The sequence below is a fragment of the Lissotriton helveticus genome, chromosome 8 (assembly GCF_964261635.1).
Source record: "Lissotriton helveticus chromosome 8, aLisHel1.1, whole genome shotgun sequence".
In the NCBI taxonomy this organism is placed as follows: domain Eukaryota; kingdom Metazoa; phylum Chordata; class Amphibia; order Caudata; family Salamandridae; genus Lissotriton; species Lissotriton helveticus.
Genome location: NC_136069.1, coordinates 47,783,398 through 48,071,755, shown reverse-complemented (window position 1 = coordinate 48,071,755; position 288,358 = coordinate 47,783,398). Strand labels below are relative to the sequence as shown.

The 288,358-nt window shown below is 47.0% G+C and overlaps 2 protein-coding genes across 7 annotated transcripts; one reads left to right on the top strand and one right to left on the bottom strand.

The window, feature by feature from the left end:
- Nucleotides 1–2,510: 2,510 nt before the first annotated feature.
- Nucleotides 2,511–86,520, bottom strand: LOC144772335 (uncharacterized). Of its 5 annotated transcripts, none has more exons than XM_078656580.1 (7): nucleotides 86,205–86,520; nucleotides 45,939–46,047; nucleotides 43,038–43,130; nucleotides 41,568–41,843; nucleotides 39,187–39,297; nucleotides 16,705–16,812; nucleotides 2,511–3,909 (listed from the first exon to the last, which is right to left on the bottom strand). In XM_078656580.1, exons 1-7 carry the CDS (start codon nucleotides 86,226–86,228, stop codon nucleotides 3,086–3,088), a joined length of 1,545 nt encoding a protein of 514 aa, XP_078512706.1. In that variant the 5' UTR covers nucleotides 86,229–86,520; the 3' UTR covers nucleotides 2,511–3,085. The 5 variants fall into 5 exon arrangements, with proteins under 5 accessions (XP_078512706.1, XP_078512704.1, XP_078512705.1 ...); XM_078656578.1 differs by having other exon boundaries at nucleotides 43,032–43,130; nucleotides 45,939–46,065; nucleotides 86,205–86,519; XM_078656579.1 differs by having other exon boundaries at nucleotides 45,939–46,065; nucleotides 86,205–86,519.
- A 48,740-nt stretch (nucleotides 86,521–135,260) lies between these two features.
- On the top strand, nucleotides 135,261–287,231 carry LOC144772334 (uncharacterized). 2 transcript variants are annotated; one of them, XM_078656576.1, is made up of 8 exons: nucleotides 135,261–135,796; nucleotides 154,928–155,054; nucleotides 183,417–183,524; nucleotides 184,592–184,699; nucleotides 190,991–191,086; nucleotides 228,315–228,410; nucleotides 235,810–235,866; nucleotides 285,470–287,231. In XM_078656576.1, exons 1-8 carry the CDS (start codon nucleotides 135,773–135,775, stop codon nucleotides 286,387–286,389), a joined length of 1,536 nt encoding a protein of 511 aa, XP_078512702.1. In that variant the 5' UTR covers nucleotides 135,261–135,772; the 3' UTR covers nucleotides 286,390–287,231. The 2 variants fall into 2 exon arrangements, with proteins under 2 accessions (XP_078512702.1, XP_078512703.1); XM_078656577.1 differs by lacking the exon at nucleotides 184,592–184,699.
- The last annotated feature ends 1,127 nt before the right edge of the window (nucleotides 287,232–288,358 follow it).

Here is a 288,358-nt window from a genome sequence, read left to right as displayed (position 1 = left end):
TAGAGATTCAAACAGGAAATCCACTTCTAGAGCTTCTTTATGTAAAGTCACTCCATGGCAAGTGGCTGCCGTAGCAATTAGCTGATATGCAGTATTATCATCAGGAGGGGAAGGTAGAGCCGGATACAGATCCGGGTCTGTGTCTACAAGTGGATCTACTTTGTAGTCATCCCATAGATCTGGTGGTGGTTGATCATAAGTATCATCATCATCTCCTATATCAGAATTTGTATTTCGAGAGCCTGGTGGTGTGGTGTGTAGATGTTCTGAAGCTGGTATAATAGGTACTGGTGAAGAAGGTGGAGGGGTTTGAGAAATGTTAATAGAACTAGTAGCCATGTCCTTTTTCTTTTTGAGAGGGGTCTTGCATTCAGTGTCTATTTTCTTTTTGAAAGAAGGTATTAATGGCTTAGTTGTAATGTGTCCAGTGTAAGGATTTATATGAATTTACTTTTGTTTTGGATCCAGCTTTTGCTTCAATGTTTTTAGGATCGGCTCTGGTGGTTTTAGAGGAGCGTCTATGTTTCAGTGCCGAAATGTTTGGTGCCGAGCTGGATTTGTCCCTTTTATCTTATGAGCCTGAATGTTTCGGAATCGAAGGGGTGTCGTCTTGGCTCGAACCGGAAGGCTTGACTTGCTGTTTCGGTTTCGTGCGGGGAGTTGGAACCAATCTCGGTGCCCACTATGGCCTGTTGGCAGTGGTGGCCCAATAGCCTTTTATTCGGTGGTAGAGAGTTTGGTCGGCAAAGGGGCTTTGGTACTCACAGCACCCTGTCCAGCTGGAACGTTATGGGACTCTATTTCGATCTCCAACTCAGAATCGGAGTCCTGGAGAGAGAAGGCCTCTTCCGCTGCCGATGCTTCTACTTCCTCTAGTTCGATATCTTCTTTGAAGATATCAGGGGTGTCCTCGATACTCTGCCGCTGCATTTCTCTTCGTCAAGCTCAATGGTCCTGCATAGACTTTTTGGATCGGAATGATCGACAAGTGTCACAGTCTTCTTCTTTATGTTCTGGGGAGAGACAGATGTTGCAGACCTTATGAAGGTCGGTGCAAGGGTATTTGGAATGGCACAGAGGACAGAAATGGAACGGATGCCGTTCCATTGGCAGAAGACTCGATGATGGATTTTCGAGTGGAAGTAGAGGAAAATGATCTAGGCCCGAAGGTCGCGGTTACCAATTCCTGACTGGATAATGAAAGTTTTCCAAATTTTCGACACTCAGAAGAGGGAAAACGCAATCAAACCAATACCGATGAGGGTAGATTAAACTACATACCAACCCGAACGAACCCGATGGCAAAAAAGAAAACAATCTAACAATGTAGTCTATGCCCATGCGCAGATTCACCGAAAGGAGGAGTCTTGTTACCTCGAGATTGGAAAACAATTTGAAGAAAAAAACATTTGCAAACATCCAGACCCAACACTAGATGGCAGGAGTATGCAAATCATGTGCATCTACAGCGCACATGCTTCGAACACCTCGTTTTGCTGTTCCAAGTCCACCAGAGGTTGATGACAGAGCCCTGGTAGAAGACCGACCCTCTCCTTGCTCTGAAGGCTAAGCTGCAGACTGTATATACTGCGCTGTTCTTCTGCGCCCTGAGGGTGAATCTTCTCCCTATCTAGTAGGGTTCGCCTGGAAAACTTCCTGCAGTGATGATAATATTCACAAAGATGACTTGCTGGAAGACAAATAATACAGACATCACAGGGGCCTATCTTGGCTTTCTTTCTCCCAAAGGAAGGTTATTTATTAAATAAAGATGGCATTTTTAAACACAAAAAAAACAAATTCCTGTCAGAAAGTTACACCAAATGCAAGGGAGAGTTGAAAAACTTTGAATAAAGTAGTTTTCAATAAAATTCACAGGTGAATTTTGAAGAGAAAAGCCATAGAAAGGCAGAGTTCAGTGGTCCTAGGTCCTATCAGCAGGAGCCATAAAAAATAACTGCAGTAACTGCCACCTGCTGTGCATAACGGGATACTGGAGGTCTCTGGTTTGTTGAAGGCACAGTTTCTTGTTTAGCCATATAATGACAGCCTATGAGGCTTCTCTGTCCTGCTCTCTTTCATCTTTATCATAAAAAAGGGCTTGTGAGGGAGATTTATGCTGTTTACCAATCATCTCTCAAATTGTAATCACTTACCTTATTCTGGCCCATTTTTGTCATCATAATGAAGAATCTTTACCATTGTAGCCTAGGTATATAGGCTGCATAATCTGTCTTTTTCTTAAGTGCCTTTGCAGCGAAGCTCCACACTTAAGAAGATATATTAAAGAAGTGCTCCAGGGTTCCCGCATGTGAGAGGGACTATTCAGAGCCTAAGACTATAATGGATATTCCCTACGAAAGAAACATGAGGTTCCACCCAGGTAGAGCAAAACACATTCAAATAGCATCCTTCACTAATCAATACACGTTTGTTCTAAACTTGCCAAATACTATCCAGATACACAATACAAAACATGACTAAAATAAATGCAAGCAGACTGGTCTGACTCCGGTTACTCACCAAATTTTAAACCTTGACAAGATTCTGAAAACATACAAATGGTAGTAAGTGTTATACAAACATGCATATGTAATCACAATTTGAGAAATTACACCAATTTGAACATGTTATCTATTTTAATCAATTGTTCATTTAAGAGACTGCAATTTACAGATTTTCAGTCACCAACACAATTAGAGAGTTTTGTCAATAAATAACTCTGGTTTTCTGGACTAACTTATTTTTAACATTGACGTTGTTGTGAGGTGTGGCATACGAATATCAGAAAACAAATACATACTGGAGGCTCTGTTCACAAATAAAGCACTTTGGGCCCTTTTTACATGGCCTTTGTTTAGTGCTGCTGTTATGAGACCATCAACAGAATTACAACTTAAACCTTGTAAATATTACTTATATTTTCAAAAAAGAAACTTTACTCCTACTACCCGCCCAGGGTTTTGCATTGAGGATTAGAATGGAAAGCCATTGATTCCTGGTGATGCTTCTCTTTAATATTCATTATAATTGTAGATTCTGGAATGCAGGTATTTATTATTACATTAATGCAATTAGACCCACATCACAGCGGTATGGAGTTCTGATTTGGCGGTACAGTTACCTCCCCACTTGACTCCTTTTTTCCTGTGTGAACTTTCAGGTGTCGTAGAAGCTGTATCTTTTGAGTAAATCTCACCTCACACTCTGTGCACTGAAAAGGCTTCACCCCTGTGTGGATTCTCTCATGCTGCTGGAGCACATTGCGTTGACTAAAACTCTTCCCACACTCAGTGCAGAAAAATGGCTTTAATCCTGCATGTATTCTTAGGTGACACTGAAGATGTGCTTTTTGAGTAAAGCTCTTCTCACATATAGTACATGGAAAGGGCTTCACTCTTGTGTGGATTATTTGGTGCTGTTTAAGAGCATTGTTTCGGCTAAAAGTCTTCTCGCAGGCAGTGCAGGAAAAAGGCTTCAGTCCTTCGTGGACTTTTTGGTGACCCTGAAGCTGTGCCTTTTGAGTGAATCTCTTCTCACATATATTGCAAGAAAACGGTTTCATTCCTGTGTGGATTATCATGTGACGCCGAAGATTTGCTTCCACAGTAAAGCTTTTCTCACACTCAGTGCACTGAAAGAGCTTTACACCTGTATGAATTCTTAAATGAAGTTGAAGAGATGCTTTGCGATGATAGCTCTTATCACACTTTGTGCAGCGAAAGAGCTTTACATCTGTATGAGTTCTCATATGAAGTTGAAGAGATCGTTTCCTTATAAAGCTCTTGTCACATTCAGTGCAGTTATAGAATTGCTTTCCTGTTTGCATTCTTTGGTGCAGCTCTAGCATGGATATCACAGTAGAGTCCTTATAAATGTTCTCACTTTCTATTACCTTCTTTGATTGGTCTGTAGAACGAAAATAAAACATATTAGAAGATAATTATTTTAAAACAATAAATGCAGCATTCCAGAATTATATGGATATAGACCAATGATCCATAAAGTCAGGGCAGTCATTAGATGTACATGTGATAATTGGTCAGACATGCATTAAGACATATATTAGGAGGCTCAAGGACAGATAGGGCTCAGTCCATTAAATGTATAGAGGGGAAGCGCCAGAGGGTGTTGTGATTAGTTAGCATGAGATGCTCCAGGCAATAGTTGTGATTTCAGTGGCATGAGTACGATGATCATCATCACCACCAATATGATTCCCAGATATAGGATTAAACAATTACAGGCATCTAAGCCTTGTATAGTACTTCAGTGAGACAGGAGTAGAAGAACAGTCTTATGAACCCTATATCTGACTTCCCCTATACCTTTAAACAGCTATGTTATAGACAAGAGCTAGCCATATCTCCCTAGAAACTCTTGGCATACAGGTTGGTAGCCAGGCCAAGCTCAAGGATTGAACATGGACTCGGGTGATTTGATATGCAAGAAACAAACATATATTTGGTCACCGTTTAGAAGAAAGGACCTCATTGTACAGAAAAAAGATTAATAGGATTTACATGCAGGCACCAAAGTGGGATCATAAACGGACAAAAAGCAATTAGGAATGTAAAACTTTCCACCTATCACAATTAAGAATATTCAATTCAATTTTATGATGGGTACGGAGGTAAGAATTAAGCATTCTACTGTCAAAGAGACAGTAACAGAAACTTCAATACGCATTAGGCTTAAGGTACAAATTACAAGTGAGCTAGTACAAGGAACTCAATCAACAAACATTGCATTTGTATCACACCCTCCCACCATCTTGAAGGCCTATATCTTTGCAATGAATTGTACAGACCCTCCAGCATTTCGCGATTCGCAAAATAATCGCGAAATTAGCCGAAGAGCGCGATGGCCGTGATATTGAACATTATGGCCGCGAAAATGGACACTGGCAGGCAGCAAAAAAGATGGTGACATCTTATTGGCTGTACGCGCACACGTCACTACGTGGCGCTGTACAGCCGTAATAGCCGCCTGTAAGGATTTATGTTCATGCGTTTTGGAAGTTGAGGCAAGTGTCCAAGTAAACAGGGCGGTGTTTGAATGTTCAGCGAAAGTGCTCTTTCCATATGTTTAAATGATGCCACATTTCGGAATTATTACGGAGAGCGCAGGGCTCGGTACTGGTAGAATTACAACCCTTCCTCCAGCTGAGTACTTTAAAAATCGGCGGAGGAGCGGAGATTTCTCCTACCCACCCTCCACCCAGCTCCCTGCGACACTGCTCTCCCCTCGTCCAAGCTTGCTGAAAGCAAAGCGTGACCTCAGCAAGCGGTTCTTGCCTTCTCTTAACTTTCCTTCATTCGTTTCCACATTAAATCGATACAAAAAAATAGTAAAGGAACATTTTGTTGGGAAGGTCATCTTTATCAGGCATTTTCTGTTCCGACGGCAGCCTCGGGAAGGAAGGGGAGGGGGGGAAAGGGGTAGGGGGGGTAGAGCATTGTTGGTCAGTGGTCCGTGGAGCCCTATGCCCTCCCCCATCCAAGCTTGCTGAAGGAAGCCTGTGACTTCAGCAAGCGGTTCTCATCTCTCCTTCATTCGTTGCCTTGTGAAATGGATCCAAAAAAGAAAAAAAGAAAGAAGCATTTTGTTGGAAATGTTCTCTTTCTCTGGCATATTCTGTTCGAGCTGCAGCTTCGGGACGGCAGGGTAAATAAATAAAAGATACAATACAATACATGGGAAATAACTACATGCAACTAGACATAGTGTTTGCAAAGTGTTTTCTGTCACATGTAAAGACATTAGCGCCACTTTACAGAGTGGGCCAGTTAATAGCGCTGTTGTTTTAGACTCTTTCCTGTAACAGCATTGTTGTCTGAAGAGAGGGTGAGGACATGATGTCTCCATGGCCAGGGTGTCTCCAACATCTCCATGGTCCGGGGTGTCTCTGACGTCTTCATGGTCAGTGGGGTCTCTGGGTTCTATTGTGCTTGACTGGTCCTATGCTCCTGGAATGTTACCACAAAGGAGAATATAGCAAAAAAACTCAAATAAAGTTTATAATGCCTATTGCATAGTTAAATACTCTGCTAAATCAGTTTGCATGGATTTAAGGCTGAAAAGGAGTGATTAAGAGTAAAATAAAGTGCCGCAATAATGCCGCTAAATTTCCATTTTTGTGCCGCTAAATTTGCAAATCTATGCCGCTATATCCTGGGGGTCTGATTGTAGGATAAGCACAGATAATCCTTTCCATCTTCTGTAAACCGTAGCGACTCAAACAGCACTGTCTTCTATTCCGGTTGCTTTTTACTGCCTAAAATAAACTGAATAATGTTACCCCTCATGCTTAACTAGAATATGTGCTAATTAAGAAATCATCAAAATAAGGATGTGGCTTTAGCGGAGAATGCTACATATGTGAAACAGCTAAGCTCTACACTATTCTCGTTCATTTCTGGAGTCTATGGCAACCACACCTGGAGTTGTGCCAACAAACCCTTGGGCACAGACAGGCACCACCAGACGATCTCAAAGGAGCACTGCAGGTAGCTGCCAGAGATACAATGGTGTTGCGCTATGCTCCTAGAGGACTCCCAGCAACTAACCCTGAACAAGCAGTGGTAAAGCTGTTCCAGCCCCACTGGGCCTCTGAGGTGAACTGAAGACACTGTGTCCCCCTCAAGGCTGAAAGTGATTAGGCATAATCAAGGAAGAACAAAGTCAGAGAGTGCCAAGATCTCCCAAGCGCAGCTGTGAACTATCAGCGCCTGATCCTCATCTGCAGGGGACCCAAAAGGTTCTTTTAGGTGGCTCAGTTACACTTCTTGGTAAAATTGGGATGAATACATATGGTAAAACAGTGGTGTTTTATTGACCAATCAATCACATAGCCACCTCTTTGGTTGGTTCAGCAGCTGGGGAAACCAACAGAAGCTGCAGCTTTTACTAATCTGCCGTGACAGAAGGGAGCATGAAAGGTCTAGATCAGTATTTCCTAAACTGTTGTTTGTGACCCACTGGTGGATCGCAAGCTATATTGTCTTGGGTCAGGAAAGTCTGAGCAACAAATAAAGATGCCTGTAAATTCTGTGTTTATCTTTTCACATTTGCATTTCTTCAACGGCAGAGATTGAATGTCAGGCTATATCTTCTGACAAGTTCCCGCTTCTTCTTTAACATGGGATCAGTGTGTACTTTTCTTTCTTTGACTGAAATGTGAGAAGAGTTTTTGAAGTGAATTGTTTATCAATATTTGGATGTCTTATTTTTGTAGCGGACAAAATATAAATACCATTGAATTAACTTCATGCAATCAACAGTTAGGAAAGCAAAAATGAAGTACATGTTTTTTGTCATTCTGACATGTGCTAGAAAAAGAGATTTTAATAGGATCAAAACAAATAATTCCACTTCAATTAGTGATGCATAAATGATAAATATTAACAGAAATCCCATTTCCACACATTGAGTGTATTATGCTATATGGATTAATCAGTAAAACTGTATGTCTAACTCCAGTTCTCCAAAACTGGTATCATTTATGTATTCACATGCTTGAATCACTCCCAGTTGTCAGGCTGGGAATTCCCAGTACATTAAAACAGCAGTATACAGTTTACAATATATATAACAAAGAATACAGTGTGAAAAGGACATAGGCCTGAAACAACATTATATATTTAGTAGCACATCAATCCGATTAGAAAGAACCCAAACATCAGCCAAAGAGGTTAAAGCTCAAACAATCCTACTCCCACTAAAGGCCACCATAGGTCAGATTTCAAAGCACAAGTGTGAGCATATAATATGATGAGCCCCTGAACCGGGAGGAGGAAGGATGAAACGTGAATATATAAAAAACTACCAATATTTGAGACCTGGAGTTACAGGTAACTAATTTCTTCTCCAACATTAGTTCTTTTATATATTCACAAGTTTGAATCAGAATAGCAAGCAGTACACATTATAATACAATAATATTGGGGTTGATTTTCAATATTACTTTTTTCTTTAAAAACGTAAAGAAAAATTCTTGAAGTTCTCCTAATCTCTGTGCAGATGTCAAAGCCAAAAAAAGAGCTGATTTTCATGACACAAATTTTAAATGTGCCTTATGTATATGTTCAAACATTAATTGGCTCAGAACAGAATTAAGCTCCCATGGAACAGATGGATGTTGAAACGGTGGAAATGCTCCTTTCATGAATTGTTTCATAATTCTTTGGGAGAGAAGAGGTTAAGCGTTCAGTTCTCCTAAATCTTGAGATTACATCCAGATGAACCCTGACTGAAGAGTATATAAGCACATTGTTTGCCAGACTCATTACTATGGAAGGATTTTCAAGATTTTATACTTAGTATATGATGGCCTTTATTCCTTCACCACAAACAGAAATACTTCCATTTGGCGTTGTATGTCTTAGTTGCATATGCTGGTCAAGCTTGTGCTAAATTATTCCGACAGTCCTGTGGCAGATATAAATGGCCACAAATGGTGGTCAGGTGTCAAGCTGTCAAGTTCAGCGACTTGGAAGATTCATCATTGGTCTTCAGCTTCTTGCAGAGCTCAAGAAGTAATCTTATAAAAAAACATCACATCAAGCAGAGACTCACCCATCCACCGGCAGAGCCAGTCAGTCAAAGTAGGCTTTATTTTGATAGGAATATATCTTTAAAAGCATCACAATACAGTTTTAAAATACATAAAAAGCCTTATTAAATACATATGAAGCATTATTTCATGAAAATAACAGTTATACAAAAATCGAAATACAAAATACAAATGGCGGCAATATATTACATTAAATAGTCATGAAATCTCAATTAAACAATGTAAGAAAGCCTTTCGGACCTGATCAACCAAGCCCAGTTTAAAAACGTTGCCAAGCCACAGACAAGTAGGGGCCGTGTATCCGATTTCAGAATGCATAGGGCCTCACCACAATGTCTTGTACCTAATTCTTTGCAGAGGGGTTTCAGCCACCTAATACGAGGGGCATTGTATGCGGGGCATACAAAAAGAAGATGAGGTACTGTCTCGATCAAAGTCTCACAGAATGGGCAGAATGAAATGGTCTGTGCTGGGGGCTTCCATCTGGCAGTCAATTCGTGGACAGGCAGCACTCAGACTCTAAATTTAAAATATAGAGCCCTATCTCTAGGTTTTGTGATGATATCGAGATAGGGCTCTCGGAATGCCACCTCCTTATGCAATAGGAATTCGACAGTAGAACTACCTACATTAGGATTTAAGTTTCTTGAGTCCCTTACCCATTTCCAATAAGAGTTTTTCAGGACAGACTTGGGGAGAGCGGTCCTAGACTGCCAAATATTTCCAAGACCCACTTCTCCAAGTAACCATTTCACATCCCTTAACATCTTATTCTGTGCCAGCCAGGCAATGATAAAACCTCTTTTAACCCCTCCGCATAACTCGCAAGTTCCGGGACTCTCCATAGGCGCGCCCAGAGGAGAAGAGGGCGTAGCCTTGCCTGATCATTGATAGAGCGACAGCCCATATCAAGGAGTAGAGGAACAGAGGGGGTACTATAAGGGAGACCCATCAAGTCCTTCAAGAATTTGTGTTCTGAACAGGTTAACTCATCCGCATACAGGTGCACCGGCAGAGCACCTGTATACCCTCATGGTTGATTAGTGTGCTATACAAATAATCATAACACAGACACACAGACTGTCCGGCTGGAACTGGCTTGGTTAATGGTAGGTGAACAAAATGTATACTTCGCATTCAATTCAAGTTTATGCCATTTCCAGACAGTTGTATACTTTTGCCATAATAATCGTTTCAGCCAGGGGAAGGGTATTAGAAAAGAGCAACACATGGGGAGGCAAGACCAAAGGTGGAAGGCAAGCTAAACAGTCCGATCTTGCACCCCTTTCAGTGGATAAGCTCAGGAAGCTATTTGACCAAGGCATGCGTATGTACAGTTAAGGCCTCCACTCCAGCCGAGGAACTACCAAATGACGACCTCTCTCCTTACCCGCCAAGACAACCCAGCTCTCACAGCCTCAGCTACTCTAGTTTGCCTCAATGCCATAAGGATAAGAAAGCTGAGATGCATTAGGCGTTTTATCAACTAAAGAGCATGAGAGAACAAAGGCTCTGCAAGGCCCAGGTCAAGAGGAAAAATTATGGGCTGATGTAACAGTAAAAGCTGCCCAATGTTTGGAGGCTGAGAGAGTGCTAGAGATGGGCCCGTGGAGCCATCAATCCCAGATGTGTCGGATGGCTCAGTGGACTAATGTATCCGCTGCAGGGATCTGTGTGAGCCTGAGACTCATGGTCAGAAATTCATATGCCTCCAGGCCCTTACATTTTTCTGAGGGCCAACAGCAATGAGTACCATTGAGATGTGTAACGAACAAGTTACTTACCTTCGGAAACATTTCATCTGGTAGATACACAGTCTAGCCGCAGATTCCTTAACTTTTGAATTCTGCCCAGGCGTCAGACTGGATCCGGAAATCTTTTGGCAGTTCCCCTGTGTGCCAGAGGACGGAGTCTTACGGGTCCGTGATGACGCCGACTCCGGTTATGAGGTCAGTGGAGTCACGCAAGTCCCTGCCGGGGCGCGGACGTCCGTTTCTTCCATGAAACCTTCCGCGCTAAAACGATGAGCCACTAAAGAAACTGGCTCTGTGTGACAAAACATATAAATATATTCTTCAAAGGCATAATTAAAAAATGGAAATAAATGGTATGATAACACCCACACAAGGGCCATAAGTAAAGACCCAATGGTAAAATGGAAAAACTGGGAAAAAAAGGGTATGGCAATACCAAATCAAAATGTAAGAAGTAAGACCAAACGATCGGTTGACTCACACAATTACGTGAAACAGTAATCACTGGTATGTAAAACCAGTACAGAAAAGGATATACCCCTTCCATTATAGAACATATTCTATTTTATTTAATTCATTTATAGAGCACTACAGCTGCCCCAGCCAAGAGTCGTCCCGGCGCTAGTAGCAGAATAGACAACATCAGTGCAGGAAGCAGTTTACACAGTGGGAAAAAGAAAGGGTTTGATAGCTTTCCTAAATTCAGACAAATTGTCAAGCCCTCAGATATGGGGTGGCAAAGAGTTCCAGAGAGTCACCGCTCTATACCGGAAGGAACGGCCTCCAGCCCGGGTTCTCCTGACCCGAGGTACCGCCAGTAAATGTTGGCCCATGGAGCGAAAGGGACGGGACATAAAAGGAGAGCAAATCTGTCAAAATATATGGGGAGGTTAGTTTCAAGATCTCGAAGGCTATACAAAGAGCTCTGAACTCGATTCGTTGAGCCACAGGCAGCCAATGAAGGCGAAAAATTGTACTAGTCACCGAACAGACTCTACGCAGGCCCAGAAGAGCTCTTGCTGCAGCGTTCTGTACTCTATGTAACCTATGTATTTCAGCCTTGTTGGCCCCTAGGTACAGAGAGTTTGCATAATCAAGTCTGGATGTAATCAAGGCTTGAATAATAATCTGTCTGGTTGGTGCATCAAAGAAACCTGAAATAGGTTTCAGCCTGCGCAATAAACCAAAACAGGGGCCCACCACCTTCTTTGTTTGAGTCTGGAAACTAAGAGAAGAATCCATCCAAACCCCTAAGTTCTTTACCACCTGCTTAGGAGAGGGGGGGGGCTAGATTCGTGGGCCACCAGTGTTCATTCCATAGCCCATGGTCCCTTCCCACCAGCAACAACTCCGACTTGCTGGCATTCAGCTGGAGGCAGTTAGCTGTCATCCATTCAGCAACTGCCGCAAGATCGCCTTGAAACTTCGCAGCGTTGTGCCTGCAGTTGGCGTAGGATACCACCGTCAGTCCCCTGCTCCTGGCCATTACAGCCAGAGGTTGTACGTACAGGTTAAAGAGCAGAGGGCTCAGAGAGGAACCCTGTGGTACTCCATGCTTGATGGGAAAGGTAGATGAAGAGAACGGGGGGGGCAATCACCTGATAAGTCCTATCGGACAGAAATGACGCTAGCCACTTCAATGCCAGGCCTCCAACACCAGCCTCTTAAAGACGGTGCAGCAAGATGGCATGTGACACGGTATCGAACGCGGCACTGAGATCCAAAAGGATCAGTGCCGATGTCAGTCCTGCGTCCAGCGCTGTCCAAAGGTGTTCTGTCACCGTCAGGAGGGCTGGCTCGGTGCCATGTCCGGGACGGAAGCCGTTTTGCGAGGGATCAAGCATGTTGTTACTGGTCAGGTGCTCTGAGAGGATGGATTTAACGTATGCCTCCGTGATCTTAGCAGGCCAGGGGAGCAGTGAAATTGGCATGAAGTTCTCTGGTTTTTTGGCATCCAAAGATGTTTTTTAGAGCAGTGGTAACACACTGGCTTGTTTCCATACCATGGGCACAACAGTGGAACTGAGCGACTTATTGATCACCTGACCAAGGAAAGGAGAAATAGTTGGTAGAATTTTCCTAAATTGGTCAGGTTTCAATGGGTCAGACGGAGAGCCTGACTTGATTTTAGCACAGAGGGCAGATAAACGGTCTTGTTGAATCTGAGGGAAAACCTCTCTGCAGAGCGGAGAGAAAGGGCAGGGATTTAAGGAATCTACAGCTACACTGTGTCTCTACCAGATAATACGTTACCGAAGGTACGTAACTTGTTCATCTGATAGAGACATCTAGCCGCAGATTCCTTAACTTTTGAATTAAAAACCATAGATATACCCACCCAGAGGAGGGTTTGCAAACTAATCCTACACATGCTCTCAAGAGAACCAGCTGGTCGAAATTCACCATGGACCAGACATATGTAGGAATTAAATTAAAAAGAGCATGGCTATCTATAAGAAATGTGGTACTGACCACAGGCAATGTAAATAAAAACAACCCTGCCGGCACAGAAAAACAAAAGCCTCATGGGGAACTGGATATTACCCAGTCAGAAGACATCTGACAACTAACAGACAACAGTATTTAACACCCAAAGGGTAAGTGAGCCCTTGGACTAGAAGGGAAAAAGGCAACGTAAATGATATGCAACTCGCAATTCTCTTCCACATCAGTAAAACAATATCTTAAAATCTGTCCTGATTACTCCAGAAAAGAAGGGCCTCAAAACCTCATTCCCATTAAAACCAAGATGAATGGCCATATTCATTGCAAGGTTGGGTAGATCAGACCAAGTGTCTAGACAGATGAACATCATAGCCCTTTCCTAAAACAAAGGACCTTTTTTTTCCTAATACACAAAATTATCACCCAAAGGACCACACAAGCATAGTGTCCGCATGTCTGCGGAGTAAAACACTGGTGTTAATAGATCTACATGCAGTGTCTGCTGCATCGAGAGCACATTTGATAGATGCATTTGTAATTAACTTGCCCTCCTGGACCAGATCGTTTGCTTTGGCCTTGTACTGGTCAGGTAAGTGTTGGATAAGATCTTCAAGCTCGTCATAGTCAGCCCGGTCATATCTGACAAGTAGTGCTTGCGCGTTAGCAATCTTTCTTGCTTGGGAGGCAACTTGTTTACCTGATACATCCAGCAGTTTTGACTCCTTGTCTGGGGGTGGTACATCACCAGAGGTTTGGAAATTTGCACGTTTTCTTGCATTGGACACTACAAAAGAATCTAAAGGGAGTTGTCCTTTGATGTATACTGGATCCTTAGGGGCAGGCTTATATTTTTTATCAATCCGGGGATTGAGAATCCTGGTCCTTACAGGGTCTTTAACCCCTTCCATGCTCATGACGAGCTCAGCTCGTCATGCAGTACACTGGTCGTGTGCTAATGACGAGCTGACCTTGTCATGAACAATGATAAATCTGACTTGTCAGCAGCCAGCAGGAATTTCTGTAGCAGTCAAGGTGTTAAATATGTCTGGTGCATGTTTAATGACACCTTTGAGCATTGGCAATGTGTGTATTGCTTTTTGAGACTGGGCAAAAGTGTCCAGTAGCAAGTCTTCTTCCATGGGGTCGGAATGTAGTTCCACGCCATGATATTGCGCAGCTCTATTAATGAGCTGACTAAAACCTATACTATCATATGGGGATGATGGCTTAGATGGGTATGGGTCTTGATCAGGATGGTCTGGAGGATCTGTGGGATCATCGTAATCGTCCCATGTGTCCTGTGGTGAGGTGGTGTTGTCATCATCAGGGTCATATAAGGGATTCTTATTGTGTCCACCCCATCCCCTAAATCATCCTCATCCTGTGGTGGTAAAGGTGAGCATGGAGAAAAGCTAGGAGAGGGTATAGGAGAGTTTATAGGAGATAAAGGTTTAGTAGGAAGGATAGGAGAAGAGGGTCTTATGGGTACCTCAGGTGTGGGTGAGGTATCAGATTGCCACTTTTTTGCTGGAAGACTGACAATATGGCGTGCTTTAGGGTCCACATGTAATGTTTTTTGTTTCGGATCGATAGCATCTGGCCTTAACAGTTCTTCCTGCTTGTCTTCTTTCAGTGCAGATTTTTTCAGTTCAGAGCGTGGCTTTAATTTGGTCTCTATAGCTGTAGGAGGAACTTTGTGCTCCTTTGCCGTGAAAGTCTGAGCAGTGTCTGAACTTTTCTTCGGATCCGAAGATTTTTGGTGCTTTTCTGGTTCTGAGGCCTTATGGCGTTTCGGTGCTGAAGGGATCGGCGTCGAGGCCTTTTTTGACTTAATGGAGATGTGTATCCCGGATTTCAGTACTGAAGGCGTTTTTTGGGTACTGATATGCAGCTTGCTCGATGCCGAGCTGCCAGGAGGCTTTTCTTTTGTTATCGGTGCCGGGCCCGGAGGCAGGGCTTCTGAAGCTTTCTTTTGGTCTTGACTAAGAGCTTGAGGCGGAGTTTTGACCGGAGCCTTCAGTTTTTCGGGTGGGGCAGGGATATTTGTACTCACTTATTGCCCTGGAGTGATGTGGTCATCGGAGTCGACGTCATCCGCTTCAGAGACTATCTCAAGCTCTTCCAAATCCTCTGCCTCTGGAACGTCGGGCCTTAATCGAAAATGTCTTCTGGCACAGGTGCAGCCTTTTGCGCCATAACGTGTCATCCAGCCCGGCGATCACGGATGGTTTTCTTGGATCGAAAAGAGGCGCAGGCTTGGCAATCCTTTTCTTCGTGCTCTGGTGATAGACAAAGGTTGTAGACCTTGTGATGGTCACTGTGTGGAAATTTAGCTCCACATTGGGGGCATTTTTTAAATGGAGTACTTTCCATTAGCTGTAGGCCCGAATGGCGCCGATAGGACCAGCGGCCCGCGGCGACGGTTGGAAACGAGGATTTAGGTGTGTGCGTCGAAAGCCACGCGAACAAATTCATACCATCGAGTGTGATAAGTTGTGCGTTGAAAGAGGTTTGGAACACGGTACCGAACCGGAGCGCTGCAAGTCACATCCGAACCCGATGGCGGAAAAAAACAATCTGAGGATGGAGTCGATGCCCATACGCACTATCGTCCAAGGGATGAGTAACCTATCTCATGACTACAAAAGACTTCTTTCAAGACAATAACTAGGTGCAACCATCCAAGCCCAACACCAGATGGCGATCTATGCACAAGTATGAATTCTGCAGCTCATATGCCTCAAACAGTTTCTTACCCTGGTGTCCCCAAAGAGATTGTGGGGAACCATATCATGGCACTAGCCTTTTGGCTTGACTGTTGAATTTACCGTTAGCTTGTGTGGTGAATAAATTAGTTTGGGAAACAAGCAGATGCTCTGCTGATTCATCTATTCAGTGGGGATGAGGCCATTCTTAAACTGGGTACACCGGCTCATAAAGAGAACAAGGCAGAGTGCAGTTTGAATGTGTTGGTAAGGGTTTTAACAGACCTATCGAGATGCTTCCCTAGCCAAGGATGTACTTGTACAGAATGTGAAGCATTAATACCTACTCTGAGGGGGTCTTTCAGAAACACCAACAATTTTTCTACAGTTTAAATACAGTTCATTTATACATATAATTATAAAAATATTATCTGCGGATGGGGTGTGACCAAATGGCAGCTATGGAAGACACCACATACTATCAGCAACAATCCAAATTCCTAAACAAGTGAAAGCAACAATAAACTCAAGGTCTTTTTGATTTAGGAGATGAATGTATATTTCCGAGCCCATATAGAAATGTAAGGGATCTCAGAAACCGAGGCCAAGAGACTGCTAGAGGCAGGCTGAGACATCTAAAAGTGAGAGAGAGACACACACACAGACTCACACCATCAGTCATGCGCTGGCTGAGAAGAGGGCACTATTGTGGTTAATGGTAGCATGCACTTTGTGTTTTTCGCCTTGGGTAACAACGCTTTGCACTTTGCTAGTGGTCTGTTAAAAGATAATAACCATTTCCAGTTCAGCCACAGATTTTCAAGTATAGTGGAGGGGAGTGCAAAAGAAATTAAAGTTGAGGCAAACTGCCACAAACACCACACGTAGTTCGTGGATGTTTAACACTACAACGTGCCTTGAAGGTTCTGTAAAAATATGATAATAAATATGAAACATTAGATGCATTTATTGTAGACTCCAATTCTGAGCATATTAGTAAATAAAGCAACATGAAGCACAGTAAGTATTAAGGCATGAGGAATAGGGGGCATGAAATATGATCAAGACTCGACTCAAAAAGAGAAGACTATTGAGCTGAGAGGATTAAAACAAAGAAGAATACCATAAACTACTGTAATCGCTCAAATACATTAGAAATCCTATCCTAACATAAGGTTATAGACGTCACTTGCATATAATTTTCAGGATGGTGCCATTTACTCACCTGGAAAATTACAGATGATTTGTTTTATCTCAGAGTCTTGACGATTGCCTGAAGACTCTGCCTCCTCTTTAACGTTTGATGACTTAAGACATGAGATATCAGACATTCCTGTAAAAAAGTATAATTCATTCGGGGAAGTAATGTGATCAATGTAGAGCGTACTTGGACCTCATAAGCAAAATGAATAGGGCAAGGGTGGGATGGTCTCTGTGCAAGTCTAAGAGCCCCACCACCAGCTGGGACGAATGAATGGAGACTAGATGGTGATTTAATGATAACACCTTCAGCTTCGCTCAGTCATTGAGAGTGATAGGGTGTGAATAACACTAGCCACATCTGTCACCCTTTAAGAGGAAAGCAGAAGCAGAACACTGTTGCAGGATTTCACTAGGACCTGGTATGTAGTAGGGCAGTTAATTATCTACACTTGATAATAAAACATCCAAGAGTAACATTTGGAGACACATTAGCATGTTAGCACATAGCAAACTTTAGATGCAGTGGGAACAATGTTGAAATGCTCAATGCAAAAGATTCATAGCCTGCGGAACTAGCCCTTTTCCACTCAGTTCCCCTGCCCATGCTTGGAACTCAGTGCATTCCTCTGCCTTCCTCTTTAGCCGTTAGCTACCGCAGATTTATTTTTCAAACCCTAGCCTCACTGAGTTTCTAGCAAGGGTCCTTGAATTGCAGTCTCAAACCCAATACTGAATGCAAAATACTGGTATTTACTAGACCATAACACTATATATGTATGAGCTAGTATTTATATAGTGCAAACCTAGCTAGGAAGAAACGGAGAGCTGTACATTATGTGGAGGTTGAGATGTGATGTTCAGGATCATGTTTATCAAGTGTGGATTACACATATACTTTCCTCACATTACATTTCACATTTTTAAGCATAGGGAGATTATGGGCCTAATTTTGAATTTGGTGGACGGATTCAGTACCATCACCATAGTGGAGTACTAAACTCCCTCCATGCCAAGGGCACTCCACCCGCCAAAGCTGGAGCTCTCTGTTGGCCCAGCCGACATCTCTTGCATTTCCAGGAACGACCACCACGACGGTTCCTGTAAATGCCTTGAATGTTTGACAAAAGGGTCCGTCAACATGACAGTCTTTCAACAAATTTCAATGTTTTTTTTTATTTTCAATAAACTCCTAAAGCTAGATTTCGATTTGAAAATCTAAAAAAACAGCAACAAAAAAGTATCTCTTCTATGATAAGCGGGTCATTTTGCAGTTTTCACTGCCGCTTACTGCAATGTTTTACCTGGCGGTGACAGGCAGCGAAAATTGTGTATGTGTTTGCCCAATTTAAATAGGACGGGCAAATACATGGCCAAACCTCAAGCGGCGCTTTCTCCATCTGAGGTGTATGTAGTTGGCTGTGACGCAATAGTCTACATCCTGAAGATCCGCCCGACTCTAAATGAGGCAGGCAGAAAGTCGCTTTGGAGTAGAGGGTACTTTGTTGCCATTGCAACAGAGTATCCTCTATGCCAAAGACTACACCAGGCTCTAAATGACTTGGCCAGAAATACACAAAGCTGAGTTAAGTGACAAGGCCAGGATTTGAAGCTAGGCTTCCAGGTACTATGGCAAATCTCCTCCCATATACACTTTTCCAAGATTTGAACATAAACATTTTGTTTACCTTTTTGTGGCTGGTTATATTTGTAGAAATTGTAATGCTGCAATCTGGTTAGATAACCAAGTTACTCCCTTAGGAAACTAGGCTGAGTAGTTAACGTTTACGACGAGAAAGTGGTAGTAGGTTGGGAATTGAGATACAGGGCCTGATTTATATGGTTGCAGTCAAGCCATCCGTCCTTGGCGATGCAGGTTTCAACCAGTCTGTCGAGCTGGCGGAGTATCTCCTGGCTGATTTATATATTGGACGAGGGAACCACCGCCAGTCTTAAAGGAGGTACTGCCCAGCAGATTTAAAAATTACGCCAAACTGATGGTAATTTCTAAAGCATTGGCAGAACTGCAGCCACAGTGGTTCCTGTAAATTATTTTTTCGAGTTTGGTGCAGGACTGCACCAACATTATGGAGCGTTGTCTCAAACTTAATCCCAAAAAGAAAATACTAAAGTGTGATTTTCTTTTTGATAATTAAAAATATATATTGTCCTCCTAAGAATCACCTCCCATGGCGAGTGGGACATTTGTTATGTTTGTTATTGTCCCTTCCTGCCAAGGTTTGCCTGGCAGAGAAGGACAGCAAACAAACTGCTATATGTCTGCCAAATTTAAATAGAGAAGGCAAACCAGTGTTGGCGGGGAGGAAACTGTCGCCATTGCTACAGAGTTCCCTCTCCACCAACATATAAATCAGGCCCACAGTGTGGCAAGTATTTCACACAAGAAAAAACTCAATGTTCATTCAGAATTTCAATAGAGAGAGGGGCCACTAAACCCAGCAAGTCTTCTAGATGGCCTAATCAGAATGAGAACATTTGTAGATCAATATGCTCATACATTCCTATGTGATAGATAAGGCCCCCATGCACACTTATGTATTTATAATGTTAGGGAGGTTAGGAATGCCGGTACACAAAGAATACACAGTAATACTTCTTAATTTGTGTTGCATTGTTCCAATCATTGTGTCGCTCAAGGCCTAAATAGAAGTGATCCTGCTTTTAGCTGCTTTCTTAAATTACCATTGTTGGCTCTGCACTAAAAAAAACACTTACTGAATCAATTCAACAAGAAACAAAAGGATTCTTTTTCACTATGCCATACTCGCGTATCTTTATCAGATTCCTGTGCACTGTATATTATCATGCAACAAATGCCTTTGTTTTCTGCCACTGTTACTAACCTCCTTAACATCAATGTTCATTCAGAGCTGTAAGTAATTTAACATACCTTCCAACTTTGTTTTCACTTGCACAACTATCTCTTGTTTACATTACAGTTATAGAATTCTAGTTTTCCTGTGCCACTTTTCAGCCCAAACTGAAAGCACAGGTCTCAGCCGAAGAGTTCAATTACCCAGGTAACAGAAATCCAGCTATGGTCTCCGAAGTCTCGGGAGAGTGCTATCTTTGAATGCTCACCCTAATAATACCCTTGAAGGCTACAGTACACAAGGGTTATTTTGAAAGGTTAACTCTGTAAGCCCTTAAGCTCTAGCTCTCAGATAAATGTTTTTTGATGAAGAATGACACATAGCACAAACGGTTTTTCTCACCTTGACCAGGTCTCACAAAAAGAAAAGTTTCCTTCTTTGTTGCCAATGGGTGCTGGCTTTAGTGCCAACAGTTGGAGTCTCCACAGGATCAACACTAGGAGGGTGGCAGGGGCACAACACTTTTATTCATCCATAAAAAGTGGGCTGTTTGTAGCAGTGCTACTGATAGCCCATCAAGCCTAATGCATGAAAAATTAAGTGTTTGGCTGAACTGTATGACTTCTCAAAGTATGTTCCTCTAGCGTCTGCAGAGAACTGTATAACCAGGAATCTGTTCCAGCTGGCTGATGGGATCTCAAGCTACAGATAGCCTTACATGCTATTCTCCTAGAGGCTGATCCAAGCATCTTCTCTTTTGGGGATGGCTAGAGCTTAGCCTGCATGCTGAAATGGTTTGCAGCCATCTCACACAAAAACTGTGAATGTCCCAGAAGCATATGCTATCTTGCTTCCAACAAAATAACCTTAACTAGGAACTAAGAGGCGTTACTGCTGTGTAAACAGCTGTCTGGGATAGACAGTGAATTATTTGTATTAAAAAGGATAATGCTGGGCGTGGCTAAGGCATCCAACATGGCGGACGCGGCTTAGGAGAACTCCGTCCCGCCGATTAATTTTCCGAACAATTATCCTGCTTCCCCCTCACCCGTGCGTGTCCCGCAGCAGTGAGGTGTAGCGGAAGGTGTCCGGCAGGTGTAGGGCAACTTTGAACTACATCGGTGGCAAAGATCGTGTGCAATCGCCCCCGGAGGCGGAGCGGCCTACATCAAGGAGTGGCACCGGGACCTCGAGTTTGGAGGTACCCGGGGGAGTGCGACGGCCGACAACAGGCGGCCTGACGCGGGAGCCGCCCGCCCTGTACGGGGTGGAGACACTGGCGAGTGAGCCTTGGCGGGGCGGATCGTCGGCCCCAGCGCTGCACCGGGTAGCCTGGATGGCCGCTGAATAACCACGACCGGCGGGGCACTGATCAACTGACCGGAGGCGGCGGCCGGGACCCTGAGGGACACCTGCGCCCGGAGACGCGACCCCTGCGGTGAGTGTGCACCGGGGTGCGCGGTGGCGGCCTTGTGAGGCGGTGGAACAGAGGGGCTGACGCTGGGGGACCGGCGGTCAGTTCGGGCCGTGGCAGACTGGGTCTCCTGTGCGCGAGTGGGCTGCTCTCGAGGTGGAGTGCACTGGTCGGCGTCCATTTTGAATTGGAGTCACCTAGGACTCGGCGGTCGGGTCGGGCCGCGGCGAGCTCCTGGGGGGGGCCCCCTAGCAGTGGTACAGAGATCCTCTGGGCGTTGGGAACGCCGTGAAATGCATGGGGCATGGGGCATGACGTGAGACCCCTTTCAACCGCCCCATCGGCCATAGACAAACTAAGCCGGGCGATTAGGGGTGACCCGGGGCTCAGGGACTGCACGACCATATCCTGATCGGGGGTAGGTGGAGCTGCATGATAGCTTGGCGCACACTAAGGAGGTGTCGGGGGTCCACAAAACAGACACTAAGGATGGCTGCTCAGTCTGGCGAGCCACGGGGTGCGGCCCGTGCTGTCGACGCCTGGCTGTCTGAGCCCGGTGCCCCGCGGGGAGAATAGCTGGTGGGCCTGCAAGCGGACAGCTGACGGAGGAGGCCCCCCGGGGTCGAGGCAGTGGAACCCCGAGGTACACAGACGGGACTTCCCTACAAGACCGACCCCACCGGCTACGGATCATGACCAGAGGCGGGAGTGGCAGCGGAGCCTCGAAACAGGGCACCCTTGACAAATTCACCGGCGCAGGTGGGACGGCCGGGGCCTCCGGGAGTCCCCAGCTCCAGGGGCAGGATAATGCAGCGCTCCTGGCGGCGATCACCCAGTCTAGAGACACCTTAGACGCCAAAATAGGGGCTGTTGGGGCTGATGTTACTCTATTGCGCCAAGACTTACGAAACGCAGTAGCCCGCATCACTTAGGCCGAAACAAGGATCACCGGAGTAGAAGATGATGTGGCAATATTAAAGAAGAAAGTGGCTAGTATGGAAGGGATTCAGAAGGGCCTGGCGCTCCGGGCGGAAGACGCCAAAGGGCGGGCTCGGCGCAACAACCTACGGTTTGTTGGATTTCCGGAGGATTGCGAAAAGGGGAACATGGAGGCCTTTCTCACTCAGTGGCTGGAGGGCTGGCTGCCACCGGAGTCCCTCTCTCGCTGCTTTGTCATAGGGCGGGCGCACAGAGCGCTTGCTCCGAAGCCGCCGGTTGGGGAGCGCCCACGACCGGTGATAGCCAAATTGCTTAATTACCATGATAGGGACACTATCCTGAGACAAGCCCGTTTAAAGGAACCCCTCATGTGTGATAATCAGCGGATTCTGATATTTCCGGATTATACAAAGCTGGTGCAGCGACAACGGCAATCCTTCACAGCGGCCAAGGCTCGCCTGAGAAGCCTCAAAATCCAGTATGCCTTACTTTTTCCGGCCCGTCTGCGGGTGGTTTATCAGTCACGTACTCTGTTCTTTAATTCTCCGGAGGAAGTATTCGCATGGACTGATGAGACAGTACGAGTTCGGCCACACACCCCGCCGGCTCGGGACTCTGATTCGTCCTCCTCGACGGCGCCGCGGCGGACCCACCGACGCTCTCGTAGTAGGAGCAACTGGAGGTCCCGCTCCACCAGAAGGTCCCCCGCCAAGAAGGGAGTTACGGAGGAGATCGATCCTCCAGACACTCAGACAGTGGATCTGTGAATGGCGAAGGACCATGAGCTACCTATTTGAGCTGTGCAGCGGTGTGGGAACCGCAAGCGGATACAAGCGGCCCAGCCAGAGATGACGAACGATTTATGGAAGCACCGAAATACTGTGTTACAGATTTAGACTGTCAGTCATGGGATGCGGGATGGGGAAGGGTGGAGACATTTGCCTCAGGGTAACAGCAGTTCGGTTTTCCACAGGCGTTGATTGCCCCCCTAAGGGGCTGGTTGGGGGTGTGGTTTATGGGGATCCATTGGAGTGGGTGGCCACCGACCTCCCGTTGTGGGTTGGGGCGCTCCTACACCGCGACAGGTACTTCAACGTTGCTGAGGTATAGGGGAGGGGATGGGGGAGGCCTGAAATAGGGGAGTTGGGTTGGGGTTTGGTTGGGGGCCGGGGGGGTGGGGGGCACAAGAGTTCGGGGAAAATAGGGGTAGCTCTTTACAGCACGATGGTCCACCAGGTTCTATTGAGGATATATATGCAGCTGCACTTCCCTATGCCCAGGCGACTGGAGATTTACCCGGTTGATGGCGGCTAGAGGTCCTGCCTCGGAGCTCCCCAGGGCGGTGCTGCGAATAGTGAGCTTTAATGTAAGGGGCATGCTAGATAAAATTAAAAGGGGCGCTGTGCTGCGACAGGGGAAAAGAGAGAAGGCAGATGTCCTACTGTTGCAAGAGACTCGCCTCCTAGGTACCAAGACCCTTAGCTTGCAGCGCTATGGATATCAACAGGTGTTCCACGCCGGTTTGGTCAGGGGATCCCGGGGAGTGGCGGTAATGATTCACCGCAGGGTGTCTTATGTCCACTCTACACAGTGGGTAGATGCCCAGGGCAGATACGTGTTTGTCAGGGGAATGATTGGTGGTGAGCCAGTGGTCTTTGGTAGTGTGTATGCTCCTCCCCCGTTGCAATGGTCACTTGTGGGGAAACTGTTCACTGTCTGGGCCGAGATTCCGGACGTACTGGCTGTGATCGGGGGTGACTGGAACAATGTTATGGATGGCAATGTAGATCGCTACAGGCCGGGTGGTGGGCAGCCGGGAACTACCCCTACAAGATTGAATGACATGGTGAGGGGCATGGGCTGGACGGATGCATGGCGTTATCAACATACACATAGTCGGGAATACACTTATGTTTCAGCGGTCCATAAATCCTTCTCAAGGTTAGATTACCTGTTCGTTCCCTGCACCAGGATAGGGAGAGTGGAATCGACGGCTATACTACCGCGCGGGCTCTCTGACCATTCCCCCATCGCGATCAATATCCTTCTGGATAGGAGGCGGCAGCCATTTCGATGGCGCCTCTCTACCTGGCACCTGCAACAAGACGGTTACCAGTCCCATATGTGAGAGGCCATAGCCCACTACTGGGACGATAATGAGAGGTCGGGGTTGGATGATGTGACCCTCTGGGTGGCTCTGAAGCCCACACTCCGAGGAGTGGATATAGCCTGGTGCGCGAAGGTCCGTAGGGCGCGAAGGGAGGACCTGGAGAGGGCGGCGGATCGAGTCTGCACTCTGGAGGAACAATGCACGGAGACGGGGAGGAGGAGGATGTACGACGGCTGCTGCAGGCGCAGCGAGACTCTGCATCCCTATACCTTGAAGAGTCACGTCAGGTGTGGCTTGCTACACAGAGCAGAATCTACCAATGGGGGGATAAGTCCAGCACGATGTTGTACAGACTCTGCCAGGGCACGTTTCAAGCACAGACACTGCCGGCACTACGAGATGAGGCCGGAGATTCTTTGTCAGATCCAGGGGTAATTGCTGACAGCTTTGCGCGCTATTATGCGGCACAATATGCCCCTAGGGAATCCCTCCCAGCGAACGCCGTTGATAAATTTCTTGCGGATCTCCCACCACAGGGGATCTCCGATGAGGAGCGCAGTCGTCTCGAGCTTCCACTGTCCGCAGAAGAATTAGGGAAGGCCCTTGGAGTATTGAATGCAGGGAAGGCCCCAGGGCCCAACGGGTTCCAGTGCGAGTTTTTTCGGAAATATCATCTCCAATTAGGGGCACATTATAAGAAGGCGTTGGATGCTGCTAGGGAGTCTGGCCACCTACCGAGGGATTGGAGGCATGCCGAGATAGTGGTCTTCTGCAAGCCAGGGAGACCCCCCGAACGTCATGAATCATATCGCCCTATCTCACTTCTGAATGTCGAGGCGAAGATACTGGCCAAGGCCCTCGCCAACCGCCTCCTCCCGTTAATCACTACCCTGGCCCATTCGGACCAGGCTGGTTTATTCCACACAGAGCTACAAGACACAACATTAGGCAGGCCCAAGTGGCGTTAGAAATTATGCGAGCCCCGGGAACCCAGGCGGCGCTTCTGTTGGCTGATATAGATAGCCTTTGACTCGCTGAGCTGGGTTTACTTACACGCACTCCTGCCTCGCCTGTATCTTGGACCCCACTTCCACTCGTATATACGGCTGCTGTATACAGATTTGACGGCGTCAGTGAGAGTGGCCGGCGCTGTCTCGGGCACCTTTCCTATCGGACGGGGCACCCGACAGGGGTGTCCCCTCTCGCCGTACCTGTTCGCCCTCGCCATGGAACCTCTAGCGGCGTGGGTACGCGCAGATGAGGGGCTTTGAATGGGAGGCTGGGCCGTCTGACAGGATCGCGCTCTATACGGACAACGTGCTTTTCTTTCTCACAGACCTAAATAGGTCGGGACCGAGAGTCCTTGAAATTATGCGGGTATTTGGAGAGGTTTTGGGGCTCCATCTTAATGTGCGGAAATCCACTTTATGGACTCTGGGAGATAGTACGGCACTAGGTGACTGGGCATCGGCTCTACAGAAGGCAACCGGGGGTATTAAGTACCTCGGGGTGTTTCTAACGGACATACCTGGAGTTTCGTGGGAACGCAACGTGGTTCCGGTCTGGGATAGGGTCCGGTCAGACATGAAAACATGGTCCCGTATGCCCTTGAACCTGTATGGCCGTTTGGCCATTTTTAAGATGGTGGCCCTCCCTCGTCTGCTTTATCAGTTGCAGAACCACCCCTATCCTGTCTCGCCACAGTGGTTTCGCCAGGTTAATTCGGCACTAAGACACTTTCTTTGGGCAGGGGGTGCTATACACGTGGCACTCCGCACCCGTTTCCTTTCTACGTATTGCGGCGGCCTGGCGTCGTCAGATATCCTATCCTATTATCAAGCATCCCACTTGTTAGTGTTAAATGAGTGGTGGTATGGAGATCGGAGTGACCCGGCTTATGCCCTAGAGAGATTTTTGATGGAACCAGACACTATACATACGTTATTGTACTCGGCGGGGAAGAGGCTCCCAGTGGTTACACAGGTGGTCTTCCAGATCTGGTGTCGAGCGCTTAGCCGCATGGGATGGTGGAACAGGCTAACTGAGGAGAGCCCGTTGTGGCGAAATGGCCGCTTGCCGGCTTTGGCGGCCTTGCAAGGGTTCTGCGGCTGGGATACGATAGGGATCTCAGCACTGGGCCATGTCATGAAGGGCACGACCCTTAAATCGTTCCAGGAACTCAATTTTTCAAATACTTGCAGTTCCGACATGCCATTTCCCCTGCCCTGGAGGGACTAGACTCCCTGCCGGAATTCAGTCCACTGGAAGCTAAGCTATTCATGGGGGAACTGGAGGAAAAGAAAATATCCCGCATTTACCAGTCACTGGTTATTCATTGCTCCCCCTCTCTGGACAACCTGCGGACCACCTGGGAGAGAGACGTGGGAGAACTAGATGAAGAGGGTTGGAGGGAGGCTCTCGCTGCTCCGAGGGAGGCGGCCATCGCCGTACGATTGCGCTTCATCCAATTTAAATACCTACACAGAGCTTACTATACGAGAGAGAGATTGTGGCGGGCCGGTTTCATTGCCTCCCCCGACTGTCTGAGATGTGGCCGGGAGGTGGGCACCTTCCTGCATACGGTATGGTCCTGTGGGGCATTGGAGAGATACTGGACGCGTGTATGGGATTGCTTGGATGAGGTGTTGGGCTGGAAGCTCCCCCGTACATTGCAGCTGGGCCTTCATCATGTCTTGGAACAAGTGGGTGGTAACATCTACAAACGACACTTACTACTTCTGGGCCTTACGGTAGCCAAGAGGGATGTGGCCCGCGCCTGGAAGGACCCTAGGGCTCCCCCGATAGAGGTGTGGAAACAGGGATTGGATTACTGTATGGGATTGGAACGTCCAGTGTTTGAGGCCCGTGGCTGCCCCAGAAAGCACCACAAAATATGGAAGAGATGGGCGGAGTACAGGGGGTTGTGGCTGGAGCCGCCGATACAGCGGGAGGTAGCTGATGAACAACTGTTCTGAGAACCGGGGCGAGGGAAAGAGTGCATCACCAATTTCATAATGACTGTTTTGCTGGGACCTGGGTGGACATCGTGAACGGGGCTAGGGTGGGATCCGGGAGGGGGTAGTTCTTATGGGGCAGGGGGGGTGGGTGATTTTCGACAATAATGTTTTATTTTGATTGCTGTATTGATTGCTATTCTTTGCATTTTGATCTTATACTCACAGCCCGGTGTTCGGAGTACTGTGGATGTCATGCAATCTTACTCGAAACAACAATAAAATTTTGTTCTGAAAAAAAAAAAAGGATAATGCTTTCTGCAATACTAAGTGAGGCCTGGAACAGCAATCTGTGTATTAGCAGCTCAAAGTTATAACGTAATTGCTTGCAAGGGTAGAAATGTAATGTTTAAAGCAGTTATCTGCTCATAGAAGACGGTCTTGTGTGCAGCAACAGTAATCTAAGATGGTGCCCTGTGACGCAAAAACTTGCCTGCGTCCTAACTAACGAGCGGTACAGCAACTGCAGGGCTCTAAAAGTTGGACACCAGGAACTGCACAGAATGGGGAACCTGGATACAGATCAGCAGAGTTGACACCTGTCCTATCCTACAGCCCACCAAGGGAATGGAGTGCAGCATGTCCTTGCAGCGAGAAGACTATGTGATGTGTAGAAGCTATGAACAGGACATCTGAACATATGGCCAGCCCCTTCTGCTAATTACTGTGGCCCGTATACAGTGAAGCTGGTCAGGCGGATAGGAGAGGAATCTGCAAAAATTAATAAAGCGACTCAGAACCCAGACATAAAGACTCACCTCTCTTGGGCCCTCACCTGGTCCAAGTTTTCCCCTCTCACACAAACTAACAAATAAAAGACAACAGCTGGCTTGAGATCAAAGCTGTTCCAGTGAGATTTAGGACTAGCTAAGCAAAAGTTAAAGGTCTGAGATTACTACATAATACCTTCCAAGTACTGGTCTCTATTCTCCTACAACAAAGCACAAAAACATCCGTAACGCTATGATCTGAGAGCAGCAAACTGGGTCTTTCTCCTCGGGATCACTCAACCCGGGGCATTCAACTGCTTCTAGGAACCAGTTAAGAAATCACTGAACCAGACATGCGCTAGTGCTAAAATACCCAATTTGCATTCCTTTGGTCCTGATGAAGTACCACCAGACCCGATAGGGTCTAACCTGGCATGAAACATGTCAACCGTATGCACCACACTAGCCATATAGGAACATTATATCCAGTTGGGGCAGATTACTTTTAACTAGGCTAGTGCCCCCTGGGAATCAATACATTTAGTTAAGACGGCCCGAGACCTATTTCAACCCACTCACTCACTCGCCGCACTACCAAGCCCACACACCCTACAGCTTCATCCAAAAAGATCTCTGCTAAAGAGCCCCTTCACGGGTGCCCGTTGGGCATTGCAGCGCCGCCCGACGAGGAGCAAGGCCCAATGATGTAGCATGACATCCTTCGGGGTGTGGGAGGGCACTTTTTAGAAAGGACCTTTCTTCCCCTACCCTTAGGAACTGAACGCTCCTTGTATTTCCAGCAATAAATGGGCTGACACCCAAAAGCGGGAGGTACAAGATTGCCCTTTTCACAGATTTAATTCTTTGCTTCCAGCTGACCCTTCCATCCCGGCACTAATACAAGAACTAGAGACATTCTCCAATGCATAAGGTTCCAAATAAATTACTCTAAGTCCCAGGGAATGGGTGTGATTGACCCAAATTAGGAGTCATGACCACATCTTCTAAAATGGGGCCCAGAATTTACTGAAGCCCTGTTCCTTAGTAGGGGCTAAACATACCAAAAGATACACCTGATACTCCTACAATGTCTCTTCCCTGTTGTAAATCGACTTCAAGGACCTATATTAAAAGAACAACTGTCTTGGTTTACCAGAATCAATAGCATTAAAATTTACTTTCTCCCTAGACTGCTATAAACAATTCAACTTCTTCCATTTCATTTTTCAAAACAAATCAAAGAGATACAAAAAAACTGTTCTATGGGCCTGATTCAGAATTAGCGGATGTGTTACTCAGTCAGAAACATGATGCATATTCGGTCCACCTTATTACAAATTCAATTATATCTTATGGCACTTAAAATAAGAGGGGTGTGACATCCATCACATGTGTAACGCACAACCCGTCTGCCAAACTCTAAATCAACCCAATACAAAAAACTCTTGAAGGGACTCCCAGACATCAAACGATTCATAGCTGCAGAGCAAATTCGAACTGCACGGAAATAGATAAATTAATAGTGGCTGAAACCGTGGCTGTTTAATTCAACTTCTATTATGGCTCCCACATTGCCAGAGATGAAAAACAGGGGATATATTTTCTGCTATGAGGTTGCTACTTATGTTTGGGGAGAAGTAGGACTAGATGCAAAAAGATAATATCGTACCCATCATGCATGACAAGACTGAGTTATAACCCAGCAAAAGGCACAATGATTCATATAAGGAGGTCATACCTAAGGATTAGACCCTATTGGGCAGCTCTAATTAATCTTATAAAAGACATCACAGGTTTTATATTGCTCCAGATCCCAAGAAATGCCATTCCTGTGGGGCAGCTAATAACCTTTACGACCTCTTCCAGGCAAACAATTATCACACCTTCTTTTCGCGAAGAGAAGAACATTAGCCCAGTTTCGGAAAAATGAGCCCCACCCCCCTAAAGGCATATGTTGGTCCAAAGTATGCCCGTTTATGCCATGAGTGGCCCTTCCTCTTCTATCTTTTTCCTCGCTTAGGCTTCAGCCCAGTGTTTCTGCGCAAGATCCACCTTCTTTATTCTCTCACTACAGCTCGCCTTCCGATCAACGGTCAGATCACGGAGCCAATCCCTGTCACTAGGGGCATGAGGCAGGGGTTTCCACTCTCACCCATGCTCTTCGATGTAGCCATGGAGCCCCTCGCCGCCAGTCTCCGGCAGCATCACACCCAGAGGGGTCTCGGCTTTGCAGCTCGAACCTTGGTCGTCTCCATGTATGCGGACGACGTCACACTCTATGTCCGCAACCCCCAAGAAAATCTTGGTCCCATGGTACGCGAGGTGGTGCGCTTCGGGGGTTTGTCTGGAATCCAGGTCAACTGGGGTAAGTCTATTCTCTTCCCCCGACAGACATCACTGTTCCCTTTACTCCGGATTATCCGTTTGTATGGGCATAGGGCCCACTAGATATCTGGCTCAGCAGGGACGTGGACGAACTCTGGAGGACTAATTTCGGCGAGGCGGTCAAATGGCTGGAAACTAAGATCCACCTCTGGCGCGCCTGCCCTTGTCCCTGGTGGGGTGCATAGCTATTGCCAAGATGGTGGTGCTCCTGAAGTTTCTTTATTTGTTTTTGAACATTCCCATCCCCCTCACAGCTCATTTTTTTCGTAAACTTGGCGCCTTTATTATTTCTCTTGGCTGGGCCGGGCGTCAGCCTAGACTCGCTTACAAAATCCTCATGCTTCCTTCATCGTGTGGAGGGATGGGCGCCCCAGATTTCGAATTATACGCCCTTAGCGCCCAGGCTACATCCGACTCCTTTTCAGCCTCACGTGGCGGTGGAAGCTGATCTTGCAGCCCCCTGGCGGCTCCAGACTGCTATCTTTGCACTTGCAAAACCCCCGTGCGGCGAGATTGACACTGTGGAGACCCTGTGCTGGGCCTGGAACGGCCTTTGGAGCTAGTACGCTGTCTGCCAGTGCCATGCCCATCGCACATAATCCGGTATTCCCCCCTTTGCAAACTGCCGGGATGGCCAAACGCATGACGCGCCTGGTGCGGTCCACGTTATCTGACCTCCACCCAACCGGCGGCTTCTTTTCCCTTCCAGCAGAGTCTGGCCCCATGGACACTCTGCTGTATTACCAACTTAGAGCGTCCTGCACCCCACGTTTCCTCAGCCCCCTCCTTCATTGGCTGTCCTCGACTTCGCATACACATCCGCCTCCCCGCGCAAACTGGTCTCCAGACTTTATGCCCTCACGCTGGCGGCATCCCAGATTTCCACTGACCGCACCCACGCTGCGTGGAGTGAGGACTTAGGCACAGATCTCTCGCAGGAGGTCTGGCTGTACTGTTGCAAGCAGACCAAATGTCTGACCCTTAACTACCGCCTGCGCCTAGTACATTTTAAATATCTGGATAGACTGTACCGTTCCCTTGCCCAGCTGCACAAAATGGGCATCACTCCCAGCGATAGATGTCTCCGATGCTCTGCCCCTGCTGCTGACTTTTCCCATCTTGCCTGGCTGTGCCCAAAGGTCTCTGGATATTGGTGTGCTGTGTGCGCCGCCATCACTGAGATCACTTCTACACCTGTCCCGCCTGACCTGCTGCTATGTCTTTTAGGTTTTGTGAAATATTGTCTGGACGCCTCCCGCCGGCTCACTGCTATGCGGCTAGTTCTCGCATGGCGCAGGATCACCATGCACTGGGGATGGAGACCTGCGCCCAAGGTTAGCGATTAGTTGGAGGATGCTGTGCGTTGTCAGACGCTTCTGTCCGAATTCTGGGATTTAATGCCGGCAGTTTCCCGCCCGCTTGACATCTGGGGTCCCCTCGTCTCTCCTATGCCAGAACGCTCTGGCCTCCGCAGCCCCTCTCCCGCGTCCCCGGCGGGCACTCTGCCTGCGGCGGCTGCCGGTGTTAGCTTGTAGGGTGCCGCCTCCCCCTCATGCGCTCTGCTTGCTCCCTGCGGCCTCTCTCACCAGGACTTGACTTCCACAGGGCGACCCTTCATGCCCTTCCCACTCCACTCCGTCATTTCGCTCCAAGTACTATTGTGAGCTGCTTATGTACAATTTTTCCCATGATGCATGTAACAGATGTGATTTTCTTCTTCTGGTACAGAATCCCCGGCTACGTTCATTGTAACTTGTTGTGAAAGATTATCAATGAAGGTTTTTGAGGAAAAAAAAAGTATGCCCGTTTATGCCATGGAGAAACTATCTGCTATCCTTTCAAACATGATGGTCAGCTTTGACAAGATTTGGAAATCTTGTCAAACATACATAAAAGACAGGTTGAAGGGCTGTAGGATAGCAAGACAAATCCCAGACCTAAAAAGGGAAGCAAGAATGCAGAGGGTTTGGTTCCTCTGAAGGTGGGGAACTAAGAGCTGATCAATAAGCAGGATGTTAACTCTGCACATTTCTTCTCTGTCATCACACTGAGCCATTCAACATCACCCCCACAGCCAAAATGTGATGGGCACCTTCGCTTTACTACATAATCCTCCCTGTAGAAGTGAAGAAAGAGAGGGTGGCAGGTGGTGAGGAACACACTGCTGGTTTGGGAATTGCTATGAAGTTTGAGAAGCTGTGAATTATGTCAATATCACCCTCCATTGCAATGTTTAATGGTACCTTCCTAGTACAGTGATGACTGCACTTGATAGCTAAGTTGATTATTTGTGGTGTGGCCACGCAAGATGGCCAACAGGACACATCCTTGAGCAGGCCCCGTAATGTCCTTTAACATTCAACATCCTGCACTACAACGCAAAATAGACAAGTTTTTTAGCCATGACCAATGTTGGTGCACTCCTGGGCTGATTTGGTTCTCACTGCGGTGGCCGTTGTAGCGGTGATCGAACACAGCGAGGAGTGGGCCCGCCAACTGATTGCGGGCCGACCAGGCCTAGGACAAGGCCATGGTTCTTTGGGGGGCGGCAGGTAATCGGCACGTAGCGCCGTGACGAAAGGAGCCCGGCGGCTGGTCCATAGCTGCCAAGGTTTCAGGTTGCTATGTGTGACATTTTCATAATTTTAGTGAAATTATGAGTGACATTCAGCGACTGAGTGACACTTTCTCAGGAGCGAAATCAAGCAATGAAGATAAGGGAAATATAAAGATCATAAATTACAACAATTTAAGAAAGAAGAAACTCTAAGATGATCTTAAAACTGCAGCAATCACCAGAAATGGAAGGGCATCGTGGGACCATGAAGACCCAGCTACCGCTTACTGAGGAGGCCAGTCACAGTGTAACTGTTACACTACAAGAGGCTCAGTGTTTGCAAGTCACAGTGTACAAAGGAAGCCCAGAGGTTATAGATGGCTTGGGATTTATATAGGACAGCAGTGTGCACAGAGAAGGGACGGAGGTTACTTCCTGACATTAAAAGAAGTTATAAACGATGTCAATAGACTAAGTATTGAATGTTAAGGTGCTTACATATGGCTCATGGCCCTCTTGTGGGTTCTGTAGGATGTATCAGGGAGGCCTGGGCCTGCTTGGTGTACAAAAGAGGTCCACGGACTCCCACAGCCAGTGCAAGTGCACACAGAATGGTTAGGGGGTTACAGAGTGACACTAAGGTGTAACCTTGAGGCCCAGGGGCTGCCTATTATTCACCCTCTGGGCTGCCTTCTGCTGTTTGGCCTTCTCTACCTGCGCTCCTCTCCCTCCCAGGAATTCTCCTTACAAGCAGGATCTAGGCTACCTTGAGGCCTCGCCCATCCCAGGCCTCCTGCTGTGTCCGTCGGCTCTGCACCCTTAGGAACAGCCGAGCGCACTGAATTTACTTCGAGGCTCTGTAAGTGTATTCCTGTGCACAGGAAAGTGTTATGATTCCCAGGGAGGGCCTATCTGGGGCTTGTAATTCTTCAAGTTTAACGCCTTAACCGCGGCGGTTTTTCCGCCACGGTGCGGGTGTTCTAAAAGGTGGGCGAGGCTTCGTCGGCAGCATTGGGGAGGGAGTGCTCCCGTAGGCCAACGGCAGACGGGAGCACGGAAGGGGTTAATTTCGATCCGGTCCTTCATGCAAGCCAAAGGAATCTAGGAAAGCTTGGACTTAATGACCCAGCAAGCAACGAGGTAAACCCAGAAAAGATGCACACCAAAACATGTAGCTAGAAGGCAGGCACGAAGGACAAGCTGGTCATAATCTATTGCACGTTATCTTTTGTAATGAGCTGCTTTCGGTGCTCATTTATGCGCAGTGCTATAATTAATATGCGGGAAGGTCGACTGCGCTGCTGTCTACTGCAGCAGTAAGCACTAGCAACAGAGTTTTATTTACTCTCTTCCCACAAATCATGTGCCACCCAAATGCGTCCATAACTAACTCGGACGTGGGGGGGGGGGGTGTTGGAGCAGGGTGAAGGTCTCCTCTGTTATGAAGATCTGCAGTAGAGTGCGAAAGCGTTCCTGTGGGTGTTCGAACCTTGAATTAAAATCAGTGGCATTAGTGGAAGACGTATCAGTGAGTGCGTTTAGGCCAGCTGCAGTGCAGTCAAATGGTACATCTACCGATCAATTCTCAGCCAGCCTAAGACAGGTGTCTGAAGGGAAGTGTGTGGCTGCAAGTGCAGGTGTGCCATGAGTGCGTGGAAGGAGGAAAGCAAGGCAAGTTGAAGCACGACATTTGGAGCTTTAATACCCACAACTTTAATGGAGTAATTTTTATTCATGCCCCTGACTCCAGGGAGGTAGACACATATTTGCCTTAAGATTAATATGCAGCGACAGCTACCTGCAGCCAGCAAGAGCTGCATTTCCTGACAGGCCGGCCGCGTGGTTTACTGTAGTGCATCGAGCCCATCACAGCAGCCTGGCCTGGCTGCAACACTGGTCACTCCCCCTCTGCAAACTAGCTCGGTGTCAGGCTCAGCAGCAGGCGCCACTGCTGCACAGTGGGCCCACATGCCGTGCGGTCATTAGGTCATGATGACTGATTTTGATTTGCCACCATGCGCCAGTACGAGCAGCGCTACTATGATTTGCCATATCCTAGGCCATAGGAACTCACAAACATTTGCCCAGGGGCCACAAAGTACATTCTGTGGTGTGACTGAGGGCTGCACTGATGCCAGCAGGGTGGTGGTAGGTGGTCTGGGCAGGTCAGGGATTATGTAAGAAGGCAAATAAGCATTTATTTGCAGGTTAATAAATGCTTGCCCGTTTATTTAACATTTTTTCAGAATTTTAGTGCTAAGCAACTAAACAGTAGCTTGTGCTGCTATTCACCAGGCATGGGCCCCCCGGTCCGTACTTGGAGTATAACTGTCCTAGGACTCTAGGGCAGCCTCCCAGAGACTTAACCGCAGCCAGAGCAGGCAGTAGGATGTAACGCCATGGGGCGACATAGCGTCTCTATTGATACATTGTAGCACAAGTAGCTTCTAGTTAAGCCATCCCCCAAGAAGCCCAGTGCTGTGAGCTGCGAACACACTGTTGTGTGCTGCCAGCCACTACAGCTTAGTCTAGTTAGCATAGCAGCCCTACCGACTTGACAGCAAAGGCGCCTATTATGCGTGACATTGTATTTCAGTGCTGTGATGCGGATCACCAAACTGAAATGTGTTAGTCTAATGTCTGATGCCTTGTACGTGGTAGGGCTGCATCAGGGTGCGGCCGCGCTCGGGGGCCCTGTCTGAGGCTGCCCAGAGAAGGAAGACCGAGGGGCAAGGGTGCCCGGAAAATGGGGCGCCTCTGGTGAGTTGCTTGGGCTGAAGGAGCTTGCGGAGCCACCGATGGGGGCGGCTGCAGGGTCCTGCTGTGTCCAGCGGCAGGCGGAGTATGGCCTGCATGGATCGGGCGGCAGAGGTCGGAGAACCTGCAGACATAGAGCGGGGGAGTGCTGATGGAGGAGGGGGCTACATAGGACTGCTACAAAGAGACTGCTAGTGTTGAGGTGGTGCAGGGGGCCATTCCCCCGCCCCTTACCTGAGAGAACACTGTGGGTGCCTGGTAACAGGGAATGTGGAGCCCGGCGCTTAGGATTCAAGTTGCCACAGAATAGCTGGACTCCACAGACCAGAACTGGAACTTTGGAGGGATGGCCCTTACTCCCTAGCAGAGACCAGCAGGTGTTGGAGAGCGGCCCAGCGCATTTGCTGAACCTCAAAGGGCTGTGGTGCCATTCCTGGCTTGCACCTACACCTGAGAACTCAAGGAGGGTGGGGGGGCTATGGCGGTGTGCGGGACAACCCTGGGGGTAGGAAGCACTAGAACAGTGTTGTGAGGACTGTAACCCCTGTGAGCAGTGAACGAGTGGCCAGTGATGTAGAAGGTGCCTGGGGGTCCCCATCAGCACATTGCATAAGGGGAAAAGAAAACCACCAGGTCCCCCACAGGGAACACCCTGGAGTACTATACTATCCAGACACCTCCTTCGCAAAGGCAGAACGACAGGGAGGTGCTCACAATGATACAAAACGCAGGAACCACCCCTGGAGGAGCTGCTCCTTTGAGGAAATCCTGGAAGCCATTTAAGGATCCCATGTGGCACTAAAGGGCAAAATAGAGACTGTATATCGAGGTGAACAACCTTCGCACAGATCTGTGGAAGGTGTTGGATAAGGTCCCGCTGCGGAGGGGTCTTTTGCCGAACTCTAGTCAGAGGAGGCCACACTTAAAAACCAGGTGGCCACCATTTCATCGAAAACTGGGGCCCTGGAGGCACAGGCTGAAGAAGCAGGAGGAACATTGCGCCGCAATAACGTCTGCCTGCTGGGGTTTCCTGAAGGGGCTGAGAGGGTGTACCATGGAGAGCTTTGTTGTGAGCTGGACCCCAGACACACTGAAACCTGGCGGTTTGCCACATTTTTTTGCTATTGAGAGAGCACATTTAGTGTTGGGCCCCCTGTACCCTGGTGCGCTGCCACTCGCTATCTTAGCACGAGTCCTGAGCTACAAAGATAGAGACAGTATACTACGTGCAGCCTGAGAAACTGATAATGCCCATTATGAAAATCATGAGATCTCTATAAATCCAGACTACACAGAGAAAGTGCAGGTGAATAGAAAATCCTTTTTGGAGGTCAAGAGAAAGCTGAAAACCATGAGACTTAGATACATGCTCTTGTATCCTGATAGACTATGTGTGATCTCAGAGGGCAGATCTCACTTCTTTGACTCACCAGAGATTGTCTGGAGGTGGTGGGAGATGTGGGTCCAGGTGGCGTGGGATCAAGTGGGCTCCTGGAGAAATGGGGCTCGCAAAAAGGTTAGCCGCATAGGCCACATTTGAGGATACGGGACGAGCCTGCACACAGGAATGGTCACCAACATGAAGACCTTGAGTATTGTAATCTAATGGCTGACTGTACAAATATTGTTACCTGAAATGTCAGGGAGTTAAAAGGTTACACTCAATGATACAGGGTTCACTCGCATCTACGGCACAATCAGGTCCAGCTAGCCTGTGGGCAGGAAACACATCTAATGTGTAATGAGGCTCAGAAACTAGCGAAGAAGTGTAGAGAACAATTATTTTTCAGTGACCCGTGGTGCCATTTCATCAAGTATATAGCAAAGCAAATGTAGAGGGGCGCTATCTGTTTCTCCAGGGCACGTTCGATGGTAAGGATATTACTATTCCGAACACTTACACCCTGAATGTAGATGATCGGAAGTGCAGGAGCTGCTCGAGGACAGTGTACGTTTCTGAAAATATAGACAGTGGGTTTTAATTTTGTCCTAGGCAGGAATAGGGGTCCGGCACTGGCCTTGGCAAGGGGCGAAGCCCGTAATTACAGTGTCACTATCTTGGTTCATGCGGGATCTGGGTTTTCTGGATAGGCGGCGCACACTCCACCCACAGACTCAGGAATACACCTGCCACTCATTGGCACATTATACGAATGCCACCTAGACCGCCTTCTCATAGCTGCAGTAGATCTCGAGCAGCTGCTCACTTGGGGAGGTTTCTCTCAGATCATGCGCTGATGCTGCTCCTCTTACAATTTGGGTGGGGGGAGGTAGGGGGTTCAATCCTGCCGGACGCTGGTGTAGGTCTACCAAGCTCCTGACGGATGCGGTCTGTAGACAGTCACTGGCGGACACGCTCCAGGAATGCTTGGCACACAACTGGGGCTCCACCACAACCACAGCCACTGAGTGGGGGGGTCCTTAAGGTGGTACTTGGGGTATGTGATTAGGGATAACCTTGTCCGGAGGGAACTTGAAGCAGACATTAAGGTTCAGGAACAGCACTTAGAGGATCTCCACAAGGGTGAGGCGGGCTCTCCTGATGTGCGCAGAAAGGTTATGTGAACTGTGGTGAGGTTATTTGAGGCGTTGTGGGAATCCCTAGCCTTAAGGCTTGCCAACAGTGCCAACATGGAGAGAGTCATAAGTCAGGCAGGCTCTTACCCTGGATATTTAAACGCAAACAGGAGGTTCTGCCAATACTCCATCTACGAACTCCAGGGTGTGGTTTGGGGGGAGTTGTGGGGGACGGGGTAGCGCGGGCAGTTGGTGACAAGCCATCAGGACATCCTAAATACCCTTGGGGTGCACTTTCACGACATCTATCGTGCTGGGGAGGTCTGACAACAAGGTGCGGTTGAGGCGTTCCTTGCGGATGTGGACTTACGCATGTTGTGGATAGGAGCCTTACATTGGAGGAATTGAGGTTGGCACTGCGAGAGTTTCCCCACTGAAATCTTTCAGGTCTATTCCGCGTTGCTTACAAAGAAATTCGTGGAGGTCTTTTTAGAGGCACAGATGGACAAGATCCTTCCTCTCAGTATGCATGACGGCATTATCTGCCTCATGATGAAGCCAGGGACCTCTTCTCGTATTGAACGCTTACCATGATCAACTCAGATAACCGAATTACAGTCGCAAAACATTCATATTTTACCAACTCCTTGAAAGAGGTAGTAACCCATTCGCAAATGGGGACAGGTCCTCATGGGACCCCTTCCCTTTTGAAAATGGAACACATATATTTTTAAGAGTATTCCCTTTTTCCTTCAAGGAAAAACAGGTTGCATTAAAAAAAAGATGCTTTATTTAAAAGCAATCACAGACATGGTGGCCTGCTGACCTCAGCAGGCCACCACCACTATGATGCCATCAATTCACAGTGGGTCGAAAATTGCGACCTACCTCATTATATGCATGAGGTAGAGCTATGTGCAACCCACTAGGAATCGCTAATGAAACTCAGAAGAGTTTCATACATTAGGAATACAGATTTCCTAATTGTGATTCGGAGAGAATCGCAATTAGGAAAATTGGTATTCCTGATATTAGTACATCTGACCCAAAGTTCGATTGGAAGGGTGGTGGCAGATTAATTATGATTGGTTCCAAGATATTGAGCATGAGTCACAAAGATACACAGATGAAGACGCACTGTGACGTGAAAGAACACAGATTTTTTTTTTTAGACAAAGGCCCAAAGACACGTAGAAACAATTTTGTAGCGTGTTCCAAATGAATATATTAAATAAATATGAAAGCTCCTATGCATAAAAAGATAACTTACCTAAACAGCAGTCAATGTTTTTAACTTCCTCTGGGTCCTCCTCAACTATGGGAAAGGCCACACCCTCTTCTTTGATGCTATCAGAGATTATCACTGTGGTGACCTCTTCATCTGTAGTAACAAAAACATCAAAGAAGTATTTCACAGTCAGTGACAAGAGCTGAAGATGGAGCTGCCTGTACCTCTCTTACCTCCCAGCTCGCGCACTACATCCACAGATTTCATGAAGTCAGGTAAAAAAGATGTGATCCCTTACTTCTCACACATATTACTCCCCTCAACACAGCCATTGATTCCACAGTCAATCACAGGCACACCAAGTCATTTCTCACACAGAACAAGAAGAAAGTAGCTACTTACCTGTAACTCCAGTTTTTTAGCGTTGGTATTTTTCATATATTCACATGCTGGAATCATTTCTTGTCGTCACTCTGGTAATCCCCAGTAATCTAAAAATAGCAGTAAACTGTGTTAAAATGACCACAGGTCTCAACAACAGTGTTTGAGGTGGCGTGGCAGGTGGTGGTGGCAGTGGTGGGGAAAAACAGAGATCGGGGAGGAATAGGCTTCGGCTTCCCAGCTGGCTGGTGAGAAAGACATATTTAAGAGGTGCCCATCATTTGGCTGTGTATAGCCATAACGATGCTGATAGTGTTCATAAAAAAGAATGTAGTTGATCATCATAGTCTTAAAAATTATCTTTCTCATCCAAAGAGTCGCCCACATATTCTGGCAAATAGAGGACATCCAACTGTGTAGGGCTCTAGGTAGTCTGTGAAGCATCATGGTTGCTGCATTTCACCCTCCAATTCGGAATCAAAGATTTGCGGTGGGAGGTTTACCATCAGTTGAATATGTGGAAAATTGACTGATATTGAAGACATTTTCCTAAAAAAGCACAATGTATAGTGCTCTGAAGGCAAGGCAGGTTCACTCCTAGGGCAGCCCAGAAAGTGCCAGGATAGGGTCACGGAAGACTTAGAGCAGAGCTCTACCTGGGGACTCCCCGACAGCACGTGTAGTACAAACATGAGCTAAGGTGGCCTCCGTGGGGGGGCGGAGTAGGAGAGCTGACACTGCCACCTCATTGGTGAAGGTCGGGTTGCTTCAAATGAGGAGGATGTGCTACAAAAAACACTGCTATTGAGGCAGTTGGTCATTTGAACACGGTTTACTGCTGGATTCACAGCCTGATAACAGGGAATGATTTAAGCATGTGCATATATGAAAGATCCAATGCTGGAGAAGATAGAGTTATGCTGGCTACTGCCCTAGTCCATGCTTCCCAAGGCCATCTGTTGGCATCTTAGATCAGAATTATTTTCTGAGCCCGACCCTTTGCATTTGGCAGCTACACGGGTATTGAATGCATTTTAAAGTGTGTTCCCTAAGAGGTGATGCCACAAGTGAGTGACTATCTGGCACATCTGTAGAGAAGGCTTTAAAAAATGGCAGAGGCTGGTCTAAGATGTGCAAGCAGTATTAGAATTATTCCACAGCAAGTGGCAAGTTGCTTATGCGCCCATAACAAGACCAAAAGGAGACCAGGTAGTTTCACCATTTGTGCAAGGCCAAAGACTTAAGATAAACATGAGGGCGATTTTGAAGGAATATTACTACAACAGAGAAGTTTAGAAAAGATTTCTGGCTGCACTAAGTGCAAGGAAACCTATATTATTTACTGTGGTTGTGCCACCTCTTGAATCTGTGGCAATAAAGAATGTAGTTGAGGCATCATGGGTCTGTTCCAGGTCACTGGAGAAATGTAAAAGGTCTGAGAGACATATGCATGATTACAATACCAAAAGTATTAAATAGAACCTATGAGAGAGAGATACCCATTTAAAGATTGGTTGATTTGTTAGCTTAAGTTCTGTCGGAATAGTGATTCTAGGTCTCTACTAACAAGGTTAGAGTTTAGGTATGCTCATATAAAATGCAAAGACTGTGGTGTAATGAGCCCTAAAGGTACAGTCAGTGTGCTATCACTTTAGAACTAATGGTCTGCTGGAGAGAAGTAGCTATGGTGACATGCTATGGGTCTCTGGTACAGGACAGCATTCGATGACCTTCAATAACGTCTATTGATGAGTAAAATAGAAAAAATTAAGCTGTGTTTGGGTTTCATTGATACATAGAACTTCTGGTCTAGGAAGAAATTACAAGGCAATGTTAAAATTGGTCACGGTCACTATTATGCTAGCAAGATGGTGAACGATATAGTGCAAAATAAAGTCAGAGACTGTTTGAGAGATCAAACTCCACAAAAGGTTAAGAAAGGGTTGTCTGTGAAAAGTTCACTATGTACAGTAGTAGGTATTAATAGTGTAGTATGTGACAGTGAATCTGAAAAGCTCAATCTTTAAAGTAGTTCTTCCCACCTGTGCTGAGCAGATCGGTGCTTTCCATTGTGTCTGTGCTGTGCAGAGGAGACCTCTCCCTTCTGTCTGTTCTGAGCACCTCAGAGCTCTCCCCTATGTCTGTGCCAAGCAGATTATGGCTCTCCCTTGTGTATGTGCCAAATAGTTCCAGGCTTTCCCTTCTGTTTGTGCCAATCAGATGAAGGTTCTCCCTGCGGTCTGTGTAAAGAGGATTTTGCCCACACCGGGCATCCTTTCTGCTTACGGTGAATGCATCCTTTCCAGAAGTTGGTATGCCTATTAAAAAAAACATAAAAATATTAATTAGACCAAGATTATCAGACAACTTCAATGATAATTAGTTTGTAGAGAGACGGCAGCTCTTCCATCCCTACTTAAAAAAGTGTGTGTTTTAAAAGCTTTTATATGCTTAGTGTAACTTACAAAGTCATAGCAAAGTGCACACTTCAGACCTTCTGTAAAGCTAGAATTGCAATTCTACACGTATAGCATTTTACTTTTTTCCTTCTGCCCCATACAAGCCAAAAAGCAGAGCACAGCTGCTTCAAGACCTTTGGACAAAGAAATCCCTCACACGCTTGGCAGTGAATGTAGCGTTAACTGTTGCTTAACTCTTGTGGCATCTGATTTATCCCTGCTCCAGTTTTCTGAGCTTGCAATAGCTTCCTGCTGGTGTCAGTGAAGGGGTTACAGGGTTATTTATGTAGTATGGAATACATGAGGAATTCCCTCTGGAAATAAACAAACGATCTTTGCCTACACAATGCGAGGGGTACAATGGAAGCGGCTCTTTTTCCTGTAGACTGGCTAGTGGACAGAAGGCACTTATGCATCGGAGTAACCCATCAGCCAAAGTTACATCCTTAGGCACTTGTAATAAGGAGGACAGGTTATAACTGAGGTCTTGACGGAAAAACCTGTCCACCAAATCAGGCCCTTGGTTTGGATTGGGAAAACAAAACGTCAAGCTCTAAGATCACGAGGTGAAAAGTTGGGTAAATAATTCCATCAACATTTCACATATGGATGTGCGTGTGCGAGTAGTATCAACCCGTAAGAGGTGTGTTCTTGTGCATGTCTATGTATGAGTATGCTTTTGTCAGCAAACGAGAATCAATGTGCATGTTTGGTGCTGCAGGAAAAGACATATATGAATTTGATATCATCATGGCGCAAATCTACCCAAAAGTCAATAGAGCACTGTATATAGTCAGAGGCAAATACACAGTCAACGTGTGAGAGAAAGGTTAGCTTATTTGTGGACTGTCACTGGGCCATAAAATAGTGTTCCTTACAGAGGCGCGTCTTGAAGTCTATCTTAAATTGGAGCAGGGATATCGCTGCTGATTATAGGTGCATACACAGAGAAGGATTGTTCCTTGTTATTTGTTTTTTTGTACTACTCACTTCCCAGTCTGATTGTGCCCGACTGTCTGTTTACGGTGGAACCAATTGTACACTCACACTCACTGTGTCGTCTGTTAGAGTCCTCCCCATCTGTTGGCTCGAGCCCTTCCTTTACTTTGGCTCGTAATGAAAAGACACAGGTTGCAATAACAGGGCCTGGTTAAAAAGGAAAAGCAATGGGTAAGTGATGTACAGCTCCTAGAGTGTAAATATGGAGGTTTTAAAAAGTGAGGATAGAGAAGTGAAGAGGACTAGAGATTCATGTGCAATGGCAGCCATTACCACAACTGTGTGCAGAGTGGATAACGTCTAATATAAGACATTTGTAAACATTTCTTAATATTAACAAATGTATATAAGACAAATATTAGATCATATCAACAACAAATAGACAATCAAATTTGACATCTGGAATGTGATGACAATTGTTCAACAGATTTCTATGGTGAATTATTCCACTGTCAGGATGCGATGGTGGTAGCAGGCACAATAGCCATTTTGTTTGTGTAGAAGAGTACTAGGAGGAATAGGCTTCAAGGTCTATGCAGAAGAGGGCAATGGAACTAGGGAAAGAAGGGGACAGTCTGAAAGGAGGAGCAGAAATAGTAACAAGCAAGACAAAGTTTCCACTTATCGGTCAATTGGCCGAAGAAATAATTTGACAAAACCTGTTCATTGTAGTAACCTTTTGCCTCTCATGCATCATCCATAAGTTCAGAGCTGTGGTAATTGTCTCCCGTAGTCTTCAATAAGCCTAACTGTGAATTCCTTTCTACCTGCTCTCCTAACAACCGTCTGGGTCTGTTATTGAAAGCTAAAAAGTCCTAAGCTGTCAAAAATGTGATTATTATAAACATGGAGGAACCTTTACTGATAAGCAAAAACCAAATTCAAACTACTCTTGCTGACATACAGGGGTTTGGTGGACACTTGCTTATCACAATTTTGAGAGGAAATAATGGCATTTGGACCTCCAATCCAAAAGCCAATTCATTCTCTGTTCCCTATTCCAAACACAAAGGAAGAGGAGACAAACTCCACATCAGAGGCCTCCAAGAAAGTCCTCAGTGAACACGTTTTCATATCAACAAAACCAACAGGCCACCCAGCTGCAGTAAACCCCTTGTGTGCCGATGCAGATGCCAGTGCTCTGTAAAAAAGCAATGAAAATAATTTTGTCAAAAAGCTATGGTCAGTGTAGGATTCCTCCCACTGCAAATTTCCTTTACTGGACAGAGTGAGAAAGACGCACTGGTAGAGGGAGCAGCCGCTTCTCGTTCCTCGGATGTCCTGACAGTTAGCCTGCCTTTTTCGCCTTTCTTCCTGGTTATACAGGCAATCTTCACAAGCTCTCTCAAGGTGCCTCTGGAGAGGAAGATTCAGCAAAACCCAGGATGGGTTCATGAAAATCTATAGCAAACACAGGATACAGATCAGGCGAGGGTCTGTTTTAGTCATTTTTCTGCCGCAATACGGGCAGTTCACAAAAGGAGATGGTATTTTGCACACAAAAAAATATATATTTCCAGTCAGGAAATTACGGGAAATACTCTCCTCCCTAAGAACATTGAAGGAATCCTGTCAGCAAGATCCGGAAAAGAGCTGAACCAACTGCTACCTACAGGGCACAATAGGATACAGGAGTATAAGATAATCTTCAAGGCATGGCATGGTGGTCTATTGTCTATCTTACATTGCTGTAGCCTAAATGGACCTTTGCTTCCCTATAATGAACTTGAAAATAAAAGTTTTTTAGAGTATGGGTAGGATGTTTATAATTGTCACATTGCTTCCGATATTGTAACTTGTTAAGGATGTATGTATTTTTTTCCATCTTTTAAAGTAAATTAATGTAATTGTGACTTTCTTTAAAAATGGGGCTACAATTGTTTTGTTAGAAGTTGCTATTACAGATTTAAGTTGCTTCGCCTTTATTTTTTAAATGATCATACATCAAACTTGATGTCTTACAGAAATGGCATATAAGGTGCTCCTTAAAATAGCACCATAGTTTAGCAAAGCTGCCTGTAACCTTCATCTATTTTATTTAGTTGCAAAATATTTCGGATACATTTTGCATGATAGTTTGGCAAATTTGTCTGCAACCATCACACATTCCTTTTCAAATTGCAATTGTCGAAGGGGAAAATGTTAATTTGAATGTAAGCATTCACTAATGTTTCTTCAATTTTTTTACATGCATTTGCATACTATCAAGGAGCATTCTAGAAACAATATAAACCAGTAGCTGTACTTTATAGGCTTTTGTAAGTGTTTTACACTGGAACCACTGTCATTAAACCAAGCTGAACTTGCAGCTCACTGTAGTTCTAAGCATTTGTCCTGACATGAAAGATGTGGAGTTTACGAATCTAATATTCAAGATTAAAAAAATGAATGCATTGGAATACATATTTTGCCTTAGCAACAGCGGAAAATCCTCATTCCCACAATAACGTTGCAGACCTGTAAACTGGCAGCCAAAGGGCTAGTGCTAGTGCTGCGAGGGTTAGATCTGCTTACCAAAAGACAAAATAACCATGAATATTCGTTGTCTTTGACCCCAACAATATGTTCTGAGCATCGGGGAATACAATTTCCCACCCCAGCCTATATCACTCGGACTACTAGCCACACACACAGGGGCAATATTCTTTGTCTCTGGTGTTACTGATATTGATGCACTGATCTTGAGGATTCAAGTTACTGCACAAATGAAGTCTGAAGTCACACTAAATACATAAAGGTAGTTTGATGTCATGCCCTACTACACCACACATGAAGTTGTTCATTACACATAATATATCAAAAACAAATAGAGAAAAAAAAAACAATGAACGTAAAATAGCGAAGATAAAAACAAGGAAGTATTTAAACACTTACTATGAGGACTCTAAAGAAGCAAACTGGCCAGTAATTTACAGAATATGCAAACCTTACAAAATGCATTCAGTGCAACTTTACCTAGTGACAGCAAGACTTGGTGAATTTCTTTCATCAGATTTGCATAAAGATCCTTCTGCCATTTTTGTAAAAGCTCCCACTCCTCCCGTGAAAAACAGGCAACAACATCCTGGAATGTAAGCAGCGCCTGGAAGGATTGTGAATACATACATTTATGTCATACTCCAAACTAGACAGTCAGCCACAATACAGAATCAATGTTTATAAGATAATGCAGGGTATTCTTTCATATAGCATTTGGATAACTCAAACTCTACATGATAATACAGTAGTGATGGTGGCAGACGAGCCACAACACCATATCTTCCTCCAATCTATCAAGGTGCGGCCAGTACTTTAAATGAACAAAATATCAATGCTAGAAACTCCTCACACCTTTCGATCTGTTTTATTGTTTAATCATAGAGTTGGCACTGGTCACAAGACGCCCTGATACCAATGCACTGTTCCATAACTGCAGATGCATTAGAAATGTGTGTTGCAGGTACAAATGCACATTTACTATGTCTGGGCCACAGGATGTTTTGGAGACAGAGTTAAGCAAACACTTGGTGGCAAACAAAGTTTGATCACTTTTCTGAATTCCAGGTGGCTGTATTGTAATCTTAATTCTAGGCAGAAGGTATACAAGTTTTTGGGACCAATAACTTAGAGGAGTCAACTCTCCTGATAAGCACACCTGTATTTATTTCCCTGTTTATTTTTCATCTACTGATGGTCTTCGATCTTGTCTAAAGGCATATTGTGAAAAGAGCATAAAAAAGCAGACCAGGCTTTTGGGATTAGGCAAACAACATTAAATGTTAAGTTTATCACATGGAAAGATTAAGGTGATTGGGCTCCCAATTTAACATGATGTGCCCTTTTAAGTTTTAACACTATGTTCTAAGTCACTTGTAGTTTTTTGGGGCCATATGTAGGTAATCTACATTTACCGATTCAAAAATACCGAATTTTACCGATTCTGTATTTTAGAATCGGTATATGCTATGTAGGAAAAAAAAAAAAAAAATCGGTAAATCTTACCGAATCGTTAAGATTCGGTATTTAAGAATCGGTATTTACCGATTCGGTAATTCTATGTCAGGATGGAGGCGAGGATTATGCAGTCCTTTTTTCTCTTTATTCAACTAGCAGGTTCAAAGTTACACAATACAAAAAACTTTAATCAAACTACAACTCCCATGAGCACATGGGGCACAGTGTCCATAGCAACCATAGTCCAATGCCACGGGCATCCGCCATATAAATGCTTATGATGTCCCTTCCGCTTCCTCTTTCTTCTCTGCTCGTCAGTTAAGTCACACTTTATTTACTTTTCCGGATGAACTGTGTCTTTGATGAGCCATTGTTGATATGTTATGTTATGTTAAAAAAATGTATACCGCGCTCGATCACCATACAGTTTCATGGCGCTCATAACAAATGCGGAGGGCAGGAACGGGTATTACTCGAAGGCTGAGTGGAAGAGAAACGTTTTCAGCATCCTACGAAAGCAATCGTAGGTAGGGCAATGTCGGAAAGCAGATGGGAGGGAGTTCCAGATTTTGGGGGCCAAAAACGAAAAACATAAACCGCCATGTTTTTTGCGTTTGATGTTAGGGATGACTAAAAGGTTATGAGAGGAGGAACGGAGATCTCTGGAGGGAACATATCGCTTCAGACTAGAAGAAGTGAAAACAGGGGCCAAATCAGACAGAGCTTTAAATACCGTGCAGCCCAGTTTGAAGGTGCAACGCTTAGCCACCGGGAGCCAATGCAGGCTCCGCAGTAGCAGAGAAACATGCTGGTGCTTAGGTTGATGGTAAACCAGGCGTGCTGCCAGGTTTTGAACCAGCTGCAACCTGTGGAGATGGTATGCAGGAATTCCCGCATACAGAGTGTTGGCGTAGTCAATTCTGGACGTAACGAGGGCCATGATGATAAGGATAAGTGCATCTCTAGTGAGAAATCTGCAGATTTTACGTATCCTGCGCAGATGGAAGAAGCAGGATGACGTGAATGCACTAATCTGGGGCCTCATAGATAGGTCACTGGAGATGACTACGCCAAGGCTCTTCACAGAGTTGACGGGGCAGGGAGGAGGCCCTAGTGAGGGAGGCCAGAAGCTGTCATTCCATGGGTTGGCTGCTCCACCCACCAGCACAAGCTCGGTCTTGGTGGGATTTAATTTGAGCTGGCTGTGGTACATCCATTCCGATATCTCAAGCATGGTGAATTGGAAACTAGTGCGGGAGGAAAGGGAGGTATCGATGGGAAAAATTAGCTGCAAATCGTCCGCGTAATTGAAGATAGTGGCTGCGGATTTGCGAAGGGAAGCAATCAAGGGCTGCATGTACAAATTAAATAACAGAGGGGATAGAGCGGAGCCCTGTGGGACTCCGCAGGATAGGGGGGAATAGGAGGCGGAGAAGGTAAACAGGTGCACTGCCTGAGAACGCCTGTCCAGAAAGGATCTAACCCATTCAAGAGCTGTGCCCTGAATGCCAGCATTTTTGACACGGTCGATCAATATTGCATGATGGACCGTGTCAAAGGCCGCCGATAAGTCCAACAAGACAAGTGCTTGGGAGATGTTATTATCGGCGCCCTTTCTTAGGGCATCCATAACAGCCACGATGACCACATCGGTGGAATGAAGTGGGCGGAAACCGGCTTGCTGGGCCTCCAAAAAGGACGAGCTCTCAATAAAAGCGCTCAGGCAGCGAGTGACATATGTCTCCAAGATTTTCCCCAGATAGGGGAGAAGGGAGATAGGCCTATAATTGCTCAAGACCGTAGGGTCAGCATTGGTCTTTTTTAGGATCGGTATCACAACTGCCTGTTTAAAGGAGTCCGGGACCACCCCCGTCGCCAGCGAGTTGTTAAGTAATGCCGGGGGGGGGTCGGGGCAGGCTAAAAAGATTTCACTAAGGACTTGGGGAGGGCAACAATCATTGGGGAGCCAGAGCTCACTTTATGCAGTAGTGAATAAAACATCCGAGAGGGAGATCGGGGGAAAGACGTCCAGGCAGCAAGGATTTCTGGGAGGTAAAGAAGGAGGAAAAGAGGATGAGGGCGGGGGGATATTGTTCTTGATGGTGGTGATTTTGTCAATGAAAAAAACATTAAGTGAGTCGCACAAAGACTGTGAAGGTTGGGGTTGAGGGGTGACACGGTCTGGCAGAGAGAGCTCATTCACTATGGAGAAGATATCCTTTGCCTTAGAAGCAGACTCCATCATTTTTTGGGAAAAGTAAGTTGTTTTAGCCAGTAAGATGGATTTTTTATAGGCTTTCAAACGGTCCACAAACTCAACTTTTAGTTGTTGGTCATAGTTGCGCCTCAAACGGCACTCAGCATGGCGTAGGGCCAATTTGTACAGCTTTAGTTGGTCCGTAAACCACCGCTGGGCGTCATGGGGGCGCCTAGTTTTTAGAGTTTTCAGAGGGGCGACAGTATTACAGGCGGACAGCAGCCATTGTTCTAAAAGGAAGGCCTGGCGAGTCACCTGGGCGGAGGTTGGAGGGACTGTAGAGGCCAATATGGAATGAAGTTCCACCAGGTTGGCTCTCTTCCAGTTCCGAGCAGTGAAATTGGTCGTAGGGGAAGGGCGACTGGGGTAGTCAAATTAAGGGAGAAAGAGATAAAGCAGTGATCTGACCAAGAGCAAGGGGTCACTATAGGGGACGAAATTTCGAGATTGGCCGTCCACACTTGATCTAAGATGTGACCTTTGCAGTGAGTGGGTATTATAATGTGTGGCGACAGTTCAGGCCTGATAAAAGATCAGAAAATTCCTCCGAGAGGTGACTTTCCCGGGGGTCAGAGGGCCAGTAATTGAAGTCTCCGATAATCATAACCTTGGCATGGTTAATGATAAGTTGGGAGATAAGATCACCAAACTGTTGAGGGAAAGAGGGCATAAGGTCAGGGGGTCTATACACAAGGACAACAATGAAAGAGGACCTGGGAGAAGTGAATTTGATAGTGAGACTTTCCGTTCTGGGGATCGTCGCACAGGCCAAGGTAGTTAAAGTATGCTGGGAGTGGATGATGGCTGCCACCCCACCACCGGCTTGCCCCGCAGGTCGATTGGATTGCAGGATATAATAGCCGGCGGGGATGGCGGCGAGAATGTCAGGGACGGAGTCCTCAGTTAGCCAAGTCTCTGATAAAAGGAGGATATCCACAGCTCTATCGTCTAGCAGCTGGAAAATTTCAAGCTGATGTTTCACCATTGACCGTGTATTGAGGTATATCACGGTCAATGGAGTGGCCCCAAGCGTTGACGATTTGAGGGGAGGAGGTATCGGCTCAGAACAGGGGAAAGGAATCTCTGAGCTAAAGGTACCCAGAGAAACAAGAATGCCACAAGCCAGAGCAGTCTTTACATCGTGGGCCTGTAAGGGTACCGTGCGGCAAAGCATTAAAAGGTCAGCGGAAGAATAAGTAATAAGTTGGGCATTATGACTGACCCCGAGGCCCGGTCGGCCGCGGACGGGCTTAATTTAGGCGCGAAGTCGGCGCTCCCGCTGCGCTTCCGCCAGGCTGCCATTTTATACAACCCAGGGAGTGAGCCACTAGACCGCTAACCTGCAAGGTGGAGAGGCAGGGCGGAAGTGGTGCCAGGAATAGGAAGTGGCGCTCGGCTACAAGACCCTCCGCACAAACGACACAAAGCCGGGGCGGAACGGGGTCAAGAGCGATGGAAAAACAGGTAAGAAAGTTTTTGCCAAGATCAGGATCCCACAAATGCAGTACACAGTGCGAGTTTGCACAAACAAGATTAGTTCCACATAGCTTTAAAATCAGCTTGTTAAAATACACAGCGAGACAAGCACATACCCGCAGCCTAAATCGCCGCGTTTGTCAGGGGAGAGCTCCAGCTGTCACGCCTAAAATAGAAAAATTTCAGCAACCACTAAACCGCTAACCTGCAAGGTGGAGAGGCAGGGCGGAAGTGGTGCCAGGAACTGGAAGTGGCGCTCGGCTACACGACCCTCCGCACAAACGGCACAAAGCCGGGGCGGAACGGGGTCAAGAGCGATGGAAAAACAGGTAATAAAGTTTTAGCCAAGATCAGGTTCCCACAAATGCAGTACACAGTGCGAGTTTGCACAAACAAGATTAGTTCCACATAGCTTTAAAATCAGCTTGTTAAAATACACAGCGAGACAAGCACACACCCGCAGCCTAAATCGCCGCGTTTGTGCCTGTGCATGCCCGCTGCCTTAGCGTTATTGTTGGACGCACGTCAAGCTTCTGCTCGCACCTCTTTGTTCTTTTTTGACGCGCGTCAGGCTCTGCCTGCGCCGTCAGTACCCTCTGTTTGTCGCAGACCGAGTCAGCGCGCTCCCGCGCTTCCCAGCTCTATGGGGCGCCCGACACAAGGAGAGACGGCTTGTTCAGCGGTTCTCTCCTCGGTGTGACGGCGCGTTGAGGCACGATGAGGTACTGCACCCGAATTTTTGACAGCTAGGTTTTTTGAGCACTGGCGCGGGGGCTACCTTTAAGTAAATAGGACAAAGGTGTATTTTAGTGCTCTCACCCTCATCTGCGATATGTCGTATGAAAAATCAAACGCCTCAATTCAGGAGGCGGAACAGTGTTGGCCTCCCTAACCCTTGCCGCCTGCTGTGGGTCTCGCGCTCTAGCAGGCCCTGGATATGGCGCTGGCCCCCCTGAGGGATAAAGTGGACGCTCTTGCCCATAGTATCCCCGGGGTGTTCGGTACTCCAGTGCAAGCAGGACACGGATCAGGCGGCGCGCAGGGTGGTGGTAAGAGTACCGCGAAGCGCCACGCGGGACACCTGGAGGAGTTCGACCGTCTGAGGGACTCTTTCCGTAAGAGTGCGCGGACGCTTAAACCTGTACCCTGCCGGGAGGGTTTTTACCCCGGAGAAAATGGCGCCGAGGTTGCCCCGGAATCGGACCAGGATGATGGTTTCCCCGTGGAGGGAGAGGGTGTATCCGAGTGTAGGAGAGTAGGGTCTGCAATCCTATGATCACCCAGATTTTTGCTTTTTTGCTGCACTGGTTTACGACTTTCCCTGGCTGTGGGCCTGCTAATCAGACCCACAGCCTAGCTGTTCTCTCTATCCAAATTGTACTCAGGTACTGAATTGGCACTGGGCCCTCTCCAAGTCCCTGTACCCAGGGCTGAGGTGTACCCAGAAGTCTCCCAGGGGCTGAAGCATGTATTATGCCACCCCTGGGCTGACTAACTAAACTGACACAACTGGCTGCACGACAGCTGGGGCAAGGTGGTGTACTCACCCTTTGCTTTAGATATAGTATACCTATATCTAACCCTAAAATGGACACACAGATCTCCTATCAGTCACTCCTATGGCAGGCCTTAACAATCCTGAAGGCAGAGTGCTTGGAATCGTGTGAGATGGTGCTCTGGCATGAGCTGAGCCTGTCTACGGTTTTCGGGATCCATCCCTTAGCCGTTTCCATGATATCGCATACCATATACTCTTAAGTGCATTATAATCCTCGCGGTTATATGCCAACTCTGGTATCGCTTTATCAAAACATGTCGAGTAAGGTGTCATACGAATTGGAATACTAACCCCTCGCCAATTCTGGCGACGGGGTTAGCATTCCACCCTTCTAGAGGGACACGACATGTATGTAACCCCTAACCCCGGTTAAAGTCAAACAGAGCCTCAGCTCCACAAAATGGATGCTGCCACCGAGACACAAGTCTGCCCTCCTGCTGCTGGGAGTCCTCCCAGAGCAGGAGATAAGGACAAAGGGTTTCCTGCCAGGGGCGGTGCCAGCACCGTCCCAGACAGGGTTTTGTGTATTGTAGGTAGGCAGGGCTTTAGAGGAAGGTGACTGCACGTGGCACCCCGGTGCTCACTGTGCATAGGCTGGCTGGAACCAGTTCCAGGGTCACTCCAGACCCTGTGCTGGGGAAAAGCCCGCCAAGGAAGTGGGTGTAACCACCCCCCTCCTGGTCCCACCCCTAGGGCAGGACTTAGTCGCGTGCCAGCCCCTTTTTACAGGATAAAGGTAGGAACTGGCCCCCTTCCAAATCAGATCATCTTTGAATCCTGAAACTACTTTCCACGAAAGGAACTCAAGACTTCTTCCTAAGATTTCTCCCTTGTGACTAAGGAGTAGTCACCCTGCATCCGCAGGCACCATCTACAGAACACTGCGGTCTGCTGCAAGTCCTTCCTCCGGAATCCGACTGCCCAGCTCGACGAGAACCGGCTTCCCTGGCACCTCTGACCTCTACCTACATCATCAGTCACGCTGAGATTCGTGGGTGTGACGAGACCTCGAGGGACCGGCCATCTTCAAGACTGCACGACTTCTGAACAACAAGCCCGCCGAGTGAATTCCTGGTGAGTGCTTTGGGGTCCGAGAAGCCCCCACCCTGAGCAGCTCCAGCACCGAAGAGCAGCCCCCCAGCATCTCCACGATCTGCGTGGGGCCCTTCTGCTTTTTACTGCTCACCGCGTTGTTTGGCTACTAGCCCGCTGGCTTGTGGCCTTCCTGACGACGCCCGACGACATTTCTGCTGCTGGTCTGGTTGCTCCAGACTGGCCCTTGCTTCCCTCCATCGGAGAAGTACCCTGGACCCTCCTGGTCCGCCCAAGACGCCATTTTAGGTCCACCGCGTGGGCCTTGCATTTGCCAAGACTTGTTGCCCAATCCTGGGTCCAGCGACGTCGACAGCAAGAACCTCCGTGGGACAGCTCGCACCTCCATCCTGGTCGCCGACAACGCCTCCTGGTCCGAGAGACTGCAGAGCCCAGCAGCGCCCACTCACCTGACTGCGGTGACTTCGCCCGGTGCCATCCTGGTGCCCACTTAATCACTGGCTAGTGATTCAAGAACTTGGTCCCCTCTGCTTTCAGGTTTTCTTCTTCCTTGATCCAGGCTTGGATCCATCGAACTTTTCTTCACTGGTCGCCTGCCAGCAACTTCTTCCTTCCAGGCTCCTGGTCCGGCAACGAGATCCCCGACGTCTTTTTAGACCTATGCAGCTGCAGCCCCTGGGCTAGGTAACTTCGGCACTTCGGTGTCCCAGCATAGCCTCACTATCCAAGGGTCAGGATCCACTGTCGTTTTCTCCCTACCAGGTCGGGTTCGCCCGTGAACACTAACTTTGCCTTTACTAGCCTCCATAGACTTTGTCCCGCATCCCGCGTGAGAGTGCACCCTCTGCACCCGAGTCCCCTAGGTCTCCTAGAAGTAATCTAACGATTCCCTAGTCAAGTCCTAGCGATTCCAAAGCCTATTAGTACAGTTACTTACCTGCTAGTAATTCGCATTCCACTTTTAGAATATATGGTTTTTCGTGCCCCTCGGGCATTTGTGTATAACGTGCTAACTTAAGTATTTTCGTAAGAGTTTTGTTGTGTGCCTAGCACCCTGTCCTCATAAAGTAAAGTAAAGTAAAGTCCACATTTGTAAAGCGCACAATCACCCGTAAGGGTCTCTAGGCGCTGGGGGGCCGTCGGGAAGATTAAGCGAGCTATTGCCCAGAGTCACATGGTGCTGGGCTAACCTGCCGCCGGAGCCGGGGATCGAACCGTGGTCCCCAGATTCCAGCGTCAGTCGCCCTGGCCGCGGCGCCACAGGGTTGTTGTGATTCTAATAACTACACTGTTTATTTTCATAACACTTGTGTGGTGTCCTTTCACTGGGTGTTCAAGGGGTAATGTGATGGTAAAACAGCTGGCTTAACACGCCCTCTAGAGTCTTAGCCTTAGACTGCTCGTATCCACGCTACTAGGATAGCTGGTCTATAAGGTTGACTTACAACCAATCATCAATAAGGGTTGTTTGGACTGATATATAGTGATCACTAGAATAGTGAACACTGCACATCAGGCCAACTTCTCACATTGGTGAGCAGCGGTTGGGATTTGAGCTTGCTGTTGTTTTACCACACATGCCCTAAGAATATCTTGTGAAAGATCACATAAGTACTAAAGGTACATATAACTTAGCTTAGAATATTCTGAGTTCTACTGAACCAGCTGTTGTAGCTCCTAGGGCCTAGCACACCCTAAACTAAAACTCTAGCAAGGGATCAGTAGGCAAACACATAGTGTAGGTAAGTGCACCACTTACACCTCACTAGAAAAGCATGTCTACCCAGGGAGATTCTACTGAGACTCCCCTGGTCAGTGTTGACCCTCCACAGGTCACTTCAAGATATGCAGCTCTCAGTTTCCAGGAGATGAGACAGATCTGTGTCTCCAGAAAACTGAAGCAGGGGTCTAACCCCACCATTCCCTTTCTGATAGGTCTCTTAGAGACATATGATGCCAGAAAGCTTTCTCAGTTACATGAGAACATGCCAGCCTTAGAGGGAACCTCTGGGGATCCAGATCTCCCCAACATTGCTACTGCAGTTGAGGAGGAGGATCAAGAGGAACTCTCTGGGGATGAGGTAGACAAAGGTCTTGAGGTAGTCAGAAGGTTAACCAGGGCCAACTTAGACTTACTTGGGCTAGGATCTGGGGGACCCCCAGTACTAACCCGAAGTGGGCCTAACCTTGGAGTTAGGAGAGATAGATCTCTTTCTAGGGACTCCAATAGATCTCTGCACTCTAATGCCTCTTCTCAGGGGAGAAGGAATCCTCCACAGAGGAGATTTACTTCCCCTCAGAGAAGGGAGCATGAAGCTAGGATGAGACAAGCTGAACTGCGGATTGAAAGGGAAGAAATTGCCCTGGCCAAAGAGAAGCTTGCCCTGGCAAGAGAGCAGCAGATGAGTGGGTTAGCTCCCACTGGTGGCAGCAATCTCCCAAGAGATAGAGAGAAGGGTTTAGACACTAAACACCTGACTAAAATAGTGCCCCCCTTTAAGCAAGGGGATGATATCCAGAAATGGATGGCTGCTCTGGAGAGGGCCTGCACTGTGCAGGGCATTCCCCAGAGTCAGTGGGCAGCTATACTGTGGCTCTCCTTTGATGGTAAAGGTAGAGATAAGCTCCTCACTACAAGGGTGGAGGATGCTAACAATTACCAGGTCCTGAAGAATACACTGGTTGATGGGTTTGGTTTAACCACTGAGCAGTACAGGTTGCTGTTCAGAGATACCCAGAAAACTCAGTCTCAGGACTGGTCTGATTTTGTGGATTGTGCCACTAAGGCTTTGGAGGGCTGGTTGCTGGGTAGCAAGGTTACAGATTACACAGGATTGTATAATCTAATGATGAGAGAACACATTTTAAACAATTGTCAGAACCAGTTGCTGCACCAGCACCTTGTTGATTCAGATCTGACCTCTCCCCAAGAATTGGGAAAGAAGGCAGACAAATGGGTCAGGACAAGGATCAAGCAGAACCAGAACCAGAACCAGGGTGGTCAGAAGAAAGCAGACTAGAAGGGTAATGTTAAGAATGAGCAAAATGACCAGAAGTCTTCACCAGGTCCCCAACAAACCAAAGAGGGTGGGGGTCAGGCTTCCCAGAAGAAGAAGACTCAAGAAGGCCAGTCAAAAAGGTGGTGCCAGTACTGCAAAAGTAAATCTCACTGGTTTAGTGAGTGCACCAAAAGAGGAGGACAAACTCCTGCCACTACAGCCCCTAAGGCAACTGCACCCCCTAGTACAGTCAGTAGTGGTAGTGTACCTCCCAAGGCATTAGTTGGGTTAACCTTGGGTACTGAGGGGTCTGACAACTTAGTTGGCACACTCACTCAGGCTGTCCTTGTCTGTACAGGGGATATGGATATGTCCCCTGAAATAAGTCCCAATACTTTGGGCAAATACAGGCAGACACCTTTGATTAATGGCAAGATGGCTCAGGCCTATAGGGACACTTGTGCCAGTGTCACCATGGTGACACCTAACTTTGTGGACCCTGGACAGATCATGCCAGGTACTGATTTCCTGGTGACCAATGCCAGCAATGTCACTACTAGTCATAGTGTGGCAATTGTGGCTTTCTCCTGGGGTGGAGTGAAGGGACAAAAGAAAGTTGTAGTCAGTTCAGACCTCCCAGTTGATTGTTTGTTGGGCAATGATTTGGAGTCATCACAATGGTCAGAAGTGGAGCAGAGGACTCACATGGAGATGTTAGGCTTGCCAGCACATGTGCTTGCTGTGACTAGGTCACAGGCCAGAAAATGCCCCACTGAACAGGTGCTGGATCCTGAAATTATGGACCAGACACCTCCCAAGAAGAAGAGCAGTAAGGGTAAGGCTTTGCCTTCCCCCTTGCCCCAGGTTGAGGATCAAGTCTCTGAGGAGGCTGATCTGAGAGAGCTGAGGGAAACTGAGCCTAAAGAGCTTGAACTTGATCAAGTTGAGTTTCTGGGCTCAGGGGGACCCTCCAGAGCAGACCTGGGGAAGGAACAGTTGAGCTGCCCTTCCCTTGAACCCCTCAGACAGCAGGCTGCTGCTGAGGCTGCAGGGAATGCCACAGGTGCCCACAGGGTATACTGGGAAGATGGACTCCTGTACTCTGAGTCAAGAGACCCCAAGCCTGGTGCAACCAGGAGGCTGGTCATCCCCTTGTCTCTGAGAGGTTTCCTTCTCACCTTGGCCCATGAGATTCCCCTTGCAGGTCCATTTAGGTCAGACAAAGACTTGGGACAGGCTTGTCTCACACTTTCACTGGCCCCATATGAATGAGAATACCAAGGAGTTTTGTCGCTCATGTGTCACTTGCCAAGCCAGTGGTAAGTCAGGTGGCACAACAAAGGCCCCCCTCATACCACTACCTGTGGTGGGGGTTCCCTTTGAAAGAGTGTTGATTGACATTGTTGGTCCAATGGAACCCCAGACAGCATCAGGACACAAGTTTATACTGGTGGTGGTGGACCATGCCACCAGGTATCCTGAGGCTATTCCCCTTAGGACCACTACAGCCCCTGTAGTGGCAAGAGCCCTAGTTGGAGTGTTCTCCAGAGTGGGTTTTCCAAAGGAGGTCGTTTCTGACAGAGGTACAAACTTCATGTCAGGATATCTGACTGCCATGTGGAAAGAGTGTGGTGTGAACTACAAGTTCACCACACCCTATCATCCACAATGCAATGGGCTTGTTGAGAGATTCAACAGGACCCTGAAAGGGATGATTCATGGACTACCTGAACCTCTTAGGAGAAGATGGGATGTCCTGATCCCCTGCCTCTTGTTTGCTTACAGAGAGGTCCCACAGAAGGGGGTTGGCTACAGCCCTTTTGAGCTTCTGTATGGGCATCCTGTAAGAGGACCCCTGTGTTTGGTGAAGGAAGGATGGGAGAGACCTCTCAAAAAGCCTGCAACCAACATAGTGGACTATGTACTTGGTCTCCGCTCCAGGATGGCTGAGTATATGGAAAAGGCATCCAAAAACCTTGAGGCCAGCCAAGAACTTCAAAAAGCTTGGCATGACCAAAAGGCTGTACTGACTGTGTACCAGCCAGGACAGAAGGCGTGGGTGCTGGAGCCAGTGGCCCCAGCAGCTCTGAAAGACAAATGGTCTGGGCCCCACACCATCATTGAGCAAAAGGGAGAGGTTACCTACTTGGTGGACCTTGGAACTCCCAGGAGCCCTCTCAGAGTGCTCCATGTTAACAGGCTCAAGGCATATGTTGACAGGAAGGACATGAGCTTGCTCATGGCCACAGATGAGGGGCAGGAGGAAGAGAGTGACCCTCTCCCAGACCTGCTCACTCAGAATCCTGATGATGGATCAGTTGATGGTGTTGTCTTTTGTGGCAGCCTCACTGAACATCAGCAACAGGATTGCAGGCAAGTCTTGCAATCCTTCAGACATATGTTCTCTCTGACACCCAGCCAAACTGATTGGTGTACCCATGATGTTGACACTGGAGACAGCCTGCCTGTCAAGAGTAAAATCTACAGACAGCCTGATCATGTTAGAGACTGCATCAAAACTGAAGTGCAGAAAATGTTGTAGCTGGGAGTCATTGAGCCCTCAGATAGCCCTTGGGCTAGCCCAGTAGTTCTAGTGCCAAAGCCTCACACCCAGGGTGGTAAGAGAGAGATGAGGTTTTGCGTAGACTACAGAGGCCTCAATGCAGTCACTAAGACTGATGCCCACCCAATACCAAGAGCAGATGAGCTTATAGATAGATTGGCTTCTGCCAACTTCTTAAGCACATTTGATTTGACAGCTGGGTATTGGCAAATCAGGTTAGCTGAGGAAGCCAAACCTAAGACAGCATTTTCTACCCCTGGAGGGCATTATCAATTTGTGGTAATGCCCTTTGGACTGAAAAATGCCCCTGCCACCTTCCAAAGGTTGGTGAATCAAGTCCTCACTGGGCTGGATGACTTCTGTGCAGCTTATCTTGACGATATTGCTGTCTTTAGCTCCACCTGGGAGGATCACCTGGTCCACCTGAGGAAAGTGTTAGAGGCCCTGCAAAAGGCAGGCCTCACTATCAAGGCCACAAAGTGCCAGATAGGGCAGACACAGGTTGTATACCTGGGCCACCTTGTAGGTGGAGGCCAGGTTCAGCCACTGGAGAGTAAGATACAGGCCATCAAGGACTGGACTCCTCCAATCACCCAGACTCAGGTTCGAGCTTTCTTGGGCCTGACTGGGTACTATAGGAAGTTTGTCAGAAATTATGGGTCCATAGTGACCCCCCTTAATGACCTGACAAGCAAGAAGATGCCAAAGAAAGTTCAGTGGACAGCAAGCTGTCAGAAAGCATTCAATGACCTAAAGCAGGCCATGTGCACAGCACCTATCCTCAAGAGTCCAGATTACTCCAAGCCATTCATTGTCCAAACAGATGCTTCTGAGTTGGGTGTGGGAGCTGTTCTGTCTCAACTGAATTTTGATGGTAATGATCAGCCTATTGCTTTCATTAGTAGGAGGTTGACACCCAGAGAGAAAAATTGGTCAGCTATTGAGAGGGAGGCCTTTGCTGTGGTCTGGGCCCTGAAGAAGCTGAGGGCCTACTTGTTTGGCACTCACTTCACCATTCAGACAGACCATAAGCCCCTCTTGTGGCTAAATCAGATGAAGGGTGAAAACCCCAAACTGCTTAGGTGGTCCATTTCCCTACAGGGGATGGATTTTACAGTGGAGCATAGACCTGGGACTGATCACAGCAATGCTGATGGGCTCTCCAGGTATTTCCACTTAGAGCAAGAAGACTCACCTGGTCAAGGTTAGTTTATTGTCCCAAAGTTTGGGGGGGGGGGTCATGTAGGAGAGTAGGGTCTGCAATCCTATGATCACCCAGATTTTTGCTTTTTTGCTGCACTGGTTTACGACTTTCCCTGGCTGTGGGCCTGCTAATCAGACCCACAGCCTAGCTGTTCTCTCTATCCAAATTGTACTCAGGTACTGAATTGGCACTGGGCCCTCTCCAAGTCCCTGTACCCAGGGCTGAGGTGTACCCAGAAGTCTCCCAGGGGCTGAAGCATGTATTATGCCACCCCTGGGCTGACTAACTAAACTGACACAACTGGCTGCACGACAGCTGGGGCAAGGTGGTGTACTCACCCTTTGCTTTAGATATAGTATACCTATATCTAACCCTAAAATGGACACACAGATCTCCTATCAGTCACTCCTATGGCAGGCCTTAACAATCCTGAAGGCAGAGTGCTTGGAATCGTGTGAGATGGTGCTCTGGCATGAGCTGAGCCTGTCTACGGTTTTCGGGATCCATCCCTTAGCCGTTTCCATGATATCGCATACCATATACTCTTAAGTGCATTATAATCCTCGCGGTTATATGCCAACTCTGGTATCGCTTTATCAAAACATGTCGAGTAAGGTGTCATACGAATTGGAATACTAACCCCTCGCCAATTCTGGCGACGGGGTTAGCATTCCACCCTTCTAGAGGGACACGACATGTATGTAACCCCTAACCCCGGTTAAAGTCAAACAGAGCCTCAGCTCCACAAAATGGATGCTGCCACCGAGACACAAGTCTGCCCTCCTGCTGCTGGGAGTCCTCCCAGAGCAGGAGATAAGGACAAAGGGTTTCCTGCCAGGGGCGGTGCCAGCACCGTCCCAGACAGGGTTTTGTGTATTGTAGGTAGGCAGGGCTTTAGAGGAAGGTGACTGCACGTGGCACCCCGGTGCTCACTGTGCATAGGCTGGCTGGAACCAGTTCCAGGGTCACTCCAGACCCTGTGCTGGGGAAAAGCCCGCCAAGGAAGTGGGTGTAACCACCCCCCTCCTGGTCCCACCCCTAGGGCAGGACTTAGTCGCGTGCCAGCCCCTTTTTACAGGATAAAGGTAGGAACTGGCCCCCTTCCAAATCAGATCATCTTTGAATCCTGAAACTACTTTCCACGAAAGGAACTCAAGACTTCTTCCTAAGATTTCTCCCTTGTGACTAAGGAGTAGTCACCCTGCATCCGCAGGCACCATCTACAGAACACTGCGGTCTGCTGCAAGTCCTTCCTCCGGAATCCGACTGCCCAGCTCGACGAGAACCGGCTTCCCTGGCACCTCTGACCTCTACCTACATCATCAGTCACGCTGAGATTCGTGGGTGTGACGAGACCTCGAGGGACCGGCCATCTTCAAGACTGCACGACTTCTGAACAACAAGCCCGCCGAGTGAATTCCTGGTGAGTGCTTTGGGGTCCGAGAAGCCCCCACCCTGAGCAGCTCCAGCACCGAAGAGCAGCCCCCCAGCATCTCCACGATCTGCGTGGGGCCCTTCTGCTTTTTACTGCTCACCGCGTTGTTTGGCTACTAGCCCGCTGGCTTGTGGCCTTCCTGACGACGCCCGACGACATTTCTGCTGCTGGTCTGGTTGCTCCAGACTGGCCCTTGCTTCCCTCCATCGGAGAAGTACCCTGGACCCTCCTGGTCCGCCCAAGACGCCATTTTAGGTCCACCGCGTGGGCCTTGCATTTGCCAAGACTTGTTGCCCAATCCTGGGTCCAGCGACGTCGACAGCAAGAACCTCCGTGGGACAGCTCGCACCTCCATCCTGGTCGCCGACAACGCCTCCTGGTCCGAGAGACTGCAGAGCCCAGCAGCGCCCACTCACCTGACTGCGGTGACTTCGCCCGGTGCCATCCTGGTGCCCACTTAATCACTGGCTAGTGATTCAAGAACTTGGTCCCCTCTGCTTTCAGGTTTTCTTCTTCCTTGATCCAGGCTTGGATCCATCGAACTTTTCTTCACTGGTCGCCTGCCAGCAACTTCTTCCTTCCAGGCTCCTGGTCCGGCAACGAGATCCCCGACGTCTTTTCAGACCTATGCAGCTGCAGCCCCTGGGCTAGGTAACTTCGGCACTTCGGTGTCCCAGCATAGCCTCACTATCCAAGGGTCAGGATCCACTGTCGTTTTCTCCCTACCAGGTCGGGTTCGCCCGTGAACACTAACTTTGCCTTTACTAGCCTCCATAGACTTTGTCCCGCATCCCGCGTGAGAGTGCACCCTCTGCACCCGAGTCCCCTAGGTCTCCTAGAAGTAATCTAACGATTCCCTAGTCAAGTCCTAGCGATTCCAAAGCCTATTAGTACAGTTACTTACCTGCTAGTAATTCGCATTCCACTTTTAGAATATATGGTTTTTCGTGCCCCTCGGGCATTTGTGTATAACGTGCTAACTTAAGTATTTTCGTAAGAGTTTTGTTGTGTGCCTAGCACCCTGTCCTCATAAAGAGTACAGGGTTGTTGTGATTCTAATAAATACACTGTTTATTTTCATAACACTTGTGTGGTGTCCTTTCACTGGGTGTTCAAGGGGTAATGTGATGGTAAAACAGCTGGCTTAACACGCCCTCTAGAGTCTTAGCCTTAGACTGCTCGTATCCACGCTACTAGGATAGCTGGTCTATAAGGTTGACTTACAACCAATCAATAAGGGTTGTTTGGACTGATATATAGTGATCACTAGAATAGTGAACACTGCACATCAGGCCAACTTCTCACACCGAGGATGAGTTTTCTTCGGACGAGGAGGTTGATGCAGGTCGGCCTTGGCGTCCGGCGTCACATTCCTTGGAGTCCCAGGATGGGGACGCAAAGGCCTCAGACATGTTTGACCCCACTAGGATTTATCACCCTAGGTCGTCGGAGTGGCTTCCGGACCCTAAGGTGGCGGCATATGTAGCGAGTAAGATCCGCCAGCCTCTGGAAAAGGAGGTTAAGACCCGCATGCGGGGTGAATGCCCTCGACCGAAATTGGAAGGCACCCTGTCACTCCGGATATTGATGACAAGCTCTGCGCGTTCTTCGCCAAGTTCATGAAAGACCCTAAGAAGGGCATAGACCGCTCATAGCGCAACTGTCAGGACAAGCTCCTGGATGCCGTGGGCCCCGTGACCCAGATCATTCAGCGAGTAAGATCCGCCAGCCTCTGGAAAAGGGGACCGCGTTATCCACGGACGTCGTGGCAGAGTGGGCCCAGCGAGCACTATGCTTCTTGGGCAACGCGAACTGTGCGTTGGCGGCGGAGCGGAGGAGGTCACTTCTTATTAAGATCGACCCTAAACTGGGCGAAATCGCTACCTCAGAGGCAGGGCCTATTGCACAGGGCAAATTGTTCGGCGAACCGTTCATCAAAGAACTGAACAAGTTCGTTACCACTTTTCCCGCGCTGGATAAGGCGCAATCTTCGATAAAGAAGATCTTCCCTGGTCTGGTTTTTGCTGGGGCCGGAAGAGGACGGGGTCGCTCCTCTGGCCGCTCTTACTAACAGGGCCCCTAAAACAAAAACCAACAGTGCCGCAACAACGGCTGGAACGACAGACGCCAGGGCTCTTTCTACCCCAGTAGAGGCGCGGGGAAGGGCCGCAGCAGAGGCTATCGCGGTGGGGCCAATGCACCTGGAGGTCCAGCCGGTGAGTGTTACCCTTTTTACCCAGACCGTACTGGGGGGGGGGGGAGGTTACGGGATCATATCCACAACTGGTGCAAGATCACGGCAGACCCTTGGGTCCTCCAAACGGTTCGAGGTTTCAAGATAGAGTTCTACGGAACTCCTTGTCAGAAGACAGGCCCCGTCCGCTTTTTTTTTCCGTGGAGGACACGGTCCTGATTGCCACCGAAGTGGCGGAGCTCCTCAGGAAAGGGGCCTGTCTACGCGAGAGAGGCGTGAGGCTGATCATTTATCTCGACGATATCCTGATTATGGAACAATCGTCGGATCGCCTCCGACACAATATGAACATGACTATTGCTCTCCTTCAGGACCTGGGGTTCGTAAAAAATGCACAGAAATCCGAACTTCGCCCGTCGAGACAGATCATTTTTCTGGGCTTCTTAATCGACTCGGAGACGGCCTCCCTGAGCCTGCCCCTGCAGAAGGTGACCAAGATTCACAAGGAACTTTCTCAGGTCCTTCGGAAGGACAGAATCTCCCTCAGGCAGTTGGCTCGAATCGTGGGTCTCCTCTTGTCCTTGATTCAGGCGATATTGCCCGATCCCTTGCATACAGGACCCTCCAGCGGCTAAAAGCGCAGCATCTCAGAAAGTGGCTCACGTATTCCGAACTCATCTCTCTGACGGAGGAGACCAGAACGGATCTGCGTTGGTGGATAGAGCACATGAGTGCGTGGAACGGGAGAGCGATCTTCGGCTCCAGTCCGGATCTGATCATAGAATCGGATGCCAGCAGGTCGGGCTGGGGAGCCCGGTGCGGCACCATTACGATGGGTGTTGAAATTGGCATTATATATATATATACACAAGCGGCGTTCATTTGTGTTCACTGTACCCCTTGTCGTAAGCAGAACGAATATCGCTAAAACACTGACTGTGTTATCCCGTTAGCATAGACCCATGCACACACGTACACACAGCCATTTTAGGTATCATGGTCTCCCAGTTTGCGATCGATCACCAGCGCCCCTTCCCTGACCCTGCAAGCTTCCCCCATGCACCCTGACCGCCCCCGCTATCACATGCACAAGTCACGAGCCCTCCCCTCCCGTATGACTCTGTCTCTGAGAATCGCTCCCCGCGCCTGACCAACACCTCCTGTCCCTCCATGAATACCCCTCCGTTGATGACCTCTTCCTCTGAACCTAATTGTTTGCACGGACCGCTGGTCATCCCTTAGCCCGAGGATGCAGTTTATTGCCCACTACTGTATGCACTCGCCTCTCTTGAAAGGAGCCACTATTGATCATGACCACCCCACCCCCTGAGATTCGATCAGGAGCACACATTCCAACGGAATCAACAGCACACTCAGCTGCATGACAGCCCCCTCCTATTGTATGGAGGATAAGTGCCCCTACTGTAGCCACGTGTTGGAATATCTTTGTACTTTACAATGTCCTGATTGTAATGGAGGATGTGTGGGTGTCATAAACCTGTGTATAAAAGACGAAGCCTCAGAGAAACTTGTTAGAGCACCTCCCGAAGACACTATGCGAGTGTCCCAAATGACATGCTCTCCTCTTGAGTAATAAACGCTGTTCTTGTTTTCCTGCCTCCAGCGCCCGTCTCTTTATTTGGTAATTATTCAAGATGGAAACGAAGAGTCGCCCTGCACCAGCAGCCTGGGCATCGGGTGCGATATGGGCTGACTTTTCTACAATTGGCGCCCAACGTGGGGCCCATCAGCGACATAAGGTCCGGTAAGAGAGGTCCAGACGATGGGGTGAACATCTAAATGATTGGAGTATACCTGCCTTGAGAGGGCCCTCGTCCGGCTGCCGATTGAATGAACTTCACCGATTCCGAACGGACCTCTCTCAAGTGACCTATTGTCCTGACTGGAATCCCACAGGACTGCTGCGGTAAAAACATGGAGAAAAGAGAACGATCGGGCGCTGGAAAAAGGAAGGCGAAGTACTGTCCACATGGTCCGGTCCGGGGAAGGTCGTGACAAACGACAAATTGCGAAATTGATTGATTGATTGTTTGAAAATACTAGTATTACTTATTGACTGTTTCTGAGAAATTCTCTATTTGCAAACAAGCACAGAATCGCCATACTCTGTTTAATCTTTGCAGATAGTGAAGGGTAGGCAACGCAAGCCTTTAACACGTGCCTACTTTTCTCCTCATTGATTGATTGATTGATTGAATCGAGCATTGAATTGTTCGAAGTTGGTTCTCTTAAGGATCTTCTCTGCCTGCAAACAGGGAAGAATAGGAATATTCTCTCTCCCTTTGCCGATAGTGAAGGGTAGGTAACGCAAACCTTTAACACGTCGTACCTATTTCATTCCTCATTGATTGATTGATTGATTGTCCGAACATTGACTGTTTGGAATTGGTTCTTTTTGGAGGTATTCTCTATTTGCAAACAAGCACAGAGTCGCCATGCTCTGTCTAGTCTTTGCAAATAGTGAAGGGTAGGTAATGCGGACCTTTGTCCCCTGTAATCTGTCATGCCTATCTACTCCCCACTGATTGATACGCCAGTCTCACCGGGACCATTTACTAGAGGAAGGTCATCTGGCCCGACCAGAGAGCACCCCTAGTGAAAAGGACATATACAATAATAACGAAGTGATCACTATACCCTGTTAACAGAAACTTTAGCATGAAACAACCTGGAAAGAAAGGAATAGGAAAACGAAAATCAGTAGGCCACTGATGAACTTTTTATTAAATAACGAACAAAGGAAACGATAACAATACTTAACGATAAAACCTATGACTGTCCTAGAAACAAGAAACATTAGAAAAAGTCCGTAATAAGAAACCTGAAAATAGTAAGAGAAACCAAGCGTGACATTGCAACGGCCACAAGGTAACGAGGCTTCATCGCCCCTCACTGCCCCAAACATGTCTGTCCCACCGCCTGCCACGCCCAAATAACGGCAAAACTGGGGAAGATACAAGTCAGCAGACATCCGCCCCATTCTGGAAACTTCCAAAGTGCAACAGGGTTGCGGCTACGCCCAGCCGGAAACAACACATGTAGGGCGGGTCCTGCTGCCAACCGTCGACAGGAGATCATCACGTAGGGTGTAGCCAGAGGAGAGGCCGAGGCCGAGGCCAACGGGACCCGGCCAGGGGGATTGCTACGACCACCCTGGAGAGTTGCAGGGGAGGGAATGTCTGTGTCCTCGACCCTCCCCTCCCTCTCCCTGTCCGGCCACTATCAACCAGAGGCCAAGGCCGACGGGATCCGGCCGCGGTAACACTGGAGAGTTGCAGGTTGTCCCTCTCTCTCTCCCAGTCATGGCAAGGAGCGTCTGGCCGCCATTAACCAGAGGCCCGGCCCAAAAACGGACGGGACATTTCTCTTCTCTTCCGTAACGGCCGCAACAACACTGGGGGGGGTGTCTTGCACATGCCTCCGACCCCCCCTCGTCCTCATCGCCTGGTCCGGCCATAACAAATGTCAAGCGAGACGCCGTGGGGTGCACTGGGAGGGAGAGGCGGTGCGTCCAAGCCTCTCACGCCTCCCCAGGTGGAGGCTTCCCAGCTGCACCCTCAGCGCCCCAGGCGCCCGGAAAAGGGTTCTTCCACTGTGGCGATGCTGCAACGCCTCGTCCGGCAGGGTGGAGCCCGTCCGCTCCTTTGACCCCGCGATCGCTGGTAGCTGCCGAACTTTCAAAATAGCGATCGACCTGGCAAGAGCGGGCCCAGCATGAAGGAATGGCCCGGTCACTTGTTGACTCCACCACCATAGTTCTCCGCAACCTTGAAGATTCTAGAGGAGCCGCGGGAGTCCCCGACCCCCGCAGATACCCCCGATGGGGAATGACTGCCATGATTGCCCACGAAACAATGGAAATGTAGCCGCAGGACATCGACGCTTCCATGCTGTCGCCAGCCTCAGTTTGAATGACTAGAATCCTGCAGACCACAGTTCGGATCAGTTCCGGTGAAAGCACAGTATGACCCGGTAGGAACATTGTTGCCTCCCTCCCCTTTTGATTGATGGTTCAGACCACCGATCCCTTCTTTTACCCTTTAACGGAACTTTTGGACTGCCAAAAGAAGCTCCGGGCCAACCACGAGTTAGTAGACATTTAGACTATGCTTGGTTCTGCCTGACTGCACCCAAAATGGCGCCGATGCAAATGAAACTTTCAACTCCTTGTTGTACCCCGATTGTTCAGCCCTGGTGTCATGAGATATGTATGGAGGGTTTCTTAACCACATGAATTGATATAGGATGTGTACTGATTACATGTTCGGACAATTAATGGATTCAGGATGTGTACTGTCAGTTCGGGAAATGAATTGATATGGGATGGGTACTGGTTATATGTTCGGACAAAGAATTGATATTGGATGGGTACTGGTTATGTGTTCAGACGGTAAATGGACATCAGATGGGTATTAATTGAACATTCGGACAATGAATTGTTGTTAAGTTTCGCACATCATGATTATTGAAAGTTGGAAGCCCAACACTTATGACACTCGCTCACACTGAAGTCTCGACATGATTTATTGCGCTTTTCGCACTTTTATTATGAAATAAACGACCACTGACTCCACTAAAGTTTTACTAATAAAGTATCCCCGCATCTACAGTTCCAGCCTGCTCCGTGGCCGGCCCACGGGGTTGTAGGCCCATATTTATGCACCGACATTTTTATTAAAGATTTTTGGAAAAAGCAAACGTAGTTGTCACGTGTGAATTAGTAAGTTTCGAATAAATGACCACTGTTTAAGGATTAAGAAGTATAGTATGCAGAGATACTGCCAAAAATGAATGGAACAGGTTTTGTTGTATGTACTCTGCACATTTTTGTACAGCCCAAAGCAACCGCTAAATAAAAGACCCTGGAATTCAGTCTATACTTTATATGCTACCGGTATCAGAAAAAATTGTGCTGAAAATGCCCCTAAGTCGCTCCAAAGGAGTGCTATCTGGCCTCCCTACATACGATCCGTAATACCACACTTGGGTGACCTATGCTATCCACCGGCTTCCGATAATCATCTCTCACACACTAAAAGGTTCATCTAGGCTTAAATGCCGAGTTGGCAAGAACTGCGTTCCGGGGAGATAGACCGAGTATGTAGTAAGTAAAAGCCTTTTTCGGGTTTATGCGCACTGATGTGTTCTTAAAATGCTGCCCCCGCCCCCCTTCTTTTTCCTTCTTTCTGCAGGTCACCTTGGAACATCGATTAAGAATACAAAGAAGGAAAATGGTGAGCTAACGGACGAAGAAGACGGGAAAAAGGCGTTTGATTATGGTGCCCACGCATTCCGAATAATACCACCAAAAATAATGTGCACACATGATTAAGCACTCCACACTTAACTGAATAGGGAAAAGTTTAGGGTATATTTCGAGGTAAGGTTTACACAAGTATCCTCCGCCGAGAGGACTAGGAATATTGCCAATGCATTCAAAATCTACTGCATCCTTTTTCGCATCCTCACAGACATGTAACTAAAAGCTGCCTCATCGTTCTCCAATTGACACCAACTGTTGTCTCAGCCTAGAAACGCACTTGCTAAAAATGACTCGAATAAACCACCGTGAGCATTAGCCCGACCAGGTTAGTTCATGACCAATTGCCAACGGCGTAAGTGTGTACGATCAAAGCCACCAGTAAAAGGCAGCCAACGAATAAAAGAGAAGAAAGGGGTAAAAAGAACTTAGGATGATAGGGTGCGCGGCATACAGAAAAGGATAATTTTGGCCAATAGCTGTTTATGTTTTGTCATGGATCTTTGTATGTAATACCTGTACTGTCTCCCCCGTCTGAGTTTGTGTGTACGTGATGTATGGATCTACGTCATCCCTCCGTTTGTGTTTCCATATTACTTAACCCCTGTTGTTCTATGTTGTGCGCGCACTGAATGGTCCATTATTGTACACGTCTCTCTCTCTCTCTTTCTCCCCCCTCTCTTTCTCTCTCCATGTCACACGTGTACCGAATGGACCATTTAGGGTGCGTTCTCTCTCTCTCTCTCTCTCTCTCTCTCTCTCTCTCTTTCTCTTTCCAAAAGCCCCGTTTCCTCTTTTCGTGTATAATGACGTTGTGCCTCTCCGGCACAAAAACATTATTGGATTTTCCTCGAACGCAAAGGTGTTCAGCAAAATTGACCAAAACCAAAACAATTGTGACTTGCCATATTACTACCTCACCTTTCTGCAAAACGATAAAACCCGAGTTGGTAATAAAGGAAAGGACAGGTATGACGACGGATGTCCCCTAATCTGGTTTTTTCTAAGGGAACTATAACGTCAAAGGCCTTCTGTTTCTCAAGCTCGGTAGGAAAACGATCCCCAATGCCCCGATTGTCCCACCCCCCTGCACTTAAATGTGGATGTCCAGAATGCCCCACTTCTCCCAATCGACCCCAGCTCCCTGTCCAAATCGTCCCCTTTCCCCCGATTGACCCCAGCTTCATGTCATCTACCCTCGAAAGCGAAATTGCTAACTTTGATTAACGTTCACTCCCCGAAAAGAGCATGTTTTACGTCCACCCCCTTCCCCTTCTTCATGACGATAACGCCCCACTTACAAGGGTTAGCCGACCCTGAAGGGAAATGTAAGAGTGTCGATACTTGGGTTAAAGGGAAGGGCGAGTCTCTACATAAGGACTCGATTTTGAGATTGATATAATACACTGTGTATAAAGGTCCAATTTCTCTCCACGCACGTCACGAATGAGCACCGAACAGAGTTATAAATTCCATAGCAATGCACTCCTACAGACTCCATAAATGACAACTTCTGACTGTGACCGATGAACTTATTCCCCACCTACATAGGATTGGGGACGGAATTGAGATGTATAAATGTCTTCTCCTGCATGTTTTTCTAAAACTTGTTTTCTACCCATTCAAAGATCCAATTACCGGAGGAGAGGAGCTGGACGTGACGCACAGCCTGGCCACAGATCATGGAACACGTGTGACCACAACCAAAGGTGGAGCCGCAGAGCAATGAGACGCGGGACGAGGCATAACGTTCAAACTCAGCAGATGGAGGAATGAAGGGCTGTCTTGAAGCCCTCGACTTGCTGACCCACTCGTGCCTGCAGTCCCCCGTCCCCTTTTGAGTCCGACTGTTGGACTCGCCTGCTCGTTGTCCTTTGCTCCCTTGGTCCCTTGGTATGTTCAAAGATCTGGCCCCGCTCCGCCCTCTCTTCCCTCGATTATTCAACAAACCTTTTTCATATAAACTTTGACTATGGACTGGGATTTTGCCACGGAAAAAGAAAGACACGCAGGTGCCCAGCATGAGGTACCCCTAAGAAAATGAGTTAGGAAACAGGACTGTGATCTAACAGCAGAGGACTGATCGCACCCTGCAACGCGTAAGGATGATTCCGAGCTGGACTTATAGCTCCACCGCCGGTGCTCAAGAGCGCCAACGAAAAGAAAAACGGACTAACAGAGTCTACCAGTGGTGGCTCGTCGTTGAAAGAGACATTTTCACTAAGGCCCCCTTCCTGAACTTTCTCCCTCAATTCTTGTTGCCTTCAAAAATGTTTTTTTTTTGGTCACTTAAGTCTAAAAATCTCATATAGCACTTTTTACTATATGTTGATGTCATTGAAAAAAAGGTCAGAACCCGAGTCTACAATATGTCGGAACGTTTTTCCTGATTGCCCTCGACTACGTGTTATGCCGACCTATGAATAACGCAGCGAATGTAAATTCATATGTACCGTATTCCGCCAATTGTATCGACTGCATATGGCTGCACACAATTTGCTAGCATTCGACGAACGTTATTTCATTGGCCCCACATGACTATATGTACACTCCATCAGTTGGGGTAAACACAAATGTACTAGCTATGTTTAAAAGCGGCGACTGTTGAAATTGGCATTATATATATACACAAGCGGCGTTCATTTGTGTTCACTGTACCCCTTGTCGTAAGCAGAACGAATATCGCTAAAACACTGACTGTGTTATCCCGTTAGCATCGACCCATGCACACACGTACACACAGCCATTTTAGGTATCATGGTCTCCCAGTTTGCGATCGATCACCAGCGCCCCTTCCCTGACCCTGCAAGCTTCCCCCATGCACCCTGACCGCCCCCGCTATCACATGCACAAGTCACGAGCCCTCCCCTCCCGTATGACTCTGTCTCTGAGAATCGCTCCCCGCGCCTGACCAACACCTCCTGTCCCTCCATGAATACCCCTCCTTTGATGACCTCTTCCTCTGAACCTAATTGTTTGCACGGACCGCTGGTCATCCCTTAGCCCGAGGATGCAGTTTATTGCCCACTACTGTATGCACTCGCCTCTCTTGAAAGGAGCCACTATTGATCATGACCACCCCACCCCCTGAGATTCGATCAGGAGCACACATTCCAACGGAATCAACAGCACACTCAGCTGCATGACAGCCCCCTCCTATTGTATGGAGGATAAGGGCCCCTACTGTAGCCACGTGTTGGAATATCTTTGTACTTTACAATGTCCTGATTGTAATGGAGGATGTGTGGGTGTCATAAACCTGTGTATAAAAGACGAAGCCTCAGAGAAACTTGTTAGAGCACCTCCCGAAGACACTATGCGAGTGTCCCAAATGACATGCTCTCCTCTTGAGTAATAAACGCTGTTCTTGTTTTCCTGCCTCCAGCGCCCGTCTCTTTATTTGGTAATTATTCAAGATGGAAACGAAGAGTCGCCCTGCACCAGCAGCCTGGGCATCGGGTGCGATATGGGCTGACTTTTCTACATGGGGGGCCGCTGGTCGGAGGAGGAGCTCCGACTTCATATCAACTGCCTGGAACTCCTGGCGGGCTCTTTTGCGGTGCGGTCCCTCACCCAGGATCGAGTGTCGTGTTGCATCCTGCTACGCATGGACAATGTGTCGGCGGTGCAATACTGTAACGACAGGATAATTTGCCCTATTTTGATTAGTGATGACTATAGTCCACTGCCATCTCAGTATATTGCTATGAGTCCTTTATTTCAGCCTATTTGTAGGGTTTGCCTATTGGCTTTGGCATGATTCTGTGCCTTCTTTGCTTCTTTTCGGGCCTAGAGGCCTAAACTAGAGGGTAGCCATCTTTCCTTTGCAGTATCTACATATTTGCAGTATTTGCCTATTGGCTTTGGCATGACTCTGTGCCTTCTTTGCCTCTTTGCGGGCCTAGAGGCCTAAACTAGAGAGCAGCCATCTTTGTCTTGCTGCCTCAGTTGTCTGAGGCGCTTGTAGGTCAGAAGTGATATTTAGAGTGGAGTTGTTTTTCACTAGTTAGAAACCGGTGAGGACCGGCCCCTTATAAAAGAAATGTGTTTTTCCCCGGTTCTAGACTCAACTACAGCTGGCCACTGTGGGAGTGCAGGGAGCGCGGGGCTTGGCACAGGAATTCGGTGGGAGGCCGAGTGCTTGCTGGAAATTTCCATGAGCAGAGAGCCTCCCATATTATCAGAGAACAGAAGAGCAGGGTTGTCAGATGGTTTTTGGAACTGAAGAGAGCAGTCAAATGGTGTTCGGATGGTTCTCAGAGCAGTGAGATAGTCTTTGAAGCTGAAGCAGTTAGTCAATGAAGAAGTCAGTTGGTTTGCAGAGCTGGAGCTGAGAGCTGGAGCTGTAAGTTGGACAGCTGATCTGTGGAGCAGTTACCAGTCAGATGGTTTACAGCAGTGGAGAGGTCAGAATGTATGGAAGCAGTTGCCAGTCAGATGGAAGAGTTGGAGCTGCCAGTTGGAGCTTTTGGAGCAGTTGAACCAGTGGAGTGAAGTCAGCACGTTGATGATGGTGCAGGAGAGAGAGAGAAAGTCCTGATTCCACCAGAGAGGGACAGAGAGAGTTGGACCCTTCTTAATAGGGTGAGGTGTTCTTAAATAATTTGCATTATATAATCATTCACTCCTTTTCGCTTCCTAGGTTATGTTTAGGTCTCCACTTGCATTAATAATGTCCTACTGTATTGCTTATACATATATCATTGTTATAATGTTTTCATTCTATTCTAATGTTTAACCATCTTTACTTTTCAGTTCTTTATATAAATGTACGTGTTGGTGATTACTTGTTAGTTGTTATCATTAAAGAGCAGTAGTTATTTAGTTCCTTGTCATTTTAATAAAGAGACCCCAGTGCAAATCCTGTTTGTTTATTGTCTCTGAGAGAGAGTAAAGGGTTCCTTTTTAACCAGATGCTGTGTGGGTAACTGTTGAGACTAGGTACACTACTCAGGATCCGGGATTGTTGCAAGACAGAACATATAATTTGCCCTTCGTTTCTGCGGAGGAAGGTCGGGCCCCTTTTTTACCAAATGCTGACAGAGAGATGGGTGATTCCTCTCTGGTAAGTAATTGTAGATACTGAAGGGAAATCGGCTCCTAAGCAGGAATGCCCAAATTGTTGATAGATCAACCCCACATAGCATAGACAGTCGGGAGACTATAAAGAATCGTCGGGGGACGTTAAAGATATCGTCGGGTGACGTTAAAGATTAAAGAGAAGATAAAGAATCGTCGGGGGACGTTAAAGATAAAGAATCAGTTATCCAGTGAGGTGACTATAGGATATGATGTGGAATTCCTTAGATGTTAGTGGTATCTTTGATTTTACAGGCTTGTAAATAGCTTCTTTTCACCTTCTCAGGTGAGTCTTCTAGATATCTTGTAAATAGCGGCCTGAGAAGAGTGTGGTTACGTGACGACTGGGTTAGCTACGGTTGGTAGCCTGCTTGGTCTGAGAACACAGTCGTTACAAATACATCAACCGTCTGGGCGGCCCGAGGTCTCGGGCCTTGGCAGAGCTGGCAAAGGACTTCTGGCATTACTGCCTGGAGAGGCAGATCTCGGTGTCAGCGGAGTATCTCCTGGGACTTCAGAATTCAGTCGCGTACTGGCATTCCAGGAACTTCTGCGACTGGATCGGTCAGTCTTCCGGGCTTTGATGGCCGAGTGGGGTCCGTGCACGGTGGACCTGTTCGCAACCCTGGCTCAATCATCAGCTTCTGAAGTTTGTGTACTGGAGGCCAGACCCGGAGGCGTAGAGACAGTGGCCGCGTTCTTGCAGGATTGGTCACAGGAGCTGGCATACGCGTTCCCTCCTTTCCTGATGATTCCTCGGGTGGCGGCGCAAGTTCACCGAAGCAAGCATCCATGATCCTGGTGACACCGTTTTGGCAGGCCCAGGCGTGGTTTCCTTACCTGTTGGAGCTGTCGTGGGATCGTCCAATTCGACTGCCATTGTTTCCTTCTCTGCTCTCGGGTCCTCTGGGGGAACCCCATCCGTTAGTTCTGCAGGAGACATTGCACCTCATGGCATGGAGGATTTAAGGGGACGTTGGCAGGACGGCCGCCTTTCGGCGGACGCTGCGGACCTCATTCAACGGGCCTGGGCCCCAGGTACCGTCAAGAGGTATCGCTCGGCTTGGGGACGGTGGCGTCGTCGGTGTCTGGGACGACACGCCGATCCCGTGGGGGCCCATGTTAGTCACATCTTGAATTTTTTAGCCTAATTGGCTCAGTCAGGGTTGGCATACCGTTCTATCAATTGTTTCAGGTCTGCCATTTCGGCGGGGCACGCCCATATCGATGGTAAACCAGCGGGGGAACACCCTTGGGTTTGCAAATTGATGAAGGGCGCACGACTTTCCAAGCCCCCGGAACCCAGGTATGAATGTCTTTGGGACGTCAACATAATACTGCGTTTCCTCGGCTCTTGGCGTGACAACCAGTATCTCTCCAGGAAGGAATTGTCGGCAAAATTGGCAATCCTGCTTTGTCTGGTTTCCTGTAAACGCGTCTCAGATGTGAGGGCGTTGGACGTCACGGCTCGAATGTTCACTCCGGATCTGGTAACTTTCACGGTCGCGAGGAGGACTACGACTAATATCAGGTCGGTATCTTATCCTGTATTTCCGGAGCAACCCAAGCTCTGTGTAGTACGATGCCTTAAGGCTTATGAGGAAACTACGGCGGAGTATCGCCCTCCGGGGGAACGTCAGCTCCTTATTGCCCTGCAGATAATAATAATAATAATAATAATAATCCACATTTGTAAAGCGCACAATCACCCGTAAGGGTCTCTAGGGGGGGCCGTCAGGAAGATTAAGCAAGCTATTGCCCAGAGTCACATGGTGCTGGGCTAATCTGCCGCCGGTGCCGGGGATCAAACCGTGATCCCCAGATTCCGGAGTCAGTCACCCTGGCCGCGGCGCCACACCTCTTCCTAGGAGGTGTGGCGGAAGCCTTTTAAGGTGGTTTCATCTCCATCCATAGCTAGGTGGGTCCGTTGGATCATGACCGAGGCGGGGGTGTATGTGGCCTCGAAAACCGTTCAGGTAGGTGGCCGGTTGGAGGATATTATGAGTGCAGCAGATTGGTCCTCAGAGTCCATGTTCAAGAAGTTTTATTTCAAACCCATCTATGGCGCAGCAGCATTGGTGGTGGATAAGCTTTGAAACTGCATAATCCTCGCCTCCGTCCTGACATAGAATGAAAAATTTCCTAGCTAGCGTAACGGAAAGTTTCAATTCTATTAAGGACTAGGAGGCGAGGATTATCCCTCCCCGAGACTGGGGCGTCTCGTCCCACCCGGGAACCTTCGTATGGTCAGTAAGTAAGTACTTACGATATGGGTTTGATGAGGGTTTGTTACTGAGATGTCTCGATTTGACTGCGTCATTTTGAGTATGAATATGTTCTACGTTTCTTTGGCATTGTGTTTAAAAAAAAAAAAAAAAAAAAAGAAGAAGGTTTTCCTTCTGTTGTTAGAGGACGTCTGTAAATTGCCTCTTTATGCTTCCTTCCATGGAAGGGGAACATGATAACGGTTTTTCTTATATTGTATAGGACAAGATCAGAAGATGGAATGAGTGGGTTAGCAGAGAGTTTTCCTCACAGAGAAGAAGAAGAAGCGGAAGGGACGTCATAAGCATTTATACGACGGACGCCCTTGGCATTGGACTATGGTTGCTATGGACACTGTGCCCCATGTGCTCATGGGAGTTGTAGTTTGATTAAAGTTTTTGTATTGTGTAACTTTGAACCTGCTATTTGAATAAATAATAGAAAAGACTGCATAATCCTCGCCTCCTAGTCTTTGGTTATATTTTTCTCTTCCACACAGCTAATGATTACAATGCCATTTAAGAGGGGCGAGGTACGGCACTCCTGTCGTTACATGAAAAGGCATACATGTGAGAAGAGAGGATATCATGATGAGGTAGAAAAGATAAAATGCCAGCTGATGTATCGAGGAGACAATTGTACTGTAATATTTGATCAATGAAGCTGTGAATAAAGTTTGTTAAAAAAAAAAATCCTCGCCTCCTAGTCCTTAATAGAATTGAAACTTTCCGTTACGTTAGCTAGGAAATTTTTCATTTCCATTCATTCCTATGGGCCTGGAGGTCCATAGGAATGAATAAGAAGCCATTCACTATTACCGATTTGGTAAATACCGAATCGGTAATAGGGGGCACATATTCAAGGGTGGCAGTGTGTCACATTGACCCCCTGTTGCACCCCTGAATCGTGCATGTGTGCACATGTGGCACACATACATACCCTAAGGGCATGTATGTCTGCCACATGGCACGGTTACAAAAGCACAAAATTGCTTTAGTAAAGGTTTTCGATATTTACCACCAACTTGTAGTAGGTGGTAAATAATGAATCCTTAAAGCACATAAGCACTCTTGAATGTGCTTTCTACATACCATTTAACGATTTGGTAAATACCGAATTGGTAAATAATGATTCGGTAAATACAGATTCTGTATTTACCGAATCATCACCTACATCGGAAATGGCTCAATACCAGTCGGTAAGCCTGAAATTTACCAGATTTCGGGTTTACCGACTGGTAATTAGCCACCTACATCGGGCCCTTTATCTTCTAAGAACATACAAAGTAATTCTGTAGTATGAAGAATACCAATCCTCTCACCATGTTGGTCCTGAGGGCTGGTGTTATGAATGCAGTAGACCCAAGTTTAAGTAGCTGAAAACGAACTCCTTTCCTGTTACAGGATTGAGAGTATTAGCAGGTATGAGTAAACATGGAAACTATGATTACAGAACTGTGTTACAGTAAAAATGTTGGCAATTGTAGGGAATTGATTTGTTGATCTTACACAAATGTTAACTTGACATAGGCACCCATGATCAATCTTTGGTTAAGGTGACCCCCCCAAAAACCTACATAAATTACTAGACTCAACTGTACACATGGGTCTAATCTACATACAACTGGAATTTTAAAATGTAGAGATATCCAGAAACGTACCTAACAGTACGGACTAGATGCGGCAGTACACATAGCGGTACATCTGTAATTACAAAATGTAGAGATTGATATCGTCCACGGTGAACAGATTTACAAGTAAATAGTAGGGTAGATTAATTGAACCGTGAGGCTACACTATTGCTTTAAAAGGCTAGAGTCCATCAGGCACTCACAGTGAAAAGCCCTGGAATATGTACTAGCCACTGACTATATTTAGCTCCTCAGAGACAATGGCCCTATTTACTGAGACATGTGCTTTGTTGAAAAATACTTGGACAGAAAAGTTTGTGCGACTGTTGGAAGTAAAAAATAAAGTACTGCCTGTGTCATCACGCCAGGTGCAAAACCTGTATCATAACTGCTTTGAATTCTTGAATGCACTAGCCACCGATGATACCACTGGTAAAATAGGACCTTCAAAAAGACAACATCCCCACAGGAATTTCAATAGTTAACAGCAGGTAGAACCATTATGATCAACTTGAAGATTCCGGGAAAGCTTTAGGCATTAAATGATGGATACACTGCCCTACAAAACGTTTAAATAGAAGTTGCTCAAACTACAGAGTAGTAGATCTAACTCAAACAGAAGTTAATACAATGGAATACCCCTGTGGTGCCTCACCATACTTTAAATCTGTACTTCTGTGGATGAGGAGGTCTAGAACTCACAAAACACTAGCCTATCCTCAATGAACCTTTTTTATGGCAGCATAGTCCACTATAAGTCATGCACGTTTTAGAGAATAATCACTATATAAGTGAAATCCATTTCAAGTCATTGGATGTACATTTGTCTCTGAGGTGGCTACTAACATTTCTTTCTGTTATTAGGGTCATACGTTCTTGCTTCTTTTGTGGGTCACATTTGTATCAGGCGGTCAGTGCACTGCCGCCACCACTTACTACTTTTTGCAAAATGTCTGTTTTTTGCTGATCTGGTTCTTCACAATCCAGCACCAGGATGTACAGAGTTTATATTGTATACAAATAGAAGGGTAACAAATAGTATCATCTCACTGAAAGTTTAATGGAGCAAGTATATTGGTCAATAGGTGAATTGTCTACTGCACATAAGCAAGAAAGCCAGGATTCTGTGCAGGAGCAATGCCCTCCTGTGCCAAGAGCTGGCTTGTATGGAACTTAATTTCAAAGTAATGCCTCAGGAAGGTTAATCTTATTGGGGCAAGGGGTATAAAGGTCTTCAGATTTAATTAACCAGAAACAAGACTCTCTCAGAGCAGAAGAAGTGAATTTTCCACAAAGTGAATAACTTAGTTGTGTTTTATTTAGTTTCAGAGCAGTTTGGCACCACACAGTAGATCAAAGAGCAACACAAAATAATGACTGGTCAAAGTGACTATCCAAAATCCAAGAACATACTGAGCTTGAGGCACTTTGGATTAATATCTGACAATTCCAGTTTCTTAGCTGTCCCATCCCAGGTTCTCCCCATGTCTGGGTGTAGTGCTAACCTGTTCCAAATTCATATTTGTTTCCTTGATCACATATGTTAAAAATGTAGGAGAGCGAGTGGATTTACACACGCTAGACGTGAATTGTGGTGGTTATAGAGGAGTACCAATTAAATTATATTTTCAAGAGATCATAAAATATAAAACCGGTTAGCACATTGAAAGATTTATGTAGCCACATAAGGAGATAACATTTCAGGATAGTCGCATCAGAAAATAGTAGAAATAATACTAGACCTCAACTCCAGTTTTCTCATCTCCGTTAATGAAATAAAGGAGATATTTGAAGTTTCGTCAGTGGAAAACTTTGGAGTCAATTTTCAAAAACAAGTTATACTGCATGAAAAATTATGTTCTCCAGATAAAAGTTGAAAAAGGGTTCTAAACCTGTACTAACTAAGAAGGTGAGGAGAATTCTGATTAGCATTTAAGATGCTGTTGAGGAAGAACTAATGTGTGAAGCTAATATTACTCAACCTGTAGAGGCCACCCAATGGTTAGCTCCTGTGGTTATGGCAAAGAAACCAAGAGGTAGTGTATGTCTATGCATAGATCTAAGGGAAGTATAAAGGTGTGCTGTAATAGGCAGATACTTATTGCCAAACATCTCTCAGAAGGTTACGCTGTTGCATGTCACTAAATAGGTCTTAACTATTGATCTTAACATCTGCATCCTGATCCTAAAGATCTTACATTTGTGACACTTGTGGGTTCATTTTGGTTTTTAACAATGGTGTTTAGATTGGTGTCTGCATTTAATTTATTTTGAAGAAAATACATTAAAAAAAATCACCCTGAAAAGTATGGCAATGTACAATGACCAATTTGGTTGCAACTATGGCCAACCCCTTTTGCATTACACTCTCTTGCTTCTCCCTCCATTCATAATTATTGTTCTTCTTGCTGTTCATTAGTTACGCATTGTTAAACTTGTCAATTATTTTTTTTTTGTTTTAAAAGCACTAAGGTATACTCTACTCTTTTAGCTACTGTCAGTACTGAAGAAAGTGGGGGGCCCTCCTTTAGCCACATTTCTTTCCTTATTTAATTATTTCTGCAGTGCAACATACATTTTTTACCAGAGCCTTTAATCTGTCCGACCTCCAAACTTACATGAACCAGCAAATCTTTGTAGATCTAAACTCTCATCACTCCTCTACACTCCCATTCCAAAATTATATTTCTCTAATCCAGCTCTTATTCTCAGGTGACAGTACAAATTGAAATTTCTCGCAAATTCATTCAAAACCCTTGCACCCTCAGCAGACAATTCTGGTACATTTTCCAAAATGTATAATTCTTGGTCCTACGTCAGTGCATCAAAGGTGATGTGCATCTTTCCACACTCAAACTGGGGATTGGACCATAAATGAAGAACATTTGGGAAGATAAGAAGTATCTGGGGTAACTGTCTGAATCTTGTACTGTTTACTATGGCTCGACAAATCCACTCACCCCCTCGCATTTGCGAGGGAGAATTGATGAGGACGAGCTATTTTTAGGTCCTACTCGCCCTTTCTGGCGAGTAGGAAGACAAACTAACTTTTGTCCTCTGTCTTTGAAAACGGAGCAAAAGTGACAAGATAACAAGATTTAAAGGCATTTTTATTGCTCACAAAGAGAATGAGCAATAAAGATGCCTTTAAATCATGTTATCTTGTCACTTTTGCTCAGTTTTCAGAGACAGAGGTCAAGTAGGTTGCAGTTAGGTCAAGGGGATTTTTCAAGGTACTAGACCTGCAGGACTAGCACCATTTTTCAGATTTGTCAAGCCTATTACTAAATTCCTTGCAGCTGTTGAAATGTCCAAGACAGGAGCATAGCTCAATTCCAAATATTGAACATTAATTAAATGAAAATGTACAGGAAAATTATATTTTTCTATGGCACCCACAAATACTTCACTTATAACCGAAAGAGATAAACATGCTTAAAAGGCATAGAAAAAAACAAAATATTCTATATGGAGTTTTTGGATGTATAATATAGTCCAGCTTCTTGCTAAATCAGGATTAATACTGGTTTGTCTGGTCTTTTTTCCTTTGTGTATTGTACTGGTTTCTTTGGATCTTTCATTCTTTCTGTTTCTCAAACTGCAATGCGTTCTGGGGAAATTATTACATAACCGCTGCCCTGCACTGTAGCTGGATCCTCTGAGGCTTTTCAATCTTGTCCCCAGTCTTTCTTAAATAAATTCTTTTGTGTTGAGACACTGAACCTTGTCCCATCTTTGCCGCCACATGTTGAATTCAAATTATACACAAGCTGAATTCTTCTACAATAGATTGTGTATAAAATGTTATATTTCAAATTGCGATCAGCTGGTGTGGATGCTCCTGGTGGACCGGCCGTATAGCATATGACTTTGATGCCAGTAAAATATATAGAGGAAGGATTTTTTTTTAATGGGCACAAGATGTGTTGAATGGTCTGCAAAGTGAGTTTGTAGAGGTACTGTTAAATCTTGTTGTCAACGTGCTTGCAAAACACAGCGTAATTTTTTTTTAGGATTACCTGGAAAGGAATTGTGTATTATATCAAAGGTAAAATATATGGGGTTGTTGTCTCATGTTAAATGTTAAGTATGTAAAATAGCTTTAATTTGTGTTTTGATTTTAATGTTCTTATTTCCCATTTTTTTTGTTAAGATGCAAAAGGGGGAGGTTGCGTTGGGTCTTGCTTGGGGACATATCCAATGGATGCTTCAGGAATGTTCTGTAAAAGGGATTCCAGATTGTATACAAAATTTTATATTTCAAATTGGGATCAGTACAAATGGACGCTCCTCGTGAAGCGGTCGCTCTGTACAGGACTTTGATGCAAATAAAATATATAGAGGACACTTTGTTGCATCGTCTTTCCACCTCTACTTGTCGTTATTACATCTGGCTGTAAAACTGTCAATATGCAGTCAGACCACAGTGTCTTCTTGAGGGTCAGAAAGCGAAAACAAAAGTTGCAGGCTATAGTATTCAGCTGCAATGCAGGCCAGGCTGGTGAAGAAGGAAGGCTGACAGGCGCATCATATACTGTCTTTGCGCTGTGCATATTAAGATAGCAATAAGAGAAAAAAAAATACTTAGTAAAAGTGTGTACTATCTTTATTGAGATTTATATAGAATCTTGTACATTGTCCCTTGTAATTGCATTCCCTACTTCTTGTTGTGTGCATGAGCCCCCCATGCTGTGACATTTCTCGGCCTCCCACGGTAGTTATGAGTTAGTAGTTGGCGTTTATTGCCTAAATAAACAGCTTATCAGTTTGTCTTCGCCTCATACTCGTTACTACAAAATGCAAATACCAGACCTTTTTTGACAACATTGCTTGGAATATTTATGATGCGTTAGACTGGGAGACAGACCTGGTTCCAGGAATTTTTATTGGGGTGGGCCAAGGATGCATTCGGGTGGGCCACTGCGTGCCCGATTTGCAACTTATATGTCAAGCCAGGCCTGCTTCAGGGCCCTCCTTTACTCTTCTTAGTCTTACAAAGGCCCAGTAAAACGCATTATTTTCTTTCCGAATCTCTTTCTAAATGTTATCACTCTCAGAAAAGTGTTTTTTCCATGTAATGTCCTTTTGGTGGGAAGAGCAGGTTTCTGAGGTGGGAGTATCAGGCAAGTGACACTTCTCAGGCTCTCCCTCATGACCTCCACCTGGGGTTCCCTCACTGCCACCCTCCACCAGCGCCCCTCATCTCTCTGTAGCCCCTACACCATGAACTCCTCCTCGGATTCCCTCACTAACACCCTCCACCAGCGCCCCTCATCTCCCCGTAGCCCCTCTCCCTATTGGCCTCCTCAGAATCCCTCACTGCCACCACTCCACCACCGCCCATCATCTCTCCGTAGCTCCCACCTATTGACCTCCTTCTCGGATTCCCTCACTGCCACCCTCCATGCATGTCATTTGTTGTATAGTGCTATTCATATCGGTGTAGGGTGTCACAATACTTTACATCACGCACACATTATACAGAGACAATCAATCATGCAAGTATGTAAATCAGTCTACAGGGAATGTCACATAAGCCAATGAGGATTGCAAGGTCCTCACATGTCATCCATACTGGTGGGCAGTATATTTTAAGAGGGTTTGGTCTGGAGAAGCACAAACTCTGGATTAGGGGTTGGCTTTACTGATAAAAATGTATATCTGCAGAAACAAACTCTTTTTTAGCAACATTAGAATAATGTAAGACTGGGAAAGTTCTAACTATATTACAACACAAAAAACGTTTAGTTCTAACTATATAATTCAAGGTTTGCATGCAGCTCTTTGATGATAGTTCATAGGTCACTGTCCTAGGATAGGATTGTAACTTCTGAACTGCAAGTAACAAGAATCGTTGTGACAAAGGCAGTAACCCACTGAATTATCCACATAAAGTAAAGTTTATCTGCATTTCAAAACTACCAACAGACAAAGCATTGGCAGGATCATTAATCACCAGTTATATGGACATTTTTATTGTTGTCTTACGCCTGTGGCAGAGCCAGCCTTGATAATGATAAAAACTGTTTAAATAAAGCATACATGAAGTATGTGTCTTGCTGGGCCTTCCCTGATGATTTTAAAAAAGAACAAAAGCCTGACAGTCCCTCACCTGCTTGGTTCCTCATCGTAGCCCGATCAGATAAGTAGCTGCAGGGGCCAGAAAAGATCAATCCAAGAAAACTTTTTTTCTCCAGTAGGGAATAGAAAAGCAATTATCCACATAGCAGAACGGTTAAGGTTACCCGGTGCCAAAGAGAGGATTTGTCCCCTTCGCCATGCCTCTATTTTACCTGCACAAGTGGGCGGGGACACAACCCGCATTTCTAAAAGGAGATGCTGCGTGATTGGGGGTGTTTGTGAGAAAGAGCCCGGGCCCAATCGCGAAACTCCCAGAACAGGAAGAAAAACCACGTTTGGAGGACCATTTTAAATGAAAGTGGCCATTTACTACTGGCCTTTGTGCAGTCACTGCCAGGGCCGAGGCTCATGTTTGGGCAGATACACATTTTTATCAGTAAAGCCAACCGCTAATCCGGAGTTTGTGCTTCTCCAGACCAAACCCTCTTAAAATATACTGCCCACCCACTACTAGAACCGGACCTGCTGGGAGATGTTTCAACTCCAAGTAATCAAAGTAACGCTGAACCGATTCTCAAATATTTTGCAAAAACATTTACTTTCTTGGTTTTTAAGAGCATCGTAAAAATTGCCATGAAGTTGCTTTGTATCCGCCCATTGCATAAATGAATGCACCATCTCAGTGTTATGCCTGATGCGGTCTAATAAAGGGTCACTGTTATTTAGAGAGCTGTTGGCTGAACATAAAGATCTCTGTGGTGAGAGACCCCTGGCACTTAGGATATCCCATCTGTTAAGAGATGGGCAGATTTGTGCCAAATGTAAAACAGCTACTGTTAAACTCTTATTTAGGAGATCAATTGCCGCATTAACATCTTTCTCCCAGAGGTTAGGAAAAAGACCAATAGGAGAACTCCTTAAGATATACAAGGCTAAATGCCAGGCAATTGCAACATATGGTGCAGGAGTCTGGGGGTACACAGACACCAGTACTATTCAGAAGGTGGAAAATACATTCCTAAGATTTTTGTTAGCTACCCCCAAAGGCACCTCAATCTACGCAATGCACCAAGAACTAGCCACTCCCTATCTGGAAGATCTAATCAAAATAGAACCCTTGATGCTGTGGCGCCGCATCTGGTTGTCAAATAAAAATGCTTTGTCACAAGCTATCATCGCAGACGCAATGAGTCTGGATAACTCTTTGAAAATAAAGTGGCTCTTATATGTCAGGAATTTTTTCAAGGATTTAGGCCTTGAGAACTATTATCTTGACCCGGCTTCCATCATGGACATCTCAAAAAAAGATTTGAAACAGAAAGCACTAAGTCATCTTGAATTGCTAAGACTTGTTTCCAATTCCTCGAAAAAGGCAGTGATCCACGCAAACATGATTCAAGTGTCTTTTGTCATTCATCCGTATCTTGAACTACAACTAACAACTTACGAGAGAATGTTAATTACGAGATTTAGGCTGAACATGTTTTTCAGAATGGTCACCTTTCCGACACAAAATTGTTGGGACGCTAGTTTACCGCCTTGTCCTTGTGACGGAATTTCAGTGCAGTCGAACTTGCATGTGATCCTGCTTTGTAAATACCATCAAGCCCACAGAAAGATCTGGCTTTTACCAATACTTAAATCTTGGGGAATGAGACAGTGTCGACCTGCTCTTTTAAGACTACAAATGTTAGAAACAGTGAACGTCTGTTATTTTGTTAGCAGCTTCCTAAAGTGTATCGTGAAACACAGGAAAAACCTCTAGGAAAAAGTCGTATCTATTTGCAATCGGCACCTTGCACACATTGAATAACTTTTTTCTTGCTTTTTCGCTTTTTATATGAAATCAATTTTTAACTGAACTATTTGTAATTTGTGTATTTTTATGAATGCATGTTATTCTGTGTTCTTTTATGGTTTTTCCATTGTGACTAAACCGAATAAAGATTTATATATATATATATACTGTTAAATGTAACAGAATACATGAAGGAGTACACAATATAGGATGTGGCGTAGCGGCTAGAGCGGTGGACGATTGAAGTTAGGGAACAGGGTTTGAGTCTCGGCAGGTGATCGAGCTATATAAAACGCAAAAAATAGGGGAAAAAAACGTAAAACGGTTTCCATTACCACAGACCAGTCTCGTTATCGAACGGAGTAATGTTTGCAATGCATACAAACACCCAGCTTATGTACAAAATATTACGCACCTTGTCCGATTTCTGGTACTCCATTTCTTCCTTTTAACGTCAAGTGAAAATGTAGATAATTCTGAACTGTGACAGGCCGGAGAGAGGCCCAGAGCCCCTCGTTGCGAATACTCTGCTATTAGTGAGCAGAAACAGCCCAAACAAGGGCCCACCCTCTCAGTAATAATGAGATAAGCTCACACCGGGGCCTTCCCTCGGTAAAGAGATAGGTAAGTGCCCACCGAGGCCTCTTCCTCCCTGAATAACAGGGACGCGGTACACAGCGCCCGCTCCTGCCCCAACGGCAACAACCGTCAAGCACAAACCGAGCTCTAAGGTGCGCATGCGCACGCCCGTGACGTCTGCCTGAGCATGCGCAGAGAGAATAAACTACATTCCACCCCCCCTTCTCAAACTGTGCATGTCTAGACTGCCAATGAGAGGAGCTCACATGCAGAAACACTACACACCGGCGCATGCGCAGACTGCAGAAACAAATGAGCGCGTGCTTGGAAGAACTTTATTTACATGTATTTTATGTATTTGCCCCCTACTTTCGTTCCTCCACAATTTTAACACTTTCCGAGACAAGCGGGTCTCACTCTTTCAACTCTTGAGCCGTCAAATAGGTTCGTATTGGTGACTGCAGGGTCGGACCTAGGATTTTTGGTGCTTTGCGTAAAAAAAAAAAGGCTCTAGGCCCTTTCTAAGTTTCATTTCATATTTCATTACAGGAAGTGACATCATCAGGCAATTCATCTTTTGCATTGTTGAAGTGATTTGCAAAATGCAACTTCTTGGTAGTAGATGTGATGTCCTGGGCACTAGGCCCACATGCTCATCAGTGCTTTAAAGTGGCTGGTACTGTCCGGTAGGGAGTACCGGCACTTTTTGGGTCTCACCTGGGCGTTGTAGCGCATATGCGCTCCTCGCTCTGCGAGATCTATTGTGGACAAGCATATTTCAGAAGGGGACTCGAAGCCCCACCCCTCATTTCCATTGGGTAGCTTCAGCGTTTATGATAAACACTGTCTTCCCATTGGAAAGGAGGGTTTTTCGTTGCCTCCCTTTGGCTTTTTGGTCTGGCCCACCCGGACTGGCTCGCCTGCTTCACGGCAGTTGTAAAGACTTTTCTTATCTGCTTGTTTATTTAACAAGCAGATAAGAAAAGTCTTCACGACAGCTGTGAAGCAGGTCAATCCAGAACGCTGAGAAGCTCCAACTCACTCCTTCTTATTCCTCTGAAACTGAAAAAGAAAACCACCCAATAACAATCGTTTTCTGGCAACGCTTCCAGGATATAGAACGCTCTCCCTGGAGTCCTCAAAAGCAACCCCTCCTTCTCCTGTTTCAAAAGGGACCTGAAACTCCATCTCCTAAACAAATACTTTCATGACCAACGTCAACTTACCTAGACTTCTACATCCGAGTTGTCTCCTCTCTCTCTGGACATTCAAGGATAGTGGGTGACCGGACCATGTCATTCGCACCTTTTTCTTTTTCTTTTTATTGCTCTCTCCCCCTCCGCTGCACTGCATATTTATTTCCCGTGCTGTATTTTTTTCTTTGGTTTGCTTCCTTACTGCCAGCCTACTATGTAATGTAATGTCCTTTCTGCTGTTTACTGTGTGTATGTAAAGCGCTCTGATACCTACGGGTCAAGCTAGCGGTATATAAAACTTTTAAAATAAAAATAAAAATACAAGCCAGTGCTCCGGTCTTCCTGCAACCACACTGCCTTCATGCCTGGAGCATGCACCAGTCGGCTCTGTGATTAGTTGGCGGCAGGCAGGCACAATGCTCAGAGGCGTAAGGGGTCACAGGGAGGACACAGGTATTTCGGAAGACTGTGGGGCTGGGCAGGAAAGGACGTGAGCGCTGTTCTATTAGGTCTGGTGAAGAAAATATATATCTTTGACTGCCTTGTGTCGTCCTCTCCCCTATTTCACTGCATCCCTCGCTCCACCTCTCCCTTCCTAACTTTTCTCTCCCACCATCTCCCTCTGCTGCTGGAGGTCCTCGCCTTTCTCCCTTCCTTCTCCGGCTCGTTACGCCTTCCCCTCTTCTACCTTCCTCCCCCTTCTTTAACTGGCCACCTCTTATCCGCTAGCCTTTTACTCCTTGGTGATCCTCGGCAGAGAGCAGCCCCCGCACAGCCACGATAATGAAGAACAGGGTGTTCTGGTGCTTCACCTTCTAGGCGTCAGCCCTGGTGACCCCCCCCCCGGCCTGTGTACGTGATCGAGCCTGATGGACCCTGCCCTCTTGCTCCTCTGTACCACTAGCCTAACACCCCCTGCTGGCATGTGTGAGTAAGTGTGATGGACCCTGACACCCCCTGTGGCATGTGTTCCTCAGTGTGATCGACACCGCTCCCGGCTTGCGCCCTTGCCCCCCTCATCCTACCCTAACCTAATCGCCCCCCCATTGACTGATTCTTACCAAACTTCGCCGAACTTTGAGGGGACCATTAAGAGGAGACAGTTCTAGCCGTCCAGGTTGGATGTGAGGTCTTGCGAGTGTCTGGTGGGTGGTTGTCCGTGTGTTTGACTGTACTTGCCTCTGCGTGGGTTTGTGTATTTCTTTCTGTCTGCCTCGTTGTGTGCCTGGCTGCGGCAGTGCATTCAAACTGCGGTCCCCGTTTGATTATGTGTGTGTGTGCGTTTGTGTATATTCCCCACCGAGGATCTCATCCAGTCTTTCCTCAGCCTGCAGCCGATTGTTCTTTTCTCCTGTTTGTTGGTTGCCTCTCCACAGTACTCCCTCTGTTTCATGTTGAATTTACAGTGCTTTGGAGACCTCTGAGGCGCTGCACAAAGACCGTGTTAAGATACTGACAAGATAACGCCAAGTTTCCCTTCCTTCCATTACTCCTCGTTTGCTGCGCTGCTTTGTGCAAGCACCGCTAAGCATCTGCTAACACTATATGTCACGCCTCTAACCTAGCGACCTTTAATAGGACGTAGGACAGTACCTATAGGGCAACAGAAGCTATAACAAGAGCTGAAACAATGTAGGTTATCCAAAGAGTAAATTCTTCACACCACCAAACCTACACCATAGTGTAATAAAAGCTGCACCATAGCGTGTTATCAACTATAGAAAAACAAAAAATAACTGTGGGTCTGACAGAGAATTCAAAACATGCTATGTGTAGCTGACTATGTGTCTGTTATTCCTCTAGAGATGGAAGACAGATTGGACAGTAAACCACTGTGGAAAAATGTCCATCAGTTACGCAATAGTGGGCGCCCAGTACATCATGTGGTCTACTCCACAGTAGTATAACCACCACTCTATCACCATAGATCAATATTGGAGAAAAAGAGTGATGGATGGATGTCTGGTGGATTGAGTTGTCGTAACTGTGAGCAGTGCAAGAAAAAATTAAAGTGTGAAAAATATAAGATTGGATGGTGCATACAGTTTTCTTTTATTCTGGCGTTACGCACCTCCAAGGTTAAAAAACAAGTGCAAGTAAGTCAGGTGGTTCAAACAAATACCTTCTGACTGGGCTATCTGGTCGACATGTTTCTGCGGTTATTGGTCAAGTGTTACCATCCGCTTCCTCAGGACCCATTAACTTAGTTGCTACTGCTAAATAAATAATAAGTGAAAATAGGACAATATACAAACATACAAAGTGTCACCTGTACACTTCCATTTTTCTCCTGTGAGTGTCCATTTTTGATATAGCCAGCGAATCCACATGTAATGAAAAACACAATCAAATAGCACTCACATTAGTTAAGACTATTCCAAGACACAATTTGTCAATATTAATGATACTACATCTAGGTCAAAACTACCTTAGAGTGTCCCACATCGTTAAAATAATAATCAATGTCTCACCTTAATTTGTAAGGGAAAACGCCTCACCTCACCTGGCAAACAGCTCAGGAAAATGAAGCACCGCTCTGTAGTGCAGAAAAATGTGTACAGGGTCAGTGTCAAAAAAGCGCAGTGTCCGGCAAATACAGAAGCACAGCGGCTAACAATAACAGGGAATCCTTGTTAGAACCACCGGTCCCCAAGATCAAGAACGACAGGCTTACTTGTGTAAACACATTTAGCACAAGATCTAACGCCATACAACGCATTGTCCGCAAACATTGGAGGATCCTGAATACAGGAGAAGATTCCCTTCCACAACCATTATTTGCATTTAAAAGAGCGACGAGTCTGAGAGACAGACTTGTACATACCAGACCCCCACCCAAACCTATCCATCAAGTGGGCACTGTTTGGAATATGCCACCAGTGATGGGACACCACCCCTGTGGTAACTGTGCGGCATGTCCGCAAACGAGAAGAACTACCTCAGTAGATATAGGAACCACTCGACCTTGGGAACAGAGAAGGTTTACTAACTGCAACAGCAGCAATTTGATTTATCTAATTACCTGCCCGTGCGCCTTGAGATATGTTGGCATGACCACCCGTAAGGTGAAGACCAGGATCTCAGAACACAAGAGTACAATAAGATGCCAAAAGCAGTCAACAAGACTGACCAATCACTTCATTCAAGTAGGACACAGACCCACTGATTTCGAGTGGACTGTGTTAGAACAACCCAACATTCCCAACCACATCACGGACATATCCGGACACTTGTTCAAAATCGAACAAAAATGGGTCTATAAGCTTAACTGCGATAAGAACGGGCTCAACGAAGACATCCCGTGGATGACACTATAGACATTCCAGTAATGCATGAACTCTGAGAAGTCTGTCTGGCTGGCCATCGTCTGCTATCCTGAGTTAGACCTTGCCCATGAGGCGTGGAACAGAACCTATCCAGAGGCTGTTCAGATAGAGTCACTGCTAGGTCCACTACTTAATACTAATTCCCTGTTCCACTCCAAGAGGGAGGTATTAGCTCTATACACACTGGGTCGCTCCTTATCAAGAGAGTTCCGGATCATTTGACCATCCTATGACTGACTGTATTAAAATCTAAACCAGATTATACTAGGAAGTCTACAATAGAACTCAAGATCTGTTCATCAAACTAATAATTGTTATGTGTGGTGGACACTTTCATACAAGGGACGCAGTGAAACCACATTAAGATAGAACACGAGCTCGAACTCCACTGAGTCTCTTTACATTCGGGGACCCTCCATGCGATGATAGTTGTAATTACATCACCAAGTCATTAATGATGATATCTTACTGAATAGTATTATAAATTGAGCCTAAATATACAATATAGATATGACTAGGTCTTTGACGTATCATTATGTCTAATGACTGGCTGAAACGAGCGCTATCGCATAGCCTATTCAATAAACTACATTTCCCTATTCTGTAGTTTTTTGATCACACTCGCGCGCAGACACGCTCGTTGTCACCCATGCGGACTACATTTCCCATGAGTAGCTGTAGTTCTGGCCTCTGCGCGCATGACCTGATGCGCAGGCACAGAATCAATAAGGAAGTGCACGTCGCCATACACGGCACCTCCCCAAACAGCCCGGCCGGCTGTCAGAAGTACCGACGGATAGGTAAGGCAGCAGGAGGGGCTTCATTTAACTCTTTGATAGACCAGCAACGCGCGTTATGTGCCGCTTGCCAGAATGGGTGGGAGCGCTCCTGACTTGATCTTAGTCTTATTGAAGCGAGCGACATTGCCGATAGCGATGCACATTTCTTTGATGGTACTAACATTGTGAGACCACGATTACATTTCGCCTAATGGGGGATTGTCTCTCTTTTCTCTATCTTTGGCGTATGATTTAAGAGACATAACAATTAACAACACCATAGCCCTGGAAACACTCTGACTGTTGAGATCACGTCATATTGATGGTTTATACACCGCATCCAGTCCATTTGCGGGCACAACGATAGTTTAACGGGCCCCCCACGTGTGGGGAGTCTTTCTGGGCACCCACCTTGGCTGTGCTTCTGTATTTGCCGGACACTGCGCTTTTTTGACACTGACCCTGTACACATTTTTCTGCACTACAGAGCGGTGCTTCATTTTCCTGAGCTGTTTGCCAGGTGAGGTGAGGCGTTTTCCCTTACAAATTAAGGTGAGACATTGATTATTATTTTAACGATGTGGGACACTCTAAGGTAGTTTTGACCTAGATGTAGTATCATTAATATTGACAAATTGTGTCTTGGAATAGTCTTAACTAATGTGAGTGCTATTTGATTGTGTTTTTCATTACATGTGGATTCGCTGGCTATATCAAAAATGGACACTCACAGGAGAAAAATGGAAGTGTACAGGTGACACTTTGTATGTTTGTATATTGTCCTATTTTCACTTATTATTTATTTAGCAGTAGCAACTAAGTTAATGGGTCCTGAGGAAGCGGATGGTAACACTTGACCAATAACCGCAGAAACATGTCGACCAGATAGCCCAGTCAGAAGGTATTTGTTTGAACCACCTGACTTACTTGCACTTGTTTTTTAACCTTGGAGGTGCGTAACGCCAGAATAAAAGAAAACTGTATGCACCATCCAATCTTATATTTTTCACACTTTAATTTTTTCTTGCACTGCTCACAGTTACGACAACTCAATCCACCAGACATCCATCCATCACTCTTTTTCTCCAATATTGATCTATGGTGATAGAGTGGTGGTTATACTACTGTGGAGTAGACCACATGATGTACTGGGCGCCCACTATTGCGTAACTGATGGACATTTTTCCACAGTGGTTTACTGTCCAATCTGTCTTCCATCTCTAGAGGAATAACAGACACATAGTCAGCTACACATAGCATGTTTTGAATTCTCTGTCAGACCCACAGTTATTTTTTGTTTTTCTGTATGCCATTACGGGGGATATAACTGTGCAATGGTCTTAAAACACACCCCTTGAACCCTAAAATAAATGTTAGTTGATTGTAGTTCCGGAGCAGCTGAGGCTGCGGGTTCAATTTCGCGACAAGTGTGATTAATATATCACCGCCCACCCCCCATTGGAGGTTGTGGCCACATAGTCCTTGTTGATTGTTCAGTGTCAAGGCATAGACAGAGCACCCCGTTGTTCCTATCGGCCCTTTTGGCTGGCTCTATCGGGTCCACGATGGCATCCAATTTAGGCTTGGCATTCGATGAAGCCGAAATACAATCTATATTAGATGAAAACCCCAGCATGCTGGATAATCTATCCAAACCTCAGGATAGTAGTCAGGATGGCTGGCCCAAGATTCTGACTTTGAAGAAAAGTCATTCTCGAACATGCATCCACGGTATCACCATGGCTGAATACCTCAGGGGTAACGGTGCACCAACGGGATTGATTGTAGTCAATTCACCGAGACTATTTTTAGATGACCCGGATTTCCTAAGAGACTGGTACCTCATAGCATGGAAGTGCACCAGGGACTGGCTGGTCCTGATAATCAAGACCGCGAAGAAAGCCGCGGATAAAATAATGATCGAGATCCAGCTCCTAGAAGGCCAAATCAAAGCTACCCTTACTGGCAAAATCTTCACTAAACAACAAGATGAGAATAATAAAACCAACAAGGACTTCAAAGACAATATTCTCTTCTCCAAACTTGAGAAGTGCAAGAAGGATTTAGAGAAGTTCTCCAAGGAGAAAGTCTACCCCTACACCAGTGCGAATTATGTTCCCACGCCATTCAACCGCAATGGGAGAACCGGAGGCTCCACTTACGGAACATCCTCATCTGAGAACTCGACTGACTCTGACTCCTCCAACCAAGGCAATCTAGCGACAAAACCTAGAGGAAGAGGTCAGTGGAAGAACAGAGGAGGACAGGGTTACAATCAGGGCCAATTTAACCCCTGGTGGCCACCTAACCCTTGGATGCAAGGTCCACCTCAGATCCCACAACAGATGGGACCTTTTGGTCCTGGACCATATTATCCGGGTCCCAATGTGCCTTTTTTAGGGTTTGGCCGAGGGAGGTCACGTGGACGACGCCGGACGGCACAAGGACAGGGACAAGTACAATGGAATGTCCCCCCACAGGCGATGGGACTACGGAGCGGCAAGCAGATCCCGCAGGACCAAGCGGGCCAGAGCACGGGACCAGCCTCGTAGTTAATCTCAGTTCACACGTCTTAACACCAATAGAAGAAAAGGTACTGAATCGTGGCCTAGGTTTTGTGAGCACAAACACAGGCGATCCTTTCTTGACACAGATCGAGATGTCGAAATTCTTTCGCAAAGTACGACTACACTTCTTCTTCTCTAAGACAGATCCACCTGAAAGTCTCCTAGAAAACACAGGACTCAAAAAACCATCTACGTTCAGTCCACTCACAGCGATGGTTCCGGCTAAAGTAGTCACCTTTGAGGAAGCCGTTCAACACGACATCCAAGAACTGTTCAAACAGCCTCACAATCCATTTGTGAATATCTCCAAACTAGAGCAGGAAGCATTGAAAGACCTGACTAATGACTGTTCCATCATTATCAAACCAGCGGATAAGGGTGGGGCGACAGTACTTCTAGATATGTCGACCTACAGAGAAGAGTGCTTACAGCAGCTGGGAGACACACGTTCCTATAAGCCTCTGACGACCGACCCCACGTCTCGCTTAAAAACGACTATTGGGCATCTCGTGGAGGAGGCACTGGCTGAAGGCTGGATCACCAACAAAGAAGCAGCCTATCTGACTACCCAGAACCCCGTGACCCCTTACTTCTATGTCCTGCCCAAGATTCACAAGTCCAGAAGACCACCACCTGGCAGACCCATCATTTCGGGCATCGGATCCCTTTTGGAGCCTCTATCTTCATTTGTAGATTTCTTTCTGAGGCCGTTGGTGAAACAGATGCCGACCTATCTGCAAGACACCAAAGACCTCCTCAGACTACTACCAGAGCTTGATTTTAACATCTTGACTGACCACCTGGTATCCTTCGATGTGGAGTCACTGTATACTTCCATCCCCCAGAACGAGACACTCGAGGCGATTGAGTCTTTGTTGGGTAATCTCACGTGGGATTCAATAACACCCATTCCACTAGTGATGAACCTGGCAACGATCGCCATGAAAGAGAACTTCTTTGAGTTCGAAGGCCAGTTCTATCTGCAGACGTCTGGGACGAGCATGGGCAGCGTTTTTGCTCCGTCCCTGGCGAATCTGTACATGCACAAGTTCGAACAAGACCTGGTTCTCATCAATACGAACCCATTTTTGGAATCGATATGCACTTGGAAGAGGTATATCGACGATATCCTTGTGATTTGGCGTGGTGATGAACAATCCCTCCATGACTTCCACAAATGGCTCAACGAGCAGAACCCGTTCCTACGATTCACCTTGGAGAACAGCCGACAATCCTTGGCTTTCTTGGACCTGTTAATTACGATCACACCACAGGGCCTGAAGACCGAGTTGTACAGAAAACCAATGGCTCGCAACTCTCTATTGCAATATACCAGTTGTCACCCTAAATCTTTACGGGACAATCTCCCATATGGGCAGTTTCTGCGAGTGCAGCGGAACTGCACCAACAAGGAGGACACGGTCAAATATTCAGATGATCTGACATCTAAACTGGCTGAACGGAACTATCCCAAGAAACTGATCCGGCGCTCAAGAAAAAGAGCGGCTAACAATAACAGGGAATCCTTGTTAGAACCACCGGTCCCCAAGATCAAGAACGACAGGCTTACTTGTGTAAACACATTTAGCACAAGATCTAACGCCATACAACGCATTGTCCGCAAACATTGGAGGATCCTGAATACAGGAGAAGATTCCCTTCCACAACCATTATTTGCATTTAAAAGAGCGACGAGTCTGAGAGACAGACTTGTACATACCAGACCCCCACCCAAACCTATCCATCAAGTGGGCACTGTTTGGAATATGCCACCAGTGATGGGACACCACCCCTGTGGTAACTGTGCGGCATGTCCGCAAACGAGAAGAACTACCTCAGTAGATATAGGAACCACTCGACCTTGGGAACAGAGAAGGTTTACTAACTGCAACAGCAGCAATTTGATTTATCTAATTACCTGCCCGTGCGCCTTGAGATATGTTGGCATGACCACCCGTAAGGTGAAGACCAGGATCTCAGAACACAAGAGTACAATAAGATGCCAAAAGCAGTCAACAAGACTGACCAATCACTTCATTCAAGTAGGACACAGACCCACTGATTTCGAGTGGACTGTGTTAGAACAACCCAACATTCCCAACCACATCACGGACATATCCGGACACTTGTTCAAAATCGAACAAAAATGGGTCTATAAGCTTAACTGCGATAAGAACGGGCTCAACGAAGACATCCCGTGGATGACACTATAGACATTCCAGTAATGCATGAACTCTGAGAAGTCTGTCTGGCTGGCCATCGTCTGCTATCCTGAGTTAGACCTTGCCCATGAGGCGTGGAACAGAACCTATCCAGAGGCTGTTCAGATAGAGTCACTGCTAGGTCCACTACTTAATACTAATTCCCTGTTCCACTCCAAGAGGGAGGTATTAGCTCTATACACACTGGGTCGCTCCTTATCAAGAGAGTTCCGGATCATTTGACCATCCTATGACTGACTGTATTAAAATCTAAACCAGATTATACTAGGAAGTCTACAATAGAACTCAAGATCTGTTCATCAAACTAATAATTGTTATGTGTGGTGGACACTTTCATACAAGGGACGCAGTGAAACCACATTAAGATAGAACACGAGCTCGAACTCCACTGAGTCTCTTTACATTCGGGGACCCTCCATGCGATGATAGTTGTAATTACATCACCAAGTCATTAATGATGATATCTTACTGAATAGTATTATAAATTGAGCCTAAATATACAATATAGATATGACTAGGTCTTTGACGTATCATTATGTCTAATGACTGGCTGAAACGAGCGCTATCGCATAGCCTATTCAATAAACTACATTTCCCTATTCTGTAGTTTTTTGATCACACTCGCGCGCAGACACGCTCGTTGTCACCCATGCGGACTACATTTCCCATGAGTAGCTGTAGTTCTGGCCTCTGCGCGCATGACCTGATGCGCAGGCACAGAATCAATAAGGAAGTGCACGTCGCCATACACGGCACCTCCCCAAACAGCCCGGCCGGCTGTCAGAAGTACCGACGGATAGGTAAGGCAGCAGGAGGGGCTTCATTTAACTCTTTGATAGACCAGCAACGCGCGTTATGTGCCGCTTGCCAGAATGGGTGGGAGCGCTCCTGACTTGATCTTAGTCTTATTGAAGCGAGCGACATTGCCGATAGCGATGCACATTTCTTTGATGGTACTAACATTGTGAGACCACGATTACATTTCGCCTAATGGGGGATTGTCTCTCTTTTCTCTATCTTTGGCGTATGATTTAAGAGACATAACAATTAACAACACCATAGCCCTGGAAACACTCTGACTGTTGAGATCACGTCATATTGATGGTTTATACACCGCATCCAGTCCATTTGCGGGCACAACGATAGTTTAACGGGCCCCCCACGTGTGGGGAGTCTTTCTGGGCACCCACCTTGGCTGTGCTTCTGTATTTGCCGGACACTGCGCTTTTTTGACACTGACCCTGTACACATTTTTCTGCACTACAGAGCGGTGCTTCATTTTCCTGAGCTGTTTGCCAGGTGAGGTGAGGCGTTTTCCCTTACAAATTAAGGTGAGACATTGATTATTATTTTAACGATGTGGGACACTCTAAGGTAGTTTTGACCTAGATGTAGTATCATTAATATTGACAAATTGTGTCTTGGAATAGTCTTAACTAATGTGAGTGCTATTTGATTGTGTTTTTCATTACATGTGGATTCGCTGGCTATATCAAAAATGGACACTCACAGGAGAAAAATGGAAGTGTACAGGTGACACTTTGTATGTTTGTATATTGTCCTATTTTCACTTATTATTTATTTAGCAGTAGCAACTAAGTTAATGGGTCCTGAGGAAGCGGATGGTAACACTTGACCAATAACCGCAGAAACATGTCGACCAGATAGCCCAGTCAGAAGGTATTTGTTTGAACCACCTGACTTACTTGCACTTGTTTTTTAACCTTGGAGGTGCGTAACGCCAGAATAAAAGAAAACTGTATGCACCATCCAATCTTATATTTTTCACACTTTAATTTTTTCTTGCACTGCTCACAGTTACGACAACTCAATCCACCAGACATCCATCCATCACTCTTTTTCTCCAATATTGATCTATGGTGATAGAGTGGTGGTTATACTACTGTGGAGTAGACCACATGATGTACTGGGCGCCCACTATTGCGTAACTGATGGACATTTTTCCACAGTGGTTTACTGTCCAATCTGTCTTCCATCTCTAGAGGAATAACAGACACATAGTCAGCTACACATAGCATGTTTTGAATTCTCTGTCAGACCCACAGTTATTTTTTGTTTTTCTGTATGCCATTACGGGGGATATAACTGTGCAATGGTCTTAAAACACACCCCTTGAACCCTAAAATAAATGTTAGTTGATTGTAGTGTTATCAACTATGTCACAACTTACCTAGAAATATAAATTAATTTATTTTCTACAAGCAGGGTCTCTGCCCTTTACTGTTTTTGCTTCGTAATTCACCATATGCACTTCATCAGATTACAAAATGTTTAAATTAAAGATACCAGAGAACACCATGCAATAGTTGCAGCAGCCGACACGTGTTTTGTCCTACCCAGGCTTCCTCAAGGCTCGCTAATGTGGTGATTATATTGTTATGTCTCCATTAGACAGTGTACGTAGTTAAAAATTCCAAACTTAAATCACACGTACCACCACCATTATCTGGATAGTGGTGGTGTGGACACGCCTTTTGCAACTTATGGGAACTCCCGATGGAATGTATCACGGTTGCAACAATATAATGGACTTGTAAAGGAGGACGTATTTCAGACAAGGAGAGCGCAGATTGTTACTTTGGTGTTAAGGATGTTAAAAAGAGGACGGAAATTTTGGCACTTCGGGTAAGTGTGATTTAAGTTTGGAATTGTTAACTACGTGCAGTGTCTAATGGAGACATAACATTATAATTTCCCCCTTGACGTCGAACGAGGTAGCTGCCAGCACATGCGCAGGAATTGACCCGCTCATCGCCATTGTGGTGTCGTGGGCTCTAGACCCGCATGCTGATCAATTAGACTCTCAGACACAGTAGCAAGGTACTGGTAACTGCCCTCGAGCACGTGCACCCGGACCCTTTTATTGCGGGGTCACGTCACTCGTTACGCCTGTGATGGATGGTTGAAGGGTGCATGTGTGTCCACTTCCAGAAGGGAGTGGCTGACCAACTCAGTGTCTGCTGAGAAACTAGAACGTGTCCAGCACACACAACAATAGATATCAGTATAAGGGATAAGAACACAAATACCCCCAAAAAATCAAGTCCATATATTTTAAAGCTCTGTTAATGGACTACAGTAGTCAAACTGGATGGAAACGCTTGCACTCATGAAAATGGGAATCTTTACTCCAGTATTCACTGACCAATGTTAACCAATTACTGTTGTGTACTGTATTTATGCACATGAAGACTAGTTGCTCACAGCAGACTCCTTACAAATGTTACGTAATCTGATAGGTGTGATTAATAAAGTTTGTGACGAAGTGTGTTAAGTTAACGGTTGCATGCTGACTAATAAAGACATGCAAACCAGAGCTCTGTGTGTGGCGTGTGTAGCCTCCAATCCCAGCCCAGGTACAAACTCATCCATCGTTTCACCCACTCTCTGCCTTTCCTGACTGAAAATGAACATTTCATAGTCAACTTTTGCCACTGGCTTGAACTTGGTGGTTAATGCTTCTATGATTTGATGGTACGTCACTTCATCAGCTTCTGATATTTTCTTTGTCACTTCTTTTACTCCTTCACCTGATAAATTCTTTAGAAATTTCATGATCTTATTGCCATTTTCTTCCAGCACATCAATGAAATCATCAAAAGTTACAATCCAGGCAGTCCATCCGTCACCAATATTTTCCTTTTTTTGCAGTATCGAAGGGAAGTGGTGGTTTTAGGAAGGCGGCTGCATCATGACCTGTTACATGCTCCCTGTCTGGGGAGGATACTACAGCTGACGACGAGGATGGGATACATGCCTCCCAATGATACAACACCCTGAGAGTATGCCACGGTGCAGCAAACTGCTTGTGCGTGCCACGCGTGTCTCAAGAAGTGGTCTATAGTTGGCTTATGTGGAGTCAAAGTGCAACTCCAGCCCTCAAAGAAGGTGAAGGCCCTACAGTAGAGCATAGTTAGTGAGCCTGACAAAAATCTACTGGTAAGGCCGAAAGAAGAGATATTGTGCCAGCGCATAACACAAAGCCAGCACCGATACAAAGCAGGATTGCTAAAGACATTGACAACCAGGTACGGAAAAGCACTAAAGGCAGCGACAGCCAGGTGCAAGAAAAAGCTAAAGGCAGAGATGACTAGGTGGAAAGAAATGTTAAAGGCAATGACGACCAGGTACAAGAAAGCGCTAAAGGCAGTGATAACCGGGTATGAAAAGCACAAACCTACTCACCAGCATTAGAGAGAGGGAAGTGCCACATGACCTTGAAACGGGTGTGACGAACCAGCTCGGTTGAACCGCTGATGCATTCAAATTGGCCCGTGGCATCCAACACACCGAAAGACCTCCAGAATAGTGACATTTTTCAATGGCTGCTGAGAGGATTGCCAGCTATGGCACAGCTGCATTTCTGAAACCACCACTTCCGTTCAATACCACCAAAAAGCAAAATATTGGCACCAGATGGACTGCCTGGATTGAAACGCTCAATGATTAGAGGCTATAGAAGAAGCAGATGACAAAAATATCATCAAATACTTAAAGAACCTTGCAGGTTATGGAGTAAAAGCGGTGATAAAAAAAATATTACAAGCTGGTGAAATATTATACCGTCAAATCAAGAAGACGTTGGAGGACAAGTGCAATCCAATGCAGAATGTCGACTATGAAAGGTACATTTTCAACCAAGCAAGACAGCAACATGGTGAGACTATGGATGAGTTTCTTGAGAGACTTGATAAACTTAGAAAGTACTGCAAATGTAATTAATTCAATGACGAAGAAGCCACGCGTCTTAGAGTTAGTGATAGTTGCCTCTCCGACTCATTCCGACGATGCATGCAGAGAGAAACGCTCAGTTTGTAGAAAGTGCTCATGGCTGCAAGAGCAGAGGAGTGGGCCGATCGACAAGCTGTTGATATGGAAGCTGGAACAAACCAAAACAAATTAGCATTCATCATTAAAAATAAGCAGAAACACAAGACAGAGCCTCACCGAGTGATGTCTCTGAAGAAAAAGAAATTGGATTCTCCTTTCCATATGAAGGTAAAAGTCCTGCTACCGGACAAATATGGAAAGGCTGCTAGAAGGAAAACCATTTTGTAATGGTTTGCAAAGAGAAAGAGAAACTAACTGCGTCACGAATTGTAAAGAAGATGGAGATCAGAAAGATCCAGAAGCATTCAAGCCACTCCCACAAAGCTACATGGAAACACCGACTAAGGCAAGTGGAAATAAAAGGAAGTTGATTATTATCAAACTCATCCTCTAATTGTCCATTGATGTAATCATCCAGTGACAATGAGGAAAATCGATGTGCAATGGTGATCTCCATCACAGATCAAGTTGCGCATGTAGAATTGGTCACTTGCAAGAAAAAACACAAGTCTGAAAAAAATTATCAAATGAAGCAACAAAGTTCCTTTGGGCATTTTTCTAAAATCATGCTTAAGGTGAATGGGTGCCCTATAACTTTTATTTTTAGACAGTGGTGTGTCGATAAACATCATGCCGGTAGAAAAGTACAACGAACTGTATCCGATACACATCTCACACCATCAAGAACCAAGGTGGAAACCTGGGCAGCTTCTGCATCCTTGAAAAGTAAGGGATCCTTTGTGGCGACCATGTGGCAGAAGTACACAACAGTACAAGTGCCGATTCAAGTATTCCCAGGTACTTTGCAGAGTGCATGCTTATTAAGTTTCAACACTGCTGCTGACATGGGACTGATTTCTATTAACTACAACCTGAATACCCATTCTGAAATAATGAGTTAGTTCCCAACATTGTATCATGGACTTGGGAAACCTAAGCCAATGAAGGTACAGCTTCACATTAATGAAGATATTCGCCCTGGTGCACAACAGCACCGTCAAATACTTTTCACTTACAGGTAGCCATTGAGGAAAGAACTAGAAACACTGTCAAAGAATGACAACATTGAGCATCCTATTGGTCGAACACTGTGGGTTTCATCTATTGTGGTGGTTCCAAAAAGTACAGTGGAGGTTCAGTGCGCGTTTGTGTTGATATGCGACAGGCCAACAAAGCAACTGAAAGAGAAAGACATCCAGGTCCACACATTGCGGACATGATCACACAGCTGAATGGCGCCAAAGTCTTCTCCAGCCTTGATCTGAACAATGGTTACCATCAACTTGAGCTGGAAGAAAATTGTAGGTACATTACACATTTTTCAATGCTTATTGGTTTGTTCAGATATAAAAGACTCCGTTTTGGTGTGTTGTTAGCCGCAGAAATCTTTCAAGAGGTATTTTTGAGAGATTCAGCCTGTCACACATGCTTTTAACTACACAGATGATATATTGGTGTTTGGGGCTACACGAAAAAACATGACAAAGCACTCACACAAGTATGTTATCTGCTTGCTGATGCAGGCCTTACGCTAAATGCTGAGAAGTGTGAATTTCAGAAAGACATACTTAAATTATTTGGACATATTTTCTCTGAAAAGAAAATGACTCCTGACCCTGAAAAGGTATAAGCATTGTCATCTTCTTGCCCTCCAGATGTGACCATGCTGCTGTTATGGGTATTAAGGCTCTCACTCATGCAAGCCTCCCGTAGTTGCCTCTCGTAGCCTACGTGGTATAATTTGCCTCGAATAATGGTACAAATAAATGTACATTTTAAATGTATTATGCTATTAATTTTGTATTGTACATGAAAACTCTCACAAATGTATTCCAGACAAAAGGGTGAGTCATTATTGAACGAGGCGCCAGCACATAAATTAACAGTAAATCATGGAGAGAAGTTAAACAAACTAATAGATATTATCATTTCACGTGTTAACAGTCAGCACGTGAAACACGAGTTGGTAATTATTTACGTGAGCGGCTGGAAGGTATTTAAACCGCTCACGTGTGGCTGCAAATTGCTTAGTCGCGCATTTCTCCAGTGCTTACCTGTCTGCTGCTTTTTCCGGTTCGTGAGTCTCCTGTGATGCTTGCTCCATTCGGTGATGTCCGCATCCCAGCTGCTGTATTCTTCGGCATTCCTCCGTGGCTCCTTGGCTTCCCCGGATCTCCTTCTTCTCCAGTGCTTTTCCTTTTCTGCTTCCGGTTCACGCTCCAGATCCTGTCCAAGAAAAAGAAAGAGATAAGTTAAACATTGTAAAAAAGGCCTTACGAAGTGTCAGAAGTCTATCAGTGAGTAAGACAAAAGCCCACCTTTGTTATTTATAATCCGGACACAAATCAATACGTCTAACTTTCTTGCAAAAACATTATTGGATCAGTGAAGGAAAATTAATCAGGAAACAGAGTTCGGACTGCAAATATTCACAAGAATAATCTGACTGTTTTTAAACAGAGACTCATGTTTGTTTTATTTTAATGTCATTTGTGAAAATCTTTATTTTTGCTCAATTCCTTGTGACAGAGTGGTATAAGAAAACTCCACAGACACCAAGTGCATGTAAATTAGTAATACCAGTTGTGTGAAATCTACCTGAAATGATTTGGAAAATCAATATTGAAATGTACATTTAATCTAATTTTTTATAGAATCAACCTTCACGAACAAGCAACAATATTTAAGTTGAAGAAAGAGTATGCAAAGGCAGTATACATTGCATATAGGTAGAGTTGTTTAGAAATGAATCACATGATAGTATTTATCCAGTTGTTGGCAATTCAGTGGGGTAATACTGTTTATATTTTTTGTATAGAGTCTTTCCAGAGAGCCTTCACTAGTGTGCTATTCCTCTGACGTTCCAGCTCTGACAGAGATACTCTCCCAGGTCTAAGCAGAAAACTCCAGAAAATGCTTCCCTAGAAAAGACGAGGCAAATCAGAAGCATTTTCTCTCTCTTTTCTCATTCCCATCCCCCTTTCCCCTTGGGGTCTTTCAGATGGACAGAGTGTTTTACTATCTCTCTGCCTATTTGTCAGTTCCTAGGGAGATTGGGGTTCCGTCATCATCAACAAGAGCACAGGAGTACAAGTGAGTGGCTGGCGTGACAGATGCAATCCTTCCTGGGCCTGGCCAGCTACTGCTCCAGGTAAATTCATGACTTTGCCTCTGTGAGTGCCCCATAAGAGAACTAGCAATGCAATATGTTCTGTTTGAATATTCAAGAGAAAAAGACGGTGCACCAGGATGAAGTGAAAGGATTCCATATATATTCCAAAAATAATTTCTTTATTTAATTTGCAAATAAAAACATGGACATCAGCCAATGCGTTTCGTTCCATATGGAACTTCGTCAGGGCAATAAGTCTTGAAATCAGTACAATACTCAAAATTCCATGTAGGGTAAATATTCCTTTCAGAACTAGACACTTCGAGAGTCAAGACCCACGGGAGCACCGGAGTACTCGTGTTACCTCACCCAGGGAAGCCAGGTGCATAGGTGTCTTTTCCTGTCGGGTTTCGTCATCGATTCCAATGGAGAGCTGCAAAGAAGTGCTGCAGCGTTTCGTTCCATATGGAACTTCGTCAGGGCAATAAGTCTTGAAATCAGTACAATACTCAAAATTCCATGTAGGGTAAATATTCCTTTCAGAACTAGACACTTCGAGAGTCAAGACTCACGGGAGCACCGGAGTACTCGTGTTACCTCACCCAGGGAAGCCAGGTGCATAGGTGTCTTTTCCTGTCGGGTTTCGTCATCGATTCCAATGGAGAGCTGCAAAGAAGTGCTGCAGGCGACCAGGAGCAAAGTGTCCGGATGGATCCAAGGGTGGATCGAAGATTAGAAGAACCTGAAAGCAGAGGGGACAGAGTCTGGGTCACTAGCCAGTGACCACGATGGCGACAAGGAGATGCCAGCCGATGTCGGGTGCTTTCAAGTGAAGTAGGTGAAGCTTGACTTTTCAGCCACAAGGACCAGGAGGCGTCAACGATGACCAGGAGCTGGATTTGAGCTGTCCCACAAAGGATGTCGAGTGCTGCAGCGTCGGTATCCGGATCGGACCCAACAAGCCTTGGCAACAGCAACCCACGTAAGATGACAAGATTGGCTTCTGTGCATACCAGCGAGGTCTGAGGGACTCACCCTTTGGAGGGGAGTCAGGGCGCATCTGGAGCAAGCAGGAAAGCCCAAGAAACAAAGGATTGTCCTTCATGGGGATCCACCAGTCAATGGACTAGGGATCGCGAAGGAGCCTCGAGCGGGAATGCAGGAAGAGGGCCCACGGAACACGCAGGGAGTGTAGGCCTCTAAGCTTCGGTGCAAAAGGTGCTCGGGCAGCGGCTTCAAATACCCCAATGCACAACTTTGGGAAACTTCAGGAAGTAGGTGCACTTGCAAACTTGCAGGATGTCCAGGAGTTCTGGTCCCACGTCTCTTGTGATAGCTACAGGTCTCTGCTCTGCTGGGGACTAGTGTCAGCCTCGGAGATGTCTGGAAGTCCATGTCCTGTGTCGCAGATTCTTCAGGATCCGTCGGGAGCCTTGAAAATGCAGATCGGCAAGATGCTTCTTTGGTGCCTGTTTGAACAGGGCGGTCACTCCTTGACCTCAAGGGAGATTTCTTTCATCTTCCAGTCGAAATGGAATGTTGAAGGTCCAAGATTTATGTATCAGAGTTTCGTCCTGGGTAATCTAAAGTCCTAGTGACTGGGTTACCTATACTTATACTAAGTTTAGGGGTTGGACTAACTCTAGGGTCCCACCTATGGGCGGACCTGGGGAGGGGGTGGTTACACCCTCTCCCCTTTGTCCAGTTTCGCGCCAGAGCTGGGGTTGAGTGCCCCAGCAACCGGTTTGAACTGGGAAATGCATGGGACACTTTGTGTGCCCCAGGCAGTGTCTGAAAAGCATTCACCGAATGCACCCACCCTGCCCCAATACACTAAAGCCTGTCTGGGGAGGTGCTGGCACCTCCCTGGAGAGGAAACCTATTGTCCAAGCCTCCCCTGCCGGAGTTTCGTCCAGCAGCAGGAGGTCAGACTTGTGTCTGTGGCAGCAGCATCCATTTTGTGATGCTGAGGCTCTTTTAAACCTTTACCGGGTGTACCAGTGTGTGCATGTCTTCTCCCTCTAGAAGGGTGGAATGCTACCCCGCCGCCAGAACTATAGTATTCCAAAGTGTTTGACACCAAACACAACATGTTTTGATGCAGCCAAACCAAAGTTAGCATTAACCGCGAGGATTATGATGCACTTAAGAGTATATGGAATGGCTGTATCATAAAACACATAAAAGGAAGGGATTCCGAAAGCTGCAGAGGGGCTCAGCTCATGCTAGGGCACCCTCTCACACAAAACCAAGCAGTCTGCCTTCAGGATTGTCAAGGCCTGCCATAGGAGTGACTTATAGGTTTATATGTGTCTATATATATAGGTAGATATAGGTATACTATATCTAAGTAAGGGGTGCTTACACCACCTTACCCAGGCTGCAAGGGCAGACCTGGGGTGCAATTTTGGAATGCTTCCCAGGGGTGGCATAATACATGCTTCAGCTCCTGGTAGGCCTCTGGGGTACCTATGCCCTTGGTACCTAAGGTACCATATACTAGGGACTCACAAGGGTACCCCAGTAACCAATCTGGAGTGTACCTAATGTATAGGTAACCAATTTAGCAGGGCCACAGGGAGTCTAAAGTCGATAAACCAGTGAAACACTACAAAAAGTTGGGGTAACCATAGGAAGCAGATCCTACTCTCCTACACTCAACTCTTCTACATCTTCTGGGTCCATTGTTGACTTAGGTCGCGGTTCGCATTCCATTATTTTAGTATATGGTTTGGTCACCCCAGGGGACCACTGTGTATACTGTGCTATTTACGTACTCTATTGACAAAGTATTGTGTGTATTTTGTTTGTATCTCCGGGTAAGAGATAATACATTGTGTTAGTGAGTGTTAATAATAAATAAACATTTTTATAACTTCACTGTGCGGTTCATTTTCACTTAACCTATACCAACCGATTAAGTATTGGTAAAACAAGCTGCTTTACATTCCTTCTGGACTACGCCTGAAGGCTGCTGTCCACAGCTACCACTCAGAGAGCTTTCTAAGGTTGTCTAAGACCACTAAAATCACCATATGGGTTGTCTGGATTAGTGCAGGGTGCTTCACTTACATAAGTGAGCACCATATACTAAGCCAGCCTCTCACACTTTGTAACTTACAATAATACCAAAATCAAATTGGTAGCACAGCTCACAATAGTGTCACTTGTAATGTCACTCATATGCTATAAAGATAATATCCATAAACCGTCTACAATCTTGGAAGTTAACACATTTTCAGTTTGAAAACTTGGGGCCATTATGAGCACAGAAGTCATTAACCAAATCTGTGTGGCCCAGAAGAGGGGGCCCTCTTCTTTGGGCTTTCGAACAATGGTGTAGCGCTACAAGGCAGGAGGAGGGCTCACTCCCCATGAGCACTGGACCATGGCATGCCCAAAATGGCACATTGACTACACCTATTTTTATTACCCGCCTGTTATGATCGTGTTTTTGATTTGTCGGATTAGACCTTAAGGTGGTCCCTCCCTCAACTAGGAAGCTTCTACATCCTGTACCGGTTTCAATTATATTGGTGTTGCTCTACATGTTTCTTCTTTCTGATCATTTGTTAAGCGCTCTGATACCCTCATGGGTAATGTTGGCGACCTTTGAGGATCGAAAAGCACAGAATATCACGTCGGAATAGCTGCACGCCGAGACACAGGGGCTGAATGTACAAAAGAGTGTGCCGATGCGGTGAAAACTGCCCCGAAGGTGAGACATATCGAGCTTTCCGACAGACTTAAGATGGCGATCACGAGCGCAATGAACTAGGTGAAAGTGAAACCAACCTTACACTACCAAGCCGCTCGTTGTTGGGGCTATCATAGACGGATGCGCGATTTCCATTGACCCGATGGGTCTGCAGCACTGCTGGAGCAGAGTGACCGGGCCACGAGGATGCCGAAGTGAGTGGATAATGTAGGTACCTTGCTGTGGCAGTGCCTGTCTCCAACATGGCGAACGTCGCGGACCTCGGACGAGCCACTCGACTGCTGGCGGTGATGTTTGTGGGTGGATGTAGAGCCACCAAAAGGGATCTGTGAGCCCGAGAGAGACTTGCCAGGGTTGTGGAAAGCATCGGGGGCACCGGAGGTAGAAGTCCGTATGTATACTCAAATACATACACTCCGAGTGCCTGACCCTAACATGGCCACCGTTCCCTCTACCATGGTCTTCACTGTAATTGACGAGAGGTGCACTCTGATGTCGGCGGACCAAACTGAGGCAGGACAAGGAAGCTAAGTTCAAACTCCTGTGGTCCCTTGGGGGGGCTCTCGCTGTTTCTACGCCCTGCATCAGCGTAATGGAGCTGATAGGTGGACTTGGAAAATTGAGTTCGGTAGATGCAGTCTGGAACCGATGTATGCTCCGCACGTAGTAATTGACAACCGGTAGAGCATAGGACTCTTCTCCCGGCTGTTGTTTTACTGTGCTATCTTTGACATGAGTCTCCACCTCAAGATGCTGCGTGTGGTTGTGGTGCAATGCCTTCCCGCCAGGAATCCCCTCTGTACGCTGGCGCCCCCTCCCTGAAAGAACGGCACAGGTCTAGACACGGAAGTCGGGAACCTGGAACCTGCACTCCCTTCAGGACATTTACACTGTGAACTTTCCCTCGACCGTGGAGACTTTGCTACCTGACCGATGACCGGTGGAGCTACCCCGATAGCTATAGAGGAGATGGGCTGTGGATTCCCTCCTCAGCCGTCACCTACCCAGCCGGACATTGGACAGACCTTCCTTCGTCTCTCCTGTCGTCATCCTGCTCCTTCCCCCTTCACCCTTCCCTCCTCCCAGCCGAGTACCCGCACTTTGGCTAAGCTGGCAACTATAGCCCACCAGATCCATGGGAACTTCTTGCCGAACTACCTTCCCCATACCACTCCTCGCGCTACTCCTCTCCACTTTCCTGCTATTGACCTCTGCCTTCACCTGTCCTGACCCTTAGTCCCCACCCTGTCTATCTGCAAATTTTCCCTCGTCATTTGAGATCTAGCTATTTTGTCTGATGTCCGATGGAGCTACCTGGTTTAGCTATAGGGGAGACAGGTCGGGGATTCCCTCCTTGGATGTCACCTACCCAGTCGGTCTTCAGACAGACTTCCTTTCGTCTCTCCTGTCGTCTCTTCCCGCATCCTCCCTCTATTTTTGTCTCTCCTTTTCTCCTCTCTCAATGATTGAGACTGAACTATTTTGTCGAATGCCCGATGGAGCTACCTGGTTTAGCTGTAGGGGTGATGGGCCGTGGTCTCGCTTCTTGGTCGTCACCTACCCAGTCGGCCTTTAGACAGACTTCATTTCGTCTCTCCCTGTTGTCTCTTCCCCTATCCTCCCTTTCTCTCCTTCCATGCCCCCTCCCCTCTACGCTCCATTTATTTTGCCGTCAATGCTTTCTTTTATTGTTTTTCCCATTGAGACCGAGCTTTTTGGCCAATGCCCGGTGGAGCTACCTGATAGCTATAGAGGAGATGGGTTTTGGGACTTCCCCTTGACCTTCACCTACCCAGCCGGACTTTGGACAGACTTTCCTTTCGTCTCCCTGCCTTATCTCCCTCCTATCCAAGTCAAGTCAAGTCAAATAACTTTATTCGGTTATTAGTAATAACAACCATAAAAGCATATTACATTAGACATATATTAACACATACATACAATTTTTTTTTTTAAAACAACATGGAACAAAAAAGTTACAAGCAGAATGTACTGTGAAAATATGAAAAATACTATAAGGATGTAAAAAGTTATTGTTAGCTAAGAATATATCTATCAGTGGCACTGTTACCCCTCCGTGCTTTTCCTAAATCTAAGTGCTAATTTTAAAAAGCTGCATACAAATAAAGTGCAGTCACAACTTAACAGCTGAAGGTAGTAAAGTGCTGGTCTAATTTGTGTGAAATTAAATTTTTTGAGGCAAGGTTTTAAATATAGCCTCCGTGGTACAATATAAAAGGGTCAGATAAAGAAAAAGTGTGCCAGGTCTTGCGGAGACTTTTCGTCGCAGCCGCAAGCCGGCAACACTTGACTGCGGTGGGTCCCCTTAGGCACGGCCAGTAGTAAGTGAAATAAGTCAAGTCGAAACCTCGTCAACAAGAAACGATCATAACTTGACATGGGCCATGACAGGTATGGTTCCATGAGCAAAGATGTTTTAATAGCACATGTTTCCGTACACTTCCTTTCTTTAATTCACCATGCTCCCTAGCTAAATACCTGGATGAAATAAAAGCCTTCTTCACAGTGATAACATCCAATTTCGTAATAGATTCTGGGGTTGAAAAAAGTTCGGGGCGCCCTAATTCGTTGAAGCAATTACTTAAGTACTTTATCCAAGGAACCTTAAGCCTATTTTCCCATGTTAGTGCTTCCCTCAATATATTCTGGGTAAGAGGTAGATCACTGTTTAACCAGCAATTTAACCAGCACAGTAAGGGGTTAACTGCTACCTTGTCACATAGGTATGACACACCCAGCTCTTCATGTACATAAAAGTTCGCTATTCCCCTTGGAACCCTCAATATCTGTTTTAAAAAGTTGTTTTCTGCTACCTCCAGGGCTCCTAGTGAGGCATATCCCCATAACTGGCTGCCATAGCCTCCTATCCCTTTTCCCTTCCCCCCTTCCCCTCTACATTTCAATTATCTCGTCTTCTATGCTCTTGCAATTGTTTGTCTAGCAACTGATGTAAATTGGAATTGATGTAATCTTGTAACGTAATTTTTGTGGAACCTCATGTAAAGCGCTCTGATACCTCCAGGTCTAGACAGCGCTATATAAAACTCTTAAAATAAAATAAAATGAATAAATAAATGTTCGCGCTATATAAAACTCTTAAAATAAAATAAAATTAATAAATAAATGTTCGCGCTATATAAAACTTTTAAAATAAATAAATGGCTGCGAGGCCTAGTGATTCTATGCTAGGATTGCCATCTGAACATTGTTTTACTAGCATGACCTGTATTTTTATGTTCATTCTTGTAAATAGCATGAAAAAAGAAGCAAAATCTGGAATTGTTTCCATTTTGCTATATAAAAAGTAGCAAAAGAAGAAAACACATATTTGCAAGTTAACTTAAATTATATGCAAATGATTATAAAAGCAAGCACACTGGTTAATTGCTATGATACAAAGAAATAACAATGTTTTTACACATATTCTTTTTCACCTAGCAGTATTTTTTATCACTCCACAGTAGTAAAATGTAAACAAATGACCAGTATTTTTGTAAGAAATTAGGCAACTCACCCACTGCTGTGTAGCCATGGGGCATTGAGCCACAGTGTAGCGCTACAAAGACTAACCAAGAGGCACCCTACCCATGACATTGCAATGCTTGATCATGGCTGTGAGGCTTGATTGAGGAGGGCTCCCTCCACTCGGCATGCATTGTTGAATAGAGTTGCCGTCTTTCTTAACAAAAAAAAGAAAAGAAAATGGTCATTTGTTGAAATTTTTTATACTCTTCTTTTTTTTTGCAGATTTATATAGCGCAAACTGTGACCCTAAGGTATTGGAGTGCTTTACATGAGCACCGGTTATGTTACACAAGGACACATTATTCTTTTGAGTAGGCACGGGGAGATTAAGTAATTTGCCCAGAATCACAGAATGTGGACTTGGCCCCGATGATCGAACCTTGGTTTCCCAACTCCAAAGTCAGCAATCTAGCCGTCAGACCACATCATCTCCCCCTCTTAAACCCCTTGTATGCAAAGGATGGTGTAACGATGACTCCAATACAGAAATGAAGATTAAAGTTAGTCTTTAATGGTCAGAAGTAAAGAGACCTCCAGCTCCTTCCACAGCTCCCTCTGTACTGTCTCCTATTCAGACTATAACATTCTAAGCTCCTAGCAACATGCTTACAATTCCATGAAGCATAGATCCTAACACATCTTCCCCATTACAATATAATACAATATAAAAATATAAGCTACAGGATAAAGCAAATACAAAAAATATGAAAGTGACAATTAAGGGGTATTACATTTTGCAACATTACCACAACTCCAAGCAGAACCATCATTTAAGATGAGAACATTTTTTTTACAGATTTCACTTGTTTAGGTCGTGAATATTTACTTTTCCCTTTTATAACAATACCACTTTTTTTCGTCACAACCCAATCACCAACATTTATGTCCGAATCTCTCACCCTCATTCTCAAATTGTATGAATGTGCAGAATCACACTGTCTTTTGACGACACCATCTTTCACACTTGAACGGTCAACCCAAACACATTCCTTGTTCTTCAGCCAACCCGGAACCTCCTTCAAACCTGGTTCACGCCCTTTCAGAGAAACAAATGGAGATATACCAGTGACTGAATGCGGGGTCACTCTATATGACCAGACCATTTTCTTAAGCTCCTCAGATCACGACAGACCATTCGCCAAAGATAACTGAATATTCTCCATCAACAATCTATTAATCCTTTCAACAAGACCATTTGCCTGTGGCCTAAACAACGCAACTTTCTCATGACAAATTCCCATACCATCCAAAAACTCCTTCATCTCTCTTGATACTAATTGCACACCATTATCTGAAATCAAAGTTTTCGGTATGCCCTCATTTAAAAATGTTCATTCCATAAAACTTATCTCGCTTCTAGTATCAATGTTCTCGGTAGACTCCATTACGAACCACTTTGAATGATAATCCACAAGGACCATTATAAATCTATTCTGAGCACCCAATTTAGAAATCGGACCTAGGAAATCAATCGCCAATTTCTCCCAGGGACGTGCTGGAAAATCAACACAGGAAAGAGGAGGTTGCCTAATTACTTTCGTCTTATCACTTCCAGCACATGCATGGCAATTCCTGACCAAATCATCTATTTCACCATCCATACCCGGCCACCAATATGATTCACGGATCGTTCTCTTAGTCATGTTCCTTCCCAAATGACCTTCATGCGCTATATTCATGATTTTGGACCGGAGATTACACGGTGGCACCAACCTGTTCCTCCTCCACAGTTTCCCTTCAGAAACACTCAATTCAGCTTCTACATTAAAAAAACCTTTCAAACGAATATCATTAGAAGATTCCCTAGACCATCCTCCAGAAACATTTTCCATAACCAAAGGAATTAGTTGATCATTTGCCATGGCACTCTCCCATTGTCCCTTATCAAATGCTAGAATTTCATCACAACTAATCACTGGATCATTGATTTCTGACTCACCAAAAACCAAATCTACAGGCATTCTAGACAGATAGTCTGCAATGACGTTTCTCTCTCCCCTCATATATTCCATTTGAAAGTTGTATTCAAGCACAGATAAAATCCATTTTGATATTCTTGGAGTGACATTTCCCTCCAAGCCTCTTCCTCCTTTGAACAAATGCACAAGGGGCTTATGATCTGTCCGTACTCTAAAAGGTAAACCCCAAAGGAAATACCTGAAATGTTTAATTCCCCGCGTACAAGCGAGAGCCTCCCTCTCAATAACTGAATAAGAAACTTCAGCACCCTGAAGTCTCCTAGAAGCAAAGCCTATAATTCTTTCCACACCATCAGATATTTGAGAGAGCACAGCTCCAATTCCCACAGCGCTCGCATCAGTGGTAACCAATGTTTTGGCTTTAACGTCAAAGTGACCTAAAGTAGGTGCATGAAGAATTCCCATTTTCACACATTTGAAAGCATTCTCACAAGCTTCATTCCATTCGAAAACCACACCATTCTTCATTAATTGCCTTAAAGGCTCAACTACATCCGAAAACCCTTTAATAAACTTTGAACAATATTCAGCTAATCCCAGAAAAGATCTTAGCTGATCTTTAGTTGTTGGTGTAGGAGCATCATTGATTGCAGAAATTATACTTTTTTTAGGTTTAATGCCCAGACCAGATATCTCATGACCGAGATATGTTACATTATCTCGCTTCAACTGGCATTTTTCTTTTTTTATCGTTAAGCCATTGGTTTCCATGCGTTCCAAAACTTCTGTTAATATCTTATCATGATGATGACAATCTTTCCCAACTACTAATACATTGTCCTGAAAACACAAAACGTTGTCGATTCCAACTAGAACCTGCTGCATCACTCTTTGGAACACCGCTGAGGCCGACGCCAAACCAAATGGCATTCTGCAATAACGAAACGCCCCCAGCGGTGTTACAAAGGAAGTGAGGTGTCTTGACTCCTCATCCAAATCTATTTGGTGGTAGGCTGCAGACATGTCAATTACACTAAAACACACACCTCCACCCATGGCACTTAACATTTCAGAAATGTTTGGTAAGGGTTGTCTATCAACCCATATATTCTTATTTAAATCGCGCAAGTCCACACAGAGCCGAATTTTGGCTCCACCATCCTTGGGCGCGACCACAATGGGGGCGAGCCACTCAGATGCCTCAATAGGTTCTATAATCTTCAGATCTAATAACTTATCTAATTCTTGTTTAAGAGGTTCCCTCATTAAGTGTGGTAAATTCCTTACTTTGTGAACTACTGGTATTGCTTTCTTCTTAAGGATGATTTTGTGAGAAAATCCTTTCAGCTTTCCTAACTTATCTGAAAAAACATTAGGAAACTTTTTCATGACATCAGTTTCAAAAGTGTCAACACTTGGAACAGAAAAAGAAGAAACTGGTTCAACTGCATTGGGATTTAAAACAATTCCTAAATCCTTTTGGTGACGCCAACCAAGCAAGTTAGACCCTTGTTTAGTAAGATATACTCGTCCAAAAACCCTGTTATTTTGAAAAGTTATTACCATCCACTTTAGACCTAGGATATCTATGGTCTTCCCACCATACCCCACTGCTTTTATGTCTGGTGCACTCCAAGAGTCAACGTCACAATCATTCTCCCAAATTTCAACATATGCATCCTTGGACAATAAGGTATATAAACTTCCACTAACATGTTAACATATCTAGTTTGAGGATGTTTAGGATCTCTATAATCAAAATTAATTAAGCAAAGTGGCTTCTCAAGCGTATCAGTACTCTCTGTAGCTACATCAATAAGACATATAGGTTTCTCTGTGCAAGGGCAATTTTCGTTCAAAATTAATCCATCTACACACAACATTAGTTTTTCAATATTTACACAACAATCATCAATCTCATTAATATACTGTGTCTTAGCGTTGCAAGCCTTAAGTATATGTCCCCTTTTTCCGCATCCTCTGCATATGGCATTTCTAGCTGCACAACGTGGACTGGACGCAATGTGTCCAGGAGAACCATATCTATAACATTTCACTGGACGCAAGTTATTTTGTTGGCCAAAATTAGTAGGACGATAACCTGGTGGCTTATTCGTAGTTTTAGAATCGAACTTCCCAATATTTTTAAGAATTTTGGTTTCATCAACAGAAGCTTGTGTCTGAGAACACTTTGCACTAGATTCTGGTTCTTTCACTGTACTATCTTTTGATACAATAGAATTAGTGCATTTATCCATTTCTTTAATCCATAAGTCAGTATTCTCCAGACCCTTAACAATCTGAATTGCTTCTTCTAACGTACAATCTCTTATAAGTAGTTTCTCCCTCACTCTTTTATTGTTGGTGCATCTGACGATCTGATCACGAATTAGGGAATCTGTCAGGTCTTTAAATTGACAATTCAAGGACAAACCCCTTAAAGCTGCTACATAAGTCGCAATGTCTTCATCATGTTTTTGAGCACGACAGAAAAACTTATGCCTTTCTAAAACAGTATTGATCTTAGTAATAAACCTCTTTTCCAACATCAACATACTCATTTCATATACATTACTAGCTTGACCATCTCCCACACCCAAAGATATTTCAGGCAAATCTTCATACAACCTTCTACCCTCTACTCCCAAATTGTGAAGTAAAATTGCTTGCTTACGAACAGGACCATATTTGTCCGCACCAGAAGCTAAGACATAAGTTAAAAACAATTTCTTCCATTCTTTCCAAGGTATAGAAGGTTCACCAGGAGAGGGTAAAAAGGAAGGAGGCGTCGAAAAAGTTTGATCACCCATAACGATGGACAACCAAATAAAATCAAATAAATCAACAGGAAAGGCAGTCAAAGAAGTAAATGAAGAAGAAGTAGAATGTTTCTTGCAGTCTTACACTCCTTCGGTACAAAATTCTCCTTGCAGTATGTTGCCAGAGATGAACAGTGTATTCACGTTTCCGAAAAGACGTTTATCATCTTCGTTATCTCAAAAGTGAGTCCATATGAAATAAATACGAGTCGTGTAGAATAAGAGCCGAGGGGGCTTCAAACTACAAACTTGAGGATTACAAAGATGGCCGCCACGTATGGGTCACGCTAATGACGCTGACGTTTTCGACCCCACGAAGTTACGTGACGAAAATCAGCGACACGACGTCCCAGCTGATGACGAAGGCTCCAGAGGCGAAGACTCGAAGAGTGAAGACTCGGCGATGGCAACGGGTAGTCAGCAAGCGCAAGCGAGGCAGTGGAGACTTTCAAATGATGCACTTGAGACGCGGCTGTATAAGTAAGGCAGCAGAGATTTTTTGAATATTGCACTTGAAGCACTTGAACCGCGCTGAGCGAAATACAGTCAGTAGCACTCCAAAGCTGCACCACGAAGCAACCACAAACTTAGGCAATAGATTTCGAGTATCAAGTATCGAAATATCCCCTAACAGGAGAATTTCAATTTCAATTCCAATATGTTCAGAATTTCCTCAGCAAACTCAGAACAGCAAGAAGGAAATGTACATACCGGCTTGATGGCCACATTAGGAACGAAAATAGGAAGTCCAAATGGAGGAGTAAAATGTATACCACAGCAGAATCCAGTGGTATCATCCAGGGGTGGAGGTCACATCATAGTCTCTGTCCCCTGCCAGAGTTCAAGGTTCAAGGTCCTCGTCGCCAATGTAAAGATGACTCCAATACAGAAATGAAGATTAAAGTTAGTCTTTAATGGTCAGAAGTAAAGAGACCTCCAGCTCCTTCCACAGCTCCCTCTGTACTGTCTCCTATTCAGACTATAACATTCTAAGCTCCTAGCAACATGCTTACAATTCCATGAAGCATAGATCCTAACACATGGCTTGGAGCCTTCCTCAGCCATGGTGGGCCTGAGCTGAGGACAGCTCTAAGCCGTTCTATCACCACCTATGGGGAAGCGCTGGCGCTCCACTGTGCGCTGCCCCACTATGTGCCTCCACCAGGGATCGCAGCGGAAACACTTCCACTGCAACCCACAACCCCTACTCGGTGATATGATGACGTTGGCGAGCATGCCGCTCCAACGTCATCAGAGCAGGCCGGGAATGCACTGAAAGCCATTTGCTTCCAGGCAAGCCAGTGCATCGAGAGAACAGTAAGGGCCCGATTACAACTTTTGGCGGAGCGGTGGCGCAGCGGTGCAAATGTTCACGCTGCCGCTCCACCGAAGGTCGCTGCTGCCTGCTGACCAGATTACTACTTTTCAGTAATCTGGAGGGCGGGGTGCGTTGCGGTTCCCCCTGAGGTGCCCTTTCAAAGACAGCACTACCTTTGAAAAAGGCACTGGAATGGGAATGCCTCACAAGGTTCCTGCACGGCATGGACTCCAAAGTCCATGCCGTGCAGGAACCTATGTGGATGGACACGGGGGCACATTATGCCTCCCTTTGTACATTCACATGCGGTGGAGGCACAGGGGGGCCTGTAGGGACCCCTTGTTTCCTCTCTGCCGGGGTTTCATGAAACCGCCATGAGAACCCTGGCAGAGAGGAAATTCTTGTATTATGCTTGGCGGGACCGTGGTGGTCCTGCCAAGCATACTGCGCTTCTGACTGCCATCGAATGCCAGGGAACTGTGGTTCCTTGGCAGAGTCAGCAGTACGACTGCCCAGGTCGTAATCGGGCGGTTGGACCGCAACCACGAGTCTGCCACGGTTCTGCGAAGCATATTGCACATCTGACCGCCACTCCAACGCCAGGGAACAGCAGTTTCTTGGCAAAGTCAACGGTCGGACTGCCCAGGTCGTAAGCGGGCAGTTTGACCGCTGGTGCCACACCACCACGAGTCTAGCGGTCCTCGGACCGGCAGACTCTTAATAGGGCCCTAAGTGTTTCTCCCAAGTGGGTTTGTTTTAGCAGGAATCCCATCCTCTTAACCACCAGGGATTTGTTTCTGTTTTTTGGGGAAGCAACCTTTTAGGCAAGGGTCGCTCACCTGGGGCATATACTATCCATGTTTCGGCCCCCCTGGGGGCTAGTTCGCCCCTTTTCTTCGGCCGTCCTGAGGCCAGAGATTTGATTTGATCAATTTGCAGGGAGCAACCCCTTGGGCAAGGGTCGCTCCCCTTGGGAGCAAAATGCTTTTTCTCTGTTTTTGCCACCCTGGAGGCTGGTTCAGCTGTTTTTTCGTCCGATCTGCCCCCTAGGGAAGTCAAAACCCACTAGAGGCCAGTTATTTTACTTTTTACGAAATTGTGAGGAGCGACTCGTTGAGTAATTATCGCTACCCTGGGAGAAAAATGTTTTTTCTGCGTTTCGGCCCAACCTGGGGGGCTAGTTTGGCCCTTTTTTCGGCCAATCTTCCCCTGAGGGAGTGGAGGTATAAACCAGGCAGATGGCAGGGATTTCATGTAATGAAATTGTGGAGAGGCAAGGGTCGCTCCCCTGAAGGAGCAATATTTTGTATCTGTGGTTTGCCCGATCCCCCCCCCCCGGAGCTAGTTTTGTAGCCAATCTGTACCCTAGTGGGGTCAAAACCCACTATACGCCGGGGATTTTATGTAATGAAATTGCAGGGAGGGACCCCTTGGGAAAGGGTCTATCTCGTTGGGGTATGTTTTTTTATATTCTCCACCCCCTGAGGGCAACTTGGTTGTTTTTAGGCCGATCTGCACTCTGGGGGGTGGGGGGGCTGAATTTTATTTTGAAGGGGAGCGATCCCTTCTGGTGGGCATTTTATTTTTTTTATTCCGCCCCTGAAGCCCACTATACACCAGGGATTATGTTTGCTCCTTGGGGGCCATATTGTTTTGGTTTTTGGTCTTTTTTGAGTAATTGGCCTGCAGTGGGTAGTATCAGTTGAGTTACCTAGGAATCAAGTTATGGGATCAGCATCTGGGGTAAGGTTTACTTCCATCTGGTGGTGGCTTTTATTGATATTTTATCATTTTTTATTTATGTTGTAATTTTTGTTACTTTTATTATTGTAGAGCTAATTGTTTCATTTGTCGTTTTGGGGAATCATGTTTGTGGGTGCAGCTTTGGCAGATATGTAGTTTGTGGCGTTGTGGTTGGTAACCAACTCATTTTGTAATCTTTTCATCTAATGTGCATCCTTGGCCTGTTTGTACAATTTTCTTAGAGCGCTGTACTAATGTTTGAATCTTTAGCTTTTTGTGTGATTGTTTTTCAAAGTAACGTATTGATTGTGGCTTGTTCTTAACTGCCCTGTGATATGTGTAATCTTTTTTTTCTTCGTTCCAGTGAGGTTTCTTTGGTGCTTGCTGTGTCTGTTCAGAGTAGGTGCAGTTGATCCTCAGTCTTGCTGTCTCTGGCAAGTGAGTGGTATCCATTTTGAGTATATAGGTATTTGTGTGCTTTGTATTGATTGACGTTTCCTCCCAGATTACTATATGCCAGTAGTTTTACTTTCTGTTTGATAAAGCCACTTTATTACTTACTTTACACAGTGTTGGTTATTGTTGACTTAGTTGTATTCATTTTATTAGTAAAGAGTAAGGCTTCTGGCTAGTAGCAGGATTAGCGATCAGCAGGTTGTTAGCTTGCTTTTTGAATCTTCCTCTGACCATGGTTCTGAGACTGACTCTGCATCTGAGGCAGAGGAGGGAGCCCAAGATTCTGGTAGTGAATTTTCTGTCAGAGAGGAATCATCTGATGATGAAGCCACTTTCAGTGCAGAGGAAGTGCCTCCTTGAGACACTGATGTGCCCATAGTGCATCAAAAGGCCTCTGGAATGCAGTCTGGGGCTGAAAGTCTTCCTTTGGAAGTGCTGAACTCTGGGTTTCCCCAAACATGGTGCAGCCTGTGTTGCCTGTCTTTAGTGGTGCTACAGGGTGTAGCCAATATTGAAAACTTTTTGCCTATAAATGTATTTCAGTTGTTTATGGACGATGTGTTTTTGGATAAGATTGTTGATCAGACAAATGTGTATGCTGATCATTATTTGAGGGACAACAGTGTCAGACTTAAGCCCCACTCTAGAGCTACCCGGTGGACTCCCACAAATCTGGTTGAACTTAAGAAGTACTGGAGTTTCACTTTTTTGATGGATTGATAAGGAAGCCATTGCTTGCTTCATATTGGTCTACTAGTCCCTTGATGGCAACAGCTATATTTCCTGCAACCATGATTTGGGATCGGTATTAGCTTCTGCTTTGCATGCTGCATTTTTTTGATAATGCTTCAGCATTGCCACAGGGTCATCCTGATTGTGACCATCTCTTCAAGATTTGGCCTATCCTTGATAATTTTGTGGATCACTTTTCAGAAATCTATGTTCTAGGGAAAGAAATAGCTGTGGATGAGTCATTGGTACTGTTCAAGGGCCGTTTGGTTTTGTGGTATAGCTCCTATATATCCTTATATCGTGTTAAGTTAGCATAGGTACATTTGAGATTTAAACGCCATTTTTCCTTTCTTGCAACTTCTGCACACGACCCTTAATTGTTGACTTAGCTTTCAACCTAGTGGTTTGCCGTGGTGTATGTGAGAATAATATGTTATTGCTCAGATATCAGTTTTGTTTAATAAACCATGTCTGCACGGAGAGTGCTGAAGTTTCAGGAGCAACACAATATGGAATTGTTATGAGGTCTGATCTCCACGCCTTCATAGTCATAACACAAGTGCAGCCTTTGCCAACTTGGGCTTGAGGCGGGATTGATATTGCTTTGCACGAGAATAGTTAACACACTTGATGCGGTGCACATGCAGAGAGAGCTGGTGTATGCTGATGTGATTCCTTCATGCTAGGACACTAAGGTATGGGCCCGCCCTAAAACACCCCAAAGAGACCTTCTTAGCTAATAATATAATATATGTGTTAGGGAGGGTGAAATATAAGTGTTGTTAACTCTTATTCATTACAGCATGTTAACATGCTGTCACCATTCGCTTTTTATGTCTTAGTAACTATGCTGATAATTTTGCTACTGATAATAAGTATACTTGTATTATCTAAGATACTGCGCCTGAGAAGACGGCATTAGTAAATAAACATTTCAAATGCACATGTGTCTTCTTTACTCCATGTTCTGGTTTGTAATGATAATATAACGAAAGAGTGTTCATGAGTTCCACGTACCCTGAGGTACTGTAAGTTCATGTTCTGGTTTGTCTAAACATTGGAAGTTTGATATGTCCAATGAGACACTGTAGCTAGCTCGGTAAGGGGTGAGTTGGTTGCTAAGGTAAGTTTTGGGACACCCTAATTTGCCGAGGTTCCACTCCTCTGTGCACAGTTCTGTGTGAGTACAGAAACCCTGCAACATGGCGCCCAACGTTTTCGGTGGTCTTATATCATGACACTCGAGTAGTTTATCGTTCATGCCTTAACCCCTTCACATCCGTTTCCGGAAAACGGGGTGTCGGTGAAACCTACCTATTTTTTGAAATAGGTCTTTATTCAAGCTTGATTCTTTCTTAAACGGTTTCTTTGAATTACTACCCAGTTGTGCTACAAAGTATTCTTTGTGTGTTCTTGTTTCCAGTGTTGTCATGGCGGCGGTGGCTATTGCGCAGCATAGTCGCGTAGCGGTACGCAACCATCTTCAGACGTACCAGGTCCCAGTAGATGGGATGGCTGTGATTTTCGTGGTATGTGCAGATCCGGCGTTTCCTTATGAGTTGTTTTACTCTTGGGTTACGTTTCCGGCTGTGGACGCTAATTCTGGTTTGTTCCACTCCTACACCGCCTCGGATGTCCCGGCTGTATATACGCCGTACAGGGCATTGGAAATACCTATTGATCATTGGCAGCATCGAGTTTGGTTTGATGGCGCCCTCCCCCACTCTTTGTCCGCTGCGAGGTTAGGTCCACTCTCAATTCCAGGTACAAGTTGGCCTGCGTTGGGTGGCTTTACCCCGCACCCGAATCACGGGGCTTGTACCCTAGCAGAAATACGCAGGCTACATGTTGTTTCCATTTCCGTGATTCGTGCTTTAGTGCAATACATCGGTCGACATCTTCCTGGTGGTCCCCAGGGGGGTGCGGCCGCTCCCATGGAACGAGGCGGAATGCGTCTCAATCCAGTGATGGTTAATTCGGTTTTTGGTGCGCGTCCAGTTGACAACGATGACTTCCCATTCTGGCTAGCAGAGAAGTTTGATCAACTGGAGGCGGTTTTTCCGAATTCTACTCCTGCTGATAAACATAGAATGTTAACGATTACTCTACCGAAGGATATAACTCCTGAACTTGTTGACTGTGAAAGCTGGGGAAAAACATTTGCGGCAGTTTATACAAGGTGCTTCGGCACCCCGTCTATGACTGCCCTGCCTGAAATCATTAGACGTGTTCAGAATGATCACGGTCCAGAGGCAGCGGTTGAATTGGGTATGCGCCTGTGTGGTTCTTTTGAGATTGTAAGTGATCTCGTTCTCTCCAATGTTAAAGGAGATGCAGTTAACTTTCAGGTGTCGAATGCTTTGGCTGCTCTGCCCGATGCCGACAAACCCCGCCAGTTAGCAAAGATTGTGGTGGCCGCTTATAAGACAATTGGCCGCACAAGTAGAGGTCTGAAATATTTTCCAGTAAAGGAGAAAAAACAACCTCAAGGACAATCTGCAGTGACAGATGTCCAGCCCAAGTCTAAAAAACAAAATTGGCCTAAGAAACAGACACAGGGGAGGAAGAATACACAAACTCAGGATTCTTTTCCTGCAGTACAAGCACCTGCGCCGACTGAAAAAGTTTATGATTTGCGCGATCGCGCGATGATTAAATCACCTGATCGATTTCAGGGTTCTGATCAACGCTCTCCTCGTTCCTTTCAGGAAACATCGGCCCCGAAGACCGGTGGAGGAGGAGGGGGTGGACGTGGACGTGGTGGCCAACAAGGACGTGGTCAGTCCCGCCAGACGGACGGCGCAGTGAAGCAGGAGGATTCTACGCCTAGGCGTCCGCAGTTTGCGAAAAAGAAAGTCGCAGCCTTAACAGCGCATCGATATGCCACAGATAGTGAGAACGCGGCTTCGGAATCTGACGTGGGCTCTGACCTTGCTGGACAGCGCGGCGGAGATAACCATAGTCAGAGAGGCGCTGCGTCCACTACTGAGGGTGACAGCGACTGATGTCTACGTTGTGATAGAAACAGCGGATACGAGACTTGCTCCCCCTGCAAGACTATATGAAATTGTCCTGTTAATTGAAGGTGACATACAGCGTACCGTTAAAGGTGTATTTTGGGAGAATCTGTCTTCTACATATGATATTTTACTTTCGGAGGCTGACTGGCCCCCACCTTTTGTGCTCGCGGCGCCGCGAGGGGAGGAGGTGATCCTACCCAGTTTCGCGAACACTGTCTCGAAAGAGCATGCGCAGCATTTTGCAGAAGAGTGGGCTCGGGCTCTCGCGCCGGCTCTGTACCGTAACCAATGTGGTTGGGATAGATTGTCGCCTTGCCACGAAATTCCGTTGCGGTCTCAGCCGCAGCCTCAACCTCAATATCCCATTCGGCGTGAAGCTAAAACTTCCGTCGCAGAAATCCTTGAACAATTGGAATATCAGGGAGTTATTGAAACGTGTGTGTCACCGATGAATAATCCCCTTTTTACTGTGAACAAACCTGACGGATCATATCGTTTGGTTTTGGATTACCGGCATTTAAACTCGCATTGCCGTAACTGTGCTGTACAGAATACCCACGGCTCTGCCCTAGTGGATAGTCTCGTGCGTAAGCGTTTCAAGACAACGCTTGACATATCCAATGGTTTTTATGCCCACAGATTGGACAGCTTTAGCTCCCAATGGACCGGTTTTACGAGCGCTGGAGTCCAAAAGCAATTCCGGCGTCTTCCAATGGGCTATAAGAATAGTCCTGGTATATTTACCGCTCGCATTGTCTCTATTCTGGAGGCACTCGACCCTGATGCTTTTTCGTATGTGGATGACATATATCTCACAGGCGACGATATTTGGGAGCATCTGTGTCGTGTAAATTCTGTTATTTGCAACTTCGCTGACATGGGTTACAAATTTAACTTTGCAAAATCGCACATTGCTGAACACACAGTGTTGTTTTTGGGCTATGAGCTCAACAATGAAGGTAGAGGTTTGGCTCCTCACTTCTTAGAGAAGTGCGCACAATTGCGCGCTCCTACAACACTGAAAAAATTACAATCTTTACTGGGCTTTTTGAATTTCGGCAGAACTTACATTCCGGAATATGCCCAGCATATCAAGCCTTTGTATGCTTTGATACAACCAACTTTCTCAAAATCATGCTGGCTGCCTGAGCATTCAGCCATTTTGCAATCCTTGCAGGCTGATCTGCTCGCTTCTAAATATTTACTGACTCGTGATAACCACACCAACCTGGTAATAAGAATAATTCCTGGGACGGTGGGTTTCACATACCTCACTTTTAACGAAGGTGACACAGTACCTATTGCTTACAAGTCACACTTGTACACTTCGGCTGAGATGCGGTTTCCCACAGTGGAGAAGGTTTTAACTGCTGTACAGATGGCAATTCTAAAAGAACGAGCACTGTCTCAGGGGAAACGCATGCTAGTGGTAACACCCTGTCCTCACTTGGAGGCAGTCACGAAAGCCAGTGTACCGAATTCAAAAGCTTTGCACCCTCGGTGGATTCAGTGGGCTGCGTCATTGTCATCCACGGATGTCATGTTTATTTTTGACGCCTCCTTACGGTCGCAAGAGTACTTGCAGTATGAATTCGTTCATCCTGCTCCTCTGGCTATGCGACCTTTGGAGGACTTCCATTGCATCATTTACACTGATGGGTCGGCGCAGGTTGCGCATGGCTCTAAACATGCCTACGTTTCCGCATGCGCCATTGTGGTCGGTGCTATGTTGAATGATGAGTTCGTTTCCAGGGAAGTGCACACGTTGCCCCTGGGCGATTGCACCGCACAATTGGCGGAGCTTCGTGCTCTCTTACTAGCTTTGGAGTACGCAGATCCAAGTGTTACTACTCTAATTGTAAGTGATTCTTACTACTGTGTCCAGTCTTACAATGAAAACTTGTTCTTTTGGATTCAAAATGATTTTCATGATTCCAAGGGTAGCACAATAAAACATAAAATGATCTGGGTTCGAGTGGCAGAGCTTAAGGCTAGGTTGCCACTCGTTTATGTGATTCATACTCTCGGTCATCAGCGCGTAGGAGTTCACGCTGTTGGCAACTCGCTTGCTGATGAAGCAGCGAAATCAGCAGTATCTACATACTTAGTTGCAGCAGTTACTAGGTCTAAAACCAAGATTGATAGCGACATCTTGGCAGCGATTGCTGCCTCTGAGAAGGGAAGTAAACATCCTGCGGGATTCCCTTCGAAGTATAAATACCACTTAAGTCCCGAAAAGGTTCCTTTTGTGACAATTCCTGATGTTGGGGAACGGCTGATTCCCAACTCGGATCGCAGAGCAGACTTGATTACAGCGGCTCATGAAGGTGTGGCGTCTGCGCATGCGGGCGTCTCGGCCACTGTAACTCAATTACAACTACGTTTCTGGTGGCGGGGACTGTACAAACAGACGCGTGATTATGTCCTTCTTTGTGACATATGCCAGCAGATTAAACCTTCAACTGCTACGCGTCCGCCACAGACTCAGTTGTACATTTCTAATAAACCGCTAGGCTGTGTTTATTTAGATCACTGCGGTCCTTTTTCATCTGATACTGCGTATAAGTACATCTTAGTAGCAGTTGACTCATGCACACGCTTTGTGTGGGTATGGCCACATCGCAGCGCTGATTCACGGACTGTCATTAGAGATTTGCGTATCTTTATAGGGATTTTTGCCTGTGGTACCTTCCATTCGGATCAGGGTCCGGCTTTCGCCTCTAAGGCGTATAAGGATGCCATGACTTCGATGGGGGTCCAAGTCAAGTTTTCGTCACCCTACAGACCTGAGGGTAATAGTGTAGTTGAACGAATGAACCGTGATTTAAAGCAATCTTTGACAGCCCGAGTTATAGGCACTGGCAGAAACTGGCTGGCTCACCTCTATGGCGTGCAGCGTGCTCTTAATAATCTCCCTAGAAGGTCTCTGGGTGGGCGGACCCCATACGAAATGCTCTTTGGCATCAAGATGTACGTCCCTGACCTTGACGGTCTAGACTCTGTGGTTCGCGCCACTTCCTTTGACGCAGATGAACATTGCAATGTTTTACAGAATCTACAAAAGACCAGAGACAGTCTTGCAAAGGAACATTTGCCCTCCACATCGGATGATGCGTTGCAGATCCCGGTAGTTGGCTGGCTACCCCAAGTTGGAGAACTGGTTCGAGAGAAGATCGACAACAAGAAAGAGTTTGGTCCCTCCTATCGAGCTCCGGTCCCAGTGCTTGGAGTGAAGGGCACAAGAACAGTCATTTTACCACCACTTCCAGGTCGTAAGGAAAACAGGTTTATTTCTATTGACAATGTCAAGATACACAGAGTGGCCGATTCTTCTTAGCATGACACCAGCTGTTTCCTGTCCTTCCATAGTGAGAAATTCAATTATGCCCACTGCTTCTAATATTGAACCTGAAGTGGCCATCGAATTACCTGCTGTTTCCAGTCCATTATTAAATAATTTACCCGGAACTAACGTTGATGAATTGGACTATACATACCCCACTGATTTGTCCATGCCTGACCTGCAAGCTCGTTTAGCCACGGAATCCAGATTTTCATTTGACTCTGCTTCCCTTGCCTCGAAAAAACCCTCTCAAATTGCAGTATATGCTAGCCTGTTTAAAAAACATTTTTTGATACCTCCTTGGATATACATTTGGCTGGTCCTTTTTTCGGTTTACCTTTTTATGTCAATTGGTTTTGTGTTTTATTTTTTTCGAATTATGAATGGACACTATGTCGAGGAGAGAACTTGCATTACTCATTTAAATGGAACTTTAGCCCCACTTTCCTCTTCACATTCTACACACAGATTAAAAAGAGACTTGACTTTGGTTAACATCACAGCATGGCCTGTTCTGGATGGAATCGCGTGGGATGCAGTTCGGTTTCAAATTCATGGCCCAACGGAAGTCGTTAATGTTCCTAATGTACTTAGAGTGAATATGGGGGATGTGGTGAAACAAAACATTCGTTCTGATGATTGGGATGTTAATGCTGTGGAAAGTTTGTTTTCTGATTTGAAATACTATGCTGCTTTTGATGCTGAGGATTTATATTTAGAATCTGCTAATTATGGTGAATTGTTCTGTTACCAACATTATGGCAATCACTTCTTACACAAAACATCTTCCCGAAGGGATGCTGTTAATTTTACTCAGTGGGAACATTGCCCAGCACCTACACAAGGGAGTTCAGAAACGTTTCTTAAAAAGTATACTTATTTCACTGACTTTAATCAGTCCAATCCCGAGTCCTTTTATTTTAAATTTCAAAAACAGCCACTGTCCAAGGTTAGACTTACCGATACCAAATTGTTGTATTCGAAGGCCTTCCTAAATCAATTAGTTACTGGGGGCTATGAGTTATGGAAGGAAACCATAGACCTTAAATCGGTTTGGGGTTCAAGGGCCTGGCAGGTACGAGGCACTGAGGCTTTGCACCGTGCATGTCTCATCCCGAATCATATGTTGTTTTTAAATGAAACCATTTCCCAGACCACATGCTTTGGATTGGCTACATCTAAAAGGTTGAACACCCCGTCTTTCCCGGAGTTGGAGGAATATGAGGATTGGAGTAATTTTACTCAATTGTCCATTAAGGATATACAGGATCTGCTTCTTAATTCCTCCTTTAACATTTCCAGTATGAATCCTAAGGGTTGGCTGCTTTGGCACCGTAGTGCTGATTCTTGCCAAAAAAGATTTTTAAATATAACTGACGGTTTTAAGACTGTTAGATCTGATCCCCGGTTTGATTTGAGTCATACTGTCACCTCTTACTCTGTGGGCAAGTTGTGTCAAGCTTGGCTGAAACATTCAACTTTACCTGCGGTTAAGTATCACCTTTCCAAACTGAATGCAGACGTGGATTTGAATGATTTCATTAAAGGCCCAGCTAGTGGCAGGTCGAAAAGGTGGTTATATGGGGTTTACAATGAAATTTGGAAACTGTCACAGATTGAGGCTGCTTCACGCCTTAGGGCTATTGATCAGGCGAATCTTGAGAAAGTGCTTGCAGTTGTTGACAATAGCATTAACGTGCTTTCCTCTAGAATTTACACATTAGATAATATTGTGTCGTCTGTTGTTGATATTGTGCATGATGAAGTGTCTGTATTATACCATGGTCAAAATCAATTACGGTCAATCATGCAGTTTGCATGGACACTTCAGACTCTGAAAATGGGTAAAGTTCCCTGGGGATACATGAACGTTTCCTCTTTATTTGCACCGTTTAATTTGACAGACAAACAACGCTTGCTTTCAATGCGTGATGCTTCCTTTTCTATGCTACATATTGAAAGGTTGGAATCTTTGCCTTTTTCTGTGGCAGAGGCCACTGCTGCTACGTGGCTTATCCACGGTTTAATAACACTGCCTTTTGCTTTATATAAGTTTTCAAATTGTATGAAATATGTGCCAATAGGTCGTTTTGAACCCTTGGGTAGCGGTTTTCTTCATGAGGTCTGGTCACTCCCATACACATACAGATGTTTCAAGGATGAACAGGAGGTTTATCTAACAGGGGATGAGTGTACTGAGACGCCAGATCATTCTTTAATGTGCAGACACATACAGTTACACGGTTCATGTAACAAGGACCGACCGAATATGGCTTGCGTTTTACAGGGCACGCCTGTTTCTGCTATCATCCCCACGTTTAAATTGTTAGAGAATGGTAGTTATTTAATGCTCAATAATGAAAACTGTTGTGGGTTGATTAAAGGTATAGCTTTCATAGTAACAGTAAGTGAGCGAGTTATTTGCTGCAGAAATGTTCTTTATCCTCCCACACGTGAACATAGGGAGTCTTCCATTTGGCCACAGATACCGACCTTCGGAGCAGAATTCAGCGGCATGGCTAGAATAAGAGCTCTTTTGTCCCAGAAAGAGGTGGCCTTGAGCTCGGCCCGTGAAACTTTCGTGCTTCACATTGCTAACACCCGTACGGAGGTTCAGGCTCTTTTAAATACTGATTTGCCTTTGCATTTCGGAGCCATGGTTCGTTCTATCTTTAACGCATCCTCCACAACGGGCCTAGCACATTTTTTTAAAGTTGTTAGCGGTGGTCTCGTGACTTCCTTTGAGAAGATTTTTGGAGTCATCCCTGCCTTCTTCCATTCTATTTTTTCATCCTTATTTGGAGGGTTCCCGTTTTTACTTGCATTAGCGGCTGGCGCATTGGTGGTTTTCTGCCTTTTTAAATATGGATGCCCTTCCTGTGCAAGACCACGCTCAGCTGCTACTGACGCAGTTTCGCAACCGCATGCTTGATTATTATGGCACACTGCCGTTGGCGACTCTAAGCACGGCGTTTGGATTATCTTTTCGGTTCTCCTATTTCACCTGTGTCCAGCCTGTATTTCGCTGCCTGACCTGTGATTTCCTTTGGGCCATTGATTTGTGTCTCTGCGGACCAATATCTTCTGACGTCGATTTTGATCAACTGATGAGTCCTATCATTGCTCACGAGTTGGTTTGTTCTGACGAAAGGATTATGGCCTTGGCGGTGGCACATGGACTAATGGGTCCCTGGGATGTGTTGTCGGCAGCGCAAAATTTCTTGGAACGAAGTTTTCTTGAAAACCCACCGAGCTGTCCTCTGATGGTTATAGAGGATCCGGTGCTGGAAGATCACGTATGTTCCTTTCATCTTTTAAATTGGATGGCTGAACTGTTTTCGGATGAGGACAGTGACTTCCTCCTGGAGGCTGTTGCAGCTTACTTTTCATATACAGTCTTATCATAGACACTGCCTCAAATTGACATGCTGATTGATAGCATTTCCTTGATTTTATTGACTTTTGGTCAAGACATTTTATTTTTGCTTGCCTATTGGCTTGAGCCACATTATACTTGTGGGCTATTTTTTAGCATTAGTTTTTATAATTGAATTTTTATTCATGCTCGTTTCTTGTTGGATTCTGCTCTCATGTGATGGCACTTCTGTTATCTTATTTAGTCCGTTCTCGGATCATGGGGGGGTGTGGTATAGCTCCTATATATCCTTATATCGTGTTAAGTTAGCATAGGTACATTTGAGATTTAAACGCCATTTTTCCTTTCTTGCAACTTCTGCACACGACCCTTAATTGTTGACTTAGCTTTCAACCTAGTGGTTTGCCGTGGTGTATGTGAGAATAATATGTTATTGCTCAGATATCAGTTTTGTTTAATAAACCATGTCTGCACGGAGAGTGCTGAAGTTTCAGGAGCAACACGATATGGAATTGTTATGAGGTCTGATCTCCACGCCTTCATAGTCATAACACAAGTGCAGCCTTTGCCAACTTGGGCTTGAGGCGGGATTGATATTGCTTTGCACGAGAATAGTTAACACACTTGATGCGGTGCACATGCAGAGAGAGCTGGTGTATGCTGATGTGATTCCTTCATGCTAGGACACTAAGGTATGGGCCCGCCCTAAAACAACCCAAAGAGACCTTCTTAGCTAATAATATAATATATGTGTTAGGGAGGGTGAAATATAAGTGTTGTTAACTCTTATTCATTACAGCATGTTAACATGCTGTCACCATTCGCTTTTTATGTCTTAGTAACTATGCTGATAATTTTGCTACTGATAATAAGTATACTTGTATTATCTAAGATACTGCGCCTGAGAAGACGGCATTAGTAAATAAACATTTCAAATGCACATGTGTCTTCTTTACTCCATGTTCTGGTTTGTAATGATAATATAACGAAAGAGTGTTCATGAGTTCCACGTACCCTGAGGTACTGTAAGTTCATGTTCTGGTTTGTCTAAACATTGGAAGTTTGATATGTCCAATGAGACACTGTAGCTAGCTCGGTAAGGGGTGAGTTGGTTGCTAAGGTAAGTTTTGGGACACCCTAATTTGCCGAGGTTCCACTCCTCTGTGCACAGTTCTGTGTGAGTACAGAAACCCTGCAACAGTTTTTAGGCAGTACATTCCAAGCAAGAGGGCACGTTATGGAATTAGGATGTATATGCTGTCCGAGAGCAGTACTGGATATATTTTAATTTCAGGGTGTACACCGGAAGGGATTCCACTATTGACCCCTTGGTTGTCCGTCCACTTTTGGAGTCAGTGAGAAAATTGTGTGGGAACTTGGTAGAGGACATTTTAACAAAGGGCACCATTTTTACATAGATAACTTTTACAGTAGTGTGCATTTGTTTAGGAAATTGTTTAACGTGCATACCGTTGCATGTGGCACAGTCTGCTCTAACCATAAAGGTTACCATATAGAGGTTGTTTGTAAATAACTTCAGAGGGGACAGTGTAGTGCCTTGCGTAGTGATGGACTTCTAGCGGTGAGATTTTCAGACAGGCGAGATGTCCCTCATGCTTACAACCATTCATGATGAAAGTACTTCACCTGTGATTGTTTGGGGTCAGGTTGCTGAAGTGCACAAACCTGTGTGCATTTTAGACTTCAAAGCGCACATGGGCAGTGTAGATAGAGTAACTCAGAGGTTGGAGCCTTACAGTGCTGTTTGTAAGTCATACATTTGGTGTAAGAAGTTGGCTCTCCATTTGTTTCATTTGGCAACCTTCGTTGCTTCTGTTGTATTCAAGGATTGTTCTCCAGATTCAAAGGTGACTTTTGTTCAGTTTCAGCAGTCTGTGATAGGCAGCCTTGGTGTAGTGGAGCAGGCAAGTGTTCCTAGAGTTGGAGTGGTGGAGGATGTGGCTAGATTGAAAGATCGCCACTTTCGTGATTACATTCCTCCCACACCCAATAAACAACTTTCCTGTAGGAGATGTAGAATGAGCTGCTGCCTGACCCAGACCTCCCGGACACAATAACTCCTGCAGAGTTGAGAATAGAAGAGCCCCACCAACCCCATGCATAATAATTGAGGTGTTTCTGGGTTTAGACCTAAGTGTTTTTGAACCAGATACTCTTAAAGACGGATGGGTGTTCACAGTGGCAGAAGTTACTGTGGAAATTAGGTCTCAGAAAGCAGCACAGGCACCCTTATTAGATGGAATATGGGTGGACCTGTTTAAGACCGAACCAGTAATTTGGGCACCCTACCTTACAGGCGTCTTCAATGCCATCTTAGCAGGAGGTGAGATTCCAAGTGTATCTGGTTCAAAACTGTCACACACAATTGATGTAACAACTTAGGCCAACTGTCTGAAGATGTAAACTGCACTAACACTTATTACATAGAGGTACCAATATTGTATTAGTTGGGCCAAGTTCTGAAGTTATTATTGCTTTGTCCTGTTCCTTTCCCTTTCACCTCCTGTTGATAACAAATTGAAGTGGACTAATGCTCTGCTAGTGCCATACAGGGATGGCGCCAAACATATCAACTACCATAGCTCGCCACACAGTCAGACATGTTACATATAACCAGCTGTGACCCATGCAGGTAAGAACGGTGGGGCCGGGTAGGGGGGGATTTCGACAGACGATGATGAGGGAAAATTAAATAATTTTCTCTCGTCGTCTGTCTAATTCCCCCCCTCGCTCTTACCTGCATGGGCCACGGCTGCATATAACAGACCTGCCCCTAACATGCCACTGCATGTGTATTCATTGCGGCTATCAAATAGCAAGTTGAAATGTAGCCATGACTGTGCCTGTCCTGTGGGAGCATATTATAAACCTGCATTGCAATTACCATTGCACAATTGGTCTTTGAAATGTAACTGTTCAAACTTGTTAACGAAAATAAAAACTGATTCATAAAAAAAAAAAAAGGATGTCACAGATAAGGCAATGATATATTACAGCGAAAACTTGGCAGCTATGGAGTTACCAGAAGGAAAAAGGTCAACAGAATAATTCCAGAATAGGTTGTTCTTTTGTAGCTCTAGGTGACGTATACATGGTGCAAAACGCATTGCAAACATAGTAGGTCAAAAAGTAAAGATCTATCAGAGGGTGTGGCTTAAGCGCTAGGGTAGCCGACTTTGAAGCTGGAGAACCAGGTTTGAGTCTGGCGGGAGGCTCAGGCATCCTGCGTAAATCACTTAATCTCCCCGTGCCTAAACATGGATGTGTCTGACAGTAATGCAACTGGTGCTCCTCTAAAAGTGCTCTGATACTAGTGGGTCGAGTTTGCGCTATATAAAACTGCAAAAAATACTTGTTTACTATGCACTTGGACCGCTGGATTAAACCCCCACAGAGCTGCTGTTTTTTTCTGCATTTAACTGACTGCAAGACTTGCTCTTTAGGTCGATCCTGGGCAGCGCGTGCTCTGCTCTGGGAGGCATGCTGTATTGAGGAATGGAATAAAAGCTCTGCCCATTTTCTGCCCAGTCCTTTCAAAATCATTGCTTTTCATTCGTGAATAGGTTTACTAGTCCCTCCTTGCTACCCCCTTGTCTGCATTTGTAACCTCCCATAACAACTGAACTTTTTCCTTCAGGTCTTACACGGTCTGCTTTATCTAGTCAGTGAGCACTATTTTCTTAAATGGTAATTAATGTAAAGAACATGGAAGCACACCAGCTTTAGCAATGGCAGGCGACTTTTTTGGGGGTATTTGCAGCGTGTTATGCGCGCTTTTGCTTAATGGGAATCGGTATACCCCAGAATCCCCTGCACTGACGCCGTGTGAAGTGGGCGCTGTTAATTTGCTTAAACAGTTTTTTACTAATTCAGCGCTATAAGTTTAAAATTTGCTCTGTTCCGTACCCGCTCCCCCCCGCTGCACAGATGCCCGCATGTTTTTTTTTTTTAATAGCTCACTTTTTGGTTGTTTTCAAGCCCCCCCACTGCGTGTTCACTATAATAGAGGCTGTGCCCCTTTCTTTAGACGAGCTGCGTCTAAAAAAAGGTCCGGGGCCTATTAAAGTAAAACCGTGGCATGGGGCGCTTTTACAAAAAAAACATTTATTTGTTCCCATACTGCCCTTTCAGTTTAATAGCAGCCGCAGACCTTTCTTTAGACACAGATAGTCTAAAGAAAAGGCCTCTACTAAAGTGAAAGCGCAGCATGGAGCATTTGTAAACCAAAAATATTTGCAATGCAATAGGTCCTGCATTTGCGAGAATTTAAGCTATTCAATAAACTCTAGTAAGGCCCCTCTTGGAAGTTCGCTCATTGTAAATTTGTATTTTTTTTATATATTATTATTATTTTTTTTTTCTCCTGTACATTCCTCTCTCCTGCGTGCTTTGTTGGATTTTGTGTTTATGTAATCTTCATTTTTTGTTTGTATGTTGTATTGTTTTTCCACTGTTCTTTTGTAACGTAACTGGCTCTATTGTACAGCGCTCTGACACCTTCGGGTAATGTCCGCGCTTTATAAAAATGCACTAAAGAAATAAAATAAATATTTCTCTCCCCTCCACACACAGTGCAGACCATCTGACCGAGCCGCGGGTGAAGAACAAGACGCCACGATCAGAGAAGCATGCGCAGTCGCGAGACACGGACAAGAATACGCTCAGGATGTGACGCATGATGCGTGGACGTGAGAAAAGAAAAACTCGAAAGGTATGTTACTGCTACTGCGCATGTCAACGAGAGCGTGCATCCGCGAGGTAATCATTTCAGCGCATGCCCAGTCTTTGGCTCACTATTTTTGCGCATGCGCATCCGGTCTGAAACCACTATCGCCCCCTTTCGACTGTTATGTGCGTTGGGACCGTTGCTTGTTGATGTTTTGGTTGCTCTCAGCGGTTGTTCGGGGAGGAGGTGTCAGTACAGTTAGTTTGTTGAGGGAACTGCTCGGTGTGCCCTTGTCTCATGTTTATTGAGGGGTATATTTTTTTATCTGAGGCGATTTCTCGTTGTTTTCGAGGTCGTAAATCCACCTGCGTTTTAATGTGTCGTTGTGTTGAGCGAGGAGTGGTGTGCAGTTGTTCCTCTGTTTAGGGATCTCTGCCAGTTCCAGATCTCCTCGTTGTAAAGAACTAGGGTGTCCTGGAGTGGACACAGCTGACTATACACGTGCTGGGCGGTCTTCTCTGCAGTTCCTGAGGGGCAGGTCAGGGTGCAGCCACCCCTTCTTAAAATCGAGCTTCATCCGGTGGGGTCTGTGCTCTTCCCCTTCAGCCTCTCTCCAGCCCTAACTTGGACTTCACGTCTTCACCCGTGGAGCTGCCGTGAAGAGCAGGAAGGCCATGTCCCACCACCAACCAAGGAATGTAAGTAAGAGATGTGTTTGATGTCAGTGCGCTCATTATATCAAATATGGTATCATAAAACTGTTGTCTATGCCCCGTTCCCATGTATCCGCTTGGATGCAGGGCTGGAATGTTGGCTAGAATGATGGATTCAACCCAGATCTGTGACTGGGGGTGATTGTCTGAAAAGTTTCAGCGCTCCTCCATCATCTCCTTGTGTGTGCTTTGTTTGCCCTAAGCTGGCAGGGTATGCCCAGACGTGTGTCCCGTGCTCTCCATGCCATTGGATTCAAGCAAGCCGGGCTGATGAGGGGTGAAGCTCTGAAACCGTCCCATGATGCTTGTTTCCGGTCCAGGGAAGACCTGGCTTGGCAGTTCGGTCTGGACTGTTCCCATGAAGCACAGGGTCAGACTGATTTGTATTTGGCCATGTCTGAACTGGGGTGGCAGAGTGAGCTAAAGAATGATGATGGATTAAATCTAGATCATGGATGGGAAGGCATAGTTTTTTTCTTATAGAATGTTAAGGCATGGCTCCAATAACATTTAAATCTGTTTTTATTTTAACCTTAAAGTTCAATATCACCACTACCCACCTACATCCGCTCGGCCAGTGGTGATCAGATATTGGGGATGGCAGGTCTTGTATGCCCAGGGGGTACAGTGTAGTGAACAGTGAACAAGAGGAGTAAAAAGGAGGAACAGGAAACTGGGAGAGTAGAGAAGTCTTCGGGGGTTTGTTTAGGTGGTCTGGTGTTCTGCAGGCGCTTCCACTGGTATTAAACGCAGGACACAGAGATAATGGGGACAGGACAATTCCTGGAATTCAGTAGAGAGGTATTTCAAGGCAGGCAGCTACATTTTGTTAAAGAGGGGAAGGCGTTGCATTGCTGCTGCAGTTAATTTCTCCATGCCTATTATGTCCCACAATTTGTGTAACTAATCCACGTGTGACGGGATGGTAGCGGTGTTCCATTTACTAAGAAGGAGGTGTATAGCTGCCCCAAGCGCAAGGGTAATGGCCTATCTCTGCGTGACTGTAACAGGTAGGGGAGAGGATTTGGGAGGCCTAATAGTACATAGCTAGGGAACCTCAGAATGTCCGTCATGTAAATGGCATTTATAGCTTCTAGTACTTCCTCCCAGAAGAGCTGAAGCTTGGGGCAGTGCCATAGTAGGTAGTTGAGTGTGCCTTGCTGTTCACAGCCCCGCCAGCAGTGGTCTCTCCCGTTTGGGTTCCAGACAACCATTTTAGCTGGTGTGAGATACCAGTAATAGGTTATAACACAACCCATACCCAGTAAGCCGTACCATTACATGAATTCCCTGCATTTATGATAATCTACTAATATCTAATTTAATTCTACTCAGTTTACCAATAATGGAAGAACATGTGGCCTACAGATCACAGCTGATGTTAGTGAAGAGCATGGTAGTGATTCTGATGGGTGTTACTACAAAAACGTTCCTGAGATAATAGTTCTCTTTCAAGAAGTTCATGTGACCGGAACCATGTTTTGGGGCTCTAGACAAAATAGCATTTTACTTTTTTGTTTTTTTTAAACATGTTTTATTGAATTTTCACCATACCATATGGGCAATCGTCCAAAATGTACCGTTTTGAAACAGGATAATGACAATTTACCTTGGAGAGATAAATCATAAGATACATTTGGCATATATAACAAAAGTGTAAACCAATACTTTACGCAGGCATTACCACCCCACCCACCCCGGCAAGCATATTTAAAGATGGACACATGGCCTGAAAGAGAGCATACTATGGCATATAACGTGGCCGCTAGCCGCACTTGAAAGCTAATATTTAGGGAGTTTGCGAAAGAAGGGGGGAGATCTATGCCCCTGTACGTAGCCCATCAAGACCACATTTTTCTATGCTTTTGAGGGCAACCCCTCACTTGGAAGACAGCAATTTCGGCACCCATACAAACAAACTAGCCCTTTTCTCCATTTCCCTATTGTCGGTGGGGAAGTTCCCTTACATGACTGAGCGATATCGCGTTCGGCGATTGTGAGAGCAAGGAAGAGTAGGTGTTGATTGTAGCGATTCCCTCCTATTTCATTGGTGCTATGAAGGAGGAACAGTCTGGGGTCGAGTGGGATGTCCCAGCACAACACCTCCTTAAGGCAAGTCAGAACTCTACGTCAGAAGGATTAGAGTGCAATGCAACTCCATACAGTGTGAAAGAAAGAACCCTTTTTCCTGTTGCAACGTAAACAGTGGGGGGATGTAATAACTCCCATCTTCCAGAGTCGTAGGTAGGCGTGTATAATGGACGTAGTGAACATATGTAAATTGAATGAGTCGGTATCTAGAGGACACCGCTGCACCTCTGGGACTAGCTATAGCCTCCGCCCAATCATCATCCGTTAATTCTGGGATATCAGCTTGCCTTGCATGCCATGTGTTATGAAGAGTTGTGGTAGAGTCGGTTGTCAGTGTCTGATATATCTGCCGAATCTTGTGCGCACCTAGATCCCCCATAAGAAGGGGAGGAAATTCGGGGAGGTCTTCTAAGTGCTGAAGCAAGGGGGTAAGAGCATGGCGCTGTTGAAGATACTTGTAGAATTGGGTTATATGGAGCTGAAAATCTTTCTGTAGGTGTAAAAAGAATTTAAGGGTGGTTCCCCGCATAACTTCTCTCAGGGTCAACAAAGCAAGCTCCACCATCGCACCCCATTTCTGCAAAATCATCAACAGCTCCTTCGAGACCGACACCTTCCCGGAGAGCTGGAAGCACGCCGAGATCAACGCCCTACTCAAGAAAACCAAAGCTGACCCCAAGGATCTCAAGAACTTCCGGCCCATCTCCCTCCTCCTGTTCCTGGCAAAAGTCATCGAGAAGATCGTCAACAGGCAATTGACCCCCTTCCTCGAAAAGATCAACATCCTGGACCCGCCCCAATCCGTATTCCGTAGTAACCACAGCACCGAAACAGCGCTCATCGCGGCCACCGACGAGATCAGGGCCATGATGGACAACGGAGAAACCGCAGTCCTCATCCTCCTGGACCTCTTTGCCGCCTTCGACACTGTCTGCCACCACACCTCCGCACACGACCTCCACCACGCAGGGATCCGCGACAAAGCACCAGACTGGACCACCTCCTTCCTCACCGGCAGAACCCAGAGTGTCTGCCTCCCCCCATTCCGTTCTAAAGACACCAAGATCATCTGTGGTGTACCCCAAGGATCATCCCTCAGCCCAACACCCATCAACATCAATATGGCAGTGCTCGCCAACATCGCCAGATCGCACAACCTCGACATCGTCTCATACGCCGACGACACCCAGCTGATCCTCCCCCTCACCAAGGCCCCCACCGCCGCCAAAACCAACCTACACAAAGGAATGAAGGCCATCGCCGAAAGGACGTACAGCCGCCTGAAACTGAACTCGGACAAGACAGAGATCCTCATCATTGGATCCACACCCTCTGCCTGGGACGACTCATGGTGGCCGGCCGCACTGGGAGCTGCCCCGACGCCAACTAGCCACTCACGCAAACCTTGAGTCATCCTGGACTCCGCATTGTCAATGACTCAGCAAGTAAATGCCGTCTCCTCCTCCTGCTTCAACGCTCTCCTCATGCGCCACAAGATCTACAGATGGATCCCCACCGGTACCAGAAGGACAGTCACCCAGGCCCTCGTCAGCAGCAGACTGGACTACGGCAATGCTCTCTACGCAGGAACCTCAGCCAAACTCCAGAAACAATACAGAAGGCCTCTGCACGCCTCATCCTCGACATCCCCTGCCACAGCCACATTACAGCCCACCTGAATGACCTGCACTGGCTCCCTGTCAACAAGAGGTTCACCTTCAAGCTTCTCACCCATGCTCACAAAGCTCTCCACCAACAGAGGACCAGCGTACCTCAACGAACGACTCACCTTCTACATCCCGAACCACGATCTTCGCTCCGCTGACCTCGCCCTCGTCACCGTCTCCTGCATCCGCCGAGCGACCCCGGGTGGCAGATCGTTCTCTCACCTCGCCGCATAAACCTGGAACACCCTCCCCATCTGCCTACGACAGACCCAGGACATGCTGGCCTTCAGGAGAATCCATAAGACCTGGCTGTTTGAGAAGTAGCAGCACCTCCACCACCCCCCCCTCCCCCAGCGCCTTGAGACACTCACAGACAGGTAAGTAGTGCGCTCTACAGATGGACTGACTTATTAGTTGATTGTGGAGGTGCCTATCGATCCCATTGATGGAACCCCTGCAATGTCGTCACCTGACGAACCACCAAGACCACGTCCACGACCACGTCCACCACCACGTCCACCACCACCACGACCACCACCACCACGACCACCACCACCACATCCACCACCAGCACGTCCACCACGTCTACCACCACGTCCACCACGTCTACCACCACATCCACCCCCACGTCCACATCCACCCCCACGTCCACATCCACCCCCACGTCCACATCCACCGCCATCACGTCCACCACGTCCTCCACCACCACCACGTCCACCACGTCCTCCACCACCACGTCCTCCACCACGTCCTCCACCACCATCACAACCGTGTCCATCACGTCCACCACCACCATGCCCATCACCACCACATCCACCGCCAACACCACCATCACGCCCACCACCACACCACGTCCACCACCGCCACGTCCACCACCACCACGTCCACCGTGTCCACCACCACCCCGTCCACCACCACCCCCACCACCACGTCCAACACCATCACCACATCCACTACCACATCCACCATGTCCACCACCACCACGTCCACCACCAACACACCCACGTCCACCACCAACACACCCACGTCCACCGCCACTACCACCACCATGTCCACCACGTCCACCCCATCACCACCACCATTTCCACCACCACGTCCACCGCCAACACCACCACCACGTCCACTACCACCACGCCCACCTCCACGTCCACCACCATCACCACCCCGTCCACCACCACCACTTCCACCACGTCCACCACCATGTCCACCACTTCCACCACCACCACGCTTCCAGTCAGGGAACGTGCAGGTTTTGACGGCAGAGTTGATGGTCCATCGTAGTTCGGGTGCGATGGCAGAGGCGGGCCAAATTTGTAGCCAGTACAAGATGGGTTTCAGATCTGCTAGAGATGCAACTGACCAAAAGCCTAGATCATGTTTAGTAATCCATCGTGTACTTTGGGGCAGTTTAAGGGCTACTCTTAGAAATGTATTCTAAGCCATCTCCAAGGCTTTTAGATTAACATATCCCCAGAGTTCTGCTCCAGGCTTTGCTGCAACTACAGCTTTGACCCTCCACACCTCAAGAAGGGGGGAAATTGGGTGGAATAAGGTTATGTTCCTCTAGACTATCAAAAGATCTCCCAAAATCGCATAGGCAAAAAAGGAGGTGGTCTAGCTGTTGTGTTCAGGCAAACATTACATATCACTAAAGTTGATGACATCCCCATAAAGAATTGTAAGGCTCTTCTAACAAGATGCAATACTACACCGTCTTCATCCTGTAACTTCCTGCTCCTCTACAGACCTCCACCTAGCAAGGGGACTTTCCCAGACGCACTTCTAGACACAGTTTCAAACCTGATAACAATACACTCTAACTTATGCATTCTGGGTGACCTCAACATTTGATTTGACAAACCCAATATGACCTATCCAAAAACAATAATCACTGGCCCAGACGCATTGAACCTGAACCTGCATCAGATTGTCCACAAACCCACACACATAGCTGGATATTCCCTAGATGTCATTTTTGCTAGTACTGTACAAGTTTCCTTTTGTTGGACTTGGACCTTCTGGCAGGTTCACCCCTGAACTTTTTGCCTTTTAATGTTACATCAGTATAGTGATTTCTGGTCTTTGCGCACTTTAGCACTGTGGCGCAGTGTAAAGTGCGTGCGCTCTCTGAGTGCGTGTGTGAGATTGGCCTGCCCTCCCATAGGAATGCATGGGGAATGTGTGTGTCCATGGTGATTCCTGATGTGTGGGGAGTGCAAGGTTGAGTTTGGTATGTGCGGACTCGTGTGATTAAATGCTGCGCGATGATGTGTGCGGCGTACATGTGTCTAGTGTGGAAGTGCCACTTCTAGAAGTTAGCATGTCTGTGCAGTTAATGTGATTTGAGTGTCTGGCTTGTGATTGGCTGGAGCTGGCTGGTGTGCCTGGCTCCATGAGTCAGGATGAGTCTGCCCCGGTGGTGAATGGGGAAATCTGCATGTTGATGGCAGGGAGGGGCTGCACCAGGGACCTGAATAGGGCTGGGCTTTCCCTCCACAATGCTGGCTCTGCCTCCTGTGGTGCAACTGATGACCCTAGCCTGTCCTGTGAATAGGGAGAGGGGCTGAGCAAAACAATGTGCTCCAGAACCAGCTACGTTTGGTTTTCCCCCACCCTGCACCCTAGAGGCAAAAGGGATTTGGTGTATAAAAGGAGGCTGTGACCTCATGTTAAATGTTCTTGTGTCCTGATACTTGAATCTACCAGGGGGTGCTGCTGCTGGGGCCCAGGGGAAGGCTTGCCTCCCTGGGCCCTGCCCAGCTCCTGGATTGCTGATGGACTTGGAGGCTGGAGGACTTTCCTTTTTCTTGGGAGCTGCTTGCTCCATCTTTTGGTGTCCAGAACTTTGTGGGGCCCTCCTGCCCTCTTCACCTATGGGGGCTGTGGTCCTGGGACTCTCCTTGTTGTATGGGGTCTTTTTCTGGGGCCTTTGGTGCTTTCTGTGCCCCCAGCGCTTTATTTCTATTCCTGGGCAGAGCGCTGGCATTTTCCCCGAGGGAAGCGCTCCTGCCCTTTTGTGCCCCTCGCAAGTGCCCACCCTGCATTTTGCCAGTTTATTGGCTTAATTCTTATTTACGGGTTCCCACCCCGTTTATGTGCTCCTTAGCGGGTGCCCACCCCGCTTCTACATTTATTTTGTGTTGCGAGGGTGCCCACCCCTCATTTTATGGAGAGAATCACCGCCGCGGCCCGTGGCAAAACCGGAAGTCAGGCAGCTTTTCGCCTAGCCGCAGGCGGGTCTTCCGGGTTGTCGGAGGAAGTCCTGCCCGCCGCCGCACTAGGATTGGTGAGAAGCCGCACGCCCTCTGCTTGCCGAGGAGAAGTAGGAAGTGGTGCGAGAGTTGCAGGGCTCCCATGACCAGGAGGGAGCCCCGGAGAATAAATTGCCCCGGTCCCGAGATGGGGGACCAGGTGAAGACCGGTGAAGCGGGCCGGGCGCCTTGTGAAGGCGAGGCTCTCCGGTGGTGAGAGAGCCCCGTAAAGCGCTACCGCCGCACCGGAGAGAGGAGACGCCATCTCCCAAATAGCCGGTGTGTGCGGGCGTCCCCGTGGGTTGCTCCTCAGCGCTTCCTCTGTTTCTGAGTCCACGAGGGACTCCAATGTCGGGGGCATGTATGCTTTAGAGCCCTCGAGGGCTCCAGGGGCCATTGTTCTTCCGAGTCCCCAGAGAGTGGACTCCAACGATCCCGGGGGCAATTTTTTAGAGCCCCAGTGGCACCTACATACATGGGGGGCATTTCACGGGGTAGAGCGGCCCTGGTTGGCAGCGAGCCGCTCCCCCAGGTTGGCAGCATTTTGTTTCTTGAGCCCACGAGGCTCCCACGTTGTGTTGGGCACCATTGTAATTTAGAAGCCCAGAAGAGAGCCAGTAGGCACGCAGGTGCCAGGCTCAGTTCTCCAGCTGCCCAGCACTTAGTGGGCAGCTGCTCCGTTTAGGCCCGTTCCTTTGCGCAATTTGTGATTACCTGCCTAATGTGATTTATGCATCATGTGTAAAACATCTGGCCTATACCTCTGAATGTGTCTTCATGCATCATGTGTAAAGCTTCTTGCCTGTACCTCTGAATATGTCTTCATGCATCATGTGTAAAGCTTCTGGCCTATACCTCTGAATGTGCTTTTCATGCTTAGGAGGTTATATAAATTTCTTTATTCGGATTTTCACAAAGGAAAACCATAAAAGGAACATTTAAAAAATACAATTTACATATTTGCGCAGAAATACAAATTACAGAAATAGGTTCCAAAGAAATTCATACGAAAACGATCTTATAATTTTAAAAGGAAAATATCAAAACATTTCAGTTCGTCGAAGTAAAATTCCAAGGTGCTTTTTACAGGTTTTTCCTATGCTTCATAATACATTTTAAGAAATTAAGGACAATGTAGCAAACAGATTCAGATTCCAGCATTTGGAGGCGAAGGGTTGCAGGCCGACATTGTCTAAGGCCCCAACGCCTCAGTGTTGGTAGTAGCCAGATTTTCCTGTGTGCGTGATGGAATTTACAAAACATGATAACATGTATATTGGACTGGTTAGATTCCCCATCACAGGGACATAAGGGAAGACTTGCGTCCCAGCTATTAATCACGGGGAAAGCAACCAGTCTAAAAAAAGTATCCAATCTGAATCTTGTCAGCAGCATTCTCTCGTGTGTGGTGACCTGAAGGGTTAAATACGGCTGAATGCCGTAAGTTGTCTAAACCAGGTTCGCATGGAGAACCGAAGATTTTGACGACTCGGAGGTCAATCTCAATGTCTCTAAATGACCGAGTGCTAGTTGCTTTAGGGCTCTCTTCGGAAGGTCAACTATGGACTCTGGTTGGAAATAATGTTTCTCAAGACCGATGTCTTTGAAGAAATTTCTAATGTAGCACAGCCACTTTACTTTTGAGGACTGGTCAAGAGCCATTGTATCAGCTACAATTGACTGTGTCAGCGCATTTTTGACAGAAGTCCAAATGCGCCGCCACAGCATCAATGGTTGAATCTTGAGCAAATCCTCTAGGTAAGGAATTCCTAGTTCCAAATGAGAGGCATAGGTTGAAGTGCCTCTCGGGGTGGCTAAAAGGAATCTTAGGAAAGTGTTTTCTGCTACATGGAGGGCACTGGCGTCTATGTGTCCCCAGACTCCCGCTCCGTACAGGGCGATGGCCTGGCACTTGGCACTATAAATTTTCAATAGCTCCACTGGTACCCTCCTCCCCAATCTCTGGGAGAAGCTCATCAGGGCCGCTATGGATCTTCTGAACAAATGGCATCTTGTCTCTACTGCTGGCTTCCATGTCAGTCTTTCGTCTATCATGATTCCAAGGTATGGGTACTGGGGAGTTACCTCTAGTTTTTGGTTGTCGAGAAAGATGTATTTTACTCCTTTTTTCCTAGTACCTGATATCATGACTAACGTTTTTTTGACGTTCACTTGTAGATCGAGACCGCCCATAAAGGTCGTATATCTATTCAGAGAATTCTGCAGTTCGCGCGGTGTGCGCGCGAGAATGACAGCATCATCCGCATAGAGCAGAGCGGGAATCAGGCGCTGTTTTACACGTGGGAGGTCCTGGGCCCCCCTCAACATCTCTGGCTCCAGGCCATTGGTGTACAATGAGAAAAGAAAGGGGGCCAGGACACACCCTTGCCTGACTCCACGCTCTACTCCGAAAGATGCCGTCAGCTCTCCATTCAAGCCAAAGCGCACTCTTGCCGAGGCTCTAGAGTAGAGTTCCCTCAGAAAATCTAAAAGGGGGGAGTCCACTCCCATTTGCCTTAAGACCGTCCATAGCTTTGCGTGCGAAACGCAATCAAAAGCTGCGGACAGGTCTGCGCAATTTGTGATTACCTGCCTAATGTGATTTATGCATCATGTGTAAAACGTCTGGCCTATACCTCTGAATGTGTCTTCATGCATCATGTGTAAAGCTTCTTGCCTATACCTCTGAATGTGTCTTCATGCATCATGTGTAAAGCTTCTTGCCTATACCTCTGAATATGTCTTCATGCATCATGTGTAAAGCTTCTGGCCTATACCTCTGAATGTGTTTTTCATGCTTAGGAGGTTGTTTTTCCTAGTATAGGTTATGCTACTGAGTTTATGATTCCTTGCGTGATATTTGCCTAAGGTATTTAGGATTGCGTAGGTGGTACTTACCTTTTACCAGTGGTTACTGGTTGTGTGCTACATTTGTTATTTGGTGCTACAGTTATTATACGTGGTAAGTGTTATTCCTACAAAGTGCTATTTCTACCAAGTGCTAGTTCTAAAAGTGCTTATTCCTGACAGTGGCCCAGGTGGCCCTGTCCCATGTACTTAATCCCCTGTAAATTCTGCCCGTGCCTATGGCACATTGTAAAGTGTTAGTTTATTATCTAATGTGTTTGGTATAATACAAAGGCTATTTTTATATATAACCTATTGCGGTTTTCAGCATCCTCCGCTCGTCGTTCCAGCACCTGTATACGGTCAAGCGCATCTACCAAACGCCCCTCCATGGATTTATGCTCCGGCACTATCTCCTGTAGTATGACCTCCGCACTCTTGACCCTGTCCTTTAATTTGTCGTGGTCCGCCCGCAGAAGCCCCAATCCTGTCGCCACTTGAGCTATGTCCTCCCGCAGGGCGTCTTTCGTGGCTGTGATGGCCTCCAAGATACGGTCCTGCAGCTGCTGTAGATCCGTTGGGCTTTGCCCCGATTCATCTGGCGCCTCAGAGCTGGCGGCCCCCTCCATTCTCCCCTTAGGTTTTCCCATCGTGTGCTTGTACCTTTCGCCACTCGACCACGTCCCTCCTCGCAACTTTCTATGAGGGAGTCTGTTTACGCTGCTCCGTACAATGTTCCCTCGGTAGATGCTTCGCTCAGGACACTAGGTTCACCAGTATGAGCTCTTTTAGCCGTCCCTAGTTTACGTTGACTCTTAGTTCAGTGGCACTAGCCAGCGCCCAATGCCTTAATGACTGTCCCGCACCCTGTTGTGTCGGCTTCCTGGGTCCAGGGGTCCCCCTCAACTCCAGCTCAAGCAGCTTTCCGCCTCCGGGTCCGGCCAGCCTCGGTGCTATGCCCAACTCCTCTAGCCTTTCCTGGCTGATATCCCGTCCGGGCCCAGTGATGCACCAATCACCACGTAATGTCTGCTTCATGCACCTTTAAAACTCACCGTGGCCCCAAATGGTCGTCAAGGGCTAATTCTTGCCGCTGTTTGGTACGAAGCGTTCTCTATCTCCCGGGACATCCAGCGTTTTCCGAGCCCGAAGTTCAGTGATAGTGCTCTACTGTATAGCCCCAAGGCTTCACCCGCCAACAATGCCACCCCTTGCTTCGTTATGTTCGTGTAGATCCTCGTTGGGGGCTCTCTGCATATCGTCCGTCCGCCCGGAGGCTCATCCGCTGCTAGCTCCGTCAGCGATCACCCCCCGGTACAGCTTCTGTACAGTGCTGCCCAACTTTTCACACGGGGCTTCGTGCACCCCCAGGCCAGCCAGTGTACTCTTCTTTCAAACTCCCGGTAGCGCTTGGGGTCTCAGTGCAGCCCGGTCTTCGTGCCCCCTCCCGATGCTCCCGCAAGAGTCGCTCCTCACCCGTTGCCTGCCGGTCTCTGCCCTTCCGCCCGTGGCTCTCCCAGGCTCGCGACTCTCCTGCGGTCGATCGTTAGGAGATCCTCACTCCCAGTAGGTGGTTATTTCCCTTTCACCGCAGTCAGGCCCAGGTCAGGGTTACCACAGTTCGCTGTGTCGTCAGTCCTCTCGTTCTACTTATACCATCGGGTTCCCCACTCATCCGCTATTTTGCAGGGCGGCCGCCATCTTGTGAGCTCCCATAGTAGAATCGGCAGCTCGCGACTGGCCCTTCCCGTGGGAGTAGGGGTTATTGATGCAGCCCTCTTCGCTGGTGTCGATCGGGGGGCCCCGGGCGGCGCCGCTAGTTCTTCCGATGCGTCTCGGTGGGGTTACTGCGCACCGCTGGATCTCAGCGTCGCCGGCTCCGAGTGCCGTCTGCCATCTTGGGGCCAGAGCGCCCGATGTTCCTTTTTATTGCCGATCGTATTTACAGGCGTTGTAGCGGCATTATTCCCGGTTCCTGGGGTTCCGCCTCCCTTCCGACGTTTCTTTTGAGCCGGATGTCTCGGCACACGGTGGAATCAGTGCCGTATTCAGGATCACATCGGGGATCGGGCGCGGAGCTCCGGGCTCACGCTGCCATTCCCCACGGCATCCAAGCCACGCCCCCCAAGCTACCATCTCCCTTGTTCTGTCCAAACTCGATTACACCAATAGCCTCTACCACGGATCACCTTTAATGACCATGAAAAGACTACAACGGATTCAGAACTCGGCTGCCAGACTACTCTTGCGTATCACCCACAAAGCAATACGTGGAATAGGACCACTCTTCAGCAGGAATAAAATCACCAAACACATTCAACAAAGGAACCTACTCTCTAAAGGGGCATCTCGCCTCAAAATCCATGGGTGGCACATCCTTCTCTGTTCAAGCAGCCAAACTATGGAACTCTTTACCCCCAACATAAGATCCACCGACAACCACCTAATCTTCAGAAAACTACTCAAGAATAGGCTCTCCCTCACATAAGCACCATAAGCAAACAGAAATTTACAGCATATCTCTCTGTATACAAGCATTTATTTTCACTATAGATATGTACCTATCTTTGTGCATTGCTTTGTATAAACATGTAGAATAATTATGTTGTTGTAAGTAAATAAATACATATCTAAAATAAAAAAATCATCTTTAGTCTGCATGTACTTATTTCCATTGTGCAGCTATGCGCCTTCAATGTACTTGGATCTGTGTGTCTGTTACCTTTCTGCTGAAAAAGCATATCCAATGCACTATCCTATTTCTCATCCTGTACCTCTATCAATATCTTTAATCTATATATACTTTCCTCCTCTATGCATATATACACTTTCAATGTACTTATGGAACTCTATATTTAGCCCTTTCTTGTAATTTAGCATTTCAAATGCACTACCCTATTTCTCAGCCTATACTTCTCTCAATATAGCCTCTGGCCCAACCTTCTGACTCATCTCAAACTTATTTCTACTACTATTTCCAAAGCACTACCCTATCTCTCACTCTATACATATATCAATATGTCCTCTACATCCACTCTCTCATTTATCCCAAACCGCATACCACTACTATGATCCCCAAAATAACCCTTTCTAGACTCTCTCCTACTCTACCCCTACTTGCATCATCTGGCACCTCTTTTTACTATACCAATCCCCCAAAACAAACCTTTATAAACTCTTTCCTCTGACTCTTCCCCTCAAAAACCCCTTTTACATATCCCTCCACTATCGTTTTCAATCCAAATAACAGATTAACATGTTCACTTCTAAATTCCCATATTCCACTACACTAATTCACCTCTAATCCTTTATGGGTTCCAGAGTAGCGTGCTACTCGCCAATGAAGTGCCTCAAAACCCCATCAAGGGGTAGCAAGCGTTATATAAATACAAACCTCTTTCCCTCTTCTATCCTGCAACCTACCCTTCTCTATCCAAATAACTGAATAACATATCCACCACTCAAATTACGACACCTCTTCAGGGGTAGTATGCGCTGCATAAATGCAATTACAATACAATACAATATTTGTACATTTTAAGATGGCTACTGCCCTGTGCTTTAATATAAGAGTACTTATGGTAACCTGGGAATCCCAAAATATTAGTGCTAGAGAGGCGAATACCAGAATGATCAAAATCTATTACTTTCTTAAACTCCTCCCCTTCCAATATTAAAGATCCTCTGAAGCCTCTATGGGGATGGATGGCCATAAATGTTGTCGTACTTGCGATAATTGCCAATCTGTGATCTAGGCAGAATATGTGAAACTTACTCAAGAGGTTCTCTAGGCCCTTATTTTTTATTTGATACTAATGAAGTATTGGTATTTTGGTTCCCTCTAGAACCGGGTAGTCGTTATCAAAACACAAAAGGTAATCGATGCAGCCATTTATAATCAGCAGGAATAACATGCGGGCGAGGACGCATCCTTGCATCCTTCTGCAACCTTTAAGGGATCTATATTTTCCCCGTTTATACTCCATCTAACTTGTGCAAAACTATCACGGTGGAGCCTAGCAGGTACTTCGAGGTGTGAGAGGGGATGCCCTAGGTCACCTAGTGTGCACCTAGGGTCTATGTCAAATGCCGACTTGAGGTCAACAAAAGCGATAGAGGCTACCCCTTTTTATGTCTAATTCTTTCTACCTTATTAATTGGAACCTAAACACTTTGTTGACTGTCCTAATTTTGGGATGAAATCCAGCCTGAAACTGTGCTAAGATTTTATTTTCTTCGACCTAGGTAAGGAGCTGATCCAATAAAAGCTTACAAATGATTTATTGCCTTGAATCAATAAGACTAATTTGGCGTAGTTCAGACTTTGGTCCTTACTTATGTATAGGTATGAGCTCCACCCCTTTCCATGAGGTTGGAGTCTCACCTCCTGCTAAGATGGCATTGAAGACGCCTGTAAGGTAAGGTGCCCAAATTACTGGTTCGGTCTTAAAGAGGTCCACCCGTATTCCATCTAATAAGGGAGCCTTTGCTGCTTTCTGAGACCTAATTTCCACAGTCACGTCTGCCACTGTGAATACCCATCCATCTTTAAGTGCATCTGGTTCAAAAGTAGACTTGCAGGAAATGGGGATGTGCATTACACAGAGGAATCAGAGTTCGCAATGGTCAGAGGAAAGCTACTATATAAAGATTTAAAATGATTCACCCAGTCGTGTGGACGAATGTGTGATTTTGACTACATCCTTTTTGTCTTGGTGCCATGTGCGAGAAAGCTACCTAGTCCCCTGAGTGCGTTGTAGACAAAATGTCACTCTAAATTACTCTATCCCCTATGGATTTTGCGTGTTTTAAGCCTAGGTTGTAGTCTTCTCTCGCTGACTTTGTAGATAACTTAGTAGCCTGTGATGTGGAAGTGTGCATTCTACTAGACACACTGGTGCAGGGTCACCCTTGGTCCACGGGTTCAAACAAGTAGGGAGAATCAACACTGGAGTTCTAATCAGATCGTTTATTACAACTCATGAGCGGGGTCCTCGTCCAACAAGCACCTAGAGATACTCAAGGAGGAAGCGCACGGAGCAATGATTACACTGGTTTTTATAGGAAAAGATCACAAACAGGGGACGCCACATGGTGTAAATAGAGCTTGAGAAAGGCACCCAAAATGAGGAAATACAAACACCAACAGCCTTGGTGGTTAAGCAACTTTTGAGTCTTGGAGCTGCATAACAAGATACGCTATCTGTATAAACTTTATTCAGGACTTACCCATTGTCTGGAGACTCTGAGCAGACGCCAGCTGTTCCTTTTGTGCTGACTCTGCATGTATACACAGCCTGCAATACCCCAATCTAGATTATTTACAAATGTTTGTGCGGGTGAGGTGTCAAGGATAGAACCGGGGCTTGAAAGGAGGTAAGAGGTCAAATGGATGACGCATAGCTCAATTAAAAAACAAGAAGGATCAGATTTTATATTTCAACAGTGCACTCTTTTAAGAGCACTAACGGGATTGCTCTTGGCTGGCCTACAAGCCCTGTCATACCATGTAGGGTCTGCCTTCTTGGGGAGGTTAAGAAAAGAAACTCCTTCTGAATTTTTCAAACCATTTGAAGTGGACATCCATTATCAAGTCGGGTGCTACCTCTGAGTTAGCCATGTAGGACAAAAGGAGAACTAGATCTTGGTATAGTGAGGCATAATTGGACTCATTGTCCTTCATGCTCTCCCACTTAATTCTCCTCAGATTATTACTGACTGAAAGGACACCCAGAGGCAGGTGAGGAGTCCTACTCCCTTCGCAACTTCCACAAAGGGAGAGGCGAAGAGGCAAGTGGCCACTCATATCTAGACAGGACTTCCATATCAACAAGATTGCCCCAGAGTTGGACATCTAGTAAAATGTAATCAGTACAGCTCTGGTGCATATTCCTTTTAAAGATGGGATGCTATCTGATTTAGTTCTACTGTTACAAGCCATCAAACGGAAACTCTTACAAAGATCCAGCATTTGCAAGGCTAAGCGAGGTTAACAATGCGCTTGAAATTTGGGCAATACCCCAGTATTGATCTTCCTTCCCTGCTACTTTATTATAGAGTGCCAATGGTTATGTTATGTTATGTTAAGTGCTATTTGTAAAGCGCACTGACGCCGAAGCTTCCTGGCGCTGCTTGACAGAGTGAAAGAGAAACAAAAATTACAGAACCTAGCATAAGGATGGGAAAAGATGGGTCTTTAAGAGTTTCCTGAAGGAGAGGAGAGAGAGGGAGGATTTAATGGATAAGGGAAGGGAGTTCCAGAGAGTGGGGGCTAAGTGAGAGAAACGGCGACCGCCAAATTTCTTAGTTTTGTTTTTTGGGGTAATTAGTAGGTCATTACGGGCGGAACGAAGATTGCGTGTGGGGAGATAGGGTCGGATGCGGGAGTTGAGAAACCCTGGGCTGGGGCAATGAAGACATTTGAAAGTGAGGCAAGCCACCTTGAAGGCAACCCTTTGATTCATAGGGAGCCAATGAAGGCTGTGAAGCAAAGGTTTAGCAGATTGCCAACGAGGTAGTCCGTGGATCAGGCGAGCTGCCTGATTTTGGACGACCTGGAGGCGGTTTAGCAGATAAAGTGGGAGACCATGATAGATAGAATTAGAAAAATCAAGACGGGAGAGTACCAGTGAAGTAACAGATTGGGTGAGTGCCGCAGGGGGAAGAAGATGGCGACCTTTACGAATCCTCCGAAGCTGGAGCATGCATGATGAAATTACCGCTCCAACTTGGGCTTTGAGGGTAAGTTCAGCGTCAATAATTACGCCTAGACTTTTTATTGTTTTAGCTGGGGTGGGGGGGAACCAAGCTCCAGCGGCCAGAACTGAGGGCTGGTTCAAAGCATACGTTTAAATCTCCAGCCACAATCACAGCTGCTTCTTTCCGTGATAAGGTGGAAATGTAATCAATCAAAAGATGGAGGCCGGGGGAATCAGCTGATTTGTGAACACTCCTGCTATATACATTAAAAATAAGAATTTCTGTTTTATCAGAGGTGGAGATGTCAATGCCAAGCAGATCTGGACAATTGATAGTTAATTGGCTAACATGGTACCCCAACAAAATCTTAACCCAAAGTATCAGTCCACCAGAGGGTCTACCTGATTTAGACTTACGTACATGAAAGGATTTGTAGTCCTGCCTATATGAAGGGGGGTATTCCCAAATGTATTGAAATATGATAAAGTCCGCTGTTTCTATGTCCTCTTGAAAAAGCTTGCTGCCACGCCTGCAATGTTCCAAGAAATCATTGTCCGGTTATTCGTATGTGTAGGGAGCATTTCTGTGAGGACCTGATGTGTTGGACTCAACCGGCAGCTACCTCCCCTGCGTGCTATAAGCGTTCCTTAGAGTATCGTAGAGAACCTCCCTCTGGTTGTGCCTTCAGTGTATAGTAATGGGCCTTGGGCCCTCTGAAGTTGGGGCCCGCTATGATGTCCCCCGATTGCACTCTTCAACACACAAGCTGGTATTGAGCTGGGGGTGGTTTTAAGAGAACATACAGGTATGTCACTGGGGCAGGAATTTGAAGTTCAGTGCCCCATTCTTTAAAAGCAGCCCTTTTGGTCCGTACGGCCTTCCGCTAGGACATTCTTTTTCCGAAGGGATCTAAACAAACAACTGCAACAAATTCCCTCTGTTGAGGGTATCCATGGAGCCCTTCGGAAAGTATTGAGGAATAAAGAGCAGAACTTGATGAGAACTGTCCTCCTTGTTTCATATTTGGTGGTTAAGATCATGTCATGGTGCTTGGTTGGCAATAAACATCTGTTACTCGCCACCAAGATGCAGCATACTCCAGCCCCTCCTTCACTTGCACACTGGGATAACTCACTTTCGCCTCCTTTCAATTTGGCTCCTGATTTTCTCTACTGTGCTCGCCTTCTGATTTGATACTGGCATTATATAATGCAATCTTAACTTTAAGGCAAGCACCCTATTAATCTTATGTTTGACCTCACAACTGCAGGTTTGAACCCCAGCGCGTCTGCTCAGCCTTTCATCCTACTACAGGCTGACAAACTGATTAACATTCATTTGGTTGGCAATAAACATCTGTTATTCGGCACCAAGATGCAGCATAGTCTAGCCCTGCCTTCACTTGCACACTGGGATAAGTCACTTTCGCCTCCTTTCTGTTCGGCCGCTGATTTTCTATACTGTGCTCGCTTTCTGATTTGGTACTGATTTGGTACCCGCATTATATAATAAAAGCCAGCAGCGGCGGCGCACAGGCTGCCATCTGTTTTGGGTCAGGTTTCAGTTCCAGACCGTGCCGCTTTCATTAGAAGGCGCGTCCCCTCCACAAGAGTGGGCTTTCATTTTCTCTAAAACACTAAAGAACAGAAACTAAATCAATTACAGTGACATCTTACTTTTCAGCGGAATCGTCAGCACCGTCTAATGAGTGGGCCTTGGCCAACAAGCCTACCCTAGAAGGCAACAAGCAGCTGCTGCAGTAGTTAAAGCTCCTTAAAGGCCACTCATGTCTTGAGGAGGAAGGGGACGATCCTCGTGGGGTTTCAGTAAATAGCTAGATTGTGATGCTTAGCCATTAGTTGACCGGATAATCATGCTTCTGGTTACACTAAACAGAAGAGCATTAGCAATCAGCATTTTACCCTAACTGTTGTGGAGAAAAACCAAACATCTACAGCAGGTAGGCACAGCGTAACTCTACAGAGTGCATCTTTTCGCTCCCCCACCTCAGAAATCAGCAAGCACTTCTCCTTTCATTCCTTTTTATTTTTTGCATTATGTAGCGCAAAATGAAGGTATCAAAGCACTTTACATAAGTACTAGTTCCAGTACAGAAATCTACCCGGTGGGTTATAATGTGCTGCATGGCTAAACACTTATAAGGTCCCAAAGGTGAGACTTTTTAGCTAGGCCAATGCTTGTTGCTTCTATCTCCAATAGATGAATGACAAATCACAGTGGCAAGTCTGACAAAGACCATAAATAAATAAATAGTGACCTAGTTGTGAGGATTAACATCTGGTGTGACTTTGCTCTGCCAAAAAGAGTTCCCTTGTGGCATCTTAGCAGCTACAAATACAGCACTGGTCTGCATCTTTGATGGATCTTAAGTTGTGTTAATCTGGCACCGTATTGAATCATCATGCAGTACTTGTGTAAAGCACTAGCTGGAGAGAAGAAAACCCTGCGTTATTTGAACACATTATTTTTTCAAGGCATGATTAACCATGTTCATTATCTGACTCTAGCATTAATGTTTATGATTACTATCTTTCTTCCAGGCACTGCTCACATTCCAGGATGTTGTTGCTGGTTTCTCACAAGTGGAGTTTGAGCTTTTACAGAGCTGGCAGTCAGATCTTTATGCAAATCTGATGAACGAAATTCACCAAGTGTTCCTGTCACTCGGTAAATTCACCTTGTAATTTATAACATTTGAGCAGTATGAATTACTAGACAATTTGCTGGTTTATATGGTCACTGTGTACGATTTGCAAATGCTTTTTTTCTATAATTGAGTTCATTATTTAGACATACAAGATTTCAAGTGGACTGGCTACCTTATGACTTTCAGGGTTGAGCATGAATATGTGTCCTACTCTAATCACCTAGTTAGCTGTGACGTCAGACTTTATTCTGTGAAGTGGGATAAGTTAGACATCTGAGAGGGTGCAGTCAATAAACTGCCGTGGATACATCCTTCAATCTGTCTCAGAAGACTATTAAAAGCCAAGTGGCTGCATTTAAGATCTACACAAATTGTTGAAGACTTTGTATTGTGGTGAATGTACATGGCATGTATGATGGTGCTGAGTCTTGTACAGTTTGCTGAAAGTAGGATGTTGGAAATACTTGTTTTATTTTCTTCAACGACTTGTTACAATGTGAAGATCTTTAGAACTGTCAGGATGTGCATTTTAACTATTTAATCATGTATACATTTATTTAAATTTACTTATCATGTATACTAAACTTATTAGCTTCGAAAGGGGCATTCACGCATCCTGATTCCTGGTTGAATCGATCCTGGAACATTTCCTGTACAACAAATATTGCACTCATCTGCATCTTGGTTACAGGTGCAGGGCGGTGTAGTTTCTGAGGTGATCCTTTGAGGATGCAGTTTTTGAGGTGATCCTGGTTGGTTATTCTGTTGCAGGGTTACTGATTACTGGCCGCTACCTTTAATAGACAGCAAGTGGTGGATCTCTTGATCTGCAAAAGGGGGGTCCTTTGGCCTTTCCTGAAAGACAACAGTCAGAGAAGGCTGTGGAGTCCGACTCATTTTCCTACATTGAATTGAAAAAGACTGTAGACCCTCTTAAGATTGTATTGTTTTCAAGACTTATCTGACCACTAGCTCATCCTCATTTTCCAACAGTTAGTGTCGGGCTGCATGTTTATCCGTGTGTACTAGAAGTTACTTGATTCATTCATATATTCCTTTACGGAATCTTAATGGTAAATAAATCTAACTTCATGTGAAGACTCACCTACTTACATTTTATTTTGTTAACAAGTAATAAACCGATCAAATTGACCAACATTTGTTAGCCTTATGTGAAATAACAAGTGCATGCTATGATTTAGTAATGTGTCGAACCCCCTCTAGCATCAATGAAGTTTCCTATAAGAGGTTAACCAACTTTTCACATCACCTGGGAGGAATTCTGTCCCACTCCTCCTTACAAAACTGCTTCATGCCATTGATGTTTGAGGGCCTTCTTTTATGCACATCTGTGTGACTGTAAGTACACCACAGAATTTTATTATTTGATTTGATCTTTTGAAATTCCTAATTTAGTCCTTTTCAACCATGCATTAGCACATTTACTGGTAGTTTTTGGATCACCACCCTGCTGCATAATCCACTTTTGGTTAAACTGCTGCTCTTGAACATATAGAATGGCATTTTCTTCTAGAATGTACTGTTATAGAGAGACATTTACGGGCAACTCCTGGATTTGGGGGCATCCAGGCCTCAGTTCTCACCCCTTCCCTTAACAATGCTTGATGGTTGTTAAGACATTGTTATGGTGAAATGCAATGCTTAGTTTTCACTAAATAATAAGTAATTAGGTGGTGTCTCTGAGGACCTTTTAATTGTTTCTTCTGAACTTAGGCAAGGGAAGTTGCTACCATACAACTTTAGCTCCAGATGAACATTTTAAACTTGATTCCAGCTTACGCAAGAAGCTAGTGGAGTATTTCATGGATTTGGGAGATATGGCTCCATTTTACAGGTTAAATCACTAATATCCCCACTAATTGGGAAGGGTCAGAGAGGGGAATGGACAGTCTCTAGCAGCTAGTATACATATTAGGCGATCAGGTCAAAAGAGGGACTTATGTGCGAATGTTACGCTTTTATATATGGCCAGAAATATAGTAGATTTCACAAAAAATGTATTGCTAACCACCAACCACAAACCTTGGTGGCATGCTTCATCACTGGGCTGCCTCATTTGTCAAAAAGTATTATCGTGAGAAATGGGGTCCTTGATTACTGGGAATACTTTTTATGTGTGTGGGATCCAGGGATAGGTGTGGGGGGATAATAAAATCCCTGTAACCCTGCCACAAATACATTTTATTCTTTGAAGGGTAGAGGGATGGTTAAAAGCAAGTAGACATGCCTAGGAGAATTATTGCTCCTGCACATCCTTGGCCAACATGTCCTTTGCCTTTTAGTCTCCTAGGGGGTTCCCTGGCTTTCATTGTGACCGGAATCCCTATAATTGCTGATTAACCAGTCATACAGCATGCTGGATTCACACTGACCATTCATGCAGTCCAAGCTGGAATACACACTGTTTTCCATTGAGTGTTTGGTGAGGATAGTCTTGTAAGGATTTTGACGTAATTAAGCGCATATATACAAGACCACATTAAAGGGAAGCGAGATGCTGCAAGTCATGTCACTCCATGCATGTGTTCTGTGCTACAGCAAAATTAGTGCAATGGGACCCTGCAAGTCCCTCACAAACTCGTTCACCAAACACATGTGGGCTTTGTTAAGCAATAAGTCACATATCGCGCTTAGTGCATAATTGTGTCCATCACTGAAACACTCTTACCCTGACACTGCGTGAGTTAGAACCCCATGGAGGGAACACCCCAGGGTACCCTTGTAGTCACACACTTTAGTTGAAAGGGAAATCAAGTAACATCAATCGTTTAGCAGTTGTGGCGTTGTGAGAAGTTGGCCTGATATATGATGTTTCCAATTCTGGAACCACCTTGTATCAGTCCAAGCAACCCTTATGGTGTCTGGTTGTAAGTCAACCTTATTAGACAAGCTATCCTAGGGGTAGCATGGACTAAGCAGCCTTAAAGGCTTAACTTAAGAGGTCGTGTTAAGCGAGCTGTTTTACCACATACAATCCTGTAATATCAAATGAAAGGACACCACACAAGTATATATTATAAAAATATATGTATTTATTACTAAAAACAATCCCCAGTATTCTTTATGAATAAAGGGGCACACGCGGTAAATCAAAAGCACAGTATAACATACAAAGTTGCACAATTTTGGATGAGGCCAAGGGGCCACTCAAACCATATACTAAAAAAATGGTATAAGAGAGACCATTAAATCAGTGGTTAGGCCTAGGGCCTAGGGAATCGCTGGGAGCAGTCGGGACAAGCAATGCTGAAGTCGGGAAAAGCCCGCGGGATTCGGGTGCAGTGCTGAAAGCACAAGCATGCATCAATGTTAAGTCAATGGTGCGTAAAAGTTACACAAATAGAGTTTAAGGACACTTCCGCTGAACCTAGAGGAACAAAACTTAAGACACAGACCCTAGAGGTGTGTACCAGTGTGGGAACACCGGCGTTGCAATGTTACCTCACCCACAGGAAGTGGGTGCACAGGGTCGAAGTTGAGTCGGGTTTCGTCACGCTTGGTGCTTGAAGCTGAAAGGGCTGCAGGCGAGGTGAAGGAGAAGTGTCCGGTGGAGTCCAAGGGTGGACTCAAGTCGAAAAGTACCTGAAAGCAGAGGGGACAGAGTCTGGGTCACTCAGCAGTGACCAGGGTGGAACCAGGACGGAACCAGGCAATGTCGGGCGCAATCAGGTGGTTGTCGAGGAGCTTCTCTCCGCTGTCACGTGGGCTCTGGGGCATCTACGACGTCCAGGAGCGGGTCACGATCTGTCCCGCGCAGGCTCTCGCCGTCGGCGCTGTCGGCTTCAAGATTGGAGCAAACAACACTTGGCAAAAGCAATCCACGTGGAACTGGAAGATTGATTCTCACTCGGGCCAGGAAGGTCAGAGTGGGGGCTCCTTTTCAGGGGAGCTGGTGCAAATCTGGAGCAACCAGAATCACAAGTTGAATTTCAAGTTTCGTCGGCACAGGGGCCACAAGCCAGCTGGCAAGTGACCGGACCAACGCGTTGAGCCAAAAGAAGCAGAAGGGCCCCACGCAGCACTCGTCAAGTGTGGAGGGCTGAACTTCGGTGCAAGAGTGGCTTAGGGTTGGGGCTTCTCAAACCCCGTTGTACAGCTTCGAGGGTCACTCGTGGGCTGCACGGTCAGCGTCTCGTGGTCTTTCCAAGATGGCGTGCCCCACGCTTCCGGTCGCCTCCACGGGTCTCAGCTCTGCAGGGACTGTGGATCAGGCTGTTAGAAGGCAAGCAAGCTTGATCTCGTCGATCTCTGTCGCTCGAGTTCCGGCGGGAACTGCAACAAAGCAGACGTGGAGGTGCTGGATGGTGCCTGTTTGCACAGGGTGGTCACTCCTTGACCACAAGGGAGATTCTTCAGTCTTCTACGTTGAGTAGGATGTCGAAGGGTCCAGAGTTTCGTTTCTTATGTTTCATCAGGATAATCTGAAGTGCTTTGGCACTGCTCCCATTCTTATACCAATCTAGGGGGCTGGATTACCTGCTAGGTCCCCTCCTATGGGTGGGACCCAGGAAGTGGGTGGATACACCCCTTTCCTTTGATCCAGGCCGCGCTGGCACGAGGGCTGGAGTGCCCCAGAACCGGTTTGGCCGGATTATGCAAGGGGCAGCCTTGTGCTCCCCAGGCAGTGTCTGGTTTCTTTCAAACCTCCCTGCTACAATCCACTATCTCCTGTCTGGAGGGGTGTGACACCTCCCTGCGACAGGAAACCCTTTGTCCAGGCCCCTTTAGCTGAGTTTCGGTCAGCTTCAGGGGGTCAGACTTGTGTCTGTGGCAGAAGCATCCATTTTGTGGATCTGAGGACCCTTTAGAAATTAACCGCATTTAAGTAAAGTAACATGTCTTACCCCTCTAGAGGGGTGGAATGCCATCCCCGTCGCCAGAACGAGGGGATAGTATTCCAAATCGTATGACACCTTACACGACATGTTTTGATAATGCCAAACCAAAGTTGCTATATAACCGCGAGGATTATAATGCACTTAATAGTATATGGTATGGCATTATCCTGAAACAGCTTAGGGATTTGTTCCCGACGGCTGCAGATAGGCTCAGCTCATGCCAGAGCTCCATCTCACATTAAACCACGCACTCTGCCTCCAGGATTGATAAGGCCTTCCATAGGAGTGACTCACAGGTTTATATGTGTCCAGATATAGGTTTAGATATAGGTATACTATATCTAAGCAAGAGGTGATAACACCACCTTGCCCCAGCTGAGTGATCAGCCAGTTGTGTCAATTTAAGAACCAGCCAGGGGTGGCAAAAGATATGCTGCAGCCCCTGGTAGGCCTTGGTGGCACCTATGCCCTGAGCACCTATAGTGCATGGTACAGGGGCTGACAAGGAGTCCATTTCCAATTGTGGTATGTACCTATAGCACATGTATTAATAATTTAGAGAGAGAACAGCAGGCTGGGGGTCTGATTAGCAGGCCCACAGCCTCAGTAGTCGAAAACCAGTGAAGCAAAAAGCAAAAATTTGGGGTGACCATAGGATAGCAGACCCTACTCCTACAGGCGTTATGAGAGTCACCTGGAGTTGGGCTCAGAATACTCATATCATCAAAGCGATCACTTTTCTCTGTTTCTGTTATGCCATGTGTCACTTTCTAATGTTGAAAAGAAGACGTTGCATCATAGAAAAGTAAAACCCGCCTCATTGTCACAGGGTGATGCGTGCCCTGGCACAGATAATGAGACCCACTGCAAGGAGCATTGGAATGGTAGTTCAATCTGCTGTCCATGCACCACTGGCCACCAACAAACACTAATGATATAAAGGCGTTCTCAACAAAGAATGTGTATACTTAATTCACCAGCGATCAAAGCTACTATAAGGACTACAACAATGACAACCAGACAACAGACTTGGCTGACCTGTTAGACAGAACTAGCCCTCTATTGATAAAAGACTCTATTCTAGCATCTGAGACTTATTCTATTTGGCTAAAAACTGCTGTTACTAAGCCAGCTCTGGTCAAAACTATTAAATAACATAGAAATAGACCTTCTGCCCACCTGGTTCTCACCTCAGCTGAAGGAACTAAAACAAAAATGTAGAAGACAGGAGAAACTATGGAGGAAAAATTATTTGAGGGAAGAAACGATTGGATATAATGGATATATCCAAGACTATAAAAAGTTGTTTTAGAGAAAACTAAATATTTCTCAAAAAATATTTATTGAGCAAAGAACTTCAAGGAAATCCACAGCAAATTAAGCACCATTAGTAGGCCCTCAGTCTTCATCTCAGAATCTCCGGTCAAAAACACTTTCCGTAGCTTTCAGCTACTCAGAGGAAAGAGTAGCGAAACTATTACATCGCCCGAACACCAGGGACAGTGACAGCCACATTGAGAGTAGTCCAACTGTCCTGTTTGCCCCTCTGCAGTAGAAACAGAGACCCAGATTGGGTCCGTGACCACTGCCATCCGACACCTCAGAGCACCTATGCACCCGCGCTCCAGAGCCCGAGTCCAAAGGAGGTGACTGTGCCAACAGGGTCCCCAGACCCACAAAAGCCAAGCCCACGCTTTGGTTTACCCAGACTGGACTTCCAGTCGCTGCCTGCAGCTTCTTTTTGCAGGCCCCCTCCAACCGCAAGAAAGTCCTACACCGGATCAGACCCCACTGCACCCGAGCACCACAACCCGAGGAGAAGTGGACCAAGGATTTGCCTGTGTCCCTGTGGATGTCAAGGGTCGAGCTCCCCTGTGGGTTCCTCCAGACTTGACTAACGCTCCCTCCCCCGACACCCAGTCCCAGCTTGCAGCCTCTTTGTAACTGGACCGGTTTCCCATTACAGTGAATGGGACACCCAACGCCATAACAGACCTCGACACCCTGACGCCTCAGAGCCTCCCGAGGTGACCTGTTAGTGTGGCCTTGGACCTTGCCCTATACTCACCTCAAGTCCAGAAGAACAGTCCTGTAAGTCGCTGATAAGTGCCCAATTGTAATACATGGTTTTCCTCCGTAGGATAACATTGCCATTCCAGGAAATGCACTATGCCCATTTCTGAAAACTGTAAAGATTCATAACTTGAAAAGTACTTACCCGATTCTGATGATCTTGGTATCTTCATTTATATAAAAGTATGTGTTATCTTTATAAATTGGTGTAGGATTTCTTTGTAGGTCTCGCACCTGGCGACGCAGTGCGAAGTGCTGTCGCCAGCGAGACCTATAATCGTCGGCTATTCTTTCAAGGGCTCTGAAGGGCGACAGGAGATGGGCACGCGTAGGCTGCAGGCCGGATCGGATCGGACTGGATATGTGGAAGAGTGCGTGAACACTCGCTAGCATCCACTGTGAGCCGTTCATTAACTTTCACTGTTAAACATGTACAGACATGTACAGCTGTGCCCCTCCCTGCAAGTCGCACGCAATTGTACATTAAAGTTGATTGCAATGCGGCTAAAAAGTAATTACAGGCTAGTGATGTGGTTTGCTTCAGTGCACTTTGTTGTAGCAGCGCGGTGCTCGCAGGCACTGCAGTGCCGCCACTCACCCGTCTTGGTGGCCTCCCGGTAGCTCTTCTTGGGCAGGCAGGCTCCTCGGGCGTGCAGCATGGCGTGCAGGGGCTGTTTTTTTGTAGCTTTGGCGGCCCCCTCCCACAGCCTCACTAGCCGCGCAGCACTCCTCAAGCACAGTGGGCGAAGACCGCAGTCGCCCCCACTGGGCACGAGCCGCATGGCACGTGGTCCTCACCTCAGCTGAAGAAACTAAAACAAAAATGTAGAAGACAGGAGAAACTATGGAGGAAAAATTATTTTAGGGAAGAAAAGATTAGATACGATGGATATATTCAAGACTATAAAAAGTTGTTTTAGCGAAAACAAAATATTTCTCAAAAAATATTTATTGAGCAAAGAACTCCAAGGAAATCCACAGCAAATTAAGCATCATTAGTAGGCCCTCAGTCTTCATCTCAGAATCTCCGGTCAAAAACACTTTCCGTAGCTTTCAGCTACTCGGAGGAAAGAGTACCGAAACTATTACATCGCCCGAACACCAGGGACAGTGACAGCCACATTGAGAGTAGTCCAACTGTCCTGTTTGCCCCTCTGCAGTAGAAACAGAGACCCAGATTGGGTCCGTGACCACTGCCATCCGACACCTCAGAGCACCTATGCACCCGCGCTCCAGAGCCCGAGTCCAAAGGAGGTGACTGTGCCAACAGGGTCCCCAGACCCACAAAAGCCAAGCCCACGCTTTGGTTTACCCAGACTGGACTTCCAGTCGCTGCCTGCAGCTCACGGCGTCTCACTCCTGCCCTCCCGCTCTCTTCCGTCTTGTTTAATTCTACTACGGAGGCTGTTCTGCGCTCCAGGCCGACTTGTGACACAGTCCCGCCCAGACTGTGTGCCTCAACCCCAGCCCGAGGGCCTCACTGCGATGTGCACGCACCCCTCTGCTAGTCTGCAGGAGAGGGACAACATACAGCAATGCTGGCCATGTGACTAAGGCCCGCCGACACAGGACCCGCAAGAGGTATCTTGCAAATTCAGTAGCGTCCAGCTCTGTGAGCGCCTGTAGAAATACTTTGGTGATTAACTGGGATTGGAGCAGACCTTGTAGTAATGCAGCGCTCACGGCAGCCCGATGCCCTGAATCCCTTCCGATTTAAAACCCCCAGTGCGACCATAAATGCCATAGTAGAAGCGCACTGGCTTCAAAGACGGCAGCATCACACGTAGCTTGCAAATTCTTGTCCTCCTTGGAATGGCTTGTTTTCGCCTCTTACACCTGGGGCCATCCGCCATGATCTGCTGCTTTATTGATAAGAGGGGATCAGATGGCAGTTCGCATGGACTCGGCTCCCTGATTCAGCAGCAGCCGCCTCAGCACGCAGACTCTATCTACCAACCAAACACAACAACAACATGGGCATGGCAGGTTCCCATTCAAATACAGGGCGCCAAGCGGCACGCACAAGAGCTTTATTTCACAGTCACAGGCGCCGGCTCCCTGCGCCGCTGCCCTTGGTCCCCGCGCCCGTGTGGGGGTCGCTGCTGCTAGCTCCTGGAGGTGATGAGACAGGAGTCACATCTCCACCGTGACTCAGATTCCAGGACCCCGGCTGTGGGGAAATGTGCAACCTGCGCTGCGCGCGCTGCAGGCACTGCCAGCGCTTCCTCCCGGGGAGCAGCACTCTCAAACTTTGTTTGCAAACCAGGAATAGCGCTTAGCAGCCCGGCTCCCCCAGCACGTGACTGCAAGGGATGTGTGCCACGGGGGACAGAGGAACAGTGGTGCGTGCTCAGACACAGCAGCATAGCGCACATACACACACACTGGACACACACAAACACACACAATCACTCACATACACAAACAACACACAGACCACACTCACTATCACACACACTCACATAAACACCCCCCCCACATTTAACAATAAAATGAAAGTACAATTACAAGGCCCTGTGACGTTCGCTCGCCACTTGTTTAACCCGAGCTTTCAGTTTAATGAGGAGTGCGCTGCTTTATATGCAGCTTTCTCTTGCATTCTGTTTTCCTCTGATATCTGCCTGCAACATTTTACTCTTTCCTCACGCTGTCTATTCCTCTGTTGATCCTATTTCCCTGCTCTGTGTCTGGTTTCTGTGTGTTTTGTTAATTCCTCTCTGCACTCTGTCCATGTCTCTTCCGGGCCATTTCTTTCCTTGGACCCGACTGCCTCTTGCTTCCAAACTCCGTCTCTCCATGTAGGTTTACCTTTCCAAGTCGTCTGCCTGTGTAATTCCGCCTTTCTCTGCTCTGCGCGTGTACCCTCCCTCTCCCACGCTTCGTCCGCATCCTCTCCTTCGGTCTCGCGGGGCTCCCTAGCTTTTCCCCCTGCTCACAGTTCCTGGTGGCGAAGCAGACTGCCTCCCCCTGGCGCCTCTGTTGCCTTTCCTTCCCAGAGATGGATTTTAACCGAAGGTTTCGCATATATCACTCTTCTGTGCTCGTTGTGTCAGGAGCTACTGTCCTACCAGAACTAATAAGCTCATACGTATGACACAGTAAGTGAAGCAGGGTAACCAGAGTATGGCACCACCGAGCAGTGCTGATGATTACTCAGTTTAATTAGCTTGTTCTCCACTTCTAAAAGACGAAAGGCTGAATTGACCCAGCAGTGATTCAAATCCACAGCTTGCACATTATGTCCACATATTCAGCAGTGACTGACTTGCTCACTGATCTGCAGCTGGTGACTCAGTTCAATAATTCATCCATCCCAGGAGTCCCTGCATGACTTCATAGTAAAAGGTTCAACACAAATAGTCCTCTCAGACTTTCATCATTCTGAGGTTGATAACATGAGTACCATTTGGGTAACAATAAAAATCTGTCATTCAGCGCCAAGCTGAATAACATTTGGGTAACAACAAACATGTGTATGTGTGTCACCTGGACTGCTTCAGCTTGTGTTAAACCTGCTCATTGTGTGAGGGAGGCTTGTACTTTTGCTTCACTGCACCTGCTGTGTGTGAGGGAAGCAGACCGTGTGGCTGCATATGGGTGGCGCTGTGTCTGTTCCCTGTGCATGTTAGAAGTGTGCATGTTGGAAGTGTTCACATCTGCTGGGTGGCGCTGTATCTGTTCCCTGTGCATGCTGGAAGTGTGCACGTCTGCTGGGTGGTGCTGTATCTGTTCCGTGTGCATGCTGGAAGTGTGCACGTCTGCTGGGTGGTGCTGTATCTGTTCCGTGTGCATGCTGGAAGTGTGCACGTCTGCTGGGTGGTGCTGTATCTGTTCCGTGTGCATGCTGGAAGTGTGCACGTCTGCTGGGTGGTGCTGTATCTGTTCCGTGTGCATGCTGGAAGTGTGCACGTCTGCTGGGTGGTGCTGTATCTGTTCCGTGTGCATGCTGGAAGTGTGCACGTCTGCTGGGTGGTGCTGTATCTGTTCCGTGTGCATGCTGGAAGTGTGCACGTCTGCTGGGTGGTGCTGTATCTGTTCCGTGTGCATGCTGGAAGTGTGCACGTCTGCTGGGTGGTGCTGTATCTGTTCCGTGTGCATGCTGGAAGTGTGCACGTCTGCTGGGTGGTGCTGTATCTGTTCCGCGTGCATGCTGGAAGTGTGCACGTCTGCTGGGTGGTGCTGTATCTGTTCCGCGTGCATGCTGGAAGTGTGCACGTCTGCTGGGTGGTGCTGTATCTGTTCTGTGTGAATGTTGGAAGTGTGCACGTGTTTGGGTGGGGCTGTGTCTTTGTGTGTGTGTGTGGAAACTTTGCAGGAACATGCCATGACGTGTATAGTGGTGTGATTCAGCTGCTGCTACCCGCCTTGTAACTGTGTGAAAAGTGAGACGCACGCACTGCTGCTACTTGTGCCTGTATCAGTACGTTGTGCATAAGACTCCTGCATCATACGTGAGAAGGCCGGGTGCGCACTTGTGATCCCTGTGCTACTCTGTGAGATGTGTGGGTATGTGTGTGAAGGCCACTTGCACCCCTGCCACATGTACTGTACCCAGAATATGTGCGTGGACTTGCAGTTCTGCTGCTCGTTTTATTTTGTTGCAGGACCATAAATGACAAGTACAATTTTTTTTAATGAATTTCTGGTGGATTGGGTGTGTTGTGATGTACTGCACTGACTATGTACCCATTATCTGCTGCTGTACATACTGGGGGTTTGCTGCAGCCATCCACTAGTGCTTCTGAACAGGGTCTGCACATGACAGTAGCCTTGGTAGCGTTACCTATTTTTATTTATTTTATTAAAATTCATTATTTTCAGAAAACTCTAGAATGTACCACTTAGGTGACATTGTAAATGGTGGCTGCATGCTTGCAAATGTTGCATTCACTAAATGCATTTTTGCTTATTTTTCTTGGTCAGTTCATGCCTCTGTAATACATTACACTCTGATCACTCAGTAGCAGGCCCTGGTGATGCTTACACATCAGCAGAGTAGTCATCTGTAAAGGAAGTAATAGAGGTGATTGTTTATGGTCTACAGGAGGAACAGGGCGAGCAATGGAGTGGTTGAAAAAGTTTGTGTCTTATTCACAAATGTATAATCTGGGGTGAAGGTTAGTATGAGAAGTGAATGGGGACGAAAAGTAGAGTAACAGTGAATCCCCAGGTGAGTGCAGATAGTTCCACAGTTAGCAGGTTAGTTAGTTATAAAGAGAGTTAATTTTAATCGCATCTTTTAAAATCTGCCAGCCAGCCAAAAAAGAACCATTGCAATACTCGCAGGTTATAGCAAATGTTCACCTATGGTAAAGAAACTTGAGACGTTACTGACGGATATAACCAATTGTATTTGTAACCCCTCTGATCCAGCATTATTAAAGTTTGTACTCTTGGCATTGAAAATGACAATGCCTTTTATTCAATTGTTTTTAAAACCTGCAATCAGTTCATAAACACGCACTTTGAACGTATAGTCCTTGCTTACGATGAGCAAGGCTGGCAGTAAAAGAGACTGCCAGCCTTGCTTCTCATACGCATGGACTATAAGTACAAAGTGCTTGTTTATGCACCGATGCAAATGAATAAAAGGCATTATCATTTACAATGCCAATAGCTCAAACTTTAATAATGCGAGACCTATTGCATTGTAAATGCTTGTTTGAGTGTATGTCTCATTTACTGCCTTTTGTGTGTGTAATAAATTTGTTGCACTACCCTCTGATAAGCCTAACTGCTCGCCCACACTACCACAAAAGAGAGCTTTTGGGGTGTCATTTGTGTCTTTGTAATTCCATTGGGGTCTGCCTGGATTAACTGCACAGTGTACTTCATTTTCGCTCAATATGTAGAGAGCCAGCTTCCAACACCGACCATCCAGTCTTTTAGGACAGACTGTAAGCCTCATTCAGCAATTTTAGCTATGCTGCCTTTCTTTCTGCCCCAGTACAGTATCTCCTCACCAAGACGGCTTCGGAATTCGCGTAGTATACAAACTACTCCATGTCAATATTGTGTATAAATAGGACTTGGAGCCAGCCCGATTCTTACCATTTGTTGGCTTGTGTAGCATTCTTCTTTACAGCCTCGTTATTGGTCACTGCAGGCCAAGCAACATTTCCTTTCCTTTCGGAGAGCTGGGGCCAAGCACTGATTGAATCAACTTAATCAGTGCCACTCCGCTGCTCCGAATTTTCTTGAGGTACTATTTTGTTCTTTTTACCTTGGATTGTCCTGCAATCAGAGGTCTAAGGCTCAGGAGTGTGAGCCCATGTATAAAGCAGCTAATGGGAGCAGAACTGTTCTTAACCCAGGGTTCAGGAAAAGTGAACTCTCTTTTAGCTGCATGCCAGCATTGTTGGCAATTCACGGAGCTGAATCCCCATTTTTAAGGTCAGTTCGCAAATTAGTTTTGAGGATCAGTGTGGCTGGCTAAAATGTGCCCAAGCATGACAAACAAAATTGCAAAGTTTTCTATAGTTAACTTTCTTCCATTTTGCAAAGTTTTCTTTTCTCACTTTGCAGACTTGTATTTTGTTTTGTTTTTACTTGTGGGCGCTGTTCTCAAAAGATGATGATTATCTTGATCTAAATATTGCTTATGTGTAATTTACAAAATGATGCCTTAACACACAGTAGTAGAGTACGTTCCAATCTACCTCACACCTATCCACCTCAATCTAATCTGCCGCACTCCAATCCTCCCTACTCAAATCCACCTCACCCTCACCCCCATCCACTCCAATCCACCCCACTCGAATCCAGCCCACCACACTCCAATCCACCCACACCAGCCCCCTCCCCTCCAATCCAATCCACCTCACTCCAATGTAATCCGGCCCACACCACTCCACCATTCTCCAATTCAATTCACCCTACTCCAGTCCTTCCTACCCTAATCCACCATGCTTCTATATAATCCACTCCAATCCACCCCACACCAATCCAATCTACCCTACCCCACTCAGTCCAATTCACCCCACTACAGTCCTATCCACCAAACTCCAATTTACCCCACTCCAATCCACCCCACGCCAATCCATCCCATCCCACCCCACGCCAACCCAACCCATACCACCCCACTCCAATCCAACCCACCCCATTCCAATCTACTCCAGTCCAGTATACACCACACCCTCCAATCCATCCCACCTCATTCCAGTTCACCCCACTCCAATCTACCTAACCCAACCCCGCTTCCAATCCACCCCACTCCAATCCACACCGCCCCATTCCAATCCACCCACCCTCTCCAATCCACTTCACACCAATCCAGTCCACCCCACTCCAGCCCAACCCACCCACTCCAATCCAATTCAGCACAATCTCCCCTCCAATCCAATCCACCCTCTCCAATCCACCTCCCTCCCCTCCAATCCACCTCCCTCCCATCCAATCCACCCCCCTCCAATCCAATCCACCCCTCCAATCCATCCCATCCCACCCCACGCCACTCCATCCCACCCCATGCCAATCCATCCTACCCATCCCATCCCACCCCAATCAATTCCACTCACATACACACCATTCTAGTCCACCCCACTCCACTCCAATCCTGTCCACACCACTCCAATCCTGTCCACACCACTCCAATCCAGCCCACCCCACTCAATCCACCACACCCCACTCAAATCCACCCCACTCTAATCATATCCACCCCACCCCACTTCATTCCAATCCACCCCACTCAAGTCCACTTCACTCCATTCCTGTCCACACCACTTCAATCCAGCACACCCGATTCCAATCCACCATACCCCTCTAATACACTCCACTCAATTCCAATCCCCCCCACTCATTCCAATCCACCCCACTGATTCCAATCCACCCTACTCCATTCCAATCCACCCACCCTCTCCAAAGCACCCCACCCAAATCCAACCCACCCCACTCAAGCCCAATCCACCCAGTCAATCCAATTCAGCACGATCCCCCCTCCACTTCAATCCACCCCCTCCACTTCAATCCACCCCCTCCAATTCAATCCACCCCCCCAATTCAATCCACCCCCTCCAATTCAATTCACCCCCTCCAAACCAATCCACCTCCCTCCAATCCTCCTCTCTTCAATCCAATCCACCTCCCTTCAATCCAATCCACCCCTCCAATCTAATCCACCACCTTCAATCCAATCCACCCCTTCAATCCAATCCACCCCACTCCAATTCAATCCACCCCACTCCAATTCAATCCACCCCACTCCAATTCAAACCACCCCCTCAAATCTAATCCACCCCCTTCAATCCAATCCACCCACCTTCTCCAATCCACCCCACTCCAATCATCCACCCCACACCAATCCACCCCATACCAATCCAGTCCACCCCACTCCAATACAGCACAATCACTCCTCCAAGCCAGTCCGACCCCTCCAGTCCAAACCACCCTAATCCAATCCACCCCACTCCAATTCAATCCACCCCACTCCAATTCAATCCACCCCACTCCAATTCAATCGACCCCACTCCAGTCCCCACTCCAGTACAAGCCACCCCACTTCAATCCAGTACACCCCAGCATAATCTGCTCCATGCTATCACAATCTGCTCCATCCTACCACACTTCTGTCTGAGAAGGAAGACTGGGCCTACATCCCAAATAAGGATCTCAAACTGGCCACTCAATCTCTGGTACTGTCAAGACTGGACTATGGGAACGCAATCCTAACAGGTATTCCTAAATCGAACTTGGCACCGATCAAAACAACATTACATGCGGCAGCCAGAATGATCACCGGCATCAAAAAATCTGATCACATCTCCCCTGCACTAAAAGAACTCAAATGGCTTCCAGTAGAAATGCGAAGTAACTTCAGAACGGGGTGCCTAACCCACAAAGCCCTCCATACCGGCAAACCCGAATACTTGGCAAAAAAACTCAAAAAAGCAGGTCAAGCCAGGAATCTGAGAAGCTCTAACTCCCTCCTGCTCATCCTACCTAAAACCAGAAAGAAAAGAACAGCGGACTGCTCTTTCATGGAAAACGCCCCAAAAATCTGGAACTCCATCCCCCCGCACATCAGAACTATACCGTCTTTTGTGGAATTCAAAAGCCAACTCAAATCCTTGTTCCTTATCCGCTCCCTTGGCTGTGGATAATTCGTCCAGAAAGCAACCCCTGAACTATGCGACTACACGGAATCCGCTCACTCTGACACTCGTTGACTGCTAATACCTTTCATATGTCATGTCTCTGTTGATTTTATGTCATTCTTTTACTGTAAAGCGCTCTGTTACCTCCGGGTCTTGATAGCGCTATAGAAAACTTCCTAAATAAAAAATAAAAAAACACTCCATGCCACTAACGTTTAGCCTACTGGCGAGCAGTCACACTAGTGTACAACATGGCTAAAACACATTGCCAATAGCTCTTGCGTAGGTGAGACCTATTGGCTTTGCCGATGCTTGCTCATACATATAAGTCACCGGTAGGGTGGGCCCAAAAAAGTCGATTGCATTAAAAAAGTAGGACATACGTTTTTAAGTTTTACATGTCCTGGTAGTGAAAGCTCCAAAAATAGTACTGTAAGGTCTATCGCTCCCATAGTATGACACTATTACATTTAATAACAGCTATCCTTTGGAGCAGAGAGGGATGTTAAGTTTGGACTTAAATAAATTGAAATTTGAAATACTCTTTTAATGGTAAAGTTGGATTTTAAATCACAGTTCTGTAAATGCCACTTTTAGAAAGATGACATTTTCCTGTCCTAACAATTTGGTGCCAGCTGGTGTTGTGGGTTAGATGTCCCTGCTGTTAGACTTTGTGTATTCCTCCCACACAGTTAGACAATAGGGCTTAGGTGTGGGCAGGATGTGCCAGGCCATCCAGACAGAATCGATAGGGGCTGAGCTGTTACCTGACCCACTTGCACTTCAAAGGGGCTTACCTCCATCACACAAAAAAAACTAGCACTAGTTTTTTGTCATCCCAGACATCTTAGAGCCTTGTCAGGGGCAGGAATGATCTTTTCAGAACCAGCTGTGGTGGTATCCTAGAACAGTGGTTCTTAACCGTTTGACTTCTCTGCACCCGACTTAATCATTACTGGAATCCGGGGGCCTCCACTGAATAATTATTGGAATCCAGGGACCCCCGTTGATTTATGAATGGAAGCCGGAGAACCCGGCCTAAGCAAATTCGATAATTTGAACCACAAAATAATACACAAATGATAATTCGGTTGGTTTAATTCACAAACAAATATTTTAAAAAACACAATTTCAATAGGATGGTTGGAGTTTTTCTAAATTCAATAAAGGCCACCCATTGTCTATAATATGTGCTGTGTGATGCACTTGCACGGTTCTACGAATCAATATGATGATGCCAAATTGCTTTTTGGCCTCAAATTCCTAATTCCTTCACATTTATAGAAAATATTCAAATGTATATTTTGCTTCATTATTTGTATGCACTTTATTCATTTGTTAACATTATTGAATTTTCTAAGCAGTCGCGGACCCCCAGGGCCACCCCGGACCACAGGTTCAAAACCTCTGGCCTAGAAGATTCCCCCACTTCAAAGGCTGGCTCCAGGTCTAAATATCAGACCCTCAGAACAACTCTTAGCACACATCTGGTTCTGTGGACTACAGAAATAGGAGTACCTTGATCCCCGGAGGACTGGCCTGCTGCTTGAGGCCTGACTTGTTTCCCAGAGGACTGCCCTGGTGCTACAAGAGAACTGCACTGCTGCTTGAGGCTTGTCTTGTTCTCTGCTGGTTGAGGCCTGCCCTTCTGTCTGAGAAGGAAGACTGGGCCTACTGCCTTCATGACAGGCTAACCTGAGTGACTCCAAGGGTCAGTTGGCCAACCACCAGTTCTGAGCTACAGGGTTCACAACAAGCTCCAGATGCCCCCATGCAACTGTCCAGTTGATCTGCTGTAGCTGGACCTACCTGAGCCCTGTTGGCCTCTGTTGATTAGTTCCTACTGAGAAAAAGAAAATCCAGACATTTTGGACTGTTTGCACTGCATATGGGCCCGTTTCGCGCAAAGTCTCTGCTGCCCATGACAACAGGCAACGCAAAGCTCCAGAGAACCAGACTCTTCGAGCTACAAAGACCAGCAATGCAAATTCTGCACCGCGCCCCAATGCTATGACAGCCCACAGTGACCGCTGATGCGAGGCTCTGTCAACAACTATCCGTGATGCCCACTGAATCTTCGTGCTATGACGACAACTGTCTGCGACACCAGGCCTAGTCTTCATGCTACTTCGACACTCATCTGCAATGCTCTCCCTGCTTCTCGCTGCCTCCTCCACCGCAAATTGGCCTCTTTGCATCAGGCTTTGAGAAGGTAGCTTTTTTAGCGGGACTAACTTGGTCTGTGCCTCCAGCCCGCGCTCCATCGCACGCAGCCTGAACTTGTAACTTCCCCCAATCTATGCACGATCAGATGACAGCGAATGCCGCTTTGTGCTTTTAGGCACCGAAGCAGGTCATGCCATCCATACACTGTATAATACGTGCAGTGGATCAACCAACGGTGCTGCCACCTTTTTCTAGCTGAGGTGATTTACATAGTTTTTAAGGATAACTACATACACAATATTGTTGTCATCTGTGGAGTCCTGTTACTCTAGAGATTTAGATAGTTCATTTGGTCCTGTCATTCTACCCCCTCCCCCCCAAATTTACACCGCCAGTGATTGTGATCAAATTAAGTACTTTAATTCTTTGTATAGTTTAAGCTGGTATTTAAAGCTGCCCACACCTTTATTCATGCTGTATTCAGGATATTAGCATAAAGCTCCGCCCACTTTCCGCTCATCTTTTTAATTGCCTCCTGTCACTGTTCTTTGTAAATGGTGGCTTTTCATTGGTCAATAGACTTAGTAGTCCTTCCTTAGTACCGCCTTGTCTGTTCTTGTAACCTCCCATGAGGACACCCCCTGTTATATGTGTTGTTACTTCCTAGGTTTTAATTGCAGCCTCGAGGCACTATTTTCTTAAAAGACTTCAGACAGAACACATACTTGGCCCAAAGCAAGGCTGGCAGTTGTTACTTCACTCACTAGCACATCTCACATTTATATGAGACAGCTATAAATGTCCCTTCATCGGCTCCACACAGAGTGCAACCTAATCAGGAATTATTATAATAATTATTTTGTCACATTTCAAATTTACTAATTGTATATTTGGACATAGCTATTTGAATTGACTAGTAGTACTGTCTTGCATGCAATGCATTATGGTTAGGGTGGATTTACCATATCTTCTGCAGGGTGCAGTAACGTATGAAACGAAAAGAGGTCCCATCTTTTGGCCACATATGGCACTGCACCCTGCAATATGGCTAGGTTAAAAACATTTATGTATATAACCCTAGGCATTCACTAGTAACATAGAGGAAACGGTGAGATCGCAATACGAGAGAACAAACAAGGCATGAAATTCTTTAAAAATCAACTTAATTTTAATCTACGTAAACATATTAAAAACAATTCATATCATACAGTTATAATCAAAATCGATAATACATAATTGGTCATATAATAATTCATACACAATTTAAACAAAACAGTAATTCTAAAATCAACTAGTGGCATTAGTTGGTCTCTACGCGCGTTTCGGCGTCAAACAGAACGCCTTCTTCAGGAGCCACGAGTATTTCTGTAAAGAGAGCATAAAAATTCTGACTGTTAATTTACCATTCGCACAACAATACACATAGTTACTTTACAATGTTATTTATCTGCCTTGTTAATTGAATGTTTATTCTCCCTATAACAGTTTTTAACTTTCCAATTTTGATCACAAGTTTATCCTCTACAATAAACATAGTATACATTTAAAACGAAATCACAATCAATTTATTGAGCATTTGCATTTATTTATTTTTACCTCGTTTCTATGATCTTGGTGATAATGCCAATAACTCTAACTTTGCAGTGTGCAGTACTATATGTGGCCGTAAGTGGTCCCATGGGACCTCTTTTTGGCCACATGTGGTACTGCACCCTGCAACATGACTAGGTAAAAACATTGCCATTTATAATGCTAATAACTCCAACTTTGCAGGATGCAGTACTATCTGTGAGCAAAAGAGGGCCCTTGGGACCTCTTTTGACCAGATATGGTACTGCACCCTCCAACATAGCTAGGTAAAAAAAAAAAAGACATTTATAATGCTAATAAATCTAACTCCAACAAATGCCAGACTGATTGAATTTCTAATGCAATAGGTCCTGCATTTGTTAAAGTTAGAGCTGTTGCCATTGAAAATGACTTTTGCTTTTTTATACCGTTGGCAATAGTGCTACGCAAATATAATAACTCCACTGCAAATAAAAAAACAAGAGTAAAAAACATTATTTTCAACACCAACAGCTCTCACTTTAACAAATGCGACACTGATTGCATTGAAAATGCTTGTTTTGGTGGCAAATGGATCACGCACAATAGATTGATCTACCTATGCTCCCTGTGATGAGTGACATAGACCCATGACTCGTCACGCTGTGATGAGTCACACTGGGACAGAGAGGAGGGGGTTCACTCTCCTCCTGCGCTCCTTCTCCTCTTATAAACATCTTCTTCTTTAATCTTTATTTCGGTACATTAGAACCATAAAAGATACATAAAAACATGTGCTAGTACATAAAAACATGCGTTGATATTATTACAAGTACCAAGTAAAGGTGCAGTCAAATAATTTTTGCAAGGGGGCAATGGTGGGGGTATCTATCCTTACATTTAAAACCTTAATTTAAATAATTAAAAAGGCATTGATAGTTAAAAATACTGATGACATTCGAGATTAAGTTCATAATTAATCAAAATGGTCCAGGATTATTAGAGCAGTTAAACATTTTATGTATGTACACTTTAAATTCTTAAGCAATACGATTAACCTTGTCGTTTCTTTAGAAGGAGCTCTTCTATTTTAGTCGATTGCATAACAGTACAAAAATGTCTCTAAAATTTCAGGCCTGCTTTTGATCTTACAAAATTTGTTGCTAGCAGAAACCTACTAATACCACCTGACTAGTTTAAGTCTTTAAGATCCTTTCAGCCTTTTTATAGGTTCTCACACCCATATTTAGACAGAGCGGTTTAATCCATCTTTTTCAAGGTGCCGCATAAGCCGAACAAAAAACAATATGTGCGACCGTCTTCTCTAGCTTTGCCTGGGCATAAGGTGCATAGATCATCTGTCTCCTCATTGTAATCATTTGACCACCTTGCTACACTTGTATTTATGCTCAGAACTCCATATCTGTATTTCATATATAGCGTTTTAGCAAGAGGTTGGTATACTTCGTCCAAAAAATGTTCAAAGCGAGCACTGTCTTTAAACATGAGGAACTTACTAGTTAAGGTTCCACTCACTCTTTAACCGACTGTGTTTTATGTATGCCCAGAATGATGATTTTAACACCTTTTTTGAGTTTTGAGTTAATATAGATGGATCGTCCTAAAACTGTGATAAACCGATCCTTTTTAACCAAGTACAAACATGTTTGAGCCATATGATACTATTGTTATTGTCCAATTCCATTATTTCTTTTAGTCCATCCTTGTAGTCTAACAACTCGGGTGTCGACCAGAGTCTTACCCATAGCATCAATGGTCTTAGGGTCGCATGATTATCAGTACGTTTCAGAGCAAGAATAATTTGTATTAGTGGCATACGTACAGGTAATCTTAGTAGCGCTCTATTCAATTTATTTTCACCAACCTCAAAGACTTTTTTGCACGAGGATCCCCATAGTTCATCTCCATATAATGCTTCAGATTGGGCTTTGAACTTGAATACCTCTAGTGCTGACGAAAAAGCTTTACTAAGGCTGTTCCCATGTCTTTTCATAATTGGTAACATGTTTTGCGTTAGTATCATTTTGCTTTTTTCTATTTGGGTTTTCCATGATAGTTTAGAGTCCAGGGAAACACCCAAATAGCTAAAATTCTGGACATGTTCCAATTTTCGACCATTTAAAATAAAGTTTTCCCTAAAGGTTTTATGGCCATGTATTTCGTCTTATTGGTGTTAATCTCAAGGCCTTTTTTGTTACAGTATGTTTGGAATGAATTTAGTAGACATTGTAGTCCCTTCGGCGTTTGAGATATGAGTATAGTGTCGTCAGCGAAAAGGAGGGCTGATATCTTTTCTCCACTCAATTTTGGTGCATCGTTTTTACAGCCCTCCAAAAACGATGGAATATCGTTGACGAATAGCAGGAATAACGTGGGTGCCAACACGCAGCCTTGGCGAACCCCCCTCTTTATAGGGATTAGGCTTGTTAGTTCACCTCCCTGGCCCCACCTAACCTTGGCATAGTTGTTTTCATGCAATCTCATAATCTGTTCTAAGAGATTAGCTGGCAGCCCTTGGCAGCTGAGTGTCTCGCATAACAGATCTCGGGGAATGAGATCAAACGCAGCCCTGAGATCTACAAAGGCTACATATAAATGACCCTTTCTTATATTTACATACTTCCAACACAACCTGGTCTATAGTACAATTTAAAATATGCCTTGCATAAATCTTTTGTAAAATGTCAATTAAACTAATTGGGCGATAGTTTGCAGGATCGCTCCTATTGCCCTTTTTAGAAATTGTAACGATTTCCGCCCTCCTCCATGTCTCCGGGAAATCTGCACCCGCAGCTACAGCATTACATAAACAGTTAATATAGGGGCCCCAGACACTAATTTTGTGCTTATATAGATCTCCCGGAATTTTGTCCAGTCCGAGTGCTTTCCCATTTTTAGTTAATAGCCAATATTGTTTCCTCTAAGTCAAAAGCTAGTTTGACTTCACTTGGACTTAATAATAACCCTTCCTTTGATAGGGTCCTACCATTTTCTGGTGCTCCATATAACATAGTAAAGTGCTCAATCCAAGTAATCTTGTCAAGATAAACATCCCTAGTTTCTTTTTTCTTTCCTTCAGCCACAAGTCTCCAAAATGACATTTGGTCTTTGTTCTTGGCAGCAATGAGCAAATCAGACCAATTCTCATCGTCCCATAATTTTTTGGCCTTCTCTTGTACTCTCCTATATTTTAGTCTAGCATCTTTTTTCTATCAGCATATTATTGTTTTTTATAGCTTGGACTAATTCAGCCTTAGCAATGCGGCAGATCTTATTGTACCAAGATTTCCCTCCCAACAGGGGCTTTACATCTCCACCAATCTTTGTTGGTATTTTTGTTGCCAACGGGCCGAGTGCTTTGTGAAACTCCTTGTGTAAGTCTAAGAATATATTTCCCTCCAATTGTATGGTCGTATATATACTGAAAATATTGGCAAATATATTATAAATGCTTGCCAATACTTCACCATGCTCCAGTATATATGCCCATTTTACTGAGAGACGGTTATTACTGACTATAATATCGTTAGAACTTACATGAACTGTGTTGTTGCTTCTTAGTTACACTAGGGAGTAATCTATTATAGAATACCAACTGGAGCGGGCGATGATCGCTCTCTATTCTTGGTATGATCTCTAAATCTGCTGCATAAGGCCAGATATCAAAGGATACAATTATATAATCGATTCTGCTCTGGGATTTGCTTCTACAGAATGTCGGGCCTTTGGTATATCTGATGGTAAACGGCCGTTACATGCTCTCAGGCCATGCCCAACTGTTAACCTCATAATTTGGAGTGCAAGCACAGTACACGGAACCGGGTTACTGTTATGCAGTATAGGGATCTTGTTGGCGCTGTCTTCATCTTCTAAAATGTTTCCAAGCCCTATAATAGGTTCATAGTTGCAATTAAAATCGCCACCTAGTACTATACTTATCCTTGTGTCTAGTGAGTTTAGAATGGAGTCCATTTGTTCTATTGTCAGTGACTCCCTAGACGCTGGGCTAGGTCTATTGTAGATATTATATAGTTGCAGCACCCTTCTGTCCTTAGTTATTATTTTTATTCCAAGCAGGTCTGGTGAATCAATACATAATTGGGTAACTCTAATATCAAGGGTTTCTTTTACTCATGTTACAAGTCCTCCTGATGGCCTTCCTCTTGCTGAAGGGACTGTGTCTACATGAAAAGTTGTAAACCCTACTCTATGTGGCATCTTTGATGCCCTGGTCTCCTGTAGGAGACAAATATCGGTTGTTACAATATATTCATTCCACTCAGGGTCAGGGTCGCTAGCATTCCTTCCAAGACTTGCAATGTTCCATGAAATTATTTTTAATTCCGCAAGATCATTAACACTTGTGGCTTTCGTGGGTCCATCTATTGACATATTACTTGTATTTTTTGTCCCCCCTAACCTGTGGGCGCTCGCCTATTTCGGTTGCTGTTAGGATTTGAGTCAGTAGTACATTCCCACCCGCATCTTGCTAATTTTCTTCTTCCAATTTGTCACATAACCTAGTAATTGGAGCCTTAGTTTCCCCCTCTCTACAGATGTTGCCAACATTTCCTCTGCTGGGACATTTAACGGTTGCAGTCAATCAGCAGCCTCCAGAGATGATAACTCTTGGAAGCTATTGAAAGTATGAAAAATTAAACCATTATCATGATTGTAATTTGTTTCTACAATACCAGGTCTATAAAAGTAACCCAATGGTAGGGAATGGATGCTAGTACTCTTCAATAGTTCTGTTCCCATCTCCAATCATGGTACCTAATTGTGCTATGGTCAAATTTAGCTGATCAATTTTACTATCCATAGCCCTCAGTTTGATGTCCATGCATTCGTTTATTTTGGTATGTACAGAATCTAGAGCAGTTTTAAAAATATCCACCACAGTTTGTTCTACTGCGCCAACTACTTCATTAGCTTTGCCTAGACTAAAAGAATTGTCAACGTCAGTTTGTGTTCCTATGGTTCTACATAAGATCTTCTCATATTCCAGCTCTATCCCCTTTGTTTGTTCTCCTTGTTCCCCCAGATTTCCCTTTCTTTTCGCCTCTGCACATTCTTAGCTTTTTCTTTTGTCATTCCCACTTGTTTCGGAGCTCGAAGTCTTGTTGATATTCCGGGGGTCGCTAGCTCGTGTACATTAGAGGACCCCTCTTTAATTGGTTTTGGGTCTATGACAGGGTTATTCAAAACAGGGTGGGGAGTTGCAGTACAGCTGGTCGCATTTGGAAGCCATACATTAAGTGGTGGATGTAAACCAGGTTGCCTATAAGTCAGAAGTTTTGAGGGATCAAGTGATAGCCTTCTTTCTGCTAGTTCTATTTCATGGCTTAATAGCGACTCCGCTCTTATTATAAAATCATCAAGTGTACCAGCAGCACCCTTCCGTTTACTCATAATTAAGTATTCCTACTATTGTACTAGATGAATCTTCCCAAATAGCCCAAACCGGCGATAAAGAATTTTACAAATACAGTGCAGGGATACTTATTCCTCACCCATCGATTCCTTTCAAGCATGGATATGGAAAAAACAAAATCAGCAGCTTATTATAACAATGATAACTCAGTTTGACTTTTTCGAGTTTTCAATAATACGTATCTAAGATCTAATTTCCGCCGCCTGTATAATCCTTCCACCTTAGTGAGTGCGCACAAGGTCTATTTAGTACGAGAATTAGTTCCGCTATGACATAAAATCCACAGTGGTCCTAACTTCTTTGTCCAGATCACGGCGAGATTTTAAAAGATACCAGCAAAGTCAAAAGGATCACAGGAGGGATCAGTCAAAAGTATAATTACAGCAGTATGATTTGGGAGTTTGATGGCGAAAGTCTTACCCGCTTATAGCCTGATTTTGTTAATGCAAAAAGCCGAGAGGGGTGGCCCAGCCCAGCTTCCTTAGGCCTCTGACGGCCTAGGAGGGCCCCCGCCCCGGGGTTCGCGTTCTGCGGGGCGGAAGTTGCTCTCCGCTTTTCAAGCTCTTCCTGGCGCTTCCTGCCGGCGTCTGTGGTGAGCGCCGCAGGGGGAGTGATGGGACTTGGAGTCCTTGTCCCCTGGTTGTGGCGATAATAGGAGCGGGAACGAGAACGGGAACAAACGCAGCAAAGCCCCCAGGTAGGAGTCACGTTGCGGTCTCCCAGACCGAATTATGGCGTGGTTTATGGTTTTTTTGGTTCGAGCAACCCGCCAGGCTCCAGATGCTCTCCGCTTTTCAAGCGCCTCCTGGCGCTTCCTGCTGGCGTTGGTGGTGAGCGCCGCAGGGGGAGTGCTGGGACTTGGAGTCCTTGTCCTCTGGTTGCGGCAATAATAGGAGCGGGAACGAGAACGGGAACAAAAGCAGCAAAGCCCCCAGATAGGAGTCAAAAGTACGTTGCGGTCTCCCAGACCGATTTATGGCGTGGTGTATGGCTTTCTTGGTTCGAGCAACCCGCCAGGCTCCAGCTGCTCTCCGCTTTTCAAGCGCCTCCTGGCGCTTCCTGCTGGCGTCGGTGGTGAGCGCCGCAGGGGGAGTGCTGCGACTTGGAGTCCTTGTCCCCTGGTTGCGGTGATAATAGGAGCGGGACCGAGAATGGGAACAAAAGCAGCAAAGCACCCAGGTAGGAGTCAAAAGTACGTTGCGGTCTCCCAGACCGAATTATTGCGTGGTGTATGGCTTTCTTGGTTCGACATATAAACATCTGCACAACCCCTATTCATCAACATTCGCAGGTGACCCATGGCATAATACAATCAAATCTGATTGATCCCTTTGGGGACTCGAGTATACTGAGCCTGACTCCAGATGGCTCTCACAATTGACACTATTGCTGAACGATTGACAGTATTTGATTTACCTTTCAATTGCAGTGTGTGACTACCCATAGGGCTCTAGTTCCTGCATTTTTAGGGTCAGCGTTTGAGTGAAAGACACAATTTTGCAGTGCTACGTGTGGCGTATTATTCCACACTTCCCAAATATGTGTGCCACGTTTGTTTGTGTGTCATTTGCAATGTATGTTTGCACAAAAAGTTTGCTGTGGCACAAAGCTTGCATGGAGTGACATGACTTGCAGCGTCCTGCTTCACTTTAATGTTATCTTGTTTATTCGTGCCTCGCTATGTCTATATACTAAGTGGATTATCTCCACCAAGAACTCAACGGAGAACCATGAAAATTCCAGCACGCATCGCGTGAATGATTAGTATGAATCCATCATGCTGTGTGAGAGATTGATCAGCAATGCTAGGGCTCCTGATGAAAACCTGAGTCCCAAATGGGCCATACTTCTGAAAAGTGTTGACCAAGGAGATGCAGGAGTACTAACTAATTCTTCTAGGCATCTCTACTTGCTGTTATCTATCACTCTTCCCTTCCAAGAATGATGACAGAGTTTAAGGTATTTTTACACTCTCTCACATGCACTTCACGCGCATAAAAAGTAGTTCCTGCAATCATGGAGCCTATTATCATTATAATAATTTCTGGCGAGTGAGGCAGCCCAGGGATGAAGCATGCCATCAATATTGCTGGGTGAGGGTTCACATTATATTTTTTGTGAAATCTCGTGTATTTTTGGGCATACATAAAAGTGATCAGGGCCTCCACAATCACTGTAATAGTCACATGGATGACCCTTTTCATCCTAATTTCATTGTTTGTATACTAGATACATTTTACAGGTCCCTGACTGGGAATGACTGTGTTTTTAAAGTTTTTGTAATAAGTTAGTTTGGAGCTAAAATTGCAGCGCAAAAAGGCTTTATGTATTAAAGTATGATCTGACTAGAGCCCATTACTGCTGCATTGAGGATTGGGTTGATGTGTGAGAGGGATTTGATGGAGTCTCATAAGGAGCCTAAACATTTTCTCGTTAGTAGTACAGGCGGATTTTATCAAACTAGTTATTTTGTTCACTGCTTGGGGTTCAGTTCTAAACATGGAAACATAACTGACTAGTAAGTTATGTAGGTTTGATTTTAGGAGCTGTGCTGCCACCCAGCTGTTAATGCCCTGTGACCAGATGTTCAGGAGTGCAGTCTCTCCAGTAAATGGCCGCCTTTAACACACCTGTCATCAGTACATCAGAGCCCATGTAGGCCTGCTGCCATTGAGGACATTACTAAACAGCCAGCTCTTCTCTCAAATGTGATCTTTGTAATCCTGTCTTCAAACACCTCACTCCTTCCAATCCAGCCCCTCCCCCTCCCACCACTTTCCTATTCGTCTATTCCTTTTGACACTTCCAACAACTCCATGGCCGCCTCTTAATTTAACAAATGACCTTGTCATCTTTCCTCTGAATTATGGATCACCATTGAGCCTGCGTACACAATGACATATACCAGCTAGTATTAACAGCTGTCGACTGCCTGTTTATTACTGATATGGTTTGATATTGGTTCTGCTATCTGTATTTACCAGTATAAAACATGTTGCCTGTTTGCCACAAAAAGCACATGTGTTGCAGTGGCTGCCATTGCACAAGAAGCTTGTTTCCCTTTCATTTCTGACTCCACTTTTTCTGAACCCCCATATTAAGTTAATGTCTATAGTGTATGATGACCTAAGTATCTGAGATCATCCACATGCCTATTTTTTCAATGTATACTTATTTTCTTTACCCTAGGGCCTGTGATATCAAACTTTGTCTTTTCGTTAAAAGAAAAAGAAAAGGAAGGTTTATGCTTTGTGAATGATGACTCTGACAGAGGACCCAGTGAGGATCATTGTCCAAGTGAGTGAAAAGGAGGGCGTGTGTGTTTAATGGGTAAACTGATGTGGTTTTTCAGACAGCCACATAAATATCACAAATAGACAAAATTGTATACATGCCCAACGTGCCTTCCCCTCTTATAAACATCCACACATCCCCTAATCCTTAACATTTGCAGGCAACACACTGCATAATAGGATCAAATCTGATTGATCCCTTTGGGGTCTCTAGTATACTGAGTCTGACTCCAGATGGCTCTCACAATGACACTATTGCTAAGTGATTGACTGTATTTGATTTCTCTTTCGATTGCCGTGTGTGATTAGAAGGGTTCCCGCGGATAAACCCTCCATGGGGCTCCCATTCCCGCATTTTCATGGTAAGAGTGTTTGGTTGAAGGACACTATTACACAGTGTTACGGGTGGATTATCACTCCACACAGCTCACATGCTTTTGCCACATTTGTTTGTATGTGATTTGCCATGTATGTTTGCACTAATTTTGCTGTGGCACAAAGCGTGCATGGAGTGACATGACTTGGAGCATCCTGCATCTCTTTCATGTTGTCTTGATTATTTGTGCCTCACTATGTATATCTACTTGGAGGGCTATCCCCGCTAAGAACGTGACGAGGAACCGTGAGTATTCCAGCTCGCTTTGCACGAATGATCAGTGTGAATGCAGCTTGCTGCATGAGTCATTAATTGGGAATTACTGGGATCCAGGTCCTTATGAAAGCCAGGGACCCCAACGGTGACCAAGGAGATGCAGCGGTAATCATTCTTCTAGGCATCTCCACTCGCTTTTAGCCATCACTCTTCCCTTCTCAGAATTATATTACTGATATGTCTTGATATTTGTTCTTCTGTGTGTATTTACCAATATAAGACTTGTTGCCTCTTTGCCACACTTAGCACATTTGTTGCAGTGGTTGCCATTGCACAAGAAGCTTCTTTCCCCTTCATTTCTCTTTCTCCATGTTTTCTGAACCCCCACATTAACTCTGTCTGTAGCGGATTATGACTTAATTGTCTGAGATCATTCACATGCTTGTTTTTTCAATTTATCCTTATTTTCTTTACCCTAGGCCCTGTGAAATCAAACTTTGTCTTTTCGTTAAAAGAAAGGGAAAAGGAAGGCTTTTGCTTCATGGATGATGACTCTGACAGAGGACCCAGTGATGACCATTGTCCAAGTGAGTAAAAAGAGGGGGAAGTTTAAACGGACATGGTTTTTCCTACAGCCACATTAATGATCACTAACGGACACAATTGTACACGTGCATAGAACAGCATTCGGGTAGGGTTTCACTGTGCAAAATGACCTTATATGTTTGATATGGAGAAGTACATTACAGAGACTGAATAAGCCACCAGTGTGGACTTTACCACTTTGTGACCGCTTTAAGAAAAGAAAAAAAAATAATAATACATTTGAGGTTTCTACTGTACATCAAAAGGAATAGGGAACAAAAATGATACAAAAGTTACAAATGAATAAAATCATATGACACTCGTCATCTCACAGATATATTCTTAGCAAATCTATCTCTTTCCACTGGTCTAATATTAACTATACATATATCATGGATCAATCAATCGGGATTAAGAAAGCATGGCGAATAACCTGTGAGGGTCTCCAGGTGCTGGAGTTGCTAGCTGCTTTGCGAAGAAAGCAGTGAAAAACTAAGCAAAAGCAGGAGAAAGTACTCAGAAAAACGGGGTGAAAGGAAGGAGAGCAGTAATAACGAGGCAAAAGAAGGAGAAAGCACTCATAAGAATGGGGGAAAGGATGGAGAAAGAAGTTTAAGAAAATGACGCAAAAGCAGCATAAAGCACTCAGAAAAACATGGAAGCAGGGCAGTGCAGCAGCACGGGAGAGCTAGTCCTGAGGCCTGCTCTGTATCTGAACTCCCCACACCCGCATTTCCAGGCTCCGTTAATATCAGTTGCTTTCATCACTGAAGTCCGTTCCTTTACTCCTCTCATCATCATGATACCGTTCCCAGAAGTCTTTTGTGCAAACTTTCAGATGTGCCAGTTCGCAATAGTCCTCCATCCTGGTGTTATAAGACAGCATGTTACTCAGCCATATCGCGACGGTGGGGACTTTTGGGGCCATCCAACACCTGGCCACTTGCATCTTTGCCAGTAGTAAGGCCACTGTAAGAAAATGCCTCTTTTTGCATGGTCACCTCCAAAGTTTTGGACTGATGCTTCTGGTTTTTTGACTCGAGTACCTGAGGCCTGCTGACCACTCCTCGTTGCTAGTGTTCCAACCCCTTACAAAATGTAGGTTGAATTGGCTACCCCCAATTGACATAAGTTGACTTATTTATACGTCCCTAGTATATGGTAGGAAAATGCAAAATTTAAGGCTAAGGCTTTTTCTCTGATCGCCTCCTTTTGAGGAGCAAACAAGGCCCTTGCGTCTGTCTTGACTCCTAGATAGCCATATGCCGATGTCTCATCTATTGTGGCTCTATTAAGGTACCGTTTGCGTTGATTTAAGAAGTGGTTATGTAACATTGTTAATTTAGTTTGCTTAAGGTTAATCTCAAACCAATTGTCAACTGCATATATTGCTGAGCGATTGATTGATCCCTGCAGGCTTACCCTGGTGTTGCTAAACAGAAGCAGATCGTCTGCAAACAAGATGTTCGACAGCAGCATGTCACCAAGGCTCAGGGAGTGTGATATCAACTCATCCAGTGTGAGAGAAAGGTTCGAAATGTATAGATTAAATAGGAGGAGTTCAAGGACGCTCCCCTACATTTGACCAATCGATGTCCTCACTTCTCTTGACATATGGGTGCCATCCCCGACCTTGATACGAGCCCACGTTTGCGTGTAAAGCAGACTATTAGCCTTTAATAGATTGTGTGGGATTCCCCACTGTTCGAGCTTTACACATCATTTTTCACGCGGGACACGGTCGAATGCTGCCTTGAAATCAACAAAACACATTTACAGTGGCGTGCTAATGGCCGTCGCTCTTCTGAGGATTAATCCTACTGCCATAAGGTTAGTTAACGTACCTTGCTTCCTTGTACCTGTCTGTGTCTAACGTCCCTACCTCTAGACCCTGAAGCAGTAAGGTTGAAAGATATTTGAGATCTACATCCAATAGTGCAATTATACGATAATTGCCTGGTGATGAGGTGGTTCCTCCTTTAAAAATTGGATGGATAATTCAACCTTTCCAGCTTCCTGGGATCGACCCAACTGCCAAAACGGTGTTAAACATGCCAGTCAAAAACAATTGGGCCTCTGCAAGGTGTTCTTTTTAAGGGCAGCTTGAGGGATATGATTTGGACCAGGGTCTGAATCAGATCGAGATTTTCCAATGATTTATTGCTGCAGTCGTATACTCCAGCAGCTCAGTAGGAGTATTTCCCTTGGAAATCTCCTGAGGCCATACTGGTCAGCCACATTGTGCATACTTCCTGTAAGATGTGACTTTACCCAGCCTTCCTCGCGTATATTTGCATTATAAGCTACCCTTGGACCTTAATCGATGTCATTGATCGTCTTCCAAAGTTTCTTTGGGTATTTTAGCTTGGAGGCATGCAGGAGTTTGACCCATACGATTTCTTACTCATTTCTTTTAGAGGTCAATACAGCTCTTTTCAATGTCCTTCTCTCCTTATCAAGGGATTGTAGTAGCTCTAGGTCCTCTGTAGAGTGTCGTAACTTCCTAAGCAGTCTGCCTATTTTGGCTTTCATCAGTCGGATGGGGCTCAGTGTGACCGGGCTTTTACACCCCCCCTTATTTGCACATTTGGCTGAATATTTGGATATCAGATAGTCAGTGAAGGTTTGCCAAGCTGTAACTGGATTAGGTTCTCCTCAAACAAAATGTTTGAGGGTTTCCACAGCATCTTCTGCCATTTATTTCACTGTGCTTCAACTCCACTTCAGACGCTTTAGGTTTTCAGAACTTCTTCCATCAGCGCCCTTGCTGGTTCATGTTTGTGCTTGCTAATCACAATGGATTTTAGTTGCGAATGGTGTTCACTCCTGTCGGTGGGTGATTCTGAAATCCACCAATTGTATAATGTGCAGTTTACCATTATGTAATCTAGATAGGGGACATTCCTGTCAGATGATCTAGTCCTTGTTGTCGGTATATACCCTGGTAGATGGCCATTCAAAACGATGAGGCCAGCTAGCTCACATGATCTTACTAGTTTTTTCCCTGATCTTGTCTCATCGCTTATGACGTGGCAAACTTTTGTCTGTGAGGGAACCAATTGCCTCAACATGCTACTCACTTGGTTGATGAAACAAAATGAAATTAAAGTCTCCAGTGACTAGCAAATATGATGGCTGCCTTGTTTTTTTTAGCTGTAGCTTAGTTGCAACAAACCTATCCACTGTTACAGCTTTCCTCTTTGGGTTGATGTAAACATTTGCAAGCCCCAGCGGCTTGCCTGGCTGCTGAGCCTTTGCTCTCAGGAGGCCCAGAACAAAAGTCTGTCTGGAAAGAAGGTGCAACACCCCCTCCCACAGGATGACCTGCTGATTATCCACTTTGGGCCAGTGAGCTTCAAAGAAGCTGCCGCCTTTGGAATGCAAATCTGGCTCACCTCAAACGAAAGTAAGCCCTCCCCCTGTTCAGAACCCCCTTGGTGTCAGGCTGCCCCACAAGTCTTACCTTTGCTTGTGACGCAATTCCGCAGAGACGACAAGAGCACCCGTCCCTGTACCCACCTGACCCTCGTGGAAGGCAATACCCAGCAGGGATGAGATGGACGCAGGGATGGGAGCCAGGGTGTAGGGTGAAAGGGTAGCGTGGAGCTGGCGGGGCGTCCTGGTGTCAACTGGAAACCAATAAAGAGCTAGATCAGAAACTGAGTCAGACCCGAAAAGGAACCACCCCCCACATACACACACAGACCTTGTAACCCTCGGAGGACTCACCAATGCTTCCGAGACGGAAGGTTCCCCAATGGGTTCAGCTCCGGTTATGAATAGCGAAGGTAAGGCGCTCCTGCGCGTTACATCCAAGTTCAAACAAAAAGAAAGCGCTCCTGCGCGTTTCACCCAAGCTCAAACAAAAAGAAAGCGCTCCTGCGCGTGTAGCTGACAACTGTAAGTAGTCACTCAACCTGTGGCATCCCCTATAGGAACCCAAGCCTGTTGGCTGAGCTGTTTCCCTTTTAGCGCTCCTGCGCGGTGGGAAACTGAAAAGTACAAACCCAAAACAATACTCAGGTCCACAAAACACCCTCAAGGCGCTCTTGCGCGTCAAGGGTTACAGTAACAAAAACAGGCACTTTCCTGGATCCCCCAGGAGAAGGAACAAACAAGCGCTCCTGAGTGGCGCAGACGTGAGGCAGAGTTGCGCTCCAGCGCGGCTTGACTCCGTGGTGGCAGACGAGTCTCAGGAAGCGCTCTTCCACGTGTGGCTGACGTGACAGCCGAGCAGCGCTCCAGCGCGGCTCGTCTCCGTACTAGACAGGCAGGTCTCAGCAAGCGGGATCCCCAGCAAGGAATCCGAAGCACCGAGCCGGCGGGAAACGCGATGTTTAAGCGTTTCCCCCGGAAGTGCTTCTGTGCTCCCAGGGTGCTGCCAAGGGCCTAGACCGGGGACTCAACTTCCGGCCGGAAGTGAGTATTCCGGCTTTCCGTGTGTGTATGCGGGGATGGCCGGCCGCGGCAACGCCGCGAACCGTGACACTTGGCCCCTGGACAGGCAGTAAAATTAGCTAGTCAGAAAGGTATGCCACCTCCAGGCTAGTACCACCCCTAAGGTGGGTTACTGCAAGATGTATACAATTTTTCAAAAGTGATGACACACTTAGGAATTCTGGGATAGGGTTATGCCCACTTCCCACAGGAAGTGGTCATATAAGGGCGTAGTGACTCCCAAGAGTTTAGTAGCCAATTGGCTAGTACCCTACACTCCCCTAAATTCAGTATTTGGGGAGTCCTTGGCACCTGAGCAGCAGATCCTGACGACCTAAGATGAGAGAGGACATTGAAGAGCTACAAAAGCAGAAAGGAGAGAATAAGCAACTGAACTGGCACTAACCCTGCAGGCTTGTCTGTTTCACTCGTCGAAAACTGTGCCAAAGTCGACTCGTCCTGCAGCGGTTAACTCCAGTAACCGAGTAGGACTGCTTGCCTTCGAAAAAGACTCAAGACCTCCCGTGACCATGGACCTGTTCTGAAGAAATTCCAAAAGAGAAGACTTTGAGGCCTCTGGAACTGCCAAAACCAGACACCCGAATCTGCCACAGCACCCGTTGCCTGCACCCTGAGTTGAAGAGGGCCATTGGTGCCAACAGGGCTCCCCAGCTCTCAGGAACTCGAGTCCATTGTGGTTTCACTCCTTCTGGACTCTCCAACGCCTACAGCCTCTGCATAAAGGCTCCCTCACCCGCGACTGCTCTGGTAAGGAAAAACGTGACGCCTAAGGACAACCCTGCACCTGTCGCCCCTTGTCCTTGGAGAAGAAGACCAAAGGTGTCCCCCGCCACCCCCGGGTATCTCAAGGCCTGAGCCCACTTGCTGATTCAGCCCGATTAGCTTCCTAGCTAGAGCCTGCAGTCTCTTTTTACAGTGAGGGATCCCCATTGAAACACATTGGGCTCCCGACACTGATTTGCACCCTGCACCCTTGTGCGGCTGGTGGTGTACTGCTGGTGCTCCCTTGGACCTTGCCCACCTTAACTCCTGGAGATTGGTCCTGTATGTCAATGTGCGGTGCCTGTTTGCAGAACTTGTGCTTCCTTCATAGGGTGACATTGCAGAACTCAGATTTTGCACTGTGTGCACTTTTTTAAAAAGTGAAAATAATTTATATTTAAAAACGTACTTACCTAAATGATTTTTCTCCAATGCCTAAACATATATAAAGATGCTTGCTTTGCTATAAATTAGTGTGAGGGGGAGGGGCAGTTGCCATGTATTAGCTCTCTCTACGGATTACTGGTTGGTTGGCTATACATTCTAGTCATCACAGACTTTTAATAGTCCAGGGCTTCTCAAACCCTTCATATTTAGGCATCAATCCTAATGTGTTAGACAACTGGAGAAGTCCAGGTATGCTGCAGTTTTCGTGTTGCTTAATGGCGGGCCGACAAGCACTGTCTGGTGACAGGTCTCAGTTGGAGATTGTAGTTTTAGTGACTTGGGCACATTGGTGTAATAGAATGAGGCAGTTATTCTAAACAAGACTCTAATTGTTGTTGTCTTATCTGGACTACTTGTGCCAACATAAGCATAAAGACGAAATTAAGCAGTGATCTACTGACACTCTTTGCTATTAGAGAGTCTTCCAGTTTCCATATGAATCGGGTGTTTTTTGATGTCCCATGCACACTATTATGTAAAGTAAATGATAAAGTGACACATGAAAAATAACATGGATACCATTCACTCCTATTAAATTGTGCATAGTTTGCTTAAAAATGCATTGCAGAAGAATCACCAATTCATTGTTCCATAAGATTGTTCCTATTATCATGTGCTTCTTGCAGGTGATATAGTTGCTACGTCTGTGATTTCACAGAGATTTACAACTGACAACAAATCACTTTTCCAGCAAGAGACGGAGGATGAACAAGGAAACGCAGGTGAGTCATATGAGATTGTAGTATAAAACCAGTGTTCAAATGTGTTCCAAATGTTCTAATATTTCAAAAGATTTATTCAAATGTCTTTGAAGGGTTTGAATGGACATGAGGCTGGTAATTTAAAAAAAAAAAACATTTTTGGGTGTAACTAAAGCATTCACTGGTAGCACACATTTACAGACAGCACATGTTCTATTGAAATGGCCACTAAATATGCACAGACATACAGTTTTACTGATTACCAAGCTTCTTTTATTGTTCGGACTTTCACAACCCACCAATTATCGGCTCACACCAACCCACAGTTTGGGAAGCACTGTCTTACGGAAAAGGCAGATCTCACAGTTCTTTATTTAGCAAACATGAAAGCGGAGAGAGTGAGGAGTATTTTGTGGAGGAACTGTACGACTGAGATAAAAAGAAGCATTGATCATCTTAAAAGCAAGTAAATGGCATCCTAGTGAAACAGATATGCGAGTGACCTTGTAGGAAACTGGGATTGTTGTTGCAGTACCACCCCCCACCTTTTGCCTGGTATCTGATGCAACGTTGACTAAAGTGTACTGGGTTCCTGCTAAGCAGGTCCCCATTACTAGTATTCTTTCCCTAAAAATGTTCAGTTGTTTCCCTCAATTGGCAATACATTTTAGCACCCTCTGTCAGTCCCTAGTAAATGGTTTCCCTGCTACCAAGGGCCTGAGGTACTAGGAAGGGTCCATAAGGGCAGCAGAACGAATTGTGCCACCCCTCACCAAGCACAGACATGCAGGGCTGCTATCACTGGCTACATGTCTTGGTGCAGACAAAAGTGAAAACACAACATGTCACACATCCCCTAACACTGCATGTAATATTTGTAAGTCACCTCTCCAGCAGGCCTGAAAGCTCTAAGTCAGTCTGCTGAATATTACATGTGCCATTGCAGATTGCGTGTCTTGGTGCAGACAAAAGTGAAAACACGACATGTCACACGTCCCAGTATCCCATTTCCCGGATCCCAGCATGTAATATTCGTAAGTCATTCCTACGTCAGGCCTAACTGACTTAAGGCAGGGTGCTAAATATTACATGTGAGGGCACCCAGAGAGCACCTTAGAGGTGCAATCTGAAAACCTACCAGCCTCTGGTGTCCTTGCTGACTGGTTTCTGCCAGCCTGCCACCCTAGACACTGTTCTGATCTCCTAGGGTGAGAGCCTCTGCTCTCAGGAGACCCAGACCCAGAACAAAAGCCTCTTTGGGGAAAAGAGTGTAACACCCCCTCTGACAGGATGACATGCTGATTAGCTTTCCTTGGACGGCAAGCCTCAAAGGGCTGCCTCCTGAAATACGAAGTCTGGTTCCCCCTCACAGGAGAGGATGCGGACCCCCTTGTCCAGGGCCCCCTTGACACCTGGACAGGCAGAAACATTAATTAGTCGAGTAGGCGTGCCACCCCCAAGCTAGTACCACCCCTAAGGTGGGCTACTGCGAGGTGGACACGGTTTTTCAGAATTAGCAATCAATGTGATGGCATACTTCGGACTTCTGGTGCAGGGTTATGCCTACTTCCCACAGGAAGTTGTCATATAGGGGGTGCAGTGACCCCAAGGTTCAGTAGCCCATTGGCTACTACCCTACACTCCCCTAACACCTCTAAATTCAGTATGATGGGGAGCCCCTGGCATCAGAGAAGCAGATCCTGATGACCTATGAAGAAGGACACTGAAGAGCTGTAAAAGAAGAACTCTGTGGCGATCAACCAACTTGGGCCTAGCCCTTCTGGCCTGTCTGCTGTACCTCGCCAAAGATGTCTCGTCCTGCAGCTGTTGTGCCTCCAAAACCTGGGAGGACTGCCTGCCTTCAAAAAGACCAAGACCTCCAGAAGAACAGCGGAACAGGTCCCTGCATCCTGCAGAAACTCCAAAAGAAACGACTCTGAGACCTCCGAAACCACCAAAACCCGACACTGGAAGTCACAACTGCCCCTTGCCTCTGGCTCGAGTTGAAGTGGGCCACTGGTGTCAACAAGGTCCTCCAGAGCTCGAGTCCATCATGGATTCAACCCTTGTGGACTCCCTGATGTCGCGTGCAGCCTCTGGAAGCAGGCTTCTCGACTGCTCTGATAAGAAAACCAGACGCCTAAAGACACCTCTGCATCTGTCACCCTCGGGCAGTGGAGAAAAGGACCCAGGTGTCCCTATGTCCCCGAGCATCGCAAGCCTAGACTCCCCCCCATCTGTTGGGTCTCCCAACTGCCCTTCTAGCCAGAGCTTGCAGCCTATTTCTGAAGTGACTGACCTGCACAGAAACCTATTGGGCTCTGTTTTTGCACCCTGCACACGGCCGCCCTAGTGCAGCTGGTGGTGTACTGTTGGTCCGACATTGGACCTTGCCCATCACTTACCTTAACTCTTGGAGATTAGTTTTGAAAGTCGCTGTACCATACCTGTTTGCAGAACTTGTTCTTCCTTCCTTGTAGAACTCAAAAGTTGCACTGTGCCTACTTTCTAAAGTGAAAATAATCTATATTTAAAAATGTACTTATTTGAACAATTTTTCTCTGATGCCTAAACATATATAAAGATGCTTGCTATTTTTATAAATTGATGTGGATATCCTTCTTGAGTTGTGTGATTTATTGATCATTGTTTGTCTTGCCGTCCTCGGTGTTAAGCCTAAGGCTGCTCGACCACACTACTTCCTAATAGAGCACTTTGGGATTGGATAGCAAGCCCTTTCCCTGTGCAATCCCAGTCCACTCATAAGGGATCCCCTGGACTCTTTATACGGTATATCAGTTTCTTGATATATCACATAAAGAGTTAGCTTCCTTCAGACCTCTAAACCTGCATTAGAATAGTTTACTTCTATGTTCATTAGTTGTTGCTTTCTTCTCATTCATCAGGACGTCACTTTTCCTATTTACTGCTTTGTGATTAGTTTGTTTGTTTTATTTTCTCTCATTCCTGAATTCTCTTTTTATGTCAGTTATTCATGGCAGCCTATTTGGATACATGTCTGCTTTTGTTGCTCATAGACCTGATTGACTTTACCTTTATGCATCAATACCTATTACTCTTCATATTATGTTTCACATTATGTCCCTTGTATCAACCAGCTATAGAGGGTGAATTGCAATGTGGCTTTGTATTTCCTGTTCATTATTTATTAGATATGTAAATCTGCCTGCAGTTTCAATGGCTGTTCACTACCCATTGCAGCTGTGACATCCTTCCTGGTTTGACTTGTTCATGCCCGGCTTCACCTCTTTGTGCCTGTTTTCTGGTCCTAATCCCACCCCAAATCCCCTCACAACATTTTCTCAACAAAAGTGGAGTCTTTTTTAGATGATCAAGGTGATCATTTTGTTTCAGATTACCACCTGCAAAACCAAAGACTCCCTGGCTTGGGTACACCCAAAGTGTGTGTAACCTATTATATCTATTCTGAAAGCACTTACAAAGTGCGTAGCTACCCGTAGGTATTCCAGTGCTAAAAGTATAACACAGAGGAATACATTGACCATACAGAGATTTTACAAAGATCTGTTCTAGAAACACTTTTTCAGTAGTTTCTGAAAGGGAAGTTCTTTTTCAACAGAGAAAGTGGATGGCTATTCCACAGCTTAGCTGCATTATTTTAAAAAGCTTGCCCTCCCTGTCTAGGTCTCTTAATAGCCGGGATTTTGGCGGGAAAGGTATTAGTGGAGCGCCACGATCTTTAGGGAGTGTAGAAAGACAACAGAGGGGGAGTTATCGAACGACCTTTATTGCCGAGAGCCCTGTAGACTTGAACTTAATCTTCTCAGTCACAGAAATCCAATGGAGAGAGCACGGAGCTTGTCGGGCAGAAATATTTCTCGGGATATGATAAAGCATTCTGAACTATTTGCAGCCTCTTTATCATTGCTTTCGGTGATCTCAGATCAAGAGAATTGCTGTAGTCCAGGTGAGATAGAATAGGCACCTGGACAACCTGCCTTTTCCAGCTGGGTGACAGAAGGAGAAGTATTTTTCTCATCAGCTTAAGCATTCCCGTAGCAGGTGGCGGACAGTATAGCAACTTGGGAATCTAATTTAAGAGAGGCATCCAGCCACATTCCCAAGCTCTTTATAGCCGGGTTGGGATATGGAGGAGAAGCTAGGCAGCTTGGCCAGCCAAATTGTAGGGTAGCTTGGAGTTATTGCCCAGAACCATCAGCTCCATTTTGTCTCCATTATGTTTAAGACAGGAGCTCTTCATCCAATTAGCCACCGACTCTAAACAAGGGCCTAGGGACTGGGTGGCGGAACCATCGCTTTGAGAAAGACAAAAGATCAATTGCGTATCGTCTACGTAAGATATTATCGAGAGCCCAAAAGGGAGCCCGATATCAGCCAGAAGTCAAGGATGTCAAGGATGAGCCCTGAGGTACTCCGCATATGAGAGAGGAATTGGTCGATGTGCAGTCACCCTGGAAGGTCTGGAAAGTCCTATCTTCCAGGATGGACCTAAGCCAAGCTAGGGTGGTTCCAATACCAGATTTCTGCAGTCTATCCACCAAAATATTGTGAACGACAGTATTGAAAGCTGAGCTGAGATCTAGAAGGATTAATACTGTAGAACCAACCATGTCTAGGAGTTGTTTAGTGTCTTCTACAACTGCCAGAAGAGCAGTACCATTACCATCTCGGAACCCGGTCTACGTGGGATGCAACAGATCATTTTTGTCTAAAAATTCTGATAGCCTGAGGTTGATGTGCCTTTTGAGTATTTTACTAATCCCAGGCAGAAGGGAAATTGTGTGAAAATGTCAGAGATCGCCAGGGTCAGTGGTGTGCTTTTTCAAGATTGCTTTGACCATTGCATGTTTTCATACCACTAGAACAATTCTTGTCCTGAGCAAGAGATTCAGTAGTTCAAGCCGGTTGGGAAGAATCACCTCTGCAGCTCTGAAAATAATACTAGGAGAGACAGATTTAATTTTGCCCTGAATATGGGCCAGGCTGTCTAAGGTCAAAGCAGGAAAGGCACCTCGGTCAAGGATGTCTCCAATTCATTGTCAGTCTCTACAGTATCACTGACAGTAGCGGCTGATTCTAGAGTTCAGGAACACGAACTCTCTTTACCTGTACCCTTGGTTGGTCAAGAGATGACCGACAGTAGTTCCCTGGTAAAATATGCTCCGCCCTGCTTAACTGAAGTCATTACTTCGTGTGTTAGCGTGTGTGCATGCATGTGCACTGAGTTGTAGTCGTTGAATGTCATTTGGTTGCGGAGTCCATTTAAAAGATGCCTGATTTCCTGTAAGACTGATGAATGTGGTTCTCCTTCAAGTTGTTTTTGATAACCTGCTGCAGTTTCTGGGACTTTGACTCTGAGGCCCCAGGGAGTTAGAACATCTGAACACACTAGTACCCTGAGTTCTTGTTTCCCCAAGTCTCCCCATGGGTTTTACCTGAGAAGGGGGTAGCTCTCTTTATTCAGGGAGTCTGGCTCATGACTCTTACTCCACCCACACAGTTGATTTGGTGTCTGCTCCCATTCCTCTAGTGTAGATGAGAAGGATGAAAACCTGCCAAGATGCGCTCTGTTATGATATTCATGGTATTGTAAGGATTCTCCGTTTTGAAGAACCAGACTGGTTGGTTATAGAATCCAGTCAGTGTCCTAACCTGACATAAATATTGGTGTCCTTCAGCTAATAATTTGTATTTTGACTACAAAATGTTGTTCGATATCAGCTCAGATACATTTAGCCAAAGCAGGACATAGCACATGGTTTGTCATCAAAGCCAGTACCAGCCCCATGATCTGACAGGAAGACATGTTACTGTTAGATGGAAGTTTTATTGCTCGGAGTGGAGAGAGGCATTTTGTTGCAGATTCAGAACAGGGGATGTCATCTTAACAAGTGAGTCATTCTGGAACAACGAGGATCGGGAAGCCCAGCTAACTAATGTTGGTATATCGGTTAGATAGTATGAGGTTTTTATTTCCTTATTTAGCAGCTGTTTTAGAGCATCACTTGACATTAACTAGCTCTGTTATATCCTGCAGATTATACTTTTCAGCGAGATGCTTAACATGCGCATGCTTAGTGCAGATTTCGTACCTTGCTGTATTGCTTTTTTTAAAACCTAATGTTTTAATGTGTTTTCTTCCACTCTATGGCAGTTGATTGAAATAATGCATTTAGTTGATGCTGACCAAAGCTTCACACAATGCACCAAACTAATCTTATTCTGGTCGGTGGCATACTATTTGAACTGTTTAATCTTATCCTTCTCAAAATATTACAAATTCATTTCGGATTATGGCATCCAAGGTTCATGACCTTAGTCTTGTTGATGTTAATCCCCAGATTGTGAACCATATTAAATTCATTCTGTTTGGTTAGCTGTCGTCGTAAACCCTTGAGAGGTTGATAAAACTACCAGATCTTCTGCATATGCCACCTTTATACCAGCTAATTTAGGGGCGTCTCCTATAGGTTGATTTTGGACCTCTGTTAGATCTGAGATGTACAAGTTAAATAATGAGAATACCCAAATACATCCTTGCTTAAGGCCGTTGTAGGTAAAAAAAGAAAATTGGCGTAATTCCCCTACCAACTGACAGTTTCACTCTTATATATTTATTAAGGTATAATTTGACTATTCGTTTCAAAAGGCCTATCCCCCATGCTGTCAACTTGTTCCATAATTTAGATCTATTTTCCAAATGTCATCGAGTAATCTATAGAGCAAGCAAAAAGCGCACTATCTATTATTATTATTATTATTATTATTACTTTATTTCGGCCTTTTTGGCCATAAAAGTCACATACATACATATAAAATCAAACATTAGTTCATCTTTACATTTCATTTTACATGGAAGATCACACATTATATTTCATTAAAAATTTTATCACAATGCGAGGGTTAAGAAAACATGTACAATTTCCAACTTAAAGACAATGTCCCTGTTTTTTTCTAATTATGTAAACAGAATATAGAAATTTACTCATACTAAATACAACAAACTGATTTGAATTACTTTTCATGATCCTAAAAGCTATTAAACAGGACCTAGTCCCTAGAAGGTTACACATTGGTTTCAACCATTTCTTTCTCGGTTTCGTATATGCACTACAAACAAAAAGCATATGTAGCTCATTCTCGGGACAGTTAATGGAGCACATGGGGCAGCACTTGGTTTTAGCAGTCAAGGCTCCTAATCTTTTTTGTGCCCATCTTTCAGTGTTGTAATTCAGCATGAGTATCCCGTATCTAAACTTTAGGAAGAGAGTTTTTGCAATGGGTGGCTCTATCTCGTCCAGGAATGGCTCGAAACAAAGCTCGTCCTTAAATAATAAAAAAGCCTGGACTGCTGAACCAACACTAACTCCAACTACTAACTCCCTGCTAATGTGGGTCCAGAAAGCTCGCTTGACTACTAGTTTAGAAAAAGTAGGCATTTTGTCTGGAGTCTCCCACATTGAGTATAGGCCCAAAAGTGCAAGCCATTTTTTAATATGCACTAGCCAAGTGATGGAATTAAAAGTATCAAGCAGCATCAATTCTTGCAGGCCGTTTCTGTAATCTATCAACTCGGGGGTAGTCCAAAGCCTAACCCAGAATAATAAAGGCCTCAAGATTGCTAAATGATCTGTTCTCCTAAAATTTAAGTCCAGTTGGAGTGGTAAAAGGGGTGTACTAGTAGGGACCCTCACAGAAGCCCGCATGAATTTGTTATCCATAATTTGAAAACTATTCCTTGCCCATGGGCCCCATATCTCTGCTCCATATAGTACAGCAGACTGTATTTTGAATTTAAAAAGTTCTAAAACCGGGGTTACACTTTTGCTTGTGCTAGAATTCATTTTGCATAAGATTGGTTTGACATTTTGGGCGTATGTTATTTTACTTTTCTCGATTTGGGGTTTCCAGCTTTGTTTAGAATCTAGTACAACACCCAAATAGGAGAAGTTGTCCACAGTATCTAATTTTTGGTTGTTCAGAGTCAAAAGCCCTCTGTCTGGCATACTGGGATTCAATGACATACATTTTGTTTTATTTGCATTGATTTCCAAGCCCTTTGTCTGGCAATAGCTGCTAAAGGAATTAAGGAGTGCCTGAAGGCCCTTTTTTGTTTGGGATATAAGTATGGTGTCGTCTGCAAAAAGCAGCGCAGGCACCCTTACACCATTAAGCTGCGGTGAATCATTAACACAAGTATTTAAATAATCAGGGACATCATTAATAAACAGGGAGAATAGGGTAGGAGCCAGGACACATCCCTGGCGAACCCCACGTTCAATAGGAATATTACGAGACAACTCGCCGTTGGGGCCCCACCTAATATTAGCAAAGTTGTCAGCATGCAGCTCTACTATTTGAGTTAAAATACATCCCGGCAACCCAATTTTTTGCAAGGATTTCCAAAGTAAACTCCGTGGGACTAAGTCAAATGCAGCCCTCAGGTCAACGAAGGCTACATACAGATGACCTTTTTTTAACTGAACATATTTCCAAATCAGACAACAAAATCGAAAGATTTGGTCTGTTGTACTGGTCTTACTCCGGAAGCCAGCTTGGAATTTGGAAATTATCTTCGTAGCTTCAAGCCAATCATTAATTCTGTACAGGAGGTGTTTTGCGTATAATTTTTGGAGTGTGTCCATCAGACTAATTGGTCTGTAATTGGACGGTGTCATTCTGTCCCCCTTTTTGAATATTAACACAACCTCCGCTGCCCGCCAGCTGTCTGGAAAGTTGCAACTTGACGATAGGGCATTAAACAAACGGTTCAGATAAGGGGCCCAGACATCAACTTCGTGCTTATAGAGATCCCCCGGTATTCTGTCCGGGCCAGGGGCTTTTGAATTTTTAAGGTCATTGATCGCCCTTATAGTCTCCTCCAATGTGAAGTTGAGGGGTTCAATAGGGAAAAAGGACCTTAAGTTCCATTGGCTTTCGCTATCGAACTGTTTGTAGAGGTTTGTAAAATGGGTTACCCAGGTCATCTCATCCAGAAATACATCTTTCACGGCTCTCCCAGCATGCCCCCCATTGGCCACCAATCTCCAGAAGCCAACATTATCATTGGTTTTTGCAGCAAGTAACATTTCAGCCCAGATTGATTCCTCCCAGAGTTTTTTAGATGTTTCTAATGTACGTTTGTATTCCACCCTTGCAGATTTTACTTCTTCTTTGGACTTGGTTTTAATGGCAAGCAATAGATTTGATTTGGCAGTTCTGCACGAATGACCATACCATAACTTTCCATGGTTGGCCATTCTGTGGTTTTGCTGTTTCTTTTTCGGCATTTTTGATAAAAGCTTTTTTAATTCAGAAAAAAAGACTTTGTGTAGATCAATAAAATGTTCAAAGTGTTCCGGTAGGAAGGCATGGTCAACGATATGTGTAAATGTTTGTTCAAAAAGAGAATAAACCGATGCTAACACATTACCATCCGCCAAAACACGTGGCCATCTTACTGCACGTCTGTTATTATGTATATGGACGTCCTCACATAAGCTGACTTGGGTAGATTCTGTTGTAATTGGAGTGGTATCACTGACCATTTTCTTGTTGATGTAAAGTTCCAAGGGGTAATGATCACTTTCCCCCCTGCTTACAACTTCCAGATCTATCACAAAGTGCCAAATGCTAAGAGAAACAAGTATAAAATCTAAATTGCTTTTAGCTTTAGAGAAGGTGGGTTTTTTTTGCAGGTCCGATGGGAGTCGGCCATTACCTGCTCTTAGGCCGTGGTCCGCAGAAAGTCTTAGTAATTGGCTGGCCAATGTCGAATATTTGACAAATTTGGTGGTTTCAAGCTGGGGGATGTTATATGCTGAATCCTCATCCTCGAAGACTTCAGAAATGCCCAAAACAGGTTCAAAATTACAATTTAGATCTCCTCCCAAGATGACCGGGACATCTCCAATTACATTCTTCAACAGTAGTTCCAATGCCTCAAATGTTACCGAAACTTTTGTGTGGCTGGTTGGTCTATTATAGACATTAACAATAAACCATTCAATGCCACACGGGGGAGTGATCCTTAGGGCTAAAATGTCCAAAGAACCTGTATTCACAATTTCCACCTGCATGGCCAAGGTGATTTTTAGCCAAATTAGTAGACCCCCTGATGGTCTTCCTCTGTCAGACTGAACAGCCCTAATGCCAAAGGTTTTGTATCCTACCCGATGAGGTACTTCCATAGCCCAAGTTTCCTGTAGTAGACAAATATCACTGGTGTCAATGTAACTTGCCCACTCAGGATCTTTTAAATTCTTATGGACACCTGCGATGTTCCATGATAGGATAAGTAAGCAAGGATCAGTACTCCGGATGGCAGAGCTGGAATCAACTACACAATCATTGGGCCGGTTGCCAACTTGCAAATTTGTTGTGACTTTTTCTGCAGCCTTTACTGTTCCTCTAGCTACAGTGATTGCATTCCCATCCCGACCACCCACCGTTGTGCAATAGCGTACATTCTCAGACATGTTGAATGATTCCGTTTTCTGTGGTACTAGTTTGGACCTATGCAGCATATTCCTTTTAACCAGGTCATCATCAAGCAAGTGTACGACATTTTTTGTTTTGGGATAGCCAATAACCAATCTACAGAAGGCATCATATAATTCATAAACAAAGTCAGGCTTGGAATAACCTTCACTTAATCTACAAAAGGCATCATATAGTTCATAGATACAGTATGGCACAGTGGCAAGTCAATCCACAGCTTCTAGACAATTAAATCTATTGGAAATAGGAATGCCCGACCATATATTATAATCACCATATCTGCCTAAGTTTGGAGTACCAGACCACATGTTATAATCACCATGTCTAGCCAAATTAGGAGCGCTACCATAGTGCTGGTTAACAGGGTTCCAATTAGGGCCGTGGTGAATAGGTCTTGGTGGAGGGTAGAAAAATGATAGAGGTCTGGCTTCAATAGGTGGATTCATACCATATGATTTCCAATTGCAAATTTGCTCGGCACTCTGGGGTTCTTCAAAGGATATAATAATGCAATCGCCCGTGATTGATTTTACAGATGGCCCTACCCATGGTACCCTCCTAACCATAAGAATCTTACTTTTCATCTGGTTTGGAATGGGTTTATATTTGTTTAGCCAAAAAATCACTTTATTTTTTAGCGATTGGAAATTTTCTTCATATTGACTATCCAGTTCTGGCACCCCTGTAAGAACAGCTACAAATGTACTAGCGTCTGGTGGTAGATCTATGTACCCTCCTCTAAAATTATCGCGAGTGTGATTAGACTGATAATTTGACTTATGGATGACATTTGCAGGGATTTTGTCGGGCATGGGTTGGATGCCTGCAGGGGTAGTAAAGGGGTAGACAGGGGGATTAGGTTGAGGTTTATTTTGGGCTAATACACTCTGATTGAAAGAGTGAGAGGAAGAAGGAATTTGTGGTGGGAGAGTGTTAGTGTGAACCTGGTTTTTCTGCATAGGTTTGCTAGTGGTATTTACAGCTGTTGAAGTTGAGGGGGTTGGATTCTGTCGGATTATAGTGCTAGTTGCTTGAGTAGTATTTGTATTGTTTACTACCCCCACCTTATTTTGCTGCATGTCCAATGGACTGATATGTGAATTTTTTAATATGACCGGGACGGGGACGGGAGGTACTTCAGTGCAGTTAAGACTTATGCTTGAAAGAGTGATAACACTTTTCTCGACCTCAAGAAGTTGATTCTCGATTCCAGTTAACCTAGTTTCCAGTGGTTTGAGTAATCTCTTAAGTGTCTCCCATACTATTTTTAAAAATTCTTCTCTTCCTCCATCTTGTTCTACTGTGTCACAGGCGACTCTTTGCCCCTCGCTACCTAAGTGGTCAGACATAGTACTGGAGATTTGTTCATCTATGCTGTTGTTAGTGTTGTCTGCATTTACTGGTGCTACATCTTGGACGGTGATCTCGGAAGTTACGATAGGAGTATTTAAAGTATTTAAAGTACCACTCTTGATGTTATGTCTATGTGCTACTTTAACTTTTTTCCTAGCGAAAGCGGTTAGATGTTTGCGCTTTCTTTTGTGCTTTAATGGTGCATTAATAGGTGATTTGCTTTTGAGGGACTCTGCCTCCTCTGGCTTCCTAGAGGTGGATGATGCACTTACATTAGGAGTCATCTCTTCTGATGACTTACAGGACGCCCCATCTAAAAGGACCTCAGCACTCTCCTTTGAGAGTGTCAACTGTGATGGGCTTCCTGACTCAGCCCTAGCTGAAGACTCATGTGGTTCATGGGAGGTGGAGGGAGTTAATTCCTCTGCTGTTGCATGTACCTCGACTAGGGCTATGATTGGTTTTGGACCAGAAATGCGTTCAGGAGTTTTAGAAAGGGCAATGCTGCCTAGGGAAGATTTTTTCCTAAGCGCCAATTCAGTTGAAAGCCTCCTAGCACATTCAAGTTCTGTTGATACTTTGTGCTGTAATTTAGTTATTTCATTATCAATAGAGAGGCTGGTCCTGGTGATAAAGTCATCTAGGGTGCCCGTAGCTTTTTTAGGGATCTTAGTTGCCTTGCTCCGAGTTTCACGTGATGACATTGTGGGGAAGAGATATTACAATAAATAAAATTTAAAATCAAGTATACTAGCAGGGAATACTCAAAAGGTAAAAGCCAAGAGATGTGGCCCGGTCCGGTCTTAAACGGTCTCTAACGGCCTAAAACGGCCCTGTCTTTGCCCAGTCTTAGCCCGGGCTGCGTCCCGCGCTGCGGGAGTAGGCTGGTATTTTGAGGCCTCAGGAGGGCGGGGGGCGGGCCAGCAGGGAGAGCGGACCGGAAGGTCTAGCAGGGACTTCTGGGAATTGAAGTCCCTGACGCTCGCAGCCCCGCTGCAGCCACACGCCCGGTGCCGCTTACCGCCTTACTGCCTCAATGCTCCTCACAACCGGCGAGAGATGACTTTCCCCCTTCAAAACAGGCGATGGGGCACCCGCGGAGCGGGTGCGCCGAGAGGTAGACTGGTGCCGGGAAAAGAAGAAGGTGAGCTGCTCTGACTCGCTGATGGCGCTAAAATCCTCCGTTTAGCATGTGAAGCTTTGCACAATAGTGTCCCACTTGCTTGGCCTGGAAGCTGGTGTTTTGAGGCCTCAGGAGGGCGGGGGGCGGGCCAGCAGGGAGAGCGGACCGGAAGGTCTAGCAGGGACTTCTGGGAATTGAAGTCCCTGACGCTCGCAGCCCCGCTGCAGCCACACGCCCGGTGCCGCTTACCGCCTTACTGCCTCAATGCTCCTCACAACCGGCGAGAGATGACTTTCCCCCTTCAAAACAGGCGATGGGGCACCCGCGGAGCGGGTGCGCCGAGAGGTAGACTGGTGCCGGGAAAAGAAGAAGGTGAGCTGCTCTGACTCGCTGATGGCGCTAAAATCCTCCGTTTAGCATGTGAAGCTTTGCACAATAGTGTCCCACTTGCTTGGCCTGGAAGCTGGTGTTTTGAGGCCTCAGGAGGGCGGGGGGCGGGCCAGCAGGGAGAGCGGACCGGAAGGTCTAGCAGGGACTTCTGGGAATTGAAGTCCCTGACGCTCGCAGCCCCGCTGCAGCCACACGCCCGGTGCCGCTTACCGCCTTACTGCCTCAATGCTCCTCACAACCGGCGAGAGATGACTTTCCCCCTTCAAAACAGGCGATGGGGCACCCGCGGAGCGGGTGCGCCGAGAGGTAGACTGGTGCCGGGAAAAGAAGAAGGTGAGCTGCTCTGACTCGCTGATGGCGCTAAAATCCTCCGTTTAGCATGTGAAGCTTTGCACAATAGTGTCTATCTGTTATTGCTAGAGTTTCCGGAGCCACTGTTATCAAAGACATGATATTGTCCAGTGTTAAGTAGTTCTTGTGGAAACCTGTTTGGTGGAATACATTTAATTTCTGCTGCCACCCGCAAATTCAAATGATGTAACAGATGCAAATAATTTCCCATCTGAACTTAACATAGCTATTAGCCTGTAACTCTTTAGAGAGTCTCTTGGACCTTTTTCTAAAAATAGGCTGCATTATAGAGCACTTCCTAGAAGGAAGTACACTACCTGTATTAATTACTGAGTTTATTATTACTGAAAGTATAGCACCCCAGTTGGATGGGATCAATTTTATAAGGGCCATTGGAAGACCATTTGGTCCTGGCACCCTTTAGTTATCTTGTTTGTGTGTTTCACGTACCTGCCTCTCCCAAGTGGCATTGGTATGCCCAGATGCGAGTCCCATGCTCACTGTGTTGCTGGAACCAAGTTGCACCCAACTGATGAGCCCATAACTAGGGCGAAACTGGTCCTGGGTTGCTTGTGTTCCGGTTCAGGAAGGACCTGGCCCGGCAGTTCGGGTTGGACTGTTCCCATGAAGAGCAGGGGCGAGATTGATTTGCGTATGGCTGGGTCCAAACTGAGGTTGAATGGTGAGCAAACGTATGTCAGGTTGGGATGCTGCCCCGAGCGATTGCCAGGGGTTAGACAAATTGCAAGCAACCTCCCATCATCGTTTGTGTGTTTTATAGGCAAGATTGTCCCTTACTATGCCTAAAGTGCCCTGAGGTCCTTTGTAGTAGGGCCCATCCTCAGAGGCTGCCTTGAGGTGACATAGGGTGTTTATAATCTCTTCTATCACATCTGAGATTTTTATTAAAGTTGTCCGCTCATCTGGAGCTAGAGCCTCATTTACAACATTGATGTCCTCATTATTGCGTAGAGCACTATTGCTTGCTGGAAGTTTGTTAAAGTTGTTTGGCGACATGTCATTTTTATTAACTATACTTACAACTTACTCCAGTATTGGAACTTTCATAGATTCACATGCCTGAATTATTCCCCGTCGTCGAGACGGGAGTCTCCGGTATATAAAAAAGCAGTGCTTAGTAGTATAGCAAACTGAAAAGAGGCCTAGGCCCATTTCCCTTTTGCAACCCATAGCCTTTGTTATGTAAAAAAGGCCCAAACTTTTCTCTGAACCAATCAGAGCTCCTCACCCTCTAGAACACTCCTGAGCGAACCTTCTGCCCCTCAGATTTTTCTACCGCACGTTGTGCTAGTGAGTCTCCTTTGAGCTCTGCTCAAACTCTTTACTTCTACAGTATTTTGGCTTGAATTTGAGGTTTTTACATCAACCATGTCTGATAAAGACAGAAAAGGATTATTTAGAGCTTGTTCAACCTGCTCCAAGAAGAGGCTTTATACAGATGACCCTCACAAGGACTGCATCTACTGTCTCTACCCAGACCATAAGGCAGCAGATTGTAAGGTATGTCGTACCTTTTCAAATAAGACCTTGAGAGATCGTGAGGGAAGGCTACTGATCTGGCTTCAGAAAGTCAAAGCCAGGAAGGAAATCCTCTCGAGTGAGGAGGAATCTGTGGCGTCTAAGAGATCTCAGAAGAGAAGTAGATCTCCTCAGACACATTCCTCAGGGGAAAGACCTGAGAAGGCCCTAAAAAAGACCACCCCAGGGTCTTCAGGGCGCAGTCCCTCAAAATCCCCTTCAGTCTCATCTAAGGGGAAGAAGGGATCTGCTGGCGAGGTGAAAGGAGCAAAATCCACCTCAGATCCACCACAGTCACCTCAGAAGATCAAGATAACAATGCGCCAAGAATGTAAGAGGGCAGAGAGGGCTTGGAGACGAAGATATGATCCCGAAGATAAGAGCAAATATAAGGAGCTTATCTATGTCTATCATAAGCACATCTTTGAGGCAAAAAAGGTGTACTTAGAGCGTAGAATTGATGCCGCTGAATGCATAAGCAAGGAAATTTTTAAAGTTGTACGGGAATTTGTGTCACCTGTATCCGGCACACCCACTCATGCACATAGCGCTGTCTGGATCAGCCAACTTGGTGAATTTTTCACCAATAAAATTAAAATCATTCAGAGCTCTTTTCCGACACCTTCTCCTCTGGCCGACCCCCCAGTATCTGGGCTTTCTGCTGCAGAGGCAGTGGGTCCTCTGCTCGGGATTTTTCCGTCTATCTCCCATGCTTCCTCTTTGAATCTGCTCTCTCGGCTCAAATCGGGCTCGCCGCTTGACCCCTGCCCTGCTAAGTGCTTGGGGAAAATTGCGCCGGCAGTCAACAATCTGATCAATCCTATGCTCAATGCCTCCCTGTCTTCCGGAGAGGTACCGGATTCTTGGAAGCATGCCCTTATCCTCCCGCTGCTGAAGAAACCATCTTTAGACCCTCTTGCACATGCGAACTATAGACCAATCTCCCTCCTCCCCTCGCTGGCCAAAGTGATCGAGAAGCACGTGCACCTCTCTATTTCCACCTTTATAGAGAGTAATAACATTCTGCACGACTCTCAGTCGGGTTTCCGTGCTAATTTTAGCACGGAGACGGCTCTTCTTGAGATCACTGATGCTATCCGCGAGATATTGGATGGAGGGGGAAAAGCCATCTTGGTCATGCTGGACTTGTCGGCGGCTTTCGACACCGTGTCCCACGCTGGTCTCCTTTTAAGACTCTGGGAGATAGGCTTTCGTGGGACGGTGTTGGATTGGTTTAAGTCGTTTCTGACCAACCGCCGGCAAGTGGTCTGGGCACCGCCGTTCTCCGCCGAAATGCCGCCGCTCGAGGTGGGGGTTCCTCAGGGGTCCATCCTGAGCCCCACCCTTTTTAATATCTATATGGCCCCTCTTGCGGCGGTGGCGGAGTCTTTTGGTGCCCAGATCATCTCCTACGCGGATGATACGCAGCTTCTTTTTTCATGTGACAAGGGGGAGGATTTCGACGGCGGGCGGATTCGGGAATGTCTGGAAGCCGTTTTTGAGTGGTTTCAGGGACATAGTCTGAAGTGCAACTCAGACAAATCCGAGTTGCTCTTCTTCGGCTGCTCTCCCGACCCGGCCTGGAGGTCATGGTGGCCGTGTGATATGTCCCCTCCTTCCACGGTAGCAGTAAAGGCGAAGAATCTTGGCTTCTTGTGCGATGCCGACCTTTCCCTGAGACCTCAGATCATCGGGCTGACGGGGAAATGTTTCGGCATCCTTAGGATGCTACGAAAATTTCTCCCTTTGCTGTCCTTTCATCACAAAAGAATAACGGTGCAGGCCTTGATAGGATCACGTCTCGATTACGTGAACGCGCTTTATTTGGGCCTTCCCAAATATTTGATGGCCCGTCTGCAGGTGGTGCAGAACTCGGCGGCCAGAGCCATCTTTGGACTTCCCCGGAGGGCGCGGGCCTCGGAGCTTTTGGAGCAACTCCATTGGCTTCCGATGGCCAAGAGAGTCACGTTTAAAACCTTGACTCTGGCTTTTAAGGCGCTTCACGGAATTGGTCCTCACTATCTCCGTAAGCGGATAGCCTTCTATGTCCCCAGAAGAGCTCTCAGGTCTGCCTTCGAGGCCAAAGCGGTGGTTCCTTCCATTAGGCGCGCCCGAATCGGAGGCCGCTCTTTTCGGTACCTTGCGCCCCGGTGCTGGAACGATCTCCCTCGATTCTTAAGACTGATGACTAATTTGTTAGCCTTTAGAAAGGAGCTAAAGACCTGGCTTTTTACTCTGTAGTCTGTGTCTTTTTTGGATCACTGTTATGCTGTACCTAACCTTGTTTCACTCTTCGCCAAAGCGCCGGGACACTCCTCCGAGTAGCCGTGCGCTATAGAAGAGCTAATTTAACATAACATAACATAACAACATAACCATCAAACGATCTTCTTCTGCGCCTTCTGAGGAGAAATCAACTCCGTCGACGGGACCGTTGACTAGAAAGGTGCCATCGACGACGACGAAAACACCTCAGTCGTCGACGAAGAAGGAGAAGGCTGGTAAGAAAACAGCGTCGACGATTTCACCGTCGACGAAGGCGTCGATGATTTCACCGTCGACGAAGGCTTCGACGGCTGTGTCTACGGCAGCGTCGACGAAGGTCGCGTCGACGACGGCAGCGTCGACGGGGACTGTGCCGACGACGGCAGCGTCGACGAGGACGACAACGTCGACGAGGACAGCGTCGACGGTCACTACAACGTCGACGGTAGCGTCGACGACAATGACTTGGTTAACGACGGCGATGGGAATCTTGTCGACGGGCTCGTCGACGAGGGAAAAAACACCAGAAAAAGGGTTGGTGCCTTGGAGAAAACCTATAACACCCGAAGTTACATCTCCAAGCAAGGACTCCCCATTGCTACCGTCTCACTTACTGGAGGAAGAAGATTCGGAGGAAGATGATGAGTATGGTATTGCCAGTAGCCCTTCGCAACTACAGGTCAAGTGACAGGAATACGATTCCGATGAAGAATATGGGGGTTATCAAGAACAACCCCAGGAACAACACCGATATAGACAACAGCAACGAGAGGAGATGACCAGTGTACCATCCTCTTTGTTGAAGGATCTCCAGGGAATGTTGGAGGATTATAGGAATAGATACCCAGCGGCTCCAGTCGCTCAACAGACCATGAAGGCTACTCCACGTCCACGGTCGGTTCCAGGGACTCCGATTCGTAGGAGAGAGATTGTGCCGGAACCTACTGTTAGGTCACCACCACCGACAACACACCACGATACCTCCGATGAAGATCAGGAGGATGGTGAGATTGCGGACACAAATGCAGAATGGCATGATTATATCGCCCCATCACCTGCAACTCCTCCGCAGAGACCAGTGAGCTCTCCACCGGAGGACATTGGTGGATTTCATAGTTTGATGGAGAGAGCCACTAAGAGGTTTGCACTGACCATGACAGAGGAGAAAACTGAATGTTTTCTATATGACTTTAAAGACTCGTATCGGAGATCTGTGCGATCTCTACCCTTAGTGTCTCATATCTGGAAAGAAGGATTGAAAGTTATGGAGACGCCAGCGACGGTAACACCGGTTCTGGCCAGACTGGATAAAAAGTATAAAGCACCAGTCGATGCTCCAGCTTGCCTTTTAGGTCATCCCAAACCTGATTCTGTTATCACGCAGGCGGCACAACAGAAATCCAGGAACCCATCTGCTCCGATTGCAACACCTCCAGACAAGGAGGGCAGAAGGTTAGATAATGCAGGGAAGCGTTTCTCATTAATGTCTGCTCTGCTTGTAAGAGCAGCTAATGCCCTTGCAATATTGGGGAGGTATGACAGGCAGATGTGGTGCGACCTGTCTCCCTACGTTAACTTGGTTCCAGATCCAGAGAAGCAGGAGGCGAAGAAAATTCTCATGGAAGGAGAGAGGACTTCGGCTGAAGTCATAGACTGCGCTATGGATATAGCGACCACGGCTTTTAGATCCCTGGGGGGAGCGGCTGTCCTGCGCAGGCAGGGTTGGCTGCGAGCAACAGCATTTAGGCCGGAGGTACAAAACAAAATATTAGACCTCCCTTTCAATGGAGAAGAATTATTTGGGAAGCATATAGATGATACGCTGGAAAGTATCAAGAAGGATACTGATACGGCAAAGGCTCTGGCAACACTGCAGTACAGAAAAACCCCTTTTCGTGGCTCCAGGGGTAGAGGTCAAGCCTCGTATAGAGGAGGATACCAACAAGGGAGATATTCATCTTCTTATCAGTCCTCATCACAGCCGTACCGTCAGCAATATAATCAGCGTCAGTCAGGAGGATACCCAAAATCAACTCCAAGAGGACGTGGTGGCCGAGGAAAGGACAACACACGTCGGCAATGACAACCTCCATCTTCCGGCTCTGTCAGATGCTCCCCTGGGTGGAAAGATTGCTCACCATCTTCAAAATTGGCGGAAAATAACAACGGACCAATGGGTCCTAAAAATTGTTCAATTCGGTCACACCCTAGAATTCCTTCAGACGCCCCCTTGTACGCCACCGATGCATCAGAGAGTCAACCTTCTGCATCAACTCCGGCAGGAGATTCGGACAATGCTCCGAAAGGGAGCAATAGAACCGGTACCGAAATCCCAGGAAAACAAGGGGTTTTACTCCCGTTTTTTTCTTATCAAGAAGAACAAACTCCAGTGGCGCCCCATTCTGGATCTCAGATCCTTAAACACCTATCTCAAGAAACAATCTTTCAGGATGGTATCCCTAGAGGACATCCTTCCGTTATTGAACCCAGGAGATCATATGACCACATTGGACCTACAGGACGCGTATTTTCATGTGCCAATACATCCTGCACACAGGCAGTACCTTCAGTTCTGGGTAGCCGGAAGACATTACCAGTTCAGGGTGCTGCCATTCGGCTTGAAGTCAGTGCCAAGAGTGTTCATGAAATGCCTGGCTCCAGTGGCGGCTGTGTTGAGGAAGCAAAGACATCAAATATTTCCGTACCTCGACGACTGGTTAGTCAAGGCACCATCGAAGACACAAGCCAGAACGTCGACGCAAGCTTGCATAGACTTATTCGCCAATTTAGGATTGACTCTAAACGAGGGAAAGTCAAACCTCCACCCAGCAAGAGTGATTACTTTTCTGGGGGAATATTGGACACGGAATGCAACAAAGCGTTTCCCTCCGAGGAAAGACAACTGAGGATTGTGTCCCTCTTCCAAGACTTGGGAAAAAGAAAGTCTCTTTCAGTCCGCAGGTACAAATCCTTACTGGGCACAATGTCCTCTTGTATTCCACTGGTACCTTGCTGCAGGCTAAGGATGAGACCATGGCAAGAACAGATCGATCTCCAATGGCGTCAGGCGGAGGGATCCTTCGAAGATACAATACAGGTGACACCAGTCATGCTGCAGGCAGCAAAGTGGTGGACGCAAAAGGCAAATGTGTCTCAAGGGCTGACGTTTCTAGCAAGAGCAGCTCCGCTAGTGGTAACAACGGATGCGTCGTTAGAAGGATGGGGAGCTTTCCTTCAGGACCTTCAGGTCAGCGGCCGTTGGAAGGCAGAGGAGCCGCAATTACATATAAATCTGCTGGAACTCAGGGCGATTCGCTTGGCATTGCTGGCTTTTCTGCCAAGGATAAAAGGTGCGCCGGTGTTGATAAGAACAGACAACACCACGGCGATGCATTATGTAAACAAGCAAGGGGGAACAAGATCTCTCTCCCTGTCTCAGGAAGCCCAGGAAATATGGGAATGGGCTATTCAGCAGGGAATATCACTGACAGCAGAACACCTCCCGGGGGATCAAAACATCAAGGTGGATACTCTCAGCAGGCTAAAATCGTCCTGCCACGAATGGGAGCTAGACCAGGAGATCCTGGACAACATCTTTCGAAGATGGGGAACACCGATGGTAGACCTCTTCGCTACGAAGGAAAACAGAAAATGCCAGTACTTCGCAAGCTGGCTTCCCCAGAGGGGATCTTGGGGGAATGCGTTTTCCATGGCATGGTCCGGCATCTTTGCCTACGGTTTTCCTCCAATTCCTCTTCTCCCCCGCGTACTGGTGAAGATCAAGAAAGAACCGTGCAGGCTGATCCTAATTGCCCCGTGGTGGCCCAGGCAGCACTGGTTCACAGAACTGCTGCTATTGTCGGAGGACCGTCCAGTTCAGTTGCGCCTGATTCCATCGCTTCTGACAATGTCCAAGGGGCAGGTGCTCCATCCGGACCCGAAATCCTTGCGATTAGCAGCCTTTCTCCTGAACACTGTGAGTTTAGCCATCTGAACATCTCACACGAATGTAGGGACATCCTATCCAAGGCCAGAGCGGAGAGTACCAACAAAACCTACAGGATGAAATGGAAGAGGTTTTGTCTGTGGTGTAAGAGAAATGGTGTTCACCCTCTTACTGCTGCACCTCATCAAATTATACCTTACATTCTGCTGTTAGCAAAGTCAGGATTAGCACACGCCTCCATCAAGGTGCATTTGGCTGCGATATCCCGCTACAGGAGGTCATCGTCAGGCCCATCTTTATGGTCCTCAAGGATTATCAAACAATTCATGAAAGGGATATTCAGAGTCTTTCCACCAGTAAAGCCTCCAGCTCCTGTATGGAATCTGAATATTGTACTCTCTCAATTGATGAAGCCACCATTTGAACCGATACACAGGACAGACCTGAAGTTCTTGTCCTGGAAGGTGGCTCTTCTCATTGCATTGACTTCTGCGAGAAGAGTAGGTGAACTACAAGCGCTCACGATTCAGGTGTCTTTCTTCCAGTTTCAAGAGGATAAAATGATTCTCAGGACAAACCCGAAGTTCATTCCGAAGGTGCCAACTGATTTTCATTTGAACGAACCATTGGTGCTGAAGCGTTTCTTTCCTCATCCATCAACAGCGGCAGAAAGAGTATTACACTCGCTGGACGTTCAGAGATGTATGAAATTTTACTTGAAAGAAACTAAGGCGTTTCGCAAGTCTTCCCAGTTATTTGTCACCTTCAGCGCCCCCAGAAAAGGTTTCCCGCTGTCAAAGAGGGGAATTGCCAGGTGGATTTCCAGTGCAATCGTCTACTGTCATCAAGCGGCTGGAAAGCCTTTGAATGCACTAGTCCGTGCCCATTCCACGAGGGCAGTGGCCACATCCACTGCATTGTTTGGAGGAGTGCCAATCCAGGACATCTGCAGAGCAGCAACCTGGGCATCTACGCACATCTTCACCAGGCACTACTGCTTGGAGGCGGCCGCAGAATCTGATGCGGCGGTGGGAGAGGCGGTACTGCGGAATATCATCCAGTAACGGTGAGCCTTTCTTGCATCCCTCCTTCCGTAATTTCTTGTGTTTACAAAGTCACATTTTATATAATTATGTATATATGTATATGAGATTATGCTTCATTCTCTAATGGTACTGCATGGTTATGTAATGTATCAGGAAAATGTGCTTTATTTTTTCACTGCTCGCTATTCTGATTCAGGCATGTGAATCTATGAAAGTTCCAATACTGGAGTAAGGAAACAAGTTACTTACCTGTAACTTTAGTTCTCCAGTATTGGAATCTTTCATAGATTCACATGCACCCACCCTCCTCCCCTGAGAGGCTCACCTCGGATTTAGCACAAGAAGTGTGTTATATGCACAAGTGCGTGAAAAATCTGAGGGGCAGAAGGTTCTCTCAGGAGTGTTCTAGAGGGTGAGGAGCTCTGATTGGTTCAGAGAAAAGTTTGGGCCTTTTTTACATAACAAAGGCTATGGGTTGCAAAAGGGAAATGGACCTAGACCTCTTTTCAGTTTGCTATACTACTAAGCACTGCTTTTTTATATACCGGAGACTCCCGTCTCGACGACGGGGAATGATTCAGGCATGTGAATCTATGAAAGATTGCAATACTGGAGAACTAAAGTTACAGGTAAGTAACTTGTTTTCTTCCTGAATGATGTTTGGTCCCTTTGCCAATAATTTTTGGGGGTGCTGTTTCATCATTTCTGATGTCCTCAGGCTGTCACTTGAGCTAAGTTGTATATCATTTGAAATTTTGGTTTTAATGACAGGTTGTTTTGGCAGTTAAACTCCATGATTTTACTGTTTCCCACTGAGTCAGTAATTACATTAGATTCCATTGCCTGAACGTCAGGGCTTTGTTTCTTTTCCAAACGTTGTTCCTGAATATTAGAAAGGTATTCAGTAAAGTTCTAGCTTGATTGATAAGCACAAGTGGTTTATTATTTCATTTACATCATTTTTTCAGATGTTTCTTACTAAGATACATTTGAAAACAGTCTACCTGGTCATTTTTTTTCACCCCGACTAATCGTTTTCGTGATCCCGTTAATTTATTGAGAGATCCATATTTGGTGCTAGGATGTTTGAGCCTGTGATATCCTGGCTTCATTTGCTCAATAGCAGGTGGCTCTCGCAAGTCCTGCTTGAGGGCAGAATAGTAGATATTTAGTCCTGGTGAGCGCTGGTGGCAGCTAGGATACTTAGTTCAGATAAGCTTTAGAATTTTGTTGACAACAGTTTCAATAAATCGCCATTATCTTCAACACAGCTTCTTTGTTGAAGTGGAGTCCGAATTGGGTCGCAAGATTTTCCCCCTCTGATCTGCTTCCAAACTTCTCTTTTCCCGTATCCATATGATAGGCTATCTCTGATAATAGTATCTTCTGCTTTGCAATGACCGTAGAAGGATCAACTAGTGTTTCTGAGATCTTAGTAAAGGTGTTACTTATAGTGTTTATTGCTAACAAAACTGGATAAGTTGGGTGGAGTGTCTTTATCCTGGTCCACCTCTTATACTGTAGTTTTTACAGTCTTGTCGCTTCCCACAGTTCCCACTGATAGAAGTGTGCCTTCGAAAGGCAAATCTGACTGCTATTTGATCCCTGCGAAACTTCTTGACTTTTTCTAATTGTGGTATCCTATATGATTTCTGGGTCATCTAGAGAAAATATTAGTTATTTATGTTACTCAGTTTTAATTCACGTGCCCACTTAATGCTCGCATCTTCCATAAGTGTTACTTATAGTGTTCATTGCTAACAAAACTGGATAAGTTGGGTGGAGTGTGTTTATCCTGTCTGAGAAAGGGACGTGTTTGCTGGTTCGAAACTGGCCTTCGTTGATTGTTGCCTAAGTTTCACCCCTTTTAGTTTAAAGCTTGTAGTTTGTCTCCTTAATTTCGATGTCCTGTTACTTTTTGTTGTGTGTTGTGTCTGTACTTGATTGATATAGCAAAGGTGCTAGCATCTAATATCGTCGATTGTGCACTTGTTATCATTTTAAGATGTAAACTACTTACAGACAAGTCGTTAGCTGTGGGAATTAGTGATGTATTATCATGAGACAGTAGTTGAAACAGCCGTAGCGCTAACTGACTTCCTAAGTTGGCAAATTAGAGATAGTAATGTTGTGGCGAGTAGGACTTACCTCCTCCCCTTCCTGCCATCCCACCACCACCACCCATAGTATTCCGAAGAGCCGAATAACAAGATCTGTTGTGAACTAATAGCGGATATCCAGTGGCCAGGGTCTGCATCCAGTAACCAGCATCCCTTGTGCAATCTGCAGCCTCCTGAGCCTCCAGCTCCTGTAAGCCGGACCAGGCAGGTTTATTCAGGGTTTATCTACCACTGCCACCAGCCGAGCTCAAGACTCTGTGCCAGCCAAGCGCCCTTGCTGTGCTCCACAGCTAGTCTACCCTGCCACATGCCCAAACCCCCCTTAGGTCCCTTGAAGGAAAAGACTATGTGGCATGGTGTAGGAAACTGGCTCTGAATAAACTAGACCAGAGTAAAGTATAGTGTGCACAGAGTTCAGTGGAACCCCAAAGTTAGGCAGAGGGAAAAGTGGATAATACCTTATACTCTTTATTTGTGATAGTGTGGGCGAGCAATAAAGCTTTATCAGAAGGTAGTGTTAAGCATTTGTTGTCACACTCAGGTAAGAAATGTTGTCACACACTCAAAGACTCAACTCAGACCAATTTTGTTTGTATCAAAAATATTATTTAGTTATTTTATTTCTAGAACCAAACCAGGCCTGGTGCAGCTGATTCAGTTTATTTGGGGTCTTTGCAATAATTATGCACTAAATTACATTTGAATGCAAGTTCAAATGCAGTTGGTTGATTTACAGGTAAGTCAACAGTTCTAAATTACTTTTCAGTTATTTAGCATTACTTTTTAAGTTACTTTTGCTAACCAGTGTGCTATGCCTAGATATCACACTGGGACATCTCCTAAAAAAAGGTAAGTAATACAGTTTCTGTATAATTGCAGTGTTTCAAGTTTTCATACAAGTCAACTCCACACAGAATTTTCAAAGGAAAAGCAGTCAATTCAATCCTATGAGAGGCAATTAAGTTATCGGTTTACAGGTAAGTACTTTTTTGTGGGAGTTGGTATTCTGGGGTTAGCACCAGGGTTCCCTCAGGGTCAAGGATTCACTCTTCAACCACCCTCAGCGGCATTTGGGCAGCCATGTGCAGAGTGCTGAGGATCAGTGTTATCCAATGGGGGATAGGGGCACTGATTGGTGTCTGCTCACTAGCAGGCCACAAGGTTGTGGGAGCAAAGCTCCTGGTGTTAGGCTAAGGGTGTCGGGTCCCCTCTTGGTTTCATGGGGATTCTCTGGTTGCAGCAAACACTGCAGGCTGAGGGACGAAGATCTTCTGGAGGTGACCACCGGTTGGAGAGGTAAGTTGGGGTACCTAGGGATACTGGGACACCGTCAGTTGGGCCACCCAAATCCGTGGGACGTCCAGTGAAGGGATGTTTTTAGGCGTCAGGTATTCTTACCAGCTCCTGTTGCGGTGATCCTCCAGAAAGGGGCTGCAGGCGTCGTTTGGAGATTCGAGGCAGGTCAGAGATCACCAAATCTCAGGTGAGGATCGCGGGGGAGCCCTCTTTGTGGTGTTGGGCCACTCAAACTCGGGCCGTGGGCGTTGGGTGCAGAGTGGTGCTCATGGGAGACAAAGTCTTGGTTTGGGAAGGCAAGGCAGCTTCTCCCGGTTCTTGGGTGCTGTTGGTTGCAGGACACACCAGGATTTCTCTGGAGCATGTTCGAGGTGGGGACAGGCCGGTAGGGCTGGGGCCAAGTCAGTGGGCGCCTCCTCTTCTTAGTTCAAAAACAACACTGGGTGTGGGCTTCTTCTTAGTTCAGCACAGCATCTTCTCTTCTTCTGGTTGGTTCTTGTCTGATGAGGCAGGGTTTGGGGTTTGGGGTTGCCCTTAAATACTAGATTTATGGACGTTACAAGTAGGTAAAGGTTGGGACCAATGGGTCCCTTCCTTGGGGTAGGCACATCCCCTATTTTGCCACCCTCCTGTGCGAGGGGGGCATATCCCTCTATTTTTCTGGTTGGCTGGGCCCCCCCATCTGCAAGATGGCAGGGACTGAGAGTTGTGCTTCACCTCGCCTCCCTCACCTGAGGAGTGGGGTTGGCGAAGTTGGGCACACCTCCTTTCCTCACTTGGTTTTTTCACCGATTCTCCCACCCCTGCTGGGAGTCAGAATTGGTGGGGAGCAGTTGCTGGAAGTAGCAAATTGCTGGAGTAGCTCACAAAGGCGGCAAGTCTTTAAAGCTTCCCCTTCCTGGATCCCCGCCATCCTGGGGGAGGAGGCTTGGCACCTCGCCTCAGGGTGTGCATTGTTTCAGGCCCCTGAGTGCAGCAGGTTCTCGACCCAGGGGTCCAGAAATATGTCTGGTGGTGCCGAGTTAGGTTGTTTTTCAGGGGGCATCTCTAAGATGCCCTCTGAGTGCATTTTTCATTAAATCCCACACTCGCATCAGTGTAGGTTTTATGTGCTGAGAAGTTTGATTCCAAACTTCCCAGTTTTCATTAAAGCCATTATGGTGTTGTGGAGTTTGTAATGACAAACTCCCAGCACCATATACTCTTAATGGCATTATTGTACTTACAATGTCTCGGAATTGGCTTATACACTGAAGGGGTACAGGGCTCATGCACCTGTACCCTCACCACTGGTATAGTGCACACAGCTAGAGGGGTGGCTTACCTATGCCAGGGCAGTGGCTTGTAGGCATGGCTCACAGGGATGTGTGCCATGTCGACTCTGCCCTTTTGTTCTGCACCAAAAACACGCAGCCTGCCAGGGCAGTGTGTGTGTTTGTAAAGATACAGGGCCTCTACGGATGACACAATAAGTGCTGCAGCCCTTAGAGGCCTCCCTGGCCACAGTGCCCTTGGTACCTAAGGTACCACTTACAAAGGGACTTAAATGTGGCCAAAGAGTGCCAATTGTGTTTTGTATCAATGCAGTTTAGGGAAAGAACATAGTCCCTAGGCACTTGGTTAGCGGGAACCTAGGGCACACGTTCAGTTTAAGCACACCAACAGTTTTGCAAACGTGGAGCCAACCATCCAAGAAGAGAGCACTTCCTTACACATGGTTGGCTAGGAGCCACAGGGGACACAACGAAGGCCTGAACCCATGGTCTTGGATAGTCAGCAAGCGAGGGCACGGAGTTTTTTATCTTTATCCCTCCTGGGGGCGTTCCTAGGTCCACACAAATGAAATGGCACTGCCTCTGATGCTGCTAAGGTGAGCGAAAAGTGGGCAGGCACAAGCTTGATGCAACAGGGGAGGAGCAGTCAGCATAGCAGGTTATTGCCAGATTGTCTGGCCCTGGCTGAAAGGGGGACAAAGCAACTTCTTCCCGTATCTGTCTTTCTCTGAGTCAAAGTCTGGTAATGAGTCCGCGGCCCCCAAGAAACTGACTCACCTGAAACAGAAACATATTTGAGATATGCTACAAGATGTACTAGAAAAAGTAAATAACTTTTTGCCTGAGAGTGGGCTAAAAGGGAAGTAATACTTTAAATATCCCCTAGTCAGACTACACAGGAAGTATGAAAGACCTGGGAAGATACTTTCCACATTTTTACATTATACAGCTGAGCGACTTTCTATAGTCTCATCTATATGGACTAATGAAGGGGTACATGTATCAAGCAGAGTTGAGATCCTCTAAGAATTTATGAATTATTACACAGTGCTGTGAGCCTCGAAGTGTAAGCCAGCTGCAGGGGCGATCTCAGAATATCTGAGCTGGTCTGCACCGCTCTGATACCCTTAGGTCATGTTTGCACTTCATGGAACTCTATATTAGCATGTGTGCTCTTTGATCAAACTTAAAGCATGAAAGGCTGAGTAAAACCCACATCGTATTTGAACCTATAAGCGTGAGGTTAGATATCTTATGGCTAAATATAGATCCCTATAGTTCCTGCATTAGTATGAAAAAGCATCATCCCGTTAGGTACCAAGGATGATCTCTGCAGTGGTATTTATGGCCAGAGTCAGGCCGTGTCTCATCCTTCTTATCGTACATTGTACATATGGAAGCTCTATAACAATGATGTAAAATATAGAGGCCTCATTGTGTTGTATCGGGAAGTGCAAAGGTCATCACAGCAATACCAAGACACCTTTGGCGATGTATTATCCAGCATAAATGGTACAAAGCACAATTTGTTTACATGTTTACTGATAGGTTGGTGTGGTGGTTTTCCCAGGAGCGAAGTGGATAGGAGCCAGCTGCTTTTTGTGCCTATCTGGTTTACTCTGCATACATACATCCTTGCTTATTTTCTATTCTTCATGGACTTTAGACATAGTATTGGTTCTGTTCTGCATTTGCTGTGTGCAGGAGTTGCCAAAGATGTGTCTGTACAGTGGGCTGCAGTTATCTGCATTCTAATGCATGTAGTAATGGCATGGTCATTATGCTTTAATGCACTGTTCTCTACACAGCCTGCAGCTAATGTTTGCTGCACACCCCTATTCTACCCACAGTTCTAGAGAGTTGTAATTCTCCCAGGCGGTGCTGTCTTTATCTGGTTCTACAAAGGCTTCTTTCTGGTAACTTCGGCTACCAGTGATCGTACTGTTAGCCTGGCAGCAGTCACTTGGGCACCACTTCTGTTGATGACAGAAACTGGTTAAAATGATTTGTTCCCCTTGGACCTAACTCTGTTCTTGAAGCCAGTAGGTTTAATGCAGTCCTTCTGTGGAGGTTGCTGGCAATGTTATTAGAAGTTTCTGTCTATCCCTATTTTGGTCACCCGGGTTGAGTACAGCTTATTCCCATTTAGTGAACTATAGGCAGACAGAGCCCCTGCCTTCTGTTCAGCACTCAGCGTAGGCATGCCACTGTCTTCCACAGTTTATTTTCTTTGAAAAATGGAGTGAGTGTGGCTACCGCTTCCTTGGACTTAGGCTACGTTAGGGTTTGGGGCTTTCTCCACTCTCCCTGTCACCCTAGTCTAAAGTCTTGATCATAAGGGACTATGAAACAGTCCCCTGGGTAGCGCCTCGGTCACAGGTGCAGCCAGCCGCCCTCAGCTCTGTGGAGCGAGTGTCTTAGCGCAGCCCTGGACCGGGGCCGATGCTTCCAGTGCCCGGCCGGGGCGATTATCACAGCTGCTTCAAGCCCTTCCTGGTATGTGCTAGTCCGGCCCTCCGGCCTCTGGCAGCGCTGCGCCTGCAGCCACCGATGGCCGCTGCTGGTGCTGCTCCCAGCACCACGGGTCGGGCAGCGCGGGCCGAACCCGGCGAGGCTGGCCCCCGCCACAGCTCCCCATCTCCTTCTGCTCCAGATCTGGGGACCCTTCTCCCAGGCTGAGTTTGGAGCACAGAGAGTGAAAACGGGGGAGGGGATGGGGGTTATTGCTTGGGCACGGGGAGAAGGAGCTCTTACTCCGACGCTATCTTGGACACACTCCCCACGGTCAAAGTTTAGTCCACATGAACAAACATTTACAAACATCCTAGTTTACTCTTGGAGAATAACCGATATATGCCACCGCCCCAGTGTCAGAGTATATGCATGATGGAGTTTCAAAAAATATTTCTCTTTTATCAATTCAGAATGCCTTAATGATCATTGTTGAGATGGTGGCTCTGCCATTCTGTTGCTTCTTTCAATAGTAAATGCTAAAACTCATAATACTGTGACTGTAAAGACGTGAGTGTGATGTGGCCTGGTTACATTTTCCAGCATGGAGCGTGGAGCGTGGAGCGTGTAGGGTTCTTACAAAGAGTGTTGGCTCAAGTCCCCGATGGATTTGGTTTAATAATAAAGTCTCACCTGTGTTATCCAGTGTCTGCACTTCATTACTGTAGGCACCAGGGAGTATAACCTCAACCCCTGCGGTTACTGTGCCACCACGTTCCCACAGGGAGCTCCATTTAACTCGAGGCATTTATAGCTGTGAGGCAGACAGCTTAATAACATTTGAAAGTGATTGCTGCTGCTTCCAGTGTGAGGTATTTTTGTGAAATCTGTGGGAATCGGTGGTTTTGCAGCGTGAATCTTTCTGGATTCACTATACTGTGCATTATTCCACGTTCTAGTGGTTGGGTCTGGAATCGTAGTCTTTTCTTTTTTTTTTTTGTAGCCCAGGTAGGCGTCAACGTCCCACCTTTCGGTGTACTTCCAGTGACGTCGGCACGCTCCCACCTTGGGACGCCATCTTCAGATTCTTTTTTCTGCCGTTGGGTCTGGATCGTTCCCGAAAGGGCTACAGAGTTTTGGAGGGAAGAAAACGCAGAAAAGACGATTTTTGCAGGAAAATCAAGCGAAGACAACGAGGAACAACGCCATCGAACACGGACGGAGAAGGGGAACTTTGTAAACTTCGACGTCCAATGGAGGATGCGCGCACAGGGGGCCCCCTGAGCATGAGAAATGTACATGACACCGTTTAAATTCTGCCGTAACTGCCATCACAAGTACGTGCAGAAGGACCAGCACCCGGTTTGCAACCTTTGCCTACCGGTCGACCACGAGAGCAAGGACTGCAACACCTGTTCCGCCTTCACGCCAAAGACTCTCTGGGTTCGAGAGCGTCAGAGACGAGCCAATTACAGCATGCAGGGCAAGGGCCAACCACCGTCCCTTCGAGACCTGGGGCTATCAAGCGACGAGGAGGACTACGCCGCCGAAGAAGACGACGGCTACACGGTCGTAGAGACCGATAAGAACACTTCAAAGGAGGTAGGAGAGTCGAAGACCCCAAACCCCCTAAAAGACCCCCAAAGGTCTGAGCAAGACTCTCGAAAAACAGAGTCGAAGTCCTTGAAAGGAGCACTGGCGCCGAAACCCTTGACGGCCGCAGATGCATCCAGGGGCAAGGAGCACAGCGGATCCTTAGATAAGGACTCCCAGGTGGCTAAGACTGGCGAAAAGCCAAGGTCGTCGAAGAACGTCACCGAAAAGGAGCGTTCGTCTTTGAAAGACATAGACCCGAAGGGCGCCTCGGCGTCGACCGAGGATCCGAAACCCTTCTCGACGTCGAAGAGATCGGCCGAACACTTTGACGCCGAACAGGCGGCTGAAATGGAAAGGAAGAAAAAACGGCTTGAAGCAGAGATGGATAACATCCTGCAGAGGAAAATGGAATTCGATGAAAGAATGAAGGGCTTCGCGATTCGACCGAAACAGAAGACGGTAATCGTCGAATTGGAAGAGGAGGACGACTTTGAGGCCGAACAGCCGCCGAAAAGTCCTGAGAACCTGGACCAAGAAGAAGAGGAAGCCTCCTACTATGAGGAGGAGGGCGACGAAAATTGACGAACAATCCTCGGCTCAATATCCTCGGGGACACAGGACCTGGAGTGGCAGGACCTCGACGCTGAAAATCCAGAAAAAGGCGTAGACTCGTACCCTTCGAGGCCTTCGCCGCCAGACAATATTGGAGCCTACAATATCGCTGTCAAAAATGCGGCAGCAGCTTTTGGAGTTAAGCTGTAGGAGGAGAAGCCGAAGGTAGACTTCCTCTTGGAGACCCTGCTCCCCACACAAACTAGGAGCCAGAACCTCCCCATGCTGGACAGTGTCATGGCCCAAGGGAGAGAGGCGTTCAAAGAACCGGCAACTTGCAGGTCAGTGACGCAGAGGACAGAAAAGAAGTACAAGCACTCCTCTAAGGATCCTCCCTACATCAGAGGATCGGTGACGGCGGACTCCATCATTGGGGCGACCGCCAGAAAAAGGGCTAATGTGTCAGCAACAACAGGGCCACCACCAGACAAGAAAAACAGAAGGATGGACCTAACAGGGAGGAAGATAGAGAGAAATGCGGCAATGCATTGGCGCATGGCAAACTCTAACGCCCTGCTAAACAGGCACCAGTACCAGATTATGGATGAAATCGGGCAGCTGCTCAAACATCTACCAAATGAGCACCAACAGAGGGCGACACACCTCATTGAAGAGGGAAAAAATGTGGCAAACTCTTGCCTTAAGACAGCCTTGGACGGTGCGAACACGTCCAGCAGGCTGATGATGTTGGGAATAACGGAAAGGAGACAGGCCTTGCTTAGGATATCCGGTTTCAAACCGGAGGTGCAGAACAACATCCTAAACACCCCGTTCAATGGGGAGACACTGTTGGGGCACCAGTGGATGAAAAACTCACCCAACTCCAAAAAGGAGAACGAAACGGCAAGGTCAGTGGGGGCCTTACAGTTCAGGGACACAAAAAGGGGTACTCCATCTCAGAGGCCAAACGGAAGAGGAGGAAACCAGCCAGGAACGTCCCACCAGACCTTCCAGCAGTCCAATCAAGGGGACAGCAAAACACAACACGGGCATCAGACACAAACCTGGCACTACCCGCAAAGGGGCCAGTCCTTTTGTGGGAAGGCGAACGGACGTGGACAGAATAAAAGAGGGGGCCGCCAACCCACCTCAAAGTGACTTCTACGTGCCCACCCACACAACACACAACACCTCCCGGGGTGGAGCACGACAAAACAAAGACAGGATTACACGGACACAATACCAACGACCATCAAACACCAGTAGGAGGCAGGCTAAGTCACTTCTTGAAGCAATGGAAGAAGATAACAACGGACAAGTGGATACTCAACATCATCCAGTTCGGATATTGCATAGTACTGGAAAGGACACCGCCAAACAGGAGACCAAAGAGAAGGGAGCAGTCAGGAAGAGACCTGGAGCTACTTCAAAAGGAAGCGGAAGAACTCCTCCAAAAGGAGGCCATCGAACCAGTACCTTACAGGGGAGTATACTCAACATACTTCCTGGTTCCAAAGGTGGACGACACACTGAGACCCATCCTGGAACTAAGGTTCTTAAACAAGTACGTAAGAACACAGAAGTTCAAAATGACGTCCGTGCAGGAGGTCATTCCTCAGCTAAGAGACGGAGACTTCATGGTCACCATAGACCTCAAAGATGCCTACCTGCATACCCCAATGAACAGGCGGCACAAACACCTACAGAGATTTGCCATCAACAAACATCACTACCAGTTCACAGCCCTGGCATTCGGACTAAAATCCGCCCCAAGGGTTTTTTCAAAGTGCCTCGCTGCAGTAGCAATGCACCTATACCCTTACCTAGACGACTGGCTAATAAAGGCAAGCTCACACAGAGCATGCAAGGAACATGCTCAGCGCCTAACAAGTACACTGATGGACCTGGGATTCTCCATTCACTGGGGGAAATCCTCAATGGAACCAGAGCAAGTAAAAATCTTCCTGGGTGCACAGATCGACACTATACAGAGCAGGGTGTGGCCCAGCAACAAGAGGACACTGGCCCTATTGAAGGAGAAGCACCTCTACCAGAAGGGGCGAGCTCTGACAGCGAGCAAGATCATGGGCATGATGGCCTCCTGCATACATCTGGTCCCAAATGTACGGCTCCACATGAGACCATTCCAGGAATGGCTACAAGAACAATGGTAACAAGCTACAGGAAGTTAGGAAGATCTAGTGGTTGTAACGCACGCAGTGCAAGAGGAGATGTCGTGGTGGAACAAGGAGAACATAACAGAAGGGAAGTCTTTAACACCACCGTCCCCAACAGTGACCATCACCACAGACGCATCCCAGAAGGGATGGGGGCCTCACATGACCAAACTCAGGGTGCGGGACCTGTGGACTCCAGCGGATGCAGTCAAACACATCAACTACCTGGAACTAAAGTCAGTGTTCCTCGCCCTGAAGGCCTTCCAAACAAAACTATATGGCCAGAGAGTGTTGATCTAGACAGACAACACGACAACGATGTTCTACATCAACAAGCAGGGAGGAATATAATCAGCACCGCTATCGAAACTAGCGCAGGAGATCTGGAGATGGGCCATACCGCTAAAGATAGACCTGCTAGCCATACACCTACCAGGGAAGGACAACGTGGAAGCGGACTGGCTCAGCAGGCATACATCGGCATCCCACGAGTGGGAGCTCAATGCACTGGAAACGGAAAGACTGTTCAGAAAGTGGGGAACGCCGATAATAGACCTGTTTGCAACACACCAGAATGCAAAATGCCAAAGCTTCGCATCCAGGCAACCAGGGGAAGGATCCTTGGGGAATGTCCTATGGATAGAATGGTCGAAAACATTTGCCTACGCTTTCCCCCCGATACCACTGATACACAGGGTACTCAGCAAGTGCAGGACCAGCAGCATGACCCTGATCCTGGTGGCATCACAGTGGGCCAGGCAGAGCTGGTACTCACAGATAATGGATATGGCACAGGGTGCACCCCATAGGTTCGGGGAAAGGAAAGACTTACTCTCCATGCAAGGCGGAGAAGTCCTACATCCAGAGCCAGAGAGTCTCAGTTTAGCGGCGTGGCTCCTGAAGACTTAGAGTTTGCACACTTAAAGCTACCTGAGAGCACCCTGCGGGTACTATGAGAGGCAAGAAGACCTAGCACACGACGGTGCTATGCGGCGAAATGGAAGACATTTACACTATGGTGCCACAAGAAAAAGCTACACAAGAAGATGACAAGAGAATCAACGGTGTTGAGATATCTCACACACCTGCTGAAGGTAAACCTATGCTCCTCCACGCTTAGAGTGCACCTTGCGGCGATAGTAGCCTTCACAAGGGGAGAAACGGGGAAGAGCCTTTTTACATCACAGATAGTGAAAAGATTTCTAGAAGGGGCGAAGAGGATCGCACCTCCAAAAAGGATGCCACCGCCGGCATGGAACCTCAATTTAGTGCTAACAGAGCTCATGAAGGCGCCCTTTGAGCCGCTTCATAGGGCATCACTACAAATGCTAACTATGAAAACAGCCTTTTTGGTTGCAATCACCTCGCTGCGCAGGGTGTGCGAACTACAGGCACTAACACTACAAGAACCCTACATCCAAATACACAAAGATAGGGTGGTAATGAGAACTGACCCACACTTTATGCCAAAGGTGGTGTCAAGGTTCCACATCAACCAAACAATACAAATACCAAGCTTATTTCAGAAGACAACAACAAGCGCAGAGAGTTCTTTGTGTCCTTCGCAAGCAGTTACCTGGGTAAACCAGTAACAATGGTAACAATTGCACGATGGATTGCACGGACCATACAATTCTGCCACAAACAGACAGGTCAAGAGCTAGCAGAGGGGACACAAGCCCAATCTACTAGGAAGAAGGGAGCAACAATAGCCTTCCTGGCTAACACACCCATTCAAGACATATGCCTGGCGGCAACATGGGCTTAAGTGCACACGTTCACTAAGCACTACTGCGTGGATATACAGATGAACAAGGAAGCACAAGTAGGACAAAAGGTGCTTCAACATATATTCAACAACCAACGCTCATCTTCCACCCAGCCGCTACAACAATAACAAACCGCTACAAAGTCTATGCACAGCATAGTGAATCCAGAAAGATTCACGCTGCAAAACGAATAGTTTCTTACCTGTCGGTGTAGTTTTGCAGCTTGAAGATCTTTCTGGATTCACTAGCGAACCCACCCACCTCCGCCAGAAAGTTGAGGCTGGAGAAGCAGGTGGTAATACAAGGACAATACAGAAACCGACACCTTGAAGGACATAGCGGATAAATCACTTACTTGAACATTGCCAAAGGATTCACAAACAGAGCACAAAATGAGAAAAAAAGAATCCGAAGATGGCGCCCCAAGGTGGGAGCTTCCGCAGGAAGCGTGCCGACGTCACAGGAAGTACACCGAAAGGTGGAACGTCGACGCCCACCCGGGCTACAAAAAGAAACGACTACGATTCCGGACCCAACCACTAGACCGCGGAATAATGCACAGCATAGTGAATCCAGAAAGACTGACAGGTAAGAAACTATTTGTTACTGGACAGTATCGGTGCTGGGCAATGTCACTGATTGTGTCCCAGTGCTGTGAACACTTCAACCAAACACTTGTGTGCCTTCTAGACTAAACCTCGGCTGCTCAATTGCACTCCTCTTGGAGATTGAAAGTGAATATCTTTGTTATCAAAACAGAGTGCAGCAGTATTTGTTTTCCTTTCAATCTACTGTTAGAAAAGCCCCAAAGAAGAGTGTTGGACAGTAATTTGTGTTTACAAAGCAGGGGTGTCATTGGGGGGAGGGCAGGTGGCTGTCACAGTTGCCACCTATTTGCTCCCTCTGCTGATTGCTATTTGGTAGACTGGAAATTCATGTCATCAGACTTTCATTAGTCCAGGGCCCCTCCTGCTCTTTACATTCAGGTTTCAATGCCAATGTGTTAGACAACTGGGAGAAGTCTCCGAATGCGACCGTTTCCATGCCCATTTAATGGTGTACTAATAGCTTTGAGTTGGAGATTGTGGGTTTAGCGACTTGGGCACACTGGCCTAATAGAATGAGCCAAGGCCAGACAGTAATTTAAACAAGACTCTAATCGTGGTCATCTTATCTGGATTACTTGTACCAACAGAAGCGTAAAGAGGAATTAAAGCCGTGATCTACTGACACTCTTTACCACCAGAGAGGCTTCCAGTTTCATTACATTATAAATCAAATGTGTGCTTTGATGTCCCATGCCCACAATTATGTAAAGGAAATGATAAAGTGACACATGAAACATATCATGGATCACACCCCGGCTAATTAATTACATTATGGGTACTCTGCTTACAGATGGAATTGCAGAACAGTCACCATTCAATATGTCATCCACTTCTGTATGTGCTCTGCTGATATTTCGAAGAGTCTTCTAATTATTCTGTGTTTCTTGCAGGTGATATTGTTGCTACGTCTGTGATTTCTCAGAGCTTTACCGAGGACAACCAAACACTTTTCAAGCAAGAGTCCGAGGATGAACAAGGAAACACAGGTGAGTCATATGAGATCCTAACATAAAACCAATAGTTAAAATGTATTCTCAAGCTTCCTGTATTTCAAAAAGTTTATTAGAGTGTCTTACAGAAAAGACATTTAGCACAGCTCTTTATTCAACAAACCTGAAAGAGGATTGTTTTGTAGATAAATTGAACTCCAAGATGAAAGGAAGCATTCATAATCATAAAAACAATAACTGCATCCTTGTGAAAAGGATACACAAGTAACCTCCAAATCTGCGCTAGGATAGTTTACTTCTATGTTCTATGGTTCTTGCTTTCTTGTCACCCTATAATGACCTCACTTTACCTAGTGTCGGAGGGATGGGCGGAAACTAAATCTAGGAGGCCAAATGAGGTGCTCAATTTTTTTTTTTTTATTTTTTTTTTCCAAGACCTTTATTGCTCATTCAATCACTTTACACAGCTTCTGGCCTACAACCCCGGGGCCGGCCGCCATCGTATTAGTATGCATGTTGTTCGACTCGATACACAGCCGTTTAGCCGCCATCCCTGGGGCGCGGCGGCAGGTCACGGTCACCCCTATGGGCGTGTCTGCATCGCAATACGAATCATAGAGGTCTAGTTTTTCTTTTATTATTGTATAACCTTGAACATTCAAACCAACTAGTAGTTACCACTTTCGGTCCCCAATAATTCCAACATTTTGCGCTGCGCCCCTGTGTGTTCCTGGTTGATCTTCCTCGTATCAGTTATCGCAGACCCAGTGTTTGTAGTCCACCCTGAGCCCAGCCTTTGTGGTCGGTGTTCCCCCCTGTGCCACCGCTGCCATGTGTGCCTCCCCACTCCTCCCCCGCTCTACGGTTAACTTCCCTCCTGAGTTAGGAGCCACGGACCCCCTTCCTTCTACTCTAGCAATTCTTCCTCGCCTTCCTCGTCCGATGTCAACGGTTCTTCCTCTTCCAGTGGTTCACATAGGTCCCCCCTGAAAGTGTTCCATGGGAGCCATATCTTGTTCCACTTACGCGGGCATGCCCTAACTGTGTACACTGTTCTTTCTACAAGCATAACCCCGTCCATGTTCGCGCACCACTGCGTTAGCGTCGGGGCGTTCTCCGCCCCCCATTTCTGTGCTATGTCTCTTTTGGCAATCACCATACCTAAGGTGGCCCATTGCCGCCCGTGTCTGGTGAGGTCTGTGGGGTCCCATATGTTGAGTAGGCATTTCCGAGGTTCGGGAGTCAGTGACGTCTCCAAAGTTTGTGATATAGTTCTCATGACCTGTCTCCAATACTCTTGAATGTGGGAGCAGTCCCATAAAGTGTGGAACAGTGTCCCCTCCTCCCCGCACCCTCGCAGGCAAAATGGGTTTTGTGTTCTGTGGATAGTGTAGAGCAACGTTCGTGTATAATACACTCTATGCAAGATCTTGAGTTGCACAAGGCGGAATCTCGCCGATATGCCTACTTCTTTGGGTGCCGCCAACGCCTCGTTCCATTCCGACTCGTCCATATCCCCCACCTCCTCCACCCATTTAGCTTTCAGCGCTATGGTCGGGTCCACCAGGTTATTTACTAGTTTGCGGTATGTGAGGGAGGTTGCTCGCTCCTGCATGAAGTCTGTAAGTAACCTGTCTTCCATGGGTGATGCTTCTGGGATTGTCGTACCGTCGGGGATGGCAGCCAGCAAAGCATGTCTCACTTGCATATATCGATACTGTTCCGTGGGCCCCATCCCAAATTGCTGTCGCAGTTGGTCGAAAGGGATTACAGTGTCTCTGTCCCACAAGTCTCCTACCGTGGACAGACCTATGTTGTCCCATGATGCGAATCCCTTACTGCTCCTCAAATTACCCAGGGCCCTTGCGTCCCATAGAGGGGTTAGTTTCGTGATCGTCCCTTTCCATCCCAGTTTCGCCTGTGCCTTATGCCACAACGTCACAGCGAGCTTCGTGGGCCCGACGAGTGTACGCACCTTCCTCATGTCATATAGTGGGGCTAGGATGGTGCTGGTACCCAACTGCAGTCTGTCCGCCCGGTATGCCGGGTCGGCCTGAGGCACATGCAGCCACTGGTTTATGGATTTCAATTGGGCGGCCCAATAATAGAGTTGCAGGTTTGGTAGCGCTATTCCTCCCTCGTACCACCCCCTATGCAGTTTAGCCTGGGCTATCCTTGCCGGGCGGTTATTCCACAGTAAACCAGCGACTATAGCGGATACCCTCCCAAAGTATCTATTGTGGACCGGGTAAGGGGTATTCTCTAGGACGTACAGGAACCGGGGCAGCGACATCATCTTGTAGAGTGCCGCTCTACCCAACAGTGTCAGTGGTAGCGCCGCCCAGAATTTAACATCCTGCTTAAGGCGTTCCAGTGGTGGTGACAGGTTTTTGTGGTAGAATTCCGCTGGGTCCCTCGTGACATGGATCCCCAGGTATCGGAATGAAGATCCCGCCATCGTGAGAGGGCACGTGTCACCCAACTCGGGGGACGGGCCTTGCAGTACATAGAGTTCCGACTTGCTCCAGTTCAAAGTATACCCCGACACCCTCCCCTGCTCGTCACAAAGTTTCAGCAGTGCCGGTATCCCCCGTTCCGGTTCCGATAGGTACACCAGCATGTCATCTGCGTACAGCGACAGTCGGTCTTCCCATCCCTCAGTCGTGACAATCCCCTTCAGCAATGGGGTGGATCGTATCTGGGACGCTAGGGGTTCCAATGCAATTGCAAAAAGTAATGGTGAGAGCGGGCAGCCTTGACGGGTGCCTCGCCCTAAGCGGAACGTCCGGGAGATATGGCCGTTTGCAACCACGTGGGCCAATGGCTTGGTATACAGCAAACGAATCCAGGCCACGAATTTCGGGCCGAAACCCATACGTTCTAGGACTTCAAACAGGTATCCCCACTCCACCATATCGAATGCCATTTTAGCGTCCAATGCCAGGATCACCGCCTTCTCGGTCAGCGTATCAGCCTTTGCCAGTACGTTATGTACCCTACGCAGGTTGAGGGCGGTATTCCTGTGAGGCATGAAACCTGACTGGTCTGGGTGTATCAGGTGGGGTAGGAAGGCCATCATCCGAGTGGCGAGGAGTTTAGCCAAGATTTTAAGCTCGGCGTTGAGCAGGGAGATAGGGCGATATGACCCGCACTCCTCCGGCTCTTTACCGGGTTTGGGGATTGCGACTATAGTTGCCACCCTCTGATCCTTCGGAAGGATGGCCCTTTCCAGGCTATCATTATACATTGCCAACAGAGGTCCACTTAGCCTGTCCGCTGCAGACTGAAACCACTCTATCGGGACACCATTGGGCCCGGCCGCTTTGCCCGGCTTGACTGCGTGAATCGCCCTTTGGATCTCTTCCATCGTGATATCTGCCTCTAGTTCAGCCCCCTCCTCTGGGGAGAGTGTGGGCATGGGGATATTCTCTAGAGCTGCTCTCGCCATTGCCGTTGTCACTGCATATTCTGGCATATACACCCCTTCGAAGTAGTCAGCCAATATCTCCACTATTTCTGCAGGGCACGTGCGTAGCCGCCCCTGTTTATCACGAATACTCTGTATACCTCTGGCACTACCTCCCCTCTTGTCTAGCCATGCCAACATTCTCCCCGCCTTGTCCCCTATGTCGTAAATTCTATGGGTCGTGTCCGCTATCTGGGACAACGTTTGTTGCCTGATATGTTCCCTAAGCTTTCGTTGTTGTAGGGTGACTGTCTGGGCGGCCTCTGGCGTGGGACCTGCTTCGTGTGCTGCCGTCGCTGCATGTAATGCCAGTTCCAATTCCGACCGTTCGTGATATTTCTCCCTGGTGTGCCCTGTTATAGTGGCTATGGCCTGGCCGCGCAACACCGTCTTATATGCTTCCCAGAGGGTAGCCGCTGACCCCACTGACCCAGTGTTCTCCCCAAAGTAGTGGGATGTCGTCGTTTTAAGTGTTCTATTAATCTGTGGAATTTTGAGGTATGATGCGTGTATCGGGTATATTCTCCTACGTTTCCGTTCCTGCGTGGATAGCTCGAGAGTGAGTGGTGAGTGGTCAGATATCCCTCTAGGGTGTATCTCAGCTGTGTCGATGTTTTGTATTCCCCCTCCCAGCGCCATGAAGTAGTCAATTCGTGTCAGACTATTGTGCACCGCGGAGTGATAAGTGTATTGCCTCGCGGCAGGGTGTGTGTAGCGCCATACGTCGATCAGTCCCAGTGCTGTCATGAAGTTTTGCAACTGAGAGGGACCGCCCGCTTGTGTCAACGCAGGCACCCTATCTGTAGTGGGATCAAGTACTGCGTTGAAGTCACCCCCTATTATTGTGTCTCCCTCAGGTAGGTCTAACAGAAATTTGCCCAACTCCGGAAGTATGGTCGAGTGTAGTGCAGGAGGGACATAGACGGATACTACATTCAGGGGTCTCCCCTCCCATTGGCCCTGGAGTGCTGCGAAACACCCCAGCGCATCCACCCTGGTGCCAAGTGTAATAAACTGTGCTGACTTCTTCACTAGAATGCCCGTACCCCTTGAACATGTGGAGAACTCTGAATGCGCCGCCATCCTATATCCTTTTCTGTCAAGCGCTTTCGTTGCTGACCCTGTTAGGTGCGTCTCCTGGAGGAGCACCAAGGCTGGCCCCATCCTCTTGATCGCATTCAGTACCAACCCCCTTTTGATCTTGTCCCCCAACCCTCGCACATTCCATGACATGAGCTTGAGCGGCGTTACCCGGGACCGCTGCGCCCCCTCCTCAGCTGCTCGTGCTTGTGTGTCCTGCATTATGTGATTTGCGAAGTAAACAGTGGTATTCGGGACCCCGTCTCAGGGTGTGTCCGCTGAGCGGCAAACCCAGGTCGTGCGTTCGCACAGGTGTAGCGCTAGACCTCGCTCGTGGAACTACTAAAACATTGAAACAACCCCTTCCCTCCACCCCCCTCCCTGCCTCCCTGCATAACGGACTTGCAACCGCCCGCCTCCCCAACTTAGCAGAGTGCTTGACCCATCCCTTTAACAGTGTACTTGCGCGCTGGGGTGGAGAATCTTCCGGAGCAGGCGACATCCCTGCCCTCCTGTGAGTCCTCCAGGTCCAGTGCCCAGGCGTACCCTCTAGCCAGATATCGTCTTAACGGTCTCTTAAGCAGCGTCTTTCGTAGATTCAGCATTCCACCCCTCCTTCAGCGCCCCGACTTTCCGGCGTCGGGGAGCTATGTCCTCCGTCCCCTCCAACTGTCTGCGACTCAGGGGGGCGATCGTTCCTGTGGGTCCGGTCCTGTCTCCTCGGGCGATGGGGCTGGCTCGTGGTTCTCCAGCCCTCCAACCAGTCTTGTGCCGCCTCCGGCATCTCAAAGAACCAGGCCTTGCCCTCTGCTACCACTCGGAGACGTGCCGGGAAAATCATAGAGTAGGGCATTTCCCTTGCCCTCAACGCCTTCTTCACCTCCAAGAAAGTCTTCCTTCTGCGTGCCACCTCAGCAGTGTAATCTGGGAAGAAGGCGATAGTCGTGTTCTGGATGCGGATGGGTGGGGAAACCCTCGCCGCCTGCAAGATGGCGTCCCGGTCTCTGAAGTTGAAGAGTCTCGCCAGGATAGGCCTAGGGGCTGCCCCCGGCTTGGGCGTTCCACCAGGCACTCTGTGGGCCCGCTCCACCGAAAAGAAGTGGGAGAGGCCCTTTGGCTGTAAGCGCGTCTTGATCAAATCCTCTACATAAAGGTCCGTTGCCCCTTTCCCTTCAGATTCCGGAACTCCTAGAATGCGGACGTTGTTCCTTCTCGAGCGCCCTTCCTGATCGTCCATCTTGTCCCTGAGGAATTTGTTTTCGGCCGCCATTTTCTCCATTGCTATTTGTAGTTCTGAGACGTCTTCCACCAGGGATTTCGTTACCACCTCCACTTGTTTTACTCTCTCGGTCATCTTGTGTAGATCGGCCCTGATCAGGGTGACTTCTGTTGCAGTGGAGCCCACTGTCGTTTGTACCTGAGCCAGGGCACGCATCACATCCTCCAGCGTTGGTTTCTTCGTGCCCTCCCCCTCCCGGGAGCCGCCCGTCGACGCACGAGAATCCACTTGCGGTGATGTGCTTTTGTCGTAGGCGAATTTGTCTAATCTCGCCTGTACGGTGTTGTGTTTGGGGCCCCTACCTGCCATGATCTTTCTTGCGTCCGCCCCACTCCTGGTTCGTGGGGCCGCCGTGCCTTCTGGGTCTGTCCGCCAGGAGCGGGCGATCTGTCCCTCCTCAGCCTCCGGGAGTCCAGTCGGCCTCTGTTGTGTCGTGGCCACCTTAGTCCAGTATCGCTTCACGGAGGAGTCCGCAGGTTTCTGGCGTCCCTCCCGCTCCTGGATACCTCTGTGCCCCTTCCGCCACCTTAGGCTGTTCCGATGCACTGTCGGGACTGTGGGGTGTGTGGTGGTACTTCGGGAATTCCCTGTGCTGTTCCAGTGCTTTTTGGGCTATTGCTGCGCAGTCCCCACTGCCCCCTTCTCTCGTGAGAGCTCTCACGCTCTCCCTCACACTCCCAGCCGCCGGCGATGGTCTTGTGGTGCGGCGGGTGTTCCGACTGGGCAAACCCCCGTGGCTGGGGCTGGCAGTGCGTATCACTGGCAGGCGATCACAGCCTCAGGCCGGCCCCGGTTCTCGACTCTCGCCGGGCGGCCCCCCCGGATGCGTCGCCTCTCTGCCTCCGGGTGTGCTGCGGGGGGGGGGGGGGTGGGGGGGGTCCCAGCGCCGCCACTTACTTTATCGGCGCTTTGCCAGCCGGGCGCCCGGTCCGCTTTCCTCCGTCCCCGGGTGCCCTGGCCTCACGGGCGTCGCGGCTGCAGTCCTGGGCTCCCTTAGGCTCCTGGTGGGGCACCGATTCGTCCTCCGGGTCCGGTGCCGACAGCTAGTGCGCCGCCGCTACCTCCGTCCTCGATGGCGCTCCAGGCTACCGGCCACCGACCACTTCCTGCGCCTGAGTCCCGCCGCCACCTCACTTCCGCCCGGGCCACTGTCGTAGGGCAGGCCGCTGCTTATCTTTTGACACAGGCCGCACCTCGCCGGAATCCCCTTCTTCCGTCCCGGGTGCTCGCCTGCTCACCAGACGCCTCTGCGGGGTTCCGCCCGGTCCCAGACCCGGTCAGCCCCACCGGAGTGTAAAATTAGCCGGATATATGCAGCGGATCTATGGGGGATATCGCCTTACTCACGGAGCTCCTCGGTTAAGCCGCCGCCATGCTCGGCTGCTAGCCACGCCCCCGAGGTGCTCAATTTTGACTGGTATAATGATTTTATGTCAGAGTGAAAAAGTATTTCTCTACATGTTCTTTTCTTTTTCTGCTCTGGTTTCTCTCTGTTTCTTCATGGGTCCTATGGTGTTTCTGAATTGTTCTGATTCCTTTTGTGTCTTGACGAAAACTTGGCTCTGTTGTTCACGCGTTGATTTTTCTCTTCTCTTTCTTTTCTTTCCCAGGTTCTCATGCGGAGGATGGACATACCCCAGGAGGCTCGGAAGAAAGGAAAGAAGACGGTGAGTAACCAGAGGTAATTTTGACCCCTTTTTAGGATAGGCCTCCACCACATCGAATACGTGCCTGAAAAAACCTCTTTATTGGGAGTGGAGGGAAAAAGGGGTTATGGAAGTGGCAAAGTGAAAGAAAAATAAAATGAACGTTGTGCACACTGAGGGCTCTCTTTAATCATCCTCTCTCTTTTGGTCTTTCTCTCATAGATGATCGTTGTCTTCTATGTAGGATTTGAATTGGTAATGTTTTTTCCCCCAATAAAGCAATATAACGGTAGAACTAATGCTAAACGCTGGTATACGATTGTAAAGGATCTCCTCCACCTCCCTCCCCCCCCTTTCCGGTGTCATTCTATGGCAATAAACAAAAGCAAACAAAAGAATGAACAAATAACGAAAGGTACCAACAACTCTCCTTTTGAGTTGTCTGGTGCTTGTTTATTTTAGCCAGTATCTTGTTGGGCGTTCGAGGTAGAGTAATGTCAAACAGTCACCCACCCTCCTCCCTCACACGGTAACTCGCCTAGGGTGACCAGGCGTCCCCGTTTTGCCAGGACGGTCCCTGTTTTTAACCAGCTGTCCCAGCAAATTTCAAGAAATTTAGCTCATGTCCCTGTTTTTAGAGAGGGTCGACTGAAAATGGTGGGAGGTGTTTTTTATGTTTTACAAAGCAGGGAGAGTTATCAGTTGTTTCAAGAAAGCAATTTAATAAACAGGCATGCTACTGGGCTTAAAAATTGCATTTTATGTATGTTCTTACTGCCTGTTCTGTAATTCTCTGCTGATGAGCGCTCTCATCACTTGAAGTAAAATTGTAGTCCTTCTTCTGTTTTTGTGAAATGTCCCGGTTTTTGGCTTTAAAATTCTGGTCACCCTAAACTCGCCATGTTAGCCGCAACTCTCCTGAGGGGTCCACCACTCCTCCGGCAAGCGCTCCGTCGTGTCGACTTCGGCGGCTTCTCCCTCCTCGACGTACTGTAGGGCTTCTGTTTCTTCCACGGCTCCCGGCGTCTTGTTCTTGTCTTGGCATTGCTCCTCAGCGCTCGGCCTGACTTCATCCGTCCGCTGGAACCCCCGCCTTCTTCCTGGTGATGACACCACTCCTCGCCAGGGCCTCCCTCTTCTAGGCGGTCCGGGGCGTCTGATTGGTTCTCCAGAGGGGGAGACTGGGAGTCAACCTGTACAGGGCAGGTCAAAGGATTAACCCTTTGGATGCTTTCCCTGTTCCTTCCACGCCAGCACTCGGCTGCAACGCCAGGGAAATCTGCACCAGGTAAGTCTTCCCACTAGGGCTGTATTTCTTTCCTACACCTAGTTACTGCTTTGGGATTCTTTGGTTTGTTTTATTTTCCCTTATCTCAGAATTCTATTTTTTGTCAGTTATTCATGGAAGCCTTTGAGAAACATGTCTGCCTGTGTTGCTCATATACCTGATTGACTTTACCTTCATGCCTCAATACCTATTACTCTTCATGTTATATTTCACAGTTTGTTGTAGTAGCGGTCTAGTGTTCCGTCCCCGGAACAGGAAGGGAGGGGACGGGAAGCGGAAGGCGGCCATATTGTTTCATTGGCGCCGACCGTAACAAGCAAGTTGGCAGCTCCCGGCGCTCCGGGAATAAATATCCTACAAACCCTCTAACTAGTGTGTGTGGTGTGTTTTTTTTTTTTTTTTTATTTGTCCCTTGTAGCCACCAACCAGAGATGGAGGGAAACGTGGCTTTGGATTTCCTGGTCATTATTTACTTATTTAGTAGATACGCAAAGGAAACTGGAGATTTTGTGTAGTTGATTACTCCCCTTTTTGCCCCCTTTAGAACTACTTGGTGCAGGTTTTCTACCCTGATATTGCACTGAAGACTGCTAACCAGGCTCCATTGCCAGTGCTCTTTCCCTAAAACAAGGTAAAATGGTCTAATTGGCACAAACGTTGGCACCCCTGTAACTCCCTAGAAAGTGGTACCACTGGTTCCTGGGCATGGATACCAAAGTGGGTTCCTAAGGACTGCAGCATGAATTATGCCACTCCAAGGGACCCCCCCCCCCCCCCCCCCCCCCATAAAAATTTCATGCAGCCCGGATTTGCAGACTGCGTCTCATGGTACAATCCATGAGTGAAAACAAAAACACAACATGGCACACTCCCTGCATACCATGCCAAAGTCAATGCGGGTAATATATGTAAGTAACCCTTACCCCTAAGGCAGGCTGCATTTATATTACATGTGAAGGCATATCTGCATGAGTAGATAGGCTCCTATGGTGTCTAGTTCAATTATTAGATGGTGCAAGTGAACAGGGAAGCCATCTTCAGTACATGTACTGAACACTGGTCATTGCGTGTTCCCCAGCTACATGATGGCTCCATTGACATCTATGGTGTTTGTTATCTAACACCTTGCCTTAATAAATCTGTACTGATGCCAGTTCAATATTTATTATGACATGCACCTAGAGGGCACCTTAGAGGTGCTCCCTGAAAAACCTTCTACTATCTAGTGTGCTGGCTATCTGATAGAGACATCTAGCCGCAGATTCCTTAACTTTGATTTCTTCCCAGGTGCCAGATTTGATTTGGAATATTTTTCAGCAGTACCGCTGCTCGCCGGGGGACAGCATCGTACGTCTCCACGATGATGTCGTCTACGGACATGACGTCAGTGGAACCATATAAGACCCCTCCGGCACGCGAACTTCAGTTTCTTCTTTTCCGTGCTGTAACGAGGATCCGGAGAAGCGGTTCCGCTGGTCAGTTTTTTGACTTGCGTCAACGCTTTGTTGTCTATATCTTCAGTTTTCAAACCTTGTGGGTCTTGTAGCCAACAGATGTCGGTGACAGACCAGCAATACAATGTGTATGTGGTTTTTGGGGCGAGCACCAGAACGTCGAAGATTGCGGCTCCTCCCAAAAACTGAAGTCGAAGGCGCTTAAAGAGCGCCGTTTGAATTTGATGGCGTGGGTGTCACAGTCCTCCGAGGCTTTTTTGGCCTCGGTCTTTGTCGTCTCAGAAAGAGTGTTTGCGTGGTCAATCTAGGAGCCGAAGCCTGTCTAGGGGACATCGTTCTCTGTGAAGTCTAAAGGTGAGGGGCTGATGAAGTTGCAGCATTCTCTGACATCACTGCGTGGAGGCTCCGTCTCCAATGGCGCCTCTCACTTAACGGCTGAGGAGACTGTACACGACTCTGCACCGCATCACCCTGTGTTTCCGGGAGCCAGGGCGTCGATGGCCCAGATGAGAAAATATTATGATTCTGTGCACTTCATATTTGGGACCCCATCTCCCACTGGGGAGTCTTTAGGCCCCAAGGAGGTGAGTGGAGCACTGTCGGAGGGTTTGTCCTCCGTGACGGTTGGGCCATCAGGGTCGTCTGGTCGGTGCTGGACGACGTCGGCTGGCTCCGCTTTGATGCATGTTCACAGTCCTTTGGGATATTTGCCTATGACGTCAGTCTTTGACAACCAACTATGACATTGACGTAGGCGGCGCCGGTCGAACGCGTCTCTCCTCCCCCCCAGTTGAGGGTGTGATGGGACAGTTTCGTCATCGTACGGCGTCAGATGTGGAGTCGACTATGCAACCTTAGAGGAATTTACAGTTTGTGTACCCTTTTCAGGAAGAGAGTTTAAGGATCTACCTCTGTCGATTGGGGTAGGGCTTCTTCAGCCCATTTCCTACACCAATGTGTTTCAGGTGGAGGAGAGCTGGTTGACCGCTCTTGGTGAGGCCAGTGGACTGGAATCTTCACCAGCTTTGGGGTTGTTTCTCCCACTAGTCTTGCCACAGAGTCAAGTTCCTACTTCGTGGGGGAAAGGGGGGCTCAGCTTGCCTGGCTGTAAGATTGCTGCTTCCTAATCGAGCTTCTTTGGCCGCGAAATCTATCCTGAAACGTCCTGCGCCATACAAGAATTGCCACTGGCTCCATCACCCGTCCTGGAGCGCCTGAGTGGATCCGGCACGACTGGGGGGCAAAAATCTTTGCTGGAGCACCGGAGACTGTGCGACATCGGAGGCCATAACCAGGCAGGTTGGGAAGAGCCTGCATCAGCAGGTGCTGAGAAGGAGGCGACGGTTGCTGGTGCGTGGCGTGCTCCCCCAGATCATTGCTTGCGGTAGTATGATCCCGTGCCCCGGTGGACGGAACACCCACAGAACCCATGGAGCCCGGTGTTTGAGTTGGACATGCTGGACCACAAGAGAGTGGACCCGCTGCCCTGAGTCAGTGAGTGCTGGCACGACCCGCTGTAGAGCTCGGTGCTGTGCTGACTGAGGTTTTGACTGGCGCTGTCTCCACTTTGGGGGCCAGTGCAACTGGGGTGGTGGTGACGCCCCTCCCCCTTCTGACTTTCCTGCCACTCGGGCTCGGATCTCCTTCGTCACTGAAGAGCCTGTGCATTGTTTATAACTGCAGGGAGGGCTTAGAGGCCTGATAGCGCCCTGCGTTGCCTTCCGCTCTGTCCAGCGCCCGCCTTGCTCTGCACTAACAACCGGGTGGGTTACATTGCACCTGCACTGCACCTGCCAGAACCATCGCCTAGTGCCTGGAATGAAACCACTGTCATCCTCACAATAACAATTGAAGAGGCTCCGGGCCCACCTTACGATTGGGTAGCTGCAGTAGGCCTGCAACTAAAAACGTGCTGATTACATCACAGATCATCATTTGAGACTATACGACCTGAAACAGGTGTGGGAACATTGTGAACAGATCCTATCTGGGTTCCGGCACAGCCACTCATAATTAACACTTTGAGCCTCCCATCGGGCCTCTAGTGTAGGCACTGCTAACTGGTCTGTCGTGTCTCTGAGGGCCACTGGGAGCGGGTATCTTCACTTCTCTCACCCCCCCTCCCAGTACCATACAAATAGAGTCATGGGAAAAACTGAAAAGCAGTCAATGCTACACTTTAGCTGCTCAAGTCCCAGGGGCAGCGAAGTGAGGACCAGACAACGATGGCGCAGAGTCCCAGGAGTCCAGGAGAGAATAGAATCTGTGCCAGATCATCTCCGCAATGCAGGTCACTCTGTCGGCCATTGATGGGGAAACAGGACGCTCTTGCATATCGTGTGGATAGAGTGTCGGACAGAATAGACAAACACGCTGAGCGTCCAGACACAGTGGAGCGCTGAGTGTCCAATACGGCACCGCCGTGGAGACCCAGAAGAAGATGGAGAGAGTGCTGGAATCCCTCCACGCCAAGGCTGAGGACCTGGAGGCACGCTCCAGGCGTAAAAAATGCAGAATTACTGGAATTGCCGAGTCCACAAATACAGGCAATATGGATCGATTCATAGAAAAGCTATTAGAAGACCTATTAAAGCGGGATGCCTTTAAAGAAATATTTGTGGTAGAGCGGGCTCGGCGATTGCTTGCACCCCAGCAGCCACCTGAGGCAAGGCGTCGCCCCATTATAGCGAGGATCCTGAACAGAGATCGTGATGCGGCATTGCGCCGCTTCAGGGAATTATGGACCCTCCGATATGAGGGTGCAGAGATCTCCATCTACCCGGACTTCAGGACACGGATCCAAAAGGCACGAAAGTAATTTCTCCTAGTAAAGAAATTAATATCGCCTATGCCATGCTATACCAGGCTCCCCTCAGGATAACAATAGGCGCCAGGCTAAATATCTTCGGAGATCCAAAAAGTCTACAACAGTTTTTACAGCAGCAAGAGCGGGCAGGCATTAGACAGAAATCTCCCAGGGGGGACGCTGGGACCACCGGGGCAGACCCACACAGACTCTTGGAGCCAGGCTCCCCAGCCAGCTTCAGCCAATCACGCGCCAGCATACTTACTGCACACGCACACCCATGTCTAGAAGTGGCACTTCCACACTAGACACATACACGCCGCATACATCATCTCGCAGCATTCAATCACACGAGTCCGCACATACCAGACTCGAGCCTGCACACCCCACGCATCAGGAACTACTAGGGACACATACATTCCCCATGCATTCCTATGGGAGGGCAGGCCAACCTTACTCCACGCACTCAAGAGTGCGCACGCACTTTCCACTGGGACACAGTGAAAGTGCGCAGAACCCAAAAATCACCATCACCAGGTCACCATTAAAAGCAAAAAGTTTAGGGGTGAACCTGCCAGAAGGGCCAAGTCCAACACATACCAACCTATAAGTCACTCCTGTGGCAGGCCTTAACAATCCTGGAGGCAGAGTGCTTGGTTATGTGTGAGATAGTGCTCTAGCATGAGCTGAGCCTGTCTGCAGCTTTCGGAACCATGTCCTTATAGCTGTTCTATGATATTGCCATACCATATACTCTTAAGTGCATTATGAACCTCTCGGTTAAATGCTAACTCTGGTTTGGCGTTATCCAAACATGTCATGTAAGGTGTCCTACGCTTTGGAATACTACCCCCTCGCCAATTCTGGCGACGGGGGTAGCATTCCACCCTTCTAGAGGGAGAAGACATGTTGTTGCTGACTATCCCGGTTAAAGTTAACCAGAGCCCCAGCGTCACAAAATGGACGCTGCTACCACCAACACAAGTCTGGCCTCCTGCTGCTGGGAGTCCTTCCAGTCACGGAGGTTTGGACAATAGGTTTCCTGCCTGGGGAGGTGCGAGCACCACCCCAGACAGGACTTTTTGTATTGGGACAGGGAGGGCTGAATAGAATGAGACACTGCCTGGAGCACCCTAGGTGCTCCATGCATACCCCGGTTCAAACCGGTTGCTGGGACACACCAGCCCCAGCTCTGGCGCGAAACTGGACAAAGGAAAGAGGTGTAACCACCCCCCTTCCTGGTCCCACCCATAGGAGGGACCTAGAAAGTAATCCAGCCCCTTTTAGTTGTATAAAGGTAGGAGCTGAGTCCTGAGACTTTAGATTAATCCTGAATCGAAACTTGACACGAAACTCTGGACCTTCGACATTCTGCTGAAGCTGAAGACTGAAGAATCTACCTTGTGGCCAAGGAGTGACCACCCTGGGCAACCAGGCACCATCCAGCAAATCAACGGCTTGCTTTGTCGACGTTCCCGCCGGAACCCGAGCACAGAGCCTGACAAGACCCAGACTTCCAGACCTCTCTGACCCGCTCTTCACGACTGCTGCATAGCTGAGATCCGTGGAGGCGACGAGACACGTGGGACCGGACATCTTGGAAAGCCTGCAACTTGCTAACTGTGCAGCTCCTGAGGCATCCTCGAAGCTGTGCACTGGGGATTGAGAAACCCCGAACCCGAGCTCCACCTGCACCGAAGATCAGCCCTCCACACTCCACGAGTTCTGCGTGGGGCCCTTCTGCTTGTGATCTGCTCGACGCGTTGTCCGGTTGCTAACCCGTTGGCTAGTAGCCTCTGTGACAACAATCCTTTTGAACCACCTCGCTGGTCTAGTTGCTCCAGACTGGCCCTTGCTTCCCTGCAAAGGTGAGGCACCCCAGACCTTGCTGGTCTGCACCAGAAGCCTTTGTTGAATCCTGCGTGGGTTGCCTTCACCAAGGCTTGTTGACTCCAATCCGGAAGTCGACTCCTCCATCTGCGAGAACCTTCGTGGGACAGCTCGTCTCCAGCACCTGGTCGTCATAGACATCTCCTGGTCCACGTGGCTACCAAGACAAGCTTCAAGACAGCACCTGATTGCTCCTCGACGTCGTCTGGTCCCTTCCTGGTTCCACCCGGTCACTGGCTAGTGACCCAGACTCTGTCCCCTCTGCTTTCAGGTCCTCTTCATCCTCGATCCACCCTTGGATCCACCCGGACATCTTCCTCCTGGTCGCCTGCAGCATCTTTCTTCAACGCTCCATAGGATTCAACGACGAAACCCAACACTTCTTCACACCAATGCACCCGCCGTCCGTGGGTGAGGTAACGCGAGTACTTCGGTGCTCCCCAGGGTATTGACTATCCAAGTGTCTAAGTCTTTAGTTGTTTCCTCCTAGCTAAACCGGAAGTGTTCTAAATCTAACTTCTAAGTTCCCCTTGACTTTGCATTGACTCACGCATGTGTGAAGACACTGCACGCGCCGCCTGTGGGCCTCCTACTCCTAAACTATTGTTCAGATAGTGTAGCCCCAGCGATTCCCTGGGCCCTAGGCCTTTCCTTTTCTTGTGACGTGGTACTTATACCACTTTCTTAATATATGGTTTGCTTCGCCCCATGGGCCTAACCGTAAATTGTACAACTTAACGTATTCTGACTAAGTATCTTGTTATGTGCTTTGGCCTCTGACCTCATAAAGAGTTCAGAGGAGTGTGTTAGTAAATAAATCCTGTGTGGTGTCCTTTCATTTGATATTCAAGGGGTTACATATGGTAAAACAGCTGGCCTTACACGCCCTCAAGAGTCTTTTAGCCTAAGACTGTTCTGTCCACGCTACCACTAGGATAGCTGGTCTATAAGGTTGACTTACAACCATCACCATAAGGGTTGTTTGGACTGTTGCAAGGTGATCACTAGAATAGTGATCATCATATACCAGGCCAACTTCTCACAGAGGGCGAGGCGGATTGGGAGGGGTCTGAGGACCCTTTGGCACGGGAGTGCCAGTCTTTTCAGGACTGGGCAGGTGAACTAGGGGAGGTCAGTGGTTTGGACACTTCGCCCGACACTGGATTTGTCTCCCCTCCTACTGTGGCTACGAAGGAGGGGGCTGCCTACAGTGTCGTGTTGATGAGGGCAGCCAAGGCCTTGTCTCTTGAGCTCCCCGTCGCGACTGTGAGGACTAACCTCCTCACTGAGGTCCTCAAACCGCAGGCAAGCTCTTCGGAGCCTCTACTGCCGTTCAGTTAGGCCTTAACTGACGTTCTGTTGGGCACTTGGTCCAGGCACGCTACAGGTCCCCCTGTCGATAGGAACGTGGCCAGATGCCACCGCCTGGCCCCGGGCGACCCTTGTTTCCTGTCCACCCACCCCACTCCCGAGAGCCTGGTTATCCAGGCCTCTAATTCCCAGATCGCATTCCCGACAGCTCCCCCTGATCGGGAATCTAAAAGGTATGAACAGTACGGAAAAAAGATGTTCTCCTCACTTAGTTTGGGGGTACCGGTCGGTCAATACCGCTTGCCTTTTGGGCCGTTATACCCACTCTCTGTGGGATACGGTCGCGGACATGCTGCCACAATGCCCGGAGGAGGCCCGGGTTTAACTCGCCCAAGCCCTTGCGGAGGGGCGAGATGCGGCACGGTATTCCATTCGATGAGGGCTGGATACCACGGACTCGCTAGGCAGGGTAAATGCAACGACGGTGTCGGTTCTCCGCCACGCCTGGCTGAGGTCCGCCAATTTTTCGGCTGATGTCCAAAACACCCTTATGGACATGCCGTTTGATGGCCGTTGCCTCTTTGGCGACAAGGCAGCCAGTGCGCTTGAGCGCTTTAAGGACTCCAGGGCTACGGCCAAGTCCTTGGGCCTCTCGGCCCGCGCCAGCAAACTGCTGCCTTTTGCTCTTTTCGTGGCCAAGGAAGGGGCACCCCCACACGTCCTGCCAGCCACGGGCCGCAGACTAACATCCAGCGCGGTGGCGGATGTGGTAACCGCCGTGGCGGTGCCAGGGGACAACGGCGAGGCCAGTCCACATCCACCCCCGCAGCATCCGCCTCAAAGCCTTCCTAGTCCAAACTTTCAGGCCCATTTAACGCCAATGAGGGGCAGGGTTCACCATCACCTCCTCCACTGGCGCACCATCACATCGGACAGGTGGGTGCTGCAAATCGTCCGAAGGAGCTATTCTCTCCCCTTCGAGGTGACCCCTCCAGCCATGCCACTGCAATACCACCGCGTGTCGGGGGATCACTTGCAACTTCTGCAAGAGGAAGTTACGCCCCTCTTGGCCAAGGGGGCCATCGAGCGCGTTCCTGGGCCAGAGTAGGGTGTGGTTGTTACTCCCACTACTGTCTGGTTAAGGTCTTAGCTGCCCTAGACCCGGGAGACTGGATGGTAGCGTTGGACTTGCACAACGCTTATTTTCACATCTCCGTCCTGCCGGCCCCCCGGCGCTACCTGCGGTTCACGGTAGGCCACGAGCACTTTCAGTTTACCGTGCTCCCCTTCGGCCTTACCAGCGCCCCTCAGGTGTTCATGAAAGTGATGGCGGTGGTCGCAGCTCATCTGCTCAGATTAGGGGTGTCAGTCTTCCCCTATCTCGACGACTGATTGTTGAAGGCGGGCTCGCCCCAGTCAGTCGTCAGCCACCTCCAGACTACGGCCGACCTCCTGCACCTGCTGGGGTTCTCCATCAATGTGCCGAAGTCACACCTGTGCCCCTCTCAGAAACTCCTCTTCATCGGAGCAGTTCTAGACTTGGGGCAGTTTCGGGTTTATCATCCCGAACAGCGGGTTCGGGATATTGAGACTCTGATTCCGATCTTTCAGCCTTTATCCCGAGTCTCGGTCAGGTTGAAGCTGCGGCTTCTGGGGCTGGCCTTCTGCATCCTTCTGGTGCATCACGCCAGGTGGCGGATGCGGGCTCTGCAGTGGGACCTGAAGTTTCAGTGGGCCCAGCATCAGGGCAACTTGTCCGACCATGTCTTGATCTCGGAGGGCACTGCAAGATAGTTGCAGTGGTGGTTCACGGACCGCGATTGGGTCAGCGGCAGATCCCTCTCCCTACCCCAACCGGAGCACGTAGTTGTGACGGACGCGTCCCTCCTGGGCTGGGGGGGCCTCATGGGAGAGGCGGAGATCAGAGGCCTCTGGTCTCCGGCGGAGTCCCAGCTCCACATCAACTTTCTAGAGCTGCCGGCGATCCGGCTTCCACTGAAAGCATTCCTCCGCTCTGTCCGGGGGAGTGTAGTGCAGGTGTTAACGGACAACACCACCGCCATGTGGTACTCCAACAAACAGGGCGGGTGGGGTTGTGGACCCTGTGCCAGGAGGCTCTGTGCCTCTGGCAATGGCTGGAACATAAGGGCGTGACCCTGGTGGTTCAACACCTGGCAGGTTCCCTGAACGCCAGGGCGGACAAACTCAGCCGTCGGTGCATAATGGATCACAAATGGCGTCTGAACTCAGATGTGGCGCAAGGTCTCTTTCAGCAGTGGGGAGAGCCTTGATTAGATCTATTCGCCACGGAAGAGAACGCGCAATGTCATCAGTTCTGCGTGTTGGAATTTCCAAGGCGGCACTCGCTCGGAGACGCTTTTCATCGCGAGTGGAGCTGCGGTCTGTTGTAGGCCTTTCCGCCTATACCACTTCTGCCCAGAGTGCTGAAGAAGATCAGGCGCGACCGGGCCCAAGTCATCCTTGTGGCTCCAGACTGGGCACAAAGATACTGGTATCCCGAACTACTCAGCATGTCAGTCGATCCCCCAATTCGTCTGCCTCTTCAGGAGGACCTTCTGTCGCAGCAGCAGGGGACGGTCCTCCACTAGAACCTGTCCAGCCTCCACCTCCTGCGTGGAGATTGAGCGGCGACAGTTGAGGCCATTTAACTTGCCTCCTGAAGTCTGCGATGTGATTCTGGCAGCCAGGCGTCCCTCCACAAAATCGATATACGCCTGTAGGTGGAACAAATTTGTGGCATGGTGCACAGCAATGGCTGTGGATCCACTCTCTGCCCCCCTTTCTGAAGTTCTCCTCTTTCTTCTTTCTCTTGCCCAGCAGGGCTCTGCTCTGGGCACTCTTAAGGGCTACCTCTCTGCCATTTCCGCCTTCTTAAGGCTCCCTGATCCGCCCTCTATTTTCAAGTCCCCAGTTGTAAATAGGTTCTTGAAGGGCATCACTTATATGTTTCCCCCTGTTCCTTTCATGATTCCTCAGTGGGACTTGAATCTTGTTCTGACTTATGAAGTGGCTCGAAGGGAGCGCACATCAGATAACTGTCCTCTTCGTCTCCTCACTCTTAAGACTGCATTCCTTGTTGCCATCACCTTTGCCAGGAGAGTGGGGGAGCTCCAGGCTCTTTCTTCACAACCTCCTTTCTGTCTATCCGGATATGGTTGTGTTGCGGACGCGATCCTCTTTCCTGCCCAAGGTAGTCACAGCCTTCAACATCGGCCAATCCATCACCTTGCCCACCTTCTTTCCGCCTCCGCATCCCTCGAAAGAGAAAGAGAGGCTCCACCGTCTGGACCCAAAACGTGCGCTCTCATACTATCTGGATCGCACACGCCAGTTCCGGGTGGATGACCAACTTTTTGTTGGTTACGTGGGCGCTAAGAAGGGACGGGCGGTGCACAAACGGACCATTTCTCGATGGGTCGTTTTGTGCATCAAGGCTTGTTATTCACTGGCTAAAAAAGAGCCACCTGTGGGGCTGCGTGCCCATTCCATTCGGGCCACGGAGGCTACTACTGCCCTGGGTCGGGGAGTCCCCTTGCAGGACATCTGCCAGGCAGCTACTTGGGCCTCGCTGCACACGTTCGCAAGACACTACTGCCTGGACAACCAAGTCCGGAGAGATGGCTTTTTCGGCCGTTCCGTCCTCCAGGACTTTCTGGTGTGATTATTGGTTTGCAGACCCACCACCGGGGTTGGTATTGCTGGGGTATCTATTCTAAGGTAAGGAATCTAATACTAACCTGTTTCTTTCAGATGCACAAGTTGCTTACCTTCGGTAACGATATATCTGTAAGAAACAGTAGTTAGTATTAGATTCCTTACTGCCCCACCCATCCTCCCCGTTCTGCGAACCGATATCTAGGGTTAAGGTCATCCCCTTTTCAGGGCCCTAGTTTCATGGCACCAGTGTTGGTTTTAATCATGGCTCTGCGTTTCTGGCGCGGAAAAGCTGTGTATAAGAACTGACGTCAGCGCGTGAGGGCGGCGTCTTAGTACTCCGGCGACATCATCCCGGCGCCAACTACGCCAACGACGGATGCAGAGCCGCAGACGACGCCTGGCGACGCGCAGGGGTACTGCTACGCAAAGGTTTCCGGATCCAGACTGACGTCTGGGGTTATTCTAAGGTAAGGAATCTAATACTAACTACTGTTTCTTACTGATATATCGTTACCCAAGGTAAGTAACTTGTGCAACAGTACCACTCAGTGCCACATAATTACACGCCACATAATTACACTGCACACCATGCAACATACACTCCAAATGCCACTCAGTGCCACATAGTTACACGCCACATAATTACACTGCACTCAATGCAACATACACTCCAAATACCACTCAGTGCCACATAATTACACTCTACTGAATGCAACACACACTCCACACAATACCACTCAGTCCCAAATAATGATATGCTACATAATTACACTGTACTCAATGCAACATACACTCCAAACAATACCACTCAGTGCCACATATTTACACGCCACATAATTACACTCTACTGAATACAACATACACTCCAGACAATGCCACTTAGTTCCACATAATTATATGCTACATATTTACACTACACTCAACGCAACATACACTCCAAATACCACTCAGTGCCACATAATTACACGCCACATAATTACACTGCAGTCAATGAGACATACACTCCAAATACCACTCAGTGCCACATAATTACACGCCACATAATTACACTGCACTCAATGCAACATACACTCCAAGTACCACTCAGTGCCACATAATTACACACCACATAATTACACTGCACTCAACGCAACATACACTCCAAATACCACTCAGTGCCACATAATTACACGCCACATAATTACACTGCACTCAATGCAACACGCACTCCAAATACCACTCAGTGCCACATAATTATATGCTACATAATTACACTGCACTCAATGCAACTTACACTCCAAACAATATAACTCAGTGCTGCATAATTACACGCTACATAATTACACTCTACTGAATACAACATACACTCCAGACAATACCAATACGGTGTAGTATGGCATCTCGTTAGAAGAGCCTCACAATTCTTTATGGAGATGTCATCAACTTTAGTGATATGTAATGTTTGCCTGAACACAACAGCTAGACCACCTCCTTTTTTGCCTATACGATTTTGGGTGATCGTTTGATAGCCTAGAGGAATGGCTTCATGCAGGACTGGAGCCATATCATCTCCCAACCATGATAAAGTTATGAATAGTATGTCTGGTTTTGCATCGGTGCGTAAATAAATAAATAATTACCGGTACTATTTTTCTATGCATTAACTGAAAAGGATAGCTCAATAAATAAGAGGCAGAATCCGTGGTATCTGAGTCATACGGGCTTTAATTAAGTGGCTCGAGCCAATGGACCATCGGGTTCCATCACCTGCTAAGGCTCAGGAAGGGACAATCTCAGGAAAAGAGGGGACAGCAGCCAATATCTCATTAACATCATACAGTATATATAGTAAAACAGTACAGTTGCATTGAATACAGTAGGCGTAACAAGTGACAAACGTAAGATAAGAACATATGGGCGTGAAAAGAAGGCGTGCACAGGGCGTGCACAGAAACATGTGATGTAGACGTCACAGAAGTGTCATAAGTGGGTGGATACATGGAGGGGGCTTCATGGGCAGCTGGAACCTTTAACCTACTGGTGCGCGCAAACGAGTCATGACGTGTAACTGGGGAGAGCTGGGGGCTCTGACTCCTAGCACTAGAAGAGGAGACTAAAGTCTGGGATGTCAGAACGACCTGTACCTATAGCATATCTGATATCTTATGTTTGGAGTACATGTTGCTTGAATCTAAGAGTCATCAGGGCAAAGGCTACTTGTCACTAAGGCTAGTGCATGCATATATTTCTTCATGTATTGCGTGTGCTATGGATCTTCTATGGATATTAATTCAGTAATTCACTTGCATGGAGACAGGAAGACTAGACTATAGATGAAGATGTTTATGCAGTTCGTTAGCTAGGAATGTGAAGCCGGGGAGCTGAACAGATAACTGTAGGCATAACATATTCTTGGCAGGCAGGCAGGCTAGGCCAAGCCGGGCACCGCGCTGCTTGGCAGGAAGTGAGTGAAGGGTCAGGGATGCGGGCGGGGCTGCATCTCTCCTCGGAGGGGTTCAGGAGACTTGAGGCTTGAATCTGGTGTCCGGGCCCTGTGAGGCCTAGAAACGGGTGCATCTCGATGATTTAACGTGCACAATGTAAAGACGTTGGCAACATAGGCCTAAAAGCCTAATTCACGTTGCTTTCAGGAGGACTGGATATCTGACATAATAACGTTGGACGCAACTATAACTGCGTCTTTATTCGGTCATATAAAGGAAATATGCATAGTGATCATGCACATATAACATATGATGGGGAACACGTAGGGACACATAACAGGGCAAAATTCCATTTTCCTCATTCCCTCCTTGTTCCCTACGTTCCCTTCAGGAAACATCAATATTCATAATACCATCTATCTGTTCATACAGCATCAATTGCTCGTCTTTTATCTTTTGGGAATGGGATCGTGGACGTGGAATACAAGATGTAGCGCACAAGCCGCAAATCGCAGGGCCACATTGTAAACAGAGATAACAACTGAATATGATCATTACTACTACTCCTAGGAATGATAGTACTTTCCATCCCCAGGCAGATATTATACTCCAGAGCCAACCGGACCAAGTCCAGGTGCCTGGATTCTGGTGTAGCTGATGGGCTATTTTATGAAGTCTAGTTATTGCTGAATACACAGACGGTGCGTTATTAGGAATGAAAACGCAACAACTAGATCCGATGACTCTACAAGCTCCGCCCCTATCGGCCAGTATGACGTCAAGAACAAGGCGGTTCTGAAGAACAACAAATCTCATAGCAGACTGCTCTTCTGTTAAGTTACCTAGAGCGGAAGTAGTCTCATTCACTACTGCTTCAAGGGTTCTGGTTAACCTGCGTATTAATTTACTATTCTGGACAGGACCTATGAAGAAGAAGAAGCCTTTATTGAAATCGGTATACTGTTCTAATGCAGTTTCAGTCTGATCGACAATTGGGGACTCAATCTCCCTTCTATGTCTGACGTGTACTAGATGTGTATTTCGGTGATAATCAGATGGGGCCAGGAAAACTGGTGGCAGTAGGAAGGCAATGTAACATGTTCCATCCCAATCTAGGGGCAGACGTACACATGCGGTCTGACCACATACAAAATAAGAATGACGTGAGGCTTTGAAAGTAGATTTCCCACTGTCACTATACTTGACCACAGTAGTACAATCACTGTGTCCTAGATGTACTGAACCATTCTTTCTGACACATAATTCGCCTTTCACTGGTAGAACTGTTATAGAAGGCAAGTCTGGAGTGGTCTCGGACTGAACATTCAAAACCATAAGGTTGGAGGAAAAGTTACCTAGATCATATACTTCATTTTCGAGATCTAACCCTGTCCTATGGGAAAGACCTTCCTTGTCTGGGAAACATGTTCTATTCAGAAGGGACTTATCGTCTAAAGATGACGTTAATGTGAACCATGCTCCACACGAACCATTGTGTGAAAACGGATAGGGAAAGAGCGGCAGAACTCCCTTCACTGTCTGGTAAGGGGGAAGTCGACCACCCACCCAGCAATTAGTGGCATTGCTGGTCTGGTGCGAATAGTGTAACATACGAATAAAAGTATTGTTGCGCATTGCAAGTCGATAGGATAACTCGTGAGGGGGTAGTTCACTAAATGTGTGCTCTACTGTATCATTAGAGGAAAGGTGTGAATGTGAATCAGGAGGAGGAAAAAATACATGTAGCATATAACTTATACATGTGATCGTAAGACTCAGAAATAACATAATCAATATCGTAACGACGCATCTGCTTCGCAGACTTTTACAGTATCTCATTTTCTTGGAGTTTCGTCTATCTCTCTCACTATGTGGGTCTATCTTATACATGTCAGGAACCTGTCTAACCGCTTCACCCGAGAGGGACTTAAACAAACGCTGTCTGACTTACTAGACCTCAATTTAAGTTTATACTCCTGCTGCGGAGTTTTCTCTAACAGGGGAAGTTTAGAGTCAGTATCGGGGCAGTCCTTGAAAAAAGTCTTTGGACGCAGTCCATGGAAACGCTTGATGTGACTGGAGTGGAGCCAGCCTTTTCGTCCTTCCAGCTTTACGGCGGTCCTTGTGGTCATCAGAACAAGTTTCGGCTCCTTCCAGCGGGGCTCCAGAGGGCTTGAAAATTGCGAATCAGAACGAGGTCACCTGGAACGACCTCGTGTGGTTTCACCTGGGTGTTGTCTGGAAAAGCAGCCGCGACCTGTGAACGACAAGAGAGTAGTGCAGACATCAAGGAAGCTAGGTAATCTGTCAGCATATTACTGTCAACATCGGTGATTTTACGTGGCATAGGTGTACCCCACGTGTTTGGGCGACGACCAAACACTACTTCGTAAGGTGACAAACCCGATCGGGAGTGAGCGACCATTCTCATATAGAAGAGGGCAACCGGCAGGGCTACCATCCAATCTACACCTTTTTCTGCACAGACCTTCGCTATTCGTATTTTCAGAGTTTGATTATGTCTCTCCACGAGGCCAGCTGCCTCGGGATGTCGTACGCAATGGAATTTCCACTGGTACCCTAACAGAAGTGATACTTGTTTCATGAGTTCGGACGAGAATGGCTGTCCATTATCTGAATACACGACCCTGGGCAAACCATAGCGTGGGAAGAACTCACGAACCAGCTGCTTGGCAGTGGTCTCGGCAGTGTAATCTGGGACTGGATATGCTTCTGTCCATCTGGACAAAGCGCATACAACTACGAGGACATACTTGAAACCTCGGCATCGATCCATCTGGATATAATCCATCTGGAGGACTTCAAAAGGGTGGTCAGGAGGATGAAATCCACCTTGTTCCACGGGGACACCTTTACCTGGATTGAACTGACAACAGATCATGCAGGTACGCACTTTCTGCTTCGCTGCTGCTCGTAAATGCTTGTTAAACCAAAGGTTCTGGATGCTGTCTAACATGGCTTTTTCTCCTAAGTGTGCTGGACTATGTGCTGTATTAATAATGACTTGAACCATAGAGTCGGGGAGAAACCATGTGGCTTTTCCCTTCGTCACCCATCCCTGATCTGTCAGGACCCCTCCTTGTTCAGACCATTTCTTGATTTCGTCTTGAGTAGCATGTGTCTGTATGTCTAGTACATCTTGTGTAGGGTCCTTAACTGTCATACAAGTCGTCTGGACTGGAACGTCTGTCTTTGTCATGTTAACTGGAATGTCTGGAGTCTGAGCTGTTAGCTTGGCTGTTCGATCTGCCAGATCGTTACCCTGGGAAATGGTGTCAGTGGCTTTCGTATGTGCTTTGCACTTCATAATGGCGATAGCTGTCGGTAAATGTATTGCTTCTAACAGAGCTTGAATGAGGGGGCCATGCTGAATCTTGGCTCCATGAGAGGTCATGAAACCTCTTTCTTGCCAAAGGACTCCAAAGTCGTGTACGACTCCGAATGCATAACGTGAATCTGTATATATGTTTACTTTCAGGTTCTTGGCTCGTATGCAGGCTTGAGTCAGAGCGATGAGCTCTGCTGCTTGAGCAGACAGGGTGTCAATATGATGTGTTTCTATAACTTCAGTTTCAGTAGTCACTGCATATGCGGCTACTAACTCTCCTATATTTGTTCTCATACATGAACCATCCACATAAAGTGTCAGGTCTGGATCAGGTAATGCAATGTCCGTCAAGTCTTGTCTTGGCTTCGTCATGGTGTTAATGACTTCCACACAATCATATGTGGCAGGGTTTGGAACAGTCGAGGGTAACAGTGTAGCAGGATTTAATATGTTGCAGCGTCTGATTTCTATGTATGGCTGGAACAGTGTCAGTTCATATCCTGTTAATCGTGCAATTGTCAAGTGCTGAGTCTGTGTTCGGTTTATAAGAACTTCCACAGAGTGTGGAACCTGTACTGTCAGGGAGTGTCCTAACACTATGGAATCACTTTGTGTGATAGCTAGAGCTGTGGCTGCAACTGATTTGAGGCACGCAGGCAAAGCCTGGGCTACTGGATCTAATGTGCTAGAAAAATAAGCACAAGGCTTGTGTTGTCCTGCTTGATCTTGTGTGAGAACAGATAATGCTGTACCATCACGTTCAGTGACAAAAAGTGTAAAAGGTTTACTATAGTTTGGTGTCGCTAACACAGGTGCATTACATAAAGCTTTCTTTAACTCATTGAAAACAAGTGTATGTTCCTGGGTCCAAGGGAGGACAGTCGATGTTGCTGCCTCCTGTGTTGTTAACTGTATCAGTAGCTTGGCTAGATATGCGTACTGAGGGATCCATTGTCTGCAGTAAGAAGTGAGGCCGATAAAAGCTCGTACCTCCTTCTGTGTCTTGGGCTGTGGAAGATGTGCAATTAACTGGATACGGTCAGGTGTCAACTGTCTACCCCACTTGGACAGCAAGTGTCCAAGGTATACCACTTGCTGGACACAGAATTGCAGTTTCGAAGGGGACACCTTGTGCCCCATCTCTGCCAGGAAATACAAGACTGTCAGTGATGCTCGTTCGCAGTCATGTTCTGTACGGGCTGTGATCAATAGATCATCGACATACTGGAGCAGGGCAGTGTCAGTTGGCATGTGAATACTGTCTAGTTGTCGTTTAAGTGCTTGACTGTAAATACTAGGACTTTCTGTGAAACCTTGAGGTGCACGTGTGAATTTATAGCTTCTTCCATTTAAACAGAATCCGAAAAGGAACTGGCTGTCTGGATGGATGGGGACACTAAAGAAAGCGTTCTTGAGATCGATAACAGTAAAGAACGTAGCTTCGGAATCAATGGCAGTTAATAGGGAAGACATATCTGGAACCACTGGGTACTGGGGTATGATACATTTATTAAGTTCTCGAAGGTCAATCACTAATCGATAAACTGGAGGTGCATTTGGGTCAGTACGTTTAAGAATCGGAATGATAGGAGAATTACATACATTGGAGTCAGTTTCTACAACTACTCCTTGAGCGATGAGCTCGTCAATAATTTTCGATAAGGCTGCTACAGCCTCAGGTGGCAACTTGTATTGTCGGATTCGGGGTAATACAACTCCTTGTTTCAGGGTGACACGATATGGTGTAATGTGCATACAACCTACATCAGTTGGACCTTGCGCCCATAAATGCTGTGGTACATTCAGTAATCTTGGATCAAAATCTCTTAACACATAATGTCCTTTAAAATCACGTAAAAACAATCTCACTCCTTCCGGAGAACAACATATTACTGCACCTAATTCTTTCAATGTTTTAATACCAAGTAAGTTTTCTGGACATGATTTCGTAAGTAACAAATCTGTAGTACGGGACAATGGACCAACTTCTAGGGAAACTGGTTTCGATATTTCGTTAACAATAGGCTTTCCTGAAAATCCCAGGGAAACATTTCTTGAGCCTGAGAGAGGAGCCCCTGGAACCTCGTCATGACTGATGGTAGTCCTACTTGCCCCTGTATCAATCAGAAATTTTCTGTCTTTCCCTAATACCTGACTGTGTACATAGGGACCCTCTTGATCTACAGGAACCTCGATGAGAGGCAAGCCAACCTCCCTCTCTAGGCTGTTTCATGAATACTGCTGATACTCTGGATAATCGGACTGTGCGTACTGGTACATCTGCAGTGTAACGTGTTGTGTGGCAGCTATAGGCTGCGGTACTGTTACTGTCTGTTGTGCGTTCTGTTGTGGTTGCGTATTCTGCGGAACATGTTCCTGTCTAGGAGGACGCGGTCTCTCTTTCGTCTTACCAGTAGCTATGTTGTGTTTCAGAACTGCACATTCGTTTATATAATGACCTGGCTGTTTACAGTAATTGCATGTCCCTTTAACGGGAGCTGCAGAATGACTAGTTTGATTCGTACCCCTCTTTTGACTATCTGCTGGAACAGATTGTGCAACTAGTACTTTCATTTTCGTGTCTTTCATACGTCTTCTTTCGTGTTCTTGCTCTTCCCTGATTCGGTTCTGGTGGTACTGTAACATCTGTAGCATTTGGGACGGGGTATTAGCTTGCCAGGTACTCTCGACTTTCAGTACTCGATTTTTAACTTGTGGTAAAGAATTCTCAACTAATTTGGTAACAAAAAGATGTGGATACGATTCACTACTTGTTTTCAAGCCGCTATTAATAATGAAACATTTCTCAAATCTAGAATAAAAATCACTAGTGTCTTCGTCTTGTTTCTGTTTACAGGCTGAGATGGCATCCCAGTCTTCCTTTTTCGTGGCTAGTAATCTTGGCAAGACTCGAATTAACAACTCGGGCAACGCTTTGGCTTTTTCCCCGAGACCGGTACCTGGAACTCGTGTGTTATCTTCGTTTTCTAATGCTGTCCAGTCAATCTTTTTCTCTCCCACCTCCCATTCTTTTTCTTTAAGTTTTTCATATATGCCCGCAGGCAACAGGACCTTTAACATTTTAATGATATCAGGATACGGGTATTCTCCCATACGGAGCATGTCTTTTAATTCACGGTGGAACCCTGCTGGATCTTTATCGTGACTAGGCACTAACTTTTTCATTTCTAGTAGTTCTATTTTCGTTAAAGGGGTGTAAACAAATACTCGTTCGAGCTCACCCCCCGTTCCCTTAACTGGATGCACTTCTCGCAAAGGATTCTGTCTATCTATGTAGAATGGGGGTGGAACAGGAACAGAATGTGGAGTCAGGAACGTTCTGTATTTGTGACGTTGTTCTAAAATGACATTAATCAAATCGGTACCTAGACCTTTCCATCGGTTTAGGAGTAACTCGTCCAGTACATTATATAAAGGACCTGGATCTGAATGCTGACTCTCGTACAATGTAATGAGTGTTGGATCATGTACATACCCACCAATCGCTGCTCGTCTGGGGGAAGCTTCAGAAACATTTGGGCCACTATTTCGTCTGGAAACGTGATAGAATCACTAGTCCATCGAACTGCTGATCGGGCTAGTTCCTGTTCATGCATGGTACTAAGCTCACTGTAACCTATTCTCTGTTTCAGAACTTTATCTGTCCCTTGGAATAAATGCTCAAGAGAACACTGTTCTGGTACAGGAGGAAGAAAAGTTTTCTTGTATTCTAGGCATGTGTGTCTGTCAAAAGGTCTCGTCCTACCTACATACGCTATTCTGTTTGGATTCTCGGAGTCTACTTCTTCGTCTGAAGTATCGTTCTCTTTCTCGGCTACTCTCCTTGCTTTCTCCCTTTCGTGTATGTCTAGAATTTCTTTACGAATCTTTCTATACATGGTTTCTATACAATTTTGTTTACTGTGTTTTCCTTCTGCTATATTGTCACTCCATCTTGTCAGGACTTTCATCTCATCCTTGTTTTTATCAGGATGATCTTGTTCTCTTATTAAACAATTTATCAAAAACTGCAAAATCATACTTTGAATCTCGACTTTCCTGTGTGCCATAGCCTCGTGAATACTTTCTGGTTTCTCCCCTGTTCGGATGAAATGATATATTCTGTCTAGATGTTCCTTCATATCTGGCATGGTAGTCAAAAAGTTTGCAACTCGTCGTAAACGTACGGAATATAATATCATGTGATCTTCGCCTGGCACTGGATCATATCTACAATCAGTAAGGTACTTTTTGAGGGCTTCGTACGTAGCCACTTTTGGCGTACGCTGTAATGCTGCGTCTCTCAGCGTCATTCGTTTTGTTTGGGGCGGGGTGATAGGAATACCTCCCCCTGCTCCTCCCGAACTAGAATCGTCAATTAATACTGAATGTGCAGCTGCTGGTAAAGTGACTGGTAAAGTAGGCATACGTGATGTGGGTTGGTCCTGGGGTACTGGCGGATTAAAAGGATTCCCAGGACCAATGACTAGAGGAACAGTAATTACGGTATTAACAGGGTGCTGAGGTTGAACAGGCGGAGTAGGATTCGGATTTGCATATTCTGGGACAGTGTCGTCTAAATAGGAAGAAAGGAAAATTTCGGCTGCGGTCGGTTTATGACGTAGCTTAGTCGGGACCAATGGTGGCGGTAAATTACAGGGTGTTTCCGGGGTCGCCTTCGGCAAACCCTCAGCGAGAAGGGGATACATACCTTTAATAAGGGCATTTCTTTGTCTGTCTGACTGTTCTGCTCTAACTCGTTCACCTTCTTCTAGTAATTCCCTTTCTTGGGCTTTTTCTGAGGATTCCCTACTTAATTCTGCTTTTCTGAATTCCTTTTCTGTTCTTTTATGCGATTCTTTACGCCACAATTCTATGGCATCTTTCTGGGATTGTCTGGCTTTCTTTTTCCATAATGCTTCCTCTACTCTCATGATGCACTCGGCATCCCAAGTTCCTGAAACAGGCCATCTGTATTTCTCTTCGAGATCCTTAGTATAATCCACCCTTAAGTCTAGATACAGTATGGCATCTAAGCCATGTTTATGATACATGAAATGTCCAGGACTGTCCCTAGGTGGGACAGGAACTGATTCTTCGAGTAATGCTTTTCTGGTTCCTATCTGACGTAACTTTGAAAACAGAGGCATATTTGAACGTACCCGAACTTGAACACAATACACAATGAACACAGTAATGTAATAGCGAACAAATCACTCATACCACGACATCAATACACATTAATAACAGTTCGAACAGATACTACCTAGTACATTGAAAACATAACACATCGAAAACATAGTACTGGAACTTTTCGAGAAACTATACTAGAAAACAGACTTACTAGAATTACTGGATGCACTGCTAAAACAGTACAGAACATACCGGTCTCCTAAAGAGACACGTCATACCGTATCCACCTAGGTGAACACGTCGGACCGGATCTGTGTACCCAAACCCGTCGGACCGGGCACAAATTAATGAACCCGTCTAGATACGTTCCCAGCAACGGTACTCACCGGGAAGCAAAACTGAAGGCCTCGGACTGGACTGGACTGCTACGACGTCTGGTTACTGCTACGCACTATGCATGCGCCTCGGGCTTCGGACACAGGTGGGCCTCAGGATACCTCGGACCTTGCTCTCTCGGCTTGGGCTCTGGTCGGGACGTTCCACCTTCCTCACCGCCTCGTCTGGATGCCGGACCGCAGTCTCCGTCTCCTCCGTGGGCCTGAGGGAGTTTTAAGCAGAAATATCTGCAGGTGCACAGTAGGGGTCCGTCACGGCTGTAGAAGGGTCAGGGGGCCTGCGTTACATCGCCGGCGCGTGGGGAAGGGGCTCGTCCCTGTTCGGACGCCATTATGTGGTAAATAAATAAATAATTACCGGTACTATTTTTCTATGCATTAACTGAAAAGGATAGCTCAATAAATAAGAGGCAGAATCCGTGGTATCTGAGTCATACGGGCTTTAATTAAGTGGCTCGAGCCAATGGACCATCGGGTTCCATCACCTGCTAAGGCTCAGGAAGGGACAATCTCAGGAAAAGAGGGGACAGCAGCCAATATCTCATTAACATCATACAGTATATATAGTAAAACAGTACAGTTGCATTGAATACAGTAGGCGTAACAAGTGACAAACGTAAGATAAGAACATATGGGCGTGAAAAGAAGGCGTGCACAGGGCGTGCACAGAAACATGTGATGTAGACGTCACAGAAGTGTCATAAGTGGGTGGATACATGGAGGGGGCAGCTGGAACCTTTAACCTACTGGTGCACGCAAACGAGTCATGACGTGTAACTGGGGAGAGCTGGGGGCTCTGACTCCTAGCACTAGAAGAGGAGACTAAAGTCTGGGATGTCAGAACGACCTGTACCTATAGCATATCTGATATCTTATGTTTGGAGTACATGTTGCTTGAATCTAAGAGTCATCAGGGCAAAGGCTACTTGTCACTAAGGCTAGTGCATGCATATATTTCTTCATGTATTGCGTGTGCTATGGATCTTCTATGGATATTAATTCAGTAATTCACTTGCATGGAGACAGGAAGACTAGACTATAGATGAAGATGTTTATGCAGTTCGTTAGCTAGGAATGTGAAGCCGGGGAGCTGAACAGATAACTGTAGGCATAACATATTCTTGGCAGGCAGGCAGGCTAGGCCAAGCCGGGCACCGCGCTGCTTGGCAGGAAGTGAGTGAAGGGTCAGGGATGCGGGCGGGGCTGCATCTCTCCTCGGAGGGGTTCAGGAGACTTGAGGCTTGAATCTGGTGTCCGGGCCCTGTGAGGCCTAGAAACGGGTGCATCTCGATGATTTAACGTGCACAATGTAAAGACGTTGGCAACATAGGCCTAAAAGCCTAATTCACGTTGCTTTCAGGAGGACTGGATATCTGACATAATAACGTTGGACGCAACTATAACTGCGTCTTTATTCGGTCATATAAAGGAAATATGCATAGTGATCATGCACATATAACATATGATGGGGAACACGTAGGGACACATAACAGGGCAAAATTCGATTTTCCTCAAGAAGGTCATAGATGTGATGTTTGTTTTTAGAGAGGGATTGAGCATTTATTAGTAGACCGTTTAGAGAATGTCCTTTGGTGATAGTGAGACTTTGTTTTGTAGTGAGCAGTATTGTGTGTGTTTGTAGCAGGTGTGTTCCACATCCAGCATGCTAAGAAGGCATTTTGATTGGTCTGCGTTGGTGTTTGAGCATGAGTTGGTGTGCTGTGTTGTTTCCGTGGTGTAACATTGTTGTGCAGTAGACGTGGGGAAGCAAAGTTGTGAGGTGTGGCACTTCGCTTATGTTTGCGTGTGTTTATGGTGGAAGGTGTATGAGTCAGGGTTGGTGGTGCAGCATGTGGGTCATGTAGTAAGGTTCTAAATTGTCCAATTCTCTGCTTTCTTGTGCCTCGGTAGAACCGAGGCACAAGAAGCAGAGAAAAAAACGCGAAAAACGCAAAAAGGGGGCAAGGTAGAAACACCCTGACCCCCTAGGCCTGCTTAGGGGGTCCCACAAGGAGGGGGGCACACTGCCCCCCGCAGCCCCGGGGACCGCCAACCCTGGGGCTTTTTTTAAAGGAACAAATACCCTGTGGGGGGTCTCAAGCCCCCCCACACCCCCCGGGTACCGCCACCTCCCCAGGCGCGAAATATTTAAATTGGGGGGGGGGCCCGTGACAGACCCCCCCAGCCCCGGTGACCACCACCCCCCGGGGCTTTGGAAAAATGTAGGAGGGGGGGGCCTCGCGGCCCCCACCCTGGAGCCAATGATGGCCCTGGGGACCGCCATCCCCCAGGGCCGGCTCTTGCAGTGTCCCGAGGTGCCCACCCCCGGGGCATTGTAGTTGGCTATGGCAGGGCGGGAGCCTTGCGGCTCCCGCCCTGCCATAGCAAACTTGGTTTGAATTTTGAAAGAGAGAGCAAACCAAATTGCTCTTCCACACGGGGAGCTGCATGTTAGCAGCTCCCCACGTGGAAAAGCAATGCTGGCTCCCAAGGGGCGCGGGGAGCCGGCTGGACCGTGGGAGGATTGGGTTCCCCCCACGGTCCCCAACAGAGAGGTCCCTGGGGCTACAAGTGGCCCGGGAGGGGGGCCATGCGGACCCCCTCCCCAAAAATTACAAAAATAAATAAAAGATAAAATAGGGATGGAGTCCCCGGGGCCTTAAGTGGCCAGAGGAGGGGGGCAACGCAGCCCCCCTCCCAAAAAAAAAAAGAAATGCCGGCATCGCGCCGGATGCCACGCCCCCTTCTTTCAGCACTCTGCAATTGCGCCCCCTGGCGCGTTTACAGATGTGGAACAAATTCCCCTTGAATACTGGGGGTCCATGGGGGCCAACTAGCCCACCAGGAACCTCTAGTATGCGCCAGGGGGCTGCGTTGCAGAGAGGTGTTCTGAGGCCACCCCACTTTTTACACCTCTCTGCAACGCAGCTCTGTGACGCTTAGTGGAGGTAGCTGGTGGGCTAGTTGCACCCCAGGGACCTTCAGGATTCAAGGGGAGTTAACCCCCCAACTTAAAACGCTCCACGGGCGCGTTTGCACAGTGGTGAAGGGAGAGGGTGGGGCCTGAGTTCACATGTGTGCAAACACACCCTGTGGCACAGTTTAAGTTGGGGAATTAATTCCTCATCAATCCTGAGGGTCTCCGGCGGCCAACTAGCCCACCAGGTACCTCCAGTAAGTGCTATGGAGCTACGTTGCAGAGTGTTGTAAAAAGGGGCGTGGCCTCTGAACAGCTCTCTGCAACGCAGCCCGCTGGCTTATACTGGAGGTACCTGGTGGGCTAGTTGGCCCTCAGTCACCCACAGAATTGAGGAGGAATTAATTCTCTAACTTAAAACGCGCCACAGGGCGTGTTTGCAGACATGTCACCTCAGGCCACGCCCCATTCCTTCACCACTGTGCAAATGCGTCCCGTGGCGCGTTTTAAGTTGGGAAATTAATTCTCCTTGAATACTGAGGGTCCCTGAGGGCCAACTAGCCCAACAGGTATCTGCAGTATGCGCCAGAAAGCTGCGTTGCAGGCAGGTGTTCAGAGGCCACGCCCCTTTTTACACCTCTCTGGAACCCAGCTCTGTGGCGCTTACTGGAGGTACCTAGTGGGCTAGTTTGACCCTAGGACCCTTAGGATTCAAGGGGACTTAACCTCTCAACTTAAAACGGCCACAGAGTGCGTTTACACAGTGGGGAAGAGAGGGGACGGGGCCTGAGTTGACGTGTGTAAACACGCCCTGTGGCGCGTTTTAAGTTGGGGAAATAATTCCCCTTCAATCCTGAGGGACCCTGGGGCCAACTAGCCTACCAGGTGCTTCCAGTAAGCGCTACTGTGCTGCGTTGCAGAGAGGTGGTGCAGGCCGTGCCCCTTTTTACACCTCTCTGCAATGGTGCTTACTGGATGTACCTGGTGGGCTAATTTACACCTAGGGACATTCAGGATTCAAGGGGAGTTAATCGCCCAACTTAAAATGGCCTCATGGCGTGTGTACACAGTGGGGAAGGGAGGGGACGGGCCCTGAGGTGACGTGTGCAAAACGCCCTATGGCGCGTTTTAAGTTGGGGAAATGATTCCCCTTCAATCCTGATGGCCCATGAGGGCCAAATAGTCCACCAGGTGCTTCCAGTAAGCGCCACTGCGCTGCGTTGCAGAGAGGTGGTCCAGGCCGTGCCCATTTTCTCTGCAACGCATCTCTGTGGTGCTAACTAGAGATACCTGTTGGGCTAGTTGTACCCAAGGGACACTCAGGATTCAAGGGGACTTTTTCTCCCAAATTTGCACACGTCAGCTCAGCCACCCCCCTCCCTTCACCAGTGTGCAAACGTGCCCTGTGGCGTGTTTTAAGAGGTAGTTTTTATCCCCCTGCCCTATTATATGCTAGGGGCTTACAGAGGAGGTCATGCTAATAACAGGGGTACCCCAACGCATAGAGTTCCCTAGTGTATGTAGGTGTTTTAACTGTATTCTAAGCGTGTTTTAGCATAGCACTGGCTCTAGGACTGGTTAGTCAGTCAGTTACCACCAGTACCCATCTGAGAAAGTTGAGGGTACAGGATGATTTTGCAACAAGGCCTCTTACTGCTCCTCTGTTTGTTCTTTCTGCACATCTTCCTTCTTCCTGCACTTTTCTTCGTCTTTGAGGACTTCTGTTGCTTCTGTTGCTTCTTACTGCATTTCTTTTTCTTCTTTCTGTGTGTTTTTTCTTCTTTCTTCACATGTCCTACCTCTGTAGGCATAGTTAGAAACTAGCATTTAAAAAAGCTTTGAAAGTCACTTAAAAAAAACATAGGGTTCAGTTATGTTAAAGTTAGAAATTAGCATTTAAAAAACCTTTGCTAGTCCACCCAGACCAGTCGGGCTTTATGCTCGGGAGGAACACAGCATTAAATATTAGACGCCTCCATAATGTAATGGCAGGTCGTGAGTTTATTGAAGAAGACGCTGTTATCCTCTCCCTAGACGCCTCAATGGCGTTTGATTCCATTGAATGGCCTTACCTATTTGAAGTCCTGCGGCGTATGGGATTTGGGCCTAAATTCGTGGGCTGGGTGAAACACCTGTATACGGGTATCTGGGGACAGGTCTGAGTCAATAACGCACATCCCAGCCCTTCCCATTGAATCGGAGCACAATGCAGGGTTGCCCTCTCTCCCCCTTGCTATTCGCCCTGATGCTGGAGCCGCTCGCGGCATGGGTTAGGCAAGATGTCATGGTGAGGGGTATGAAATGGGCAGAGGGACATGACGACAGAATATCATTATATGCAGATGATATATTGCTCTACATGTTGAATATATTTACGAACTTCGGGAAGTACTCAGGATGTGCCATCAACTGTATCATAAAAGCAAATCAGTGCTGTTTCTCATTAAGGGCCAGGATCCCTGGTTACCGGCTGGCTGTACAGTGAGAATTACCACAGAAGGCTTCCGATATTTGGGGATATTTGTGATCCTGGACCACCAACTTTTCTATGACCAAAATTTTGCAACCCCTCTGAACAGGCTACAGGCAGATGTTAAGCACTGGCGTTCCCTGCCCTTGTCCCTGGTGGGACGGGCAGCTCTGCTTAAGATGCTGGCCCTTCCCCGGTTCCTGTACATCATTCAAAATTGTCCCCACAGGATTCTGGATTCATACTTTGCAGGAGTGGAGAGCGAAATAAGAACACTGCTATGGGATGGCGGATCACCTCGCATTGCCATGCATAAGCTGACCAAAGGGTGGTACGATGGGGGGGTGGCCCTCCCAGATCTTCGTCTTTACTATTGGGCAACATAACTGGTGGTGGTGAACCACTGGATTTACAGATCCCCGATGGACCCAGCGTACAGGTTGGACAGGTTTCAGATGGGGAGGGCAGGATACCTAGAGGCACTCTACTCGAAGACTCGGAAGGGTCGATACTTTGGCCCCACTGCTCACACTGTGATGATATGGCACTTTGCGAATTCCCGCTTAGGTTGGGCAAAATCCCTCACTAAGGCCACACCCCTGTGGTGTACCCAGAAATTGGGACTTCTCGGAAGCCACCCTGGGTTCGACAAGTGGGACTTAATCGGGGTCTCGCCGATAGGAGATCTAGTAAAAAAGGGGGAGCTTCTCAAATTCGAGGACCTGCAGAGGACATATGATATGGCTACGGGAGAGGTATTTAGATATCTACAGATTAGGCATGCCTTCACTAATGCCATCCCGGACATGACAGATATACCACTCGTCCCCTCTGGAGGATAGGCTTCTTGATGGCCCATTACTCACCAAGGCCATATCACTCACATACCAAAAACTCTGTAATAACCTACCGTACACCTTCCATAAACTCCGAAAAAGGTGGCAACGAGACATAGGTCAAATAGACGACAACGATTGGCAGGCGGCACTGATGTCTCTTTGCGAGGCAGCCATAACATTGCGATACAGACTTAACTAAAGGTCTTACATCGGTCATACCTCACAGGAATAACCCTTGCACGGATAGGCTCCCTAGATGTCTTAGAGGGGGTCAGCAAGACACCTCTTTCTATCATATGATATGGGACTGCCCAGGAGTGAGAAAATCAATACCCTTACACCTCAGCTGGGCCTTCTCAATATATGGGAGCCGACAGACCTAACAGATACTGAACAACAATTTAGGACACTGGGTTACACACTGGTCAAGAGGGAGATAGCGAGGAGGCGGGGAGTGGCAGATAATCTCTCCCTTCGGCTATGGACCAGGGAACTGGATAAGTGTATGATTGCGGAAGAAGAGGTATTCAAAATCAGAGGGTGCCCCAGAAAATGGGATCGAAAGTAGGGCAAATGGAATGTATATCAAGGAGATTTGTGTGTATCCCCAACAACAGAATTGGAAATGCACCGGACAAACCGGAGACCGCAAGTTGCACCCTAATTGCGCTAAATGTATTGCATAATTGTACTGTGATGCATGAGGAAATATGGCAAGTATCTATTGAATATATACGTAATTTATTATTGTTCATATTCAATAAAAAAAAATATATTTTTTAAACCTTGAAATTCACTGAAAAAAACATAGGTTTTAGGCACGTTATAGTTAGGAATTAGTATTTAAAAAACCTTAGAAATTCACAGAAAAAAACAGGTTTCAGGGGCGTTCTAGTTAGCTGGACATTTCACTCATACAAAACCATTGAAATTCCCCCGTTATATTTAGTTCAGCTAACTATAACTCGTGCGCTCGCAATGCACTGCTGATGACGTCACATATTACATCACTCATGACATGGTCAGTGACATCACTGGTGACATCACTGATGACATCACTGATGACATCATCAAGTGAATGTGTGTCTTTCTAAAAATTAAATACACAAATTAAATTAAAGCACAATATTTTTCCTATATTCCCTACTGCTTCACACACTGCCCTCACCAAAACACATGGCTTTTTGGGAGCATACACTGAGACATAAAATGCAAGAGGCAAATGGAGGCCGTTGTGGAGGGATACAGCTTGCCACAATAGCTCCATGGGCTCATTACAAACTTCTCTACGAATGGTATCTTTACCCTCCTAAATTACACCAGCTTTTTCCCAATACATCAGATTTATGCTGGAGAGATTGTTGCTTGTTGGGCGACTTTCATCACATATGGTGGGACTGCCCCACGATAAGATCCATTTGGGCTGGGATTTTGGCCCAGATCAAAGATATGTTAGGATATCCACTCCCAGACTCCCCCACGGGTCAGATCAGGCTGTGGTATGGCTCTGCTTGGGAGCAGCTAAACTGACAATTGCTGCGGCATGGAGGAAGAGGGAGGTCCCCACTTTGATACAATGGCATCCTAGGCTGTGGCAAGCAGTCACAATGGAAAGAATGAGTGCCATACTTCGAGAAGATTATAAGAACTTTGAATATGCATGGGACCCGCTTATAACCTCTTTCTCCAGGGGCATCCCACTCGTGGACTGCCTCACTAGAATACGAGCATTACATCTATTCCAGTTCTGAATAATCACCTTTAATAAAAAATAATATCCATATACATATCAAGTTGTGAGCATCTCACCCAAGTACCTGGCAAACTTTTGTTATCTTTTTTTGTTCGATTCGTTTAGGAGGGCAGAAATAGGGAGGGGGGGTTGTTTAATGGGAACAATTAGAGTTATACAGGCTCAGAGTTTTAGTAACAAGCAATAACGAATCTGGCTAAAGAGTTTTAATAGAGAAACGCTGTATACTCTTATAGTGACTAGAAGCCTTCTCATGGTTTTGTGATATGAGCATAACTTACCGGTATTGAAATTTTGTGAGTTATATGCCAAAATGCTGATAAAAAGAACTTTGACAAAAAATGCTTGGTGGTTCCCCTGCACCTTTGAGGGGCACCACGATGCACAAAAAAAAGAATAACAACGCCATGCAGGGCATAATGGGGTGCTCCTTGCTTGGCAGAGTAAATAATAAATGAGCTGCTTTGTTCTGGGGTTTTTTCTTCTGAGATGTCTGGTGCACCCCCAGGACACCAACATATTTGTGGGGCCACAAGGGGAGGCCCAGTGCAGACACATGAACATGAAACTCCTTTTTTTTTTTTTTTTTACATTTGATTTAGACTGGATGCCTCAGTGACCACCTGGGGCACCCCAGAGCATTTTTAACATTTGGGGCTGTGGAGGTAGACGCCGCAGTCCCCCTTCCAGCAACCATCGCAGGCGCGGCGGGAGCAGCTTTTCTCGTGCTCCCACCGAGCTGGACCAATTCTGTTTCCATGCCTGAAGGGTTCAGGGAGAAACTTTTGTGCTCCCACCAGGTAGGTGGGGAAGGGGGTTGCACTCCACCCTCCTCCGTTAAATACATTGCGCTGGGCCAAGGCTCACCACAGGAGTTTTAATGTCAAAGTATGTTTATTGAGTTTTAAAACAGAAAAAGAAAAAGGCATGGCATAGCAATGGATAATCAACAGGCAAGTTAGGCAAGCGAGACAGACAGACACGTCTTCTCTATGAAGCGGTAGGTGAGCAAGATAAGCGTGCTCAAATGGAAAAGTGGTGCCTGGAAGTCTAAAGAATCCCCCAATCGGGGCAACAAGGAAACAAGCCAGCCCTAAGAACCCGCCTCCCTCCCAAACACCCAACCCCAACGCCCCCCCCCACCCCACCAGTACGCCAGTCGTCTATAGTAATCGTGTGAGTTGTAGCAAATTAGAATGTATCAGGGTGCCTCTGGTTGTGTTCGGTCCACAGTGCAGTCTGTGAGCCGTAGAATACGAAGATATTTCGGGCAGGTAATTTTGTGGAATTCCCTGGAGAGCAACGTCAGGAGCGGTTGCCAAGTGGTGCGGAATGTGTCAGTGGTGTGCGTGAGCGTGGCTTGGATCCGTTCCATGCCCAACGTGAACCACAGCTTGTGCAGCCAGCCAGTGTGGGTGGGTGGGTTAATAGAGCCCCAGAGCGATAGGACGTGTTGCGAGGCTGCCTGCATTGCAATGCCCATCTGTTTGCCGCGAGTTGATCTCAAGGGGAATGTAAGTGCATTAGGAAGCCCTAAGAGTGTGTATGCTGGGAAGCGTGGGATCTCGGTGTCGAACGTGGAGTCAATGTCATCCAGGACGACCTTCCAGTATTCCTGCAAGGCGGGACATTCCCACAGGAGGTGAGTCAGTGTACCTCGGCTGCCACATCCTCTCCAACACAGCGCGCTACGGGTCGGGTTGCCTTGATTGAGTCTCGCCGGGGTAAGATGCCAGTAGATAGCTAGTTTGATCGCCGATTCCCTGGCTTTGGTATTTCGGGTAGTGTGGGCGGCCCTGAAGTATATGTGGTTCCATTCCACTGAGGAAAGAGATCGGCCAAGTTCTGCTTCCCAACGCCGCTGTCCAGCGGTCTTATCAGGATCCGCAGCAGGGGAGAGCATCCGATAGAGGTCTGATATGAGATGTTTATCTGAGTCCTTGGATACGAGCCAACGTTCGAACGATGTCATTTGTCGGCCCACCAGAGGGGCAACGTCCGGACTCAAGAGCCAATGGCGGATTTGGAAATATTGAAACATGTGAGGGCCATCCACTCCATAGTCTCGCGAGATGTCGGCCAGAGAGAGGAACCCCTCCGTATCAAAGAGGTGCCCGGCTGATCGGCAGGGCGTGTCACGCCATTGCTGGAAAGCTTGGGTATCTGTGCCGGGTGGGAATGCGGGGTTGTCAAAGAGCGGGGTAAGTGGGGACGGGAAGGTCGTAAGGCCCCGTTTGACCGCTACCATGTCCCAGGCTGCCATAGTGGTCCGAGTGATAGGGGAGCGGAGGAGATAACGGGGTCTGTGCCGGCGCGCAAGAAACGGTATCTTCCACAGGGAGGTCTGCGCCATGGCCCTGTCCTGAAAGAGCCATCTCTTCTCTGATTCGGGTCGGTACCACTCCACTAGATATCGAATTTGCGAGGCCTGAAAGTATTGTAGCAGGTTCGGGATCCCGAGGCCGCCCTCGTCTACAGTCCTATGTGCTACTTGTCGATGAAGTCTGGCGCGCTTCCTCTCCCACACAAATTGGTGAAGGTCATGTTGGAGGTCAGCTAGCATTCCCAACGGCGGCGACACTGGGAGAGTCTGAAAGACGTACAATATTTTGGGTAGGACCAACATCTTTATCGCTGCGATCCTCCCGAGTAAGGAGAGAGGCTGCTTTGACCAACGCGCGAGATCAGCCCGGATCTGGGATGATAGGGCAGAGTAGTTGTGAGCAGTCGTCGAGGTCGTGGAGGAGGTCAGGGTAATCCCCAGGTAAGGCAATCGAGTGGTGGACCGCAGTTGACACCCGAAGTCAGGCGGTGGGATGTTGGGAAGAGCATGGCTGCCAAGGGGCAGTATCAGGGATTTCCCTTGGTTGACCTTGAAACCGGACACCTCGCCGAATCGCTCCAGCTCCGCCAAAAGCGCCGGTATGGAGCTAGATGGGCGGTCTAAAGTGGCAATTATGTCGTCTGCGTACAGTCCCACTACGTGGGGCTCGTTGCCGAAAGACATTCCTATAATGTGGGGATTGTCGCGAATTGTCTGTGCTAAGGGCTCCACGTATAGAGCAAATAGGAGGGGTGAGAGGGGACATCCCTGGCGGGTTCCTCTCTGTATCTCGAAGGGGTCGGACTTGAGGCCACCCAGCCGGACACGTGCCAACGGGCGGTGGTAGCAGCTCGCGATCCAGGCTTGAAACCGGTCGCCAAGGTGGTAGCGCCGCAGCACAGCCTGCAAGTAGGTCCAGTCGACACGGTCGAAAGCCTTCTCTGCATCGATGGCTAATAGGGCAGAGTCGGAGACCTGGAAATGAGCTTTGTCCACGAGGTGCAGGATTCTTTTGGTATTGTCACTGCACTGGCGGTTCGGGACAAAGCCCGATTGGTCCGGTTCGAGGATGCCCGGGAGGCAGGGGCCCAGGCGAGCCGCCAGTACTCCCGTAAATAGCTTCAGATCTAGATTGAGTAAGGAGATGGGGCGGAATGCAGAGCAGTGTGTTGGGGGTTTGCCCGGCTTAGGCAGGACCACAATGTCGGCTGCAAGCATATCGGGCGGGATGGAGCTCGGCCCTCCAAAGGAATTAAATAGCCTGGCGAGGACAGGCGCTAAGACATGGCCGAAGGTTTTATAAAAGCCCGATGAGAAGCCGTCAGGGCCCGGGGATTTAAGCGGACGAAGGCGTGCAATGGCAGCGAGGATCTCGTCGGGGCGAATGGGGGCGTCAAGATTTTCCACGCTTGCCGGGCACAACGGCGTAATATCGGCCGACTGCAGGTATTCGTCAATGGCTGTCGGTGACTTTTCATCCGCGCTATACAGAGAGGCATAATAGGTGCGAAAGGCTGAGGCGATCTGTGCATCTTCGGTAACTGCATCGCCGGCGTCGTTTAGCAGCGACGTGATTTTGGAGCGTTGGAGTTTGGCTTTCAAGGCACTGGCTAGGAGCCGGCCGGTGCGATTGCCCCCCACGTAGTACGTGTGACGGAGGCGAAGAGCGGCAAATTCTGCCCTATCGGTGTCGAGGCTAGCCAGCTGAGCCCGGGCAGCTTTAAGTTGGCGCCAGATTCTTGGGGCGCCAGTGCGGCTGTGAACTCTCTCCAGCTCCGCGACTTTGTCCGAGAGGTCACTCCTTTTTTCTTTGCGAAGTTTGGCGTCTGCAGCTGAGATCGCTATCAGCTCTCCCCTAACAACAGCTTTCAAAGCACCCCACAAGGACGACATCGACATATCGGGGGTGTCATTGGTGGCTAAATAGTCTGAGATGCATTTATGAAGTTGGCGGGTTACCGCCGGTTTTTGTAAGAGGGTTTCGTTAAGCCTCCACGACCCCGGAGCGCGTGGCGAACTGGGTACGGTAAGCGTCAGTTCTACTGCTTGATGGTCGGAGAGGGCAGCCGGGACAATTGACACTGTGGTGACGTGGGGAATGAGGGACGATGAGCCCATGAAGTGGTCTATGCGTGCGTAAGTGTGGTGAACGTGAGAGTAGAATGTGTATTGCGTGGCAAGTGGGTGTGCGTGTCTCCAAAGGTCCGAAATGTCCCTGTCATGCAACCAAGCAGTGCCCTTCTGCGAAATCGCCCCGGTGTCACCATAACGGTGCCCCGATCTATCCTTGACTGTGTCCATGACGAGGTTAAGGTCCCCCCCTAGGAGCATGTATGTGTGGGGTGCTTGGAGTGTTTCTGAGATTGCGGATAGCAAGAAGGGTTCCTGACCTGTATTGGGGGAGTAGACGGAGCCAATCGCGTATGTGGTGTGGCCTATCAGGAAAGCGTGGGCTAGAAGGTGTCCCTTGATTTCCCCTATTTTGGCCCCTACCTTGCCTTTGAAGCGCCGCGATATGAGTATAGCCACCCCCGCCTTCTTTGATGGGAGAGAGGAGAAGAGTTGCTGTGGGAAAGCGCGGGAGCGCAGCCGGTGCCAGTCCTTGGCCAAGAGGTGGGTTTCTTGCAGCAGGCAGATGTCGGCTTCAGAATTCTCCAGGTAGGAGACGACAGCTCTGCGCTTAATCGGGTTATTGAGTCCCTTAACGTTAAGAGACAGGATTTTGAGCGTGTCAGCCATCGCCGGGGCATACAGGGGCGAATGGGCTCAGTGATGCAGGGCGCTGCACAATGGTGGAAAACATAGGCAACCTCTGGTATGTGCAAAGATCTCTTGGCGTACTGGTCTCCCCCAACAATCCCCTCCCTCCCGTGGCCACCCTAACCCCAACAGAGTGGACCAACCCAACCCCCCTCCAATATTGAACCCCCATTCCCCAACTTCCCCACCCCCTCCCAGAACAACCCCCCCAACAGAAACCGGTAAAAGTCTCGGGCCTAGTCGTGCAGGGCACAGGTCCGTAGAAAGTCAAAGAAAGGGGTACCATGGTCTCAGTCCAGTTGGCGGCTCCCCGGCCCTGACCCCAGTGAAATCATGCATGGATGGGAGAGCACCCCCGGAGTGGTCGAAGGCAAAAGGTCAATGCTCTACAGGGCAGGTGCTGTGTTATCTGCCACTTCCTGTACCGCCGCTTCTCGTTCCTGGGCGACCGTGATCGGGTCAGGTTTCGATATGTTCCTCGGTGTTCTTCTCCTGCGGATCGTCTGCCAGCCGTCTCCTGTAGGGCGAGCCGGGTCCCCCTGCGACCGGGATGGAGAGGCGTCTCTGGAGGCTGAACCCTCCGGCACATCGATCCCAAGCAGGGTGCAAGTGTCGCGGAGTGATCTAAGCTGGTGGAGGGAGCCGTTCCACTTAAAAATCAGACGGAACGGGTGGCCCCAGGAGTAAGGGACCCCGGCTTCCCGCAGGAAGTTCGTCGCAGGTCTGAAGGACTTACGTTTTTGTAGGGTGATATTAGAGAGATCTTGAAAGAGGGCCACAGGGTCATCGCGAAATCTGATGGGCTGTGCTTTCCTGGCTTCTCTAAGGATGCGTTCCTTCAGGGGAAAGTCCGGGAGGAACGCTAGGATGTCCGGAGGTGGCGCAGGTGCTCTGCGCGCCATGCCTACCCTGTGCGCCCTGTCGATTCGGATCTCAAAGTCGCTTGGCTCACCCAGGATGTCTCTGAATAGGTCTTGAAGGTAGCCGGCCACGTTGTCTTTTTCAGCCTTCAACGGAACACCCCTGACCCGTATGTCATTCCGCCTGGAGCGGTTCTCTAAGTCCTCGGAGTGCGACTGTAAGTCCACCTGTTGATCCTGAAGTCGCACGATTTCCTGTTGGAGCCTCTCCACTTCCCCGCTGCGGGACCGGTCAGCGTCCTCCAGAGAGGCAACTCGCTCACCCAGGTCATCAATGTCACGACGGAGTTCGCGGTGTTCCCCCGCCATGTCCTGTTTCAGAGTCTGGAAGTCCTCTCGCAGTGTGTTGAAGAGGGAAGCTAGGAAAGCTTTTGTGATTGGAGAGGAATCTTCGTCCTGAGGCTGAGGGCTCGCGGGTGGCTTCGGGGAAGCATGTGGCTGGTTCTTGTCTCCCTTCGACGCCGCTTTTTGCATGAGCTCCACAACGTTCCGGGTCCCCTTGCGACTAGAATGCGTCATGATGGCCGGAGCGGGCCGTCTGATGGTGATCGTCGGAAGCTGTCGGGTGCAGGAGAGCCTGTCGTGGGGCGCCGCAAGGGCGGCGTTCAGAGTGTGTAGTGGCCGGGGGGGTAGCACTGCGCCGAGCAGGATCGAGCCTATTAGAGGAAGAGTAACGTAGGCCCAAGAGGGGCGCTTAGGCTCTAGGCAGGAGAGCAGTGCCCCGGGAGCAGCCGGAAGAAAATCGCTTGGAGTGGATGCCGCGGAGAGATCCACTGGCAGCCCCAAAGTCTAGGTGGGGGGCTCGGTGAACGGCGGGCAAGCGACAGCAGGGAGGAGCGGGGGCACCGGATAGCGTCCAGCAAGGCCGCGCCCCCGACCCCAGCAGCCGAGGGTCACCCAGCAGATAGTACAGGGACCCCCTGGGGGGGGGAGAGTAGTCGGTAGTCCAGGTCGCTGGGTGCCACTCACCTTATGCCCCTCGTCCAGGGGTTGATATCCAAGCGAGGATGCGTTGTTGGGCAGCTCCCCTTGCCGTTGGTGTGTCTCCCCGCCTGCAGGCCAGGGGGTGAGGTCCTGGGACGTCCCCAGTGGTGGGCGGAGGACTCCGGTGGGGTCCGCAGCGTCTCGGAGGGGTCGGGGGAGCAGGCTTCAGTGCTGGAGAACGTAGGTGCTGGGGGGGCGTCGGTGAGTTGAGGGGGGCGGGTGAGCGACACCCCGCCCGTTATATGGCCCCGTGGGGGCGGCGAAGTTGGGGTTATGCCGCCACCTGGTGGGCCCACACCGGGGTCTAGATTGTCCAAGGGATCCCCCCGCCGGAGTGTGCGAGGCTCCGATGGAGCGGAGCCGTCGATCCCAGCACGCCCCCTCAGGAGGCCGCAGATGAGGCAAGGGGAGGATCAGCGGGAGCGCGTAGGACCGGGCCGGTGCTCCGTGTAGCTCAGGGTCCAGTAGGCCCGCCAGCAGATGGCGCGGTCGCGTACCTGGAGGCCCGCGCCGGGGCCTGGAGTCGTTGGTGGGCCGCAGATGGGCACGGCCGAGGCGTAGGCGCGCGGCGGAAGGGCTCTAACCTTCTTCGCCGTTGCGCTGGTGGCGGGAACAGCGGGGGCCGTGAGCCGCTAGTGTCCGGTGGTCCCTCAGTGGAGCAGGCTGTTATGGGGAGCGTGGGCGCTGTGGGTCCGTCGGGTCCGGTAGGCCCACGCCGGGGTCTGGATTCACCGGGGGCCCCCGGGCGGGACACACTGCGTCGGGGGGGTCGGAGGCGCACCGTCTCACCCCACCACCGCACGCAGCCGCCCCTCCGTGGTTCGGTGCGTGCTTCCACGTCTCTCCGGTCTGTCGGCCTGTTGCGTGCAGGCACTGCAGTGTGGCCGCGCGGCGGAAGGGCTCAAACCTTCGTCGCCATAGCGCCGTCCTCACCGGCGGCTGGAAATGCGGGTCAGCAGGCGATCGATGGCCCAGGAAGGTCCAATCGGCAGCACGCCAAGGCTGCAGAAGAATTTGAGCGTGATTCGGCCAGATTCACCAGGGGTGGCAGCTAGAAATAGTGTGCAAGTGGGGCTTTTGGGCCGGGGAGCCTCTCGGTTCACGTCTTCTCAAGCCGCCATCTTGGCCACGCCCCACCACAGGAGTTTTTTGTTTTTTTATTCTACTGCTGCTCCATCACAAATTCGCAGTAACATTTTTAGAAAGATGTTTTTGGCCCCAGTGTGGGTTCCATTTTTTTAGCACAGCCGACTTGAGTCTCCGAGTCGTAAAATGGCTGCCATCATAACTTTGTTGATGTGGTGAAAACCAGTCCGATCTTATTTCTAGGTCCGTGGGCTCCGCTGATCCTTTGCTGCGTGCAATATGCCAAGTATTTGAGCCTTAATTTCTCGAAAACCACTGAACGGAATTACGCCAGATCACAAAAAGCAAGTTTTTTGGACCAGGATATTGCTTTCTCCCAAGTTAGGTGTAATTCCGTTCAGCTGTATTAACTGTAGCTGTCTCTAATTTTCCTATGGGTCAAAGGCATTTGGGGTTCCTCTTTTATTTTGGCCGGCGAACTTCATGGATCACCCAAAAACCTTTCAGGAAGGAGCAGAGTTAGATGACCTTTTTTGGGGGCTGGGGAGTATTTGGGTGGCTGCCATCATAACTTTGTTGATGTGGTGAAAACCAGTCCGATCTTATTTCTAGGTCCGTGGGCTCCACTGATCCTTTGCTGCGTGCAATATGCCAAGTATTTGAGCCTTAATTTCTCGAAAACCACTGAACGGAATTACGCCAGATCACAAAAAGCAAGTTTTTTGGACCAGGATATTGCTTTCTCCCAAGTTAGGTGTAATTCCGTTCAGCTGTATTAACTGTAGCTGTCTCTAATTTTCCTATGGGTCAAAAGCATTTGGGGTTCCTCTTTTATTTTGGCCGGCGAGCTTCATGGATCACCCAACAACTTTTCAGGAAGGAGCAGAGTTAGATGACATCTTTTGGGGGCTGGGGGTATTTGGGTGGGAGTTTCATGAAGATCTGTCAAACAGCCAAATTTATAAGCAAAACAAAAAATGCTATTCTTCTCGGCGGTTGCCAGTGGGTAGTTCTAGTTAGAACAATGTCTCCATAGGAAAAACTTTTTGGGACTTTGTGCCGTGTGACAAATCTTCACATAATGTTTTGAAAAAATTGTCAAGTGGGGTCTTGTACATGGAAAGTTTCAGGGTGATCCGGCAAGCGTGAGGCGAGAAACTGGAGTGGTAAAAAATAGTGTGTTTCCCTGCAGACCGGTCGCTGCACGAAATTACATCAAATTGGGCAGAAAGGTAGATTTTGTTCTGGAGATCACCCTTTTTGTTATTTGGGGTAAATCAGTTCATTAGTTTTGGAGATATTAAAAGAAAGACAAATTTGTCCATCTGGGTGGAGCCTAAGCACAGATCTCATGGTGGGATCTGATTTGCTGCCAATACTTCAACCAGGAAATGTTGGCAACCAACTTGGGACCAATATACATGATAGCACCACTTTGCAATGCATTGTAGTGAATGTCAGGTTTTGAGGGTCACAAAAAGGAGACCGTTTAAAAGGGGAAAACAGATTTTAGTTACAATATAAATCATTTGTTGATGGTACTATACACATTTTTTGAATTGTGATGTGTTCTACGGTGATTTTACCCTGTGAAAAAAGCCTTTTACTGAGAGTTCATGAATCATGATTGAGAGAAAACTGTTTTCTCATGATTTTCCCATAAAGGTTAATGGAAGGTACTCCAGAAGTTAAAATGAGAGCATATTTTCTGTAAATTCACACTTTCTTTCTCAGCCGTCTCACATTCTCAGTAAAATCATGTACTTCCAACAGGAGCAGCCTGTGAGTTGATTCCCTTGTGTTCTGCTGTAGCCTCCCAGAGTGTTCCAAAGAACAACTAGAGTGCTCACAGTGTTACTTATGACAAAAGTAATGGTGATTGAATCAAACTGGTAAAACTTAAAACATTTAATTTAGAAAGGGAAAAAATGAGGGGCCTCAGTTTGTCATAGAAATTATGGTTAGTACTGTAGAAAGAAAAATTAGGACACATTTCAAGTAAATTCTCAAATATCTTCCTCTTCTATTTCATTAAAACATTCTGACATGCAGACTCAAACATGCACTTTCAACACCAGCAGCAGACTGCCTAATAACGCCTGTTAACGCTCAGTTGATCAACAGCTTAATTACTACGGTGTTCTAATGAGCAACTACAGTGCTAACATTCTGAATTTATTCCAAAAGTGTGGCACATCTAATGCCATCTTGATGGAATCGAAGTGGAAAACTTATAGCATTTTCTATTGAGGTTACTGCAGGAAATTAGGGGGCTTCATAACAAATAAGTCTTCCAAGATGGCAACCACGGAATAAAGAGCCCACATGTCACCCAAATATAGCACAGTATAGCCCAATGACAGAAGTGTGCAAAGCACTTAATTCTTTTTTTTTTTTTTGCAGTTTTATATAGCGCAGACTTGACCAGAAGGTATTGAAGTGCTTTACATGACCATCAGTTACATTACACAAGGCCACATTCATTTCGGTTTTAGGCATGGGGAGATTAAGTGATTTGCCCAGAATCACAGGATGTTGAGCTGACACCAACACTCAAACCTGGTTCCCCAGTTGCAAAGTTTACAGCTCTGGCTATAATGCCACATCCTCTCCCTTAAGTGTAACTTATAATCAAGTGATCAACTGGATAAAAAAACCAAAGGTAGCACTTTATTTAAAAGTGCTTTATCTCTATTTGAGAACTCAGAAAATATGTCCTCATTTTAGTTGTTTATAGCATCAACTATAATTTCTATGTGAATAAGACCCCCTCATGGGAGAGGGTGCAGAGGCAACAAGTTGATCACACTGGGCAGGCGGGAGGGGTAGTGGCAGCACAACAGACAATGTAGGGCAGGGGAAAGGGGGCAGGGCAATAAACCAACCACAGCAGGGGAATTCGGGGTAGGGGCAACAAACCAACAATGCAGTACACGCAAGAGAGGCTGTGGCAGTATAAAAGACCATTGAGGGAAGAAGGGAGAGTTTCATACATGCCAACAAAGCTGATTCAGGCAGGAGACTCCTTATGTTTTTAAGCAAAAAAGGGCTTTATTATATCTGTCTCCTGCCTAAAATCTCCTCTTTTTAAATGTACGTCATTGGGGAAAATCAATTCCCCAGGTTCCCCCCCCCCACCTCCCCCAAAAAAATCACCTATAAAATGTTGGCAAGTAAGGTACATTGGATCACGGAGGGCAGGAGGAATGGAGTAGGGATATGAACTCAGGTAACAGAGGGTAGGAGGGAGATGCGCTAGGGCAGCACACTTACCTTACAGGGCAGGCGTCATGGGTTGCCACAGCACAGTACACCACAAAGGGCAAGCAGAATGGCAGGGCAGCACAATGGACCATGGAAAGCAATAGGGAGGGGACAGGGCCATGAACATGGACAACAGTGAGCAGAAGTGATAGAGACGAGGGCAGCAAGCTGACCATACCGGACAGACAGCAGGGACAGTTGCAGCATAACGGACCATGAAGAGCAGGAGGGAACGGGCAGGGGCACGACAATGGACCAGACGAAGTAGGAGGGATGGTATAGGGATCTGCACATAAAAAATGGATGGCAGGAGGCAAAAGGGCAGGGCAGGAGCAGCAAACTGACCATGTAGGGCAGGCGGGATGAGCACTGGAATGGGCAATTGAAGCACAATACTCTATGGGGGGCTACAGTGAGACTATATTGACATACACACAGCAAATGGAGGGAAGGCGGAAGCGGTTCACAGGCAGCAAGTTGACCACACAGGGCAGGTACGAGGGGCTGTGGCAGCACAGAAGACCATGCACGGCAAGCAGGAGGGTTAGTGGCAGCACCGCGGCCATGGTGGGCAAGAGGCATGTACAAAGGACCAAGGAGGACAGAAAGGAGGGGTAGGGGCTGGACACAGATAAAAGAGGGCAGGGGGAAGGGCTTCACACACAGACCAAGCAAGGCATGCAGGAGGAGCAGATGCAGCACAACAGAGCATGGAGGGCAGAAGGGAGTGACAGCAAAATGGACTATGAAGGCACAGGAGGTAGGGAGTAGGGGCATGGAAGTGGGACTGGCATGGCGGAGGTGGCAGAGATAGGCAGCAGCCATCTGACCATGCTAGGCAGGTGGGAGGGGCAGTGGCAGCTCAACAGAACAGTGTAGATAAGAGGCTGGCAGGTCCATGAAATATGGGGAGCAAAAAGGAGGGAGCGGGTATGCACACAGACATCGGAGGACAGGGGGAAGGAGAGTAGGGGTAGCAAGCTAAGGGCAGAGGCTAAGCAGGTGGGCAATGATGGGGCATAGAATGGGGCAACGGCAGGCAGGAGGAGTGGGCAGGGACATCAAGCTAAATGTAGCTCAGTGGCAGCACATCGGACCATGAAGGGCAGGATGGAGAGGGCTGGGGCATGGACTCGAACAACAGAAGGTAGGGAAGAGATGGATGGGGGCAGCAAGCTAACTGATTAGGGCAGGCAGGAAGGGCAGAAACAGAACATTAGGCACACACCGCTGTAATGAGGGAGCAGGGTCATGGTCTTGGACAGCGGATGGCAAGGAGGAGGTGGGGGCAGTAGCAGCAAGCTTAGTTAGGGGCAGCACAATACCAGGGCCTGTCAACCCACCCCTCCCACTGTGCATTACGTTGGATGAACGACTCCTCCGCACCCGACCTTGTCATAGCCATCCCAGACGGCTACAAGGTCACCCGCAGAGACCGCACCAACAGAGTCGGAGGAGGAATCGCTATTGTCCACAAGAACAGTATCAGGGTCTCGACCAGCACTGAGGACACTCTCAGCACCGCCGAACACATGCAATTCCAGATCCACACAGAACCCCAACTCCACCCTCAGAGGCACCCTCATCTACAGACCCCCAGGACCCCGACCCCAGTTCAGCGACTCCATCGCTGACTTCTTCAGCACGCACGCCCTGACCTCCACCGACTACATTCTCCTCGGAGACCTGTACTTTCACCTTGAGAACAACAATGACAGCAACTCGACAACCCTGGTCGATAACCTCGCCAACCTCGGACTGAGGCAACTCGTCACATCACCTACCCACTCCGCTGGCCACACGCTTGACCCCATCTTCTCCGCTAGTCCCCACGTCTCCTTCAGCCACACCACCGAACTCCTCTGAACCGACCACTGCTGCATCCACTTCTCCTTCCAGATACCCACCACACACCACCTCACCCAATAGATCCCTCGCCACTGCTGGAGAAAAATCACCGAAGACCAACTACACGCAAACCTCGCTCTCAGCCCACCCACGAACCTTCCAACACCGACGATGCTGCCCAGAGCCTCACACGCTGGATCGACGACTGCGCCAACACAATCGCCCCGCTGAAGAAATCCCCCACAGAGACACCAGCATGAGGGCCAGCTGGTTCACCCCAGAACTCCTAGCCTCCAAGTGAGCCTGCTGGAAACTAGAAAAGAAATGGCACAGCGAACAAACTCCGGACAGCCACGCAGCCCACAAGGACGCCATCCGCAACCACCATCACCTCATCAGGACTGCCAAGAGGACCTCCTTCAAAGACCGCCTCGACATCAACTCACACAACAGCAAGGAGCTCTTCAACATTGTGTAAGAACTCTCCAACCCCAGCTCCAACACCAACGACATCCCGCCGTCGCAAGCCCTGTGCAACTCCCTCGCCACTTTTTTCCACCACAAGATAGCAGACAACCATGACAGCTTCATCACCCAGACAGCCCCAACAGACAGCAACACAACAGACTCTCCGCACACCATCAACCACGACCCCCTGCTAGCCTGGGCCAGCGTGAGCTTCGATGACACCATCAATACCATGAGCACAGTCCACTCCGGCTCCCCGTCAGACCCATTCCTGCACCACATCTTCAACAAAGCCAGCAGCTCCATTGCACCCCACCTGCGCAACGTCATCAATCTCTCCCTCAAGACTGCGACCTTTCCAGAGAGCTGGAAACACGCCGAGATCAACGCCCTACTCAAAAAACCCAAGGCAGACCCTAGAGACCTCAAGAACGTCCGGCCCATCTCTCTGCTCCCGTTCCCGGCCAAGGTCATCGTGAAGATCGTCAATAGACAGCTAACCCGATACCTCGAAGAAAACAGAATCCTGGACCCTTCCCAGTCAGGGTTCCGCAGCAACCACAGCACCGAAACCGCCCTCATCGCCGCCACTGACGACATCAGGACCATGCTGGACAATGGTGAGACCGCAGCCCTCATCCTCCTGGACCTCTCCGCCGCCTTTGACACCGTCTGCCACCGCACATTACGCGCACACCTCCACGCCGTAGGGATCCAAGACAAAGCCCTGTATTGGACCGCCTCCTTCCTCTCCGGCAGAACCCACAGCGTCCGCCTCCCCCCTTTCCGGTCCAACGCCTCCGAGATCATCTGCGGCGTACTCCAGGAATCCTCCCTCAGCCCGACACTGTTCGACATTTACATGGCCTCGCTCGCACACGTCGCCCGACAGCACGACCTCAACATAATCTCCTATGCCGACGACACTCAACTGATCCTCTCCCTCACCAAGGACCCCATTACCGCCAAAGCCAACCTCCATGAAGGATTGAAGGCCGTTGCCGACTGGATGAAGATCAGCCGACCGAAGCTGAATTCTGACAAAACGGAGGTCCTCATCCTCTGCTCCAACCCATTAGCCTGGGACGACTCCTGGTGGCCGACAGCACTGGGGGCAGCCCGACACCCACCGACCACGCACGCAACCTGGGAATCATCCTCAACTCAACGCTCTCCATGACCAAGCAAGTCAACGCCGTCTGCTCCTCCTGCTTCAACACCCTCCGCATGCCCCGCAAGATCTACAGGTGGATCCCGACAGATACAAGAAGAACAGTCACACAGGACCTCGTCAGCAGCAGACTCGACTATGGAAACGCCCTCTATGCAGGAGCCCCGACCAAGCTCATCAAACGACTGCAACGCATCCAAAACGCCTCGGCGCGACTGATCCTCGATGTCCCACGCCACAGCCACATCACCCCCCACCTGAGAAACCTGTATTGGCTGCCCGTCAACAAGAGGATATCCTTCAAGCTCCTCATCCACACACACAAGGCACTCCACGAGACCGGCCCAGCCTACCTCAACAGACGACTTTCCTTCTACATACCTAACCGCCGGCTCCGCTCCGCCGAACTCGCACTTGCCACCGTCCCGCACATTCCGAAGAACAACCACTGGTGGGACATCCTTCTCCCACCTCGCCGCCAAGACCTGGAATACACTCCCACTGAGCCTAAGACAGACCCAAGACCTGCTGACCTTCAGGAGACTTCCCAAGACCTGGCTGTTTGTTCAGTAGAGGCCCCCCCTCCCCTCCCCAGCGCCTTGAGACCCTCACGGGTATGTAGCACGCTCTACAAATGGTTGATTGATTGATTGATTGGGCATCTTTCTTAACGTTAAAAAAACTTTCAAAATTCACTTGTAAAAAAAGAAAGGTTCAGGGACGTTATAGTTATGAAGTAGAATTTGAAAAAAACCTTAGAAATGCACTTAAAAAAAAAAAGGTTACAGGGACGTTATAGTTAGGCTCAGATTTCACCTGTACAAAACCAGTGAAATTCAGCAGTTATAGTAATCTGAGCTAACTATAACTTATGCCCCCGCAATGCACTGCTTATGAGCTCACATATTATATCACTCATGACCTGGTCAGTGACATCACTCATGAAATCACTGATGACATCATCTGGTGATTGTGAGTGTTTTCTAAATGTTTGAGAGTTAAACATATATACCAAGTTACTACAAACGTTAAATTACTACACTTTCTGCACTACTGAGTGATATTATTTGTAACATATGTTATGTGAGTGGATGTATGTATCAGTGTGTGAGTAGATGTCGGAGTGGCTGTATAGGTGTGTGAGTGGCTGGTTGTATAAGTGGGTGTGTGAGTACCTGTATGGGTGAATGTGTGTGTAAGGAACTGTATGGGTGTGTGACTGGCTGCATTGTGGTGTGAGTGTCTGTACTGGTGAGTGAGTGTGTATGAGTAGCTGTATGGGTCTTGAGTGGCTGTATGGTTGACTGGCTGTGTGAGTGGCTGTCTGGGTGACTGAGTGGCTGTTTGAGTGGGTGTTTGGTTAATTGATTGGTTGTGCGAGTGCTTGTATTGGTAAGGTAGTGGGTAGGTGTGTGAGTGAATAGGTGTCTCAGTGGCTGGATGAGTGAGTGACTGGGTGTGTAATTGGCCATATTGGTGAGAGAGTGGCTGTTTGAGTGGTTATTTAGTTATAAATGATTTGCCGTGTGAGTGACTGTATTGGAAAGTGAGTCTGTGTGAATGGCTATATGAGTGAGTGGGCGGATGTGTGAGTACTTGTATAGATCTGTATGTAACTGGTTGTGTAGGTGTGTGAGTTAGAAGCTGTATGGGTGAGTGAGTGGGTGTGTGAGTAGATGTATGGGTGAGTATGTGGCGATATGGGTGAGTGACTGTCTATATGAGTAGCTGTATGAATGTTTGAGTGCATGTATGGGAGGATGTATAGGGGTATGAGTGGGTGTGTAAGTTGTTCTGTGGATGATGTCATGTGTGATGTAATTTGAGTTGTCATCAGTGATGTCACTGACCATGTCATGAGTGATGTAATATGTGAGGTCATAAGACGTGCATTGCAGGGGCGCAAGTTATAGTTAGCTCAGGTCTTTTCAGTTAAAAAAAATATATATATATTTTTTTTTTCTTCAAGTAGAAAGACCTAATTCAGCAAATGTTTTCCATTTGTCTCAAGTACACAGCAGAAGGTTGGTGTGAAATGCCCACCATTAACATTGTATCTGCTACAATCACATCTAAAGGGGTGCAAACATATCTCCATTAATGCATATCCTCGACATGGAGTGGAACTGGACTGCTGGGAAGAGGTTTTGAGTAGTGGAAAGTAGACCAGCCGAGAGAAATAATTAAAAGTTACTTAAAAGAGCAAATTCGATGAAAGCTACAAAGAAGGAAAGTATGTAGGAATAATTGATTATATGGATAAATGAGGGAAGGAAGTAAAAGTGACTGTATGTCTTTATTGGCAGTGGAAAAGCACCATGCCAATAATTATGTATGGATCAAAAAATAATTAACATCGATTGCCAATGATTTTTACCATTTTTGAAAACATTGGAAAAAACTGTAAAATACCCACCGTAATTCATTATCAATAAAACTGAAAATAGGAAAGTCTACTCATAAGTGTCACATCCACAGTAGGATCTGGGCAACCTCACTAGAATCACAATGTGTACAATGATATTCACATGCCACACAGTCTCCTGGTTTCCTATAGACAAGTGAAACCAACATTGATTCTACAAAGAAATGTCTAGTTGGACATTTTCTTTCCAGAAGAATAGGTAAAGGGTAATATCATAAATACTAAAAAAGCTACTGCCAGGAAGTGCCAGTCTTGCCAGAGACTAGCATGATGGGGTTAGTCACCACCCTTGACTATTGGTGAGGACACCTTTTGGCCCTGCAGAGCCTGTGCTCTCCTACCAAGCGTCCTGGAGTCTGGACTACCTCCTAGATTATTGAGTCCATTGGTGGAAAATCACTAATCTGAACTTATAAAGTTTAACATGGGCATGTTGGTTCAATTTCCTGAGCCAATGTGAGGCATTGTAGGTGCTTTTTGTGATGGTGGGTACTAAGGAATGATGGGGTATTGATTAGTAGAGTAAAGGGCAGCATCAGATCTCTGTCCTATAGCATCGTCCTCTTCCTTTGCTCCAGTTGCTGTTGTAACATTACCCTGCTGTGTTGTTGTTTAAATAAATGAAATGTTTTTCTTTAAACATTTTTAACTTTTCTTTTTATTCTTCAGTGCACGCATCAGAGACTGGACATATGAGCGACAGAGAGTCCCTCACATGCTCAATAAAAAATCTTCAAGGAATGCACAGTACTGAGGGATGCTTTGCTTGCACTGAGTGTGCAGGAATATTTCACAAGAAGGCACTCCTTGTGGCTCATCAAAGAATTCATCAAGAACTGAGATCTTACCTCTGCACCAAGTCTGAACGTAGCTTTTCTGAAAACGCAAGTCTTCTAAAGGACCATGGATTACGTACTCGAGTGAAGCCCTCTCATTTTAAAGATTCTGAGAAAAGTGAAAATCAAAACCATGAAACACATAGTGTAGGAGGTCCACATCACTGCACTAACTGTGATAAAAGCTTTACTCGAAAGTTACATCTTCGTTATCATCAAAGAATACACACAGGAGAAAGGCCCTATCACTGCACTGATTGTGAGAAAAGCTTTGCTCTCAGGCAAAATCTTCTAGAACATCAACGAATACACACAGGCGAGAAACCCTATCAGTGCAAAGAGTGCGAGAAAAGCTTTACTCAAAAGTCACATCTTCGTTATCATCAAAGAACACATACAGGAGAGAGGCCTTATCGCTGCACAGAGTGTGAGAAAAGCTTTATACGCATGTTTGACCTTAAAGACCATCAAAGAAAACACACAGGAGAGACGGCCTATCACTGCTCCAAGTGTGAGAAAAGCTTTGTAACCATGTCAAATCTTAAACGGCATCAAAGAACACACACAGGAGAGAGACCCTATAAATGCATTGAATGTGAGAAAAGCTTTAATCTCAAGCAAACTCTTAAAGTCCACCAAAGAATGCACACAGGAGAGAGGCCCTGTCACAACACTGAGTGTGATCAGACATTTGATTCCATGTCAAATCTACAACACCATCGACAAACTCATACAGACGTAGAACCCCTTTAAATGCATTGTGCGTGAGAAGAACTTTACTCCAAAGTCATCTTTTCTATAGCACCAAATGACAAACAAGAGTGAGGCCTTATCACTGCACCGATTGCGACGCAAAAGCTTTTTCTCAAACGTCAGCTCTTTAAATACGTCAAAGAATCCACACATTCATTCAAGAACTGCAGTACACATGAGAAGATGTTTACACAAAAGAGAATTTCTCCCCATCACAAATTACTGCACAGGAAAGTGACTCACAGTTATACGTTTAATTAAATAGTCTTTAGTTAATAAAAACCTTTACACGCACACGGGAATATAAATCATAAATAAATCATACGTTCTTATATAGCGCCCTTCGCCGTAAGGTCTCAAGGCGCTTGCTTTGGGAACCCGTCCTGGCTTTTCCCTGCGAGATAACCCCTACTGGGCATCCCCAAAGTGAAAGCCAGGCGTCCCATCGCGGTGGGGCCGTTGGGGAGAATAAGCAAGCTATCACCCAGAGTTGCAGAGTGTGAACCCATGATTCGAGTGGGCGCCGAGGCGAGAATTATCAAGTCCGTGGACATTTTTGAGCTCAAGACCCTGCCGCGTCGGGAATTGAACCCTGGTCCCGGGTCTGACCTCTGCGTCCGGGTCTGCCTCCTCTAACCGATGAGCCACACTTCTTCACATAACATTGGAAATGCAGTACATGTTTAAATATTTTTTAATTTTTACACATTAATTCAATTGTAAAACAGATCAATTGTATGCATAAGTTTTATTATTAAAATGAACCTACTATCCCCTTCCAAAGACACATTTGGTTTGATGTGATAAAGTGCAAATATTAATAAAGTGGAAATGTTGATGAAGTTTGTTGTAGGCTAATAGATGCCAAATCTCAAGTGGGTACTTTATGGAACATTAGGAAATTGGGTTACGGGTTGTGGGGGGTGGAACCCTACTCAAGTAGCAAATAAAATCCCTTGTTAGAGTGAAACTTAAGCAAACCCCAATGTACCTGTGCTAAACCCTCTCTTAGGTTGGTACAAAAGCAGTCAGGCTTTTTAGAGGCAATGTGTAAAGTATTTATGCAGCACTTCAAACCGAAATAAAGTGAAAATACAACACAAGATAAATCCCCCACCAATTAAGAAAAATAGAGTAAAATGTAATAAATTGTGTGATGACAAAACTCTAATTAGTAGAACCAGAGATATGCAATTTTAAAGGTATAGTTAAAAATAGTGCTTAAAAGCACAAAGCGCCAACTGTGGTTAACTGGTCAAACCAGACCCGGACAAAGTCACAAGTTCAGGCCGACCACGATAGAGCAGGCCAGATACAGGGACCAAGGTAGTCCAGCTGAGAAATGTACCTTAAATCCTGGTTGTGAAGTATTGCGCCACGCAGCGGCAGTCCTGAAGAGTTGCGAAGTCCATATGCAGAATCTTTCGCTCAGCACGGTTCTGATGAACTGTGAGGGCTGGAGTGCGGGCTTGAATTGGTACTGTGGCACGCTTCATCGGTTCTGGTAAGCCACTGTGTTGGATTTGCGTCACGCTGCGTTGGTTCTGATAGAGACTAAAGCTGGGCTGGCAGAGCACCTTTAGCCCCACTTCCAAGGGTCCAGGACTGGAAGGACAGAGTCAAGGTGCAGGGTTTGAGATGCTTGGCGCCTTTTCTGTCCCTGAGGCTCTGATCAGGAGTTCAGCCAACTAGACCTTGGAGTCACTGGTGGTCCTGGGTACAAGGTGCAGTCAGTTCTTCTCACTTGTGCAGCACAGTAGGAAGTAGTCCTTGTAGCAGAGCAGTACAGTAGTCCTTCTTCTGCATCTTCCACAGGTCCAGAAGTGTACTGAAGAGTTGGATCTGATGGTCCTCTATTTTTACCTGGTGCCCACTTGAATTGGGAGAAGCTGCTAGATTCCTCCTCTTACAGAGGTGTCTGGAAAATCCTACCTCCCTGCCCTGGCCCCAACTTGTCTAGGGGCACAAA

What these genes read in the sequence shown, in the direction of transcription:
- LOC144772335 (XM_078656578.1), bottom strand. Translation starts at nt 86,228, where the DNA reads ATGGAGTACCAGAAATCGGACAAG. An exon ending in CCAAGTCTTGCTGTCACTAG is followed by an intron (nt 43,131 to 45,938) that starts GTAAAGTTGCAC and finishes CTTTTTAACCAG; the next exon opens with GCCCTGTTATTGCAACCTGT. An exon ending in CACCGATCTGCTCAGCACAG is followed by an intron (nt 39,298 to 41,567) that starts GTGGGAAGAACT and finishes TTGTTACTACAG; the next exon opens with ATGAAGAGGTCACCACAGTG.
- LOC144772334 (XM_078656576.1), top strand. Translation starts at nt 135,773, where the DNA reads ATGTCCCACCACCAACCAAGGAAT. An exon ending in CAGTGATGACCATTGTCCAA is followed by an intron (nt 184,700 to 190,990) that starts GTGAGTAAAAAG and finishes TGCTTCTTGCAG; the next exon opens with GTGATATAGTTGCTACGTCT. An exon ending in GGAAGAAAGGAAAGAAGACG is followed by an intron (nt 235,867 to 285,469) that starts GTGAGTAACCAG and finishes TTTATTCTTCAG; the next exon opens with TGCACGCATCAGAGACTGGA.